The sequence below is a fragment of the Xenopus laevis genome, chromosome 5L, assembly GCF_017654675.1.
Source record: "Xenopus laevis strain J_2021 chromosome 5L, Xenopus_laevis_v10.1, whole genome shotgun sequence".
NCBI lineage: Eukaryota > Metazoa > Chordata > Amphibia > Anura > Pipidae > Xenopus > Xenopus laevis.
The window spans coordinates 122,640,214-122,915,951 of NC_054379.1; the positions used below are offsets into that span (position 1 = coordinate 122,640,214).

Genomic DNA, 275,738 nt, shown 5'->3' on the forward strand with positions numbered 1-275,738 from the left:
ATTTAGGAATCACTAGTGCAGCGTGTAAAATTATACAGTTACCTACAATATATTATTTTGCAAGAAATTATCATAGTTTTAGTTTTGTCCCCTGCAGAGTAGTCAGTACTGGAAATCAGCAGACCCCTACCTGCAAAAAAACCTAATTAGTGGGGAGTCTGTACTTGCACTATATTAAAGGTGCTGTTGTATTGAGCACAATACAATTAGAGGGTGAGATTTTAAGATGAATTTAAGATGGACAGGATGATAATATTTCATACAAGATGACATTTTTATGCATTCTCATTTTACTTGAATGCATTTTTTTCATTACTACTTGCTAACCTGGTTATGACCTATGGAACTTGCCTCAGCTGTGAACAGAAAGGCAAAACAACAGCAGCTATCTATGTGGAGCTACATATATGCAGAAAAACTTTCTTCTTATACAAAAGGTTAGTGCTTCTAGTTCCCTTTGAAAAAACAATAGGGACAAAGGAGAAATGTGCTATTTCCCTGCAGTTGCAAAGACACAGTAAAAGAGGCACATGCACTCCAGCCAAGACTATAAAAGTTCTGCACTGCTTGCAGAGATTTCCACCACTTTAAGGGGTGGTTCACCTTTAAAGGGCATGTAAAGGGAAAAAAATAAAATCCCATTATCACTTCAATGAAAAAGAAACCTATCTCCAATATACTTTACCGTAATTAAAAAATGTGTACTGTTTTTTTATAAGAAACCTGACTGTATGCAGTGAAATTCTCCCTTCATTTACTGCTGTGGATAGGAATTGTCAGACAGTCCCTAACTGCTCTGCAGGGAAACAATCATACTTATGAACAGCAGAGGGAGCCCCCGCCTTACTTCCCAGACATGCAGACAGTAGTGTCACTAGAGGGGGACGGGCCCTGGTGCATGACACGCAGCAGGACCCCATCCCCCTCCGTACGGCCAAATTTTCAGTGGCGCACGGGCTGCCGGAGGGGCCCTGAGGGGGTGCGGGCACTGGCCTGCTCGCACCCCCTGCTCCCCCGGTAGTTCCGCCACTGCATGCAGAACTCAAGCAACTTTGTTTGTTTCCCTGTAGAGCAGTCGGCAAATGTTTAGAGATTTGTATTGGATTTTATTTTTGCCTTTAAATCCCCTTTACTGCTTCCAACTCCAGCTGCAGGAACAAAGTTAATGGAGCCAGATTTGATAATTTTGATAATTTATGACGATCCCTAAGCAGCCCAGACCACACCAAGCATTTGCACAGTCTTAGTCTTGCAGAGATGTTTAACAAATTTACAAGATGGTGAACCCTGTGGCCAACTGAAAGCATAAATCAATGGTTTGATTAGGCTTCTGGTGCAGTAAGTTCATGTTTATGCTTAGTATACAAAATTTCTAGCCTTATTCTATTTTTGATTTTACTTCCCCTTTAAGTCAACTTTAAGTATGTTATAGAATGGCCAATTCAAATCAACTTTTCAACTTAATTTTTTATTTTTTTAAAAGTTTTTTAAATATTTGCCTCTTTCGGGCTTTCAAATGGGGGTCACTGACCCCATCTAAAAAACATATGCTCTGTAAGGCTACAAATCTATCTAATGCTGCTTTTAATTACCCATCTTTCTATTCAGGGCCTCTCCTATTTATATTGCAGTCTTCAAAGCAATGCATATGTTGGACCCTAGCAACCAGAATAGTGAAATTGCAAACTGGAGAATAAAAAAACAAAATAACTCAAAAACCACAGATAATAATACATGAAAACCAATTGTAAATTATCTCAGAATATCATTCTCTACATCATTGATCCCCAACCAGTAGCTCACAAGCAACATGTTGCTCCCCAACCCCTTGGATGATGCTCAGTGGCCTCAAAGTAGGTGCTTATTTTTGAATTCCTATTTTTTAGGAAAGTTTTGGTAGTATATCTACCAGGTGTGCTGCCAAACAGAGTCTCCTGTAGTCTGACAGTCCACATAGTGGATACCAAATAGCCAATCACAGCTCTTTTTGTCATCTACAGGAACTTTTTCATGCTTGTGTTGCTCCCCAACTCTTTTTGCATTTGAATGTGGCTCACAGGTAAAAAAGGTTGGGGACCTCTGCTCTACATCATACTAAAAGTTAACTCAAAAGTGAACCATATTGATTGAGGACCACCTTCATTCCCAGCATTGTGATCTGACCGTTGGGCCCTAGGGCCCATGATTGTATCAGCCTGATATTGGCCACTCAAGATGGACATATTGGGGCAAGTTCCACTTGTTTGGCTACTTCTCCAAATGAGCGGATCTGCCCATATATGACCACCTTTATTCACTTCACAGATTTGCAGCAAATAACAGGGTACTTTGTTCAAAATATGCCAATTGCCAAAGAAAGCCACTTAGCATGTCAGTAATGCAACCAGCATGCTTACAAGGAGGAGTGGTGCTCAGTGTATTGTACCTGTGTTACAGGGACTCAGGTTTGCATACATATGAGCCGATCCTTTGTATACCCATCCAAAGTGTTTTGACTGGAAAGGTGCATAGAAATGTAGTCTTGGTACTGTTGAATGATACTGGTGCTGCTACTGTTACACCACTCTTGTCAATCTTCATGGATAAAACATATTTGGCCGCAATGTCTGACTCACAAAGACTTCTTAATTATCAAGTGACAGTGACTTGATGACTGTTCCCCTGTGGTGCTGCAACAATGTTATCGGGTATTTTTCACTAAATACTCACACTAAACTCCACAGCCCTAATTTCAAACCAATTAAAAACCCACGGGGAAGTTCTTTGTTCTGTGTTTATATTAGGAAAGTTTTTTCAAATCATAAAATAGATATTCCATACTAATAAACTCAGACAGGGAATCATAAGGCGATTGTCTATCCTACACATTTCTCTATATCCAGCTCTAGGATTATAAAAGTATAAATTCCCCTTTTTTAGTAGAATGTGTAATAACTTTAACCTTTATAACCTGTTTCAATGGGGTTCCCCAGTCTCTCACTGACAACAGAAATCTCTGTGAAATATACATAGGAAATTGCCTGACAATGGATACTGAAAGCAAAACGAGCTAAGGTGGAATGGAAATCCAAGAACCATAATTGTGAGAGAAGGATAACTCCAGAGGAATGAACTGAAAAAAGCCAATCTTCTTCTTTTTAAGCCCAAGCCCCTTGATGCTTGCAGCCGTACAGTCATGTTAGCAAAAGGGAAGTGAACAGCCTCTGTAAAAACACTTTGTTTATCCTACTATGTCATACTTTCATGGTATTGCCTGAAAACCATGATTTCTCACACAAACCACCAGCAGGTGATCAAATGACACTACAGTTTCATTAGTTCATTGTCTTCTAAAATTTCTTGAAGTTTAAGCATCAGTGAATAATACATTCATATTTTCTTTGTGTTAAGAGGGAAGGGGATTTTTCATTTATCTAATGTTTATAGTTGCAACTGAAAGCATCAAATAAAGTAATATTTGCCTTGAATTATTCTTCAATATAACTGATATACAAGTGATCAGCTAACATAGTTCCAGCTAATATAAAAACTTTTTATGTGGCCTAAACTTCAGCCATAGGGGCATATTCATCAAAGAGGGAAATCAATATGGGAATAGTACAACTGAAGGGAATCAAGTTATCACAGGTCCCAGACAACACAAAATTCATAAGCACAACAAAGGATATATAAAGTGCACGTGCATTACCAAGTCTCTTTCTACGTCTTCCAAGTGGGTCAGATCAGTTCTTTAGACACCCAAAATGTCATTTTTAGAGCATACTTTCCATAGTTTTGTATGGGACAAAGGGGTTCTTTCTCTAATAACTCAGGAAGTCCTGGTACCTGTGACCTATGTGTTCATGGGGAAGTGTGAGTTGTGCCTGTTCTTCCGTTACATAATGGAACAGAGCACATGGTTCTTCCTCTTTGGACTCCACTTCAGGAAGGGGTAAGAAAGTGCTGGGAAGCCAGGCCCGTGGGGTCCCAGTAAGAAGTTTAGTGCCCTATGAGCAATTAATGAAGTAAAGGACAGGAACCCCATGAACAAGACAGTGGATGGCACATTCTGTAATAGTACATTGATAGAGCAGTGTGTTCCACCAGGGAGATCTAGTTTTAAAATATATCTGTGCTATAAGCCAGCTGTTCTGGATGCATAATTGGCCAAAGGGACATAAACGAGTGATTTGCATGTCTCCACCCATAATGCATTATGCAAGAGTTACATTCAAATTTTTAGTATTAAGGCAGTGCTATGTATGTATATGGCATGAAGAAACTAAATACCTTCTGATTTCAGAAGACCTTATGCTGCATGTCCTGCACGTGAAGGGCTTTTGGCTCCTTTTAGCCCATCTCACACTTACCAGACTAGGTTCTCTGCTTCGACACTCCAAATAAGGAGTACGTAAAATTTCTTTTTAATTATATTGCAGCTTGGAATATGGACTTCTTGTTGGCATGTGCTGAGGAGCCTGGAGCACAAGTCCCAAGTAAGCTAAACCCATTAGTGAAGCTGGAGAAATAGACCCCATGAATAAGGTGTAGACAGTGATACCAGATCCTATAATAACATGCTCTTAGGAGTAGGGTTGCCACCTGGCAGGTATTTTACCGGTCTGGCCAATAAAAATTATGGTTAATCCCAATGTTATTAATAGGAAAAAAAGATAAATATATAGGAAGGCCAGTATTTTTTTCCAGAAAAGTTGGCAACCCTGCTTAGGAGTGGTGAACTCTACAGGGTAGCTATGTGTAAGGGCAGTGGCACACGAGGCTACTGGGGGAGATTAATCGCCCAGTGACAAATTGCCTCTTCTTCGTGAGACTAATCTCCCTAAATGCCTTCCCACCAGGCTAGAATGTAAATCGCCGGCGGGATGGCACTCAGAGCACTTTGTTTTCCCGGAGTCGCCCGAAGTTGCCTCATGAGGAAACTTTGGGAGATTTCAAAAAGCTAAAGCGATCCGCGTGCCGTCCCGCCGGCATTTACATTCTAGCCGACGGGAAGGTATTTAGAGAGATTAGTAGCCTGGAGAAGAGACAATTTGTCGCTGGGCGACTAATCTCCCCCAGTAGCCTCGTGTGACACTGCCCTAATCCCTTGAGGCAGCCTGAGACACAGGGAGACAATACCTTCTTTGTGTTTAAACACCAACACAACTCAATGTGTTGTGCTACTGTAACTGAAATATTCTTTGTACTGAGAAGTGTTTGCTACTACTTGTAGGGACCAATGAGGTTAACAATCCCTATGGATGGAATTTCCCTACAAGTGTATATCCCCTGTTTGCTAGGCAGAAGCCTTTGTATCTCAGTTGCCTAAGTGGGATATATTTTTTTGTGGCCCATAAATTTAGTGAACACTTCCTGTCAGTGGCTTAACTACATATTACTGGGCCCCATAGCAAATTAATTTTAGGGCCCCCAACATACCCAGAGGCTGTCCTGTGTTACCAATATATGTTGGTATATATTGCTCATTAATTAGTTCCCCTTATAACTTCTGGGCCCCTCTGCAGCCGCAGGTTCTGCTTCCTATCACACTTTAATATAGTGTATGGAAAGAGGTGGTTCCTGCTCTTTGGCCTCTATCGTTTAACCCATGTGGATGTGTACTTGGGTCCAATAAAGAGTCCTGCACTACAGGGATTATCCTACTAAAAAAAGCCAGGGAACAGGGACACCGAGAACAAGTTTTAGTCAGATATAGGGAATTCCTGGGTTCTAGGAATAGACAGAGTAGCTATAAATATATAATATAAACAGCCCTGTGCTCCACCAAAGGATTGATAGCTGGAGGTAGCTTTCCGTTCAGCATAACTTGGCTAAAAGGATAAGCCCACAGTGCTGAAGGAATTGAGAGCAGCTAGATTTAGGCAATGCAGTAAAGAAAGGGTTACAGTTTAAAATGAAAATCTCTTTTAAAAAAACATCATCTCTATACAAGTAGTGGTGAGGGACTGTCCCTTTAAAATGACAATACTGATGCAGAAGACTGCACAAAATAAATCGAGGCTGTTTAAGAATTCCCATTGTTATTCCCTTCATTTCCACAATCCCCCAACTGTGCCCATTAAGTATCCTACCTAACAGTGCTGGCACTGGTTGACTGTAGTTTGTGGGTTAGCTGCTATATGTCTTTGTTGAATGTGTCTAAATTAAAATTCACAAATTAAAATGGCAAATATTTTTTTTTATATCTGCTCTTACTGGACCCTTTTAAACTATACTCAAACACATTTTATTATTGTTGTTGCTATTTTTCATCTTTTTAGGAGTCGAGTGGACATAAATAGTGATGAATGAATCGGTTCCGTTTTTGCCGAAAAATTTGTCTACAAATACAATGTTTTTTCATAGCACCTTGTTTATACTTTGGGGCTACCAATAAAAAAATGTTCCTTACTTTCAAGTCTTGTTTACTGTGTTAAGCAAATCTGCCATGTTTTACTTTGGGTCAAAATTCCTAAACTGGCGTTAAGATTTGCTGAATTGCATTGGACTCAACGGGAAGGCAAAATCCTATGCATTTTCACTCCGTTTACTGCTACACATGTAAGGGGTAGGTTGTGTTACTCATGCCAAACATAAAGCAAATAGTATGTATCTGTATGTAACCATTGTATATTTACCTTTTAAATCTGTTTGATAAAGCTACTGTACATAAGGAAAATGTCAGTATTGTAGTCAGAAATGGTGTATATTTTAACATGCAATGTTAAGCAGACATTATAAGTTATTTGTGACATATTTTCATTTTCTAATGCCTAGTAAAGAACAGCAGTGGGTAATGGCAGATATATTTCAGAGCCTTAATCCAGGAAATGTACTGAATAATGTACTGTATAACATGCCATCCTATAAAATGCAAACTGAACATTGGGAAGAGCAGTATTAGTGCTGTGGAGGCTGCATGTGATCAGCAGATGAGAGGCACATGGACAGACTGAGGACCAGCACATGCAAAGGAAGTGATACAGCAGTGACTGGAGACCTGAGAGGGTATAAAAGGAGTTACAGGTACCTGAGAGAGGGACTGTCTGGACCAGGTAGCAGGACTGCAGCAGTGCAAAGACAAGCAAACAAGTTTCTGTGCAGGGAAAGGAGCAGAGCCGGAATAGCTGAGCAGCAGAATTGAACTGCATTGGTAAAAGAGCTGAGAGGCCTCCAGCACCAGAAGCAGGCAATGGACAGAGGATTATTTCAGGCAGCTGTGGAATACTAATCCTGATGGGTCCAGATAATAGGTGAGCAACTGTACCAGCTTGTACCCCAAGTCTTCACATTATCAAGGAATCATTAACCCTTGTTGTCCAATGAGATAAAGGTTTCTTCTAATCTCTTTTGCATGCATGCATTTTAGTCAGTTCTGGCCAGAACTTTGAACTGTCCTCCCAGCAGCATCCTTTCCTTTTCTTCTCAGATGGCCCCATCTTGGAACCAGTTAATGTGCCAATTACCCAGAGACAAGTTTAGCAATTCTTTTGCCAAAGTCTTCAATGGACACTAAAGTTTGCTAGGCACTAGGTTTAAGAACTCATTGTGGACACCACACTTATTAAGTGCCTCCTTCTGTCACAAAGACTGCCACAAACCCCTGCTGTTCTCATCTCATAACCGGAACCTCTTACAACCATTCGATTCAGGTCCCGCAACCCAAGTGACTGTACTAAGTGGGCTCCTGGGTGATGATGCAAATATATAATCCAGTATTTAATGCAGTTTGTCCTCTTATATTAAAGTTGTAGGCACAGGTTCTGTTAAGATATTTTAGGATTACTTTGTATTATTAAAATGTTGAACATTGTTATATGTTAATGAAAGAAAAGGGGTTATCTATAATTCTTCCTAAGTGAAATAAGAAATAGAAGCTAACTGCTATTCCGTGAGTTATTAAGCATGTTATGTATTGTGTCTATATAGTATATGGCTATATCAAGTAATATTATATGCACACTGTTCAGACACTGCTGTGAATGTTAACAGTGGAGGTTATGTCTGTTGGCTACATAAGTAAAATGGTAATTATTTTTTTTGTAAAACCAGTAAACTGCAGTTAAGCTTCCAGTGTTGTTCTTTATTTTTGGTATCACCAATCATTTGGTAAATCAGCAACTGTGAACCTAACAGGGATTCTTCCAACTCCATATTTGCTATAAGGAGAAGCAACATATAAAAGACAATATAAGGCTAATACATTTGACAAAGAAGTAAAGCATATTTGGTGGTGACATAGTCCTTACACACATGCCCTACATTGTTAGAGAACCTCCTATCCACTAGGCTACAACTGCTTTTTCAATAGAAAAAAGTCTGCCATGTTGCCAATTTCTTAAAAACGTGCCTGTGAAATTACTTCTGGTCCACTGTAGTATCTACTACTACACTATGTTGTTATCTACTACCCTCTATAGTTTATATATTACTACTAGCTTACAAAACACAGGCACAACTAATAATAATGACCACCTACAGATAATATCTGGGTGCTTTGTATCCCACATTAAAATGAATAAATCATGTATTTATGTGTATGTCCTTGTTACATTATTGTACCCTTACAGATATTTGTATCAGGCTATTGCTGTTCATTATCGATAACAAAGGCCATTTGCAATGCTATAATACAGTGCTGTCCAAGTTCTGTGGTACCGAGGGCCAAAATTTTACTGGCCTATGTGGAGGAGGGCCGATAATGGAAGGCAGTCTTGGCCTCTCCCCCTTTTAAACCACACCCACTGTAAACCACACCCATATTACCAGGCCTGGACTGGGAGTCAAAATAGGCCCTGCCATTCCAAGTACGCAGAGGCCCAAACAGCCCCCTACCAGCCCAAACAGCCCTCAACCAGCCCACTCTATGGTAACTTTCTATGGAACCATATAGCAGCCCTTCTGGCATTTGCCAGAACCCACAGATTGCCAGTCCGGGCCTGCATATTACCACAAGAACTTTTAAGATCGTATCCACATTAACGGTGGTAGCACACCAAAAAACCAAATGGTTGGTGCTCACTGCAGGGAAATCCCTCATCACTCATATGTGAAAAATTGAAGTCATGTTAAAAACATACCCTTAAATCCATATGCCTCATCCTCCACTGTGGATAATACAACAACCCCCAACACATGATTAAACACCTTAGGGGCCCTTAACAACAATTTCCAAATGCTAACAAACCCCAAGAACAAACCCCTAACAGGCTTACATTCCACAGGTAGGGTAGGGCAAGCAGCACTGGGCAAGCAGAGAATGGCACACACAGGGAGGCAGGGCCGGGCCAAGGTATTTTTGCACCCTAGGCAAAGGCTTCAATCAGTGCCCCCCCACCCAGTCCTGAATTACCATTTCCCACCTTACCAGTCATATAGCCCCCTGTACCTGTGCCAGCACCTATCATATTGACTCCATTTGTACCTATACCAATGGCAGTCAATCCCTCAGATTGCCCCCAGGCCCCAATCTGTACCTGTGCCAGCATAAACCAAAACATCCATCATATTTTTACCCCCAATCTGTACCTATGCCAGCGGCAACCAAAAGAATCCATCATATTGCCCCGATTTGCATCTGTTCCAGCAGTAGCCAAAAATCCATCATATTGCCCTCAAACATCTGTGTACCTGTGCCAGTAGCCACCATATTGCCCCATGTACCTGAGTCTGCAGCAGCCAATCCCTTATATTGCCCCCAATCTGTACCTGTGCCAGCATCAGCCAAAAAATACACACTATTGCCTCCATATATGTACTTGTGCCAGCAGCAGCCAAATATCCATCATATCATCTGTTTACCTGTGCAAGTAGCAGCCAAGATATTGCCCACAAATATGTACCTGTGCCAGCAGCTGCCAAAACGGAGCTGGGGAGTGATTCTGTCTGGAACAGGGGGTTTATAAAGTTTAAAAACTATTAAAGGCCAAGCAAATCAAGGTTTAAAAAAGAAAGAAAGGAAATTCCCCTTAAAAGTGTGCCCCGCCCATGAGTGCGCCCTAGGTGGGCGCCTACTCTGCCTGCCCCTAGTTCCGGCCCTGCAGGGAGGGAAGGCAGAACAGAGCAGTAGACTAGTAATGCTATCAGTCTAATATGTACTACATACAGTGACACAGTGCTGGTGCCCCATTAGCATTTTGAATAAGGTGTGAACAGGTGAACAATGTGGGCAATTTCAGTCTGGGTCTCACGTGTGAACAGTACAGGCCTTTAGGATATAAAAAATAGAGGTGTCACAAGTGTGAACAATACAGGGGGATCACAGGTGTGATACAGGGGATTAGAGTCTGAATTTGAGGTTTAAACAATGCAGGGTGCAGTTTATCTCTACAGTGATACCTTTTAAAGTGTACATATGGTAAACAGACACAGCATCTGGGGGGCCAAAGAAGGGGGGTCGCGGGCCGCATGCCGCCAGTTGGACAGCCCTGCTATAATATATTGTTCCGGTACAATGTATAAAGCTGCTATTTACTATTTAGTTGCACTTGCCCATGCAGAGCTGCAGAGAAGGAATACAACCGGTTTCGCAACAAACTCTTCCTCTCTCTTACCAACATGGAAATAGTCCAGCAGCACACACAGGAAGCTCAGCTTATTCAGCAGAATTTAAATATAACATAAAGAGAAATGCTCAGAAAGTGCCAGTGAGAGCCATTTTTGCAGAAGGAGAATCTTATAGAAACCAGTCAGAAGGTAGCATTTACTGGTCACCAGCATAAAAGTATGTATCTGATTAGTTGCTAAGGATTAATAGATCTAGAGCAGACTGACATTTTTATGACATTATCCGCATAGAGTCTATTTTCCTTTTGAGATGTGTAAAACAGCATTTATGAGCATTCTGTATGAAGTCACAGGGGGTAGAGAATGTACATATATCAGGCATATTCAACTTGCAGGCAGCCCCACTTAGATGTTGTTGAACTTAAAACATCCTACATTGTTTTGATGCTGGGAGTTGCATTTCTGCTGGTGGAGAATCACAAGCTCTATAATAAATAATAAAATGGATATTGTGCTAGAAAAATAATAAAGTATTTATGGTCACAAGTGGTTCTGTTAGCTTTATAAAGGCACAAGGCTTTGTGTCTTGTGCTTTGACTTTAAATTTAATGCAGGAACAGCTGATAGATAGCGACATACCAGTATGGGGTTTAGAAGGCTTTATGGATTTCTAGAATTGGTTCCACTGGGGCAAATTGCCATCTGTTAATAAATAAGTCACATGCATGTGAAAAACAAAGAAGCATTTTAATTGTCAAATATTGCGAAAAACCCTCTTAATGCCGGATAATATCAATATACTCTGTATTATTAAAACTAAATAGTAGTGCTTTGTATTTTCCTTAACTTAAATGGAACATAGAATTCTAAATCCTGTACCAAGATATATAGCTCCAGTTTCACTGTGCACCGTTAAAATGCACCTGACTAATCTCAGCTCTAGGTGCAGAATTACCCTACAGGACAAACAGAAACAACAGACCTCAATCATTTCAGCTTCCATTACTAAATTTCAGGTGCAGAGAACAATGCGCCTTTATAAGTATTTGCATACCTTGCAGGGTAATTTTGTCACAAGGTGAGACCCACTCATTGACTGTTGATTCTAGGGTGATATCACCATAAACATGCACTGCAGACCTGACTACCAAACCAATCGCAGCTACGCAGGAAAGTAGTGACTGCAGAATACAATTAAAAACCTGAAGGGATGATCTTTTTATACATAACGAAAATTTAATATAAGTGATTTTGACTTTTAATGGAACAGACTATTTAAAGAATTGGAATGTATGGCTAACATGCTTGACAACCATCTTACATTAAAATAGGCACAATATGCTTACCACTCTACTTTCCTGGTGCTCTGCATTATCAATTAAATAAATGAAATATCTGTATAGCACATAATACACTGAGCTCTCATGAGATGCACATAAATTGCTTATATAAACTGAAACAAATGGGTATCTGTAACTTAGTGTATTAACATAATTCGAAATCCTTAACTTGTAATTGATACAGGTATTGGATGCCTTATCTGTAAACCCTTTATCCAGAAAGCTCTGGATAATTATAAGCAATAAAATTGAATTTTTAAAAATGATTTCTTTTTAGTAATAAAACAGTACCTTGTACTTGATCCAACTAAGATATAATTAATCCTTATTGGGTTTATTTAATATTTAAAAAAAAAAATTTTCTTTCAATAAGTTTTTATTGAATTTTTCATTTCTTTTTGCAAATCCTGTTACAAATATTATAACACAATGTAAACATAAATAAACATAAAAAATAACATCAACATATAGATTATAAACAAAAAGGTGGTCTCTCTCTCTCTCTCTCTAACGGACGTCCTGCAATTATAGCAGGATGGCAGGACATAAGTCAACCAAGGCTGGCAGGTTTTCGTGAACTTGGCGTGCTTATCTAGGGTAATGCTAATCGGTTTCTCAATTACAATTATACAGTCAACTTTAGCTTTAAAGTTTGAAAAGTTAATAGTCCTTTGCTTCGAGGATTTCACCAATGGCTGGTTAGCGACCAACAGTGTGAAATGGACTAGTTGTAATTGGGCGAGGGTTTGTGGTACAGATCCCAATAGAGCTTCGTATGGGTTCTTCCTCATGTTAACATGTAAAACCGAATAAATCAGGTTATATACCGTAGACCAAAAGTATGTGGCTTGGGGGCATGTCCACCAGATATGTCCCATGGTGAATAAAGTGTGGCATCCGTGAAACAGTTACCTTACCTGAATTGCAGAAATACCCCTTATTCAGAAAACCGCAGATCCTGAGCATTCTGCATAACAAGTCCCATACCTGTAATAGCACAATACCTTGTACTTTCAGGGTTACCAAGCTTGGAGAAATGCATATTGATTGTGAAACAATTCTATGTGTGTGCTTTATATTGAAATACCAGGCCACAAGCATTCTGGATAATAGACTACATACCTATATGTTTAGGGGTTGGAACCCGAGTATTAACTGAGAACCCAGTACAGGTATGGGAATAATAAAAAGTAAGCATCTAGTCTAATCATCAAAAGGGACCAATCAACAGGAAGTATTTGCTGTTCATCTGGGTATCCAACTGATTATCCTAAGGGATAATCATATTAGTGCAATAGGGTCACATACTGTATATAATTGGTCAAATTGCACTGAACTCGACCAATCAGAATTGGATGACTTTATGGACGTTTGGTGCAGGGCATTGAACAATGACCCAATACACACAGCAAATGCAGTCATACAGGTGTGTCAGTCCAATTTAACCTGGGGGAGACTGTACAAACGGGTCAAAATCAAACAATTTCAATCAAATGGGATGAAAAATAAGGTTTTTTTTAACAATATTCTGTAAAATATTATAAATATTTGCATTGAAGTGTTTACTGTCAGTGCCTTAAAGTCAGCCTTCTTTAGGAAGATTTTACCATCTTTTCTGGAAACAACTGGTGCTTCTATTTCTGCTATTTGTTTTGTTCCCCTTAAATAATGCTGAGAAATATTATTCTAGCAGTCCAGATGGCAACCCTGGTCCATTGAAACTTCAGCCACCGAGAAGTCACAAAGAATGTTACCAGATATTTTAGCTTTGCAAGGTGCTGCCACGTGACTCAAGTCTCAGTGATACTGAATGGCTTGGCAGAAAGAAATATCAATACCAAATGAAACTGCTGACAGACCAAAACACTGGTATAATATTCTTTAACTTGAGTAAAGCAAAGTGTACCTATCATAGCAAATTGTTTGGTTGAGGGAAACAATACCACCGCTTAGTACACACACGCACATAATAAATGAGCTGGGGGAGGAGGGGGACTTATACATACAGTATATGTGTAACCCAACACGTGTGCTCGCTGCAGGGGTGTGGAGGGTGCCCCCGCTCCTTCAGGGCCCTCTAGGCGTTTGTGCCGGTGCAAATCTGGCACAAAAATTTTGTCTGGAGGGGAGGGGGAGTGCCCAGGATATTGTAATTATAATATACGGTAAGAAGCAGGCAACGTTTTACTTCTTCTTCTTTTACTTCTTCTTGTAATTAAAATAACTTTGAATATGTTATAGAATGCCCTATTAGCAATTTTTCAGTTGGGCTCTATTTTTTACTTTTTATGTTTCTTTAATTATTTGTCTTCTTCTACCTCTTTCTAGCTGTCAGACGGGGTCACTGACCCCAGAAGCCAAAAAAACGATTGCACTTCAATTTTGTTGGTACAGGTATGGGATCCGTTATCTAGAAAACCCATTATCCAGAAAGCTCTGGATTACAGAAAGGCTGTCTCCCATAGACTCCATTTTATCCAAATAATCCAAATGTTTAAAAATGATTTCCTTTTTTCCATAATAATAAAACAGTACCTTGCATTGTTCAAAACTAAGGTATAATTAATCCTTATTAGAAGCAAAACCAGCCTATTGGGTTTATTTAAAGCAGTGCTGGGCCAGCCCGGGATGGTGCCCCAGGCAGCCTGGGCAGTCCGAGCGCCCAGCAATCGAGTGCGCATGCGCAGAAAAACGCGCACATGTGCGAGTGCACGAGAGGCTGCTCGCGCATGCGCAACAACCACCGTGCTTGGCGAAAAAAAGATTCAGCGCATAAAGGAGGACAGCGCACACCAGGCAGAGCAGCAATCGGGGACAGGACTAGGGGGGTAGGAGAGGCAGATAAAGTGCGTGCCTGGCGCCCCTCCAGCTTTGCACCCTAGGCACGTGCCTACTCTGCCTACCCCTAGTTTCGGCCCTGATTTAAAATTTACATTATTTTCTAGTAGACTTAAGGTATGAAGATCCAAATTACGGAAAGATCCAGTATCCGGGAAAACTCTGGATAACAAGTCCTTTTATTATTGTATTATTATAATAATAATAATGTATTTTTATATTATTATAATTATTTTTATAATATTATTATAATTATTATTATAATAGTAATCTATTATTACTTTTTATTACTTATGTTTCTATTCAGACCTTCTCCTATTCATATCCCAGTCTTTCCGTTAAATCACTGCCTGGTTACTAGGGTAAACTGTAACCTAGCAACCACCTAAATAATTCAACAACCACAAACAATAAAACCACTTGCAAATAGTCTTCCAACATTTATGTTTATACCATACTAAAAGTTAAGTGAAAGGTGAACCACCCCTTCAACACTACCTGTTCCTTACTATGATAATGACACACTTCCTAAAAAACAAGCTTTCTGAGCTGAGATGGTAATCTATTTTCAAACACTGGAACTACATGGGCTTCTCTCAGATTTTTTGGGAAATATATTATTTAGGATTTTTTCTTTTAATAACCCTTCCTATATTAACACATTTTTTTCACTGATTTATTTTCCTCCGAGCTTTTACATTCGTTGCAACCTTAATTGTCTGTCACATACCAATTTATTTGTGTTACACTGCAGTTTAGCCCCTTAGCTTGGGTTAATAATTTTACATTCGTCTATCAAGAAACAAGTGAGAAAAAGGTCTTCTTCCGCTAGTGATGAGCAAAACTGTTCTGTTTTTTTTGCTTTGCCAAAAAAAAAAAATGGTGAAATCATGGAAAGATTTCCTAAAAGGTGAAATGGTTGTGTTTTTTTGCCACAATTTTTTTCTTGCACCAAATGGTTTGAAGTCAATGGGTGTTTTTTTCTTGTGCTCAGTCTTTTCAGCACATTCCTGAGGGGGAGAATTCACAAGAGTGGAGGAAACTTTTTTTGGTGGAAAAGTGATGTTAAAACTGGTGTAAATACAATCTCCATATTCACAAACAGAAATTCGCCAAAATATAAACTCAACCACCACTTTTCAAATTCTGGTGAAAGAAAGAACAGTTTATAGACACTTTTGTGAATATGACGTTAAAACTACAAAAACGGATAAAAAAAAATGAAAACGACATTTTCTCCCGACATGGAGTAAAGCTCGCCGTAACCCTTCCACTCCTTTCCTACAATCTTAATTTACTGCACTTTTAGGTGCAGTATTGGGGACTTATTAGCATATTCATGAGGATTAACATCCTATTAACAGGGTACAAGCCCTGTTTCTGTATAATCAGAAATGAATAACAATAGGTTCATAAACAAAATATATATCATCTTTATATATAAAAGTCATTTATTTCTAACGTAAAATAAGTGACAAAAACATGTTTTTACCTCACATTTGCATTATTTTGCTATTTTTCTATTTCTTTGCTAAATGTTAGCATTTTAAGTAAATACACTGTATATCTTATAGATCTTTCTTTAAAGGTGAAGTAAAGCCACCCTGGCAAATGTTAGTTCTTGTATTAGTACACAGCCCACTCCCCATCATGCTCAGAACTACAAAGCTGCCTAGAGTGCTGGACCCACATTTAGCTGCGTCACTTCTATTTCCAGCCTCCGACATGCTGAAGTGATCAGGGAGCAGCACATACACACTGCAAGTTAAACTGGGATCTTGAGCTACTGCGCATGTTCCTGGGTAATATAAATAATGGGAATGGATATGTGATAAAGTGTGTGTTCTGCCGTATTGTTCAAAAAAGGAAAATAGGCAGCTCTAAACTCACCCCCTGTGTGTTCCAATTAGTGTAGCTCCATTGTTTAGTTGAGATAGTCCTGGTGCTCTGCCATCAGCGTCCCCACTGGAATCATAATAGCTCAAAAGATGAAAGGCGACACCCTGGTTGGATAAAAAGGTGGTTTATCCCAACAGGTCACTGACCCATAACACCTGACGCGTTTCGGGAGTGACTCCCTTAATCATAGGCACTTTTTTATCTAACCGGAGTGCCACCTTTCATCTTTTGAGCTATTCAGCCATATTGGCCTTTTAAAGTTGGAGGGAAGTCTGACAATTCTATCTCCACTTTTATTCTGTCTCAGTATCACCACTTTTGTGAATTGACCCTATGAATTGTTGGGCACAAAACAGAGGAAACGCTGGTAGCAGGCAATACAATGCAATATATGTTTCCCCACTGCATTCAGCATATTAATATAGCAGAGAAAATGGACCCAATACTGTGCAGATACACCACTAGGGTTGCCACCTGTCTGGTTTTGACCCGGACAGCCTGATAATTTGAAGGGCTGCCCGGGTCAAAAATGCCTGCCCGGTTTTCCAAATTAGGAAAAGGTGGCAGGATTCTTTATGATTGACACAGCGATTGCCCAATCGCCAATTGAGTGCATCATAGCCCCATCACCAACATCACGGTCCACCCCCTCCTTGTCTGGGCCCTGCCCCTATGCATCACAGCCCACCCCCTCCACTGCACAGCCCTGCCCCTGCCCAGTCTCCACCTGGCTAAAAGGTGGCAACCCTATACACCACCATGTATTCATCATCACTGGCAGTATCCCAGTTGTGCTCAGGTCAATTTGCATAGGGCGGGAGATTTAAAGTTGTATGGACGTATTTATGTTAAATGGTGCATATATTTACAAATTACACTTTTTAAAACGTATGTCCAGGGAAACTTAATAAAGACAATAGAGTTATTCTAATGCCCTACACATGTGCTCACTGTAAAATTAATGTTCCATATGTTTGTAAATGTATGGGGAAAGACGCCAGCGTTTTTTGGATTTTGATGCATTTTCGGCTCACAGAATATAATGTAAGTGACAGAAGATTGAGGAAGATCTAGCTACTTTAATGCACTTCACCTGGTCTGAGGTGGTGAAGGCAACTCTGGCGAAAGAGGTAACTTTCAGTAAAATCCGCACTTAAGTGAATTTGCGGAGTAACAACTATTCCCAGAGCGAAAAGTCGCCTGGTGATAGCGTGTGAATGACTGCTAGCATCTGTCTCTTTTGCTAGTGAATTGGTGCCTGCACCCGTTAGTAAATCTTCGAAGTCCCTGCGGGCGGTAACGCTAGCGAATTGTACTAGCATTAGCCACTTCACCCTTTAGTAAATCCGCCCCATGGAGTTTTCCAAAGCATGAAAATGATACAGTGGGAAAATAAAACCAAGATAGTACTTTTTGGACAGGGCAAAGCAATAGGTGTAGCATAAATATATCACTACCCGTACCTCTAAAACACCTTATCTGCAAGGAGGTATTGCAGCGGGGCTGTTTTTTCGTGAATATCTTCTGAAAATAGAAGAACAACCAGAGGATACAACAAACAGGGAAATACTGTTGGAGAAGCTTGGGTTATATTTTTATATTTTATTATATTTTATTTCCATGATGAAACACAGGAGTTGCTGCATTAGATATTAAACACCAATTTTTGGAGGAAATTTTTTAGAGTGTTGCAGATGTTCAGTGTTTGGTCATTAAAATTTCCAACAGTTCTCTTATGAGGAAGTGCTACCTTTGTCTGAGCAATAACAATCGCTTCTCTGTGAGATCCAAACCTTCATATCATAGGTCAGACTTAATATGGAAATTGGAAGTTTATAAGGATTGGTGCAGCTTCTTCTGGATTATAAAGAATACATATAAAATTAATTTTAGAAGAGAAATGACACTGCTGGAGATTTATCAAAATATCACGGGGGTAATCCAACATTTCAGACTAAATTGAATCATCAGACAAAACTGTGCAGTACAGGGGCAGGTCATGCTGTGAGACGAGCTGTAGTAGTTGTAGTAGAAGTAGTTACACCACTGACTGGGGTAAGCTCTTTTCTTTTTATAGTGATCTTCTTTATAAATTTAAAGTTCAGCAGCTGTAGTAATTTAAACTTGATGACTATATATGCTGGTATGCATATGCGGAATTCTGTAAGGAATGGTGGAGCACCAATGCACCCAATCCTGTCCCAATAAGATAGCCCAACCCCTTTCACAGGTTGGACTGCCCCTTTTGCATCAGACAGGACAGTGTTGCAACAGATTGGCAGGCGTGTCCATGATAAATGGGACTGCTGACTGTGAGTTGACTGCACAACATCAGTGGTCAAGGTCACTAATGCTCTTGTGGCTCTATGAAAGCAAACCTCAACAACAAGGTCCCAAAATCTTGTAGAGATCCTTTAAAGGAGCATAGAGGCCGTTATAGCAGCAAAAGCAGGACCAACTTCATATCAATACTCTTGGGTTTGTGAATGAGATGTTGGCTAGGCAGTTTACTAACCGGATACTTTAAGACATATAGTGAGTATGGTGATAGTATGTTTTTTTATATCAATATAATTATATTACTGGTTTGAAAATGAATAAATAAACTATATGGCTGCTTCTAAAATGGAAGATTATACATTTCAGTTTATTTCTGTAAATCATAATGTAAATGTATTGTATATGTACAGGTATGGAGCCTGGGGTTTTCCAGATAAGGGGTCTTTCTGTTATTTGTATCTTCATACTTTAAGAAAATCATTTAAACATTTAATAAACCCAAAAGGCTGGTTTTGCTTCCAATAAGGATTAATTATATCTGAGTTTGGATCAAGTACAAGGTACTGTTTTAATATTACAGAGAAAAGGGAAATCATTTTTTAAAATTTGAATTATTTGGGTAAAATAGAGTCTATAGGAGACAGCCATTCCATCATTTGGACCTTTCTGGATAATGAGTTTCTGGATAATTGATCCCATGCCTGTGTTAATTCTATACATGTCTCTTCCCCTAATTCTTTTCTCTGCCTAACTAAGCACCGATTTACTATTTGCCTTATCAACAAGCCAGGTCTCATCCAATTTACTAGGGAAACTGCAGAATGAGGTGTGGGTAACAAAGTCACTACTATAGCAATAGGGATACTGAGATACTGGGGCACCCATTTGGGGAAGGGAAGAGTCGCATTAACCAATGTCCAAGCTTGGTTTGAGAATGAGATGTTAGGCAGACAGGTATGTGCATAGCTATGAGTTGCCCTGGCCTTGAGCTTGTCAGGTAAAAAGGAAGGAGTGACTTATTTTTATTGTTTTATTGTTCCAAAATAACTGGCATCAATGGCCACAAAGGCAAACTCATAATAAATATAATCAAAGTGTTTATATAAGCTCAAAGAATATTCAAACAAAAATCCTTGCCTTATTTACAATACTATAAAATGCAACATTCACAAAATAGAAAAGCTTATATTGCTCTCTACAGGTCACTGGAAGGAACTACTGATTTTGCAGGGTCCTTCAAGGTATTCAAGGATAAAACAAATACAACTGGGTAGAACATTTTACTCTCATCAACAGGGCATGCAGTAAGTACAAGGAACCTTTGCATGCTGTGCTTGCTGGCACTTCTTACTGGTGTGTCTGCATAATGGGCAAGCAGAGTTAACTAGGCCACAGTGGGACACTGGAAAAATATCTGGTGGGCCCCCGCCAGCCTAGGCCCGCTCCCTTGGTCAGCCAACCTCTGAAGAAAAGGTTACTTTGGAGCACGGTGTGATGTGGCACAACAGCATGCATTCAGAGGGGGAGTGAGTTTGGAAGTCGGGAGGAACTCCTGGTGGCTGCCAGGAGGGCCCTTCGTGTTACAGCCATTGTGGGCCCCCACTACTCCAGTCCGATGCTGTGTGCAAGTTAGAAGAAAAGCAGGGTGTAAGAAAAGGTTCCACCACCTGCCAGTTAGTGAATGCAGGCAGTGCTATATAACTGGCAATGGAACAGCCAACAAAGAACTTGCCTTTATGTTGCAGCCCATGGAATGGCAAACAGTACCATCTACTGGTTTGAAATAGAAAGACAGCAAAGAAGCCAAAGGTTATGGATAGTAAAGCTGGCTATCTAAGGGCCACTCAGAATCCATTGCGGTCTTATTGCTTGCTAGTGCTTGGTACAAATTATGATTCATTATAGCGTTTTATCATACAATAAGTGTTTATCAATGAAATAGTTGCACTTGCAAAAATGTGAATATTCCCAGAGTGGCCTGTCCACCCAGTAAGACAGAATCACAATGTTTTGATTTGGCATTGAAGATGGTTCTATTTGTTCATTTACCCAAGAGCGAGGGGTTCTAAAGAAAACAAAGGACTCCTTTTGTCCACTATTTTGTCAGTGGGGTGAATGGTGTAAAGTGGGAATGTGTGCTTCTTTCTGGAATAAGGGTACAGCATATGCCTCAAATAGCCACAGTCATTATTTTTATTGACTTCTTCGTGCATGGTAAGTGGAAACCTGAAGTCCTCTCTTCTGTCCTAAACAAAGACAAACACATCCCAGCACCTAATTGTAACTGCCAAAGAATGATTCTTCCGTGAGCATCATAAACAGTTTGCTGGAGGCAGACATAGGGAGAAAAAAGTATAAACTTAAGTGTGCAAATAAAATTGTGCAAGTGTGAGAAATAGAATAACCATTTTTCTCAGTTTGGATCCAGTTGTTGGAAAAAAGAAAGAAAGACAACTGTTCTGATGTTTGGCTCACGGAAAACATGAGAAAAGTTATTGGAGGTCTTCCTTCCAGATCATAGTCGGAATAGAACTAGACATGTGCTCTTAGCAATTTTACATTCATTTATTTAGAGGGTTTCCATTTCCTTTAATCCATGAATACGAATTACTTTTTTCCTAAACAAAGGGGAAAGGGGTGTAATATGTAAACAAAGGGGTGGATGATGTTAAATCAGGAGCAAGAACAACACAGCTTTATAAATACCTATTTTACCATCGTTCTTTTGTCAATTGCGCATTCACATTGGAATGAATGAATCGGCCACACAACATGCATTTTGTAATGGCATAAAAATGACAAACAATGCAGGACAGTTTATTTTTTAATCAGACAGGTTAGAAAGTTTCTGTCTGATTATAAAATCTCTACATGTATTGCCTATCTGATGATATCAATGGGAGATCACTACTATTTGTCGGACATAACTTTCGTGTAATTGCTGTTTGACCAGAGAATTGTGTGGTTTCTTCTCTTTACTACTTGATATTATCTGAATGGTTAGTTGTAGGTCTGAAGATTGGTTCGTCCAACTTTAGGCTATGAACTGCACTTCTATGGGCAGCTGTATATGCAATTATACAAACGCAAAGTATCATTGTTACTGATAAAGGCAATAGAGTATGGGAAATCACTTGAATCTGCTTCTGCTTATGCATTGGTGTAATAAAGCAATAATCCCACATATGGCACAAGTGTAATGGTAAAAGAGGTCCCAAAATAAGACTCTGAAGCACCCCATCAGTGTAGAAGTGTAGATAAGAATGCAAACCAAGAGATAAGCTTTTTGCTTGATGAGGGACCCGGACGCCTGCAGGGATCACCTTGCATTTAACCTAGGTACAATTCTGTAACCAAGACTGGTTATAAATGCAGAATTTACTTACACATGGGAGCGGTATAGCTAGAAATCTCCTCACCACGAGTTACCAGGTAACACGCCACAGGTAACTGGTGTGAGGAGGCTGACTGCAGTATCACATACACACATAGTACTGTTGGTTATCCATACCAGTGTGTTTCCCATTCAGCTGAATGAGTGGCTCTGGCACAGATATGCAAGAAACAGAGAAATATAGTTTGCCCAGAAGCATCCCGACATAATACATGGTATTGATTTCAGCTGGGAAATCCCATTTACCTCTGCCCTAATAGCTTCCTACTATAAGGAGCAGATTTATCAAGGGTTGAAGAATAAATTAGAATTTTCGAGTGTCAAAATTCACACATTTGAATTTTAATCCCCCTATTCAAATGTAAATTTTAATGTGAGATTTATCACACCTTGTCCATGGAAACAGTCCTAATTCAAATATTCTCCACCTAAAACCTGTCCAGTTCATGTACACGTCAATGGCCGAGGTCCGTTGAGCCATTTGGAGATGTTAATAGCCTTCCTGACATTCGAGTCTTCCTAACAATCGAATACAAATCTAACACGATTCTAATTTTCAGGTCAGCACCATTCGGACGAATATTACACATTCAAATTTTTTCTAAAATAACCTCCCAGTTGAAATGTAAGTATATTCGAATTTAAAAAAATTCACACGAATTCAAAATTCGACCTTTGATAAATGGGCGTCTAAGAGACAGATTTATCAAGGGTCGAATTTCGAGTTCATGTGAGTTTTTAAAAACTCCCATGAACTCAAAATTCGACCAATCAAAACTCGGGAGAATAGGATCTTGATTTTTCTCCGACAAACAATTGAATGTCAGGAAGGCTGCAAACAACTCCAAATTGAGCCCAGGACATCTTCCATTGTTTAAAACAGCAATTCGGCAGGTTTTTGGTGGCGAATAGTCAAATTGAAGTTCTTAAAGGGCCAGCGTATGATAAATCTCAAAAATTTGAATTTTTAAAAAAACTCAAATCAAATTTTATCAATTCCCTAGTCGTATTTGACAGTTTTGGCCATACAAAAACTCGAAAATTCTAATCTGAAATTCAATTTTCACTTCGACCCTTGATAAATCTGCCACTAAATGCCAGTTACAAGTCTCCCTAAATGAATACTGATAAAACATTTGCAACATTGAGGTGCTACGCTAAACATCATAGCAAGGATGGGCACCCCGGGCAACATTTGTATTTCATGCCCGTAGCTAGTTGGTTTGTTAAAGAATGACAACAGAAAGACACTCCCATACGAAACAAATGTTTAAAGTTTATTTTACATATTTATACATAAAACTTTGAAAGTGACTTTTTTTTACCCTCAATCCAATTGTATAACATAATAGCACATTTAAAAATGGAGGTCAATTATCAACATTCACAAAATGTTGAGAACTGATTGACTTTTACAATATACCGAGCGCTACGACGTTACAATGAGGCAGGCATGTAGTTGTCGACTTCTTTAGCACCGTCAATGACGTTTGTGTTTTGGAAACTACAGTGGCAAAAGGAAAAGTAAAATACTGATCAACGTAAAATTTCCGAAAGCAAAAAAATAAAAATCTGTAACTATTCTCTCTCTCTTTCTCTTATTGTATAATCTGTGATGGCATAAGTACTGTACATATAGTCATAGTATCTTAATAAAATGCCTAATATTTAGTGTCACGAGTAAAAAGTTAAAATAAATTAGGAAGCACAAGCCGAGTCACTGGACGTAAAGCTTTAGACATTATCAAAGACTAACACTGATTTTCCTTGTGAATCATCTTTAGCATTGGCGTTTTGACAACCACAAAAGCAAAATAAAGTTTAGCTTATTTTTTTTTTCCGGCTAAGTTCAATGGCTTTGTGCTTTATTTTGTAGGCATCTTCTCTGCCATGTGCTTCTGCTGACTTTCAGCATGTCTGTAGGAGGGAAATGAAAAGGATGTTAGAGAGAAAGGCTTTCCTCAGGCTTATCACACAGCATTATCAGAGATCACGCATAATAAAATGCTGCCATTACTGCTGCACTGTGTATATATGTCTAATGTAAGTTGTGAAGGAAGCAGAGAGGTTCTCAAACACAATCCCACAGCCAATGACCTTAAATGTAGTGAGAACTATGGGGTTAATGTACAAGTACTTTGCTTGTAGTGAGCAAGGCAAGTAGCTTGGAAAGCAGTGGTGCTTGGTATATAGTAAACATACCAGAAAGAACCACAGGGCGAAGAAAGTGTTTCAAAGTGGTTGTTCATCTTCAGATTATTTTTTAGTATGATGTAGAGTGATATTCTGAGATAATTTGCAATTGGTTTTCATTTTGTATTATTTATGGTTTTGGAGTTATTTAAAATTTTATTCAGCAGCTTTCCAGTTTGAAATTTCACCAATCAGGTTGCTAGGGTCCAAATTACCCTAGCAACCATACATTGATTTTAACAAAAGACTGGAATATTAATAGGAATGGCCCTGAATAGGAAAATGAGTTATAAAAAAATTAACAATAACTATGAATCTGTAGCCGTAGAGAACATTTGTTTTTAGATGGGGCCATTGACACTCATTTGAGAGCTGTCAAAAGTCAGAAGAAGACGGCAATTCATTCAAAAACTACAAAAAAGAAAAAAAATAAGGTAAAGTGAAAAGTTGCTTAGAACTGGCCATGCTATTACATACTAAAAGTTAACTCAAAGGCGAACCAGGAAACAGTAAATTTTCCTATGTAGGGAAATTCATGGTACTCAAATGCATGGATATACAACTTACTAGGGATCCACCGAATCCACTATTTTGCATTTGGCTGAACCACGAATCCTTTGTGAAAGATTCAAATCCTAATTTGCATATGCGGATCAGTGAGGGGGGGGAGGGAAAAGAGAGCCGTACCCTGTGCGCTCAGCTAAAAAAAATATTTTACTTGTTTTGTGACAAAAAGTCACATGATTTTAAGGATTCAGATTCGGTTCCACCAGGCAAAAAACTTACAACTTACACCCCTCAAGGCAATGAGAGAGAACATTGCTCCAGGCAGCAGTATGCGGCACTTTACTATGATTAGCAAATTTCACCTTGAAGAGATACTGACATCAGAAAATAACCTTTTTTATTATCTATCATAAAATTGTCTTTGAATGCTATTTATAATTTTGCCATAAAAGTATTTGCCTGATTTTACATTACCTTTCTTACCCCCATGTTCCTCTATGAGGGGGCTGCCATATTTGTGCAGCAGTAGTCCATTAGCATTAGAAACTCAGGTTAAAGGGGTTGTTCACCTTCAAACAACTAGTTGTTTTCAGATAGATCACCAGAAATAACTTTTTCCAATTACTTTTTATTTTCCATGTGTCACTGTTTTTCTAATATTGAAGTGTAAAATGTCATTTTTCACCTTCTACAGCAGCTCTGGGAGGGGGGGTCGCCGACCCTGTAAACTTTTCTAAATTGATACATTTAGTTGATACATGTCTTATCTTTATCCCTGCTGAGCAGAATCCCTGGGTTTCATTACAGGCAGCTGTTAGAATTGATACAATAGTTGCTAATACTCCAGAGATGCTGCTGAGAAATGTATCAAATAAATGTTGCAAAATTGTAACCGTTTAGAGTCTGGGCCTAAATTACTGAGCTTCCAGACTCAAACACCAGAGACAGGGATATTCAACTTTAAACTTTGAGTTTGGAAAAATATATATTTACAAAATAAATAATGGAAAGTATTTGAAAAAAAAGTCTATTTCTGGGGAACAATCTGAATACAACTGATCTAAAAAAAAAAAAAGTGTTTGGAAGGTGAACAGTCAGGTTGGCAAAACAGTCAGGTTTAGGAACTTCAAGTGACAATAACTTATAAAAGCAGAACTATCAGTGAAAAACGATCAACATGACCTATAGGCAACTTTTAATGTAGATTAATATTTTGAAAAGAAAATTTCTAGTGTCAGTATCGCTTTAAGAGCTGAAATTCTATTTTCTTAAACTGGAAATTCAAAGCTTGCTAGTACAGAGAGCCATTGTAGTACTAACATTACCTAGTCAAGTCTTCAATGTCTACAAGCATTGCATCTTGTTCCATGTGCAATTCATCACGGATAAGGAGAAGCTGGACTAGTTCTTCATTCAAGCCTGAAATAAAAGTTCAGAATCAATGCCCCGTGCGTGTGCCTTATAACAAACATCCATTAGACCTGGACTGTGTTGATAAAATTACATATTGCAAAGCTGTCAAAATGTTTTAAGGCAGTAAGGCCAACTTCATATTGTGTGAACTGAAATCTATTTGCCAGGCCAAGTTTAGGAATTCTTTCAGGCAAGGACTGCATGGGATATTACTTTCATTATTCTTTTAGGATTAAGACCAATGATGTAGAAAGGCCTTTCAATAGAAATTTACTCATCAGTCTTCTGTATTTTCATTTACAAACAGATGGCTCAGTATACTGGTAAAAGGTAAAGTATGTATTATACCAATAAAATAATTTGCCCTTTGATTAACCAGTTTTTTTTTTTTTTTTTAAATAACTTTCTTGTACCTTTCCTATAAAGGTTTTAATTTCTACCTCGAAGAATAGCAATTTTCTCATTTAAAGGAATTGTTCAGTGTAAAAATAAAAACTGGGTAAATAGATAGGCTGTGCAAAATAAAAAATGTTTGTAATAAAGTTAGTTAGCCAAAAATGTAATGTATAAAGGCTGGAGTGATTTGAAGTATAACATGTCAGTCAGATAACTACTTCCTGCTTTTCAGCTCTCTTGGTTTACACTGACTGGTTACCCTGGTTACCAGGCAGTAACCAATCAGAGACTTGAGGGGGAGCCACATGGGTCATATCTGTTGTTTTTGAATCTGAGCTGAATGCTGAGGATCAATTGCAAACTCACTGAACAGAAATGTACCATGTGGCCCCCCTTCAAGTCGCTGACTAGCTCAGAGTTATAGAGCTGAAAAGCAGGAAGTTGGATTCTGGCTGTTTTATTAGACACCTGTTCACTCCAGCCTTTATGTATTACATTTTTGGCTAACTAACTATATTAGAAACATTTTTTATTTTGCACAGCCTATCTATTTACACAGTTTTTATTTTCACACTGAACTATTCCTTTAATGTCCTAAATGTGATTTTCCCTCTCCAGACTTTTTCATTTACTTTGGGAATGTCCTATAATTAAGATTCTGGAAGGATATTGAAAATCATTTAAATACAAACTTACATTTACATATGTCTTTGTCGTCACACAAAGAGACTATAATATAATTTTACTTTCAATGGTATGTAAAACGAAAGACTGGAGCTCTTCTCATATTTTAAAGTATCTAAAATTAATACTAGCATCGACTCGTAGAGTAATATTTAAAAATTGCATTCTTAGTTCTATTCTGACTCTGAATGATGCATTGCTAGACTTGAAAGCTCTTTACACCAATGGAGCTATGAATTACAGGTTTGACATACACTGATGCTTAAAGTTTGACTCAAAATGGAAAATATTCTCTCAAAAACTAGAAACAGAGGAAAGGAAAAAATTCAATTCTATATTATATTGTTCTATGGATGAGTAATTCCAATGTGGTCTAACCTTTTATTTGTCTTCAAATTTCATTTTTGCTTAATTTGGCTTTATTATTATTTATTATTGTTATTTTTTATTATTCACAGATATATTTTGCAACCCTTTTTAAAGTTATTATGTCTTTATTACTGTTTAATACTACGTCTTCAACTGTATGAAGAAAATCAAATAAAAAAGTTGAGAAAAAAAAAGATTCACAAAAAATGACTATGTTGAACTATACATCCCCAGTTATCCTTTGTTAACCCTCAACAATGTGACAACAACAGTGATGGCATTATTTGTGGCATTTCTCACCGTGTGGATTCTTTCTGGGCTTACTGTGGAATCTATTTAGAATAACCACTGATCAATGTGCAAGAATGGTTTACTTACTTTCTATTTGAGAGTGGAGGTCATTGACTATCACTTGTAGCTGCCCAAAAGTCATGTCTCTCATATCAGTAGGTTTCAAGCTTCTCTTCATCAGGCATTCACTAATGTGAGGCATATGTGGCAGCTGAAAAAAAACAAAACACTTGCCATTTAGTGATCCACAACCACTTCATAAAAAAACTCACAGTGTTTTCCCCTATTAGTATAATTTATTTTACATTGTACGGGCATTATTTTCTATGTGCTTCTTTTATTATAAAATAAAGAGCAAATATATTGACACTCAAATAACAAGAGGAAATCTAAGGGAGAACTTATAGTGACCACTAGGTGGTAGCATTGGATCAAAATTTACAGTGATTTCCACTGAACACTGAGAAATATAGAAAATACTTGAACAGTGACTATGATAATTACTAAATAACCACATAAAAAAGGCTAACATCAGATGTTGTCACAAAATACCTAATGATAAAGGAGAGAATTATGTACACTGTATAATTGTTCACGCTTTGTCCTGCTGTTATCATATGTTTGATAAACGCATGATAATAGAAAGAAAAAACAGAAGAGCAGAAATTATTGTGAACACCAGATGGCAGTACTCCCACAGATATTTAACCTAACAAAAAACTCTTTCCACAGGGCTGTCCAACAGGCAACAACATTCAGCTCTCGATCTTTATGGCTTATATATTGCTTATAATTTCCTTTTGATGTGATATGATTTTAATGTATTTTGGCCCCCTAATGCAGTTATAAGCCATGGACCTGCTGTTGGAGCACAGGTTCTATAGAAATAGCGACTTACAAGGTCTGCTACAGGAGACTTTTTCCTGTTCTGCTTCTCCACTTCCACCTGCATTTTGGCCATTGGTTTAACCATTGCCAGTGCCATCTTTGCTTCTGCTTGCAGTTTCTTTTGCCTGGAGATAAAATCCATATCTTCAAAGGACTCAGACTCTTCCTCAGTAGTATCTCTGTCTGAATAGGAGGAACTCTGTTTGCTCTATAGGGAAAAGGAAAAGCAATTATTAGGTGTGAGCTATAGCAGGATCACACAAAGGCAGTCTAGTGCCATAGATAAATGCACCAATCACTGCAGTCTGATTTCATCCTTAATCAGGATTATAATACAAGAGCGATGGAAGTAACTATTTATTTATACTAATTCCTTACATCAAAGCACTTTATAACTCTGCTCCACCCTACATCTCTGAACTCATCTCTATATACTCACCCAACCGCTTACTACGCTCCTCTACTGACCTGCTACTCAACACTTCTCTCATTACCTCCTCACATGCTCGCATTTAAGACTTTACAAGGGCTGCACCCCTCCTCTGGAATTCTCTCCCACGGTCTGTCTGACTTTCTCCCAACCTTTCTGTTTGAAAAGATCTCTTAAAACGCACTTCTTTAGAGAAGCCTACCCTCACTCTGCTTAACTACCAAATGCAATACCACATACAGTACTACATCTCTCACTCACTTAATTCTGATCTTGCCCACTCCCACACCTTGGGTCTTATTGCCTTCTCTTTAGATTATAAGATCTTTTGCACAGGGTCTCTCTCATCTTTTGTACCGGTATTGGTTGTGATTTATGTAACTCCATATGTTCTATGTATGTAATTAAAGGGATACTGTCATGGTGAAAAAAAATTTCAAAATGAATCAGTTAATAGTGCTGCTCCAGCAGAATTCTGCACTGAAATCCATTTCTCAAAAGAGCAAATAGATTTTTTTTATATTCAATTTTGAAATCTGACATGAGGCTAGACATATTGTCAATTTCCCAGCTGCCCCAAGTCATGTGACTTGTGCTCTGATAAACTTCAATCACTCTTTACTGCTGTACTGCAAGTTGGAGTGATATCACCCCCTCCCTTTCCCCCCCCCCCAGCAGCCAAACAAAAGAACAATGGGAAGGTAACCAGATAACAGCTCCCTAACACAAGATAACAGCTGCCTGGTAGATCTAAGAACAGCACTCAATAGTAAAAACCCATGTCCCACTGAGAAACATTCAGTTACATTGAAAGGGAAAAACAGCAGCCTGCCAGAAAGCATTTCTCTCCTAAAGTGCAGTCACAAGTCACATGACCAGGGGCAGCTGGGAAATTGACAAAATGTCTAGCCCCATGTCAGATTTCAAAATTGAATATAAAAAAATCTGTTTGCTCTTTTGAGAAATGGATTTCAGTGCAGAATTCTGCTGGATCAGCACTATTAACTGATTCATTTTGAAAAAAAAAATTTTTCCCATGACAGTATCCCTTTAATGTGATTTAGTTGTATAAACACATTTACTTTACAGCGCTGCAAAATATGCTGGCACTATATAAATAAATGTTAATAAATAATAATAATCCTGCATTTCATACAGCAGGCAGAAGGCAAAAGCTGCATCCTGGCATTGTAAGGCTGGGTATTGGCAAACAATAACATGCTAAGGGACAGATTTATCAAGGGTCAAATTGAAAATTAGAATTATTCAAATTTAATTCAAGTTTTTAAAAAAAAAAATATTTTATTTTCGAGATTTATCAAACTCTGGCCCTTTAAGAACTCAAATTCGACTATTCGCCACCTAAAACCTGCTGAATTGCTGTTTAAGTCAATGGAAGTGGTACAGGGATCAATTGAATTCGAGTTTTTAAAATTCAAATTGAATTCGAGCTTTTTAAATTTGAATTGAATTCGAGTTTTCGGGTCGATTTAAGTAATCAGAGTTTAGAAAATAAGATGTTATTAATAAATTTCGATTGGTTGAATTTCGAATTCGACCTTTGATAAATGTGCCTCGAAAAGTCAGTCTTTGTGTTTAGTTTATATTTGCACTTTAGCACTTCTTCAAATCAACATGCAGTGGCCACCAGGGCTGAAAGAATGGCAACTCTGCACTACAGATACTGGAGGTATTACATGTCTATTCATTGTTCTGTTAGAAAAGTGTGAACAGAGAGGAACACATTATTGCTGAACAATTTCCAGCAGTTCAATATTTACCCCATTAAAGGAACAGTTCAGTGTGAAAATAAAAACTGGGTAAATAGATAGGCTGTGCAAAATAAAAAATGTTTCTAATATAGTTAGTTAGCCAAAAGTGTAATATATAAAGGCTGGAGTGACTGGATGTGTAATAAAACAGCCAGAATCCAACTTCCTGCTTTTCAGCTCTATAACTCTGAGTTAGTCAGCGACTTGAAGGGGGGCCACATGGTACATTTCTGTTCAGTGAGTTTGTAATTGACCCTCAGCATTCAGCTCAGATTCAAAAGCAACAGAAATGACCCATGTGGCCCCCCCTCAAGTCTCTGATTGGTTACTACCTGGTAGCCGGGGCAACCAGTCAGTGTAAACCAAGAGAGTTGAAAAGCAGGAAGTAGTGATCTGACTGACTTGTTATACATGAAATCACTCCAGCCTTTATACATTACATTTTTGGCTAACTAACTATATTAGAAACATTTTTTATATTGCACAGCCTATCTATTTACCCAGTTTTTATTTTTACACTGAACAATTCCTTTAAACAGAAACTTCCTGATTCCTCCTTTTTAAATATATGACCTTGGGGCAAATACGTTGTATTGAATAATGCCCTTCAAGCCTTGTGCTATCAACAAGCAGTCAGGGGAACAAGCATGAATTTAGCACTGGGTGATACAAATGTCCACACGAGTATTAAAAAGAGATCAATTTAATAAACAACTTCTCTTATATTTAGGAAACTATAATTTTTTCCTTTCATCTCTTTATGGAGGCTCCTTTGGCAGCAGGACAGTCAGGGGCATTACAATAGGCACAACTGACTGACACACACTATCTTTCTGGCATATTATTGATAAATAACTCACAGGGTGCATAACTAATGCCTGTAATAGGGTGCAATAACGTTAAGCACCAGAGAATGGTCTAGAAGAGGGGCCAGTGGGGTAGTGAGATGCAGTCCTATCAGTGGACTTACCATTGGAGATAGAGGAGTGTCCAGACTTGTTTCAGTTTTGCTGTCGTCGGCATCACTGTCCTTGTCACTGCCACTGTCATTTACAAAACAGATCTGCAGGTTCATCCCACTTTGTAGTCTGCATAATGGAAAATGGCAAACATGGGTATGATAAATACTAGAGAAGATGAGGCCCGGGAAAAGGCCAAATATTAATGACAATTGATATCACCTGATCTTCCACTCGTCTAAACTTACGTTCTTTAGGATTTTTGGGCTCATCAACAGTTAATGGAGAAGCCACCTCCACTTTGTATCATAGATAGAAGAGACCTGAAGAGCCTTTCAATACCGTCAGTGGTAGTTTATTGAAGCACTACATGTTTTGGATTGGACCACACCCGAGGAAGGACCCCTATGGTCCGAAACATGTAGTAATCGAAGTAAAAGACATGTATTTAAGCATAGAAACGTCCACTTATAGAAAAAAAGTTTCCAAAAAAGAATAGTGGCCCTCAGCTCAGGGGAGCGGATAATCCATATGCAATGTAAGAAAGGTTTAGGGCACTCTAGGAGGCCATATATAGACCAGACCAAAAAAGGGTTTAAAAAGTAGAAAATCATTCAATAATCGTTTCCCTAAAACACTTAATCATAGGCTTCAATAAACTACCATTGACGGTATTGAAATGCTCTGCAGTTCTCTTCCAAATATTAATGAGTAGGCTGTGAGTTGCATAACATTTGCATTGGAACCTATACACAGAGCATTATAATAGTAATCAGACTCTCAACACTGTAATAAAAAAAAATAACCAAACCCCTTTATAGAAAGAGAAAGAGAGAGAGAGAGAGAGAGAGAGAGAGAGAGAGAGAGAGAGAGTTAAATCAATACCTGGATGACAGACTTGGTTTGCCGCTCTTGCTACAACTGGTATATAAGCCAGGGCCATCATCAAAGAAACTCCCAAGTGCAAGCTTCTGCCGGATCGATTCCCTTTCATTCTTCTGAGCCTAAAGGTAAAATAAAAACATTCAATAACATCGCAAAAGGCAGCACGGAATACACTGAGGCTACTTTGTCTCATAATGAACAAAAGGGGACCCAGAGATGTATTTCTGTTTCAGGCTCCGCACAGTTAGGACAAGAGAGAACATGTTGTTGCCAAGCTACACAACATCTAACAATTTAGGCCACAGAGAAATTAGCCCAGGAAGCCAGCTTTTCCTTATGTATGTAAATGATCCAATTTGACACGTTCCATAAGGATATATTGCTAACTCACAAGCAGCTTTGCTGGAGTAGCAACCAGTCAGACATTTGCTTTCATCATCCTAACTGAACTGGGTTGAACAAAGACAACTGTGCATCAGTTGCTATGGGTTACTGCACTGGTGCAAACTGCAACTGATGAATGTAAATGTGTGCCAATGGTTCATCGTTTCCGAAAGGGATTCAGGAAGAATTTACTTTTTTTTACATTTTTTATTATAGTTATACTTTGCCTTAGATAATGTCCTTATTACTCAGACTGAGTGACAATAGGCAATTCATTCAAATTATATTACTTGAAGTGACTTTAGTCACCTGCTACAGCCCTCTCCATGAAATGGAAAACTACACATGACCAGATTCACAGAGCTGTTCTGGAGATATGTATAACGCATTGACTATAGTAACCCATAATCCTGAACAGCTGATCGGAGTCAGATTAATGTTACACCCTTCTAAACTGGCAACACTCCATCTATCCATCAGATCAGATCTGACTGCCCGTATGCTCAACATTGTGATCCGATTGTTAGGCCCTAGGGCCCATGATCGGGTCTGCGCAATATCGCTGACCTCAAGGTGGGCATATTGGGGACAGATTTGCTTGTTTGCCAAACAAGTGGATCTCTACATGTATGGCCACCTATCTGTAGTTCCATTATTGGGGCAGTTGACACGAACGAACAGAGCAGAAAGGTAACCAACTATTTGTATATTATTGTAACTATTTGGCCACCTTAAATATCATTTCAGTACCTACACAGGTAGATCAACTGTCCTCAGTTCAGGTTAACTATCCCAGGTGTTGGCTTTTCAAACAAAAATTTACATTTCTGCTCACTTTGGCGGGGAAAAGGGTGCCAATTGATTAGACACCATATGCAGGAAGCTCCTGGTCAGTCGTAAAGCCCCCTACATAGGTAATGAACCCATAGACTACTGACCCTGCAGCAACCCTTGCATAACAGCAGAGGCTGGCCGAGGAAAAACGGTTCTAAAGAATATGTAACCCTTTCATTTTAAAACTTTTTAAATATTCTAGCTTTCTAACCTGGAAAACATGATGCATTTTCCATTTGCTCTTCACCCATCTGGCCTTGATACCTATGCTCATTTTCTTTTTCCTTCTATCATTTTGGATGGATGTATGGATGGATGTATGGATGGATGAGTGCATTAGCAGAGCACAATAGAAAGCTGCCACTGGCAAAAGATGCCTAAATGCAAGTCATCATAACAATTAGTTACGCTGGTATCTTCTATTATTGCACACAGCGGATCACTGGTTACACTGTAAACATGTCATTCCCCCTTTATGTAAGTGAAGTTGTCTACACTTATCATTCAGCGAGATCACGGCAGTAAATGAATTCAGGAATAAAAGATTGAGGGGGCAGTCACAGTCCAACTGGCCTTGGGCCCCAGTCTACAAAAATTCCCATCAGCCAATTCCTATTGCTTTGCAATCAACTATATAGAAATTGATATCATCTGGCAACATGCTGTGAGAGGGGCCTTCATGGATTCCTATCAAGCTTGAGCCCATTTGTAGTGGCATAATACTACAGATCCATGAACAGCTACTACTTAACCAAGGCCTATGACGAAAATACTAAAATTGCATGTGTTCCACTGCAGATTGTGAATAATGTTGATTTAGTAATCCCTAATATAACTATGCGATTGGGAGCATAACCTCAGTCTGCTAGAATCGAATGCTCGGCTCTATGTGAAATTACTCCTTTATCGCTCATGCTCTTAAAATATGAGTGAAAGCACTACAAACCAGCCGTGCGTAAAAAATAAATCAGCAATTGAATCCAGACCCGCACCACAATTTCATTCCGCACTACAGACTCTTTCATTGCAAAATAAAATGACATAGCAGACACAATGCAGCACAGCAGCTGAGTTAATGACAAAGCAAAATACATACAAGAGTCACTGACAACGTATCACACACATACACACATTTGGGTACAAGATAAAAACCACACTTGTCAGACCTCACTCTACTCGTATATAAATATATAGTGAAGGAATAGGTAGTATGTCACTGCACTCTGACACATGCAGTTACAAATACATACAGGTATGGGGACCTGTTAACCAAAATGCTTGGGACCTAAGGTCTTCCACATTCTGTTATTTGGATTGCCATACCTTATGTCTACAAAAAAAAACAAAAAAACATTTAAACATTAAATAAACCCAACAGGATTGTTTTGCCTTCAACAAGGATTATTTACATCTCAGTTAGGGATGCACCAAATCCAGGATTCGGTTCACAATTCGACAAGGATTCAGTCTTTTTAGCAGTATTTGGCCGAATCCTTGTGCCTGAACAGAACTCTAGTTTGCATATGTAAATAAGGGGTGGGAAAGGAAATAACGTGACTGTCACAAAACAAGGAAGTAAAAAAAATGTTTTCCCACTTCTTCCTTTCCTGTCCCTAATTTGATTAGGCCGAATGTTTCACAAAGGATTTCAGGATTTCCTGATCTCAGTTGGGATAAGTACAAGGTACAGCTTTATTATTTCAAAGAAAACAAAATCATTTTTAAAAATTTACTTGATTAAAATGGAGTCCTTGGAGAGACAGTCTTCCCGTAATTCAGATACGGGTTTTCGGATAACGGATCCCATAACTTTACAACTATATGTATATATCTTTGAAAAGTGTCCTAATGAGGACCGAAACGTTGGACTATGATATGGTAAAAATAAAGAGGTGAAAGAAAACACATCCATGCTATGATGGTCTCTAGAACACAATGTTCCACTTACTCCTATTTGTACTTCAACAAAGAGATATAATTTAGCCCTCTGTGCCAATACTAACTGCCAGTTTAGAACTCCTACTCTTCTCTATTAAGCAGCCTTCTAACACAGGACTGTCTGGAATGTTCCAGCCTCTAATAAAACATTTTTTTAATGAAATGGTTATAATTAGCTGTTGCGGGGCACCCAAGTACAACATTACAATAACACAACCATTTCCATCTGAGGACACCTTTTTTAGACTGCGGGAAATAAAGGAGCTGCTTTCCAGCCACTAATGGCATTTGCCCATTATTCTTGGTGGATTGGTTTAATGTAAATCTTAAGCACTCTAGTATAAAACAAAAAAAAAGTTTATTGTTATGTTTTTAAATCAGATTCTCTTTAATGAAAATTAGATTCTCTTTAATGAAAATAGGCACAACATGCAGGGGATAATTCTCTCTCCGAGCAATTAAAGGGATATAGAATCTAATCTGTTGTAAGAAGATTATCTAAAACCCATGTACCATAACCCGTGACACTTCTTACCTCATCTTTTATTAAATGAGTGATTCTTCTCCAGAATCAAATACGGTAGTGCAGTCAGCATTCTATTAAGTATCATTTCTGACAAATAAATCAGTTGATTCAATATAAAAGTAAATATTTGAAATCAAAGAATAATGGAATCCACCCAAGGAATTAAGAGCCTAACATATCACCAGACAGCTGCTTTCTGTTTTTGAGTAATTAAAATAATCCGCACAGAGAGAAAGCTCCAGTCTAAGCATTATCCCAGAGAAATCACTGTTAATATATTGCTTCCTTCCTTGTATTTGTGAATTGCACATCCATGCTCTTAAACTGGCCATAGACATGCAGATTATTAGCCTATTGTCAGATGAACGATTGTCCATGCCAATCTTCCGACCTGCAACTAACCATTCAGATTAATATAAAGTACTAAAGAGAACAAATCACGCGATACTGGAGCCATTGATTGACAGGCGGCAATCGTACGAAACTTAGGACAAATTGTAGTGACAGTTTCCCATTGATATTGTCAAATAGGCAATACATGCAGAGACCTTATCAGTAGCTGATATAAACCTTTCAACTTGTCCGATCAATCCATGACGAAAAAATCGGACAACCATTATTTCGTATGAAGGTATCTTTGCGTCTATGGCCAGCTTTAGTGACTGCGTCTAGGCAGGAGTTCTTGCAGGGCTTCCTAGCGTTTGCACACATTGTTCTTTGCACCTCAAAACTTTAACATATCAACATGCTTGGCAGAGCTTGAACATACCATATTTATGCATTTCATTCTGTGGAACAGCACATACTCATCTTACTAAAATGGAAAAATATATTATACATATAAGGTTGCATTTACTTATTATTTCTCTATCATAAATAATATTTTTCTGGCGTTTCAAAAACTGGTGGTCTGTAAAAATGCTTTTCTTCTCAAGAAGACCTGTCATATTCACACAAGCAACACAAACATCTATTTAACATGATTTAATGCTAATGTGGAAATTAACAGCTGGGGACAAAACCTTCTAAACTGTCCCATGTGCCGCTGCCCTAACTGCATATTACAACTATCAATAAAAAGATGCAAAAGCTATTACATTGGCAAAGGCTTCTTTGAGAAATGTCAGAGTTTGAGTAACTGGAGACCCCTTCATCCACTTATTCCCTTTTTGCTGTCCTTTGTCAGCCATTGAAATTAAAATGCAGCTTGGAGTTAGGTTACGGTATAATTCATATCCACAAATCTTTAAAGAAGCCATATGGGTAAAATACACATAGAAGGTTATTTATCAATGGTCGAGTTTGCAAGGCTTTTTCTTCCTGGAAATAAACTCACGACTCAAATGTTTGCATAGTCATAAGAAAAATCAGAACTATTGAAAGCAATTGGGGAAAAACCCATGAATACCTCAAATTTATCATGTTTTGTAGTGCAAACCAGTGTAAAAAACCCGAAAATCACGAAGGCAAAAAACATCTTCAACTGGTTAAATGGACCTCTTGCACTGACTGTGACAGGTTATTTTCAGATTTGGGCTTTTAGCAGCTTCGGGGCATAATAAATCTCGAAACATCTTAGTTTTCCCACCCCCCCCCCGAAAAATTAGCTTTTTTTTTTTTATTAGAAAAACTACCCTTGAAAAAGTCCAATTCTTTGAGAAAACAAAACTCGACCTTTGATAAATAAGCCCCATCTCTGCAAAGGAACATATTAGCTGCCTACTCAGGTACTCTTGAAAAGGTCAGCAGCCTACAGACCCCCTATATGGACCCAGTGCTATCACCATCTCAACTTATATCTAATCAAGGCTTATTTAGCTACTTAGATGTTCAGCTACTTTAATGTTCACTTTATTTTATACACGGACTAAAACTCCCATTAATCAATGCTTAAGCCCAACCCTTTTTATAACATGTACTGTGTATCCAGGCCCAGTACTCTGACGGGTCCTGCTGAACAAACTTTGGAAGCCTCCAATTGTAAGTCAGTATTTGAGTTTCTCACCACATTAGCCTATTGTCAAAGGTGTTCTTGTTGCGTATATGTGAAGGCATCTGTTCCTTGAGGCCACACAGAACTTTCTGCTGCTTTAGCCGTCAATCTTGAAACAGCACTCATCGCTTATCACACCGTTAAGGAAAAAACAAACTGTAGACTACTGATTAGAATTCACTTTGCCAAATAAAGTCAGAAACAGCTTCTGGAATGCCATGGCTATTATTTTTAGATGTTAGTGCTTCAAAGTGTAGCCTCACCCTATCTGAACAAAAGAAGTGTTGGTCTGTTTTAGAATCAGTGCAATCATAACGCCTTTGCAGTGCCATGATCTGCACATCTCAGAAACAATAACAACTACAAGTGTAGGGCCTCATACAGACAGGTGTCCTATGCATACAAATATACATACATTTTATTATGCATGTTCAGATTTGAATTTTAGCAGAGCTGAATTTCATTGCACACCATGCTGCATTGTTATTCAACACCCCATAACAAATCTTTTCTTTCTAGAAAAATATGTTGAACACACATACAAGAAAATGCAATATAAACAGTTTAGCATACTTTTGTACAGAAACACATTCAAACAATGGTTTCCCAAAGGAAATGATGACATATAAATTACTTGAGCAATTACTTGAGCCCCATTCAATCAGCGGCTTGTGCATAATAACTATAATGGCAGTAGTGATGTGCAGGTCAGTATTTCCCACACCCACACCTAACCGGCCCTCCCTTGGCCCGTCTGCATCTGACTTCCGCGTTGCTTTTATAGACCCGCCCCGCCAATGACGTCACAGAAGAGGCGGGGCAATCAGGTGCAGCGTCTATAAAGGACGAACCCGGAAGTAGGAAGCCGGCATTTGACGGTGGCGTGCGGGGAGAGCAGGAGACGAGCTCAACCCGCACAGCCAGGAAGAGTGCGAGGTAGGCCCAAACCCGCCTGACCCATGGGTATTGGGCCGGCCTGCACATCACTAAATGCCAGTATTGAAGGACTCTGATATTTCATAACAGTCATGCCTAATGATCATGAATATTAAAGCTGCACCAAACTAATTTAATTTAAATACATCATAAGGGAGTACAGACACTAAGGGAGTTATCAAAAGTCGAGTTGTGTTTTTCCCAAAGATTCAAGTTTCAGGTTTCAAGTTTACTATGCCTTGAAGCTGGAAATAGCTTGAATCAAAAACTAAATCTAAAAATCTAAAACCTGTTGAGGTCACGTAGAAGTCAATGGCAGAGGTCCCTTGAACCATTTGAAGATGCTAAAAGCCTTCATGATGTTCAGGGTTTTTTTGGTGGTTTTTGCTCTAAGGGCTCTTACAGACGAGCGTTTTTAGCTGCGATCCCCCGCGTTCCGGTTTAATGAGTTCAGCCGCAGGGGAGCGCACTGAATTCTTTTCAATGTGGCTGTACTCATACAGACGCATTGGGGAATGCAGGTAAAAACGCTCGTCTGTAAGAGCCCTAAAACTAGATACATGAGTGATTCGATTTTTTTTTCACAGACAACTCGATCAATTCGAGTATTACAGTTTTCCGCAATTGCACTGATTTCAGTTTTTTACATTGGAGTTTTTTTTATAAACAAGCAAACATTCGAGTTGTGAGTTTATTTTTGGTATAAAAAAAAACCTCACAAACGGACCTCTGATAAATAAACCCCTAAGAATTGCTTTCTGGACCATTACTCTTTTGAGAAAAAAAAACAGAGAAACTTCCAGGGACCGAGACACAAACAGAGGTACAGGCCATGGGAATAAGAGACAATATCTTGCAACTGCACTTGTGCAAACCATGTCTAAAAGCACACACAATTTGGGGTGTTTGTCCGCAACTGCACAAAGTTAGCCCTCAAACCAATCAATATGTGCAATGTACAAACCAAACGTTTTTCTGGACCAAGATGTGTTAAGCCACACCCAGTCAACCCCCCATCAAGACACATGTCTTTTGTTTCCATTATTACAGCACAATGTAGCACAATAATCTGAACAAAATCACGTTGACCTGGAAATTACCTTTACATCCTATCCAGATTCTGCCAGATACATTTGTTACAATTGTGCGGGACGCTGGAAAACAGCTTAGGCAATTATAAAATATAAAAACATATTTGAATATATGATTTAAATATACCAAGATAAATTGAAAAATAAACCAGAGGTGCAAAATGAAACAATTTTTTCTTCTCTATCCTTGGATCATTAGAGTTGCAGACAGATTTCATCATCCTAATCCTTAATTCTACAGCTGGTGTTTGCAGTCTCACCAGTATTGGACACACACGCAAGCACACACATATTTATATATATGTATTATTTGCATCATCACATTAGGCACCTGCCTGTAATAGCAACAACCTACATTACAATAAAACACCACAAGGGAACATGTGAAATGCCCGCGAGAACCAGTATATTTAGAAGAGATGATTTCTTATTATGATGTTGTAATTACTGAGCCAATGCCTCCCAGTAGCCTGGCTATGCAAGCTCTACATGTACAAGCCAAGATGTGTCAGGCAGGAGAATGTTTACAAATGGACACTCCAATGCATTCCCCTGAAAAGGCTGGGTACCAACCAGTACCATGGATATAAGAATGACCTATCATTTAATGGGCAATATTGCTGCTAAAAAAAACAGAGTCTTTTTTTTGTTATTACATGTAACTACCCTATACATTTATTCAGCACAATGAACAACACATACATTTCAGTATTTTAATATATCCGTGCATGAATATGTGCAAAATACAAAACCAAAGGGTTCTGTTTTTTTTCTTCTTAAAAAAAAAACGATCAAAATACATAAACAGTAAGAAAATTCCTTCTAAATGATAATGACGATGGTGATAATAATAAAATAGCTATTTTTGTTACACTGAACAGCAGTTCTGTGCTTTGCTGATTAATTGCCTTTAATTAGATTTTCAGCATGAGTACTGACGGGGGAAGTGCCTTACATACCAACAGAGTGTGAATGGTACAATGCAACCATCATCTGTTTATTCCTCAAATCCTAAATGAAAGAAGAAAGCAAGGTTTGAATGAACACTGTAGAGTGAAATATCAGAATGGTGTCCATAAATACAACATATGCAATTTATAATTAAGCAAGCAGTTGGCATCTCATTGTGCTTAGGATCACACAGGTGCCCAATACTTTAACTACCATGGCTAAAGAGGGGTGACTGAGAATGTTTGGCAATAAGGCCTGATGTTTGATGTTTTGTATCAGTAGATCAGAAACAAGAGCTTAGACAGGGCACAAACAGGCACTGGCAAGGACTTCAAGGAGTGGGATATTGCATGCATTATGTCCGCATTGCTTTATTAGGTACTTATACTAGCAGAAATACTTAAATCAACCAGACTGCTGTATAAAAGAATATTGAGTGGCAGATTTATAAAGGGTTTTCCAAGAAAACACAACTCAAAAAATAGATTTTTCAGGTTAAAAAAAACACAACACATTTTTCAAGATAAAGGGCAGTGAGTCTGAAACATGTTGTGATAAATACATGTTTTTCTGCAGCTAGTACTGCGTCAGAGACTCCTGATTAATTGCTTACTAATTTGCACCTGAGGTGGGGTGTAGACTGAGATGGAGAGGTTAGCAAATATCTCCAGAAGCACAGTCATTCACATTGAGCTGTACCAGCTAAAACCTGTTGAGGTCATGTAGAAGTCAATGGCAGAGGTCCCTTGAACCATTTGAAGATGTTAATAGCCTGCATAATATTCGACTTTTTTTCGGAGGGTTTTGCTCGAAAAATCTATTTTTTTCACAGAAAGCTCAATCAATTCGAGTTTTCAGGTTGTTAACCCTGAACTCGTTGATTTTGAGTTTATTTCATTCAAGTTTTCTTAAACTAGAAACCATGTTGTGAGTTAATTTGAGGTTTAAAAAAAGCTCACATAGCTCTAAAATTCAACCTTTGATATATAACCCATTAAAATACAGTGAGTAATACAACCATGTTCAAGCCAACAAATCAAACTTCTGCAATGTTTAGTCATTTTGCAGAAGGTAGTCCTTAGATCACTGCTATGGTGACATCAGTACTGATGGATGATCATATACAGTGACTCATGAGATCAGTGCCTCCAGACGTTCAATAAAGTCAGTTGTTGAGACCACGATTAATACCTCAGCAAAAGAAAAGGAGTGGATAAGTGTCTAAATTTGTAGGTACAGGTCAGGAATTCTAACCTGGTTTCCATCTTACCTCAGTCAGGCATTATATTTAAAGAGATGGTTCACCTTCAGGTTAACTTTTAATATGTTATAGAATGACCTATCCTTAGGAACATTTACTGTAATTTGGTCTACTTTTTTTTTTTTATAGTTTATGAATTATTTTCCTTCCTCTCCAGATTCTTTCCAACTTTCACTGACCCCAGCAGCCCAAAAAACTAGTGCTCCGAGAGGCTACAATTTTTTCATTAGATTTACTTTTGATTACTAATTTGTCTTTAGGCCCTCCTCTATTTATATCCCTGTCTCTCTTTCAAACCACTGCCTGGTTGCTAGGTTGACTTGGACCCTAGCATCCAGTTGGCAGCTGAAAAGCCAAATGGAAGAGCTGCTGAACAAAGAGCTAAATAATAAATAAAAAACACAAATAAAAAATTAAGACCAATTGCAAATTGTCTCAGAATAGCACTCTCTACATCATATATCATTATAACAGAGATGTGTGGGTATAGAAATGGCATGCATACCATAAATGGCCTACATTTGTTTAAGAAGATTCACCAATTAAGCTTAAAATATGGAGAATCTTCATATAGGTGTCACAAATATTAAACTATTAATCATTAGTATATGAAAGTCTATACAGCCACAACATGCTTTGTGGAACATACGTGGTTATTGATTACTATCATAGAGAAGGAATGCCAGCAAGTTTTTGTCAGTGTGTATCTTTCATCTCATATGTTCTTTATCTAGAAAATATTCCTACCTGAAAAAACAATATTTTTTGAACACTGCCTTTTTAATAAATAATGTTGTTGTTTGAGACGGGGTTGGCAGCCACAGATCCCATCACACCCCGCCCCAACACAGTGCTAAATATAACTGCGGGTAGTGTTTTTTAATCAGTGTGGTTTTTAATTGCCACAGATAGCAGTTTGCTCAGCTGTTCAGTGCATGTATGTTCTAAATTAATAAATTAACAGTTAATTAACAGATCATTTGAGCTTCCTCCTGGTCCCACAAAATTATATTCCACATCTCCCTGGTTATATTGCTAGAATATGGAAAATAGAAGAAAAATATGTTCCGCACTGATTAACAATAAATATTACAAAATAAAGATTAAAAATAAATAAATAAAATCAGGGATAATTCAGTGAGTGTAGTATACAGATTTGCTGAATTTCCTCATTCACTTGACAAAAGGTTCTCAATCTACAAGATTTTGTAGTTAAAAAATAACGGATTATTTTACACTAATAAAACATTTTCTCCTAAAGTACAGTAATTTTTTTTCAGCCTTGACAACAAAAAACTGAATATAAAAATAAAAGCCAAGCTGAAAGAAAAATCACCTGCCAATCAATCAGTCTGCCAAATGTCCCATAATATATTGAAATGGAATAAAGAAAAACCTGCGAACCACTGACATGGAGCAAACCTGCACACGTGTGAAATGCAGAAAAACAATGTAAAATATAGAATCAAGCATTCTGTATATCTCATTCAAAAGTAAAATAAATTTGAGGTAAAGTAAAAAAAAAAAAAAAAGAAAGTTGCAAATTTTGCACTAGTTTTAATAACCATTCAGGCAGATGACCAGTAAATGTTGCCTGCTGATTGGTTGCTATGGACTACTAGAATTGGTGCAAACTTTGCGATTATTATTTTATTAGCCTCATTAAATTCAGCGCCTTCAATACCTTTCGATGCTAGCCTTTAAAGTCAGAAACCAGTACATGACTTATGAGTGGTCTGAAGCTAAATGTTCTTTGACTATATTAAGTAGTTATTGAACTTTTATTAGATCACTATTAGGATTTCTTTTTATTCTTTAAATTACAGACACTGATGGGAAGAACCCAGCCATGCCTCACAGGTCTGACACTTCTATATGGCAGAAACATACACTGATCCCTTGTTTATTAGGTTCCAGGTCTCATGTTCTTTGCTCCTGTTGGCTAATTTAGTAGCATGACTTTATTTCTTTAAATATATTTCTATTTTTTACAACAGACATGTTAACACTGCATTTACAAAAAATATCTAGGCTACACAACACACAAGAATCATACAATACATAACAGAACAACAGGCAGCAAACACTATTGATTTTGGTCTGTGTGGAAAAAACCTTTTGCAGCCCATATAATGATTTCAGACAGACCTTGGGCTGTACACTCCTCTGGCAACTAGAGGCTGAACATTATATATACACCCAAACTATAATGGTCTGGAACCATAAGGGTAAATCCAAGCCTTTCACTTTTACAGTAGAAGTGTACTGTACATAAAGGGTGACAGCAAGCTACAGTGTGTGCGTGTGTTCCTATATTTATATTTATATAATTCTATACACACACAGCTGAAAGGTAATTATTTCTTGAATAATCGTGTCTTTAATTTTGGGAGGAAAATAATTACAACTTACGTATTTTGTTCATACATCTAACCCTATAGCCCCAAATGGCAAAAAGATATATTACTCTAAAATTTTACTTTCTAAAGTATAGACTGTTGATTACAATACTCATATAAACATTGCCAACCAAATGCAAATATGCAACAAGAACACAGGGTTTGTATCTCCGTTTCCACAATAATAAAAAAAAAAAACAACTAACAAAAAAATGCGAGTAACTTTGAAAGGAAATATTTAGTAGAGATTTTCTTTTTCTATTAAAAACAACAAATGGACCATGAGGCATTTAAACTGTAGAGAATAACAACATTAAATGAAATTCAGGTACCTCCATAGGGAGTGAATAGGCGAAGGTACAGAGCACGGACCATAACGCATTGCTTCACACACACAGGCATCTCGCTTCACAGCACAGCGGAGGCCTGGCATTTCCATGAGGAATATCACTAGATCCATGCTGCATTCTTACCTGGTACGCACAATTTTCCTGGTGTACCATCTCAGAGCATCATCCACCGAGGGAAGAGCAAAAAAGAAGGGCCGATTTAAGAGGATGCAGAAGCAAGAGAAAGTCACAGCATGTGAAGTGGAGGAGAGGAAAAAAACGCCCTGGCTTTGCAGATTAAAATGGATGCTGCCTCAGCCGTCTCAACCTGCGCAATAGCACTGCTCTCTCCACAGAAACCAGGCAGGGCTGCTCTCCTCAGGGAGCAGGCGATGAGGCTTCATAACAACAATCTAGTTGGGACGGAGGTGGGGGGAAGGGAGTTGCTCATCACTAACACAATTGGCCAATTATATGTTGGCTACAAAGAAAGGGATCATTCTGAGGCTGCTGTGTCCTTCTGAGGCTTGAGAAGACAGGCCACTGATGTGGAAAATGTTGGTTCATTAAGACAGAAAAAGCAAGACGAGAAGAAGAAAAACAAAAGTAGAACAACACCTGCTAAACACTTTGCCTGAGTAGGTGGCACAGTAAATGCAGTCATAAAAGACACTGCATTTAGATGCTAATTTTTGTTTTAGCTTGGTGCTTAATTCCATTAAACTGCCACTTTTTCTCTTCCATTATAGGTATTGTATTTGGAGACAGAGAAAAGAGAAACATTGTGTTTTGAAAAAGTTCTTTCTTAAGAACAAGGCATCTAATGATGAAAATGTGTAATATGTGGTTACCTTAAAAGGACCACCACCAAAATCTGTTTTTCTTTAGCGAACGATAATGTAATTACTGTATCTACATTTCATAATACAGTCATTAAACGTGCCAGGTATTTTTTAAAGTTATTTGTTGTACAGGTGTGGGACCGGTTATCCAGAATTCTCTGGACCTGGGGTTTTCCTGATAAGGGGTCTTTTCGTAATTTGGACCTCCATGTTTTAAGTCTACTAAAATATTTAAGCATTAATTAAACCCAAAAGGATTATTTTGTCTCCAATAAGGAAAAATTATATCTTAGTTGGGATCAATTCTAAAGTACTGCTTTATTATTACAGAGAAAAGGGAAATACATTTTTAAAAAAATTTAAAAATTTGAATTATTTGATTAAAATGGAGTCTGTGGGAAGTGGCTATCCCATAATTAGAGCTTTCTGGATAACGGATCCCATACCCGTAGTTCTACAGCAGTTGGGGTGTTGATGGCCGCTTCTCCCTGTATTAGATACATGCGTAGGCAAAAACATATTTGTATCAGCTTTCTGTTGAGAGACCAGTGCAATAAAGCCTTCTCATACATTTACTAGCATGGATGGTTGGAAATATACATCGAACAGTAACCCATTGAAACAAAGCTTTGATTTGACTATGGCAGGGAGAATTATGAAAACAAAGGTCTGTTTTGTTGCTATGGTTAACAGTATTAGTATAAATTGCCCCATATTTGACAATAATGGACAGAACCTCAGTCAGTAGGCCGAGTACTTAATAAAAAAACAGGGTCTAAAATGGAAATATAGCGGGTGCTCCCAAATAATTCATTGGGGGGGGGCAGATAACAGTAAAATATCTTTTTCATTTTGTATTAACTAGTTTGTTGAAGCGCAATCAACTCATTTTAAAATTAAATGCCAAATAAAATGATAATTAGGGCAATGAAATGAATCATTAAGAAATGCTAATGTTACCAAAGCAAATATGTGACAGGAAGGAAAAACGCATTAGGCACATGCAATCGAGGGGTTAAGTACAAGCACCCCGAGTTTATAAAAAATTCGCAAGCTATATTATGTAACCAAGTTGGCATCCACTGTCGACTCCATTCTCCCGTTTACAGTTCACAGCTATTTGCTCTAATCATATGTGAAAGTAGCTGGCAGCTTCAGTGCTAGGCAGAACCACACTTCTAAAAAGAACAGAAAAATTCTTAACAATTCACATTTAAGCAATGCAGGCATACTGTGCACTTCCAATGTAAGATCAGCTGGCACATCTCTTGGCATATACACTGAGATTTCATTAGAAATTCACATGAGCAGTCCACACACAGACACATTCCTAGCCCAGAGATCTGTACACATTCCTATCATGTATAATCTACCCTGACTAAACAATCCTTTCAATAGAAGGGCTTTGTTACTTAGGCTTTAGCAGTGCTGCCTTTCCATTGGCTCAAACAGGGCTATTGTCAGCATTCTGCAAACACACATGAAAGGACCCCAGCAAACCAGTGTGGGTGGGTGCAATCTGATAATAGTTAAATGGGACAATGTTTAAAATGCAAAGCAAAAACCTTTCAGGAACTATACAAGTAGTCTGTTTATACTGTAAGTATTAAGAGGAATTTATCATGGATTTGCTATGTGCAAGCAAAGACACGGTAAGATATTTATCTGACTGAAGAGCATCTCTGCCTGTAAAGCTGATGGCACAAGGGACATATTTTCCTCCGGAAAAGTGCCTAAACTGCCATTTTCAGCTTCCATTCTGCACCAGCAGGTATCACTTATTATTCTAATTTTCCCCATGAAAAAGCACTATTTTATTTGTCTTTCAGTATTGAGCACAAGGGACCCACTCAGTCTGAACAGACTGCTAACTAGTCAGGCTTAGAATATCTTTGAATCACATCACTTTAGCAAGGTAAGGTCTTTTAAGTTTTAATTACTGTATAATCAGTAACAAAAACAGATCAAGAAAGACAGAATCATAACACTATGCTCTAGAAAAAAAAAAAGCATGATGCATGAATAAGAAATCTAATTTATAGCTTATATGATGGCTGGAATATACGAGTGCACACCACCATCCCCCACCTTCCCCCTAACTAGCACATCATTCAGGTGAAAGTTCAGGAGGATCAGCCTGAATTGGGACCTGTCCTAACCAACTTCCCAAAGGTAAGGACAGGGTTAACTTTGCCTCCTGACACTATGTTTTGCTCCTCACACCGGACTGAGAAGTAAAGCACAACCCCAGAGTTCAAGGGGTGGTTCGCCTTTGAGTTACCTTTTAGTATGTTATATAATGGATAATTCTAAGCAACTTTTTAATTGGACTTCATTTTTTCTTTCTTATAGTTTTTGAATTATTTGCCTTTATCTTCTGACTCTTTCCAGCTTTCAAATTGACCCCATCTAAAAGAAAATGTTCTGTAAAGCTACAAATGTATTGTTATTGTTACTTTTTATTACTCCTCATTCTGTTCAGGTCCTCTCCTATTCATATCCCATTGTCTTATGCAAATCAATGCATGGTTGCTAGGGTAATTCAGACCCTAGCAACCACATTAGCCACATCACATTACTAAAAGTTACTTTAAAGGTTAAAGTGGACTGGTCTAGGAGACAGGAATGTTTATGCCTCGAATGTCAAGTAATGTGTCAAGATTGTCATTATTTAGAAATGTACTCAATGGAACATTTCTTTTACACGGACTTTATTGCTGTAACTCTTTAAAATTGCTGTGACATAACTGTATCAATAAAATCTTCTTTGAGCAAAAAAAAAAAAAGGTTAAAGTTGAACTATCACAAAAATTAAAATTTAATAAAAGCTTTCTCATACTGAAATAAGAAACTTTCGAAATATAATCAATTAAAAAATCTGCATTGTTTCTGAAATAATCAAGTTTATCTTCACTATTCTGCTCTCAGCATCTGTCTCCTCATTCTCTCTTCAGTCAGGAGTTGGGTGTCAGATGAATGATCCAATATATCTTATAGGGGGGCTTCCTTTCCTAGCAGGTGTATTAGAGCTAACTTAAATAACTGATTCCAGTACAAACAAAATCTAACAAAATAACTGTCTTTTGCATTTATTCTGCATGTAGAGACAGGATTTTCTAACAAAACAACTGTCTTTTGCATATATTCTGCATGTAGAGAGACAGTGATTTTAATAGAACAAGCTCTAATACATATTCTAGGCAAAAGGAGTCCCCCCCCCTATAATATATATTGGATCATTCATCTAACACCCAGCTCCTGAATGAAGAGAGAATGAGGAGAAACAGATGCTGAGAGAGGAATAATGAAGATAAACTTGATTATTTCAATGCTATAATAGTTTTTAACTGATTGTATTTAGAAAGTTTCTTATTTCAGTATGCTGAAACTAATATTACATTTTTATTTTTGCAACAGTTCCCCCTTTAACAATCCCTTTAAGTATATGACTCCTCTTGTGACCAACTCTCTCCTTCATTGCATGAAATCTGTATTCCCATGTATAGTCCTCACTACTTTTAATGGGAACTAAAGAAATAGGAAGAAAGTTTGCCCAGGAAGTCTGCCTGCATACAAAGAGTGGCTGTATCCTCATACATGCAGAGCAGCACTATGCAGCAAAATTTATCTTGTAGCCCAGTAAACTATATCCCAGAGGTACTCAGTGAATATCATAAATTAGAATTGCTGCTTAGTGGTATCACTTGTGCTTCCTGACTCACCGAAACTTGTGCTTAATAAGAATCTGCTGCCTAATGAGAAATATCATGTAACTCCTTGGTGACGTCTAATGTATATTTAAAAATAGAGATAAATGATTCCCAATATAATGGCCATCAGGCTTTGAGTGAAAGCATTAATTATATGAATCGCTTACCTTATACCAAGCTGCCATACAGTGGCATAACTATATAGGCAACAGACCCCCGTGGACACAGGGCCCAGGGGACAGAGGACGGGGGCTGGACCACTGGGACTGCCGCACATAAATCCCCTCTCCACAGCCACTTTTTAATCTTAAAATTTGTATGCTCGTCTGCCACAGCACACAAGAGTGGGGTTTTGGTGAAGGGTAACTAAGTAATGGACCCCCCCCCAGGGAGAGCATAGCATGGCTAATTTTTTCAACCACCCCCATTTCTGTTGCCACACCCCCTAATTACCATGTTCATTTTACAAAATTTGGCAGGTTTTGAAAGTTGATGTGTTATTCCAGTTTTGCTAATGAAGGTGAATTGCCCTTTAAGCTGCAAGTAACTTTTTCCCCAAGAGACCTGCTTATCTTTAATTGTTACAATTGCTTCTTTGCTTATCTTAAATTGTTACAAAAGTATCAAGTAAACAGGTGCACCTGCCACTTATTCTGTTCTCTCTGCCAAATGCCAATTAACTTAGAAAATTTGCATTTTTTTCTGGCTGTTCAGAGCAGGAGAGAAGTCGGACATTTTAGTAACAATCTGGGACTGCGGGTTGAGCTGTCAAAATCGGGACTGTGCCGCTCAATACAGGACAGTCGGGAGGTATGGTCCCCATATCAATTAGTCTCATGTGCATAAAATATTATTTAATTTGGTTTTAAAAGGGATCTAAACGTAAAAGAATTAACACAAGAGCTTAAGAAGCTAAATGCATGACTAGTCTTGGTGTAGGAAGGAAGGATTTGGGTCCCAAGAGCACTGGGCTTATTTTTACCCTACAATCTATATAAGCCGAGACAGATTTACCCTTAATGGAGGGGTCCACTGTACTAGGGGAAAGAATGACTAAGAAGCTGGAGCAGTGTTTAAACTAGGTGAGGTGGGGGTGAGTTGCAGTATTATGGAGAAGTTAGTGTAGACTGAACAGTAGGATTAGTAAATGGACATGTGGAAGGAGTGAGGGGCACATAATATAACAGTTTGGTTATTTGGTAGTCCCTTTGTGGACTGGTAGACTACAGGTGGATCTGTTTGGCAGGTCTTGTGATTTTATGTCTCCAAAATGTGCCTCCAAGTCAGAAATGCAAAATGAGAGATGGGAGCAACATGTTTGGATGGCTTGGTGAGCAACATATTGATCGCTAGCCACTGTTTGGGGATCACTGGTTTAGAAGATGCCACTGTTACAAAGAAAACTGTATGACAGTAACTATAGTTCTAACTCTCTATTGTGTAATGTAAATATTAGAAGGAAAAGTACTAACCTAAGTGGTAGTATTGAGGTGGGATGACTGGGTTGTGAATGTAAATGGTTACACTCTTAGAGAGAGAGAGAGAGAGAGAGAGAGAGAGAGAGATATTGTGATGTTTGGGGGATCACAGCGGGGTTTTTTTCACCAAACATGCAGGCCACTCCACGTTAAAGGAAACATTTAGTTTATTTTCTTCAGTTCACATAAATCTCTCACAGACAAGCAGTGGCATAAAAATCAAAACAGCTTCAGTTCAGCAACAAAAATAAGTCCCAACAAAAGAGCCGTGTACTTGCCAAGAAAACTTGCAGTGTCCAGTCTGCTGGGAGTGAACTCCCTAGTCTTTTAGAAAATAACTTTCTCCAACTCCACAGTGAGTAGCCTCACATGAAAGCCAAACTTTTCTGTTTTAGGGCTCTTACACACGGCCGTTCCGACCTGCGCTCCCCTGCGTTCCGTTTGTTGGCGTTCAGCCGCAGGGGAGCGCAGGAATAGACGCAAGTAATGATTTGAAATGGGGCTGTACTCACTCAGGCGCGTGTAGGCGCCGAACGCAGGAAAAATGCAGCATGTTGCGTCTGAACCTGCGTTCGGCGCCTACACGCGCCTGAGTGAGTACAGCCCCATTTCAAATCATTACTTGCGTCTATTCCTGCGCTCCCCTACGGCTGAACGCCAACAAACGGAACGCAGGGGAGCACAGGTCGGAACGGCCGTGTGTAAGAGCCCTTACACAGCAGTGAGTTTCCACACCTGAGAAAAAACTCCCCCCTCTTTCACCTGCTGCTCACCTCCATTAAACACCCCTTGGATGTCCAGCCCACCTCTGGCTGGTTAACCCCATGGTGTCTTTTAGAGGTAATTTTAAAACCTAAAGAATGGGGATATATATCGGTCATCTACAATATATCCCCCCCAGCTTCTACAATATATATATATATATATATTCCTGTAGAAAGCTGAAACACACTGGGATTTATCAAAATAAAACAGTCACAGTCCAGTGAGTATCCCGCACTCCAACGCAAACACTGTTGCGCCCTGTATAGCCTGGGTGCATGGTTAAAATATATATATTCTTGTATTCAAGAAAACTGGCACTCCCATGTAAAAATTCTCAATTGTTTATTTCTGTTGTACCAATGTCCAATTTATCGGTCCTTGTTAGGACCTTTCTCAAGGATGTGTATATATATATATATATATATATATATATATATATATATATATATATATATATATTTATATATTAGGGATGCACCGAATCCAGGATTCAGTTCGGGATTCGGCCTTTTTCAGCGGGATTCAGCCGGATCCTTCCGCCCAGCCGAAGCGTATCCTAATTTGCATATGCAAATTAGGGGCGGGGAGGGAAATCGTGTGACTTTTTGTCAGAAAACAAGGAAGTTTCCCCTTCCCACCCCTAATTTGCATATGCAAATTAGGGTTCGGATTCGGTTCGGTATTCGGCCGAATCTTTAGCAAAGGATTCGGGGGTTCGGCCGAATCCAAAATAGTGGATTCGGTGCATCCCTAATATATATAGGGGTATATATATATATATATATATATATATATATATATATATATATATATATATATATATATATATATATAGGTATATGCTACAAACTGCATAGTATATGTTAGGATAATGAGACCCAATTATTATTAGAAATGAAAGATGCTTCACGAATAGGTAAGTTTGTTATTATCGGATTCGGTTCGGTATTCGGCCGAATCTTTAGCAAAGCATTCGGGGGTTCGGCCGAATCCAAAATAGTGGATTCGGTGCATCCCTAATATATATAGGGGTATATATATATATATATATATATATATATATATATATATATATATATATATATATATATATATATATATATATGCTACAAACTGCATAGTATATGTTAGGATAATGAGACCCAATTATTATTAGAAATGAAAGATGCTTCACGAATAGGTAAGTTTGTTATTATGGGACTTCAATTATCCAGACTGCACTGGAGTAATGGGGTGTATGTGTATATATACACATACACACACACACACAAATACAAGTCCTTTGTACTAATATATATATGCTCACTGTGGTTTGTTTGGAGGGGTTGACCTTTTTTTTTCTTAACCGAAATCAACTATGTAACCCAGAAACGTATAATCTATACCGCTGACTCTCTTGACAGCTATGTGAAACCTACATTGTTGCCAGTTAATGGGTTAAACACCACTACAATTCTACAGCTAACAGGGATCTGAATACAATAGGGTGTTTAAGGTGTTGTATCTGCTATGTTGCTCTCCTACAGAGTAGCAAATGTGGAAGATAGGTTCATTTCATCCAAGATAATATGAACATATTAAAATGCAAATGCACATTTCACTTATTAATAAGTAAGCATGTGTGATGAGCAGAACAATGCCTGTATTCACAATAAATTATTCAGGGGAAAAAAATGTTCTTTCACAGGATGCTCAAACAGGAAACTCCAAGGATTGCAGCAAATTATAAACGTGAACAAAAATCTCACTTGTAAAACCTAAGCTTGGTATCTCCCTTAAAATGTAAGGCAGCATGACAGACATTTTCTTGTCTGATTCTACTATAATTTTTCTTGTCTAGAAAGCACTTTGGGAAAGCATTTTATCATCTCAACTTGCTGAAATGACCTGCTAATCTCAAAAACATGAAATGAGATAGAGGACTAGCAGTAAGTGTCGGATTTATTTCATGACAGTGAGCAAGCTTATCTTAGCAAAATGAGTGCATGGTTCGCTTCCCCAAATAGCCTGAACCAAGTCTGTTCTCTGTTACACATAATAGACTTCCTAACCACAGCAGCTTCAGGAGCAAAAAACTCCAGGTTTCACAAGGCCACTATACCATTTTTTTTTATATAAAAATGTAAAGCTTTAAAAAGATTTCTCATTGTATACACATTTTAAGCACTTTTGCAATTCACAATAATTATTTTTCTTGAAGATTCCAAGACAAAAATTTATTGTACATTACTGTAGTATATTGGTGCTTTAGATATATGTAAACAATTATAACTGCAAACATACTGAATTTTCAATGAACAACAGCACCACCTGCAGGTCAGTATCCAGCTGTGACCTGGCAGATAAGAGTGCCAGAAGAAAGAAGCCAGTTCTTATTTTGCTCTCTTTAGGAAAGACATCCGAAACCATTTTTCATGTTCTTTATGAGCAAATTTGACGATGCAAGTTTAAGAAACAGTAAGGGGCAGATTTACTAAGGGTCAAATATCGAGGGTTAATTAACCCTCGATATTCGACTAGGAACTAAAATCGTTCGACTTCGAATATCGAAGTCGAACGATTTAGCGCTAATCCTACGATCGAACGATCGAAGGATTATTTGTTCGATCGAACGATTAAATCCTTCGAATCGAACGATTCGAAGGATTTTAATACAACGATCGAAGGAATATCCTTCGATCAAAAAAATTCAGGCAAGCCTATGGGGACCTTCCCCATAGGCTAACATTGACTTCGGTAGCTTTTAGCTGCCGAAGTAGGGGGTCGAAGTTTTTCTTAAAGAGACAGTACTTCGATTATCCAATGGTCGAATAGTTGAACGATTTTTAGTTCGAATCGTTCGATTCGTAGTCGAAGGTCGAAGTAGCCCATTCGATGGTCGAAGTAGCCCAAAAAACACTTCGAAATTCGAAGTTTTTTTAATTCGAATCCTTCACTCGAGCTTTGTAAATGTGCCCCTAAGTGCAGCATCACAATTGGATATGATGTTAAAAGCAGGAGTTTATGAAACCTGTATCTCTAAACCACCAGATTAAATCATAATCCTACTCTCTTTTTGCTGGCATTTAATACCACACCCTAGCAGACATCCTAGCATTACATGGCACAGTGGTGCCTATGTATGCCAACCTTAAAGGGGTTGTTCATCTTTGAGTTTAACGTTAGTATGATATACAAAGTGATATTCTGAGACAATTTGCAATTGGTTTCCATTTTTTTCTGATTTGTGGTTTTTAAGTTATTTATCTTTTTATTCAGCTGCTCACCAATTGTAATTTCGGGCATCTGGTCTCCAGCAACCATGCATTGATTTGAATAAGAGCCTTTAATAGGAATAGAAGAGGGGCTAAATAGAGTAATAAAAAGTAGCAACATCCATACATATGTAGAAGGAAAAGGTTAAAACCAAGTAAGCCTTATCAGAGTCCTCTGTCAAAAGAAACACTGCATTTCTTTCCTTCTATTGTGTACACATGGACGTCTGTATCAGACTTCCTGCCCTCAGCTTAAACCTCATTGCCCTGGGCAAGAGCATGCTCAGTTTGCTCCTCCCCCCTCTTCTCTACTGTAATCTGAGCCCAGAGCAGGGAGAGACTCAGGCAGGAAGTGATGTCACACCACATTAATACTGCAGCTCCTATCCTAAACAAACAGAGTTTCTAGAGCTTTTTATTCAGGTATGGTAAAACATTCTACAGAATAAATATAGCATTCTAGCTTGCACTATTGCAGCTAATCTATTGGCAATAAAATGCCTCCGTAGCTTTCTCCTTTAAAGAGCATTTTAAGGCTGGAGCTGGAAAGAGTCAGAAGAAAAAGGGACATAATTAAGAAACTAAATAAATATAAAAAAATAAATAATGAAGACCAACTGAAATGTTGCTTAGAATTAGAAGTAAACATTAAGGGGAACCACCCCTTTAAAGGAACAGTAACGTCAAAAAATGAAAGTGTTATAAAGTAAAAATTTTAATGCAGTGTTGCCCTGTACTGGTAAACTGCCATGTTTGCTTCAGAAACACTACTATAGTTTATATGCATAAGCTGCTGTGTAGCAATGGAGGCAGCCATTCAAAGGAGTAAAGGCTCAGGTTACACAGCAGATATGCTCTGTAGAACATAATGGTTTTATCTGTTATCCACTATTTTAACCTGTGCCATATAGCCTTTTTTCAATTTCCAACATTGCTACACAAGCAGTTTGTTTCTATGAACAATAGCAGTGTTTCTGAAACAAACACACTGTTGTAGGGCAAATGTACATAGTACTTTCATTACTTTAAAACACTTTTGGTGTTACCGTTCCTTTAAGGGAGCTTACGCTGATTAATTATTAATGATTTTACTTGTGCAGAATAGTAAAGAAACAGGGTTTCGGTTGATATGGTACCATTTGGCCACATGCTGAGGAAGAGCAAGAAAAGGACTCAGCTGGCAATGTAGATGGGGATAGGGTGGAAAACGTCAACAAGAAATTCTCATGAACATCAATGTTAACATGTTGGCAAATGAACAGTTATCTGGCTCATTTTCAATGCTGGCCTATTGCTACTAATACAGATTTATAGCACAGCATTTCTCTAGCAAAAAATGAGTGCCCCTTAAGAAACATCCTCAAGCTTCTACGATCGTAATAACACATGCCAGTGATTTTTCCAGAGACAATGGATACATTATTTGTAGATTTTTTATACCAAATGCAGTAGGAAAATTGTTCTTGCCCTTAATTGATATGCTTCACGCATTTATTCCATTCTGTAATACACTTAGAACAAACCAGAAGAAATTAACCCATATAGAGTATGACTACTACAAAGACTATAAAGATTATTCTGTTTGCTTTTTCCATAAGACAGATACTGTACATAATAGGAACTCCAAGGCTCATTTATTTTCCCTCTTACTGGCACTGCAGTTGCTAATATCACCCTGTTGCTAGTATGTAAACTATACGGTCACTTCAGAAACAATGGTTAATATTAATAATGTGAATATAAATTCTGTACAGTAACAGGGGAGCACTAAAGAGCAGAGTTAGTTGTAACAACTCTGGAACTGCAGTACCACCTGCTGGCCATGCATCGTCACTCGCATTAAAGGTTTCATTCAATGACCCACTCCAAACTAATTACATATGCTTGATTTGAAGCAAACACAAAGAACTGTAATAAATCAATCCCAGGGGGTCAGTAGTATGGAATTGCTCTAACTGGTGATGGCTCACTGCACAAACTCTCTAATTTATGGGACAGGCAACAACTTAAATCATGCAGTGCAATACAGCAATATGCCAGAGATTCTGCCAAAGTGGTAGTGGGTAGCAACAGCAATAAAGCAGGGAATCCTGGGTATTCCATTAACAAGACTAAATGCAAAACTGGATTAAACCAATTTATTCATCTGTAGTGCCATTCTGCCTCAGCTATACCATGCTTTTTTTCTATTTGTGACCATTTTTCTAATACTGACGTTTGGGGGGGGGGTTACCTTGAATTTAATTTTTAGTATGTTATAAAAGTATGTTATATAATGGCTAATTCTAAGGAACTTTTCAATTGACCATCTTTTTTTTTTTTAATAGTTCTTGAATTATTTGCCTTTTGGGGGTCAATGGCCCCATCTAATACTTCTTTTAATCACTTTAATTTCACTGTAATTTGGACACTGGAAACCAGATTGCTAAAATTGCAAACTGGAGAGTTTATTTCTGGTGAACAATCTGAAAACACATGAACTGAAAAAAGTATTGGCCGGTGAACAACACATTTCAAGGAACAGTAACACCAAAAAAAGCTAAGTAATTAAAATATAATGTACTGCTGCCTTGCACTGATAAACGCTGCTGTGTAACCATAGGGCAGCCATTCAAAGCTGAAAAATGAGAAAATGCACAGGATAGACAGCAGATAACAGATACGCTCTGTAGTATACAAAGGAATTCTTCAGAACGTATCTGTTATCGACTGAGTGCCCTGTGTTTGAATGGCTGCCCCCATGGCGAAACAGCAGCTTGTTTATATAAACTATAGTTATGTTTCTAAAACAAACACACCAGGTTTACAAGTGCAGGGCAACAGTACATCATATTGTCATGTCTTTCAAACACTTTATTTGTTGTTAGTGTTCCTTTAATTTTACCCAGTTATACCTATATCAGGATATTCTGAAATCATTTCTATTCCTTCATGCCATTACATCAGAGCCAGGTGCATCCTGCATTCATAGCAGTTTCTGTGAACCAAAGTGCATTCCATCCATGATTAAAAGATTACACTGAAACCTTTCCATGCCACAGAGTTAGGTTTTAAATTCTTATTTTATCCTTTGTGCGTCCCCACTATTATTCCAGGCACTCCAACCCACTTTGTTCATTGTTTTTTTTAGCAAGCATAACATTTCCTGTACTGCTTTCTTCCTGTTATTAAGTGGCAGAGCACAATACCATAAAAGTGCACACGTTGCAACATGCCATAATGGGTATAAAAGCAGAGGTTTGTCTTTTTTAGGAATATCAACTCTTTGGAAATGAAAAAAAAAATGGACTTAATGTAAAGATCATGAGTTGCAACTGGTGGCCGAGGGCCAAAAGTGTAATTTTGTGTTTGTTTCATGCCTAAAGCTCCAAAGATTCATTAGTGTGATAGCACGAGTTTTATAAAATTCACCTACAAACGTGGCATTTGGGATAAGTGGACACTGATCATCACTGTTCTACACCCTCACTGAGATTCACTGCATTCTGCAGAATATAAATTCACCACAAATCTTATAGTAATTAGCAAGCAAGCTGTAAGATCCCATATGAAAGAAGAGTACAATTTTAAATACAGGTATGGGATCCATTGTCCGGAAAGCCGTTATCCAGAAAGCTCTGAATTACGGAAAGGCCAATCATAAAAATGATTTCCTTTTTCTCTGTAATAATAAACCAGTAGCTTGTACTTGATCCAAACTAGGATCTAATTAATCCTTATTGGAAGCAAAACCAGCCTATTGGGTTTATTTAATACTTACATGATTTTCTAGTAGAGTTAAGGTAAGGAGATATTACAGAAAGATCTGTTATCCAGAAAATCCCAGGTCCAGAGCATTCTGGATAACAGGTCTGTACCTGTAGATATCTGCAAAATAAGCAAAACATAAAGGGGAATGAACCAACACATCATACAGACTCCCAAAAGGTGCAACAAGGAGCGCTACACAGTGGAATTGGTGGATGGCATGTTTTGCTGCATCATATCCTGTCTGAGTCGTCACAACACTGATAGGCCAGCAGAATATGAGCACTGGAATCTGACCTGGCACTGAAATGGTTATGGTCTGTGATCACCTACCACTGCAGAGCCTTAAGCTGCCCATAAGCATGCAGATTATTAGCCTATGTCGGACCAACAATCGTCCGTGCCAATCTTCCGATCTGCAACTAAACATTCAGACTAATATAGAGTAGTAAAGTGAACAAATCACACAATGCTAGAGCCATTTAGTGACAGACAGCAATCGTACAAAAGTTTTGTCCGACAAATGTTAGTGACAGTCTCCCATTGATATCGTCAGGCAATACAATCAAAAATCTTATCAGTAGCCGACATAAATCTTTTAACCTGTCCGCACACTCCACACACGGTCCGAAAATCGTACAAACCTTTGCTTCGTACAATAGTATCTTTACGTCTATGACCAGCTTTAGACAGAATGTAATACAGTCCCCTGCATGTAAGCATCATATTATAGCAAAGGCACAAATGACCCCAAAAGCTTAAACAGTTCCCAGTAACTACAGATATTTGCCTAACTACAGTAGCATAATTAACACATGGCTAATATACACTTTAATTTACACCCCTTTTTTAAAGAGCGCTCAATGAACAGGGCTTTTTACTGAACACAAGCCACACGGACAATAACATACTTTCACACTATGGAATGCTAGCATCATCTTATATTTACTGGCTGACTCTTAGCCTCCATCATAAAATTAAACAACAAAAACAGCAAACCAAATTGATTGTATACAAAGGCACATTTCTTGTTCTGGAGAGATAATCAGCAGATTTTAAAAACTCACCGATCGTGAATTGGCGTTGGTCATTTCTACAGGTAATGTCTTTACTGCCATATACAAAATCCCATAAATCTGACTTCCACTTCAGGTGTAATCCTTGGACTCATTACTTTCAGTAAGCAAAGTCATTAAAATGTGCATTCATTATTGCTCTGAGACATGAGATTACTTTTCCCATTCCGTGTAAACTTTGGCCAATCTCCACCCTGGCCAAAGTACACAACAGATGGGATGACAGGTATAATAAATCCCATTAGAACAGCAAATAATATACATTTATTAATGTACCATGACAATTTACTTTTTTGATACTGACAATTGTGCTAGTTTATAAAGTAGATACAGTTATTTAAACTGCATGGAAAAGGACATTATAAAATGTTTCACATTTGCAATCTTCCTCTGGTATAGGACCTATACAGCATGCTACTATAGCAGTGAATAGCAGCAAACAGACAATAGGGCATGGATATGTACAGGTATGGGATCCGTTATCCGGAAACCCATTATCCAGAAAGCTCCAAATTAAGGAAAGGTCGTCTCCCATAGATTCCATTTTATACAAATAATTTTTAAAAATTATTTATCCTGGCCCCTCCGCCGCCTGAGGCAGCAGCAGTTGTTGCTGCCCCCCTCCCCCGGAAATTCACTCTTAAAGTACCAGGATCAGCATTTTTGCTGCCCCTGGTACCTAGTAGGGTGCTGCCGCCTGAGGCGACAGCCTCAACTCGCCTCATTGGTGAAGCACCCCTGCTTTTTCTCTGTAATAATCAAGCAGTATCTTGTACTTGGTCCAAACCACAATATAATTAATCCTTATTGGAGGCAAAATCAGCCTAATGGGTTTATTTAATGTTTAAATGATTTTCTAGTGGACTGAAGAACCAGATTAAAGAGCCATTATCCAGAAAACCTCAGGTCCCAAGCATTCTGGAGAACAGGTCCCATACATGTATCTATATAAAAACAGAACCATATGAAATCATGAAAATCACACATATTTATAAAACAGTGTAAAAAAGCAGTGCAAAATTATAGCTTCTATTGCAGTTTTTCTGTAACGTTGTCTGTCAAAGAGGGTGAAGGCCTGCTCATTTATTGACCTGGCCAAAAGAGAGACATCTATGTATAATCAGTATATACAAAATATCTACTAATTTTAGTACCAAACACTATAAATATTATCTTTGCAAATACCGCTTAAATTGGATTCAGTGTGCATAAAGACTATTGATACCAAGTGCCCATTAACACATATACTGGCGGCCAATAATTCTGTTTGCATGTGAACAGCTCACCCGTGAGTGATGGTGACCCGGGTGCATATACCCCGGGTCCTGCTCCTAAGTTCACAGTGCCTTAAAAAGTATTAAGGGTAAATCGTCCAAAGGAACTCACCAGATCCAACGGGTGGCTCGGGTGCATCACCCCAAACCCGTAGCTGTAGGTGAGTCAAGATCAATTTTCAAGAATAGACAAGCACTCCGTTTCCATCCATATAGGTTAAAAGGTAACTTTTATTACAACTTTGTTAAAAACATCAAATCCCTGATGCGTTTCGTATGAGCAGATACGTCTACATATCTGCTGATACGAAAGGGATTTGATGGAAACGGAGTGCTCGTCTATTCTTGAAAATCTATGTTTGTTTAGCTTTGGCTATGTAGAAGCAGCTTTCCCTTTTCTTTTTTTTAGCATGTCTTTCTCGGAATTCTTTCTAGATACGTATTATGAAAGCCTCAAAAAAAATCTTTTTTTACTAGCTTTTAACTAGCTTTTAAATCATATACACAGAATCCATAACTACAAGTTCTCTTCAACATGCTCTCATAATGACAAGCCAGACATTGTATTTACAGCGGTATCAAGGAAATTACAGTGTAGTTCCTTCCCTGAAGATCTAAAATTGTATCTTCCCTTTGCTAATCTTAAACAGAAGGATACAAATGAATGGGTAGCTTTCTACTTAGTTTTATGGGTTTAAAGCAGTGATCCCCAACCAGTAGCTCGTGAGCAACATGTTGCTCTCCAACCCCTTGGATGTTGCTCCCAGTGGCCTCAAAGCAGGAGCTTATTTTTGAATTCCAGGCTTGAAGGCAAGTTTTGGTTGTATAAAACCCAGGTGTACTGCCAAATAGAACCTCAATGTAGGTTGACAATCCACATAGGGCCTATCAAATGGCCAATCACAGCCCTTATTTGGCACCCCAAGAACATTTTTCATGCATGTGTTGCTCCCCAACTCCTTTTACTTCTGAATGTTGCTCACGGGTTAAAAAGGTTGGGGATCCCTGGTTTAAAGGAAAAGGAGCAGTAAATTTGCCGGCATATGTGAGGGTTTCCCAACAGAGGTACTCCATAAATAATAAAAGCAGTCTAGCTCACCTGCTAGACAAACAAGTAAGTGTGAGAAGAGGTATCCATCGGGATAACAGTGACAATGATTTAAAGTAGGGCTGTGCAACTGGAGGCGGCCCTATAGAGGATTTTTATTATTGTCTGCTGAGAAGCTCCACGGACTTCACTATATGAAGTCCGTGGAGATAACAGTGACAATGATTTAAAGTAGGGCTGTGCAACTGGAGGCGGCCCTATAGAGGATTTTTATTATTATCTGCTTAGAAGCTCCACGGACTTCACTATATGACATTGTCATTTTAATTTAATTTGGTCCTGTAACATGCTGTTTGACCTATTATTGGCCTACTAAATGTAATATGTTGGACAACATTGATTTACATGATGGTCAGGGTATACTGTCCACTGCATTAACAATTACATTGGAATAGCAAGCACTTTCAGCAATCCCATAGCAAACACAAATATGACCGGATTTCATCCTCAGCTGCAGAACACATGCAGGAAAAGAGGATGCCTTCATCAAAGGGACATCAGTAAGCTATCCAATGTTCACCAAAGGGATTCTAAAATTTTGAAAAAAGAGCTGGTCATACATGGGCCAACATTAACTGCTGACTTAGCCCTCAAGACTGAATTGGCAGCTTTAGTCACCTAGATGAGGGCTGCTCGACAGATATCTTGTCAAACATCATCTATATTTATAAGGCAGATTAGAAATTCCAATCCAATGAGAATTGCATCTGCCCATAGATGCGGTTCTCGTCGGAGGATGCCACATAAGAACCTGTTATGATTCAATCATTGGCCTGGGTGCTATAAAATTAAATCACCGCAATTTGGCCTAGCCTATGGGTGGTCAGATCAGGCAAAGATCTACTCATTTGGGAACTTCACTGATGTTTATGAAATTATAACAAAGGTTTTGTAATTTATCCCAGACCTGCTTTATGTAATGCACCTTTTTCACAAAACAACTGGTCAGAGACTTGGCCAGCACAAACTCAATCATGCAAAATGGTAGCTTCACTTGGACCCTGCCCACTGTAAAGTAGTCAACTGTGAGAGGTGGCTGCCAACACAATTAACTCCATTAGAAAAATAATTTATGTCAAGATCCTTTAGTTGACACATAATTTGCCCTAGCAACACAATGTCCTGCATGTTTACTAACATTGGAGATAAATATCTGGAGAGATTTCTGGAGATGTTGCCCATGGCAACCGATCATCAATTAGATTTACACAGCCACAGCCAAGTTAGAAAACAAAAGCAAAGATCTGATTGGTTGCTATGGGCAACATCTCCAGAAATCTCTCTAGATATTTATCTCCAATGTTAGTAAACATGCCCCTTAGCTGGCCATAGACGAGCAGATTGTAGCTTTATATGATATGAACAATCGCATGCATTTTTCTGACCTGCCTCTAAACATTCAGATTAAAAAATGTAGTAAAAGAACAAATCAGATGATGTTCTGGCCACGACGGTAATCATACAACATGTATGTCCGACAAATAATAGTTGACTGGATACAACAATGTAGGACTACGCACACCCTTCGATTCAAACAGAGATGCCTGGTGCACAAAGGTAGAGGCTCGGCAACCTCACAAACTTCTTAGTAGAAAAGGAACCAATAGCACACAGGACTGGTGAAATCTTCCAATTATTTTATTGTGCAAGCGGAGTGCAATGCATTGCACTCCGCTTGCACAATAAAATAATTGGAAGATTTCACCAGTCCTGTGTGCTATTGGTTCCTTTTCGACAAATAATAGTGACAGTCACCCATTGATATTGTCAGCTAGGCAATACATGCAGAGATATTATTGTTTGCCGTCAGAAATCTTCTAACCTGTCCGATCGACTAAACGACCAATCGACATGGCACGAAAAGTGTCAGAACAATTCCGATCTGAAATGGGTCCTCCTAAGTAATCCAATTCTTAGTCAGAAGAGCTGATTATTTATCAGTGATTTCACGGTATCAGGTAACTGTACACTATCCCCCCTCAGGAATGCAAGGGGTGTGGCCTAGCAGGACACAGAATTAATTTTTTATGACCTCTTGTTAGTAGGAACTGGGCCAAGAATATCATGACCATAGCTCCCTATAGAAACATAGATGATATTATTTTTATTGGTTATTAATTTTCCCATGGATTCCAAAAATACTAAACATCAATATTGTGTGACCTGCCCCTGCCCAGATATTCACATCTGATAAAAAAGAGTACCAAACATAGTCATGTTTGGACTCGTTTGAAAGCTATTACCTTGAACCCCTCACCAATTTTTTTTATACAGTTGTTACAACAGGTATGGGTTCTGTGAGGATAAATATGTTTGCGTGTATGTTTTGTGTGACCTCCACTTCACCTGTGAGGGGCCTTGCTGTAAAATCTATATTCTCCTTGGGCTTTCCCCCCTACTCATGGAATCAGCCAGGTGAAGAAATGTTTTTTCATGATACCGTGGCCTGTTTTGTTAATTCCTTATTACTCTTTTAGAGGCCTATAAGAAATACCACCTTATGACCATGGTTACAGTTGTCCAAGAGGACATTCAATGGTACAGCAAGAAGGGTCAGCAATCTACTTCCTATTCTGTCAAGGTTGATTTTAGCCTCAATGGGATTGGTCACATGCAAACTGCCTTGCAATATGCTTATAGCACTTCTGCCAATCTAGCTCATTCCCATGGCCAATAAATCATTAGCTACTCTATCAATCTAGTATTACTGGGAGTTGGTGGCTTCAAATAAATTTACATGAGTCTCAAATGACCCTGTCCTATAATACTGCTCTGCACATCCAATAACCTAGTGAAATGTAGGCAAATGATTGAGGAAGTAGCTGGCCATGTGCAGAAACACTGGTCAAAGAGGTGTCTACTATGCATGCTTTCTGCTCCTATGAAAATCAGCCATGCGCAGTACACACCTCTTTGACTGTCTTCACATTCAAAGAGAGAAGGAGAGCTCAGAAAAGAAAAGGCTTGATGCTAGACCAGAAAATAGCTGAAATATGCTGCATTTTCAGTTTGAGATTTACAAACAAAATGAGGCTGTAGGCTGGTGATTAGATTTACTAGCTTCTCCTTCCCAACAGTGACTTGACAAAATCATAATGTTGAAAAGTGAAAGAGGTTTCTGCTTTTGTCCTGCTTCGTGCAAAAATAACAAAAGAAAAAATTGATTTTTATTTTTAACAAGAAAAGTAATGTTCAGCCCTATTCAGTGAGTTCAGGTCAGGTCAGGTAACTCTTGCAGCCAAATGTAATTTTGCTTTTAAACATCAGTAAATGCGATATGTTGCTATGGCTTATTAGAACTGGAGCAAGCATTCACCTATTATTTTATACCCAGTTACCTACAACAACCAATCAGATATTTGCTTTCACTATTCTGACTGATTAGTCGAAAAAGTGTAATCACAAAAGAGTGTGTGTGTGTGTGTGTGTGTTTTAAAATTTTGAATAAAATGGAGTCTATCAGAGATTCTGTAATTCTGAGCTTTTTGGATAACAGGTTCCTGGATAATGGATCACACACAGGTTCCTGGATAATGGATCGCGCGCACGCACACACACGTACTGGGGTGTTTTCTGAACAAAGATTTTTAGTGAAGCAGTATTCAGTTGTATAGTATTAAATCAAATGTGAAAAACTGGTTGTGCAAAAATGTGGGTACCCTTGTAATTTTGTCAATTTGAATGCATGTAACTGCTCAATACTGATTACTGGCAAAACCAAATTGGTTGGATTAGCTTGTTAAAGGAATAGTTCAGCGTGAAACTAAAAACTGTGTAAATAGATAGGCTGTGCAAAATAAAAAATGATTCTAATATAGTTAGACATCCAGTCACTCCAGTCTTTATACATTACATATTTGGCTAACTAAGTACTGTATATTAGAAACATGTTTTATTTTGCACAGCCTATCTATTTACCCAGTTTTTATTCTTGCACTGAACAATTCCTTTAAGCCTTGAACTTTGGCAAGTGTGTCCAATCATGCGAAAAAGTTATTTAAGGTGGCCAATTGCAAGGTGTGCTTCTGTTTGACTCTCTTCTGAAGAGTAACAGCATGGGATCCTCAAAAGATCTGAAAACAAAGAGTGTTCAGTATCATGGTTTAGGTAGGGGAAGGCTACAAAAAGCTCAGAGGTTTAAACTGCCAGTTTCAACTGTAGGGAATGTAATCAGGAAATGGAAGGCCACAGGCACAGTTGCTGTAAAACACAGGTCTGGCAGGCCAAGAAAAATACAGGAGCAGCATATGCGGAAGATTATGAGAATGGCTACAAACAACCCAAAGATCACCTCCAAAGTCCTGCAAGAACATCTTGCTGCAGATAGTGTATCTGTACATCGTTCTACAATTCAGCGCGATTTGCACAAAGAACATCTGTATGGCAGGGTGATGAGAAAGAAGCCCTTTCTGCACTCACGCCACAAACAGAGTTGCTTGTTGTATGCAAAAGCTCATTTAGACAAGTCACAGTCATTTTGGAACAAGGTACCTTGGTCTGATGAGACAAAAATTTAGTTATTTGGTCATAACAAAAACCTCTTTGCATGGCGGAAGAAGAACACCGCATTCCAGGAAAAACACCTGCTACCTATTGTCAAATTTGGTGGAGGTTCCATCATGCTGTGGGGCTGTGTGACTAGTTCGGGGACTGAGGCCCTTGTTTAAGTCTAGGGTCAGATGAATTCAACCCAATATCAACAAATCCTTCAGGATAATGTTCAAGTATCGGTCACAAAGTTGAAGTTAAGCAGGGGTTGAATATTCCAAAAAGAAAATGACCCTAAACACACTTCGAAATCTACAGGGAGAAGTACAATGTTCTGGAATGGCCGTCACAGTCCCCCCACTTGAATATCATGGAAAATCTATGGGATGATTTGAAGCAGGCTGTCCATGCTCGGCAGCAATCAAATTGAACTGAACTGGAGAGATTTTGTATGGACAAATGGCCAAAAATACCTCCATCCAGTATCCAGACACTCATCAAAGGCTATAGGAGCCGTCTAGAGGCTGTTACGTTTGCAGAATGAGGGTCAACTAAGTATTGATGTAATATCTCTGTTGGGGTGCCCAAATTTATGCACCTGTCTTTGTTATGATGCATATTGCATATTTTCTGTTAATCAAATAAACTTTATATCACTGCTGTAATACTAATGTTTCCATAAGGCATGTTATAACTTTATAACTTAACTTTTTCATAAGATTGTATATAGTGAATAAAGTACCCCCTCTTGTAAAATATTAGGATATTATAAGTTACCGAGGAGTTCCATGACCACATAAAAACACAAGGCCAAAGGCCAAGTGTTTTTATACAGGTCATAGAACTCCAAGGTGACTTCTAATATCCTTATATTTTGAAATGGGGTACGTAATTTATTATAATATGCAAGTTTCAATGAATCATGTGACAGAAATGACATCACTAAGCTCCAATTATAACTGATGATATCACTAAGCACCATTTATAAGGATATAATTTAGCAGTTAGGCAATTTATACACAGACTTAAGGTTGAACTTGATGGATGTGTGTCTTTTTTTCAACTTAACTTACTACGTTACTATATTTACAGGACATAAATATAAAGAATACCTGGTACCTCTAAGTTGCATGTATCTTTTTTAACAATTTTGATATGAAAGATGATTGATCTTATCAGATACTATTTTTTTGCATTTTTATAAAGGTTAGAGTAGTACAGGTATGGTAACCAAATTACAGAAAAGCTGTCTCCCACAGACTCCATTTTATCCAAATAATGGAAACTTTTTAAAAATGATTTCCTTTTTCTCTGTAGTAATAAAACAGTACCTTGCATTTGACCAGACCAAGATATCATTAATCCTTATTGGAAGCAAAACCAGCCTACTGGTTTTATTTAATGTTTAAATGATTTTCTACTAGACTTTAGGTATGAAGATCCAAATTACGGAAAGATCCGTTATCTGGAAAACCTCAGGTCCTGAGCATTCTGGATAAGAGGTCACATAGCTGAACTCTCAGTTCTACTAGAAGTACTGAGATGGGTATTTTGTGCGTCTACGTTAATCTCAGTACTAAACTTTGCAAAATTGTTAATGAGCCAGAACCTTTCACAGTTTGCAATGATATGAAAATAAAAATCACATTACAGTACAAACCACACATTTATAAAAGCAATTGCTGAACAGTTTGCTTAATAATAAAACAATGCAGGACACTGAAAAAAACCTTCTCTACTGTTGAATGTGATGCCAGGGAGTGGGACTTCTGTCTATGGCAATCTTTAGGTTCAAGATATACAGTACCATGGCACAGTATATTAGTGTCCATGCCACTAACATCAAGCCAACATTTAAGTCCCACCTTCTTCAAAAAACTATTCTTCTTGAGCAGGAGCAGTTCATAATGGGTTCTAAGAGTCATGTCATCCCTGCAGACAAAAATGTACTGATCAATGAAGTACAATAACTGGACCTTTTTTTAATCAATGGCAAAACCCCTTTATTTTTAATCTTTATTCACAAGCCATTACGATGAGTCAGTTTCATCACTCTGTCCTATCCTTTTCCAGCTTAGTCCATGACTAAGCTCCATGTAAGGACAAGATGTAGGGTGGAGTCCAATGGATCTGATCTAATGGATTACTTTTTGTGAAAATTAACTCATCCTCATCACCATAACATTTCAACTGGGAAAAAAATAACTTCTGCAGTACAGAATATTGCCTGTAAAAGACTCTGTTCACTATGCTACAATGGACGTTTGTCGGTCCAGTTTAAAGTCGGAAACCTGTTCAACTTACAGAAATGAAAAGTTAATAAAATAATAACACATAAAAAGTATTTTATGTGTTAAATTATATTCATCCAAATATATTTTAATTGTATAATTAAAGAAAAGGAACTTACTGATGTGTAGTTCGACCTTGTTTGCCTCTGGTTCCTTGCTTCCTGCTCCTGGAACTGTAAGCCAGCCAGATGCTTTTCCAGTGCCTCCCAGTCCATTGTGGGGAGTTGTGGTTCCTCCCTCATGAGGGTGCCTGAACCCCCAAAAGAATTCACATAAATTCCTCTGCAGTTGTTATGTTGTGGTTTAGGGGGGCTGTGCTTTCCTTTACTTGGAGGTCTCCCAACAACTAAATTTCCATTTAGTTTGTGCCTAAGTGAAGGGTTCCCATTGGAAGCAGACACAGTCCCACCTTTAACATCATCAAACTCTTCTGCCAAACTCCTTCCAGTTCCTATCCTTGCAAAGCAGTTGTCCTTAGGAAACCCATCCACAGCACCAATCTCTTCTTCTTCATCTTCATCTTCCCACTCATCGCTGACTTTGTCCACAAGAAAGTCCTCCTCTTCATAATCCTCTAGAGCAGCCAGTTCCAAACTGGGTGAGGACTTACAGTCTGAGCAAGGGGTCACTTTGTTGGAGCTGGACTCAGAACTTGAGCGACTACAGGCATCACTTCCTAAATCCATGCCATCCTCTCTGTAATCCTGAGTCAGGGTGAAGCAGATAAGTATGCATGGAGAAACAGGGAAACAAAAAGAGGGGCGGGATTGAGAGAAAATTAAATTAATTAATTTCTGAAATAAATCCAAGCACCTCATTTATGCCTGCTCTGCAGGGAAGTTAAAAAAAGACATGAAGCAACTGGAAACTGCCAGCAAGACAAACCATTCCCTGAGGCTACAGAAGACAGACATTCCTGTCCTCCCACTCCCTAGGCTGCACATCAGCTGGAGCCAAAACATTATGGCACATTGCACATGAAGCACCTCTACGTACCTAGTACAGCCAATTATCAGAGCAGCACTTCTACATACCTAGTGCAGCCAATTATCAGAGCAGCACTTCTACATACCTAGTGCAGCCAATTATCAGAGCAGCACCTCTGCATACCTAGTGCAGTCAATTATCAGAGGCAAATTCATTTAAACAGACCTCGCATTTATCTTGTTAAGCTGAAATTCAATTAAGTGCCAAATAATTGTTTACAGTAGCATTCCAAGCCTTAGAAAACATTATCAATAATAATTACATGCTGGATCCTTTTTAGCTCCTTCCTCTCTTTGCAGATAAGCAGGTAGACTCAATGCAAGTGAGTGCTCTATGGTTATGGTGCAAGCTTATCTCACGGGAATGCATGGAATTTAGAGGAAACTGTTTGTTTTGCTCCCCCACCCACTGTTTATACTCTTTACCAAACAGGTTATGAATGGACATACTGTGTGGAAGGATTGAACTTTCCATACAATCTAGCATGAATTTAACTTTGTGGAAACACTGTTGGAGACATAAACACCTGGAGCCTGCACTTATTCTTATAGGATCTATAAGGATGTTGGTACCTGCAGCTCTGTAATATAGCTCAGGCAATATAAAAGCTTTCAGAATACTAAGAAGCTTCAAGATCAGGGTAGTCCAGCCAGGGCCCCTAACTACACAACTCCCAGCATCCAGGGAACACATCCGCCGGAATCTGAGAGTTGTAGTTCACCCACACCTACAGGCATGCACATGTAACCCAAAAATCAACTAAGCGCTGACTAAGAAGTGAAATTTTTTTTTACAAAGAAAAAAATCTGCTCAATACATACCTACAATATGTTTTCACTCCCAATATATATCTGTACAGGTGTTAATAAAGGGTCAAATTCACAGTATATATTATAGTAGAGATGTATATAATGGATCACACACTGTATAAGTTACAGGTATTTATAAAGCAACAGACACTATATACTACAGTAGAGGCATAGATAAACGGTCACACACAAAAGATTAGTGGAGAGTTGTATATTACAGTAGAGGTGCGTATATGACTGTGGAGGTGCGTGTATAGGACAATAGAGGTATGTGTATTACAATAGAGGGGTGTATATGGCAGTAGGTGTGTATATGACAGCGGAGGTGTGTGTATGACAGCGGAGGTGTGTGTATGACAGCGGAGGTGTGTGTATGACGACAGCGGAGGTGTGTGTATGACGACAGCGGAGGTGTGTGTATGACAGTGGAAGTGTGTGTATGACAGTGGAGGTGTGTGTATGACAGTGGAGGTGTGTGTATGACAGTGGAGGTGTGTGTATGACAGTGGAGGTGTGTGTATGACAGTGGAGGTGTGTGTATGACAGTAGAACTGTGTGTATTTGACAGTAGAGGTGTTTATATGACAGAAGAAGTGTGTATATGATAGTAGAGGTGTGTATTATATAGTGAATAAAGTACCCCCTCTTGTAAAATATAAGGATATTATAAGTTACCGAGGAGTTTCATGACCATATAAAAACACGAGGCCGAAGGCCGAGTGTTTTTATACAGGTCATGGAACTCTGAGGTAACTTATAATATCCTCATATTTTACAACTGGGGGTACTTTATTAATTATAATACACAAATTTTAGTGAGTCATGTGACAGAAATGACATCACTACTCACCATTTATAACTGATGACATCACTACTCACCGTTTATAAGGATATAATTTACAAGATATTCATGGCTTTTGTGTATTATATATATCTATATATCTATATATCTATATATCTATATCTATCTCTATCTCTATCTCTATATCTATATAGGTATGCCTATGAACTCCTGCATAGTGTAATACTGTGCCAGATACAAGGCGCTTCTCCTCATAAGCCAGACTAGTGCAGCAGGCAAAACTATTAATAGTGCAGACAGTAATCCTATGTAGGTTTATACACTGAGCTGCTCACTGTTGATTGCTGCAGAGCACACAGTGTATGTACCAAGATAGGGCACTGACCGGTTCAAAACCACCTGTTCTGGACTCTGACTTCTGCCCCGTTACCCTCCCTTACCCTGTAGCTTGTGCAACTAAAACTCTCCTCATTGTTGCGCGTGTTCCCAACCTGTCGTGTCAGTGCGGAAGGCACGCGGTGTGCTTTTATCCGACAGCTGCAAATCCCTTCTCCTGAACTGCTGGAACCCCCTCCTGTACTGACTGAGCACTGACTTCTCCTGCCTGTCCACGTTACGTAGCCCTCCCAAACCCCCGCCTCATATGTTACTGGATACGCTAGTTTCAACGCAAGCAGAGAGACAACGCAAGCAGAGAGAGAGATGCTCAGCTGAACAACTACCTCCCGAGTCCCTGGTTGAATCACATCCCATTCTTCCGTAATGCTCAGGGTCACAAGAGCCGGTGTGCAGTCATCAAGTAACATTCAGCGACCCCCTTACAGACAGGAGACTTTCTCACTAGATTGTATCCCCTCCTTCCATACATACCTGCTGCTATAGGGAACCTGCGCACTCACATCCCTCAGCCTCTGTGTGACGCAAACCAGCCGCCCCACCTCGCTATACAAGCAGCGGGAGATCCTCTATACCGGCGCCGCCCGGTACACACAGTTCAATCCTCCGGAAACTCCCTGCTCCTACCGCGTCACTGCGTAAATGGCTTGGAATAGGAATTCCGGAGGCTACGTAACTGGTGGGCTTGGATTCCACTGCTAGAGCTGGATAGCGCTCTTTGCTTAAGCTCAGCCGTAAGAGTCGCCACCTAGCGGGCGCGGGGAGTGCTGCAAGGCGCGTCTGCTGGTTCCATGTGAGGGGATGACATTGCTAAGAAAAGCTCATGATTCTGCTCTAACACGTTACTCCGGCCTGGCGGACCTGTCTTCAAAAGATGCACCAGCCCAGGGTACCATTTTATTCCAGGCATGGGACACATATACTGTCTGTACCAGGAGAAAAGGAATGAGTGGTGTGCATTGGGCTGCCACCTTTTCTGGAATAAAATAACATTCCTTTAGTTTTGCCTTTCTTTCCTATTAACATTGGCATTAAACATCATTTTTATCAGCCAGGCTGGGAAAACTACCAGGCAGGTGGCGACTCAGTTGTGACAAGTGTTTAAAGGGGTTGTTCACCTTTGAGATAACTTTTAGTATAATGTAGAGAGTGATATTCTGAGACAATTTGCAATTGGTTTTCCTTTTTTTATTGTGGTTTTTGAGTTATTTAGCTTTTTATTCAGCAGCTTTACAATTTGCATTTTAAGCAATCTGGTCCGAATTCCCCTAGCAACTATGCATTGATTTGAATAAGAGACTGGAAAATGAATAAGAGAGGCCTGAATAGAAAGATGAGTAATGAACATTAGCAATAACAATACATGTGTAGCCTTACAAAGCATTCGAAGGGAGTCAGCGGCGCCCATTTGAAAGATGCCAAGAGTCCAAAGAAATAATTATAAAACTAATAACAGCGGCGGAACTACTGGGGGAGCAGGGGGTGCAAGCGGGCCTGGGCCCGCACCCCCTCAGGGCAGCCCATGCACCACTGAAATGCAGGCATACGGAGGGGGCGGGGGCCTGGCTACGCGTCACGCACCAGGGCCCGCCCCCCTCTTGTTACGATACTGACTATTAAAAATAAGTAATGAAAAACAATTGAAAAGTTGCTTGGAATTGGCCATTCTATAGGTGAACCATCCCTTAAAGAATAATCACATCCTATTTTGCGGTTAAGCCATATGCACTTTTAACTAGTGAGAAACCATGCCCGATGTTAGTAAGTGAGCCCCTCAGTGTTTTGTATGGGAGGCAGAAGAATGATACATTTTGCTCAAATTAAGTCAAATTAGGTTGTGAGAGCAGCCAAACTATGAAAGGAATGCCAGACAAATGTGCACTTTGTTCATTCCTACAGCCCTGATTTATGTTTCTCGCTCAGCAGAAGAGAAAGCAAGGGGCAGGTAGAGATCTTAGTTTTGTAACTACTGTCTCTCACTCTCTTATAAGGGGCAAAGTACAATTTCATATTCCAAATGCCATAATATTTAAAGGGGTTGTTCACCTTTGAGTTAACTTTTAGTATGATGTAGAGAGTGATATTCTGAGACAATTTGCAACTGGTTTAAATTTTTGAGCAAAAGTTTGCGGGTCGCGACCTCTTAGTGCCCCTCTTCTGTCGGACGCTCTCTTTATTATATACTTACCTATATAAATAGGAGTGTGCCTCGAGTTAGTGTCGGGTTTGCAGGTTCTTGGGGGTTGGGTGCAGGGCTGTGTTTATATTAAGGCATCCGAGGGCCTCTACCTAGGGCGGCAGGTTTTGGGGACAACCCTATAAATTATTTATAAATAATGTTTTTTAAATTAAAACAAAAAAAGATTTGCCCAGCCTCTTCCATGGATTTCCATTGGAAATCAGGTGAAAGAGCTGGGGGGGGCCGGAAGTGATGTCACGCGGTGCATGATGTCACTTCCGCGACGTCCGTGCATGTGAAGTCACATGCACAACGCGCTGATGTCACGCGCACGACGTAGGGGGCGTATTTAGGTCCATTGCCTAGGGCAGCATCGGACCTACATACAGTTCTGGTTGGGTGCAGGTCGAATTTTTTTTAACCTGCAAATCACTAATACTGCAGTAACCCTGGAGACAGGGTCTGGCATTTTAGGTACACAGAGGCCCAAACAGCCCCCACCAGCCACTAAATAGTGACTTTCGATGGAACCTTGTAGCAGCCCCTCTGACATTGGCCAGAACCCACAATTGCCAGTCCGGGCCTACCTGGAGATACCATTGAGTTCAGGGTGGCGGTAGCTACAGATGGACGCATTAATAATCATGCAGAAGCGCAGGAGAGTCTTTGGAGCCAAGTACCTTAGTGGAGCTGTAAAAAAATTATAAGAGTATTCAGACAAGAGTTGTCACATATTCTATTTAATGTCCATATCAGTGATAGATTGTGAGTCCTTTACAGAACTAATTAAAGGAACAGAAAAAAGAAAGCTAAGTAAAGGAAACAACTCAACAGCACTTAAAATATGGTATTTTTTGAAAACTGTAGATCTGTAGTAACAAAAACCTTTCCAGCACTCATTAGAAATGAAATATAACAGTATTTTAGAAAAGGAGAATTTGGCATGATTATATTCCTTAAATTGATCTTTAATTACAGTACTGAAGCCTTAATAGCTTAATGAAATAAAAGAACTATGCTCAGTTCCCCCTCACCCCCATACAGACACAAAATACAATGTTTTGTTTCGGAGGCTGAAGCATTAAAATGTATTATTTCTAAAGCTTCAGAGATCCAAGCTGGTATCTTAACCTTGACACTGAAGCACAAGGTGAATGTAAAAGAGCTACTATAACTCTCTTATGATGTGTATGGCTTCAGACAGATGTCAAAATGAGCGAGGTATAGGTGCTGATTCTTTCTAATTATGCAGCACAAGGTATAACCTTTTATATATACATCATATTTTTAGGGATTTCAAAAAGCAATACACATACACGGCTAACAACATGATATGTTATTAACTTGCCATTTTTATTGCCTAGAAGGTCATGGTACTTCTGCAACCCCCGACTATGATTGTTTCCCATTTATCATGAAATATAAAATGACTTCATACTGTAGTCTCAGTGTATGCTCCCTCAGCAATTACATCAACCCTTGCAGAATTTTGTCAGTTTGATGCTGAATACATAGGAAGTCCAGATTGAAAAGGAAATATTTATTCTCTGAATACTGTTCATGTTTAAATGGACAATGACATTTGGGTCCTGTAATGTGATAAATGCACAAAGAGAGGGGGTTGATCAATGCACATTCCCTGGTCCCCTGTTTCACAAGTCATTTAGTATCTAATGTATTTACAAAAACATGGGTTTTTATTTATAAAGTTATGATCATAAGTAAACCCCATAAGGTGGTCCATAAATATTTACACCTTGAAATTAAATTAAATGGTTGTTGTTATTCTTTAAACTTAGACCATTAGCACACACGGTGCAATTCAAGCATTTTGCCAGCCTCAGTTCGTGCCAAATCTCACTTGCCACCACTTGGCAGCACAGAGTAGCCTGAAAACACTCTAGAGCATGTTTTTAATTAGCACTCATTCAATTTCATTAATACATTTCGATTGCTCAAATTTCGAGTTTATTGGAGTTTTAAAAAACTCACATGAATTTGAAATTCTACCCTTGATAAATGTGCCCCTAAGATTCATGTACTGTTTTCAGTAGAGCAATGACAGGTAGAGGTGAAGAAGAATGGCAATAGTTTGAGGTTGAGAGGCAGACGAGCAGTAAGGGGTGGCTAGCAAATGAGCAGGAGGCAGTTTATTTGGGTGGGCAATCACGCAGTAGTGCCTTGGGTGCCAATAACACTTGCTCTGGCTCTGTCAATGGGAGCTGGCAATTTGGGCATTTTGCCATGTGTGGAAAAAACCGAGTGGGTAAAAACAAAGAGCTCTGTGTGCCGTTCCTAATTCTTTTCTACTAATTATTGGGTAGTGCCATCTTCCTTAAGGTCTGTGCATCAGGCAGAATCTAATCCGAAGGGCCCGGGTGTGCACGTGATTACTTTCTACAGTGCCATTGTATTAAGACATCTGTATAAAGTTACATTGTAATTGGGAATGCAACTTCTGACCCACAGTTTTTATACATTATATACCGGTACATTATCCTCTCTCATCAGAGAAGTACCACACTCATATTTAAGTCACAATAATTTTTTGTGTACATTAAGGGGGTTATTTATCAAAGGTTGAATTTTAGAATGAACTCACAACTCAAATGGTTTCTACGGTAATTGAAAAATAACTGGAATGACAATATAATGTAGTGTTGGCCTCCACTGGTAAAATTGGTGTGTTTGTTTCAGAAACACAACTATAGTTTTTATATAGTTGTTCTGTAGCCATGGGGGCAGCCATTCAAACACAGGCTACACAGTAGATAACATATACATTCTGAAGAATCCCATTGTATACTGCACAGTTTTTGTGCTATCTTCTGTGTATCCTGTGCCTTTTCTCCTTTTTCAGCTTTAAATGGCTGAATTTTGAACAAAAAAATAAACTAGAAAACTCAAATTTTTGTGGAGAACAGAACTCGAATCTTAAATCTGTCCCTTAATATAGTAAAAGTTTTATCAAAACTCTGAAATAGACACGATGGTGCTGGCTTTGTTTTATATTTCAACCAATAAGAAATACTACCTCTGAACCTGAGAATATTTGCAGGGCTAAAATAGGAGACTAAAAGCCCAGCTCTTCCGTCAGTAGGCAGATATCTATGTATATTTTTATTTATATACTGCAGCGCTACGTGAGTACGCAGAACTGTACAGCAGAACAATAAATGAATAGAACAAACAGGTGGCCATTACAATTGTACAAATAAGTACAATAATAAATACAAATAAATACAAAGTACAGTTATAATGAAGAGCTTAGTGTCAAAGAGACAATGGGACGGAGGTCCCTGCCCCGTAGAGCAGTGATCCCCAACCAGTAGCTCGTGAGCAACGTGTTGCTCTCCAACCCCTTGGATGTTGCTCTCTGTTTCCTCAAAGCAGGTGCTTATTTTTGAATTCCAGGCTTGGAAGAAAGTTTTAATTGCATAAAAATTAAGTATAGTGTTAAGTAGAGCCTCTTGTAGGCTGCCAGTCCACATAGGGGTTACCGAACGGCCAATCACAGCCCTTATTTGGCACCCCAAGGGACTTTTTTATGCTTGTTTTGCTCTCTCTTCTTACATTTGAATGTGGCTCGCTGGTAAAAAAGGTTAGGGACCCCTGCCGTAGAGCTTACAATAGAGACAATCTGTATGTGTTGTACATATAACAGGCAGAATAATCAGTAAGAACTAAGTTTAAATATTATTTTTTTCTTTATATCAATGATAAGAAGCAAATTTTATGTATACTGTATGCTTTGTTTTGTTTGATTGCCCCATGTATGCCTGCCTTCAGTACTAGGGATGCACCGAATTCACTATTTTGGGATTCAGCTGAATCCCAAATCCTTTGTGAAAAATGTGGCTGAATACTGAACCAAATCCAAACCCTAATTTACTTATGCAAACTAGGGCAAGGAAGGGTAAAAGAGAAAAAAAATATTTACTTCCTTGTTTGTGTGATGAAAAGTCATGTGATTTTAAGGATTTGTATTTGGTTCCGTCATGCACATGGATTCAGCTGAATCCTGCTGAAAATACCTGAATCCTGAACTGAATCACTGATTTGATGCATCCCTATTTAGTAGCAGTCTCTGAAGACTTATGGCAATTTATGGCAGCAACCTATGGGAAGTATGATGGTTGATGCAGATCTTTATAGGTCATCTGGACTGATCAAATCACATGGGAATAATTTGGGGTGTAGGCCCACTGCCAGTTCCTCCGAAATGCACAAATGGAAGTTGTTAAAGGGATCCTGTCATCGGAAAATATGTTTTTTTCTAAACGCATCAGTTAATAGTGCTACTCCAGCAGAATTCTGCACTGACATTTTGTCAATTTCCCAGCTGCCCCTGGTCATGTGACTTTTGCCTGCACTTTAGGAGAGAAATGCTTTCTGGCAGGCTGCTGTTTTTCCTTCTCAATGTAACTGAATGTGTCTCATTGAGACATGGGTTTTTACCATTGAGTGCTGTTCTTAGATCTACCAGGCAGCTGTTATCTTGTGTCAGGGAGCTGCTATCTGGTTCTCATTGTTCTGTTGTTTGGCTGCTGGGGGGGAAAAGGGAGGCAGTGATATCACTCCAACTTGCAGTATAGCAGTAAAGAGTGATTGAAGTTTATCAGAGCACAAGTCATATGACTTGGGGCAGCTGGGAAATTGACAATGTCTAGCCCCATGTCAGATTTCAAAATTGAATATAAAATAAATCATTTCTTTTGAGAAATGGATTTCAGTGCCGAATTATGCTGGAGCAGCACTATTAACTGATTCATTTTGAATTTTTTTTTCCCCATGACAGTATCCCTTTAAGTTACAGTTTTCTTTATTCTGTATGACTAGCTTCAATGTGATATGATAAGAACTCAGAGTTAGGATAAGGGGAGAGCACAAATGGAGCAATAGGTGGACAAGTAATCAAACATGACCAAATTGGATACTGATATCACACCATGCATAGTCATATTAAGTGGAAGATTAAATTCAGTGTAGATGGATGTGTGGTTTTCAAATAAATGTGCACTGCAAATAAAATATATATTATTTAAAATTATTTAATTTAATTATTTTTTTAAAATGATTTATATTTATTTAAATTAAATAAATCTAGTGGGAGTAAATTTATAAACACACCTTGTTTAAATTGTCTAAATTGTTTATTAATAGTATAAAACTTAATTTCAATTTGTATTGTATTTGTATATAAAAATATAGCATGTTTACAATTACACAGTACATAAGCACAATTGTGCCATCTCTGCCTCCAATACAGGTGTGCAACTGATTTCAATATGTTTGTTTAGGAACGTCATGTGTATCACGTGTATTTAAGGCTCAGTCTCTATAAAATAATTGCACGTGCTCTCTAAATTTAAACACAATTGTGAAATATATTTATTATGTAAAAGTGGAAATAAATATAAGAGGCAAATGTAAGCTGCAAAGAAGAGCATAGGAACACATGCACATTTACGTTAAAATGTAATGAGTTGGTGGGCTCATCATTTATAAGCAATTAATTAACTTACTGCACATCTATACATCAACTGCAGTTAACACCGAGGCTCTCGCCTTCTGTGTATTTTTAGCAGTTTCTGGGGGCAGTCTGAAGCTGTAGCTACACAATCTGCTTCTCCTAAAATAACATGGACAGCTGGACTCTTAACACAGAAACCATAAATATCATTATGTGCTTCTGAACATGGAGTCAACACAAGCTTGAGAAAGATACCATGAAACCCATGTGAATAAATTAGCTAGTTGTTTTCCCATTTAAAAAAATTTATACATTTTAGATATCCTTAGAATTTGAAGAAACAACGGAAATTAGTGTTTTCCCTAGTATGGTGCTAATTTATTTTATATAATTTAACCATGTTGCACATCAAAATGTCTCTAAGGCCAGGTATAGACATAATACTGATTAACTAACCTATTCTGAGGAGGTTGGTGGGTGTGAACTGATTTTTTTTCACACATGCAGGAATTCAAAGCTTTAAAGGGGTTGTTCACTTAAAGGGGTTGTTTCTTAATTCTATTTAAAGCTTCTTAATTCTATTTAAAGCAGCTTTAAAAATTACTTTAAAAGTTTATCCATTATTTAAAAATTATAATATTTTGCTATCTGTCCTATTGCAAAACCTTGATAAGCTTGGCATATGGACCAGTAATTCTTACAGTCTGATTGATTTTCATCCAAACTGTATGATCTTCAGAGTGCTGTCAGCTGCATTATGATCGACTGGAACAATAAAGTTCAAGTGCAATTGCTAAATAATGGCCTGATCTAGTGAGTGTATTGGGTCATCCATCAGTTAACCTAGAGCTGCACAGGACTGCACTTCTGTCAAGTAAATCAGATTGATGAGTTAGTGACCAATCCATCCAGAGCCAGATTTGCATAGCAGGCATCCCTAGGCCCACTGACGTTTATCACCTCCATCCACTCCCTTTTATTTGTGCACATTTTCATCATCGGGACAGGAGCAATGGTGATTGGCGCACGGCAAATTTTAAAAACTGTTGTATCTCCTGCACATCTCCAGTCTGAACCAATGTGGGTGTAGTTGGGAACCACGCCGCCCCCTAAAATCCTGCCTCCCTAGGCCCACTCCTTGGTGGCCTTTCTACAAATCCGGGCCTGAATTCATCAGGTTGGTGTGAATAAATAATCCCCTTGGACAATGGCAATCAGTAAATTGCCCTACTGCTGTGTCATTTAGTGGCCAGCTTTACTAGTTTACTAGTAAGTAGCCCTGGCCTAAAAGTTTTGTCTCGAATGGGTTCAAATAAAATATTATTTTTAATCATTTATAAAGCACCAACATATTCCAAAGAATTGTACAATTTGAGAAGTAAAGAGGGCCCTGCACAAAAGAGTTTACAATCTAAATGGAGAAGGGTGTGCAAATGAAATCATTGTAGTGACAAAGTTGCACGTATGGCTGCAAATTTAGAACTACAAAGTTGCAACTATGCACAGTTACTGATGCAGAGCTTTTTATCCAAGCATCTATCATTGTAGTGTCTGCATGCACTTCAGTGCAATAATATGAAATATAGCACTACAGACATAAACCTTGCTCCAGAAATAGAAATCAAATGCAACCATTCAGATCCTGGCACTGAAACAGTCGATAAAGGCAGGTTTCCTGTGCTTCTTTCGCCAGCTACCACTTCGCCACACTCCGCGCCACTTCGCCAGGTGCAAATTCGTTACCACTACGTTAATTCACTAAAATGCAAAGTTGCGTCTCAGCAGCAGAATGCTGTCAAATTTTCACTAGCGTTACTTCAGCAGTGCAAGCATTTCATAGTGAATTCTTCCTCGCATTCATTTCTGCCTAGCAAAACTTCGCTAGCACTCTTGCGCTTTGGTTAATTTATAGGGGAGGTACCTAAAAATCGTATGGATGTCTTTAATAGTAATGTTGGTGCAAATGTTTGAAGTGGCCACTTTTTAAAACAAATGTCCAATGAGCCATAATAAAGACAGAAAAGAACATCGAATGCCCTAGACATGAGCCCTCCCTTATATAAAGGTGGGATGCCCCTTAAATTATAAGTCATAAGTCTTTAATAGATTGGACTTTTGAAGGCAATCCCATTTGTCAGTGTTTTTTACAGCGTTAATTTTTCAGCATACATGATATGATGTCACTGACATAAGATTGAGGAAGATGTAGCTTTGTCTTATCAGTTTGTCTGGTCTGAGGTGGCGAAGTAAACTCTGACGAAAGAGGTAACATTTAGTAAAATACAAACTTTACTGAATTTGCGGAGTAACGACCATTCATCAGAGTGAAAAGTCGCTGGGAATAGAGTGCGAACTAATGCTAATGTTGGTCTAATGCTGGCGAACTGTCCTCTACGCATGTTAGTGAATTGGCGATGTCCCTGCATATGGGATTTTTGGCAATTGACGCTAGGGACCACTTCGCCCTTAAGTGAATCTGCCCCACAGTGTTTTGGGACATAGACCTTTGTCAAATTTGCTCATTTTCCAGCGTTACATTCCCAAGTTGTTTTTGATATTATACCATGGAGCAACATGGAAGGAAAGGCTCAAGTACAAGGTACTGTTTTATTATTATAGAGAAAAAATAATTTGGATTATTTAGATAAAATTGAGTCTATGGAAGGTGGTCTTTCTGTAATTCTGAAATTTCTGTATAATGGGTTTCCGGATAATGTATCCCCTACCTGTATTAATTGACTGTCCAGTGTCCAGTGACTGTCAAATATTTCTTTACTGAGACTTTCCAATACTTTAGTATTATCATAACAAGGTTTATTTTCCAGAATTTTTTAACTTACAGACCTAATTGTGAAAGAATCTAATAAAAAAGAATTAGAACTGTGCAAACCAGAAACATAGTGCTTTTGATAAATATTCTACAATCTTCACTTATTATTTATATACTAGTTCCTGTAGTTTAAGTCAGCACTAGGATGCACAAAATGTATTTTCTTTCTGTCTCCGTACAAGATGCTGCATGCGCAATTAATTTAGCTGCATGAATGAAGTGGTTGCTGCACATTTCTGTAGTTTAGTGCTTAGTAAGGAGTGCACTAATGCAGGGATAGCCAATATACCTGACATATTATGATTAAAACTCAATAATAGGTTCTAGTGAGAAATGGATTCCTAACTATATCAGTACCAATCTCAGTCTTATATGTTTATAAAAATGTTTTTATAATTTTAACCCACTAATAGGTTTGTTTTACGAATGCACACGTAATGCATACTCCAAGGCTCATTACCAACACCAGTGAAGTATGGAAAGTGCAAAATTTTAACAGTTTGTCATGTATTTTTACCAATAATGCAGTGTTTCCCCCAAACTTTCCAGCATGAGGGTGGGTACCCACAAAATAGTCTCTGTAGCAATTTAAGTACAAATTACCGAATGGAGGCATACTTTATCATCTACTTCAGTAAATAGCATGTATGTTGTTCCATCACATATTTTTCAGTAGACCTATGTTCATACCATCAATAACAGTATAAATGTGGGATTCACCTGCATGTGTAGGTGTGAATTATTATTATTAATACCAGGGCTCTATTGTATCCTTGTGCCTTCTGCTTCTCACTTGGGTGCAAAGAGGGTAAGGACATGGCAAACTAGGTACTGGCGTTTTTTGCAAGTTGTGAGGACCAGTATGATGCTCAGGGGCACATATAAACATGGGAAAGTATACAGTGTTTTACCTGCTTTAAATTTAACCCATGTGTTATTCTGTCACCATTTTCTCTGTGCTGCCCCAAAGAATATTATAGCCCTTTCATATTTTTCACAGCTACCAAGGCAGCTTTATGAAGCTCAAGATGTGATCTTCCCGCTCAATCTCTCCTTGAACCAATTCAAGATCTTAAAAACTACAATAAAGTTCCTCGAAGCACTCTGCATAGTCCCAGCTGAGTGATCTCTACTGCATTTGTGGTTTTTTAGGGACTAGAAGCCACTGCTTATGATTAGCCTGAGTGAGCTGAACAGATAACTATGACAGCTGGATAAAGCTGAACAAAATTACGCAAGTTGGGTTGTGTCAGGAGTTTGCCTGCCAACATACCACCTGTCAAACCTCAGTTGCCTAGATGCGGTGCTACTTTTGCTATGTATAGCATGTGTCTCATGAAAGCAGGCTACAGTACATTGTATAAGGCCACACCATGCAGCTTGATAGCTTGTGTACCCCAACCTCAAATAGCAGATTATATTGTAATGACAAGAGGAAGACCTTCCCTCAGCAACACCATACTCTAAATTTGGCAACTACTATGCATGTATTATTATACAACATATATTATATAGGTGTCAAAGGAATGAATAAAGATGTGACGTGCTCAAATACTGTGGGTCTAACTGGGTCTATTTGTACTTGGGTAGAGAAACATTAAGGGCTTTTTACTTCTGCTACCACAGTTATGTATACACAAATTTCCCCTCAGTCAGCTGCACGTAAGACCTCATTTAGGTACTTGCATCAAAATGTGTTCTTTTCACTTCCAGATATGCGCTTGACGCCACTCAGTCCTTCATCCCTCCCATTCTGAATGAAGCACTCTTGCACCAATTGCACCGTTTGGACCAGGAGGTAGTTCCTGGGTTCCCTCAGTGCCATGCATTAATGTGCCATGCAGCACACTTGCACATATATGGCGCATACGTCACTCTTATGCCAAACACCTGAAATTATGCCAACTGGACTGAATTGCATCCAGTTTACAAAGTTTGAGCGCAATTTCTTTAATTTTGACGCGTTGGGTGCAATCACATCTGGTGCAACATCCCCTTGCAATCACAACAAAGCTTGAAGTCTGGGAAAAACTAGGGCATTATGGCAAAAAAATATGTGATTGTGCTTGAAATAGCACTTTGCTCACTGCAAATGTTGCTGTAAATGATCCCTATATCTTATCTAAAAGTACTTTTACTCTGTTACATTTTTTAAAATCTTTTATGCATTATGTTTGTGAGTATATCAATATATTAGGAATATATAACAGATTTAATTAACCTATTCTATAATGTATGTGCACACAATAATGTTTCTATATTGTCCATCTAATATGCAGTATGATATATGTGATTAATTGCACTATATACAGTCTAATATGTGTATACTTGCACTAGAAGATATCTGGCTGTACATGGTGTCACAGTATACTGCATGACAGCTTTTTTATAATTACATACTTTGTGATATTGTTGTATGCTGACATTTTTTAAACCTATACCATGTAATACTGTTGTGCTGTTACACTGAAAATACCATTGAAATGTATTGCTTTGTATTTCCACTATATAGCTTCGCTTACACTATGTATATGTATTATATATTGGAGTTTATAAACTGCACATGCATATATAGTAGGAAAATACTGTATAATATATTTATGTATGCACACTGATATATTTCTGAACATATAATACATAATATCTGTGTTTGTTAAGTCCATGTGTGAATAAGATATGATATATATGTCTATATAAAATGAATGTATGTAAAAACTCATATCTTAATCATAAACTGACACTGCACAGACTGCATGATTAAAATAATATTCTTCTTCGTCCTAGTTGCTAATAATATAATTGAATGTGCTTCACAAATGAGTTCTGTGCTTCCTGCACACATGCATGCTTGTGTATATGATTAATGTAGTCAGGAGACATACTTGTGCTGCAAATGATAGATTGGAGTTCATGCTGACCTTTCCTGAGTTATGACTGATCTCCTTACTTACCAGGATGGTGGATGAATATTATATCTGTACGGCAGCATGCAGTTATATACTTGTCCAGCTCTTTCCCTCCCCGTATAGCAATGTTATATTAAAACACATTAATGAGAACCTAAGGTCACAAATGCTTTTTAAATATCTGGTGATCTGCTTAAAACCTTCAGCAGCAATAGCCTTTTTAATAGTTAGCCATCTGCAGATAAGCACTGTTCAAATTTAACCTGTGCATTTAATTTTAAGGAAGCCTTTAATCAAGCTACAGTTTTAAAGAACTGATAACCCGACAGCTACAGTTTGTGCTAAAACCTGATCACCATTACAGACATTAGAAACGAACTGCAGGATAACAGCATGCACAAAGTCACAGAGATCCATTCTTACTTACAATCATCTTCTGCGCTTTCCACATTCAAGTCATTTTACAGGAAAATTCCAATCATGGGCAGATAGCAGCATATGAAAATCTCAGTGTGCTGCAGCAACCAACAGTCTGTGGGATTGTTCATTGCTCTGCTCACCCTTCAGAGACTATTCCTCCTGGACTTCAATGCACACTTCAGAAATAGGCTTTCATTTACTTGGCATCAAACATTAAAGCTTAACTCTTTGTGGCATCAGCCATTAAAGCTTAACACATAGCAGCAACTGCCAGTGTCTACTGCAGCTCCAAGTGGCAGTGAGAGATTTTAAACCAAACATGCCTTTCCAAGGAAAATGTTGTCTATGCTCAGGATCCCCTGAACTTGTCTTACCCCTCCAGTTTTATGACTATTGCTAAACAAGGATGAGAGAACAAGTGCTGATCTTTTCTGAAAGGCTTCCCCATCTCATTCCTCAACCTTGCAGGAGAAAAATGTGCTTCTGGTTTGAATTATTCATGAGTTCAGTCCTGCCAGACCCAGGACATGTGTTAAATCATTAATAGATTGTGATTTCCTTTAAAAAAAAAACCCAAAAACACACATTAAAGAAAACAAGCCACAAAATCACTTTAAGGGGTTTTTTTTCTGTGCTTGTTAAAGACAAACTGTGGGAAATGTTTGCTTTTGTGTTATAATACATACAGTAACTAAATAATGAAATGTATTTTGCATCAAAATATTTTGTAGCATCCAACCTCTTGAAAAGCAAAAATATACATTGAAGGAAAACCTTTGTGCTCTGTGTATCTTGTTATGCAGCACTTATATGGGATTTCGATTTAGACATTGTGCCTGGGTAGTATTGTAATATTATGACAGACTGCATTAGGAATTCTTCATATTTTTACAGATATTTTATGCTATCTGGTTTAGGTATTATGCTCTGGTTTTGACAAAATGATAATTCCCTCTCTCAGTTCCGTGTTTATAAATTAAATGAATAATTTGACTGCTGTGCAATGAGCTGCAGCGCAATTGGTATTGTAAAATACTTTTCTATTGTAGAATGTGTCCTTTGATAGATTATACCATGGGCAGAGATTTTTGATGTCCAATGCATAATTGAATCAAAATCAAACCATTGCCATAGCAACACCATGAAATTCCAGTAACCCCCCCCCCCTTTTACTTAGTACTCAGGACTGAATCGGCAGTTATTTCATTGGTGAAGTGGTAAATAAAAGGCTGAATCCTGTGTCTCAATAACTAACTGTAAAACTGTTTCCAAGAAATTCCCAATCAAACAAAAAACAATGATAATTTATGATTATTAGGAAGGGTAAAACCTACACTGTGCTTAGAATTTCATGCATAGTTTGTCTATTTAATTTTTCAATTATTTCAATTTCAATTATTTCAATAGATTTTAAAATGCTTTCTTTAAACATTGTTCAAGTATCTTATGCTACTCAGCACTTCTTGGGGGCAATCTATGTAGCACAGGGGTCCCCAACCTTTTTTACCTGTGAGCCACATGCAAATGTAAAAATAGTTGGGGAGCAACACAAGCATGGAAAAGTCCCATGGGGTGCCAGATAAGGGCTATGATTGGCTTTTTGGTAGCCCCTATGTGGACTGGCAGCCTACAGGAGACTCTACTTGGCACTTTACTTAGTTTTTATGCAATTAAAACTTGCCTGCAAACCAGAAATTCTAAAATAAGCTCCTGCTTTGAGGCCACTGAGAGCAACATCCAAGGGGTTGGAGAGCAACATGTTGCTCACGAGCTACTGGTTGGGGATCACTGATGTAGCACAACTAAAGACTCGTTTGTGAAACATACCAATAGATGAGACATGGTGAGGGTGAGATGTGTCAGTTTAGACAAAAGCGCATTGGTATTTTACTTTTTTCCCCAAAGTGAAGTGGATTGTGAGACCTGTCAGCTATGAATACTGTTAACCATTTAAGAAACTTGCACACTGTAAAAAGAGATTGAGCACTGGCATGCTGTATGGGTTTTTTATATTGTTCAGCAGTGTGTGAGCATGTATACCAACAGCAATGTTTTCATATGTTAACTAAGCTTGCTTTTTTTTCTTGTGCCTGCCATGCTGTCAGGGAAAGCAATATACAGTTCTTTTTCTGCAGTTCTTGATAGGATGCCAAAACACAGCACTTTCTTTACCTTTTTAAAATAGGTAGGATTAAGAGTTAGCTTCCATCCTACTTTTTTACACATGATTGACTCTTCTGGTCTTTCAAGGGAAAAGCTGCTTTGTAAAGTACATTGTAATATCACCCATTCTCTACTTCTGTAGCTTTCTCAGATACGTGCTACAATATTTTAATGCTAAAAGCTCTTGATGGCATTTTGCTACCCTGGTTAAGCAGCGCTGAGCAGTGCCTACAGTTGAAAGCAAAAGTTTCAACATCTTTGCAAATTTTAATGCACAGTTACATGTTATTTCTCAAACATAGGAACAAATAAAATAGTAGTGGCATTTGCATAAATGTGTACGTCACCTACTTTGGCGCAGTAAGTCATCTCCTTTAGCACAGTTTACAGCTTGTAAACACCGACAGTGGCATCCCAGGGACCTTGCCACCCTGAGGCGGCCTTTGTGATGCCCCCTCATACCCGGTGCTTACAATTCCATGCACCAGAGCGGGTAAAGGAGGGGCTGCATCCCAAAATGACCCAAAATGCACTGCGCTTCCTTATTGAAATCACGTGTGCAGGGAATTGTGGGGTTTGGAGGAAGTACAGATGGCTGTTGATACAAAGTAACAGTAGTCAGCCAGCTCAGCAAAGTAGTCAGAGGGATCAGCAGGAGAGCAGGGGGCTAGGCTTAGGGAACTGTCAGAAACCATTAAAAATCATGAAAAGTCTTCATATTTTTTAAATGATGTATATTGCAAAGTTGCTTGAAATTATGTTTACTTTTCAAAAAGCTTAAGTTATGTTTTTGTGGAGTTCCCCTTTAAGCTTTCTTTTCTTCAAGTAGCTGAAGGTATGTTTAGAATCATGGTCTTGTTGAAAACAGATTCACCTTTTAGCTTCTTGACTGACTTTCAAATTGGAAACCAGAATTTGCTGATATTTTAGTGGAATCCATTCTTCACTCTACATGTACAATGTTTTTCTGTGCCTCTGGCTGCCACATACCCCCAAAGCATAATGAATTACACAACGTTTGTTTCCAAAAGGCCTCTGACTTGTATAGATGATTTTTAGCATCAGATGTTGATGTTTGTGCTGAGGTTGCAGGTAATGCTTCCTACTGATGACTCTTCCATGCAGATTATGTTTGTGCGAGCAACACTGCAGCATGGAAAGGTGAAACCCCATTCCTTTTTCAGCCAAACCTTCCTGCAGGTCCTTTGAATTCATATGAGGGTTGCCTTTCTGGTCAGCATATGAGCAGTTCTCGCTAAAAGTTTGCTCTTACAGATATTGCCTTGACTTCCACTGTTCCCTTTATTGATGGCATTAAGGATAGTGGAAATTGTAAGCTGGAAGTGTGTTGCAATCTTTTTTATAGCCTTCCCCTGCTCTGTAGGCATCAGTAAGCTTCATTTTCAGATCCCCAGTTGCTCAGAGGACCTGTGGTTGTTGAATGATTGCCCAAAATTCAGTATGTCAGAGATGTTATTGAGTTCTGCAGTTGTTATCCGATTAAAACTCCTAAGGGCATGGACACACATGAGTTTTTACGCCGCATTAACAGCGTGGTTTTTAAAACCACAGCGCAGACTGCGCCATAAAAACGCATGTGTGTCCATGCTGTAATGGCTATTAAGGCCTAATGAAGTAATTAGGGTCAGGGACCTTGTAAAAACAGTGTTTATCTCTGCACAAGTGGAAGGGTGTCCAAACCTTTGCACATGTCTCTATGACTATTTTATTTGTTCCAATATTTTACAGTTGTGAAATAAAATGTATCAGGGAATTATCATTTTCAAAACACTCTTGTCCTGATTCCTGCAATAGTTGTTTAGTACTTTTCACTTACAAAATATGTCATTTGTCCAGTAGTGCCAAAATATTTGCATTCAACTGTACAGTTATGGGGTCTATTACCCAGAATGCTTGGGACCTGCAGATTTCTGGATAAGGGTTTTTTTATTTTATAATTTGGATCACCTTACTGTATACATGTGAAAAGAAAATCATTTTTAAAAAGCTAAATTATCTGCTCAAAATAGACTCTGCTGTAACAGATTACAGGAACGAAACCTGTTACTTTCTGGATATTGGGTTTCCAGATAAGGAAACTGGGGCAACATCTATCCCTGCTAATTATGGAGAAAACACCCTATTGAAAAATGAGTATATCTCATTTTAGTTCTTCTTGAACTTGGTGTACTCTGTTATTTTTAGAAAAGGTATATTGATCAAATGGCAGCCAAAAAAATGTAAATAACATCCACTAAATCTGTGTTGACTTCATGACAAGGATATTAACACAATTTTATTTAAGGATCCTGCAAGATTTCTGAGCTTTTGATGTTGTACTATAAATTGATTGGCCACTTGTCAAATGAATCCAGCTGCTCAGCACAAATTAGTACTCACTGTGTTTTGTAATAGGTAGAATGTGCATAACAGTTTATGTTTGTATTTTATGATACGCATCGGGTACAGTTTATAGCAAACATTTAAGGGATCATTAAAGAATGTAAACGTGCAGTGTGCAAACTGGATGCAATATGTTTTTATGCCCAATGAACCATTCTCCCCTTCCACAATTCCAAAGTAATTGCTGTCACAATGTAGGGTTTGTGTGGCAAAATTTCCTTCTGATGATTTAAAATGCATTTAGGTGCACTTCTGTTTTGATGCAAATTAGACGCAATTCTGCTCTTGAGATGGCACCAGTGATGTAACTAGTGTGCACTGGGCCCTGCCCCAAAATAATCTTCAGAGGGGCCCAGCACACAGCAATCCTTACCCAGCCCCCTCCCGCCCATTCTCCACCTCCAACCTGCCCAATTCCCGCCTTCCTCCCCGCTCACAGGTAGAAGAACAGCTGGGAAGGGAGGAGTATTTCTACTTCTATAGAGGACGCATACCACGTAGTCTGGGCCTCCCAATTACCCGTCTTCTCCCGTAACCACGAGATTTGCTTCCTCTATAGCAGTGATCCCCAACCAGTTACTCACAAGCAATATGGTGCTCACAACCCCTTGGATGTTGCCCCCAGTTGCCTAGAAGCGTGTGCTTATTTTTAAATTCCTGGCTTGGATGCAAGTCTTGGTTGCATAACAACCAGGTGTACTACCATGCAGAGCATTTTGTAGGCTGCCAATTCAAAGAGAGGCTACCATATAGCCAATCACAGCCCTTATTTGGCAGCCCTAGGACTTTTTTTTCATGCTAATGTTGCTGCTCCCCAACTCTTTTTACATATGAATGTGGCTCACAGGGAAAAAAGATTGAGGACCCCTGCTCTATAGTTACACAACTGGATGGCATAATTTCTGGTGCTTGGTGCCAAAATAACATTATTTTTAAGTGCAACTGTTCTGCATGTATTGACACATACAAATATCATACAATATTTTACTTTTAGACTAGACCAACAGCCTGCTGCAGCTAGCTTGCAGTAACCTTGTATCCACCATAGATATGGACCCAGAGACATCAACCAGACCATGTCATGATGTCATAAGGGAGATAATGATGCAGTCCTGGCCTTTTTAAGACATTATGTAATGTTATCATTTAGTGTGAAGAGAGAATCAGGCCTGAAGAAAAAAAACAAAAAGAAAAACAAGACTGGATCATTATCTTCCTCATGGCAAGTGGTTGGCTGACGTCTCTGATGGACCATGTGGTATTCTGAAACACACTATTGTCAGGACACTTTTTCTTATTTTATTTTTTTCTTCAGTGAGTAAGTTAAAAAAACACACACCTGGCACATTAAAAAAACACTGGTTCAACAGAGTAACTTCTTTTGTGAATCTTGCCAGAGGGAGAAGTCAACATTTTTTTTAGAATGCTGTTTTGTTTTTAATGTTTAGGCCCAATTAGGAACACAATATTTAGGGAAATAAAACAAAAACATCTAGCATTGATGACACACTGAATAGAGTGAGTGATGGAAAATAAATGCAAAAGTTAGACGCACTGAGCTTAATCTTAATTATGAATTGTATAGACTCTGTTCCTAATCTGCAAATAGGGATTGTATTCTAAAATTCTGAAATCTAAATTCTGCATTAATGCATTTTGAAGGGGTTTCCTGACTTTTGTCTATATAGAATAAATATACAAGCAAAGACAATGGCAGTGTTAGAGAAACAATGAGAAACCTTTAGTCATGGGGAAAAGGAAATGATAGGGAAATGCTTGAATCAAAAGGAAACCTGATTGCTTTGAGGAGGTTGAGTTGCTGTCCATAGGAGGCGTTTCTTTGTGAGTCATGCTTGGATATCAGGCATAAAATGCCATTCCCAGGATATGAGGCAAAGACATAGCAGCATTTTTATAAATGCGTCAGTATCCCGTATATATTTAAAAACAGTTATGCCTGGTAGCATGGTGAAAAAAAATCACCAAGATGCTTTCCTGCACTGAACATCAATAATGCACAGGATTGTGTTGGTCTATCACCTCACTATCACCTGCCTGGCATCCTATGTTTATCAAGCAGCTGTGGCTGTTTTAATTACTGTCAAAATGTAAATTTCAGATATACTGTATATTCTCTTCCTGAACTAGTGGAGCTATAATTAAAGGTATACTGTACCATAATACTCATAATTATAGTTTTCAAAATTCTAATTCCATTTTTATTTTTTATAGTGTCAGCATTGGACTGGGGCCGCCAGGGGCTGCCAAACCAGGGAACCCCGACCCCCCACCCAAAGACCTACAGTCCAGCCGAAAATGCTGGGTTCTGGGCTGGGGCCCACTGAGTTTTTCCCAGTCCGACCCTGAATCGTGTTTTCTGTGAATCATGTTTATGTATTTTTGAACATACTATGAGGTAATTTTACTAAGTGGCGAAAATTCCAAATCTACGGCTTAGCAAAAATTAGCGGGGAAAATGCTCATTTACTAAAATGCGAAGTTACGTCATGGCCGATGGATGCTGCCAAATTTTTGCTAGCGTTATTTTGGCAATGCGAGCAAATCAAAGCGAAGAATCACCAATGTTCAATTCTGCCTAGTGCAACTTTGATAGAGGTCTTGAGCTCAGGCTAATTTGCATACAGCGGGAAAGTTAAAGTTGAATGGACCTCTTTATGTTACATGCTGCATCTAATACATTACATTTACACTGATAACTACACATGCCAAGGGAACCCTTATAAAGTCAATTGAGTTGTTATAATACCATACCCAAAAGCCGAGTGTAAAATAATGTTCCCATATGTTATAAAATGTATGGGGGAACCGGTTACACAAAAAAAAATTGTAAACACTTTTGCAGCCTATCACCCTGAAAAAGGAAAAGACGCCAGCATTTTTTGGACTTTTTGGCAGTTTTTCCACTCAAAATATATGATGTAAGTAACTGAAGATTGAGTAAGTTCTATGCACTCCATTGCACTTCGCATGGCAAGTCTGGCAAAAGAGGTAGCGTTCAGTAAAATCCACATTTTAGTGAATTTGCAGAGTAAGGTCGACAGTGCAAAAAGTCGCCTGGCGTTAAGAGTGCAAATCACCACTAGCATCTATAACCTTCGCTAGCGAAGTGACGACTGCGTCCTTTAGTAAATTGGCAAAGTCCCTGAAAGCGGTAACGCTGGTGAATCGTTGCCAGCGTTAGTCACTACGCCCTTTAGTAAATCTGCCCCTAAATGTTTATTATCACAGCACCAGCTAAACTCAAATTTCTTTACCATAGCTAAAATAAACAAAGATTTGTCCAGACAGCAGTGCAGTAAATGGACATGTGCATTTTAGAGAATTTGCAATTGACGCTGCTTTGTGTCTTTTGGGACACTTGCTTTACATCTTCAGGGTGTTATATATTGGCTAGTCAGGACTGCTTTTCTCCTGCCAAAAAAAGCATATGGCTACAATTATTTTCCCAGAAACTGTACCAGAATGTTTGGGACCTGAGGTTTTTCAAATAATGGATCTTTCCTTAATTTGTATCTTCATACCTTAAGTCTGCTAGAAAATCACGTATTTGGATTATTTGGATAAAATAGAGTCTATGGGAGACGCGATAACAGATCCAATTCCTGAAGTAACAATATGCTTTTTACTACACTGGTCCTATCAGCAATTTGAAAATGTATTTACATTGTATATTCAATATAAAAAAAAACACTTGGCGGTCATTAGATTTCAGATCTTCATGCTGTATTTGTCTTTCCTGGGGTATTTTTATTATTTTTCAGTTATCATCTAACTGTGGAATCAAAAGTTCACAGAACATGAAATAATTTATTTAATTTTTGAATATGGTGACACCTAATAAAGTAGTACAGTATTGATTAATTAAGAAGTGCCCGAGTGGCACCTTAAAGATATGGCTATAAAAAGTGGGTCACATACTCTCATCTACATGCAATGTTCTTCTTACTTTTATAGACATATTTGTACATCTCATTTTTGAGGAAAGGAACGTAAGGTTGTTGAGATAGTATAGCATATATATGGATTAGTGTACATCTGGATTTCAAGAATAACAAAAATGTAAACATACAAATATAATATAATCCTGGACCTCTGTTTTTAAATGAGGCCTGTCTGCATTCTTAGCATTAATAAGCAATCCTTCATATGAATTCATCCCTATTACACATGTGTAACAGGGATGCAGGATTAAAATATTCGGTGTAAACCTGTCCATCTTTTTTACATTATACCCACTGAAATATATACAGCTAATAATTTTTCATCTTCAGACATTAAATGGGTCAATCTACGTATACATTAATCCAGAGCTCATTTATATTTTGTACCGATCATCCCTCCTACATGTTTTACATTCTTTGTAAAATGAGTTGGCCTACAAGTATTGCATGCAAAGACAATATAGAGTATTTCATTTCCACATTGTCATGTATGTAACTACAAATGGATGGAACTGCCAAAACAAAGCCTGAATGCTTGGTTACTGAAGCATAATATTCCCAAATGGATTCTTGTACTACACATGAATGTAAATTGACACCTAATTATTCTGAATCAATTCAAATGATATATTTCACTCAAACAGGGGCCCAGAGTGATTAGGGGCCCATCTACCTAAGCTACTACCATTTCCAAAAGTTTAGAAATATACAACAATTAATCAGGGTCATGGGTGTACCTTGAGAAACAAGGGGCCCATGATCTAGCTTTTTTCAATTATTTTTTGTATTCATTTTTATCTGCGCTACTGGGCCTGGGTCTGGTTGGGACTACTCATTGCACTTATGTTGAACAATAATAATATGTGGAGTTGACATACTACTGAATGATGGGTATTATTTACCAATATCCCTTTAAAAAGAAAATTGCATGCAGAAGTCAATATGTAACCCACTTTTTATAGCCACATCTTTAAGGTGTCTGTCTAATGCCACCCTTCTAATAAATGCAAATTATTGGGCTGCAGGAATTGCACACTGCAGTTAAAGGAATTACTATTAGTGAGGCGCACTTTTTCAAATGTTCTAGAAGTGTCCCTGATTTTTTTTCACTAGATCTAGTAACCTTTCCTTGTGACCTTAAGAATAATGGCCTTATCTCCCCATTCCTGGAGTGCTGTATCGAGGACATGACACACTTAAAAATTCAGATTTTCATGATTATCTCAAAACACCTGGTGCTGCGGCAATTTTCAACAGTGCGTGCTTCATTTATGGCTCACAGGAGTGATTACCTCTAGAAAATAAGGACTTTAGCAATGAGAAATGAATGAGAAATCTGGGTACTTTCATTTCTGCAATTTTGCATAAGGATCTGCAGTTACCAGGGTGCCTGACATTCTCAGTAGGCTTCAGTGTGAAATTAACTGTGCTATTATGGGATCACATCTTTCACTGGTTTTAGATTTCAGTGTGAAGCAGGTGTAATATCTATTTTTAACACAGCTGTACTACACATATCAGCCTAAAATCCAAGTGTGTGAGCAATGCTCTTATTTATTTGTATTATTAGGAGTGCCAGTCCTATGTATGGTCTTATTTATGGCCCATCAATATCTGCATAAAGCAGCAATGCCACCAATTCCTCAACTATATTCATGCATGAACACAAAATGTATTACTAAATTAGCAACTCCTTTAGAGTGGTGGCACACGCTCAGATTCGGGGGGCTAATCTCCCCAAAATGCCTCCCCCCTGCTAGAATGTGAATTGCTGGCAGGATGGCATTCGGATCACTTTGTTTTCCGAAGTCGCCCGAAGTTGCCTCATGTGGAAATTTCAGGGGACTATAGAAAGCTAAAATGATCCAAGTGCGATCTGGCCGGCTTTTCACATTCTAGCTGGCGGGAAGGCATTTTGGGGGGAGATTAGTCGCCCGAAGAATAGGACATTTGTCGCTGGCCGACTAATCTCCCCAAATCGCTATGTGTGCCACCAGCCTTACAGAAGCTAGGAATGCCCTGATAAAGGAATATCAATTAACACATATCTCTCAATTTTTCAATTAGTTAAATACAAAGTTAAATTAAAAACGAAAAATGACGGGCCATAGTTTTAAAGCACCCTCACTTCACATTGAAGTCATTATTGATATGGTAATGGAAATGTGGGCAAAGTAGTAAAAGGTAACCGACAGCCCATTATTTCTATAGCATTATATCAGTTCAATGATCAGTTCATGTTTTTTTTATAAAATAATGGGATTTCAAAAGACATGAGTTGGTAAAGTACAGTAAATTTGAGCATTATTTTGGTCAAATAAGAGGTCAAAGTTCTTTATAAATAGGATACAGTGAGAAGAGTATGGTTAAAGTTGCAGTGGAATTAAATATTTGCTTTGAAGAAGCAAACAGAATGGTATCTTATTTCAGAAAAAAATCGAAAAACCTCTGCCATTGACTTTTACATGAACTCGGCAGGTTTTATATGGTGTATTTCCAAAAAAACCTCAAAAACTCGAATTTTCATGGAAAACACAACTCGAATCTTATTAAAACTTCCCCTTTGTGTCTTCCACCCCTAGATATACAGTTATAACAACATTATTGCAGCTACAGTACAACGTAAAAGTAAACGACTTTTCTTTGAACGGTCATACTGTGACATTTCTTGATACATATGTAAAGGGGTCCATAACTTGCATGAAGCAAAGGTAAATTAAACTGCCCATGTTGCTTTTTAATAGATTTAACAAAACATTTTTTGGCATCTAGGATGGTTTTATATTTTATAGGATGGTCAATATTTATGGGATGTTTTCTCTTATATACTGTATCTATATCTGTCACAAAGAAAATCTTCCATTTCAAGAAACTTGGGTTTATGATGTACTGCTGCTTTAAGGTAGAATATAAATAAATACATATTCTCAAGGTTATATCTGTGGCTGTTGAAAAATAAATAAAAAAAAGAAAAATCTAATTATTTAATCAGAGGAAGTATTGTCATATTTTCCCCAAGAGAAAAGGAAAGAAATATCTTCCATCTATGAGGCAGGACTTGTTTTCCCTCTGGATTTACCGTACTCTTTATTTAAGATATTTCTTAAATAACACTTGGTAAAATTCTGTATTTTTCTTGAAGGCATGTGTTGCATATTATGGCTTAAATCCAGTCTATTGTTATTTTTCCACTAGAAGACTTTTCTTTTTGCTATTGTTGGGCCTAATAATGTGCCCTCTAATAAAGTTGCTCAGAGAGTTCCTTTTATGTGATATGGAGTTTTTTGTTTAATATAATAGCTAGATATATCCATAGAGTAGGGGAAATGCAAATTGATACAGCTATACATTACAAATGGCAATGCAATTAGTTTGTAGGAATTTAGGGAATTGATATCAATAAAAAGAGACTTGTAGGTTAGTGACAGATTGCAATTACAGGTATGGGATCCATTATCCGGAAACCCGTTATCCAGAAAGCTCAGAATTATGGGAAGGCTATCTCCCATAGATTACATTTTATCCAAATAATTAATTTTTTTTTAAATGAATTCCTTTTTCTCTGTTATAATAAAACAGTACCTTTTACTTGATCCAAGCTAAAATATGATTTGTTTAGTAGAATTAAGGTATGAAGATCTAAATTACAGAAAGATCCATTATCTGGAAAACCACAGGTCCCGAGCATTCTGGATAACAGGTCTTTTACCTGTACTCATTCAAGAAAAAAAATTATCGGAAATCTAGCTGACAATACTGTCTTCTTATGTGCAAATTTTTTTTTTAACTCATTCACATTTATGGGGTTACTTACTAAACCTCAATTTTTTGGGCTAAAACATGAACTTTTAGAGTAAAAAAAGATTTCTTATACCCCAAAGCTTCTAAAAATCAGAATCCAAAATCCACCATCTCAAACCTGCAGAGGTCATGTAGAAGTCAATGGTAGATGTCTCTTTAACAATTTGAAAATATCGTGATCTGTGATGAGTTTCATCCGATAAGCCATAAAATGTAGGTTTTTGGGTGATAACCTGAAAAAATCTGCAATTTGGGCATCAAATCCGGAAAATTTGTACGATTCGCGCTTTCGCTACATTATATCGAGTTTTTGCCTTACTCGATTTTTTCGAGTTATTTTATTTATAAATAAGATAAAATTGTGGATGGGAGTTTGGTCGAGCTTTTAAATATAAGATAAATTCAAGTTTTTTTAATATACCGGTAGTCTCTGTAATTCTAACATCTTTATCTACTCTTGTGGCACTCAAACTGTTACATTTTGCAGGAGGTTTTTGAAAAGCTAGTCTAAGAGCTGTATGTCACTGTTACACCATGAATCCTGATATACTATACATTCTCTTGCTTTTACAAGATACTCCACAGCCGCGATACCAATGTTCCTGGTGCAATGTCAGCCAAGCTATGGAAGCTGTTCTGGATCATTTCTCATCACTCTTTCACTAGTAGAATGGTGTGGGAGTGCTATAATGCTATCATTACAAAACTATAATCCCATCTGTAATATATTATGGCAAAGTATTCAGAAGAACAGCCATCTATAAAAAGTCAGAATTGCCTCTATGCACCAGAAGCTTAATGATCCCATGAATCTATAAATGACAGCAGTGTTCAAACTCTGTCATCCAAACAGGCACTTTAGTAAGATGTCACCACCCAATCATTTTTCTTCCTATTGCACTGTCCAGGCATATGCTGTGGGATTTGTTAAACCATGTTTTGTTGAATTATTTGCCAGAATGAGGATTTTTTGTGTGCAAAGAGTTATTTTAGCATCCCATAAATGCTTCTTTCCAGTGCAACTAAAATTGTACGGTCTGCTTTCCAGGGTTCCAATATCAATAGTTTTTAACCTACTGAACATAAAATAATACTCCCCATTAAAATATGATATATATGGAATATAATTTAAAAGGCTCATCTAAGAGTCTGAAGGTAACAGCATGGGTACCAAAATGGTTTCGTTATTTATATCTATATTATTTCTATAGTACCCTTGAGAACTAGCTTTAGCAAAGCCAACTTTGACGCCAGAGAATTGTCGCTGGCGTCAACAACGCTGTTTCCACCAGTTTCGTGAATTTCGCAAAATTCTCAGGACTTAAAAATGGCCAAAAATGTATTCAGTAAAAAAGTAGCAGACTAAGAATATATATATAGTAAAATGCTGAAGCACACCAGGATCAAATCAAAAAACGTATTTATTTATATACACAGTATATGTACACACAGTATATATATATATATATATATATATATATATATACATACATATATATATATATATATATATATATATATATGTATGTATATATATATATATATATATATATATATATATATATATATATATATATATATATATATATATACACACACGCTGAAATGCAGCTCATCCCATTGGGTTCACATGGGTATGGCTTGATATACATACTGCACAACTTAACCCCAGCACTCCAGTATATAGCCCCCAGGGAAAACTTAATTTTAGTAAAAAGAGACACTTATAGTTAAAAGTTTGTGCAAAGTATGCATAAGCTGACGGGGAAGAAAGTACATACCTGCTTTTCTCTTTATTTAGCATGATCTCTTCCAAAGACACCATTAGACGGGGGTTGGGAGAGCAAGCATTGAGGATATGTATAGCTTAAACTCTTAAACCAAGGTTCAACAATTTACAGAGAACCAAAACCAAAAGAAACCACAAACAAATTTGAACAGATTTGAATAAAAGGTTATACCACTGGACCATTCATATAGATGACTTAAAAATTGATAATTTGCAAAATGTGCAACTGCATACATTTTCATGGCAGTGGCCCCAATGTAGCATTCTTAGTCCAGCATCTACTGGCTGCAAAGCAGACTTTAACTACCTAATGCTCTTCAGTTTACTAACCTGGAGGAGCAGAAAGTCAGGGAAAATATGCCACAACAGGATACTGGGACTGGCTAGTACTGGTGGTTGAACTGGCTAGTTCAACAATAGTTGTTATATTGTACTTTAAACATCCTTTTACATGCCACAGGTTTTTCTCTTTGGGGCTTTTCTGCATCACTGAGGGTCCCCAAATATCTAGCACAAACTCTGATTATGGCCAATTTTAGAACACTACTGCTTGCACATGCAGTTTCTCATAATATAAAATTGTCCTTATCTGATGCAGATTCCAGATTCCATGCAGCGTGTTGAGATATTTAAAGCAAAGCACAATTTTGCAGTGATAGAACACCAGAGGAGGTTCAATGTAAAACACAGATGCAAGGCTCATCATTCGTCCTGTACTTACTGCCTGCTCGAGGCAAGAATGATGTTTTAAGCTGCTAATTAAATTTTATGATTAAATGTTACAGGAACAAAGTGTGATTATCTTTATGATCCTGGTAGTTGTAATTGAGTTAGATATGAATAATGAGCTGGTTATAAATCTGTGGATTTTCTCAGTGCAAGTTGATGAAGCATTCATTTAAGCACATACCATATACTTTGTAGGCCCCAGTACTCATTTTTGCTTTTTTGCTTACTATAGCGACAAATAATGGAAAAAAAATAACGACAAAATATTTTAACGCTAATTAAACAATGTTAGGTCTGATACAGGGGTAGGGTTTGGAGCTCCAGCAGTTTCTGAGATGAGTAATCCAGGGTGTGTTGGGATCAGATGTTAATTCTACTGATGAGGGTTGCCTATCATTTCTCTGAAGTCTAAAGAAATCGGTGTTAACCAAAAGAAAAATCAATTGGCTTATACTAAAAATGTGTTTAGCCTTTTCTCTTGTTTTCTAGAATTTTACACCCCCTCCCTCCTCCTGGAATCAGCAGAGGTGATGTAACATGGAAGTAAATTTGAACTAAGCTTCTATAAGTGCTTCCTGAGTACTTTTGCAATTTACTTTGACCATTTTTAAAAGTTATTAGCACTTTGCTGAAGCTAAACAAGGACTTTTGGCCCAGCAGGGTTGCCGAGTTAATGGTCCCATTGTTATATGAATATGTAGGAAAGACCTTCAATAAGACACTGCCCTCCATTCAGCTCACAGATCCTTCCCTCAAATCCAGAACAGTTTTAGATGTACCCTAACATTAAATATAAGGTTCTGTCAAGTTAGTGCTTTGGATCCAAGTCCAAGTAAAAAAAAAAAATCAAGTTTGTGTACTGTTTTATTATTACAGAGAAAAGATAATATGTTTTAAAATGCTTAATTGTTTGCTTAAAATAGAGGCTATGGGAGATGACATTCTTGTAATTCAGAGCTTTGAATAACTTTGAGAACAGGATTCTGGACAATGAATCCTATACCTGTACAGTTTCTAGTACTGCAAGCTGTAGACCTGTCACATCTCTCTTTTTCCTTTGACTCTCTTCACTCTAATATCTCATGTCCTAATGTGGCTACCTCTGTCTACTATAGTACTCTCACCACTGCCCTAAACGAGCTTGCTCCTATAAAAACTAAACGTTCTAGACCCAAACCACTTAAACCTTGGCAGACTGCTCATACAAAAGTGCTCCAAAGACATTCACGTGCACTTGAGCGTCGCTGGCGCAAATCCCGTTCAGAATCAGACTTTTGGAGCTACAAATCTGCCCTGCGCTCCTTTAACACCAGCCTCTTCCAAGCCAAACAAACATACTTTACTTCACTCATTAACTCCCTTTCTAAAAAACCAGCACAACTTTTCTCCACCTTTAACACTCTCCTTTCTCCTTCTCCACCCCCTCCATGCACATCTGTCTCTGCTCAAGATATTGCTGAGCACTTCAAAAACAAAATTGACACTATTAGAAGGGACATTACACTACTCAACCCCCCAAGACCTCCACCACCCTCCCTCCACACTCCCCAGTCTCTCCTGTGCTCCTTCACCCCTGTCACTGATGAGGAAGTCTCAAAGCTTCTGGCCTCTTCTCACCTTACCACCTGCCCGCTTGATCCAATTCCCTCAAAACTTCTCCGCAATACCAATCCTTGTCTAATCAAAGCCTTAACTCACCTATTTAATCTTTCGCTCTCAACTGGACTGTTTCCCTCTCAACTAAAACATGCTCTTGTCACCCCCATTCTGAAAAAACCCTCTCTTGATCCCTCCAATCTTGACAACCTCCGACCTATCTCTCTGCTACCTTTCATCTCTAAACTACTTGAGCGCCTAGTCTACAACCGACTAACCTCATTCCTCACTGACAATAACCTGCTGGACCCCCAACAATCTGGTTTTAAGCCACAACACTCCACCGAAACTGCCCTGACTCGACTAACTAATGACCTTTTAACCGCTAAAGCCAACAATCATTTCTCACTACTAATACTGCTTGATCTCTCAGCTGCATTTGACACTGTAGATCACCCTCTCCTCCTCCAGTCCCTCCAGTCGCTTGGCCTTCGTGACACAGCCCTGTCCTGGTTCTCTTCTTACATCACCAATTGTTCCTTCAGTGTCTCCTACAATGGAGTATCATCCTCTCCCCTACCTCTTTCTGTTGGAGTTCCTCAAGGCTCTGTCCTGGGACCATTACTATTCTCCCTCTATACTTCCTCCCTCGGCAAATTAATAAATTCATATGGTTTCCACTACCACCTCTATGCTGACGATACTCAGATCTATCTCTCATCTCCTGATCTCAACCCAGAACTCCTAACTCGCGTCTCCTCCTGCCTGTCCGCTATCTCTACCTGGATGTCGCAACGCTACCTTAAATTAAACCTCTCTAAAACTGAAATGGTTCTCTTTCCTCCAACTAACACCAGTAACATCCCGGAAGTATCCATCATAGTTAACAATTCCACTATCACCCCCTCTCCCCAGGCCCGGTGTCTTGGGGTTATCCTAGATTCTGCCCTGTCATTCACTCCTCATATCCAGTCACTTATTAAATCATGTCACTTCCACCTAAGGAACATATCCAAAATACGATCATTTATCACCCAAGACGCTGCCAAAATTCTTATTCACTCTCTCATCATATCGCGTCTAGACTTCTGTAACTCTCTTTTAATTGGCCTCCCCCTCCAGAGACTGTCACCTCTCCAGTCCATAATGAACACTGCTGCGAGGCTCATACACCTCAGCAACCGCTCCTCCTCTGCCTCGCCATTCTGTCAATCCCTGCATTGGCTTCCGTTACCTTTCAGAATCAAATTCAAATTAATGACACTCACTTTCAAAGCACTTCATAACTCTGCCCCACCCTACATTTCTGAACTCATCTCTATATACTCACCCAATCGCTTACTACGCTCCTCTACTGACCTGCTACTCAACTCTTCTCTCATTACCTCCTCACATGCTCGCATTCAAGACTTTGCAAGGGCTGCACCCCTCCTCTGGAATTCTCTCCCACGGTCTGTCCGACTTTCTCCCAACCTTTCTGCTTTCAAGAAATCTCTGAAAACGCACTTCTTTCGAGAAGCCTACCCTCACTCTACTTAATTACCAAACGCAACACCACATACAGTACCACATTTCTCACCCACTTAATTCGATCTTGCCCACTCCCACACCTTGTGTATTATTCCCTTCCCTTTAGACTGTATGCCTATGCATAGGGCCTTCCTCACCTTTTTGTACCTGTATTGATTGTGATGTTTGTTACTCCATATGTTCTATGTATGTAATTCATGTGATTTAGTTGTATAATCACATTTACAGTGCTACGCAATATGTTGGCGCTATATAAATATAATACTGTATTACTCTGGTGCCCCTTGTAGAGATGAGTTACAATTCAAGGAAGAGAAAGGAAAAGATGCACAAATACATGGATGGTAGAGGAGACAAGCCAAGGGACACATCTATTATTAATCTGCCATTAGGTTCTGGATATAAAATATATGAACCTGATGACAAATTAATAATACATCTTCCCCCAATACTCCATTTCTTTTAACAGCCTCACAAATATTTCATGTTTTTACTTGATGTTTATGTGATGACTATATTTGCAGGATAGTTAAAATGATTATGCTTTTTTAAAAATGGAAAAGGGTGTCAGTACCCCCATGGCCAGAAATGTTCACCATAAATCTGCCTGATCTTGTCTTTGGACTATACTACATTTGTCTATGCAGTGGAGAGCTGGACCATTCATGCAATTATATGATATACATTTTACTGGACCACCATTTGTACAAAGAACCAGACGTGTGTATGCGTAAAACGAAATAACTGTATAGATATTTCAGAGCACACATCAAATCATCCTTGAAATGTTTCAGGCATGCACATTTACATTTTAATTTTGCTTTAATTTCTTTAGGCCTATTTTAGGTTTATCACTGAATACAGGCAATGCATATTAACAGTACATCCAACTATGCATAATTAAAATCCCTCCATCTGTTGCTGTAGCCTCCACATGGAATATATAATTTTCTTTAATAACTGAAATTAAGGTGTTGGCCTGAAGAAACTCAGCAGCACATCAACCAAACCATTGTAAGCTGGGTACAATTCTTAGAGATGTTCTCCTTACCCATAGGCTGCATTTCTTTGTATCACTGCATCATAACTCATACATTATACAAAAGACATTAGTTGAACTTGGAAAAATGATTTAGAAAATAACAGAAAATGGATGTGGTTTATAAAGATCAGATGGAAACACTGGCATCTGACTGCTGGCCTAATGTGGAAAAGTCAGCTTGAAGAGCTAATACAACTCAAAAAAACCCAATAAATTACAAGAAGGGTAAATGGATTCCATTCCATGAAGTAACTTTGCTCCACTGAAATTTCAGTCAGTATGTGGTCAGTGCTAGGGCCACAATTTGCAGTCAGCTATGACACTTACTATTCAACCTCACCAAGCGCCTCTACACAGAAAGGTTCGGGTGAACTTGACGTGTGGTGGTATTTGCAGACAAGTCAGTTTGGAGAACACCAAATTAAGATGAAAAAGAAAGTCACAATGATGGATTGGCAGCATTATACTGGAGGGTCCAAGGCCAACCAGGGCTTCCACCACAGGGCCCCCCACCTCCCTTTGGACCCCCCACCCCAGCTGCAGCCCCCCCCCAGACCCCCAGCCGCAACCCAACCCTTCCATGTGTTCCTGTTCTCTAGTTGCAGCTGCAATTGAGGCCGAGGGAAGATCAAGGGCAGTCCTGGGTCTCAGAAGGGTCTGGGTCAGGAGAGCCAGGACCCACTGGGTTTTTAACCAGTGTCCCACCAGCCAGTGATGGATTAGTGAGATGTGAGGCCCCTAGGCTACACTTTCCGTCTTTTAGGCTACTCCCAAATATTTAGAAAAATACAACAATTAATTAGGGTCACAGGTGCACCTGGAGATTCAAGGGTGCACAATCTAGGATTTTCAATTATTAGTTGTAATTTCTTCTCTTTGAAAAATGTATTTTTATCTGCAGACAATGCAAAGTGCTTGGGTGCATGCGTCTGAGCTGCTCGGGTTTGGTGTGCCAGTGATGACACTGATGCATTCCGAACTTGACACATCTCAGAGAACTCAGACACACGCCACACGTTCACTTTGCCTTGTCCGGCTGCCTAATCTGCTCCCAGCAGGTACCGACCGTTCTCCAGCCCTGACTGGACCCAGTCCCTGCAGCGTAGATAAAAATAAATATAATAGAAAATAACATTCAAATAGTAATTGAAAAAAGCTAGAAGGGACCCTATTCAATAACCCACCCCTACTGCTGTCCCAGTCTGACCCTGTGGATTGGGGAGGCTGAGCAGAAGAGAACCTTGGAAGTATTAGAAAGGCTTAGTCTAATAGGCTGCATGAGCACTGATTTTCTGGCAGTTTAGCATCCTTCTAAAGAGTCTTCATCACTGTGCAATAAATGGCAATACCTTCTGGTGATACTTGCCAATATTCAAAGTATAGTAAAATAAACCCCCTTTTAATTACTTACTTAAATAGGCTTGTTCTGATATTCAATCTACTTATAGAACCCCAGAATTACTGTAAAGAGTATTCTTCTTTACCCTGAAATGAATAAAGGTTATTCCTCTTTACCCTGAAATTAATAAATTGAGGTTGTTAAGGTGCCAACTGTCTTCTATATAATTAATAATTAAATTAAAATTGAGCCCAACTGAATACTGATTCTCACAATGTGGGTAACAACAACCTCTACTAACGTGACTTAATGCATTAAATTAACGTTTATAAAAATCACAACATTGCACGTTACTGATATTTTCCCCTCAAGAATATTCAACACTTCAATTACAACTAAATCATTATATACAATATAATACAATATACTTAATACTTCAATTAAAATTGAGACCAATTAAAAAAAGGCGATTTCGCAATAGTCTCACAAGAGTGATACTAATAATTCTATCCCCCCTATTTAGTTTGGTTAGAGCAAACTTGCCCACTAGTAATCCTGTAACTGTTTTTTGATTAAAGGGGTGGTTCACCTTTAAGTTAACTTTTAGTATGTTATAGCATGGTCAATTCTAACCAACTTTTCAATTGGTCTTCATTATTTAATTTTTATAGTTTTTGAATTATTTGCTTTTTATTACTCATCTTTCTATTCAGGTCCTCTTCTATTCATATTCTAGTCTCTTATTCAAGTCAGTGCATGGTTGCTAGGGTAATCTGCACCCTAGGAACCAGGCAAGCTGCTGAAGAAAAAGCTAAATAACACAAAAACCACAAATATAAGATTAAAACCAATTGCAAATTGTCTCAGAATATCACTCTCTACATTAAAGGGGTGAACACCCCCGTTAATTTGGGAATATCAACATCACAATGGGATTTGTTTCACAGACCATGTTTTAGCTAACAGCGTCAGGCAAGGTTTTTAATACAATAGTGCTGAAATGCATAAAATCTGACATTCCCACTCGACTTCTACTGACAAAAGATTAGAGCTTTTAAATAAAGATCATAATAAAATCTGCAGTTAAAGTTCAATGATCTATGTTATCAAATGTCAAGAACACAAAATAATTTTTATGCCTCACTCTATTCTCTAAATAAAGCAACAAAAGGCCTCATTCACACAATTCAACAAAAGAGCTTTGTATATTAAAGTAAAGTATGCTAAAAATCTGTCGTACCACACATTTTATTTGGGTTAAAAACCTGCCCCCCTCCCAATTCCCATTATGCTTGCTTAATCAATATGCAATGCTAGCTAACCATTAAACAACCCTGCAGAAAGTGAATTAAAAGCGTGCAGTGTAGAACTCATAAGGGTCACAAACAAATCCAAGTTATTAACCCTCATTGCTCTTCTGGGATTATGCAGAAGCCACTTTCAGCTTGTGAGAGTGGAATTTAATTTCTCTTTATCCGTATGAATAAATCTTTTTTAATATGTCTATACATTGTCGTCTGGCGATTCTTCAGTAAGTAGCTATTCAGAATTAATATTAGCTTTCATGGAGATAAGTGGATTCCATGAATTTATATTATTATAACATGTAGGAATTAGTTGGCGTGCAACTGTTTAACATTAGTATTTTCAAAAAAAGAATGAAAAGTCACAAAAAATGTATATGTTTCCGTATGTGTTTATACTACCTTCACAGCAGCAAGTTTTTCAGCATGTGAAGTATGAGTACAGAATACTTGGATGGAGGCATGACTTCTTGGTATGAGAAATGGAGGAGAATGTAAGGCACTGAACATATCCATAATGTTTTTAAGAGGAACAGCTGCATCAGAACCTTTAAACACTTACAGGTAATGTATAGGCAATAATTAAATGAAGGTACACTGCACTATAGAGGTTGAAAGAATGGAGGGCTTGGTTACACAGCAATACCGGCTTTATAATCAGAGTACTCAGGCTACCTCTAAATTGCACAAGTTTTGTGAAATCTAGTAAATGGTTAGGGCTTAGTGATTTGCCTTGACATGGTTAAATACATTGTGGCCATATTACAAGACTAAAAATTTATTTTATTCATATATTAACAAGAGCAGTCCCCCAAGAAGAGTGCAATGGAACATGGGAGCTCAATTGGATACTAGGGGGACACAATTACTTAGCTGGAGTGAAGGAATAGAAGAAAAAATACTTTGAATTTCGAATGTTTTTTTTTGGCTACTTCGACCATCGAATTGGCTACTTCGATCATCGACTACGACTTTGACTTCGAATCGAACGATTTGAACTAATAATTGTTCGACTATTCGACCATTCGATAGTCGAAGTACTGTCTCTTTAAAAAAAACTTCGACCCCCTACTTCGCCACCTTAAATCTACCGAACATCAATGTTAGCCTATGGAGAAGGTCCCCATAGGCTTCCTAACAATTTTCTGATTGAAGGAAAATTGTTTGATCGACGGATTTTTCCTTCGATCGTAGGAAATGCAGTAAATCCTTCGACTTCGATATTCGAAATCGAAGGATTTTACTTTGAAGTAAATGTGCCCCTAGGAATATACCACAGCAGCCAAAGAACAATGTTCTTTTTGGAGAATGGTCCCAAAAAAGGCTCAGTTGGATTCATTTGGTGGTTCATGTTGGTAAATGCCCTATGAAAGCGAAGTCCAAAAGAAAGTTTTGGAGCATACATGTCATAGAGAGCATACAATATCAGTGTTGGTTTGGTCTACTGGAGAATTTAATTTAATTTAAGTGGAAGAATGAAGTCCTATACTGAGGTCTGCCTTGCCCATCTAGACCAATAAAAGTAAATGAGGTCTTGGATTTTATCACCACAGTGAGCAAAGAGGAAAATAAGTCAATAAAAACAATAAAAAAGTCCAAGGTTGTTAAATAATTTATCTTTATCCTGAATTTACACAATTAGGTTCAAGCTGTTATATGCATACTTACTGGGCATTTTCAGGCAGTAACAATGCCAGGGCTTGGGTGCTAGTGCCTACCTGCAACATATATTCCTAGCTAGTATTGTACAGGTATGGGACCTGTTAACGAGAAGAATGCTCAGAACCTGGGGGTTTTCCAGATAAGGGATCTTTCCATTATTTTGATCTCCATACCTTAAGTGTACCTGAAAATAATTTAAACATTAAAAAACCCCAATATGACTGGTTTGCCTCCATCAATGATTGATTAATTAATCAAGGATTAATAATATCTTAGTTTGGATCAAGTACAAGGTACTGTTTTATTATTGCAAAGAAAAGGGTAATCATTTTTAAAACATTAGACTCTATGGGCGATGGCCTCCCGGTAATTCGGAACTTTCTGGATAACGTGTTTCCGAATAACGGATCGTATATCTGTATAATCTTACACTGCCTGCATCTTTGCTCTTCATTAATGAACTGAATATTCTCTGAGATACAGTCATTTATGAACATTTATTGTCCTTTGCAGCTGCTTCTAAATTGAAATCCGTTCTACAATGACAGCAGATGTCTGTATTAGTTTAGACAGTACTTTACCAAATTTGATTTGTTGCTCTTGTCATAGCAATAATTATCTTATCCCGGTATTAATTAAGTAGGAGGACCAATGACCAAAGTTGTCTGGAGTTCTGGGAAGAGCTGAAGGCAGATGAAATCAAAGGGGCAATTGCATGCCTGCAGTAATGTTAAATATTCCCAGTGGCTAAGCAGTTTAGAGTTTAATGTGTTCCTTAGTTGGGATTTAAATGGAGTGCGACATTCAAAGGAAATTTAGTCTGTGGAACAATGTTATTGTGGTTTACTGCTGTAGTAGCTGAAGGACAGCACTCAGCATAATTGCTATGCCTTACTTACTGTCTCAAGTCTTATGTTCTTCTTGATGCCTCTTATTAGAAAGGGATTTGGATATTACAGATGGCCATCAAAGCTACTTTTATTACAGACATGAGTCATGAGTCTGCCCACAGTGCTGGGTTCTTATATAGTTTTAAGTCACATAATGAACAATTCATTGTTATTTGCCAGTAGAACGTTGATATTACTTTAGTCTGACATATTTCCAATTTATGTCATTCCTTTTCATCTGAGCCTCTGGATGTATCATGACTCCCAGAACACCACTCTTTAAAGGCTTTGTCAGAACAGTTTTTCTGTATGGCTCGATAACGGTGATGCGTGTACAGGATGGCTAATGTATTCTCTTTGAAACAGCCTGGGTTTTCTCTCTAAATGGCAACTTTAGCAGTAAGAAGAGAAAATCTATGTGCATGTCGTCTATGGAGGGAACATGGGCACAGTTTTACTGTTTGTTTTCCTACCAGCAGTTCATTTCGGATGCTAAAGGCTTTCAATTTATAATGTTTATTTTAAAATCCTTCTAGTTACATTGTTTTACCTTTTCATTTAAATAGGACACAAATATAATTTTGTTTCCTTGTATATTACTTTTTATTGTTAGTAATTGATAGTATTGATAGTAATCATTACAGTTTAATGCCATATCGCTTAAAATATATCTCTTATCTGACCATTAGTGGTATCTATGTACAATGCATCCCAAGACAAAGCAGGGTGGTAGCTACTAACATGAATAAATACATACATTTATTCAGTATATTCTGTACATACTACAGTTATGTCTTTTACTATATTTTATATTTGCAAACCAGTGAGAAGACCCCTGGGAATGCTCTGGGGAGAAAACTTCCACTGAGTAGGCACTTGGAGAAGGATAGGCTCATCCCCCCCCACCCTGTGATGACTTCTAAAGGGGACAGGTCTGGTTTAGTTTAGTGCCTGCTACGAAGAAAACAACTGCCCATTTTTTTAAGTTAATATCACTTTTGGGAATAAATAGCCAAGGCACTCTTGTGACGTGACTTGGGGGATGTCTAATATTTATATAAACTTATTGGAACTGCATTCCATATACTGACTTGCATTGGACACAGATGGTGTCATAGTTATTGACACTCATTCTGGTCGGAGCAAACTGGGTTAACATAAATATATAATGTAAACAGAAAGACAGACCCAGTTCAAAACACTGCACTCAGGTGTAGTCAATGAAAAAATAGCGCCCATATCCTATATGTTTAAGGAAATGTTTAAATATTTAAAGGGATACTGTCGCAGGAAAACACAGGGCTAGACATATTGTCAATTTCCCAGGAGCCTTCAGTCACTCCTTACTTCTACACTGCAAACTGGAGTGATATCACCCCTCTCCCTTCCCTCCCCAGCATTGCATTAGCAGCCTATCAACAGAACAATGAGCAACTAACCAGATAGCAGCTATCTGATACCTCTGCTAAAGGATTTGTTTGCATTGCTAAAATTGCTCAGGATCAGGCACAATGCACCGAGATGGCTGCCTCCACACCAATATTACACCAAAAAATTATTAGTTGGTTCAAGAATAATATTTTAAATAGCAGAGTGCATTATTTGCAATGTAAACAGTGTCATATAGAAATAAAACAGTAAACCATAAAAATCATGACAGAATCCCTTTAAATAACTTTTATCAGAGAGATAATCATTTCATGCTACAGGACAGTCAGGTATTTATGCAGACCCCAAGTGTCTCAATTATAGGAATGCATTCATTTATTAAATGGGTGGTTCACCTTTCAAGTTAACTTAATTTTTAATTATTTGACTTTTTTCTTCTGACCCTTTCCAAATTTCAAATGGGGGTCACTGACCCCATCTAAAAACAAATGCTCTTTAAGGCTACACATTTATTGTTATTGATAATTTTTATTACTCCTATTTCTATTCAGGCCTCTCCTATTCATAGTCCAGTCTCTTATTCAAGTTAATACATAGTTGCTAAGATAATTTAGACCCTATTGCTAAAATTGCAAATTAGGAGGGTGGTGTCAGTTTGTTAAGTATCACATTTTATTGGCTAACACAAGAGTACAAAATGCAAACTTTAATAGACAGCTGTCTCTTTTCTAGTCTCTTCTTCTGCCACCATTGATATTCATGATGAATCAATTCATTATACTATTTATTTTACCCTTGTGCCCCTTGGTGTCAAGATGGCTGGCTAAGAACAAGTATAAGCTTGTATTCAAACCCAGTATATAAAACAATACACACCTTATATAAAATAAATAAATTATATATATATATATATATATATATATATATATATATATATATATATATATATATATATAAATCATATTGCATTAACCAATTCTTGCTAAATTAAGTCTAAGGTTAGTCAAGCTGTTTTACCCTGTTTGGTTGGGTTTGAACTTCTCTTAGCTGTTACCAGGTAATCAGTCATTAATATCCAGCTGATCAAAATGAATTGGCGTAAACTAAGTCTAGTCGAGGTGGGGGTTCCTCTATGCATATATTGTCCAAGACATCCGATCAGAAATTATCTTTCCAGTATTCTGCATCCATGTTTACATTTATTCATGCAATCCTGGATAAAACTGTTTGCAAAATTGGTGCCAAAAAATGACACATTTAGAAATGGCATTCCCAAACCGAATCTGAACCCTAATTAGCATATATAAATTAGGGGAAAGAGAACCCACAAGCGCAGCGTTTTCTTAAAAAGTTTTTGACGTATGTGATGAAAAGTCATGTGATTTTTTTGGATTCAGACTCAGTTCGGCCAGGTACTTTAATACGGCCGAATCCTGCTGAAATAGGCCTAATCTTGGCAGAATCCCAAACCCAATCCTGGATTCCGTGCATCCCTAAATAATACATATATAATATATGAACAGGTGGATTATTTTTCTTTATGGATTTCCAAATTAAACAAAGCTAGACATAGAAAGCTAGCAGATAGTACAAAGCTATTCATTAATTTAATATAAATATCAGATATTTGTTCACCTAAAGAAACCACAGTCTGGCTTAGCTTGCAGAACCGACACTGCATTTACAATGAACTATTTGGGCTCATTCTTAATGTGGTTTGTATCTGTGTTTGTATATGAATTTAATGAGTTTTTGTTCAGAGCAGGATGACACTGTATAACTCTTATCAGCACAGTACAGAACTATTTGCTAAAACTGGCCAAAATGCTTTCCCCAATAATCACAACAGCTTAAAGCCTAAACAGTTGCTCTTTAGCCCACACCTATAAAATGAAGAACAGTAACTGATTATTAACATTCATGATATTTAACCAATTCACAAGATATACTCTTCAATATAATATGCATTTTATGGCGAAATAATTTATCTGTATCATAAATGAATAAACATATGCTAGTTAATTACATTTTAATTGGGAAAGATACCATAATATTCTTTATTAACTTGCCTTGTACATGATTTTGCTGCGTTAATTTCACGTTTTAATAAAGTGTATACCTGTACCTGCCAAATATTAGAATGTCATTTTCACTGCTCTGTTTTGGTCCATCAGATACACAAATGCTGCTTTCTCCATGCAGGGTCTTACAATTATTGCCAGAGAAACAAGAATGAGGTACCCAGTCCTCTTTCTTCCTTATCACCTTTTAGCCATGACTCTTAGGAACTTTCATGCCTTTGCAGAACACTTGTCCATATGTGAATTTTTAAGACAACATGGATTCTGCCTAGGTTGTGAGGCTAAATATTTGGTGCCTGAACTGCAGGAGCAAGAACATAATTGAATGTGTCCAATGGAAAATATGTGAAAGCCATGAAAACCTATTGATGACTTATACCATACTACGTCAATAACCTGCATGTTGATAAAGTGCTCAGAATGTGACTCAATGCTAGGGACTGGGGTACACTTTGTAGGATAGTTGTTAAAACCAGAAAGGTTTCAGTCCTATATCTCCATTACCCAATACCAACAAAACAACCGGGATGATGGTAGAAGTGCCATTTGAAAACAATAATAAATAAATTAAACTCCTACGAACTCAATCGAGAGTTTGCCTCAAGAGGAAATTTCAAGCAGGGAGACTGAAGCAACACATGGGTTTTACCACCAGAGATTCACATTATTGCCTATGGGAAAGTTTTAAAGGAGATCATTTTCCCTTAAAAGCAGAGATTTATCACTGGCAATTAATCTCCTAGTGTGCCATTGTCCTTAGGGTGTAATTCAGCAAACTTTCTCAAAGGTGTTGGAGTCAAAAACATTACTGGTACCATTGCTTTCCACTGGATTGACATTCATATATTCAGCTGTCTCTTTAATGCAAATACTTAGTGACTTTGTGGAAGTGCATTTTTATTATCTAACAAGCATTAGAACGTTAGTCATGCATGGAACACTGTTATTTAAATTTTAAACTAATTCTAGAGAGGATATTGTATCATTCTTCAAGAAAGCAGGGCTTCTTTTACTTACTGCTGAATTGAGTTAACAGTGTGCATGTAAAGCTCTTTTCTTGTGTGTTGGACATACTGAAGAAACATTGTTTGCACCACAGACAGCCCCTTGTTACTTAAAATTGCTTCTCCTTAGTCCTTGGTCATGTTGATACCAACAAGATACCCAATATGACTATGGCATATCACTACAGTTTAATTTATTTATTTTTGTTTTCAAAATGGCCGTTCTACCATCATCCCCATTGTTTTGTGGGTATTGGGTAATGAAGTTATTGGACTGAGGCCTTTCTGGTTTTAACAACTATCCTGTAATGTGTACCTCAATCCCTAGCAGTCAGTTTCACGTTCTGAGCATTTTTTTTAGTAATGCAGATTATTGGCATAGGCCATCAATAGGCTTTCATGGCTGTCACATAATTTCCATTGGAAACATTGGCGTCTCATCTCACTGTGTATTCGTATAATGCTGAGATGACAAAAAAGTTTACTTTGACTTTTTGACTTTGACTTAAATATCGTTGTTTTCATGGCTCCTGCAGTTCAGGTATCAATTATTTAACATCACAACCTAGGCAGAATCCATGTTGTCTTAAAAATTAATATATGGACAAGTGTTCTGCAAAGGCATGAAAGTTCCTTTATTTTAACATTTTCTATGTATCTTCCCTTTATATGCATTATATTAATTATACTATTTGAGACACTTTGGGGCAGATTTATCAAAGGTCGAAGTGAATTTTCGAATTAAAAAACGTCAAATTTCGAAGTAATTTTTGGGTGCTTCGACCATCGAATAGACCAAATTCGACTTCGATTCGAATTGAAAATACTTTGAATATTCGACCATTCGAAAATCGAAGTACTGTTTATTTAAATAACTTAGACTTTGTCACTTTAAACCTGCTGAATTGCTATGTTAGCCTATGGGGACCTCCTAGAACCTAGAGCCAAAATTTGGCTAAGTTTTAAAACGGCAACATTTTTTTTTGAAAATCGTTAGATCGATCGATTAAATCGTTCGATTCGAACGATTGCTACGATTGATCGGACGATTTTACTTCAACCGAAAACTGCCAAAAAATTCAAAAAGAAAAGTTCGACTATCGAATTTGGCCAATTCGATGGTCGAATTTCGACGTTTTTTAACTTTGAAATTCGACCCTTGATAAATCTGCCCCTTAATATTTATTGGCTCATCGTATTATTTGTTCTGGTCAAAGCGGTGGCTTATTTCATATTCAGCTGTTTATTGTAAAACTAGAAGACATTTTTGTTTTCAGTGCACAGACACTTTGTTTAGGTGTGACATGGATTTTGAAAAGCCTTATGGTAATAGCACAACAAGCATCAAGGGCAACAATCAATTCTAAGTTCTGCTTCATATCTATAGAGTGCTTTAGATGCTGAAAGTACATACAGTGTTCTTTTTTGGATTTGATCAAAGATGCAGACTTAAATAGGAAACGGACACTTTCATGGATAAAAAAACAGTCTTTGAAGCATCCTTCAGTCTGGCAGCCTTAGCCGAAGAATGAACTTATGTAAATCTAAAGTTTTCTTGCTGCAGAACCATCATTAAACCACAATTTCCTCTCTCGTAAGCTGAAAAGCTTTTTACACTATTTAAGTTTCTGCACTAACAATCTTTAAGGAAACACAACAAGAGTTTCCTAATTCATGCTGGGTTTCATGCTGAAAAAGCTTGGCAATCTTTGTAATGTTATCCATAATATTTTGTAATAATACCTGTTTGGGTAAAATAATGAAGACTGCCAAGCTTTTTGGCACAAACCCAGTGTGGGCTAGACTCACATTGGGTTTCCTTAAAGATGAATTAGCGGTGAATTTTCGCTTTCCGCCGCCCGCGAATAAATTTGCAAATTTGCAGCGAAATGGTAAACATATTCCGACACAGAAGGATTGACGCCGGCGTCAAAATTCCCGTTTGCAAATTTTTCATTGTTTCCCGAATTTTGCGTGGAATTTGCTAATTTTTCGGTGAAACAGGACAAATTCTCCCATACTAATCATTAGCAGAAGTGAACTCAAATGGGAAGAGCATTAAATGGTGCATGCCATCAAAGTGTCTATGTTAGTACAAATATAAATCACAAAGTAATCAAGTAATAATAATCATGGCTTGGTCTCTGCAAAATATTGTATGATGCAGGATATCCATGCTAAGGTTCTCTTCAGAACATGTGGGGAAGTCTGGATATGTTGGTAGCTGTAGCTGAACTGTATATCCTTCCAATACTAATGGTGATTATTTAATACACTCAGTTTTAGAGCTGTAAAGGGCTTTTTCTGCCAGGTCAAAAACTCATAATTTAATGATATACTCCCTTTGTTGCACAGTTAAGAGATAAACACCAGATAACTATAACTTTTGGCATAGAACTGGTCCCATAAATGATGATAGGATTTTATACCTGCCATCTATTTTAAAACAAAGCCTTTAAAAGCAACGTCTGAGAATATCTTCTAATCAAGCAAAGCACCAATATACTACGTGAGCAAGAAAATAGATGTAATAAAACTTAAAAAAAACTCAGCCACTTTTAACACTACATTTTTATCATTGCTTAAATAATTACAGAATATTATGTAGGTCAGAGCAGCTAGGAGCTCATTCCCAGCCCTGATTTAAATGCCTTTTAGTAAGTTACACACCACTTTATAAAAAATGGATGTCCCAAAAGTCAGCTTGATAGATGTTAAGACATGTTGGGAATAGCTTAAAGAGTTTATGCTTTAACAGTTATGCATTTAAATTGTTCTATTACAAGGCTTATGTCCACATCTTTTCCTAAAATTATTCACCAATGTATAAAAAATGCCTGGCTTTTCTAAAGGCTGTTAATGCTCTATAGATCTATAAAGAAACAATCCATATACTATTATCATAATGTCATAAAATACAAAAGAGTATCTGTTAAGCTTGTGTTTCGCTATAGTTTCCCAGTGAAAAGGCAATCTACCCCAGTTAATGCAGAGAAGTGCTTATGCTTTTTAAGTGTTTTATCTGCACATGCAGGGATGTAACTACAGAGGAATTAGACCTTGCGGTCACAGGGGGACCCAGGATTGTAGTGGGCCCAGTGAGCCCTAATAAGCCGGCATTTTTAATACATCTTGATGGAATAGGTCAACTAACCAAAGTTTTGGGGCCCTAAATTGAATTTGCTGTTGTGCTCAGTAACATTAGTTACATCACTGTGACAGGTTATGAGAAAACAAAAGAGGGTTCATTTCTGAAGTCAAGTACTAGGGTGCAAAAGTCATTGAAAAAGCCAACATCTTGTATTTTAAGGGTAACTGCACAAAGGGTGATTTCTACTGTTTGTGTCAGTTCTTGGCACATATTGGTCATAAATGTGTTACCTTACATTTTTGAGATGTGATATTATGTTATATTATTCTAGTAGTGAATAATAGCCCACATTTTTCCATTAAAAATTGGGAAAATTTCCATTAAAAACATTTGTTGATGTTCTGGTATCACACTCCTGCTCAACAAACTCTTCCCCAAGCAACTCCACACCTGCTGGAGACTCTGTGGACATTGAGGAATCCTAGACCATATATATTTTGGACCTGACCCTGTCTTTTTGGGACAATATTTTAATTACATTGAACTTGCTTGTCCCTTTCCCACAAGATATAACAACTTTTCTGCCAGGACAGCCATTCTCGAAATTGTCCAAACTATCCCAAATCCTAGCTAATCCTGTACTTACTGCTGCAAAAATTGTCAATTGCTAAAGGGTGGAAGTCCTCTGCTCCCCCAACCATCACATGGGTATTATGACAAGTTAATAGCAACAGGGAATTGGAATATGGAATTGCAAGGATACGCAACCAGATCCAGCAACATCTCGACAACTGGGCCATTTGGGAATTCAAACAACCAAACTTAATTTTGTACTTCACTTTCCCCAAAATGCTAAACCTCCTTGTCTCACAGGCTATATTTGTTGCATTCCAACCTGCAGAACTTTAATGACTTATGGCTCCCTGACTCCTTTTCTTTTTTATTGAACAGCAAATGGGACACCTTCTTCTTGTCTACTCTTCTCTACCTTCTTCACTCCCTCTTTACTGTTTCCCGGTAGTTCTTTCATCCCCAATTTTGACACCTGTTTTCTCTTCCCCCTACTTTTCTTGAAGGGTTTGTTCACCTTTGAATTAACTTTTAGTATGATGTAGAGAGTGATATTATGAGAGTATTTGCAATTATTTTTTATTTTTTTATTATTTGTGAGTAACAGTATTTCGCTTTTTATTCAGCAGCTCTCCAGTTTGCAATTTAAATTTCTGGTTGCTAGGGTCCAAATTACCCTAGAAACCATGCATTGATATGAATAAGAGACTGGAATATGAATAGGAGAGGCCTGAATTGTTTTTAGATGGGGCCAGTGACCCCCATTTGAAAGCTGGAAAGAGTCAGAAGAAAATTGAAAAGTTAGTTATAATTGACAATTCTATAACATACTAAAAGTTAACTTAAAGGTGAACCACCCCTTTAAAAATGCTTTCTTAAAATGCTTTACTTTAAGTATTTGTTATAGTTAATCTATGTAAACATTAATATCGCTTTCACTTTCCTGACCGCTGTAAATACTGAATATGCTGTTTTGTCATCAATAAAAATATGTTACAAAAAAAGTGTGTAAAATGTGCTACTTGTGGCCTGGGCAGAGGGCTAGGCAATGAATCCTTGCACATTTTAGCAAGTATTGTTTTAGCAGGATCAGGAATAGGACTGCACAGAAATAACTGATATCTCAAGTTTAGTTAATGATTTTTATGTTTTTGGTACTGTATTACTTTTATTTTAATTGTATTGAAATGTAATCTGTTGCAATCTGTGTAGCACAGCAACATGAATTAATTCAAAGTCTAACCTTATAGTTACATAGTTACATAGTTAAATTCGGTTGAAAAAAGACAAAGTCCATCAAGTTCAACTCCTCCAAATGAAAACCCAGCATCCATACACACCCCTCCCTACTTTTAATTAAATTCTATATACCCATACCTATACTAACTATAGAGCTTGGTATCACAATAGCCTTTGATATTATGTTCGTCCAAAAAATCATCCAAGCCATTCTTAAAGGCATTAACTGAATCAGCCATCACAACATCACCCGGCAGTGCATTCCACAACCTCACTGTCCTGACTGTGAAGAACCCCCTACGTTGCTTCAAATGAAAGTTCTTTTCTTCTAGTCTAAAGGGATGGCCTCTGGTACGGTGATCTCTTTATGGGTAAAATGGTCCCCTGATATTTGTCTATAATGTCCTCTAATTTACTTGTAAAGTGTAATCATGTCCCCTCGCAAGCACCTTTTTTCCAGAGAAAACAACCCCAACCTTGACAGTCTAACCTCATAATTTAAGTCTTCCATCCCTCTAACCAATTTAGTTGCACTTAGTCTCTGCACTCTCTCCAGCTCATTTATATCCCTCTTAAGGACTGGAGTTCAAAACTGAACTGCATACTCCAGATGAGGCCTTACCAGGGACCTATAAAGAGGCATAATTATGTTTTCATCCCTTGCGTTAATGCTCTTTTTTATACAAGACAGAACTTTATTTTCCCAACACACTGCCATTTAGTGTATAAACTATAGATCATAATAATGTGTTATTAAATGTATAAGAAAGCCTCCTTAAAAATTTGAAAGACTTTACTGTCTTAAAAAGGCAATTAATATCAATGTTGAGGAATTTATATGTGCAAACTGCAATGGGTTGCATAATGCCTGCAATTTAAGGTGCCCGTGAGTGGTTACTGCCAGAAACTATCCACTTTTTTTTTCACTCCACATCCACATCCATTTTCTTGTAATAATCACTCCTGTCTACTATAATTTGTGTGTAAGGTTGACGTAATTCAAAATCAATTCTTAGTAAACTGAGCCCCGTATTTACCCAATACTTTGTTACTTTATCTAATAGCTGAGGTATATTAATACCTAATGGTTATAATAGCATTGAATGTGCTGCTGGTCATGAAGGGTTTCACTCTTTTATTTTCTCTGTTGTCCTTCAAGCAATTCCTAAAGCCATTCATGCAATTTGGTATGTAACTCTAATTGGGTGGAAAGGAAATGGCCAGTGCTCTAGAGGGACCTTCCACCTCCACTGTCTAATAATAAACAAGAGTAACGAGCACTATAATAGATAATTACTAGGCAAGTATTAGTAAAGGGCCTTGGTATAACACTTGTCAATGAATTGGTTAAACAGTGGGGCCATTTAAAAGGTCACTGAACTGTAGCAGATTTACTGTGTGTTCAGCAGCTGTAAGTGGTTTCTTTGTTAAATATTTAATTGGTAAACAGTGTTAAGCTGAACTCGCAGCCACGGAAATGAAAAATAGTATTATCTCAAGGGAGCATACGCCGTTATAAAGAATGCAAGGAATGATATTTCAAACTGAAAATAATGGCGACTGAGTTAAACCTCATCAGATTTAAAAACAGAGCCAGTATCTGCAGACTGGAATGGTAATTCAGGATGTGTTTGTCCATTGCAGATAATTATATACAGACGGCAGAATCATGCTTGGTCTCTTGATACAGTACAATGGCTCTCCTTGAATAGATTTCTAAAACAGAGCATTTGCATCTGCCATTGATGACATCAAAGGAAAGTATGTCAGTAAACTATATTTATGCCTGGCTGTATGACAGCTCTGTTAAGGGACACATGGAAAGCAGTAATGTATTTTCCACTTTCAGTTTTAAGTGATGCTGCCAAGTTTTACAGATCAGCCATTTGTTTCCTTCCTCTGGTTGTTAAAAGCAAAGTAACCCCTACAGTCTAGTGATAGATAATCTGGCCGCAATAAAAATATGGGTAACCAATATTGGATATATTTGGATCAGCAGTACAATTTCTGTCTTACTGAGCCACATATAAACTGCTGGAAGTAAAAGGAACATTGGGGGAGCTTGGCTCGGGTAAAGCAGAAAAAACTGGGGTGGGGTGGGCAGAATGAACATAAATAAGGGAAAAGGTTAGTATTTGGGGAGTAGGGAAGAAGGGGTTCAAAGAACATGGGGGGGGAAAGAGAGTAAAGGATGTCAGAGAGAAGAATAGGAAAGAGACATGGGGCATATGGGGAAATAAAAGCATGCTATGTGGGAACCTGGGGAAATAAACAACATTACATGAAAAATTTAAAATAGCCCAGATGAGAGAAAGGGAAGGCAGACCAGGAAATAGGAAAATGCATAATAAGAATAGAATTAAAAAAAAATATCAGCAAGTAAGGACAGAAAGGAGGCAAGGAAAACAATGAGAAGTTCAAAAGGAGGAAAACTGAGAAGAAGAAAAAAGCATCAAGAGAAAAAAGAAAAATAAAATGTGGAAGGATCAAAGACATAAGAAGTGGAAAGGTAGGTCAGAATTTTAAAAATTCTTTGGCAAGTTGGGAGAGAGTACCTAGGCAGGGGTGGGTTTGGTGAGATATACATTTGGTGGGCCCTTGAGCTGAGGTTCTCTGGTGGGCCCCAGGTACCCCAGTCCAACACGAGTATCATCATCAATAAACCATGTCCCTCACCCAACTTGCTTGTTCATGAAGGCATACGGCATTTAGGAGCGCAAGTGCAGTAAGAAAAGTGAGAGTACAATTTGCAATAATTTGCGCCCGCTTCCCTGACAGAATTCCAGTGTTGTTGCGGTTGCAAGGGGCTATGCACCTAACACAACTTCACTGTGCCTGGCACCACTGAGTGAGATTCATGAAAATGAATTGAACTGTGCGCCCACTTTTTACAAAGATGCAATTGCGCTGAAGTCTGCATTACTGAGTGCAATTATAAGGAAGTGCAAATAGCATATTTTGATGCAAGTACCTTTAAAGAATGGGTTTTAACATGCAACTCCCTGCGGGGGAAATGGTGGAAGGGCAATTGCTCTTGAAGTTGTAAATGGTGTCAATATTTAAAGCTGTTCTTATGCAATAAATTGGTACAGCCAAACATATTGAAACTTACCAGAACATACACCATAGTATCTAAGGGGCTCTCCTACTTGCCTGCTCCCGCCATCCTGCCACAAACTTCAAAACAATCTTGATGGCTTTCTCAGAAAAATGTTTTTCTTGCAAACTACATTGTTCTAAACAAGGACCCTGTTAGGTGTGTCCATTCTCCATACAAAACCTTTAATATGCTCCTCAATTTATGTACGTTGGTTTCTTGTGTGACCACACATGCGCACACAGCTCACAGACAACACTCTTAGTTGCCACTCAACTTAGATTCTTGTGTGTATAAATATAAGGCTAAATGAAATGTTTATGGGGAGTCACAATGTACTTAATAGCCTCTTATGGGACAAAACCTGCAAGCCTCAATTGAAACACTGAAAAACCTACTTGAATATAATATCTAAAAGTTGCTTGCCAGTCAGTGCCTTGCAATAGTCACATGTTATAAGCTGATTTTTGAGCTGATTTAGCAATCAAGTGCTGTTGTATTTTGCACCTTTTCTTTCTTATCTCAAACCTCTATATACACACTGTCGTGTACTGGACCAAGACTTAAAATTAACAGAAACATTAGCCATTATTTCCAACAGTAAGTTATTTTTTGTACTAAAAGATTCAAACCACTACATTTTCTTTTAGACTCATGTATAGACATAGTTAATTCAAAGTAGAGTTCTTTTCTTCTTAGCATTTTTTCTTATTTCTACGTTGTGTATTCCGTCCATTAACATATCTAATTGCACTCCGTAACAGTTTTTTGAAAATCCATTAAGAACAAAATTCAGAAATGATGGAGCAGCCCAATCCATAGAAGACCTGCTACCTCATTTTTATATTGCTCTCTTGCATAATTCAGAAGAAAGGCATTAGCTAAATAGGCTGACATAGCTTTCTATTTCAGTGCACTAAAGAATGTTCTTTTCATGAATATTCCTATATTGATACCTTGTTTGTGACATAGATCAGTTGATATTGAACCTAGTAATTGTAGCATATCAAAACACATAAACAGGTAATAGATCTACTAGCACATAAGCAGGAATTAGTATCTTAGATTTCTCCAGCGTCTGTGCTGATGCAAGCTGATCTTCCTGACCTGCAGATGTCAATTTATTCCAAGTACACTACCTACTTAGACTGCTGCTTCTTCCATTTGTGTAACGTCTTGAAAAACAACTGGGATCCAATCCTAATACACTACATATTCACCGCCATATACATGCTGCAAATTAAACTCCCACTCTTTGTAGAATGGATATGCCTCTAATTAGCTGTGCATTGCCTCAAAATCTCCTTATTGTTTTTACATATTTCGTTTCCATAAATGACTGCATGTGTTAAATAACTTATCATTGTCTATCACCTGACTCAATTTTCATCTAAATCAAGTTTATTCAATCATTCTGGTCTGGTAGGTTGGGAGCCACATAAAAGCTGGAAGAGGCACCGATTATTCCTATTTGCATGATAAGAGCTTTATAAGTGTGTGTCTTCCCTGATGTGATCTGACGGCCCAAGCCGAGAGCTACTGTGGAAGGATAATATTAATCTACAGCATAGACAGATGTTATAATATATATGCATTTCATGAAAATAATGCGATTCTGTATGGGATTCATATTCAAAGCAAAATATATGCCTCTATCCAGACAAAAATATATTTGTTTTCAAATTAAATTATAGTCAAAGAATGAGAAGATGGAGGGGTTTAGTTAAGAGTTCTTGTATTCCTGCAGAATGGAAGTGGCAATTAAAGGGTTTATTCTGGCAACAGAAGAAAATATTATTAACAAGATGAAATCATTAGGACTTGGCAAGGATAAATCTAGAACAAAAGACTTAAATTAGTAAGATGAAAAAATATAAAAATGACTCATGTCCAGGTCCAAGTTCTCATTGTACAAGGGAAGGTTTAAAGGAAGTATGAAGCCTCCCTCCACAGCCCATTTAAAAAAAATCCGCCCCTCACCTAATGCTCCCACATTGTTTGCTGCATCTGGTACATCTGTGTGCAGGCTCCCCAGTGTCGATCACCAAAGAGGAGCTGATATCCAATAGACAACTCTATTAGTTACATTCCCTTTTCCCCTAGTATACTTTATAAGCTTCAACAGCTCCATTAAAACTGAATCTCACTTCCAACCAACCCATTTGCCATAATCACACCTCCAACATGACATTATTTGTGATACTGAGGAAGCTGCAAGTCAGTTTTCTGCTTCTTTAACTCTCACCCGATTTGTGTGCTAGTAAATTGAAGTGTTCAGGGACAAGTATAGAAGTGTATAAATGCAAGGTCTGTGTTTTGCTCACAAGTTACAGCCAAGAATATTCTAAAAAGTAAATATTAAAACAATTCATATTCCACTTACTGAAATCACATTATATAAATAGAGATAGAGCAAACTTAAGTTAAAATAACTTTGGTTGATGTAGTGTACATTAAATCCAAAAATACGAATCCCAAATCCACCACTCAGTGCCATTACTTTAGTATATAATCCTGCATATGTGTGAGGGCAGGAGTCCTGATAGAGCAGAAAAAACATCCATTATATTATCAACTGATTTTTATACACAGAATGTGACGTTACATGGATACATCTTTCAAATAAATGGGACTGAATAAAGTGGGTAAATGAGTGAAAGTTGCAATGTTTGTGGGTCTAGGAACCCCTGGCAATCAGCAGGCAGTGGTTACTGTCACCTGTTCAAACACAAACACCTGATTGGTCACATGTTTATTTACATTGGAGACAAATATCAATATTTTCTAACTTCACCTACAAGTAAGAAACAAAAGCAAAGATCTCATTGGTTGCTATAGGTTGCTGTTTGTCTCCAATGTTAATAAATAAGCCTAGGGCCACACGGGAAGATTCAGGGAGATTGGTCGCCTGGCGACTAATCGCCGCATTTTTGAGGCGACTAATCTCCCTGAATGGCTTGCTGGTATCTCGCACCCGCTAAAGTCGCCTGTGCCTATTCACAAGCGACGATACGTTTTTCAAAGTCGCTCGAAATTGCCTGACGACTTTAGCGCTAGTGGGTGCTAGATACCAGCAAGCCATTCAGGGAGATTAGACGCCAGGCGACTAATCTCCCTGAAATCTTACCATATTCTCTCCAATAACTTTGAATAGAAATATCACCAGACCCCTCATTTTGATATTCATTTTGATACTGATATTCTACACAATCAACTTTTTAATTTCAGTTCTTTATTTTTTTACTATTAATTTCTATTGGGATATATGTTCCGAAAGGACATTAAATTAAAAAAAAAACTTGTATAGTTTGTCTGGTGCTGCATCCCTGGACCCATGTCTGCTTCAGTAAGCTCATAACATTTCTTACACTATGTATTATATTCTATTACAATTTTGTGGGGTTGTGGGAGCCCACCTATGAGATATTTGGCCTGAGCCCAAGATAATTCAGACCTAAATCCAACACCTGTACAAATTAGTGAGATGTGTTGAAAGTACCTCCTGCTCATATGACACCACTTCCCAAAACACCAAAGCCTGAAAGACTCAAATGTGTTTTATTGACTGGAGCTCTGATCTTAGGATATAGTTTGCAGATTTCACATATCCATTCCTGAAACTACATCGGTAAAAAATAGGGGCATTACTAAGGGCAAACCTGCTGAACTGCTGGATTTGTTTGCAGCCTTCCTGACATTTACGTTTTTATTGGAGAAAAAAAATAGAATCGAGTTTTTCTAAATTTGAGTCAAAGTTGAATCGAGTTTTCAGGGTGATATCATTCATCCCAGTTTTAAAAATTCATTATTTTTAATAAATATTGATCGGTCGAATTTATGGTTTTTAAAAACTCACATGAATTAAAAATTCGACCTTTAATACATGTGCCTCTTGCAGTACAGTATAAGTAATACAACACTTAAGCATTGGTCACCCTGACAAATAACTACAAGTTCAAAAAATGTATTAGAATACTTGAAATTGAAACTGTCCAAAAAGTGCATTTTTTTAAATAATTCAAAACTAGAAGAGTTCATTCACACCAGTATATTTGTAAATCTGTTCTGACTGTACTTTTGGAAGAATGAAAAGGAAAGCAATAGTAACCAGGCAATTGCACGTAATTTTTGTATTCCAATTTCAAAGAGGCTTGAGTGCCAAGAAATGGATTGAATGTGAATGTGCATTATCCTGTAGGTCACTGAATGGGACTGTTTCACACTGTATTGCTCAGACTCAATTTCCCTTCATTTCCATCCTTTAGGAGAAAAAGTATTTTGTCAAATGCCATATTTTTTCCAGCAGACTTTGGTGTTAATAAATATTGTGATAGAGAACCTTTTCATGACCAAGCCTAGCTGTATTTCATAAATGAGGGAAGGAGGGAAGGGGAATAGGGCCCTTGTATTCCTGCTTTTGTGCTCTTATTTTTGAGCCCTGTTTTTCCACACTGGCGCCCAAGTCCCACCCCAGATTCCGCCCAGTCCACATCACAGTTAAAAGACCACACAGACATCAGCGCTAAAAACGTAACCCCCACACACACAAGTTATAAAAAGCTATTGATGGTCAGGGCCCCTTTATAAGTTAAAAAAAAAACATTGGCACCAGGGCCCCCCATAAAAGTTTTTTTAAAAAAGCATTGGTGCCAGGGCCCCCCTTACAAATTAAAAGAAATTGGGGCCAGTACCCCCCTTACAAGTTAAAAAAAATTGGGGCCCCAAAAAATATTTTTTAAAAAAACATTGGTGGCCAGGGGATTAAAAAAAAACACACAAATTGGTGTTCAGTAGAATTGAACTCATGGCTTCAGGACTTCAGCTTCTCCTCCTTTCATGACTTTGGGTCTTTTCGCAGCTTCAGGACTTCAATTTTGGCTGTTTTCGTGACTTCGGGTCTTTTCGCCACTTCGGGACTTCGGCTTCGGCTATTTTCGTAGCTTCGGGTCTTTTCACCGCTTCGGGAGTTCGGCTGTTTTCATGGGTTTGGGTCTTTCGGCTGTTCGGCTATTCGGCACTTCCGCATTTTGGCTGTTTGGGACTTCAAAAATGGCCGCACGGCTTCAGCGCTCTCAAGGGGGCCCGGCTCTTTCAAAAGTGTAGCACTGCCGGGCCTCCTTCATGCCCAGTCCCGGGACACTTGTCCATCCTGTCCCCCCCCTGATGGCGTCCCCTGCCTATAGTATACCAGTAAGTCATACATAATGGATTTATAGTCACAAAGTTTCAATCAAATAAACTACCATACCAACCCGACGGTCATCCTAACTATATGCTCCCGGTTATTTTTAATCACTGCCTTCTGCCTTTATAGGGTTATAGAATTCAATTTGGGTTATGTAATACAATGCACTAAGTTTGCCCAGGGACAGTTAACCATAGCAACCAATCATCATGCAGCATTTACTGGTCATCTGTTTAAAAGCAAACATATATACTTACATAAATAACTTATCATACTGATTGCTTGCTATGTGTTACTGCTCCTGGGCAAACTTAGTGCCTTTTATTACATGTAGGGGCTTGTGACTTATAATATCCTAATATTTTACAGTATGAGGTAAATTCACCAATTCTTACACAGGAGATTTAATTGAGTCATAAATATAGTTATCTATCCCCTTGCTTCTTTGATATAAGTGGCTTATCTGTCTGTTATGCTTGGGACCTAAATTACAATTCTGGTGTTTCTCTTTTCATAAAGAAATGTCAACAGAATATGCTGATGTTCCTAAGACCCCTTAACATTATTACCCACAGCTGAGCCTGCACTAATAGATGTTTGCCCAGTTTGCTTCTCTACATGCTGTGCAATATCAGGCTGATCCAGGCCTATGCAGACTTATTGAGAAAGGACACAAGGTCCTTGCCTAACATAGAGGCAGGCTGTGAATCATCTGAACCAGTGGCCTCTGCTTGAGTATGGATTTGCGTGCAGAACTCTGCTCCGTGTTGATACACAGGCAGGGAGTCAGCCCCGTGTGGCAGTAGCCTTACACTAGAACCAATGACAAACAACCTCTGCCATTTCAACTAATGGACAACTACAATTCACCAAAATCACCAGCACACTCAAAAATCTTCCAAGCTATTATCTTGAGTACTGCTATATTAGATATACAGAAATAAGCAGACTGCGGGACTAAAGTGACCCATCCATGGGCTGACATTGCCCTTACATCCACCCACTCCAGACCACCAAACAAATGGATCTTTCTGTTCATGGGCAGGTATCTCTCAGCTCCAGACATGCTTTCAGTAGTTAGGTAATGTTGATACCTCTCCAGACAGACTCATCTGATGAAACATGATGATTGATGCCAATATTATTAATAGTATAGATTACAGGTATAGGAAAGATGGTAAGTTTATTTAAAAGAAGGTGCCATGCCTACCTCCTGGTCAGTATGTTTAATATATTGTTGCATGTCGTATGACTTTAGCTACATGACTTTAAAATTAAAACACTTATAGAAAGTTCATCTTTTGGTAATTGTACTTTCAAATATTCATACAGGTTGGCCGCCTAACCAAATCTAATATACAATACCAGCTGCATTATCTTCTCCAGTCAGGTGGAATGCAGCTGATCAATTACTCACTTGTATCAAATCCACGTGCATCAGGGCTGATTCGTTTAACTGCATGTCCGCATCTGCAGTGCATGGCTGCTTAAAAATCACTGAAGTCAGCAATATGTCTCAGAGCTGATTTACGATTACAGTCATGGATAACAACATTTTCTTCTGGATTGTATTTGGCTCTGCAATGGCAGCTGGTTTTAATCTCAAATCAGAAAATTTCTAGACAGACTGAAAATCGGTCCCCTGTTAAGTGTTTTTGCAAGGCATTTGATTTCAATCCACCTTACTTTGAAGGCAGTAGATGTAAATGTCATGTATGAAAACGAAGTGCTTCCTGCAGATACGCAACACTGCCCCACAACCTGCTGCTTTATTACATGTTCCCCAGTGAGGCCTGTCAGACATGAAACAAATGTATGGGCTGAAGGTTTTCTCTGCCTCTTCTCCCCATCCCTCCATTTTCTTCCTTTTATGTGTATGATTTCTGAAGCTGTCAGGTTTCCCCTATGATAGACACATTCATTATCTGGCTAGTATGACTTCCAGCCTGAACGCATTAGATCCAGGTCTTCTACATATCAATAGGCAGACTCATCAGGGCCATTACTATAACTTAGTGCAACCGGCAAAGTGGGATACATTTAATGAAGATATCATTTCTTCTACAATGGGCAGCTGTTACTTTCATTTGAGTAAATATTAGGCACAACAGACTTTACTAGATCAGCACACATACCAATTAACACCCGGATGAATTTTTATGTTTGCATACCACACTTTAGTGTCCAAAGAAAAAAGGTAATTTAGTGCGGATGAGAAAACTGTAAATACTGCTTATAAGGGAAGTATTAACAAACGAATCCTATGCAGTATTTTAGAAAAATTCACAGGGAAGATCATATAATATGTATATGGTTTTGAATTAATACAGAACTGCTTAATATATATATATATATATATATATATATATATATATATATATATATATATATATATATATACATATATATATATATTTATTGGGTCCCTGCCCCAAAAATATGTATATAAAGTAAGTAGGAAGCATAACACAATCATACAATTAGCCTCTGTAAAGAACCTCCCAAGTCTCTTTTCATCAGCGAATTGCTAACATCTGAACTGTATAATTTAAGTATGATAACATATTGCAGCTTAATAAGATAACATAATGTGCCAATCATATAGTAGTAATGTGCATATATATATATATATATATATATATATATATATATATATATATATATATATATATATATATATATATGTATAATACAGATATGGGATTTGTTATCTGGAATCTCCCATAGACTCAATTTTAATGAAAAAAAAATTAATTTTTTTAAAAATGATTTCCTTTTTCTCTGTAATAATAAAACAGTACCTTGTACTTGGCCCCATCTTAGCTATAATTAATCCTTATTGGTAGCAAAACAATCCTATTGGGTTGATATAAAGTAATCTGACTAACGTTAGAATGCTGACACAAAAATTGTCCTTATTCCAAGCTGCTGAACTGAAACAATTCACCTTTCACCATTTACTTAAACATAGTATTATGAATTCACTTTTAGTAACTCAGTAGGTAGCATGGCACTAACATCATACAAATAGCCTCTATAAAGAGCCTCCAATGCCTCATTTCATCAGTGAATTGCTGACATCTCAATTGTAGAACTTAAGAGTGATAACATATAACGGCGAAATAAGATAATATTATGTGCCAATCAAAGAGCCGTAATGCATGCGCCTCTCAGGAATTGCATTATTATTCATACGATGGTACAGGAAAAATGAGGCCTTCAATCATGTTTACTGTGGCATGACATTCCTTACATTATAGTCACGAATTCTAGCTGTCAACAGAGCATGAGCGGTGGCTACTTAATCCCCTCTGTGCTCCAGTGGCTTTGTAATGTCACTATCAAGCATCACTGATTTTAACTACTGTATTTCAGTTGGCGAGTAAATATTTATTGGACTTACACAGGGGCGATCCTGGCCTTTCCGCCGCCTGAGGCAGCAGCAGTTGCTGCTGCCCCCCCTCCCCCGGAAATTTGCTCTTAAAGTACCAGGAGCAGCATTTTTGCTGCCCCTGGTACCTAGTGGAGCGCTGCCGCCTGAGGCGACAGCCTCAACTCGCCTCATTGGCGAAGCACCCCTGGACTTACATGACAAAAGGACTCTCAAATGATTTGCCATTTAGTTTGAGCTGATTTTACTTTATTAATATCTTTGTTTTTATGTATGGGATCCATTATTAGGAAACCCGTTATCCAAAAAGCTTTGAATTACGGGAAGGCTCATTTTAAAAAATATATTTATTTTTTCTCTGTAATAATAAAACAGTACCTTGTACTTGATCCCAACTAAGATCTTAATTCTTATTGAAATCTTTCTTACATTTCAGCATTCTAGTAATAAGCTCATTCACATTGCTGTACTTCCACTCTTTGGGGTAAATTTTCTAACCTCCAAAAATTCGCCAGCAATGGCTTCGTTCACAGCGCAACACCTCGCCATGCGTAGATTCGCCAGGACACCACTAATTCACTAAAATCCAAAGTTGCGTCCAGGGCGCCTCATGCTGGCGAAGTTGCGCTAGCATTAACCAGTATCAAGCACATCACCACCTTGTGAGCATAATTACTCTTAAATTGTGGAGAGAAATGCTGCATTGTGGGTAAAAAACATGGTGACCTTCACCCTAAATCGTACTTTGCTTTGCAAGCTGCACTTGCGCTTGTAAATGAGACCTTTTATGTGTGTGTATGTGTATATATATATATATATATATATATATATATATATATATATATATATAGATATATAGATAAATATATATATATATACATATATATATATACTGTGAGTATGTACACATATATCTACAATTAAAACAAAGGTTCATCAGTATTGCTGCTGTAATACACAAATAAATTTGGAATGAGCAAGCCCTATACATAATGGGGTAATTTTGTGAAACAGAGTTACGGATAGTTAATGTCCCATCATTGCATGGTTTCATTATAAAGCAGTTTAGCTGTAACATTATCCCAACAATTATTTCTTTAATAATGATGAAAGAATCCTTTCTGTTCAAAGAACTAATTACCGTTCCACAATGAGCAGCAGGAATAGAGCAGATCTCATAACACATAAAAAACAATTAAACTGTGATTACAAATGCTGTTGTTAAAAGTAGCTAAACAGTCATTTCTAGCTGGCTAAGCTGAAACAGTAATAGGGCTGGCGAATTTAGTCTCCCCCTTCCCATACCCTAGCAGCAGGTCGGCAAATGTATACAGATAAGCAAAACATTAGGGGTTGAAGAGGGTCATGAGCAATCCAAAATGTCCAGAATATGGGTTATTACACTTTCCTCTGCACCCAAGTACTGTCTATGTGTACACGTATAGTAAAGTATGTGTCCATATAAGTCTTACAGTATGCACTAGTTATGTTCCAGGGGAATAAAATATTTTCATGGGTGATCCTTTTTCTAACTCTGGAATGACTCATCATCACCTTCCTTACACATAATCTTCAGTCTCTGCAGTCTGCTTAGGCAGAGAAGGAACAAAGCCGACAGCTCCCTTAGGGGCACCTGCCTTTGTGTCTGTTAGGTAGGGTAATACATTGAAAACTTGTTATAATCACATTTGTGTTTGCGAAGGGAGTGTATCCATGTGTCTGTATTAAATTCCTTTTTCTCAATGCCTTGCTTTACAGCTGAAATTTGTCTTTATAACAAGGCATTCTGTTACAGTGGTCACAGATCTGAAAGACACTGTTTCCATTCCTGCAGGATTCAGAGCCCCCATTAGGATTCATTAGCAAAAATATTAAGAATAGGAAAGCATAGCAAGATAAAGTAAACATCTTCACAGTCAGGACAGTAAGGTTGTGGGATGCACTGCCGGGTGATGTTGTGATGACTGATTCAGTTAATGCCTTTAAGAATGGCTTGGATGATTTTTTGGACAGACATAATATCAAAGGCTATTGTGATACTAAACTCTATAGTTAGTATAGGTATGGGTATATAGAATTTAATTAAAAGTAGGGAGGGGTGTGTGTATGGATGCTGGGTTTTCATTTGGAGGGGTTGAACTTGATGGACTTTGTCTTTTTTCAACCCAATTTAAGTATGTAACTATGTAACTTTGCCAGTTTTATCATATGTATAATATACAGTAGTCAATATATTTTGTAACAAACTGCCCATCAGCCAGGCACAAAAAATAGGGATGCACTGAATCCACTACTTGGAATTAGGCTGAATCCTCAAATCCATTCGGTCAAATAAAGCACTGCGTATCTTGACAGCGATATATAAATAAATGATGATGATGATGATTTACAAATGCAAATTAGGGACAGGAAAGGAAAAAGCCCTATTTATTAGCCCCTTGATCTCAGAGGGTCTTAACCCATCAAATTTAATGATCATTTTTTATAGCTTCCACACATGTATGACAAGTAACATTGGTTATTACTTGGTGCATGTTGGGAAGGCCCTCTTTGCTTTGGTAGATGAATGGGGACATCTTTATTGCTAAGTGTCTTTATTAAGAATTGTAAAATTGGCATTGACAACCAAGCAAAATTCTGCTTTGCTCAGAGCCGACTCTCTTGCTGCTCTCCTACTTGATTACCCAATTACACTGCTTGGCACTTGCCCTTGCCTGGACCTTTAACTGCATTCATTTGCCACCTGTCCTGACTTCTGCTGTTGATCGATTTATGCCGATGACTGACCATCATCCCAGACTTGGGTAACCCTATAGACTTCTTGTTTGCCGCATCTGCTGTTACACATATCTGGTATTCCGAGTGAGGCTGGAGCAATGGGTGGTGCTGCGAAAAGACCAAAAGGGTATTGGAACACCAGTTTCTGCAGAGCGGCCATATTGACAGATTGTACGCTTATCACTGGATCCAAACTTTGTTAGAAAATTACACAAGCTATTATGCTATTTCAACCAATATTTCCCTAGAGCCTTCAATCCTATATATACAGTTGCCAAATATACATTGCCTCCGGTATTTCTCCAGAACTTAAGAAACCTGAAATTGTATTTGCTGCTTTCAAAGACAAAGCAATTTTCTAAACTTGACAGGAATTCAGCAAAGCATTGGAATTGACAGAGCCATCAAACATTATTGAATTTTTATATTTATGATACGAAGAGCAATGTGCATACCAGATGGGTCAGCATGTTTCAAACTGCTTTAGTGACCTTTGTTTCATCAAATTCTGTGTTTCTGTTTTGAAGGGACTGTAGACCGCAAAAAGGATATGAAAACTGATTAGGTGGAAATGTTTTAAAATTGTTTTCAAAATGATCTGTTCTCTTCTTAAAGCCCTAAAGTTTTCTCTATTTTAGTTATTTTAACTAGGGAACAAATTAAAAGGTTACTAATTCTGCCCCTGGTTCAATGAGAGCAATGAATAGGGCTTGTAAAGAAAATATTTTTGGCCTATTGTTATTATCACAAATCAATTGTTTTGTAAAATCTTAAACAAAACAGGGCAATCATGGAAATTGAAGTTCCTTTAAAGGACAAGAAAACTGTTATTCAGTGCGGAGTGCCAATCTGTAAATACACATGCTAGTCTTGGACCCCAAGACTCCTCTTATGCTGAAAAACACACCAGCCTGGGGAATTTGCTGGTGCTATTCTATGTCTTTCTATAGTTCCCTTTGGGAGTCCTGGACTGTGAACATGCACAGTTGAGTAAAATTTTACAATTTACTGTACTGCATATGCAATTAGCAGCAAGGAGTGGCTGAAAAGAGATTGGAGGTGGTGGCATGGTGCTCTTAGACATAGGGGTTCAATGTTAGCAACTGCATTCACTGGAGGATTGACACCCCCTGTGAATTACTGTTTTAATGTACTCTTAGAATTCCTGTCTCCCCGTACTTGGCTTTCTTGAGACAAGTGGTTGGCAGTAACTATAGAAAGTGTTTAAGCTCTATTTTGATAAGAGCTATAAGGGATATGGGAAAAAATGCTTCTAACCATAAGGCTATAGCAAAGGTGGCACCTGATCTGTGCATATTACTTTTGTAATAGAAAGCCAGACAGAACATATTTTCAGAATATGCCCTTTTCTTTTTCCTTCAGTTGAGCATAATCTGTGTTCTTACTTATAGAACTGGTAATATACAGGGCTTCAGTTGTGGTGCCTGTTATTTGAAAAGGAAAGAAATGTGAAGGCTAGAATAAAAAATGGTTACATTCACTTTGGGGGGCACATGGATGAATATAAGAGGGCAATGATCAATGGACAGTATAATTATTTTAGCAGCATGGCTTTAAGTTGAATGACATGTAAAAAATATGATGCAGGGAGCTTGGTTGGCCCATGAATTACAATTGTCAAAAGAAAGAACATCCAATGACATTTCAGCTCTAGACAGAAAAAGAAATGAGAAAAATATTGCGGGTGCCAGTCAGGCGAAACACAGTAGAGATGCAGCAGTGTTAAGGATGAACTGAGAGAATTCTATGAGAATGTCAGATAAGACATCTAAACAACAGACTTCAAGAGTTGTAGAATTATTGGCCATGATGAAAGTTTTCCCAAACCTAGGAGGAAGACTTTTTGTCCTCCTTATTTGTTTTAGGTGACATTCTGGCTATAAGAATGAAGTGGAAGATGTGTTCTAGAGAGACTGTCAGTTGCATACAGATGGCAGCCGAAGGCTATACAACTGAAAACATCACCCAGCATTTGTAAATACCGGAGAATACAGATACATAAACAGGGGCTGAAAGGAGGAGGTCGGCTGGCAGAATCAATAAATGACCAGTAAGCAGTGCGGATTGGCCCACTGGGACCCTGGGAAAAAACCCAGTGGGCCCTTAATAGGTTGACGCTTTGTTATGGTAAATGTGATTCTTTGTATGCCGTAGACATTAGTAGCCCAAAGGCAGAGCCTGACATCACACAACAGTTTATTTTGCCACTGGGATTGCCTCTCTGGTTTGGATTCTCTTTGGCACTGACCCAAGTTTTGAACTTGATTAATTTGCAATGATTTTTACAGTAATGGCACAGGGGTGAGTTTGGGCATTATACCAGCTACATTTTTTAGCAGCCTAAAGACACAGGAACCCAATCCCTGAAATTACATAAAGTTTAAAAAACTTGTTTTCTTGCATGACAAAGCTGAGAGTATTATTAAAAGTAATTTAGTGAAGATCTTTTTAGATGAGTCTCATAGATGCAAGAGTGATTTCACACACATGTAGGTGGTATGAAAATGCAAACTGTCCAATTTAGTGCTATTAAGTACACTAAATATATATACGTATATATATATATATATATATATATATATATATATATATATATATATATATATTGTATAGCAATTAACACCCCATGCATTTTAATTTATTGAATTTAGTTGCTCCTCCCATTCTTGAATAATGCTGCGGTTGATCTGTCTAAGCTGAAAACCTTATGATGTTGAATGGAACATCAGACGATGAGGAAGAGAAAGGAACCATTGCCCTTATATAGCCCGTGACACATCCGAACATTAGCTTCTCTGTTTATGTCCAATTAGACTGTATATCTCCAAGCGATATGAGGCCAAGGCCAGACATTCACAGCTTTGGAGAAGTCATGATGATTATCTTCGTTTTCTTCTTTGTCTATATACTGTAATAAGGAAATGCTTCCTGACACTAATTTACATGAAATAACAATCTGAGTCTAAAAGATAAATTGTAGAGCTTTATTCTGTACTGTGTACAAAGTACTCTATACTTTGTTCTATTGTGTGATTCCGTACACAAGTTAAGTTGTAACTATAATTTATTTTTAAATTTTATTAATTGCATTTTCCTCTTTTTTTAAAATGTTTATTGCCAGTAAAGGACAATATACTTGTTTTTTAAAGGACCAGTGTCTCCTAAGGGCCCTTTATTGTCGCAGAAAATCTTCCCTCATGCAAAAAGGGCCCAAATGCCGTCATATCCACTGGAATTTCTGCATGTAAAACAATCCACATTCACTTATCCCAGGTAATCGTATGAAAATGTTAGGGGGTGATTTACACACAGTAATTCTAAGGAGAGCGGGCACTTTGTGGCCTGCCGGAGAGGAGAATTCCTGTGGGCAAAAATTATAATGTCTGCCATGGAACTGAAGCTTAAGGTGGCCTAGATACTTTTAGAGCAACAAAATACTTTCTCATGTCTTGTATTTTGCATTATTTCTGCCCAGGGGCAGAAACTAATAGCAACCAATAATCAATATCCCTCTTAAAGACTTAACCTAAACATTAGATAATTAAATAAATGTTTATGGATTAAGCTAATAACTTGTGCTATTCGCTGTATCAGATTTTGAGATCTGATACAGCGTTTGTTTGTTTGTTATTTACCATTTATTCTCTGTTTGTTATAACTAAGGTAAAGCACTGCGTATATTGTCGGCGCTATATAAATAAATGATGATGCCCAAAATCATCTTTTATATTTTGTGCTATTGTAATAAAAGGTACCTAAGTGTGCTTCCAGGCCAATAGAAGAACTTCCAGTTCTACTAAAATTCAAACTGTGTAAACTAAGCTTCCATACCTCATTTATTTCTGCTTCATGTCATTATGCCCAACCAGCTGTGCCAGCAGCATGTATTACACACTGAACAGTCTTCCTACATTCTCATAGAGCTGCCTGTGTGAGAACATGTTTGTACAGGATGTTGTACAACTCTATTTCTATGCTAAATGCTCATGTACAATTTGTTATCTTTGAAATAAAATAATCCTGTAATCAAATAAATGATTTCATAAAACACTACTCTATGATATGTGGCCTTTTCACTGCTTTATCATCCCCCCTCCCTAGATATACACATGGAACACTGTGGTGTGATTTGTGTGCAACAAAAGACTCTTTCTTGGAACACTTTTATATTTATTCAAGTTTTACTGAGCCAACCTGCTGGTCTGCTGCCCCTTATGTTACTTTCCTGCCATTGGGAGTTGCCAAACCTCTAAAGTTTCTTCTTAGCTTATTGGTAATCCATAATTGTTCAGGTTATTTTTTTTACCATTCACCTAACATTTAAGTTGAAAGTTTCATTCTCAAGTTTCCCAGGAGCAGCAAAGTAAGGGACTGCCTACTCTCTAAACTGTTAAATTTTTTCACATTTGTTGATACACTTCTGGTTTCCTCACTTAAAATTCCTTTCTTGTGGATCCACTTCCTATGTGCCACATATAAATAAAACCTTATACTGATGATCCTGAATACAATTAAAACCAGCCTGTAGTTGGGAGTGACATAGAATTGCTTGAAAGGTGAGCTGTCTCTTTAACCTGGACTGTGTAATACCAATCAATGCCAGCTAGGCATTAGAATCTCACAGTGTATATCACAGTAATGGGTGTTCTTCCCAACAGGTCCAGGCACAATAATAGAGACCCCCACCCCTCATTGATACACTTCTTCTGAATGGAGGCAATGCTGTATTAATGGGGGGAAGAGCAAGTTTTTGCATTCACCATTGATCCTCTAGCAGGGTGGGAAAGGGAGATACTCATGTTGATTTACACCTATTTTTTGCACTTACCACCCTGCCCTACATTTGACAAATGAACACCAATATTCTTCAGAGACTGGTCTTCATTACAAAAGAAAAGTATTTGTATGTGAGAAGAACTGTTTTCATTTTCTGTCCGACTTGTGTGTGGACTCATTTAGTAGAAGTAGAACACTGTTGTTAAAACAATAATGTCTGTAATCAATTTTTTAATAGTATTTGCCATTTTATGTTATTTAATAATTATATACTACACCTATTCTATTTAATTTCAGTGTGCACTTTGTTGTGAATATGCTTTTTTTCCCTAATAGGCTTGTGTTAATAAATGGGGGGGCCTTGAGCTCAGGTTCTCTGGTGGGCCCTTGGTACCCCAGTCCGACACTACCAGTGAGGCGTGTGCAAAGATAGCGAAGATCTTTGTTCCAAATGTCAGGTTTGAGCAACGTCTACAAAACAACCTTCCATAAGCATGTTACAATAAAGACATGGCCCTTAACAACAAGAATGGCACTATTTGGTTATTTAGTTTGGTGAAATCAGTTTGAAATGATTTATATGGAGGGCCAGGAACAGTAATGAAACCTAAATAAAAATTTTCATTTCAAAAGAGAAAGGGAAAATCTGCTCATTGAGCATTATTTATAATTTGCTTTTATACATGAAGTATAGCCAGAAGCCTCATCCACAGACTCTAATCAAATTGCACCCTCTGGTGGACATGTTTTCATGGACTGTCACCATAAGAGATGAAAGAAATGAGAGCATATGTTTTGGAGAACAGTAAACAGATATGGAAGGAAAGTGTTAAAAATCAAGGGGCAGTGCTGGAAGCAAAAGAGGAGACTCAACCAATTTGACTGCTCATTATGAATGGAGGAAAAAGTAGTTAAGGGGCAGAAGAATGTGTGACATATGCAGAATATAGATTTATTACAGGTTACAACAGAGTAGATGGAATACTTTCGAGCGATGTACTAGAGAATTGACTGTAGAAATGACCAATAAAGCATATAGTACTAGAACAGAGCAGAGGTTTTAAGGCATGCTGGCTTTATTTTGTCTCTGATAACTTGAAATGCATAAATTCATTCTAGTCTCATGTGTGTCCGTGAGAGAAACCACCAGCATTTTACAAGTGCAGCAAAACATTTGTTAGGAACAAAGGAATATGTTGGTAGCTGAAGAACACTTCACCAGGCGTAGATTCGCCAGGGCAACATTAATTCACTTAAATCCGAAGTTGCGTCCAGGGCGCCGAACGCTGGCAAAGTTGCGATAGCATTACTGCGGCAAGCGAAGCGAAGTTGCACTAGTGATACCTAATTTGCATACGGTGGAAAGTTAAAGTTGAATGGACGTATATGTTGCAGCAAATACATTACACTACACAAGCCCGGGAAACCTTAATAAAATAAAATAAAGTTGTTATATTGCCCTACACATGAGCCCAGTGTATAGTTTATGTGCCATATGTTAGGAAATGTAGGGGGGAAGCCGGGCACCCCAGAAACATTTTATGATCTTTTGCAGCCTATCACCCTGAAAAATGAAAAGATGTCAGTGTTTTTGGGACTTAGAAAAATGTTCAACTATTTTTTGAGGAAGTCCTATCTACTCTATTGCACTTCACCTGGTTTGAGGTGGCTAAGGCAAGTCTGGCGCATAAGGTAATGTTTAGTAAAATCAGCATCTTAGTTACGTGCCTTTGCCAGAGCGCAACTTCGCCAGGCTTAAGGGAGCGAATTACCACTAGAGTCTATCTCCTTCGCTAGCGAAGTTACACCTGTGCCCCTTATTAAATTGGCGAAGTAACGAACTGACGTCAGGCTGGCGAATCTACGCTACCGTTAGTCACTTCGCCCTTTAGTAAATCTGCCCCAATGTTATTGCTAAATGGATCACTGGACAGACAAAAACCCTTTCTCCAATTTCCTGTCCTCCAAACAGAGGTTTGCCTAATTGTCACACCACTGGTTTATACAGAGCTGCATACACAACCATTTCAATTATACCGTATAACATTAAGTGCTCCCCAGGTAAGGAAAGTACCATAGCACAGAATAAGAAGATAATTGTAGATTCTGTTATGAATCCCAAAGGTACTTTTGGGGGAGTAAATTGATAATTATCTGCGGTAGATAATATGTTTGAAATGACAGCTGTGCAAAACAGGATTTTTCAACTGTAAATGAAACCAGTCAGTCCTTTAATCATACTTGAGGATAAAAAGTGTTCTTTTGTGGGGTTTTAGTACAACACAGTTATATCGCTATTAGGGATGAGAAAAAGAAAAAAAGGCTAGTGCTTTTAAAATGTTATCACTGTTCCAAAGTAATATACATACAAAAATATTTTATCTTACTAACATTGTTCTCACGTACAGATGTGATGCCATCTCAGGAAGCAAAATGGGGGAACTTGCATCTCTTCCTGAAGGAAGCGATTTAGTGAATGGTCCCTGATTATATAGGAGCACAGTGTAACATTCTTAGGCTGGTGCAATCTCAGGGCTCATTTTCAGAGAGGCAGTAAAAGGCAACTGCAATAATATAGCTAGGAGGAAATTGTTATATCTACCATTATAGTCCCATTTGCCATGAACAGTATCAGCCTAGCCTAGTGAGTAATGTGGAAAAGGCTGCGCACGCTAATAAAAGTCTCCTTTAGATTCCCTTTTAGAAAGATGTCTCCCTGGTTACACATCACTTGCACCTATTAAGGCTCAGATCCAGCCAGTGACCATCTCCCTGAACAAGCTCACCGGCACATCCCAGAGAAATTCTCCAGCAGTAATGCTCACTATACAAGGACTCATTTCTTCCCATAAACCATTTCTCTACAAAATGAGATTTGCTTTCTTCATAAGACAAGGATTAAACACATAAAGAAAGCTGTTTAAGCTGCACATTAATCAAGGCGAACAACCTAAAATAATGAAAGCCCCCCCCACCTCTCTCCTCCCCCTGTAGAATCTGAGCAATCTATATGTACTGTAGCAAGTACGGGCAGCCGTTCTCCCCGTGCACCCTCCTATTCCCCTTGCCTATTAGGCTTTGAAAGACTTATCAATTTGGGAAATATTCTAAAGGGTTTATGCTTCATAATTTTACTTTACTGCTGAAACATTTATGCAAATACTGAAAACAGAAAAGGCCGCCAGATGGAAAAGCAACAGTTTTGGATTCCTTCCTGGCATTTTCGACAGAACATATAATGCTGAATGAGCTTATGCTAATCCCTTTCAATAAGATACATATTTTAACATTACTATGAAATGCAAATGTTCAAGATTGAATTTGTCAAAAGCCATAAAGAAAGAAGACCAATAATAAAAAAAAATTTAGTTATAGGAAGAAAAAAATTGGAGTTGACGGCAATGCTATCTATCTTAACTACATGGGATTAATATTTAGCTTCCAAGGCACCAAAATTTCATATGAAGTCCCAGAATTACATCTGGTAAGCTGCTGACGCTCTATTCTTTGCATAAGAGAACCTTTATTGATGATAAGCTCTCTCTTGCCTTTTATTCCTCAACATTCTTTGTTTTCCATTTGCTCTTCTCTGCTAATAAGACTTTATTAGACCTAATACAGGAGAACTTGACTCATGTCCTGCTCCTATTTATCTAATGAATGTTGCTGGACAGTTTTCAGATATTTGTAAATCAGAATTGGTCATTAGAACTTAAACAGTCAGTTTCTAGGATGCTTATCTTGTCGTCTTCCATGTGATGTCAATGAGTGATCTTGGGAGATGTATTTCAAGGACAAAGATCACACAGATTCCTCACAATAATATGTAATCTATGACCTGCTTGTAGATATAGTTGTAGATATACTTGTTCCAAGATGGTAGAAGGCCAAGGAAAAGCTTATATAAAATTTTTTTGTTTACACTGTGCATTGATGTCAAAATCTCCCAGATATATAAGGGAAACTAAGCTGCTGATACCCTTAGGGGCAGATTTATGAAGGGTCGAATTTCGAGGGTTAAAAAACCCTCGAGGTAAAATCCTTCGAATTCGTATATAGGATTCAAAGGATTTTAGCGGTTCGATCGAACGATAAAATCCTTCGAACCGAACAATTCGAACAATTTTAAGCGATCGATCGAATGATTTTTATTCAATCAAAACAAACTTAGAAAAGTGCTCTGGAAGGTCCCCATAGGCTAACATTGCACTTCGGTAGCTTTAATGTGGCGAAGTATGAAGTCGAAGTTTTTTTTAAAGAGACAGTACTTCGATTATCGAATGGTCAAATAGTCAAACGATTTTTACTTTGAATCGTTCGAATCATTCGATTTGATTGAATTTGACCAATTCGATGGTCGAAGTACCCAAAAATATACTTCGAAATTCGAATATTTTTGCATTCGAACTATTCACTCAAGCTTAGTAAATCTGCCCCCATCTCATATCCAACAATCCCTATGTTAAGTCAGGCCTCATATAATTCCAATGCTTTGTCTACTCAACTACTCAGGGCTTGTATACGTAGTTAGAACAAGGGCACATGGAAGTAGTGCAAAAGTGATCAAAGTTCACACAAACTTCCAGCCATGTACAATGTTATGAAATGGACTCCTCTGTGACACCAGGGGGATGTTTACTAAAGCGCGAAAGCAAAAATTTTGAGTAATTTCACCAAAAATTCCCTACAATGTTGCAAGTTTACTTAAAGGAAGAAATCCTTATTGAAGGAATAACATAGCTTTGGTGTAGATTCTCATTGCACTGGTGTAAATTTGCTTCTCTTCTGGCAGGTGAAATTTCTCCCGAGAATATTCTCCTATTTACTATGAGCACAAGAATGGATTTTCACAAAATTTCTCCAGGTTCAGGCTGGCAAACTATCATTATAAAGATAGAGCAGCTACTTTTGCATCTCATTATGTAAATCACCACCTCCATGCTAATATCTCACATACGTCATTTCTTTTGAGGACAGAAAACACTGCACTTCTGTGTTATGGGTACATCAGATATAAAGATATAAAGTATGAATTTAGGATAATCCATGGTTTTGTATTGTTGTGGCATATGTGGCAGGTATTTTAAGGGTGGGTTCCATAGCCTGGGGTCTGACATACTGGTTGCAACTTCTATATAACTTCTATATAACTTCTGCTTCAATGTGCTTCAACTGTGTATATACATAATTGTTATAAAGATATCTTTATAATGTATTTTTTAATGTAATATGGTGTGCTTTTGAAAACTAAAAGTACAACTTTGTTTTACATAAAAAACATATTTTGATATTATTATGTGTGCTTGTAAAGATTTCCAAAGACTGAGAAAGTTTGAGACTGATGCAGATAGGCAAAGTAATATTGCTTGGCACTGATTACATCCTTGCCCAGAGGCTGTAATATAATATGGCTTGACACAGTATGAAATCATATGGCCCTGATAAATTGCTCTCCCGCTAGCCTGCTGAAAAGCAAAATACTCTCTATCAAGAACGGAAACATACCCCTATACAGCCTTTCAACTATAGCAGCATCTGGTAATAGTTGAAAGGCAGGTGAAATACCTCCTGAGAATATTACCCTTTAATATTTGAATCTGTGCCATTATATATTAAGGACAGCAGTATGTCTCGATAAACATGTTGCCATGGACACTGTATATATATCAAATAACAGTTTTGAAGGAAAAAAATAAACCTCCAATTATGAACATCATTTTTGTGATTTAGCTTTTTCCTTTTTTAGCACAAAGGCAGGGGTCCCCAACCTTTTTCACCCGTGAGCAACATTCAGATGTAAAAAAGCAGCAACACAAGCATGAAAAATTTTCCTGGGTGGTGCCAAATAAGGGTTGTGATTGGCTATTGGTAGCCCCTATGTGGAAATGCAGTCCACAGGAGGTTCTATTTGGCAGTACACTTTGTTTTTATGCAACCAAAACTTGCTTCAAAGCCTGGAATTGAAAAATAAGCTCTGCTTTGAGGCCACTGAGAGCTACATCCAAGAGGTTGGTTGGTAACATGTTGCTCACGAGCTACTGGTTGGGGATCACTGCACTAAGGTATAGCCCATTGTGTTTATAGAATCTTCTTACTATGGAACTCTGCATTTATGCATGAGCGAGGGCCTTATTGTTTGCCCCATTTGATGCATTTTTCTATAAATTTCAATACATGGACATACTTTAAGGGCATTAGTAGTATTTCAGTTCTTTGTGTGTCTATGGATAGGGCTGCAGCACATATGTGCATTAAGCAATATAGCAGAGAATGAAGAAAGTGCAAATCTAGCATCAGAATCATTGGTGCAACTAGAAGTCGTTTGGCCCCCTACCCCCAAACTTAGAATCCCCACCAGGACTGCTATACTATTGGGCCTCACTGCATCCCTAACACCAGCAGATGCCTGATCTTCTACCTCCATTATTATGACTATGCAGAATGATTTTCCTTTCTTGCAGCTGGGTGTTGACCATGTCAACCAGATGACTTGTCAAAATGCATGCTAACGATAGAAAAGTTAATAAATAAAAAAAGCACAGACAAATATAAAACATCCCCTTCAGTGTTCAGACCCATAAACCCATCGGTGGACATTTAGGGTGCACAGACCTATTTTGGGCCTATCTAGTAGTTTTCTGTTTTTTGGAAGATGCATCTGGTCAGAAATGGGCATGATGAAACAGGGTATGGCTTAAAGTATGCAATTTCAATAACCAGCAATGTTGGAAAGGGTGCAATGTACAGCCCTTCTACTCAGACCCAGATTTCGGGCTCGGGCACATCTAGGCCGCTCTGTCCTAGCACCGGTCTTAGTGCCGAATGTACACAGAAGTACGTGTCCCCCGTGATCTTTTTTGCCGCCCCTACTGTATATACATCATTTTCCCATTTGGAATGAAAGCAGCAGAATCCCTAGTGCAGCATTTCTGTTATTGCTGATCATCCCATTCTGTTCTCCATTTGAGTGCTAATTATACCATCATTTTCCCCTTGTACAACAAAGAGCTTGATAAGCAGCTAGAGGTGCCAATAAATAAAGAAGCCCAGAAAGATAAAAGGGGTTTTATGAATTTATCTTAGAGATATCTTCAAAATCCTTGCACTTTACTACTCCAGATCGAGAAGAGACTTTATTGAGCTCCTGTCTAAAAAGGCTGATGCAGGATTGAAAGCATCAAGATTATTGTAATATAATGTTATGCAGTCTGTCCATTCAATTCCCATGGGAAAGATGCCGTATCTCAGAAAAATAATCCACTCTCTGGGGCTTGCTCAAATAACAGCTGAATGCAAATGCTACAAAAACAAAAGCAAGAAGCGATGTGGAATTTATCTGAACCTCATTAATACAAATAAGAGTTTCAGTACAGGATCATGCCTGAGCATAGAGCACAGATAAAGGGGCAGAAATGATAAATTAGCTGGATTCTGTTTATGAAAGTTTCTTTACTAATATGAAGTGAAAACCGTATAACCCTTTGTGGGTGCTGTGAATGAACACAGTACTAAAATCTGCAGATCCATTTTTATGTGTTTAAAAAGCCCCTTGCACACAGGTGTGTACTACAGGGCAGCAGAGGGTGCAAGTTATTTGGAGGAGCCCCAGTATCAGCTTTATTGGGACATGATAACTAAAGTTTAAAGGGGTTGTTCACCTTCAACCAAGCTTTTAGTATGATGTAGAGAATTATTTATGGTTTTTCAGCTGTTTAGCTTTTTATTCAGCAGTTCTTCAATTCAATTTCAGCAATCTGGTTGCTAGCGTACAAACTACCCTAGCCACCATGCATTGATTTGAATAAGAGACTGGAATATGAATAGGAGAGGTCCTAATTAGAAGCACGAGTAATCAAAAGTAGCAATAACAATAAATTTGTATCTTTACAGAACATTTGTCTTTTAGATGGGGTCAGTGACCCCCATTTGAAAGCTGGAAAGCATCAGAAGAAGAAGGCAAATATTTCAGAAAGTATTAAAAAGAAAAAATGAAGGCCAATTGAAAAGTTGCTAAGAATTAGCCATTTTATAACATACTAAAGTTAACTTAAAGGTGAACCACCCTTTAACAAGAAGTGGGATTGAAATTTGAGTTTATTAACAATGACCCCCGACTGAAGTTCAAGAGCTTTTAGCGGCTCAAGGTAAGACCAGTCTGGTCCTTAATGCCTGCCATAGGGCGGACGGTAAGTACAGGGTCCTTTTGTGGCCTGGGTATTTAAGGCGTAAAGTAGGAGGTGATATAGCTGGTCCATACGTGACTCCAATTGGCCCTCATGAATCAAGGCCACTGAATGCAGTCATTGATGTATTCATGGGGTGGCAGCAGGTCTCTGTGCTTTGAAACAGTCTCCTACATTCAAAAACATATAGGCAGGTACTAAACAACTGAATGTGTGACCACAGGGGCATTGCTACATTGATTAGGGCACATTAAACCTTTAAGCCAGAGTATGCCTATGCAACCAAAATTGCAAGTGTGAGGTCAGTGGCATAACTATAGAGGAAGCAGACCCCACAGTCGCAGGGGGGCCCGGACTGTGGGGTCTGCTTCCTCTACAGCTATTAAAAAAGCCTCCTGCGGAGAGGAAGTTGGGCGGGAGAGGGAAGAGTCAGGGCTGAGAGTGGTCAGGGCAGAGGCTTGACGGGGAGTTGTTGGGAGAATGGGGTTTGAAGTGCACCGGGCCCCTCTGAAGATTTTTTTTGCACTCTAGTTACGCCACTATGGGAGGTCATATAAAACATGCAGGGCACGGTGTAAGATGCAAAGAACAGAATTCGCAATGTTTTCTGCACTTTGCACTCTGTGTTTTATAAAATTACATGTTCCCCAGATGAATTCAATGCTGCCTGCATTTGGCAGTGCTGTATTCATGAGAGACAGGAGAGGGCGGCGGGTAGTGTCCCCACCTGCCCCCAAGTCTGTGAGACCCAAACTGGCGGCAATAAGGACTGGGCTGCCTTGTACCCCCTAATGCCTCACTCTGCACTAGATTTTTGTTGGGGCAGGGTGGTCAGTACAGCATTGCCACAAGTCCAAAGAGGAGTGCTTTTTCACTTTTCCACATTGTGGTGTCAGCTCAATACATTGCACATTCTCTAATAAGGCCATTCTCTCTAGTAAGTATTTAATTTTCTATAAAACAAATGAATTGTCAGATTATAATAATGTTTTTGCAGTACTCTAACATTTACATTGCATATTGCTGCTATTTTTTGCCCTGATTGTTTTACAGCCTCGGATTTAGTGAAGCTTGACATAATAATAGCCAGAGTGGCAGATTGATTTGTTCATGTTGCGTGTTTGAGCCCATGAAGTGCACTGAGTGGAATCCTATGGGACAGATTGGATACGAGAGGCAAGATATGTATCTGAGCATTCATACAGCCAATATATCATTATGGCAGCACTGCAGCAATAACCGAGCTACTGCTAGTTGTTGTCGTTTCTGTCTTTGAAATAGGCCTAAATTCATCATTTTTATGCTCTGGGCTAAAAATGTGCTAATTTTTCAAAATATAAAAGGAAAGAAACAGTATAAATATTCAGGTCATATTTTCTTTTCTTTAAATAAGCATTGACTTAACTGCCTGGTATTAGGGATCCTCAGGACAAGTTTTTAGCTTATCCCAGTCCCTCAGGCAGAGGTTTGTAGTACAGAGAGGAAGAACTGATATTTAAAAAAAAATGTAAAGAGTGAAAGTGGCATTGCAAAAAATGCTGTGGATCAGGCAGAAAACAAACATTTTAATGTGATTAAAGGAGAAATAACGTTTAGCAAGGAAGCAGGCTAGAAATGCTACACAATAATGACAGTAATTTTTTTGTACTTTGCATCTGGTGTTGCCAAAAGTTTGCAGGTCTCTGGGCTCCATTTTGGAGTGCCTACTTCTATGAATACATACCTCCCGACTGTCCCTTTTTCAGAGGGACAGTCCCTCTTTTGACAGCTCAACCTGCAGTCCCTCATTTGTACTGGAAAGTCCCATTTTCTCTGAACTGAACAGCCGGAAAAAGAAACAATGTTCCTCACTTAATTGGCTTTTAGCAGAAAGCACAGAACAGGTAACAGGTGCAAATAAGATACTTTGTAACACATTTTGAGACACAAAAAAACTGTTTAGATAAGGAAAAATATTCATAACCTGCCAAATTTTGTAAAATGAACATGGTAATAAGGGGATGTGGCCACAGAAAGGGGCATGGTCAAACAATTTGCTGTTCTACGTGCGGAAAAAAATTTTGTCCCTCTTTTTCCTTCCAAAATGTTGGGACGTATGCAAATACAATATTGCCTGCATTTGGCAGTGCTGTATTAGAGTGGAGCATAGGCGTCGTACCCTACCCTGTGGTCTGCACCTTGCACCAGATTTTTTTATCCAGCACCTGGTGCAGACTGCAGTCGTACAGGGTAAGAAGTGCTTGCTGAATGTGCACTGAAGGGGATGCACTTACTCCCCTTAGTATTCAGCTATGGTTGCAACTGTCTGGTTTCTACCTGGACAGCTGTAGTTTCAGAAGGGCTCTCAGGGTGAAAACCACCTGCCTGGATTTCCAAATTAGTAAATCAGGACAGGACTGAAATAAGTGTTACCACCTCACCATCCCTTACATCGCCCATCCCGCTCCCTGCCCGGACTTCAAAACAACAAAAGATGTCAAAGCTTAGCAAAAGCACAATAAATGACTGTGTTTTGGGATTGTTTACTAGCCAGGGGTGACCACTAGTCCTTTAGTAGTGAAGATCTGTCACTCTACAGGTGCCTTCAGTAGATTCCCATCTTCTTCTCTGCTGATTTACATCACATGTTCTGGGATGGTATAATTTGCTTAAGTTTAGGACATTTTGTAATCAGCCCTGTAACATTCATTAAGTTCTATGACAAATGTACCTCATTTCCTTCTTGATGATGATTTCTGACAACCCCTAAGCTTAATTAAACAGCTCGACAGCAGCCTAGAGTGTGTGCAGTACCAGCGATGCTTAAAAGATGGCCTGATAGGATCCAAGATGTCTATTTCCTATGGACAACTTTGAAGGCCTAACTTGTTATTGTTGTAGAGCTGCTGAACCTCTGGGCTGGTACACTGAGTTCAGCATATAAAATATGTTAATTTTTATGCTTTAGTTCTCTATAAGATTTATCCCAATAGCTAAGAACCAAGACAATTTTTAAAAGTGTTAGGCTTTTTTGAATGGGCTATGATGACAAATTTTTAGAATTTACAGTCAGTGAGTTACATTATTCCTCCTTCACAATTTAGAAGAAATCAACAGCCAAAGTGTTCTTCGTTGTCTGTATGACTAAAGCATATTGGTTTCAGTGGAACCACACGACACAATAAAGGTCATACATGGGGGAAAAGTTATCCTTTCCCTAAAATATATATATATATATATATATATATATATATATATATATATATATATATATATATATATATATATATATATATATATATATATATTTAAATTGTTACAGAGGATTACGTTGTTGCTGTTTACTTTAGACCATCATATGGCTTTTAGTTCTAGGTGCAAGGTCTTAAAGGAGAAGGAAAAGGTTAAAACTAAGTAAGCCTTATCTGAAAGGTCCACCTAAATATACCAGTAAAACCTCAAAGTAATGCTGCTCTGAGTCCTCTTTCAAAAGAAACACAGCATTTCTTTCCTTCTATTGTGTACACATGGGCTTCTGTATCAGCCTTCCTGCCTTCAGCTTAAACCTCTTTGCCCCCGGCGTGAGCATGCTCAGTTTGATCCTCTCCTCCCCTTCTCTGCTGTAATCTGAGCCCAGAGCTATAAGTGAGCAGGGAGAGACTCAGGCAGGAAGTGATGTCACATCAAGTTAATACTGCAGCTCCTATCCTAAACAAACAGAGAGCTTCTAGAGCTTTTTACTCAGGTATGGTAAAGCTTTTTACAAAATAAATATAGCATTCTAGCTTGCACTATTGCAGCTAATCTATTGGCAATAAAATGCCTCTGTAGCTTTCCTTCTACTTTAATGCTATGAAACCATCACGGCACCTTGTTTTACAGCCTACAGAGTTACAGCTTATGAGAGATGTCACCATAATTTTAGCAAGGTGATATATTTATTTAAAGAACCAAAGGTGTTCTCTCTTTCTCTGCACTATATACTACACATAGCTATAAGACGGGGTATTATACAGTATGTGTATTACAGTATAAGCAAATGAATCTGTTATGACAAGAGAGCGGACAGGAATGGGGTCATTCTTTTGTTGTTAATGAGCAATTGAATGTATGATTTTGAGATTTCACTTGATTTAACTTCCCTTTAATGGATAATATTCACCGCCATCTGCCGTATGCCTGATGATGCTGTCATGCCACTATATTAGCTTAGTCACTGAGGCATCATTGTTTTTGTGCAGACCTGATCAAAGGTATAACAGTTGCAACAATGATGCTAAATGAAAGCTGCCGGTAGCTGAGAGCAGGGGCTCTGCTATATTGAAGAGGTGCTCTGTTTGGTTTATTTGTCTATTAATGGCACCTTTTGAATAGAGACTAATGATCATGTTTCAGTTCCCAACCACAGAGAAACTGGTATGGCAGTCGCTGAAGATTTATAAAATTCTATTTTCAGTTGTTATTATCCATTTAAATACAGGCGGTGCAGGAGCATAGTCCACAAATATTGATTGAACCAGAGGGATTTTGCCAGAAGATACAGACCAATGTGCACAGATGTTTGTCAGTGCCCATGCTGCTTGCCACCGACTTTGATTGGCAACCGCCTGCCGCCACACGTACGGGCAGAGTTTGCATATGTGAACATACATAATTATAATAAAAGCAGTGACAGTTGGTGCCAATGAAGTCAATGGTGGGGAAACAGCCCGGTGTGCCATTATTATTCTTTATTTATACAGTGCCAAATTATTCTGCAGGGCTTTACAGCAATTATACATCATTCACATCAGTACCTGTCCCAATGGAGCCAGTACCCTAGCACCAGGACTCAGCAGTGGGCCACCGTGCTGCCCCTTAAAGCAATACACTTGAGTGCACAGAGAAGAATTAATTACCCTTTATTTGAAAGGTTAATTTGCATACAGTATTACAGACATAAGAGAACTAGTTAAATATAAGAGGTAAAGCTTAGCCTTGGCAAGACTACTAAACCAAGAAACATAATACAATATATATATATATATATATATATATATATATATATATATATATATATATATATATATAATATAAATCTGAATTGATAACGTGACTCATAATAACACTGCTCTATTTAGGCTTGTGGAAATAATTACACAAAAAAATGACAGGCTTTTTAAAAGGGTAATTATATCATAACAGAATCTACTTAAGCCGGCGTAAAAGTGAAAACTAAATGGGGTTATAAAGAAATGTACATTTTGTGATGATGGTATCCCATTAAGTGCATGGACATATTGGCTTTTGATTAACGAGCTGGGGAGTATCTCTATAAAAATCAGTCCATCCTGCCTAGAATTATTGTGAGTCTCAAAATAGAAAAATAAACAGGAGCTTTTCTTGCTTTTTATATCTTGGCTCTGAGAGAAGCCAGGTTGCCAAATGTGTTCCCTTACAGACCATATATCCTAATTAATTTCCTTGTTAGGCTGTCAGCATTTATCACATTAAAATGGCATTTAATTAACTACACATGAAAATCCATGTATAATACCAGGTATACACGGGACTGTGTACAAATGACACTTGGTACTTACACTAGGTTTGAAGTTAAATACCTACTCACAATCGTGCTCACGTAATACTGTATGTCAGAGAGGTGCTTGTTTCACGAGGAAAAGTCATTATTACTGCAGAGATATGTAATGGACTAGACTCCAGCTCACACAAGAGATATGGCATCTGGATATGGAGCTGTTAATTAAGGGCACTGTACTCTTCCAGCCACATCCATATGGCTAAGGCTGATAATTAGCATATAATGTCAGAAACATAATGTAGAATAACTAAAAAGGTAAAGGATAAAAGTAAAACCAATTTTTATAACTGTATGCACTAAAGATAAAAAAAAACAAAACATTATTTAAAAAAAGAAAAAAAAACAGTATTTATTGGCTATTGCTTCTCTTTTAGAGAGGTTCCTGTATGTATAAAGTACTTTTCCTTATGAGTTACAATATCCTACCATGAAGACCATTTGAAGACAGGAAAATAGAAATGTGGCTTTCCATAGGCAGCTTAGGGCAATATTCCTTGTGCCCCCTTGTGGCACATGTGTGTTTTGGTCATTGCTATAATGGGGAGTAAAACCCAGCACATCATCATATTTACAGACCCGCAACCAACCGGCTATGAGATCACAGAAGGGGCGGGGCCACACAGGCATGAGTCTATAAAAAACAGCACAGTAAGGTTGCAGCAGGGATAGTGGAAGGAAGAGCTCAACCTGGCAATCATGTGCAGAAGTGGGCGCAAACCCACGCGACCTGCCAGTAAACAAGTGGACCCCACACGTTTCAGGGCCCAACGATCGGATAATAATGAAAGGAATACGGGCAGCCGGATCGCGGGACCGCATCAACGAACAGATGTAGTCCGCAATAGCCCTGTCCGATCGACATCTGGCCATATATCGGTCCCATCCATGGTCCAATAAGCTTCTGACTCTGTCACCAGCTTTTACTTCAAATTCTCTGCTCTTCTTTTTAAATTGGCAAATATGGTCTCAGTAGGTAGGAAGCCACCAAAGGTATTTCAGTGATTTTACATTGCAGAAGTTTTTGTGTTTTCAGTTACATGCTTGGCTTTGCCTGTATGATACAACAGAACATGTGAAATTGTGAGCATGAAAACTGTATCTTTTGATAGACTTTTTTGTTTTATGTTTTAAAATAATTTTAACTGCCTATGAATGTACAAATATGTTTTGTTTTCATTCAGGTGGTATTTGTTCAATAAATATTATTTAGAACAATATGTGATCATCCAGACTCCAAGGTCTTTCTACTCCCTAATCTGATCAATGGCCATGTATCTGAACCATCACAATACAGAAGCAAATCTCCACAGACACAGTTTGTGTTACTATTACAGAAACTGACTGCCTCTGAAATTAATATTACTGTAATGATCACAGACCATCCGCTGCTATAGTAAGAGAAGCTTGGCCTCCAGTGAATTTCTTCTGCATCCAAGATCTGTTCAGCAATTGCTGTGTTGCTCTTTGTTCCTCAGTAACTACATAACTTATTTAGGACTAGCAAGTGCAGTTTCAGTCGTTCAAAAATGGTGGCATTCCAGTGTTGGACTGGCCCACCGGGACACCAGGAAAACTCCCGGTGGGCCCAGGTGTCAGTGGGCCCTCATGCTGCTAAACTTTTGGCCTATTCCATGGCCATTCCCTATTTCTATGAAAACAAAGTGGCTAAATAGGTGGAATAATTGATTATAGTATGTAAAGAAAAGAGACTTGGAGAATAGAGGTTGAGTGAGGAGAGGAAGAAAATAGTACTGAGGGTGGGCCCCTGGTCTAAAAACTTTTGGTGGGCCCCTGGTCTAAGGTTTTTTGGTAGGCCCCTGGTGTCCCAGTCCGACACTGTGCCATTCTTTAATGCTTACGCTTGGTTTTGGTGTTACCCTTGGTGGAGTGTTTGTGCCAACTTCCATTCTACACAAAGGCTCTTACTAATAGAGGGGAATCCTGGAGCTATCACCACCGTCTGATGCAAGTATTTTGAAGCATCAGATGCAATCGCACCAATTGCATCTGATCTGGGAAAACACTGCATTGTGGATATAAAGTGAAGTCCAGTGTCCAAAAATGCACACTGCACACAGGTAAATACTGCAAGCTATCTAACAAACACAGCCTATGGATAATATTGGGAGGGAGGCTAAATCAGTAAAATGGGGGAATCTAAACTGTTAAACTTAGTTATAGCTTATTCACTTTGTTGGTGGCTGAAGTGGGATAAGGGGTTATCAGATTTGATATGATCTTGATTTGACCAAAGGTCCAAATAAACTGACAACAGAATTTGTCCATTCCAAAATATTACATTCCAAAATATGGCCACGTCACACAACATCCATCCATTCAGCCTGTCAATCTAGCGGTCTGCCATTGCATGGTAGCCTTAAGGCAGCAGAAGGCCTGCTTTTTGGCATTTTGCCCCACCATGGTGTCAGCACTAATGGGCCACTTATACATACCACTGTCGCATTGGAATGGGCAGATTTCAAGTGCCTGGAGAACAATTGCACAATGTACAAATAACATGAATCAGTGCCACCTTACCACATGGCATAAATCTACTAGGGAACAGGGTGAATCAGGGAGTTCTGAATATAACATTAACTAAAAAACTATTTTGTACAAGAATCATTTTTGGTAATATATCAATATAATAAGCCTATTTATCATACCGTGCAAAACAATTAATGCCAAAAATTATGTAAAAAGCTGTTTAAAAAAAAAAAGACGAGTTTATCAAGGTATGTGTTTTATTTCATTTATTTCACACCACCTGAGCGCCGCATATACCACCTCAGACCTAATCTGTTAATGTCAATGGGAAAAATTCAAGCATCAAATAAGTTCTGGTGGAAGTCGCTCTGTAAAAAAAAGTGTTAAAGACGCAATGGATGAATGCCATGTTTTCCTATAACATTTTCATTATGTTTACATTGGATTTTTATACAGAGGTACATGGTCTCTGAAAATCAATGCACAACTTTATAAACTGTTTTTTTATGTGATGATGCCTGGTTAGGTGTGGTGCATTTGGTCACCGTTTTATTGTACACAGTATGACAAATAGGCCACTAAGAATAAAAAAATAATGCCTTTCAGTATATTTCCTTCTCAACATTCACACGTTATCAAGGGAAATGTGGCATTGGACAAATATGTGCTGACTCCATGCTTCTTTGCCTAAAACTATGCAAAGGTTATCTGTTGTCCTAGCTAAAACACTAGTATTTACAAGTGAAATGTGTCTGCACAAGTTAAATAGGGTTAAACCATTGTTTTGCTCAGATTAACATTGAAAAGGGTATTTTTCTGAACTGTTTCTCATATAAATAATACATTTCATTCAAGTGAGGGGCAGAGAGAAAATTAAAGGAAACATAAACCTTTAAACATAAACCTTTAAAATAAATGAATGTATAATAATGAATGATATAAATCAGAATTTAATGAATTTTGCAGCACCAGCAGCGCCACCTGATGGTCAGTTTTCTGACTACAATCCAGGGGGAGAAAAGAAAGGAGGCTGTTGTTACGTTTCCAAAAACCTCAGATAACTTCGGAACAGGCCTCTTTCTTCCTTTGGGTACGTTCTGTTACTTCCGGATCTCAATCGGTAAAACTCATTATATTAGCAGTATACATTTTTCTTCATTTCTTGGACTCTTGCAAAAATGAATGCAAATTGCAAAAGTGCTTAGAAAAGCAGTATATTTTTAAATTAAAATTTTACAAATTTTATGGCAAAACTGCAGAAAAAGGCTGCATCAAAAAACATACAGTACAAGAGTAAAAGAAAAAAACGCATATTTTTAAGTAAAGAAAAAAACGCATATTAAGTTTAATTCATTTTGCATGAAAAAAAGCAGCGGTAAAAACACCCATTAGAGTCAATGTATTTTTTCCAGAAAATATTTTTGCACAAACAGAAACCACAGGGGAAAAACACTTATTGACTTCAATGCGGTCACAATTTTTTTTTGCCATTTTGCTAATTTCTCAGCTAAGTGAAACTGTACAGATTTGCTCATCATTAAATATAACTAAACAGCAATATAGCCAACTTTTAAATCAATAGTAATATAAAGGCTAAATCTTGCAAGAAACATTCTAATAGAAATCACTTGTTTGATGCACAGGAGCCCCCTGGTGGTTCCCTAACAATATTCTAAGAACGCTATCAGTACAGCACTTTCAGGAGGGATGCACCAAATCCAGGATTCGGTTTGAAACTCAGCCAGGATTTGGCTTTTTTCAGCAGGATTCAGATTCAGCCGATTCCTTGTCCCCGTCCCAATTGAATCAGCAACCTAATTTGCATATATAAATTAGGGGCAGGAAGGGAAATCACGTGACCTTTTGTCACAAAACAAGGAAGTAAACATTTTTTCCCACTTTTTCCTTTTCCGCCCATATTTGCATATGCAACTTCAGATTCTGTTCGGTATTCAGCCGAATCTTTGATGAAGAATTCAGGGATTTGGCCGAATCCCAAATAGTTGATTTGGTGCATCCCTAACTTACAATTATTCATCATTGCCAATATGCAGATCCCATTCATATAGTGTCCACATTTATATTTATATAACAAACACGTCTGATTTTTTTCTGAGAAAAATAAGAACAAATCTGACAACAAAAGCTGTTCCTATTACGTTGAAATAAATAAACACAGAAGCAAAACCCCACATTTTCAATGATGGGCAAAAAGTAAACTCCAAATGTTTTTCATCTACAGTCCCAGAACCCCCTCTTGTTCATCAGGGAATCTCATAGCTGTAGTTCGACAACATCTCTTGCACTGACTGTTGTTCTCAGGCAAAAGCTGAGAATCAGTCTGGAAGCTCACACAATCAATGTACAAGTGAGAGTAAGGTACTCACCGGAGTAAATCCTTCTGAAAATGTGTTCATACTGATGGAGCTGCTCATCTTGTCGGAGGACTGTGATGATGGTGATGGACTGCGTTTCTCCATGCAGTTTGAATGCAGAGAATCTTGTCTCTGGAGATAATCCCGCCATGCTCTCTGAATGCTAGAAAGAACACATGTTGGTTACTTTATATAAATTAGCCACCAGCAGTATACTGTATGTATTGGCTACTATTTCGTAGTAGTTTATTTATATGCATTTTTGGGTCAGAGACAGAGTAAGAGAAAAGGATGTGGATGTCTCAGCCATTTTCCTTGGCAAATATGTTGATAAAGGGTGATTTTATTTGCATTTAGTATGTCGGTACTATGCACCGATACAAAGTATTTGTTAGGCTCTTTTATCGACACTGGGCAAATTTGCACCTTGGTTGTAAGCCATATTAACCACCTAGTGATTAGCTGTTTTCAAACAGCTGCAGGTAGAAATTTGAAAGAAAATATTTGATTGGTTGCCATGGGTATTTGCCGGTCACAAATACACCCAGTGTTTGTAAATAAACCCCTAACTCTGCAGGAAGCTTTAATTTTTAGCTTGCTGACCACTATAGCCCCTATGGTTGAATTCAGTGGTCTAAGTCATTAAATCATTTCATATGGTGCACAGATGGTTGGGAAATCCCTCCAAATACACATAGAATGGGCTCTGTTTAGTAACACTACTTCATTCACACATATTACAACTACCGAAAAACATCTAGTGGGGAGATTGGCGGCGGCAGCCAGGAAAACGATATTGCAACAATGGTTGCACACTACGCCCCCACCATTGCTATTGGTGAAACAAAAATTACATTACATTTTCCATATGGACTGGTTGGAAACCTTAACTAAAAAAGAACACAATACGTCCAAGTTCTTTCATATGTGGTCTACCTACATAATACATCTCCCACAAAGAATTAGATGCCTCACAGTCTACACCTTTAGACACACGTCATGGTACGATATGGAATCTTTGAAGGATCACCCTTTGATCATGGAATCATCCCAATATCTAGCCACGTCACAACAGGAACAACTACAACCTGATAATGCGCCTCCCAGAAGTCATCAGATTAACAGATTGCTAACCTCTTATCTGAATTAATCCTCATAAGACCCGCCCCCTCATGCTACTTGCCATAACTGAGCTGGCTGTTTAAAAAGTTTGTTGAAAAGTTTTGATTTGAATGTCATAATCACTATATTCTTTGCTTTATGGAACTATGTACAAATGCTCTATGTGATTATAATCTATTATCCTTTAATAAAAACAAGTTAAAAAAAAAAAAAATGTTTGTAACAATCACTGCCCATTTTGGTATCAAGTATGTGTATTATTATCTTTCATATAGTAACAATTCATGCCGCCCAGCCACATTAAAGGAACAGTAACGTCAAAAAATAAAAGTGTTTTAAAGTAATGAATATATAATGTAGTGTTGCCCTGCACTGGTAAAACTGCTGTGTTTGCTTAAGAAACACTACTATTGTTTATATAAATAAGCTGCTGTGTAGCAATGGGGGCAGCCATTCAAAGGAGAAAAGGCTCAGGTTACACAGATAAGCTCTGTCTGTCTAATGGTGTTATCTGTTATCCTTTAGTTAACCTGTGCCATATAGCCGTTTTTCAATTTCCGCCATTGCTCCACAGCAGCTTGTTTATATGAACCATAGTAGTGTTTCTGAAGCAAACAGATTAGTTTTACCCGTGCAGGGCAACAGTACATGATATTTTCATTACTTTAAAACACTTACATTTTTTGGTGTTACTGTTCCTTTAAAGTCAGTTGTGCATGCGCATTTACGCATTTTCAAGACATGCGCATGTACGCACACGCACAAGGTGACGGGGAGGGAGACGCAGACTGGAAGGGACAGCATCACGGAGGGGGAAGCAGAAGGGTAGGGGGATGTGGAGGGGGCTCTATATTAAGATATTTATTACCGTTACATGGAAACCCATTATCCAGAAAACTCCGTATTACAGTAAGGCCGTTTCCCATAGATTTAATTTTATCAAAATAATCCAAATTTTAAAAAATGATTTCCTTTTTCTCTTCAATAATAATACAGAACCTTATAATTAATCCAAACTAAGATATAATTAATCTCTATTGGAAGCAAAACCAGCCTATTGGGTTTCTTCAATGTTTAAATGATTTTCTGAAGGTATGAAGATCTAATTTTCAGAAAGATCTCTTATCTGGAAAGCCCCAGGTGCCGAGCATTCTGGATAACAGGTCCCATACCTGTGTCAGTGGTTATAATGTGCATTATTAGAACTGGATGTAACAAAAACAAATCTGGTTTATATTATCAGTAGATCATTCCTAATTTTTAAAGAAGAATAAAAATTACAGTGAGGCCATTTTGACCTTTATTGAATGTTTGTCTCCTAAGACAAAATCCTATCCTATGCAGTAAAGCCCTTTATTGTTCACCAGGGGGCAGTCTTTACCTCAAAAAGAGGTCTCAGCACACAGCTAATTAAAAGCATAAAAATCCTATTAGTATTTGGCACTTATTTGTGGCTTTTTCATATCTAACCATTGATGAGTAATTGTACCCCTGAAGCCACAACCAGCCACTCAAGTGTCAGCTCTCACATGGCAGTGGGGAAACACTTGTGTACGTTGTAGGACAGTAGAGTACCACATGGATAATGAGCTGTACCCTTTGTGTAGCCTGAGAGCCTTTGTGACACACTGAGATATTGGCCTGCTGGGTGTATATTGTGCTTTGTCCCTTATGTGTGGTCCTGGCCTTAGAGCTATTTTTCTCAGTAACATATTATGTCATTCTTTCTACTTGTGTTTAGGACAACTAATGTGTGATCCATCCTTAACTTAGAACAGGACTGTTGTACTTATTCTAGCAGACGGCAACCCCTAAGTTACTGTGTCACTTCCCCCCCCCCCATTAGTATTATATTTTATATATTATTATTCTCTAGGTTGAAGCCAACGCTGTCCTTCTTTGTGGCATGGCATAAAGCAAATCACATGCCATTATGTATTGCAGCCAGACCTGGACTGGCAATCTGTGGGTTCTGGCAAATGCCAGAGGGGCTGCTATAAGGTGCCATAGAAAGTCAGTATTTAGTGGGCTGGTTGGGCCTCTGTGTACCTGAAATGCCAGGACCTATTTTAATTCTCAGTCCGGACCTTATTGCAGCCTTCTGGTGTTGTTCAACTACAGACTTGTTAGTGAATTATGGGAATTGTAGTCAACAACCACCTGAGGTTGCAAGATGGATAGACCTGGCATAAATTGATAAGGCATAACAGAGATTCTTCGCAGCAATACAGTAACTACTACCTTTACCCACAAAGAAGGTGCCTACGGAGAATGAAAGATTTCCTCTTATGTGCAGCCTCCTTAAAACAACTTTGGCTCAAGTTCACTTACTCCCATTTGAATAAAATTTGCCAATGGGCAATAACCTATAGCAACCAATCAAAGGTTGACTTTTTTCAGCCTGGCTGCAGGTAGAAAGATAAATGCAACAATTTGATTGGTTGCCATGGTTTACTGGCCATGGGCAAATTTACACAGGTTTGCACCCCATGTCACCCCATGGCGCAGGGTTCTAGTGCACCCCTGTGAGTGCAGAACTGAACATATACATGACATCAGCTCTGGGAATGCTTTTTTTTTCTATACTCAGTTTCACACTTCCAAAATATATTACAGAGCTTTATAATTACAGGTGATTTTACTTGGCACAGCTTAACGTCAAAGTGGTGGGCGTGCGGTGTATTCTAACAGTACTGTCTTATATAGATTTATAAAAATACTAAGGGAGAAAGCAGGCTGTAAATTATGCTATGTAGGGTTTTTTTGTGTGTGATAAATTGTACAGCAGTCCTATTCCTTAATACAAGGAAATTAAAGATATACAGGTTGAGGTTTATAGTTGCCCTTTTATGTGGGCACCCTGATTAGACATAAAGCTTTTACTGGCACCTTTCAACCTCATATAAATAGAAAAGATATTTTTTTTCCTTTCTGGCAAGTTAACTTCATTGTTTTACTGCTTGAGTGAAGAAGATACTGCCTATAGCTACAAATAAAAATATAACTGTCAGCTCTTGATTTATAGTAGAGTTTCTCCCAAAGACACTGAAAGATTACCGGTAGGTGTATGATAAAATGGCCTTGATTTATCAACATATTTGCATACTATATTTATAACTAGCATACTATATTTCTTAATAGCTTATTTAAGAATAAAAGAAATAATAATAAAGGCGGTAACCATTAAAAATATACTGCAAAAATATAAACCTACATTACAAAATGTTTAAATGAAAGGCAATTGATTGTAAAAAATGGTGGTGACTAACCTTTAAATTCTAATTTGTAGAACTGAAAATTTAATGATGACAATAATAATTAACCCCCTATTGCTCTTTTGCATCTGTGTGTTGCTAAGAAGGTAACATTCAGCAGGTTGAGAAAGTACAAGGGTCCTTCTCAACATGTAGCAAAACCATGGAAAAATGTTACTGCTGGTTTGTGAAATATTCCACAAAATGCTTGCAAAAGTGCCAGAATGTGCTGTCAGATTACATTGTGTTTGCACCATTCGCTGTTATTGTTGTTATTGTGCAGTGCTTCCTGAACTGTAGGGCTGGTTGTTGGTGGCAGGAGGTTCCACCTGAAGGCCAGGAGATACCCCAAGAAGCCCAGCTAGAAAACCAATTAGGGTGAAATTTGTTTCGGGTAGAGACAGAGACAAATTTTTTCTAATTTTGGTTCTGTACATTACCACAATCCATTTTAAATAAAACAACTCAGATACAGTTGAACTGCAGCCTTTCAGCTTTTATTCAGTGGGTTATGTGTTTTAAAATTAACTTATTGTTTTTTGTATGGGATTTTTTGTTGTTGTTGTTACTGTTTAACTTTTAAGACTCACCTATTCACAGTTTTATACAGTTTAGCTGTTCATTGTAAAATCGACAGCACCTGCTGTGAAGTACCTGGCTGGCATTGTTTATGCTTCCAGGTACTTCTTTGATCTGTGCCGTGCAACTTTTTGTATGGAAACTCACAGCATAGCAAGATAAAAGGCACCCAGCTGGGAACAAGTTCAGCAGCTCTCAGGTTGCTAACTCCTACGTTCCCCTAGCAACCAAGCAGCTGTTCTGAATTTAGAATAGACGATAAATGGAAACTAGCTTCATTTAGAAGCCCAGGCTAAAATAACATAGCCGTAGCATCACAGAAAATATGTAGGAAAGAATTAAAAAAAACTGCAAAGAAAGATGACCATTTGATTAAAGGCAGAAGAGGTAGGCAAAATATTAAGAAAAACAATTAAGTTGCTAAGAAAAGGCCATTCTCTTATACTCTGTACTAAATATAATATATATTATTATATTCTTGTAAAGGATGTCAGGCATTATAGATATCATGCATTTTTTCCTAGAATATTCTAAAATGGAACAATGCATATTTAATTTACATGGAGCATTCTGTTGGGTCACTATTCAGCTACTGGTGCAATGACCTTTGATCTGGCACAAAGAATGGAAATACCACTGCAGGGCACCTGAAAATATTGTTCTATACACAGGTATGGAATTGGTTATCCAGAAACCTGTTATCCAGAAAGCTCCGAATTACAGAAAGGCCATTTCCGATAGACTCCATTATAATCAAATAATCCAAATTTTTTAAAAATTATTTCCTTTTTCTCTGTAATAAAGCAGTGCCTTCTACTTGATCCAAACTAAGATCTAAATAATCCTTATTGGAAGGAGAAACAGCCTATTGGGTTTATTTCATGTTTACATGATTTTGTTTTTAGTATAATTGGAATGAAGATCCAAACTACAGAAAGATCCATCCGGGAAATCACTGGTCCAACGCATTCTGCATAATAGGTTCCAAACCTGTACTGAAATATTTGTAATTATATCATTTTAAATAGGGATCAAATGTGTTTTTGTGAGGGTGAAGCAGCAGGTTCTGAAAACATAGTGTGATTACAGAGAAATCAAATGATCCCTGAAATGGTGCCGTTAATCTCTAGAATCCTTGGAATGATTGCCAGTAATAGTTTAAGGGTGGTGGTGCCTTTTTTACCTGGGTATTTTCACAGAAACCCCACAAATACAAAGGAGAAGCTGTTTTAGGAATCATATTGTTAATTGTGCAATGAAGCATCACTTGTGATCTTGCATTAGAACATTAAAAAGCCTGTAATACAGAAGCCGATATTGATACCTGACAAGAAGGGTGCTGCCCACTTCCATATCATTCTGCTTGATTTAAAACCCGAGATTTTCTTTAATTGTTGGTTTTCTATTACCTGAAAAGCCTCAAGCATGTTTGAATTAATAAGCAATCTTAGCTGCCTAATGTCTTATTGTGAATTGGCTCTTATAATATGTTTGGCCTGAAGCTTCTGCCTTCTGGTTCAGCTCATGAGATACTGACCCTATTATAAAGGGTAATGGGAATTGGGAAATAATGGTAGGCTTAGCAGCCAGTAAGAGCCATACATTATTCCATAATCAAATGATTTTACAAATAACATGCATTCTAATTTTTCAGCTCAGCTGGCACAGAAAGCACATCATGGGCTGAGATTAATGTTATACTGATAGTTTCCCGTGACTTACAGTCTATTCCAAGATCTTTAAGCCCGTGTATAGGAGATTAAAGAGGTTATCGGATGCTGCTACACTGCCCTGTTTCTAGCTGCTATGCTGAGAGCTCAGTCAGTTTAGTGAATGATGACCAACTTCACTCCATATAGGACAGAGTTGTTCTCAGAGATTCATATACTATACAAAAAACATATCCTTTTCATAGGTTATGCTTGGAATATACAGTAATTCTCTGTATACTTATGGTCTAGACATACATACATAGACATTTTCCATATACTGCCATTATGCCTTGTCAGTATTCTCCCAGTTTTGTGATTTCCGCAGAAAATAAATTCTGCATAATGCTCCTTAATATTTCTTGTCAAGTCCTGAGTGTTACGCATGTTATCACATTTTATATTTTGAGAGACAATGCAGACATAAGCCGATTAAAGCTAATTCCAGCATATGAAACACAAATGTATGCAATGCAAATAACCCGTAATCTGGGTTCAATCACTGATTACACTTTAGAATTATATTGTTCCCTTAGTTGTCTCAGAAGCGGTGTATTCTAACAATATCATATGATGATTGTGGTATTCTATCACTACCGAACTGTAACTCTCAGAATCCTCCAACATCCAAACCATGTATGTGTGCTCAAACCCAGCTGATGCCTCTCAAACCCTTAAAGGAGAACTAAACCCTAAAAATGAATATGGTTAGAAATGGCATATTTTATATACTGTAGTTTTTGCACCAGCCTAAAGTTTTAGCTTCTCAATAGCAGCAATGATCCAGGACTTCAAACTTGTCACAGGGGGTCACCATCTTGGAAAGTGTCTGCAACACTCACATGCTCAGTGGGTTCTGAGCAGCTGTTGAGAAGCTAAGCTTAGGGATCGTCACAAATTATCAAGCAGAAAATGAGGTTGGCCTGTAATATAAGCTGATGCTACATGGATGATTATTAAATTCTGATGCCAGTTGCACTGGTTTATGAACTGTCATATAGTAATTATCTGTATTAATTATTAATTTAGCCTTATATTGTGACATTTCTTTGTGTACTGTATATTTTGAGTCGGTCCCTAAGCTCAGTAAGTGACAGCAGCACAGAGCATGTGCAGTAAATCAGCAGAAAAGAAGATGGGGAGCTACTGGGGCATCTTTGGAGATACAGATCTTTACTGCTAAAGGGCTGTGGTTGCCTTGGGCTGGTACAGAAGCCCAAAACATAATGTCCAACATTTCTATCTACTTCTTTAGTTTAGCTTTAATTCTTCTTTAAGAGCTCATTTACAGCTATTGAATTTTCCTATAACATCTAAATGATGGCATCATCACTCAATCTACTTGTTCTTCATGGACATCTATTATGATCTGAATAAGGAGGACCAGCGGGGGTTTAACTACAGAGGAAGCAGACTCTGCAGTGTAGGGGGACTAGTAAGGCCCAAAATAATGAGCTATTTCATTATATCTTAATTTATGAATTTTCTTATGGGGCCCTGTTACATCTAGTTATGCCACTGAGTACCAGGCAGATTTTTGGCATTCTGCTGGAGTGTGCTACCAAACTGTGTGCAATATATCAAATTTCTAAACAATTTCAGCTATTTACTAAAACTTGTCTTCCTACAGGCAATCAAGGTACATTCATTCCCACCAAACACAGGTTCAAGGCTTTCTTACATTTTTACTTTGGACTCCAAAGGCTTTAAACCAGATTGGCATTTTCCTGTACCAGATACATCCATGTTATGTTGATGGCTGTAAGATATAATCAAAACATGCAAATATTAATTTGTCACATTTCTCATACTTTTGTAGACGCATAAAAATGAAGCAGAAGGAAATGGCCATCTTTCTTATAATGTGGTTTAGGAAGAAGGTTTTGCTGTGTATGGAGAATTTATTTTATTTTGAAAATGTTTTATTTGATTTTCATATTAAACAAGTAATAACATTATGACAGATGAAGAAAGACATGTATTCAATATGATGGCATAGTGTGATTAAAAACGAAATACAATTTTAAGAGACTGACAACAATAAACTGAAAATAACTAAACATAACTAAGCCAGTGGAAGTAAACATATTGAAAGAAAGAAAAATGTCCATTCGTTGACATGTATGGAGAATTAGGCTGACTTGATGGTTATAATCTCTGCCACAATGATAAGGAAGCAGCTAAGGCAGGTCGATGAGGTTGGGTGAGATGAGGTGTTATATATTAGACATGGGCAAAATGGTTCAGGGGGTGCTCCTGTCCCTCCTGTCCCCTAATGCTCTAGAGTGAAGGACCCACTCAGCCCATTCCCCTGTGCAAAACTCACAGTCCAGGTTATCAGATCTGTGGAATAACCACACAACATTCCAAACATTAAATGACATTGTTGCATTCTGGAGTTTTTATGAAATGAGTCCCCAGAGTGCAGGGAGAGGAACAAGAGGAAGGAGAGTCTACATCACTCGCCCTTTGTTCTGTCACAAAAAAAAAAGATGTACAGAACCTTTTGCTTCTTTGTAGTGAGAGATATTATTGTTTACCTGTCCAGAAAGAAAGCACCATCATTGATGTGCTCTATCACATGCTGCAGATTCCCCACTTCTTCCTGTAAATGGAACAAAATCGGGTTACTAATGCCTGCTTCATGGGCATTTTAAACTGAAGAACATAAAAGAACTAAATGATTAGTGGGGCAGAGTGCAAACAACAGGCACAAATCACCATTTTTAACTTTGTACTCTGTCCCCACAATGAACATTCATAGGCACACCTTGCACTCCGGAATAGAGGCTTTTGGCTTCATTTTAAGTCAGTAACTCTAGGGTTAATATATTAAAGAAGGACAAAGTCACTGGCACCTCTGGGCCTTATACAAGAAGTGTTGAGCTAAAGCCTGCCTAGCAGCAAAAAAACTGTCTAAAACTGTAAATACATCTCTGAAATCACTTAAAACATACAATACACAGAGCATTTTAGCCAATGCCTGTTTAAGCTGTTATGTGCAATACATTTTGATTGCAGTAAGCCCCAGTAATGGCAATTGATAAGAGGCAATACATTGAAAGCACTTAAAGGAGTTGTTCACCTTTGAGATAACTTTTTAGCATTTTTTATTATTTAAGGTTTTTGAGTGATTTAGCTTTTTATTCAGCAGTTCTTCAATTTGCATTTTAAGCAATTTGGGAGCTAGGATCCAAATTCCCCTAGCAACCATGCATTGATTTGAATAAGAGACTGGAATATAAATAGGAGAGGCCTCAATAGAAAGATGAGTAATAAATATTGGCAATAACAATACATTTGTAGCCTTACAGAGCATTTGTTTTTTAGATGGGGGTCAGCGATGCCCATTTGAAAGCTGCAAAGAGAAGAAAATTGCAAATAACTATAAAACTATAACAAATAAATAATGAAAACCAATTGAAAAGTTGCTTAGAAATTGCCATTCTACAACATACTAAAAGTTACCTTAAAGGTGATTATTTCTGGCTTCCTAGATTTTATTCATGGCAACTAAGGAAAGCTCACCCATAGGTAGTGAGAGAATTCCTCCTGTTTTAATCTGACGTGAATCCTTTTTCTTGAAATATGATGGCAGGAATGTCTGGTCTACTACATGCTCCATACCCCAATAACCCAATGCAGATGTTATAGATGACTGTTCTGGATAATAAACTCCACAGTACTGTATGCGAGGTCTGCTTTGTACTACAATAAGTGACAATTTAAATTATGGATTTATTATGTCATTGTTAATAACCAACACAGGATTACCAGCAGTTTATCCCTTATTAAAGGCCAAGCACAGCTGTAACCTCAGATCTCATCTCCTCAATCGTCACACAGGGATCAGTTAATACTCAGAACAAGCACGATCAACGGCTCCTCTGCTATTAACTCTGTGTGCATGGAGTCACACATGGGGAGGGAAAAGAAATGTATTTCTTATATATTCCACGGAGGTATCACATTCCAATCACAATTACCATTTCGATATTTCAGATAAAAGCAATCTAGTCAAAGTTGTGCCCACTGTTCATAGTATTTCCCATGTAGCAGAGAGTAATGTGCATACAGATTGCTCATGATTTTTTGGTATGATTACCCCATAAATCACTGGAAAGTACAGCACTGTCTGTTCCAGCTTCTGCATTGTCTGCTTAGATGAAACACTCATAGGGTTGCCACATACTGACAAATGCATTATATTATCCAAATGCCTAATGTAACCAAAACAGGAAAAGTGTTTTAATGTGTTATAGATTGACCAGTTCTTCATTTTTTTACTCATCTTTTGTACAAGCCCTGTCCTATTCATTTTCCACTCTGAATTCCCTACCACTCCCTGGTTGCTACGGTACATGGAACTCTAGCAACCACAGAGCCAGTGAAATTTCAAACCAGAGAGATGCAGAACATATGAATATTGCAAAACAATATAAATCAAGACCAATGGCACATTGTCTATCTTATTAAAAGTAAGTAAGCTTAGCAAGGCCTTAAAGCTGTATCTCAGCAGAACAAAAGCAGTAAAGTCGACTATATATAGAAAATAAATCAAATCTTTAAAGGTGTATCCTTCTACCACAGCTGTGTCAGAACAGAGCATTACAAATCTAGCACTGGATTCAACAATATAAATTGTATAAATGCTTTCACCCAACTTTGGTAGTACTTTTGAACTTCATGAGACATGGCAGCTTCCAGGGCCCAATTGCAGTATCATACTCTCGTCATGCATAAAATATAAAATTCCACTTTATCTGGCAAATTACAGTTATTGATCATGTCTGCAAAATAATAATAAATATGGATGACTGTAATTTGGATGCAGGTGAACAGTCTTACCTTAAAAAGGTCAGCAATAGTGTATATTCGTGAAATAATAATCCACTACTGTTTTACCTCTCAGTACAGTTATTCTTCATGTTCTCCATAGGTGCCCAGCACCTCCGTACCTGTACTTTTTATCTCTCTGGATTCTGTATTGCTTGTTTATTGTTTAGTGCAGTTATATTTTGTAGATTATCCATTGCTCTGTAGATCTCGCAAGCAATCATTTTTCTTTTATTAGCCACTGCTCCTTAGTTTCTCTGTAAATTATTTTCTGCAAAATAACATTTGGTCCCTAGTTTCTCTGTTTCATCTATTTGTTCATCCACTACTTCTTAATGTTTCCCTTCAGTTATGCTTTTTTAGATAATTTATTGCTGCTTATGTATTCTGTACATCTCTTCCCTGTGGATTATCAATTGCTTTGTTGTTTTACCATATAGTTATTCGCCTGATACTCATTTCTCCTCTCCATTTATTTTCATTTCTTCTTAGTTTCTCTCCCTAGTTACTTTCTGTGTTTTATCAGTTCCTTGTTAGTTTCTTCTTACTATCTACCATTGCAGATATACAGGAAGACCATGTCCTATAGACTTCATTATAAGAAATGAATTTCCTTTTATTCTGTAAAAATAAACCAGTACCTATTACTTGATCTAAACTTTGCTGCATAAATCCATATTGGTAAAGAAACAAACCTACTGGGTTTATTTAATGTGTAGCACTATTTTATTAGATACCACGGGGTTAATGCCCAGCTATGTTGATAGAGCATGGGTTACATTTGACTCTAACAAATGTCTAACACTTAAGGCACGGCCTTCGCTAAGTAGAAGAGATGAAGGTATGGTGTAGTTCAACTACAACTCCCATAGGCTACTGTGAAAATAAAACTGAGAAATAAAGGACGCCAGAAGATTCTTGCAGTAAAATAGAAAAGGGAAAAGTTTATTTGTCAGATACAAATATTCTGTCCTCGTCCACGCGGTCCCTGCTCCCTGACTTATCTCTAAAGGTACTGGTCCCACCAGGGGCGATCCTGGCCGCTCCACCGCCTGCTGCCCCCCCTCCCCCGGAAATTCGCTCTTAAAGTACCAGGAGCAGCATTTTTGCTGCCCCTGGTACCTAGTGGGGTGCTGCCGCCTGAGGCGATAGCCTCAACTCGCCTCATTGGCGAAGCACCCCAGGGTCCCACTAGGGCAGAATTAGCTTTACTGGGCCTAAGTGTACCCAGGCTCAGTGGGAACATCCAGATGGGTCAGCAACCAGAATCCAAAGAGGAAGATCCACCACTAACCAGGCACTATTTAAAGTGTGGCAGAAAGTTGTCATAAAGCCTCTTATGCCAATAACTGGGATATGTAAATTAGATATGTAAACTAGATAACCAGCAAGGGTATGGATTTAAAGCTATAGGGACATGGCCCATAACCTATGGGTCCCTACAAACTTAATATATGTAGATACAAATTACATAAGTATCCCTTAAAACCCTACACGTAAGCATGTAGGCACTCACGTATACCAGAATCAGTGTCGGACTGGGATGCCAGGGGCCCAACAGAAAACTTTAGACTGTGGGCCCACTTTCCAAACTATTATTCCTTCTCTCTTCACTCAACATCTTTATTCTCCTAGTCTTTTATCTCTACATACTATACTCTATTCTTCCATTATTAAGTTCCTTAAAGAAATAGGGAATGACCATGAAATAGGCAAAATGGTTAGAAGCAAGAGGCCCAGTGACTACTGGGCCCACCGGGAGTTTTCCTGGTATCCTGATGGGCCAGTCCGACACTGACCAGAATGAATTGGCTTGGGTAGAACTTTCTTTTTGTGTGCTGTTTATTTATATATTCAGAAGAGTATGATGGAAACTTCTGCATTTTCAGAGTAAGGTCTGAAAAGTTAAATGGATTCCAGTGCAACTAAGATGCAACCCCATGTGTACAGTGTGTTTGTAAGGTATTTGGTTTAATTTCTTTCCATTTAGTTTACAAATAGAATGGGAAAGGCTAAACAGTTTCTTTGTGAAAGCATTAACGGTAATTTATGTAATGTAACAATATAATGCTTGGTATAAAATGTTTATTTTCTACCTACTGTTCAGGTTCCACAGAAATATTTATTTTGAGCATTTAAATAACAAAAGCACACAAGAACAAGATTTATATGGACACTAAAGACATACAGTACGTTTTCTTTTATGAAATCCTTGCAATGCTAATTTTTATTTGACTATGTAGTTTTACATTGCAGAACAGTCAACTCTGTATGGTCCTGCATGTGTCCCATTACTAGACCTGTTATGATGGGCTGTCTCACATGATAATACTACAGGTACGGGACCTGTTATGCAGAATTCTAGAGACCTGGGGTCTTCCGGATAACAGATCTTTCCGTAATTTGTATCTTTATGCCTTAAGTCTACTAGAAAATCATGTAAATATTACATAAACCCAATAGGCTGGTTTTGCTTCGAATAAGTATTAATTTTATCTAAGCTTGGATCAAGTACAAGCTACTATTATTACAGAGAAAAAGGAAATATTTTATAAAAATGTGGATTATTTGGATACATGTAGTCTATGGGAGATGGCCTTCCCGTAATTCGAAAATAACGGATCCCGTACCTGTACGATAATGGAAGAATTGAGCATTCCAGTGATGTGCACCTTGATAAATTATGAGGTGTATTTCAACAATACAGTCTATGGAGTAGCATTTTAGCTTTAGCTATCATATTCTCCCTTTCTATGCCTCTATAAGTTAAGCTGGCCATACACGTGCCGATAAAAGCTGCCGACAGACCGTGTTGGCAGCCTATCGACCCATGCGTGGGGCCCTCTGATGGGGTTCCCTGATCGATATCTAGCCAAAAGTCGGCAGATGTCGATTGGGCAGGGTTAAAAATCCTGTCGGTCACAGCCGCATCTGTTCATTGATGCTGTCCTGTGATCCAACCGGCCCGTATTGCCTACATTATGATCCAATTGTTGGACCCTAGGGCCTACGATTGGATGAGCCCGATATCACCCACCTCAATGTGGGCATATCAGGGAGTGATCCACTCATTTGGCAAAAACCCTCTACTTGTATGGCCAGCTTTACAGTCTTTTCAGCCAACTACACTGCTGTTAACAAAATTGTTGGTTTATTACAAGAACCAGGCTTCTTCTTCTTAAAAACGGTTTCTCATTTTGCATTAAGCCATTGTCAACCCCAAATGCTGCCGAGGTGGAGCCTGTAATGCTGGAAACACATAAACACAACTTTGCTAATAAACAAGTTAAGCATGTCAGGTAGTGGTGGCAAATGTAAGATTTCTGCTGCAGTGAAAAGGTGATAAATGAGCTGCCTGTACTGTGTGACCAGTGTGTTTCTTCTCTGCATCGGCAAACAAAGCAATCGTTCACAGAAAAATATCATAACATCATAGATAGTGGTAAATATATATATATATATATATATATATATATATATATATATTATATATATATATAATTTATACATATAATATTATACATTCAAACAAATTGCAAAATTACACACACACACTTACTCACTATGTGATGCCTAAATGATTCTGGCCATCTAAATATAATACTATTGTTAAGGGTTCCCAAAATCCCCAAGGCGGCTCAGGGTAAAGCATGGGTTATATTCAGACTCCTTACACCCAGCAGAAACCCTTGCAGATATAAATGGGGGAGAATACATTTGATTGCATGGTGCACATTTAGCACATAAAACCGAGATTTATGTTCATAAGCAGATAACTTTTTATAATTTAGAGACTGTAACTATTATCAATATAATAACAAATCAACAATATAATTCATTCAAAACAATTCATTATAACAGAACTCATAATTGAGACCATGCCATGCACACTTGGGAAAGTCCTAGAAATGCTTCAGGGGGAACAGCTCTCATTTTAATCATATACATTATACAGAGTTCTGTATGGTGATTGTGCTACTGGGTAATATCCTCACTAGCTAATCCTAGGTGGAGTTTAGAGCTGCTTGGCCTTTATTCTCCTAGAGCAACTAAACAACAGGTTCCAGAGATGGTCATTCTTCTACTCTTGCTCCAAACCAAGTTAAAAATACACATCCACACTAAGGGGCATGCTAGACTGTTTTAGATCATTCCCCTTCCTTATAAACACTCCTGGCAATGTCATATGGTCCTGTTTGTAAAGCAGGACTTCTGCACGACAAGCTGTCCTAAGCTCTTACCAGCATCAAGGGGCTTTATTCTGTTGAGGGAACCTAGCTCACAAACCCCAAACACAGTCATGTGATAGGTTTCTAAGCGCTGCATTGTGTCATGCCAAGTTTTTTTTTTATGGTGCAGGGTCAATATACAGATGAAGTCTTACTCATTAATGACATTTTCTTACCCTCCCGACAGTATGCTGGGGTGCCTTGTGTTGCAGATTTATTAGCCCATATGGAAGGCCATTAAATACCGTATGTCAAAAATATATAACACTGAAAATACAGTATATTTATTATTATTCTTCTCTTGTAAATATATGATACCAGATCATGTAGCAATTAAAAAAAGTGAATTAATAGCCCAGCAACTTGCACTAAGTATAAGTAGCGCTTTGCAAACAGTTCTACAAAACCTGCTCTGCACCAGTTTATACAGTACATTACACTGGGCCTGCATTTTCAAAGAATCAGATATAAGCAGAATTAATACAGTGGGATAACATGATGCAAAACTTATGTGACAATTGTATCAGCCTGGTGTCTTACAAAAAGAACTGTTGTATGAAGCTCAAAATGGCCCAGTGTAAGGGTCATGAACTGTATAAACTGGTGCAGAGCAGGTTTTGCCTGTAGTGTTTTTTTGCCCATTTCTGCAAAGTGCAACTACAGAGTGTAGAACTCTTTGCAAAGCACTGCAGGGGAAAAGAGCTTTCTACACGACCCCTATGTGCCCAGTGGAGGGAGCAAGTATGGTTCATGCTCCATTTACTGAAAGATCATTTTGACTGACTTGGAATACTGCATGTCAGCAAGTCAACACTTACGTGCATGCACTGTTGAAACCCTCCAGGGAATGTTTTATTGACGAATTTTCATTTTACAGATCACATTAAGCTTTTTACATAGTGTTGGACCCCTTTGTCCAGTGTGTTGCCAATAAACATGGAGCAAAAGAGAACTTGGAACAATAGAATTTACGGCATAGGCAGAGTGAATGCTCTCCAGCACTGAAAGGGTAAAAAACAGGGTAGTTTACTCCAATAAACAATTTACAGGTACAGATATGGGATCCTTTATCAAGAAACCACTTATCCGGAAAGCTTTGATTATAAGAAGTCCATCTCCCATAAAGTCTATGTTAAGCAAATAATTCAAATTTGAAGGGGTTGTTCGCCTTCACTTTTTTTCAGTTGAGTTGTTTTCAGATTGTTCACCAGAAACGAAACTTTACACTTCGATATTATAAAAACGGTCACACATAGAAAATAGAAAGTAATTAGAAAAAGTCTGGTGAATCTGAAACCTACTGAACTGAAAACCGTGTAGGAAAGCGAACAACCCCTTTAATTGGCTTTATTTTTTTTCTCTATAATAAAAAAAACAGTACTTTGTACTTGTAACTAAAGTAAATATCAAAGACATGCACAGTTTCTCGCTTAAAAACATTTATTGGTGCATATAAACCACAAAAAATAACATGTCAATATTCAATTCACACACACCACAAAGCAGTGTCTCCCCCCCAGTCTGCCTACCTGTTGTTAGCCACCACCGGTGGCTAACAACAGGTAGGCAGACTGGGGGGGAGACACTGCTTTGTGGTGTGTGTGAATTGAATATTGACATGTTATTTTTTGTGGTTTATATGCACCAATAAATGTTTTTAAGCGAGAAACTGTGCATGTCTTTGATATTTACTTTGGTTTAATTGGGCCTGTGCACAGGACTCGCTGTATAGACAGCAGCTACCCCATAATTGATTTTGTTGTACTTGTAACTAAGCTGCATAAATCTGTATCAGTGGCAAAACAAACCTATTGGGTTTATTTAATGTGTAAATTATGCCGATTTAAGGTATGCTGATCCAAATTACGTAAAGATCTCTTATGCAGAAAACCCTAATAATAGACCTATGCCTGTATTTTGTTCTATAAAATGTGTTTAATTTCTTACTGGACAGAAGAAGGATGCCATTTAGCACCTCTGTGATAGAACAAATATAGTAAAATAAAAATATATTATCATTTTTAATGGGGGTTCTATAATTAATCATTAAAGCTCACACTTTAGACTAGATAAGCAATAAATACATGTTTGCTTCTATTCCTCATTTATCCTGTAGCTTTTTATGCTGCAGTGTTGTATAAACAGTGCCTACAGTCTAAGCCTGGGATATTTCCCTCGGTGACATCATTCCGTCAGACATCACCGCATGATATAAGGAGACTGCAATAAGAAAGCTACAATAACATCTAGTAAATGTTTGAATAATTTAAATGCGCAGAAGTCAGAAAATCTATACTAATTTCAGTTTTGTGGAATTGAACATGAAATATTGATTATTGCTCAATTGCGGGGAGATTTATGGAGCTAGCTATGTTGGTGCATGCACATAAACGGATTCGGATATGCTCTTGTGCCCCTCGCTGCTCCGAAGGATGCTTTTCCCTGGCAGCTGGGATGCAGCGGTTCCAATTGAAAGCCTTAGGAGACACATCTCACAGATTACACCAAAAGTGACCCAGCTGGAACACCATTTTGAGAAGATTAAATTGGAAGGGAGCCAAACGTCTGTCGGTACAGACCCAGAATAGTATTGCATCCCTATTTCTTGCCGTGACTGTAAAATAATCCCTTCTTTTAAAAAACAATTTGCAATATAAGGCCGTTCCATGCTTTTAGCAGGCTCTTGGGAGGAGCAATACAAATGAATATTTAGTTTGTGCTGGAGTTTTGATGCAGTGTCAGTGTCCACCACCAGGACCCAGCAGCAGGTAACAGCAGTGCATAACAGAGACAGGCCCAGTGATTTCTGGGGGTCCCCAAGAACACTATGGCTATGGCTCTGTGCAACAAAGATATACTGTTTATATTTATAAGGCTTTGTTTGATTATAGTTATAGAAAATGTTATATTATAGAGTTGTTCCTGCAGATTTCTGTAAAGGGGCTTTCTTTTTGTTGTTGCATAAAACAGACCTTGGTTGTTGTACTTGGGGGCTCAGCGCAGAATGATTCTCACAGTGAACATATTTTAACTGTGCATGTTCATATTTATAAACTAGATAAGATTAATGTTTGTAATGCAAACAGAATTGTGAAATGTTCTTTGCACTGAAACTGTCCATAAGAGCTTTTTAAATATGGCATAATAGCAAACTGCTAATTTTTATGCGCACTCTGCATTCAAGTTACACCATGGATTTGGTGGCTGAAAAAATATTTGAAAAACTGCAAATTTAAATGACAGCCAATGTTATATTTGTGCACAACAACCTTGCACAGTGGCCACACTCATACAAATACCCATCTCATTTGTGTGCCACACAAACAATATTGCACATTAGAAAAAACATGGGCAATACAACCATCTGCAAATAAATATGCACTGTGCAAACTTTATAAATGACCTGCAGGGTGTGTACCTTTTGGTTTTGATAAGTCCTTGCAGGGAGAGGAGCTGACTGACTGTTGCAACATTCAAGGATAGAACTGTCCAGATTTCCTAATTTGGAAAACCAAGCAGGCAGTTATCACCCAGACAGCCCATACAAAACAGGACAGATGGGAACCCTAGTATTACTGATAGCAATGTGAGAATATTCCCTGCTAACATTCTATAAACCTGCATTACAGTGCTGCATTGGAAGTCCCTCATTTTCATCAGCAGACTTAAGCTGGCCATAGACGCACAGATCCTATCGTACGAATCGAGGATTCGTGCGATTTTGGGTTCGTGTGTGGAGAGTACCGACATCTACCGATTGCGCATCGTAATCGGATCGTTCAGATTACCCCCGATATAGCCATGCTCGTTAATGGCATATCGGGGAAAGATTCTCTCGTTTGGCGATGTCGCCAAATGAGCGGATCTTTGCGTCTTATAGTGACCTTAAGCTCAGAATCATCCTATTGTTTTAAATAGGAGATAGAGGTAATGCTACCCCTTTAAAAGGAGCCACAGGAGAATAAAATGGAGTGACTTAATTACCTTTAATCTTATAAATTGTGTTTATAAAGGATGTTTCAGGCACTGTAAATCCCTTCTAGTTGGTTTTGTTCAGATTATAGAAAGTGCATCAGTAGCTATACAATACATTTTGTTGCCTATGCTTTCTTTGGGGCAGAATAATGCATTTTCACATGACATTTTTTTTAAATCATGACAAAAATAGTAATTAATTACAACTAAACCTGATCTCAAATGGCTTAATCTGAGTTGCAGCCAACCTTATATTGACTTCTATGTCAGCTTTTACATGGAAGTGTTTTTAAAATCCTTGTACAAAATTGATTTGTTAAAATATTAGAAAAAAAGTTTGAAAAAGTTGCAATCATGGAAATTATCATATGAAAACCAGTGCTTTAAATCGTTCACCTTCTGGCAACCAACCTACCAAGCCTACCAACATAAAAACTGAGTATAATGATCTTCACACGGGTAAGAAGATTAAGCATCAAAATAAACACCATACACATGAGTATAGTTATTAGAAACAAGGCTGCAATAACTTTAGGGCACGTGGACAACCACAAGGGTGTCAATATTATTTATAGGGAAGGAAGATAACAATATAGGGAGTTTTTTCCAGAAATTGTGACAACCCTATCAACCACAGTCTCAGGTAGTATGTTGGAATTCTATGCAACTTTCTAATACATACAGTGCCAGTTTATTCATTTACTTGCTATTCTGTGCACTGCAGGCTGCACTGATTATTGAAACAAGAAAGCGGAAGCCAGCTGATTGAAAGACCTGTGAAAAAGCATTTTAAGGCATTGTGTGAAATGGAGCCTACTGATTTCAATAGAAATGGCATTCAGAAATAGCTATAAAAATCATGAAAATTCTATCATTAATGTACAGTATATTGGACAGATGCTTAGAATTATATTCTCTTTGATTAGGCAACATTTTATTTTTTGGGCTTGCAGCCCTTTCAAATCTGTCTACAATCAGTCAACTGAGAATCCTTAGTGACAACAGGACGCACAATTATCAAGGGTCAAATTTCGAATTCATGCACGTTTTTTAAAACTCCCATGAACTCAAAATTCAACCAATCGAAATTCATTATAAAAATCAAAAATTTTTAAACTAGGGTGAATAAGATCAAATTAGATTAGAATTTTTTTGAAAAACTCGAATTGAATTTGAAGAACTCTCTAGTCGATTTGACAATTTTGACCATAAAAAAACTTGAAAATTCGAATTTCACATTTTCAATTCGACCCTTGATAAATCTGTCCCCTAAATTTCTGGTATATCCAAATGGAATTTTTATAGTCGGAAATGTTATACTAACTTGAGTCCTGGGGTATTCCAGATACGTAATCTTTCTGTAATTTGGATCTCCATATCTTAAGGCTTTGAAATAGAATTGTTTTGCCTCCAATAAGGATTAATTATATCTTACTTTGAATCAAGCACAACATACTGTTTTATTATTAGGAAAAAGAAAAGGAAATCATCACTTGAACTATTTTATTAAAATGGAGTCTATGGGAGATGCCCTTAATTTGGAGCTTCATGGATAACCGGTTTTCAGATAATGGATCCCATACCTATATCTATAACCTTGTTATAAACTGAGTGGGGACCTGACAAATGATGAACCTTAAAGGGGAATTTCAACAACAACGCTGCACAATATGTTGGCTCTATAATTATATATTAATAAAATAAAAAAGTCAAAAATCTCAGGCCATTTTCATCAAACTCCTTTAAGTCTACCATATGTGTTTATTAAGGTGATTGTACACGCACATATATTAGACTTGGATATTGGTCAGCTCATCAGTCGGCCAGGTAGGAAAATTTTGATGGGTGCCTAAACATCGCTCCAGTGTTTACTCCTGAATCGTCAGATACAGATAAAATTCTATTGTTTCTATCTGTATATCTGATGATTCAGCTCGAAATGTCTGTATTGAAAACAAATTTTTTTTTCAAAGATCCTTTGGAAAGATCGCTATTGTAACATGTATGTCTTGCAGACATGTTATCTGAGAGACTTAAGATGAAGAGATATAAACCCTGTTAATGGGAAAGCAACATTAAATGGCAAATGGCATTGCCAGATCGACATCTTCAATTTATATTCAGCTTATTGAAACACAGGTCTGCCCAACTTAGCATAAAAGCACAAATCCTAAAAAACCTCCTACACAGGGGTGCTCCGCCAATGAGGCGAGTTGAGCAGTGCCTCCTGGTTTTTTCAACCTGGAAATTCGGCTCTTTGCTAGCAAGGTGGACGCCCGACCCTCTCCGGCGCTGAAAGTGTGAGTGCCATGGGGGGGTGGGGGTGGTGGTAGAATGAAGGCCACCTCAGTTGGCAAAATGGCCAGGATAGCCCTGTACATATAGGACATTACCAACACCATTGGGGAAATTCCTCACAACTATGAGCCCTTATGGACTACCAACCCACCCCAATATAAATGTTTGGTGTAGTCCATGTACTCACATCTTGATTTTTTCTTCTGGGAATTAGTTTATACTCCTGTGTTTACTCCAAACATGCCACCCCAGCCCTGCTAGGAGTTCCTTCCACAAGAAGCTGGTCTCCCTGGTCAAAATTGTGTACTTAGCTTCTGACCTGTATTAAATAGGTTCCAAAGAGCAACTCCAGTGGATAATCCACTATGTGAACTGATAGCTCGCTCATTCCTTCCAAAACACTTCATTTTTTAAACAGAATTATCTGTTCCCTGTTTTGTGACATCTCTTTGCCTTACATCTCTTACACGTATTCATTTGGTCACACAATAACACAAGTTATTAATGTTAAAATGGTAATTTTGTGCGTACAACCATCCACTTATCTTGTACATGTTGTTCCATAATTGTTATAAAAGTTCCAGTTATAGTGTGGGTGTGCTCTAAGAAGAGCTGCTGACATGCTGAAAGAGTAGTGCTTTTCTACGTGGCCTATACGGCTTATTTCATCAGTTAATTGCTAGTGTTTTATTACCATACAACAAAAATAACAAGCCATGCATAGAACAAATTACTGCATCAAATGGAGCATACATCTGGCATTTGATGAGCCATGGTATCATTGCAATTTTGTTATTAAACAAGTGGTAATCTTTAATAGAATGTAGAAAATCATCCAAACCGACAAGGCAAGAACTGTTCTGTTCTATTTATCTAAAAATAAACCAACAGCACTCCTTAGTATAATGCGAATAGAGATTATTATATATCCCTTTTCCCCAAATATCTCTCTTGTTCCAGCCTCGGTCCTGTTCCTCAATAGCAGAATCTAAAAAGAAAGCACACAAGGGTCCCATTGTGCAGATATATTTCTAGGGCAAAGTGAGCCTTTATCAACCAACACTCTTGTAACTTAAAAAATAATTACATTATAAAACCTAACCATAAAATGGACTACTGACTTGACTCAAGGCCTTTGGAGGCATGCAAATCCAGAATATTAAGTAATTTACTTTAAACAGGTAATGCAACAACATATTGTGCTTTCCAATTTTAAATAAAATCACAATTTTGATCTGATTTTATACTATTTCTTAACCCAGTAAGATACACAGAAATATACAAAAGCAGAGTATAGGCACATCATTTTTACTGAAGGTACTAATAGAAAATGACCACATGGCTGGCTTTGCGAGTAAGAATTACTAAGAGAAACTACGGCGTTGGGATATATGAATAAGAATGGTCAAAGTAGAGTTTACATAGCTCTCTATTCATTTGTATAGCATTTTTACAAAACATATTATTAAATGGTGAAATTAGGGTTCACTATTGATAGTTATGCCTCTTTTCCTGATACAAGAGGCCATTTGTGTATTCAAGTATTGCCCAACAGTTGAGGCTTAATGACAGGGAAGCAATAATGGCTACCGAGGTGCCCTGGAGCGGAGAGAGACCAATAAAGTCTAGAGTTATTTATTCAACATACTGAATAATACTGTAATACGTTAAGGGGTCCTTAAAAAAGATATTATTGAGGGGCTATTAATACACTGCAGACTAAACTAGTTATAGAAACTGTTTATATACATATTTTTGTTAATATTTAATGGCAACATAATTATAAAGTCGAGAAAACCCCTCTTTATGCAACAACTTTAGTGATACTCTATGAATTGATAGAAGCACGCAGCTGGAAAACATCCTACATTAAAATGTGCATCACATACCACTGATTACATTAAAGATTCTTAAGCTCATAAGTATTCATGAGCATTAAATATGAGGCACTGTTGTGAAGCCCGATACCGGGCAAATTAAAACCGGTTGAAAATACTGCCCTCCCGAAGGCACTCGGATCTTAAAATTACAATATATGGCTACAAGCTGCAGTAAAGCATGGGAAGGCATAAAATTATGCAGGGACATACAATTATTAGATAATATCATTAGTAGAACAACAATGATTTTCTCATTTGGGTCTCTTAAGGTCTGTTATGTCACTGTGTAATGAGAGCAACTGCTAAATATTTAATAACCATGGTAGGAACCCTGATCATTAAGACTTGATATTGCTCTACAAAGTACTTAGCAGTGATGTTCATGCAATTTAATGAATATAATTCTTCTAACCTTTTAGGTGTGGGTGTCGGATTTAAACAAGCTGCTGTATGGTTTGTAATATATTCACTTTATCTGCTTTCATAATGCAGTGTTGGATACGGAATGTGACAATGAAAAGCTAACAGTAATTATTTTTTTTTAAATTTTTCTACATAGTAAGGCTATCTGTGTTAACTTAATGAAGGCTTAAAGGCATTTAGCAAAAAGTTTTAAAGCACGGCGTAGACAAGGTTTATTTTATTGTTTTAGATTCATGCCTTGTTTAAATGGAGTAACTAGACATTAGGAGGCCCTACAGCATCTTCCTTGGGGACCACTTCTATGGCAAGTAAACTTTAGTCTGTTTTTTAAATTGTAAGCTCTTTTGAGCAAGGCCATCCTGTACCCATTGTCGATTGTATTTCTGTATGAAATTTATATGTTCAGTGTACACACCTATTTATTTTACAGCGCTGTGGAATAAGTTTGGCACCTTATAAATAGGGGTTCATCAGAAAAATATTTATTTTAAAAGTATCCTTTTTGATAAAACTGTTAGCTCTATATGCATTCCCATCAGAAAAAGTATACTTTCATATTTAAAAATGATTATTAAAAGCTTTTTTTCTTATTTATAAGCCTCCCATACCTTGTCAGTGCATGGTGTGTATTATCATTCATTAACAGGCAAATCTCACTTAGCTGTAATGTGTTAGCCAAAATGGGACATAGATGACTCCTCAGCAGGAGCAATCTCCTACGCTGGTTACATGGGGGCAGATTCACTAAAGGGCAAATTTTCCCCAGCGTCAGCTTCGCACCCTTCGCACCAATTCGTCAGGTGCAGATTCGCTATGAATACGCTTATTCACTAACATGGGAAGTTTCGTCCTGGGCGTGGAACACTAGCGACTTTTTGCTAGCATTACTTTAGCTGTGCAAGCATTTCATATCAAAGATGCATTAGTGTTCATTTGTGCCTAGCGAAAATTTGCACTGTTGTATGGACATGGAACCTTAATAAAGACAAGAGAGTTAATATAATGCCCTACACATGAGCCCACTTTAAATTAATGTTCCATATGTTATGAAATTTCTGGAGAAAACTTGTTACCCCAAAAAAAGTTAGGACTTTTGCAGGCAATCCTGCTTCAAAAAAAAAGTCACCAGCGTTTTTGGAACTTTAATGAATTTTCGGCACACAGGATATGATGTAAGTGACAGAAGATTGAGGAAGATCTGGCTTCTTTTTAGCACTTCGCCTGGTCTCAGGTGGCGAAGTCAACTCTGGTGAAAGAGGTAACGTTCAGTGAAATCCGCACTTTACTGAATTTGCGGAGTAATGACTTTTCACCAGATCGAAAAGTCGCCTGGCGATAGAGTGCGAAAGTATGCTAGCAACAGTCTCTTTCTCTAGTGATTTGGCGCCTGCTCCTGTTGCAGTGAATTGGAGATGTCCCTGTGGGTGGCAACGCTGTTGAATTGACGCCAGAATTAGCCACTTCGTCCTTTAGTAAATCTACCCCATAGTCTTTACAGATATATACCATAAAACTATATAAACACAGAGATTCCCCTAACCAAAACACCAACACAATGCTGCAGAGAAATTTAAGGAGGGAAATATATCCCCCCATTTCAAATAAGCTCCATAAAGAGCTAGTGCTGAAAACAGTTTACTTTCTGTTCTTATGAGCACAATCAAAACAAAACAGCAGTCCACTGAGAAGCCTGTGTATAATGAGCTGCATTTTATCTAAGGTAGCATCTGGTGAATGGAAGGAGTTTGTTTATACAGAGGCTTCTCACTGGACTGATGGTTTGTTTTTACTGTGTCAAACAGGAATAAGAATGTGACTTTAATTTGAATATCAGATTTGCTTTGTTTATTCCAAGACTTATTATAAAAACGTGCATTTTTAATAGAATACTGATCTTTTGGTTCTTTGCTGCAGTCTCCATTAGTAAAGACTAATGGTAAAGAGGTGCCCTTTATTACATTTAATGCTATATATAAGGTCATCTTGGTTCTGCAGGGAACCGATTCACAAGTGCTGACACTGTGTGACCGAATCAAATTATTTTATCAACATGTGCCAATATTAATCAAATCAACCAGTCTTGCCGCAGCAGAAAATCATTAAGCCTGTGTGAAACTTTGTGCGCAAGCTTAAATATGTATCAAAAAGGGAATATCATTGCAAATGTACAACTCAACAATTGTGCTTAGCACTAGAACTTAAATTCCTCAATCTGTTTTTCTCACCCAGCTATATGTCTGGAGTCCAGTGATTTATATCCAAGAAACTATGGCTTTCCCATGAATTTGGGCTGGGCAATATGAATTCTGGATCCATTTTATAAATGAATCCTTGAAAATAAATGTCCTCAACTCTAGTTACTGTGCTGGTGTTGAACAAAGGTGTATATAGGTTAGTAAAATTAATTTCATGAAAAAGGAGAGACACCTGTTTTTTTATTGCAGCACTAAAAGCTTGAGTTATTCTCTCACAGGGGCACTCCATTGCCAGAGGTTGACATCTTGGCCAAGGTAGTAGAGAGGGTGTTTTCTTTCTTGCACAACACTGAGGACAAGTCATCTAATCCCTTTGTGCTGTACCTATGAACAATACTTCTCTCTTGTTACTATATTTATATACTTCATTGTTGTCCACCATTTATATTTTTAATACATTCTTTCACCTGTTTTAAATTTCTCCAACCTTCTACTTCACTTCTGTTTCATGACCCATCTGCATTTTTTCCATACTTACAAAACACCCTAGTGTCTATGCAGCATAGACACTATGGCTTTTAAGCAACGTAAGATTTTCTCAAAATAATTATTACTCACAGTTCTTGATTGTTAATAAAGACCATAAATATTATATCCCTAAAATCCTGTCTTTCTCACTCATTGTGGCATCAACAGCTTCTTCTGTATCCTTCCCTCGTCACTGCAACTAATTGGTTGCCATGCAGACAATAACACTTGGGTGTCTCATGGAAACTTTAGCAGCAGTACCTGCCAGAAGACTGTTTGAATAATATGCGTCCTCTACTTTTCTGATACCACCAGATGTGTGAATTCATTATGGAGCATGGCACTGACAGTGCTGATGAAGGTCATCCAATCGTGTTTTGAAGATGTTTCATAATGTCATTGAGTGACCTTCATCCACATGGTCTACGCTAACCACCACAATAATATTCATTATAATAGGATATTTCTTAAAAATACATAATGGTAATGGATAGACTGCAAAACAAACTAACCAGTTTATAAGAAAAATAGTTTTTTTGTCTGGATAATATTTTTTACTATGTATGTTCCAGTTTAAAATTATATATATATATATATATATATATATATATATATATATATATATATATATATATATATATATATATATATATATATATATATATAGATAGATATATATAGATATATATATATATACAGATACAGTTTCTTTGAGGTAAATTGTTCAGCCTCCGGGTTTAACTTAGACACTCAAATGTGATCCTAGCGACATAATGCAACCCACCATTATTATATATATAATTATATTAATAGTCCATGATAAGTTCTGTGAACTCATTAAAGTATAAGGTTGCAGGCTGAGTGCTTAAACTCTAAAGTGATAGTTGTTTAAAAGCCACAAGTAGCAGCAATAAAAAAAACTCATGCACATGACCTAGCAGGCATGGGTGTCTGCAAAAGGGGGCAATTGTCCCACCCTGGCTTCTTCAGCTAGTTCCAAGAAATTGTTTTCAAATTTAATTCCCAACAACATAAAACGTTTTTTTAAACTTCCGACCCCCAAGGCAAGCCTTAATTAAGATATTTTCTGCATTGTCACAAATAGGTTGATCTTGAGTGGGATATAAGCTTACTTGCCCCCCCCCTGGAAAATTTTCTGCGGACACCCATGCTAGATTAAGTAAAATGAGAATGCTAAGCAAGACATATTCTGTAGAATTAAATTATGTAAACTTGGGAAAATGATACAGTATATATATATATATCTCTGAGACAGAACAAAAAACTTCTCAGCACTAATTAGAAGTACACGAAAGCCAAAAATATTTTAAAAAGGAAGTGTTAAGTGCAATAGTGTTTCTTTAAGATCTTTAAGATCTCGCTGTCTCCTGTCTCATCAGTCCAATTATGGATGCCAGCATTGATTACAAAATGGCAATTTTGAGTTACGTTTTAAGCAAACCTGATGAAATGTACAAAGAAAATACACCACATGATCTTCACACACAGCGCCAGTAATAAATTATTTGCAGCATGTGGTCTCTGCAAGCAGGTGCAATAAAAAACAAACAGAAGCTGCACTGCAGGTCTTCCAAATGAATAATTTATTAGCCACAACATTGTAACAGCCTGATAATTAATAGCCAGCAGACCCATGGTCGAAAGTGCTGTAACTCTTCTTTAATCAAGTATAATTTAGTGCGCCATAAAAATGAGCCTGGTTTATTTCTGAAGATAACATTTTAGAGTCATTTGCCTATTTCCTTCCACTTGTTTGGCTGCAACTCAACCATTTCTTCCTTCCCATATTAGATCTAATTTATCTGGTGATTGGACACAATAAACATTTAAAAGAGATTCAGACATTATGAATGATTGTTTGTGTTCAAAACATGTCCTATAAAATGATAAAGGTTTTAATGACACATGAAATAATGTTAAATAAACACAAACTCTTTGCCCCTAATGTATCATAACTATATGAAACCAAGCTGCTTTGTATAAAGAGAAAGTGAGTCCCCGAGAAAATAAAAGGAAGGTAGCTGTTCGTACACCAGTTAGATCCATAAAAGAAGCTGAAGAATGCCATGGAAGTTTTTAAGGCAATGTTAATATATTTAAAAAAAAAATGTGAGAACTCATCCTAAAAACACTAGGGCTTATATATTCCCCCAAGTAACCACAACTTTCCTGCAGTCATTTGTGCGTAAAACAAACAAGCTCATCTAATGTTCCAAGTAATCATGTGCTTATTGACACAAGGGAACCATGAGGCTACCACCACCTTTTGACCAAACAGTAGCTCCAGGGTTTACTTTACACCCATTGTCAATATGTGCAGGACACCGGTGCCAAACACCGGAAATGATGCCAGCCAGAATTCTGCACCATTGCAGTTGTGGGCGCAATGATACTAGATTTCTGGACTGCATTGTTCCGGAAAAAACACTCAAAATTGCATTTGCAGATGTACATCTGACCTTGGGCATCTGAAAATACATTCTATCTAGAATAAATAGCAATCTTACAGTGTTTATTTTGCATCTCTACAGTATGGCTTTCCATGAATTTTCTCCAATGCCTTAATCTAGGGCTCCGAGTGAGGACTGTCCAGGGCTTTTTTCATGGAAGAAGCGTACCTTCTAAGTGCAAAGCAGCACATTGTAAGGGAAAGCATTCTGCGCATTTCTTTTTGAGAACAAATCTATAGTCTATACAATAGTTATCTTTTCAGAGCACACCAGTAGTGATCTCTATACTGATCCACTCCCCTTAATACTTCAGAGCAACTGTGGAAGGAGGACATAGTTTGTAGTTGGATTCCCCCTCCCAATCAACTCCCTCAGCCGAATGTAGCAATTATAACTTAAAAGCAACCACCCAAAGTGGTTAATAATAGGCAATTATATAATTATATATACAATTATATAATTTAGTTACTGCTTATCCATACAGCAGATTCTTCACAGATATTACCACCACTGTTGCAATGTCCATGCTTGCTAACTTGCTTTCTAATACCTGTATGATTTCCAAATAGATTTTTTTATATTATTTTCTACATAATCTGACTTCATTAGTTCATTTTATTTCCTTGATTATTGGAGTTTTGGTGATAATTAAAGCTATATGCACTGAACATTTGGCCTCCTTGCACGTCACTGATTACCAAAAGTATCTGCAGAATGAGATTGGACAGTGTCCTTGAGTAACATTATGGAACATTCGCAGTAAGGAAGCCTTTTATCTACGTATCATTCTAAACCATTGAGAATGGAGTCTATGGGAGACGGCCTTTCTGTAATTTGGAGCTTTCTGGATAATGGGTATATATATATATATATATATATATATATATATGTGTGTGTGTGTGTATATATATATATATATATATATATATATATATATATATATATATATCTTTAACAGTGGTGAATTGCTTCCTCTTAAAGGAACAGTTCAGTGTGAAAATAAAAACTGGGTAAATAGATAGGCTGTGCAAAACAAAAAAAAATTTCTGATATAGTTAGTTAGCCAAAAATGTAATCTATAAAGGCTGGAGTGACTGGATGTGTAACTTAAAGCCAGAACACTACTTCCTGCTTTTCAGCAACTCTGAGCTAGTCAGCGACTTGAAGGGGGACCACATGGGACATAACTGTTCAGTGAGTTTACAATTGATCCTCAGCATTCAGCTCAGATTCAAAAGCAACAGATATGTCCCATGTGCCCCCCCCTCAAGTTACTGATTGGTTACTGCCTGGTAACCAGGAAGTTGAAAATCAGTAAGTAGTGTTCTGGCCATTATTTTAGACATCCAGTCACAACAGCCTTTATACATTATATTTTTGGCTAACAAACTACATTAGAAACATTTTTTTAGTTTGCACAGCCTATCTATTTACCCAGTTTTTATTTTTATGCTGAACAATTCCTTTAAACAATAAGCTCAATTTAATTACAGCAGCATTATTTTTCTGTTTTAGGCCTACATTTCAACATGTACAGATGGGCATCAGCAGATCATCCAGACACCACTAGAAAGAAAAAGAAATTCATCTTTCTGGGAATATGGATAATGAACTTCCCTTTATATCGTGCCCCCTATGGGGCCTTTCTATTGAAAAATTACTACAGCAATTGCAATTAGGCTATTTTACATGGTCTACACAGAAAATGGTTTCACAGAACAATTTGAATACAATGTTTTCCAAGAACCAAAATTATTTTGTGCACACTAATGTAACATTTTAAGAAAAATATTTGTGGATCAAAGGGTTCATGTGGTCCTCATCAAAAAAACGCATCAACTTCTTAGAATTCAATCTAATGTATTGACCAGTGATTAAAGTAAGAAAGCAGTGGTTCTCAATCCTCAGGGCCTCAGGGGCCATGTCTCAACCACTAGAAGCATCACTACCAAAAGTAAGGGTTGCAGGTCTCTGCAAACATTAATGTTATATACATTTTACATTGCCTCTATAGAGATAGCAACTAGTAGATTGCCAATGTCTGGTAATTCAAGGTATACTGAGGGTAAGAAGTCCAGCCTTACCTGATTGGCCAACAAGCCTCAACATTGAGGTAGACCTTATAGACTGAGAAGCACTGGGAAAGAGGGAGAGTGTGAATGGTCATGTGAAGGGACAAACAGGTTAAAAAAAGCTGAAGGAGAGACAGTGACACTGACATAGACCCTGCAAGAGAGTTCTTGATAATTCCACCCTCAATTGTTCACTCCAGTGATAAAGATGCCAATCTCCACAATGCTCACTATCAATCCTATCAGAGATCAGCCATTAAAGTCGTGTAATTCCTTTTTTAATCAATAACACTTTCAAGGACATTTACTTTATTGCTAAAATGAGATGGGGAACATCCTAAGACATAATTAAATTTCCCAACTCATTATCATTTTGTAGATTTTTTAATCACCAGCAAAACAATTAATTTGCAAGAAGACATATTAAATATAATTGCCTTTCTAGATTTTAGACAGAGTGAACAGGTTTATTTTTATAGCAATCCCATTAAGGCTGGACCCCTTAATGTTGTTCCAACTCCGCCACAGCTTTCATATGCCATTAAGTTCTGTACACTGTGCTTGCTATGTTCCTAACAACAATGCGGGAGTGCAATAATGAGATTGTAATGAGAATAATGTTATTAAGCTGACAAAATGCTGGTTATTAAAGTTAAGGTGACCCTGACATAGTCTTGCCAAGAACACAGTCTGCCAGAAGTGACTCCTTAACCTGAACATAAAGCATTATATCACAATAATGGTGTATTTAGTTGAATCTATGTTAGGGAAGTCATCATTAGGATTTATTGAGTTTGTGTATTCTTGCTTTTATAACCAGACTTTTCTTAGGCACACTACATGGTTAGCAATTACAAACACACTATGGGCTGGCACTAGAAACAAATCCAACATGCAGGCTATTAATATAAAAACAAACTATTTTACTCAATGTCCCCTAATGTTCCAGAAGCAAAACACCCAGTACTGCCTCCAGACTAATTATAAAGAATATGAAAACCCCTTGTAGTTTGTTTCCCCCAAGATCTTGATAGGCTTCAGTGCTTCAGTAAATCAATATGTTGGGTTAGGAATATTCTTAAATGTAATTAAGATTTGATACCAGTGGACAAAAAGAGACAAAAGAGAGAGACTAGTGGATAGGTCCTAAGCATTCATAGCTGGATGGTTTATTAAAGATGGTAGGTACACCCAAGAACCTTTCCCTGAAAATCCAAATGTGTCTTTGGCCACACTGTTGTGTTCTATTTGGTTGGAGCATTTACTCATAAAAATATGACATGGCCCAGGTCTCCCCTTGCCCCAAAGCTACAACAATGCACTTGTCAGGATCAGTGATCATGGTAGTGATGATCATTGTAGAATCCGCTCCCAACCTGTACCTACATCCAGGGGTGTTCTGGCAGTCCTTGCCACCTCAAGGTGGCCTTTCTGATCCCCCCCGTTCATGGCACTTACCTTTCAAATCGACAGAATGGGGGGGCTGCATCACTAGTATTGAAAGCACAATTGCAATCTCCAACATTCTGATTTAAAAATTGGAATTTCAGCTGTTAAAGTTATCAGGAGCAGCTTTTTACTGCCCCCGCCTCATGGCAGCAGCACCCCCGCCTGTATCTTGTCACTCTTTATGCGACCTCCGTGCGTGCCTCTGGTTCAAGACAGGGAATCTTTGGGAGCAGTAGAGGAGTGTACTTCCCCAGTCTGGCCCACATGCAACCCTAACCAGCCCAACCAGTGGTCAACTTTTGGGTTACCTCAGCAGGTCAACCTGAAATTTACTAGATCATGGCTTTCCCAAGCTCTTAGTAATGGCAGAGAGACATTCCAGAGCTGTATCTAGTCTGTATTTTATTCATATCACATTATTGTGAGTACAGTGATTACACCTCCATCAATTTTATGTGGTTTGCTAAGGAAGAAATACAGAGTTTCTATCAGAGACTCCTAACTTTAAATACAAGCACTGAAAATAATCAAATCTGTTTTATGATCTTCTATAAAGAAAGATATGGCAGAAGGACAATACTAGTTAGTTAATTTTGAATAGTATTTAATAGCTATTCTACAGCTTTGTGCCAGGTTCAGTTAATATAGAAGTTGTTTTCGGTTTTCCAATTGTGTATGGTTTATGTAGTTTGACTTTGATTTTGGTTTCGAATTACCGAAGGATGTGGTTTATATTTTTGAGCTTTGGCAGTGATAAAATGCCTTGTATTTTGTGTACTTCTTTCAATCAACATGGAAAATATATTAAGTAAAATAAATAGAGGAGTTGGAGTCGGAGGTACAATAAATTGAGGAGTTGGAGTCAGAGTCAAAGGATGTATGTACTAACTCCACAGCCCTGTGTCTACATTTACTTATATGAGATCTCGTTGTGATTCCACTGAATGAACCAGTCGCTGTCCTCTCTTGTCACTGCCCAAACTATACCAAATTATTTTGGTCAAGTTCTTCTATCTGCTATTTTTGAGATTATGAGGTAAAACTATAAAGCACACATTTTATAAATATAATTCCTTGTTATTGTAAATTGATATTCAGTATCTCTAAACTTATATAGAGAGCACGTTACACAAAAAAGTGCAGTGCTAATTAGCTTTGGCATTAATTGCACAAGGGAAAAAAAAACTGATACAATTTTGAATTAAAGATGTGAATTGTTTTATGTGTTGAATTTATTTCATTTCTTTTCTCATTTACAGTACTGAGAGGGACTGTCACATTGTGGAATAGTGAAAGTGTGATTTATAAAGTTAGAGTTTTATTGATGTTAATCTCCTGCAGTTATATGTACCAAGGTACCGCAGAGCTGGAAGTTGCTAGGCAACAGTTTTATTACATCATTACAGTACAATGGCCCTTGCTATATTCATATACCAGAAGTTAAATGCTCGCCTGTAAATGAAACTGTTTGATGGAGGTGACAGTGTAGTCACATCAAACATAAAATATGAAGATGAAGAAAGACATCAAGAAAGAAATCATAAATGTCATGAGATGTTTATATAAAAGAGCATTTAAACATTTGCTCAGTACATAAGATATAGATACACTCAAGTGCAAAGAACAATAAGCAATTTTCCTAAAAGCTATAGCCTAGCAATGTTAAGCACAATTATTGTTATGCAGAGCCCATCGCTGTATAAAAGTTGTCACACTGAAGTGGTTGTGTTAAAAGCTTGTAAACAATGGAAACCAGTGTAGTTGGTAAAATTGTATATTATAGCCAAGTTCTTGCACAACTGAACTATCTATACACTTCAACTGAATTTGTCAATTTTTAGCATAATTCTGACTTAAACACTAAAAAAAGTGCACCCAGAGCATTTACATATAGAATTATATAATAGTTATAGCTTGACATTAGTTTTATAACTTACTATCATGATATCCATTTCCTATGAATAAGAACTATTCTAAAATGGCATTATGTTAGATCCTCAGAAAAACAATATTATTATTATTATTATTACAGAGATTATACTTCACATTCATACACCTCAGGGCCAATTTTATCAGAAGTCAATTAACCTGTTTGTTTTTGGAGTGTGGGTCTGAGGAAATCAGTGTACCTAGAGGAAACCCATGCAAGCACAAAGGGGACACAAAAAACACCCTGCATATAGTGCCCTGGCTGGAATTGATCCTAGGGCCCCAGAACTCTGTATGAGCAAGTATAAACACCCAAAATGCCTGATCTGACTTGCTAAAGAGCACTCTGGGCCAAAATTTGATTTGAATTGAAAAAACTTCGAATATTCGACCAATCGAAAATTGAAGTACTATCTATTTAAAAAACTTTGACACTTCGCCACCTTAAACCTGTCTAATTGCTTTGTTAGCCTATGGGGACCTCCTACAACCTATAGCCAGTATTTGGCTAAGTTTTTAGAAGTCAAAGTTTTATTTTTTTGCAGATCGTTCGTTTGATCGATTAAATCATTCGATTTGTTCGATCCAAACGATTTCTACGTTCGATCGAATAATATGAATTCAAAAAAAAAGCTTTGACTATCGAATTTCTACAATTTGATGGACGAATTTCGAAGTTTTACCTCTTCGAAATTCGACCCTTAATAAATGTGCCCCCAAGTATTTTTCACATTTTTTTCTCCATCACTAGCATTGTTTTAAAAAACTCAGTGTTTAAAAAAACTTGGAACACAGCTTGAATTAGTAAAATTTGGGTTTAAATTTACTGTAGTTATTTGAATTTTTCAATTCAATTGACAAATCTTGAATTTGGACATTTTATGATCTTGAATTAAATTAATGCTACAGCTGAATGTTTCTTTGCATTTCATGTTCCTTTATGCTACTAAATATGCTAGAGTGGGATAGAGTTGAATTTTGTGTCTCTTTATTGTCCATTAGGCAGTAGGGATGTAGCGAACGTCGGAAAAAAAGTTCGCGAACATATTCGCGAACTTGCGCAAAAACGCGAGCGGTTCGCGAACGGTTCGCGAACCCCATAGACTTCAATGGGAAGGCGAACTTTAACATCTAGAAAAGACATTTCTGGCCAGAAAAATGATTTTAAAGTTGTTTAAAGGGTGCAACGACCTGGACAGTGGCATGCCAGAGGGGGATCAAGGGCAAAAATGTATCTGAAAAATCTGCCTGTGTGTGCTTGGAAGAGATAGTGTAGGGGGAGAGCTGTTAGTGATTTCAGGGACAGATGATAGTAAGTTTGCTGGCTAGTAATCTGCTTGATACTGCTCTGTATTGGAGGGACAGAAGTCTGCAGGGATTTGAGGGACATTTTAGCTTAGGTAGCTTTGCTGGCTAGTAATCTACTGTTCTCTTTAAACAACTGCCATACGTTGACCTTGTAGGCATTGTTTGCCCAGTTTTTTTGGACGCAGCCACTGAAGCACAGTTGCCAGAAAAAATATGCCATATAAATGCTGAAAATAGTCATTTTTCGCCATTACGTAAAATATATTATGGCTGCTTGAAAAAAGTGACTCCGGTGTTTTTTCTGGAGACGGTAATATTATGGATATTTAGACAGAATGGGAACAAGGTCACACAGCTCGATGGCGGGTTGAAGAAAACAGTGTGCAAATAATGCCTACAAGGCCAACGTATACACTACTACAGCGGTGGATACGGATTACGTAAAATATATTATGGCTGCTTGAAAAAAGTGACTCCGGTGTTTTTTCTGGAGACGGTAATATTATGGATATTTAGACAGAATGGGAACAAGGTCACACAGCTCGATGGCGGGTTGAAGAAAACAGTGTGCAAATAATGCCTACAGGGCAAATAATGCCTAAAAGGTCAACTTATACACTACTACAGCGGTAGTAAAATAAAAAAAAGTAAAATAAAAAAAAAATGAATATTAAAAAAAAAAATTAAAGTTGGTGCTGCTGAACTACTAGGAGCAGCAGATTAGCACACCAGTCCCACTCCCCAACACTGCTAGACTAATAGCACTGGGCTCTTATAGTAGTAGTAGTAGTAGTAGTAGTAGTAGTAGTAGTAAAACAACAAAAAAATAAATAAAAGCAGTCCTTACAAGGACTACTGTTATTGCAGCAGTCAGCAGATGAGATCAGAAGCAGGACAGCTGCCCACTGCAGCTACATACAGAGCACTGCAGTAGAAGGTAGATTACTAGCCAGCAAAGCTACCTAAGCTTAAATGTCCCTCAAACCCCTGCAGACTTCTGTCCCTCCAATAACAGAGCAGTATCAAAACGATTACTAGCCAGCAAACTTTCAACTGTCCCTGAAATCACTAACAGGCAGCAGCTCTCTCCCTACACTATCTCTTCAGCACACACAGGCAGAGTGAAAAAACGCTGCAGGGCTTCGGTTTTTATAGGGAAGGGGAGTGGTCCAGGGGAGAGCTTCCTGATTGGCTGCCATGTACCTGCTGGTCTGGGGTGAGAGGGCAAAAAAAAGCGCCAACAATGGCGAACCCAAAATGGCGAACGTCGCGCGACGTTCGCGAACTTCCGGCGAGCGCGAACACCCGATGTTCGCGCGAACAAGTTCGCCGGCGAACAGTTCGCGACATCTCTATTAGGCAGCTTTCTAGCACTGTACAAATGGTCGGGAAATATTTAATCTGAACTATCCATATGTATCCCTTGAAAGTAAAGAGATGCTTTTATAAATTATTCACAAACAGCCAAAGATAAATGCTAAGACTAATACATGCAAATGAAGAACATGGACCCTGGAGTCTTCAGTCCTTTTTTTGTTTTTTAATAGTCAGTTTCACATTGAAGTGTTTTCTCTCGGGTTATTTCTTTTATAAATGAGCGTTCGGGAATGAAAGCAGTTTCATGAAAACTAAATGAAATATAATGCAAGCGTGTATTCATTTAAACGATTACATTATTTATTTACATGGCTCAAATCAAAGAGGTGTAATTAAAAGCCAATAATTAAGCATTTATTTACATTTGCACAACCAATCACTGCCCAAGGAGAAGCATTTTTATGGAGACTACATTGCAATATGCAGTTGGTTTAACAATCCTTAAAATACATCTGTTTGCATTAAAGGAAATTCCATGATTAATATTTTGCCTGTACTGGGATCCAGTCCAATTTTGTGCCATTTCAAATGTTATTTACACTGTACATTATTTATTTTTCATTTGTATTATAATGAGTTAGTGGTTTAAAATCAGATTTAGCACAATAGCTATACTCCTGCTTCCTTATTACTAAGGGGCACATTTACTAAGGGTCGAATTTCGAAGTGGTAAAACTTCGAAATTCGACCATTGAATTGTAAAAATTCGATAGTCAAAGGTTTTTTTTTTTAAGTAAATTTAGCCATTTTCCATCTAATTCAAATCGTTCCATCGAATATAGAAATCATTAGAATCGAACAATTTAATCGATCCATCGAACGAACGATTTGAACGATTTAATCGATCGATCGAACAATTTTCAAAAAAAAAACTTAGACTTTAGGTTCTAGGAGGTCCCCATAGGCTAACATAGCAATTCGGCAGGTTTAAGGTGGCGAAGTGTCGAAGTCGAAGTTTTTTTTTAAAGAGACAGTACTTTGATTTTCAAATGGAAAATTGGGAGTTTGACTGTATGTCACTAAAACCCCCATTCAAGAGGTGCTTCTTTTAAAAAGTTTTCGCTTGAAACACAAGCATTGTGCTATTTTCAGAATGAACAATGCAGAGTTGCAGCTCCCACATACAATACTGTATATGATTAAATACAATTAAAGAGATTTAAGTCTCATTAAGGAGTGCAAGTGCCAGAGACAAGTCATCATGTTCGTTACTTACCTTGAACCTTTCCCCCATAATTCCAGTGTAATTGTTTCCATGATGGGGAGAAGTACCTGACGCAGTTGTGTTAAAATGCCCACAATTGTGGTTGTGCTTTGATGTGAATCAGGTACAATTTGTGAGTTGAGATTTCTTCATTTTCGTCTCTCACTGTTAAAATGATGTCTGCATGTGATTCTTAAGGAATGATTTTGGCTTTTATGGGAACCTTGGAGCCGACTTCAAGATTCCCCAAATCAAGAGGTGCACTTAGACACAATTCCCAACAGAAAGCAGGACAGACACGGTGTTGCCATGTGCAACTAGGGCAAAGTGCAGAAGTGCAAGCTTTGGAGGCAAGTACCCTTAATGCCTTTTTGCACATCTACAACTGTGGCAGTGGACATAAATGGATTAAACTGTATTAAAATGCAATTCACTAAAGGTTTTATCTTAAATTAAAATCCATCTTGTAAAAAGGGCATATTATAAGGTATATGCAGCATGAGAGATTATTTGCTGGGCTAACAAGCAGTGGTGGCAGCTCCTTACAGATGTAGGCTGGAATGCTGATGACGTGAGGGATTGCATCAGTGGAATACTAGCTTCATGTACTTTATTTTGGCCAGATGTTTGCATTTTTATAGGACTTGAGGAGCATTCGGGAAGAGCAGCCCAGATGGAATAAGAATAAACAGTACTTTTACAGAAGAGATGATTTATTTGTTTTATTTGCCGTTAAATAGTTTTCTTTTTTTTTTTAAATCTTTGTTGAATTGCTATAAACATTGCTGTATAAAGCTGTGATGTTCTCATTTACCTTTACTTGAAGTGGAAAAAATGTCAACATGTGTCCTGTGGAGCCTTCTCCAGCAAAAAGAGTGAAGAATAAGCGTTAATCAATGAGCATGCAGGTTGTTGCATTATCAATTCTTTTACTAAGTAACATATGAGTATGTAAGCTTTCCTAGCTTTCTATATGGTGTTCTTTAATGTACTTCTCACCACTGACTGCATGTTGAATGAGATCATGCTCAACTGCCCATAAAGTTGTGTTTTCTTTTATCTCTAGCACTATTTCTAGACATACAACAATGCAACTAGTGAAATTGTACACGAAACACAGAAAAAAATCACCAGCGCACACTGTGGCGTTGACCACTTGCTCTAAACACCTTTGTGCCAGTGCTCGGTATAACCCACAATATTTGTAACATAGTAACAAATTGAGTTAGGTTGAAAAAAGACACAATCCATCAAGTTCAACCTTTTAACTTATTTTAACCTGCGTAACTGCCAGCTGATCCAGAGGAAGCCAAAAAAAACACATCTGAAGCCTCTCCAATTTACCTCAGAGGGGGTGACTACAAAATGGCAATTGGACTAGTCCCTGGATCTGCTTGTACTATGAGCTATCTTCCATAACCCTGTATTCCTGCTAAAAAGCCATCCAACTCCTTCTTAAAGCTATCTAATGTATCAGCCTGTACAACTGATTTAGGGAGAGAATTCCACATCTTCACAGCTCTCACTGTAAAAAATCCCGTCCAAATATTTAGGTGGAACCTCTTTTCTTCTAATTGGAATGGGTGACCTTGTGTCAGTTGGAAAGACCTACTGGTAAATAAAGTTTTAAAAAAAATTTTAAGACTTTAAATTGACCTTAAATTACTAAAATAATTTCACAAAGACGTAGTTTCCAAGGAACTTTCCAAGCCACTTTACCCCTGGTCCACCCCAATTGACTATGTGCATGGTCCAATGGATCAGAGAGGACTGCATACCCTACTCTTTGTACATCGGGCATGGGAAACTGGCTCTGTTTCAGCTTTTGTTGACCTATAACTTTCACCATTTCTCCAAGAGCTAAAAAAAGAGCAGCTACAAACACAGGCCAAGGAGACAGCACCCAGACCAGCATAGACCAAGGGACACAGTGTGCATCTTTTTGCTTTGTTATTAATTGTGTTGTTATTAGCATAGCTCGAAATAATTGCCCTCAATTAAATTACTCAAGTTGGCAGTTATTCATGGCATGGATACATTTTCATTACAGATGTATCAGATTTAATGGACTTGCTGTGTTGTTATTTAGTTCCATTTAGTAGAGAAACTTTGGTAAAGAAATGCTCCTGTCTCTGGCAACAGCTAGAATTGTCATGCACACTTTTTTTGTTTTCTTTAAATGACACATTAAAATGTCATTAAATATAGATATAACATCATCCTGTAATTTGTAGCCAGTTGTGATTACACTAAACAGAGCCAGGCCAAGGAGTGTGGCGCCCTAGGCAAGGGTAGCAAAATTTGTACCCCCCCCCAGTGGGTTCCATGGCATCATAACTGACACAAGTCAGGGTACCATCCCCCCCCCTCCTTTCCAACCACCCTCAAACAGGCAGCCCTAAAGTATAATGGGAGATTGCAAAGAAGGGCTGATTTACTAACATGGATCCAAAATTGCACCAATGGTATCAGTCGTAGCAATTAGATATTTACTTTAATTTCCAGTAGTCTGATCAAGGGCAATTGACCAGTTGCAAGTGACAACTACACTTGTACAATTTATGTTAACAAGCCTCGTAAAGTATAAGTTATTCTGAAAACGTGATATATACCAGAATTCTGATACTATCACTTTGTACAGTCCTTTGCAAAACACTTACTATACTACTATATGTTTTATGGACATATATATGTTTTTTAAGAAATCTTTAATCTTTGAGTCTCCAGCACTGAATGGACCTCTGCACCCACTATACGCCTACAGCTCTTGTGTAAGGATGTACCAGGGTATTTAAAATACATTACTAGGTTTACTCAGAAGCAGCTTAAATTGTAGGTTCTAGAGGGAGAATTTAACTACTCAAAAAGGAGGAAAAAGTTTTGAAAATAAGTTTGTATTTTGCAATGCAACACTAATTCCAGGTTTTGATGTGGGCACAAAATTAGCTATATGTCTTATGAAGTCTACTTTTTCATCTGGTAGAGAGGATTGTATATTAAGATATACGTGATATATGATGTGTTTCAGCTAAGTAGTGGAAAAGTATCAGGCAATGTTTTCGGGGGGAGTGCAAACAATTTCCATGGAGATAGGTGGTCTCTTTACCTCTCCCACCATCCATCTTATCTATTGACCTGCTTCCCACTCACAGTGCCAGGAATTAGCTCACAGATGTGAAGAAATTAAATCTCTCTATAATAAGGAAAGGTAAGAAAATCAGTAGCTCCTCACCTTGCAATCAGCATGATTTTGAAGTCACTACCTTCTCTAATGGCCCTATCAATAACTCCCTAACAATATCCAAACAACTACTTATCCCATGTTATTTAGCAGAGGCCTTAAACCAATCAGATCTATTTTACAGAATAACCGGTATTTCCCTGACATTTCTCTGATTTAGGCATAGGATCATGAATAGAAGGTGTCTGGATGCTGAAATGGAACAATAATTTTTCATTTGAAAAACACATTGGGGGTCATTTATAAACAGTGGACATGTGTTCCTGGGCTGTAACCCATGGCAACCAATCAGGTGATTGCTTTCAGTGCTCAACCTACAGCTGGCTCAAAAAAAAAAACAATCATTGATTGGGTGCTGTGAGTAACATGCCAGGTGCAAATTTGCTCAAGGTTGATAAATGAGCCCCAATGTGGTTTTGTATTAAAGCAACAAGAAACTTTAGGCCAATATTACAGTAACATGACACAGAATAGATGAGGCTGTAAGTCAATACTATTAATTGTCCCATAGGAAAACAAACTGGTATTGTACAATTTGTCTACATGTGGATGGTAAAATGCACTGACCCAACTGACTTGCCCATAGGCTGATGAATCAGATCTCTGTATGTAGATGTCCATGTAGTTCTGAATCAGTCACTGATATCATAAGTATACCTATGGGGGTCAATGCAAACATTGTGAACCTGTCTGTTACACAACGGCCTAACAGTGGCCTGATGATCAAACAGTTCAGTTGGAAGCAGCAAATTGTATGAAACAGCAAGATTACTAACATGTCTAACTTTAAATCAACACCACACTTACTTTCTGATGGTCAGTTTGAGACTTTTAAACATCACAAGAAAGTCTCTCAACTGACTTTATAACAAGACCCGAATGAGGGCAAAGATAACATTACAACAAGTGCAAAATTCCTATTACACATTCTAGTATTGGCTATAATGCTACGAGATCTCTAGGGCAGAATGCTTCCATGAAGAAGAATGAAAGATTTATGTTCTTTTAATAATATTTGCTGCTCATGCATATCCTAATGCAAATCCATTTGTGCGACAGTGATGAAATATTGAATGATAATATAAGGTTCAGCTGTCAGCGGATTGGAAAGACCAGAGAGGCAGCTGGACGTATTAATTCACCATCTGGAAAGTAATGACATGTGATAAAAGAATCTTATTGAATCAATTATATTTATATCAAGTAAATAGGCACTAACATAACTTAGAAATACTGAGATATATGCCACGAATACTCACACAATGAACAGCAAAGCTATTTGGACAGCTTGATGACACTATACCTATAATTAGATATCGGTGAGTGAAAACTGAAGAGAAGCAGAAAATGTAAGTCATGGATGGATCTGGAAATCGAAATATTGTATAAGAGGACAAATCTAACTGTGAAATATGAAGCACGGCCATAGTCATTTCTATGCTTTGCTGCAGAAAACGAATTATCTGGCCATTATTTGAGCTGATGAGCAAAGAAAATGTGTGGAAAACTTTTAGGGGGCAAATGAGAGACAAACCTACTGTGCATGCTGTGATATGTAGCTCATGGGCTTAGTGTGAAACAAGCTGACATACTGTTCTTGGTGAAGTTAAATGGACAACACAAATCATTTTAAAGTTGCTTTTTTTTGTCAAAATGATATGTTGCTTTCAGTAAGGAAATCGTATGCGCATTAGATATAGAGTTTTGTTTTCTTTGCATTAACATTTTTGTAAGAGGCACCGGGAGACACTCTCCTACCTTTAGATGCACCCCGGATTCATCTGCTCGCTAGAGGGGAAAAAACGTGATTGCACAATGACGTAATTGGCGTGCAAGCAGTAGCGTTAGCAGTGCGCCCAATTCATTTGTTTTCATTGCCCAAGCTGGTTCCCTGCCTGGTCCGCAGCAGAATGTTCCAGGCCCCAAAAGGGCGTCGGTGAAAACCGGAGTAAAGTAGGGCTCTCCTACTACACCTAAAGGGTAATTCTGACAGTCCTTGGGCTCCTATACCTACACAGTGTTACAGTTAGCTTGGGCCAACATGGAGCCCTTGCAAACTGCAGCACCTACCGCTTCCCTTGAAATGGTGCTAGAGGCACTCCTTAAACGACTGGAAATTAAGGAGCAACAACAGCTCCATATATCCCAGACTCTCCAGCATTTTTCGTCTTATCTGGCTGCCTTTCAGGGAGGGCCTGCTCCTTCTTCACTAATATCAGTTCTGGTTCCTCCTCATTTCATGCCATCTCCTTCGAAATCCAGGATTTCTGCACCAGTCCGCTTTTCTGAAGACCCTGAGGGTTGCTGGGAATTCCTCCATCAATGCCTCATCCAGTTTGAGCTCTGTCCTCAGCGGTTCCTCTTGGAGAAGTCTAAGATGGCCCATTTCATCCCTTTAATGGGTGCCTCTCTTGCAAAAGTCTTCATCAAAGAAATTTTCGGACTCCATGGTTTCCCATCCTTTATTGTGTGTGATCGGGGGGTTCAATTTGTTTCTGGCTTTGGCGTGCTTTTTGCAGGTTTTTGGGAATTAGTCTGAACTTTTCGTCTACTTACCACCCACAAAGCAATATTTAGACTGAAAGAACCAATCAGGTCCTGGAACAGTTTCTTCATTTCTCTAAATCAAGGCAATTGGTCCGAACTCCTTCCCTGGGCCGAGTACGCCCATAATAAATTCAGACATGAAGCTTTGGGCTGCTCTCCATTTTTTTTGCATGTTTGGTAGAAATCCTCTTGCTCTTCCCCCTTCAGTACTGCGGCTTAAAGGAATTGTTCAGTGTAAAAATAAAAACTGGGTAAATAGACAGGCTGTGCAAAATAAAAAATGTTTCTAATATAGTTAGTTAGCCAGAAATGTAATGTATAAAGGCTGGAGTGATTTGATATAGAACATGTCAGTCAGAACACTACTTCTTACAACTTTCTTACAACTTTCCATAAAAAAGTTGTAAATTTGAAATACTTACTGAGTAAACTGTACACATTGCCCATTATTTATTGCACAATGAATCATTTTCACAGCTTTTCTATTGTTTATGGGTAAGTTTTAATTTAATTATTGAACTATCAAATTTTTAAATTGTGGCATTTACTCTTTGTGAGCCTCCATCCAAAGACAGACAAATCCATATTTTAGACAGGTGAAATAGATTAATAGATGTACAAAGCCAGATACATTTTCTAAATACAATGGAGTTCAGCAGAGAAATCCCTTTTGGAGAATCAGAACAACGTGCTAATGAGCGTGTCATCACAGATAGCTCTTGTTCTGTGCTGAAAATTAATAGAAACCACAAATTCTTTGGGAAAACCAATATTTGTAATTAAAAATCAAACAAATATCCATAAGGTTTCATGTGACAGAAGTTGCCACAACGGTCTCTGGCGTAATTGCTTTTTTTTTCTTGAATATGTTCTGCGACGTGATGATAAATCTGTAGTCTATCCAATGCGCAAGAAAAATTACAGTGACTTTTCATTATGCTGAAGGAACGGGGCACATCTATCATCTGCTTGTCTGTGCTTTGGTTTTAATTACAAGGTTTCACTCAAGAATGCGAATTCAAGCCATAAACCTCAGGAGAAAGTGGGTTTTAATTTGCAGAACAGCAGTTAAACGCTTGGCTTCAATCCAACAGATTTGCAATAAAATAATGTTTTATCACCATAAACAACACAAACACAATGTATTCAAAAATTGTCTTGGCTAAGAATACCGCTACATGTCCAGTGTCCAGGTTGTGATAACATGGTAATTTATTGCTCAGATCGGCACAACAAATGTTCTTAAAGTGCAGCTATCATGAAATAACATTTGTCCCTGTAAATCATTTTTTCAACTATGCTTTTTAATTAAAATGTCTGACAACATTTACTAAAGACTTGAAAGGAAATACAAGCAGAACGTGGATCATTATAATACAATAACAATTCTAATATTCATGAATGTCATGACAGTTTTGTACTTCAGAACATTACCAGCACCTTCCCAGTTTTACCACTGTCATTTATAATGATGTTCAGGTATAGGATCCATTACCTGGAAACCCGTTATCTAGAAAGTTCTGAATTATGGGAAGGACGTCTCTCATACACTCCATTTTAATTAAATAATTCAACATTTTAAAAAAAATATTTCCTTTTTCTCTGTATTAATAAAAGAGTGCTTGTACTTGATTCTAATTGATGTATAATTAATCCTTATTGGAGGCAAATCAATACAGTTTGGTTTAATTATTGTTTAATTATTGTTTAAATGTATGTATGGTGTATCGAGATCCAAATTATGGAAAGACAGGTCCCATACCTGTACTTGCCATTCACCAAATCTGGCCAAACTTTAACGAATTCTTTAACACCAACTTCCTTTTAATCTTTGGAATGTGCTTTCAAATGTGACAAATTCACACAAATAAAGTATGTGTTTATTTTGGAACCCATCGCACCTAACGGTATCCAACTGTATCATGTCTCATGCCAGATGACTTTGCTGTTCCACACACTCAATACAAGGTGGAGATCATTCATGACTCAAGAGTCATAATAATGTTCTGCAACAATTGTCTAGCTCAGTCTATGGATGGTTCCCACCAGAAAGAGAAGTATTAAAAATACAAAACATTTGCCATTTGAAGTTCTTTATGACTTTGATATTTTGTTGTTTGGTGAATAAAAGGCAAACATGCCTAGATAGTTTTGCATTATTGGCATTAGTCAGCTTGAAAGCAAAGTTTGCTTAATACTTTCATTAACAAACTCTCCAAAGAACTAAATGTCTCTTCTATTAGTCCCTTGCAAATACCTGTAATTTCTTCTTCATCTACTATCAGCCTTTTCCAAGGCAATATTGGTCAAGCTTTCCCTCCACACTAGCTGTAACAATCAATGCCCACAAAACCCCACAGACTGGTCTTGCACAGGTCACTTCCAAAGACAATTATATCTTTGTTTGGATCAAGTACAAGGCACTGTTTTATTATTACAGAGAAAAGGGAAATCGTTGTTAAAAATGTGAATTATTTGGATAAAATAGAGCCTATGGCCTCATGTAATTCAGAGCTCTCTGGATAATTGGTTTCTGGATAACTGATCGCATACCTGTACTAAGTTGCCTGTTTTCCCAGCTACTTATCAGTTGTGTACTTAGATCTCATGCAGTTTGTTCCACATATGACCAAGAGCATCTAAAGTTCCTGACATTTTCTGTTCATCAATATGACAGTGATGGTCATCTAATGACATAACTTTCTATTCAAAATAACAGATGAGAGGTTCATTGCTCAAAATGGAAAAATCAAGGGCCCAACACATTCAATAATGTTTGTATGATTCCAATGAATAGGATGTAATTATCTGTGTTGCCTGCTTAACATTATTAGCTCCAAGAGAAAAATAGACACACAATAAGTGTGGGGAAGGTGTGGAAAAAGGGACAGCAAAAGAGTGAGAGAAAGATAAGATGAGAGAAAGACTGCAACGCAGAGGGAAGAAGGTGAGACCAAATGGCAAAATGGACAGAGAAGGGAGATATGGGTGAAAGAAAAATACAGAAAGAGGAGAAGGAATAATTGAGAAGAAATGACAGGCATAAAAAAAGGGTAAAGAAAGAAAGAGAGACGGATGGGTAGAAAGTAGAATAGACATATGGGAAAGGTACAAGCAAATAGCTAAATGGAAGATGCAGATGGGAAGAAAAAACAGAAGAAAAGTGAGGGGTGCAGAAAACTAAATGAAAATGGATAAAATGGGTGCCATATATAAACATACAGGACCTGTATACTTTCCTAGTCTTTGCCTTGGGTCCCTATGAATTTTCCTGTGCGCAATGCTTTTTTTTATATACACCACCTCTGACATAGCAGTGCAGTGATTTTATAAAAAGCCCTGAGCACTGATGTGCTGAAACCTACGCAAGAAAGAGCATTGCCAACTCCTCTCTTTCATTTGCAACACTTTGCAATCTGAAATTACCTCTGCAGTTTTAGGCATATTCCATAAGCATCCATAATTAAGGGGAAGAGCTGGCAGCAGTCTGTATTATACACATAAAGTATTCCTATTTAGTCTTGGAGTTTGCATATTTTACATAAATTTGTTTATAAAGAGACAATCTGGCAATCCAATTCCATGCATGGTACATTCTCCTATATTACTAATGCAAGGTACGGGGTTATGCTGAAATATATATGCACGTCTGTTAGGCATATTTCTGAACTCTCTCATCAAAAATATTTGTTTTTATGATCACGTAATATGCTACAAGAATTTTCACTGAACTCGCACAAACTTGATGTAAACATTAAACTTTAGGAAGTAAATGCTTACTCTAGCTATACACTGCAACGATTAGAGCAATTACACACAGGGGCCTATTTATGAAGCTTCCCTTTTTTTTCCTTTTAAAGGAAAAAAACCCTTATTTTTTAGAGATTTATTATACCCCAAAGCTGCTAAAAATCTGAAACCAAAAATGCTCCATCTAAAACCTGCCAAGGTCATGTAGAAGTCAACGGCAGATGGTCCCTTTAAAAATGTAAACATGTTTTTTACCTTTGGGATTCTCGATAGCTTTGGACTGTTTGCTCTTGTTTTCATTCAATAATCCGATAAATTCAAACTGACGTGGCGTCAATTTAAAAAGTTGAACGATCAACATTTTTTGCACCTTTTTTTCTAGAATTATTGGTAAATTAAGAGGATTCGTGTTTGGGAGTTGGTCACATTTTTTTTTTTTATTAGAGCGAGAAAAAGTCACGTTTTAGTATGTACCCCCCTTAATGTGCAATATAATCCTCAATCAGCAGGAAGTAATTACTGGTCACCTGTTGGAAAGCAAAAGCTCTGATAGTTTGCTGTGCTTTGCTAGATCTGCTGCAAACTTTTGTGACTTTTATTACATAACCTCATTAAAGTCTTGGCCCAGTGTCATCCAAGCTATTATTTTTCCCTGTATCGGTCCATTCTGTTTTATTCAATGAGGGCTTGTCTGATTTTCCAAGATTACCCATAGACAAACATGTTTCACTCCATCTACACTATTAACTAACTACTATTTTTCTGCTTGCCATTTTATTTTCTATCCCACCATTCTAAAATCAATATGGCTCAATATACTTTCACTCATATCTTCATAGTGATTTCTGAAGCAAAGACTGATCTTTCCCTTCGCTCAGTTCAAAAATCGATGAAACTAGCAGGAAAATCAATAGTACCATCCACACTTTCCTTTCAGTATTCTAAACAAACAACAGATTTAGGAGCAATACGAAAATTTTCTGTATGCCAATAATAGATAACATAATATGAAAAAAATTCCTTGCGGTTGTACTGAACATCCAGCCAAATACAGCACAGAAATTATCATATAAAATGGTCCTTTTTAGAGTAATTTTTCTGCCCCAAATCCTTTTGCCCTTCCCCCAGTCACTGCATCACCTTTCATCTCAATAGACTTTTGCCAGATTAAATCTGTGTTGTGAAGCCTTTGAAAATACTATAAGCTCAGCTCTCCGTAATCATTTTAGCCAGTTTCCCTATAAAGCTTACATTTTTCCAGCACATTCACTATGCCAACTGTACTTTTGCTCTCTGTATATAGCTATTCTGCTGCCAAATCGGATTGATGCAGCTTATTTTGTTCTGGTCGTCTCAACAAATCGTTCCTAAGGGCAAAGTTTTGCTAGGCAGACACCAGCTATCACGTATAACACCTAGAGTTTCTCTATGGGAAAAAAATGTATGGGAATTTCCTGGTGTAGTGCACTGGTGATACTGTACTGGATCTGTGATATATAGATGGAAAACAATAAAGGATTAGGTGTTCTTGGCTTCCATAAATAGATGAAACTGCTATATATTAGGGATGCACCGAATCCACTGTTCGGGAATTAGCTGAAACCCCAAATCCTTTGTGAGATTTAGCAAAATACTGAACCGTATCTGAATCCTAATTTGCATATATTCGAATTAGGGGCGGGAAAGGAAAAAGTGGGGACATTTTTTATTAATTCCTTGTTTTGTGACGAAAAGTAACGTGATTTCCTTCCCTACTTTACATACAAGAATTTGGCTGAATCGAATCCTGCTGAAAAAGGCTGAATCCTGGCTGAATCCCGAACCGAATCCTGGATGCGGTGCCTCCCTACTATATATCAGAATCAGGAATACAAACCAGAAAACAGGACGTGAAACTTCAAGGCCACCCTCTGTTATCCTTATATAATACATAAGAGCCATGAATATTCTGTTAATTATATCCTTATAAATGGTGCTTAGTGATGTCATTTGTTATAATCGGAGCATAGGGATGTCATTTTCAACAACTGACTCACTGAAAGTGCTGTATTATAATAAATAAAGAACCCCCTTCGGCCTCATGTTTTTATATGTATTGGAACTCCTCGGTTACTTATAATATCTTATAATATTTTACAAGAGGGGGTACGTTATTTACTATATTTTCATCACAAAGTACTATATATATATATTGGGAATAATGAAACCCAGTTGTAAACTATAAGGATATTAGAAATCACAAAGAGTTCCACGACCATATAAAGGCACAAGACTACATGTCAAATGCTTTATATGGGTCATGGAACTCCAAGGTGATGCCTAATATCCTCATTTTTTCTTATGATAGACACAGTTTAGAGTCATGTGAAACACATTGCATCACTAAGCATCGATTATAACAGACGGCATCACTAAGCACCATTTATAATGATATCATTTACAGTTTATTCATGCCTCGTGTGTTTTATATTTTTCTTAAAGATGGTTAGTGATGTCATGTGTGCCACTTGATTAATTGAAACTTGTGTGTTGTAAAACCAGTGAATCCCCTGCTTTAAAATTGGAGGATATTAGACTTCACCTTGAAGATCAATGACCTGTATAAAATCACACAGCCTACAGTCATTCCCTGACCATGGAACTCCTAGGGGATTTATGATATGTTTATATTTTATAATTAGGATATAGTTTTTTTTTTTTTGTAATGTAAACCCTTGAAAGATTGAGCATAAACTGTCCCCCAGTATAAAGTGTAAATGGAAAAGCAATATGACGTCCATCTCAATTATTAAACTTACTATTCCCCAATGGTATGAATATTAGTCCAACGGGACTTTCAGTGGAACTCAATGACAGAAGCCTGCCAGCAATGTGGGTGACTCAACTTCAACTATTTCTTTGCAATGACAAACTACAGTATTTGGCATAGTGCAAAAGCATTATAAAAATTTGATGCATCTCCTATTGTGAGCAAGAGCAAATGCTGGTGCTGAGGCCTGAAGCACATTACTTTTTAGAACAGCATGACCGCTTTGAGGTCCAGCCACATCAAAGTTTAATTACCATTTTCTTCTACAGTCAGCAGTTGATATTCATCGCCGTCTCACACTACTGCTGTGCAAAATATATTGATGTCTTATGAATAAATAGTAATGATAAAAGTGAAAAGAACATAAAGTATTCAGATATATACAATATTCTGTGAATATCATGTTGGATCAGTAGTTTTAAACATGTTTTATCAGGGATCTCTGGTCTAGTGAGATATAACATAGTAAGTTAGGTTGAAAAAAGACACACGTCCATCAAGTTCATGCTTTTTGCTTTTTTTAACCTGCCTATTTGTCAGTTGATCCAGAGGAAGGCAAAAAACCCCATCTGAATCCTCTCCAATTTGGGGGAAAAATTCCTTCCTGACTCCAAAATGGCAATCGGACTAGTCCCTGTGCAAACTGCCTTATTAAAAGGGATCCTGCAGCTTGTTAAGTGCTAAGAAGCCTTATTAGTAGTCATTTATAAGGAAACAACGGGTGTTTTGTTGGGGATATTATATGGTTAAGTGTGGTTACATTCAACGAATTCTTATACTTTAACTTCCCCAAGATCAAAAGCCCAAAACACGGAACTAATGAATTTTAATTGCCATAGGAATATTATTCCAAAGTTGACTATACATAGCCATGTCATTCTGTTTTTAAGGATGGATAAACCATAACATACTAAAAGTTTACTTAAAAGTACTAGCCACTGACTAGAACTAATGCAATGGGGTTATTAGTCATGAAAATTTCTATTCTCAACCTACTATCTGTTACTGAATTACACATTGATCCCTATGAGTTGTCAGTTCAAGGACCGAACAGGTGGATAAATGATCAGGGAATTCACTTGCAAATCACTGTAATTATAATTTATCTTGCTCATTGTGCAGTCCGGTTAAAGTGATATTGACCCTATCTAACTTCACATATAGTTACAGTTTGGATGTGAACAGTGTTGGACTGGCCCACCGGGATACCAGGAAACTCTCGGTGGGCCCAGGTGTCAGTGTCCAACATTGGCTGTAAATGGTTTAAATTGTTGCATTGCTGACAATCTGCCTGCAGAGCTCTCTGTGTCACAATCATGTTACATGACTTTCTCTCGTGCTTTGCCTTTGGGTGTTCATCCCAACTGTCAGAGCCATGCAGGCCCGGACTGGCAATCTGTGGGTTCTGGCAAATGCCAGAGGGGCTGCTATAAGGTCCCATAGAAAGTCAGTATTTAGTGAGCTGGTGGGGGCTGTCTGGGTCTCTATGTGTGCTGGTTGGGCCTCTGTGTACCTGAAATGCCAGGGCTTATTTTAATTCTCAGTCCAGACCTGGAGCCATGTACCACCCATACACAGTTCCAAAGGAAAAAACTCCACCCAGCACCATGGGCAGAGCCTAGACGAGTGCTGTGCAAGCAAAGGGTCATTTTTATTTATTTAGATGCCCCACTGCACAAATTTACAGTCTTACCAGGCACATACTTCTGCCTTTAGGCTCTAGGTCTCAGCACCTATTTAAGGCCCTGTGGCCACATAATACAAAGATTCCCTAGAAACCACATTAGAACTATTGAAGACCACCGTTTTATTCCTTGTCAAAAACCAAAAGTGTGGGTTTTTTAAGGTATCCTTAGGTTAGCACAATTAATGCTGTCTCTTCTGTTCATTCCATAATTTCCTGAGACATGGAGATGAAAGATTATGTTCAGTGGTATCAACAGATGTTACTGGGCCCCAAAGCAAATTCAATTTAGAGCTCCCAAAACATTGGTAAGTTGACCCATTCTACTAAGATATATTAAAATTGCTTATTATTTAGGGCCTTACTGTGGCCTCTATATTTATAGGCCCCTTCCAATTGCAGGGGTTGATTCCGTTTTCATTATTGGCCAGTCTATGTTTAAGCAGTACAGCAAGTGTGTGTTTTCTCATAAGGTTAATCAGTGCTAACAAGGTTACTTTTTAGGGTTTTGCATATAAAGGTTTTGGGCACAGGTGGTGCCTCATGTATTTTCCTAGAAGCGTGCTGTGCAAGCAAAGGGATATTTTTATGTGAATTTTTTTTTAGATGCCTCGCTAAATACATTTTTAGTCGTACCAGGTGCAAACTTCTGCTATTAGTTTGCAGGCCTCAGCATCCAATTACGACTAGAATAGGAATTTCAAGGAATTTCATAGAATCCACATTATGACTATTGTAGACCAACATGTCCTTAGCTGAGATAACGAGTTACATTTTTTTACGATTCTGAATAGAAAGGTTTTGGGCACAGTTTGTGCCACATGCATTTTCCTTTTGGTTGTATTTACTCTACAGACTTTAGTCCTACATCAGTCAACCAAAGCTGCTTTAGGGTATCGATAAATGTATACCCATTTACTATGCATTCCCCAAGGATTGTGCCCAAAGAGGACCCTTAGTCTGAGAAGACGTAATGGTCCATTTCCTGGGTTACAGTATGACCCCTAGCTATCCCCAGCTGTGCTACAATATAAATGCCTGAGCCATGTGGGCTCAGGAGGAAGTATTCTGCCAGAGGCTGTTACCTGACCCTCTCCTAAGTGGATTTGAGACTCCTGTGGAGACAGGACTAGTAAGCAATAGCTAGATCCTGTAACAGTCTCTCGAGAAGAGCCAGACAAATTAGGGCTACCCATATTGAGCAGCTTTGGCTCCACCAAGAAACAATAGAAGTGATTAGATACCAAAGGCATTGTTGACTTGTCAGGGAAACAGAGACAAGGCAATGGGGATTTAGACAAATACCCCTCAAGTCTCCTATAAGAAGTGTCCCCAGAGGAAACAGGAGAAACTTTGGGTAGAGACTGATTGGTCATCATTGTGAGTATGTATTGACTATTACATCTTGGTTGCCTTCTGTATTGTATGCTATTCTCCCATGTGGATATGTTCTAATCAATCACTACAGTTCAAGAACTACTGGTGCCAAATTATTATTAACACCCTTGCTCCACACTGCTACAAGGGCTCATCCCCGGGAAAGTAAGGCTTCATCTGGAGCACATTTATTGGGGTAAGGCAGAGCAACCATTCCACCCATTTTACTATAAGTTTAAACAACCATCTTGTTTCACTGCATGTATTTATGTATTTGTTTCAAGAAAAACACCTTTGAAAAATATCCTCCCAATGCATGCTGGAGTATTTCCCATACTAAAACAAAAACTACTATTGTCAGCATAACCGTCTAATAGTTTGTCTACAGACTATCCAATAAGCCAAATAAAAGGTGCGACTAGGTGTCCACTTAAAGAGCAATGCTTGACACAGCTTTCCAAAATGGATGAAACAAGGGTAGTCTCAAAATATAGCACAATCAAAGGAAAACTATAGTTGAATTATTTTGTTGCAACGTTGGTTCCAGTTCTTTTATGCACTAAGAAATCTTATGATATCTGAAGGACATGTTCTATTTAAACTAAATATTAACAGCATTCTGCTACAAAAAGAGTTATTTATATGAAGTCCGACTCTGGTGGGACCAGCAAATTCAGCTTACATGTGCAAACCTTCACTCAGCGAAGACCTTTTCATCCACAATACCAGCTGTCTTTTACAATAGCTTTACAACAGCATTCTACCTGTTCTCAACATAAAAAGATGATATTTCTCCTTCATATATTTTCTTTTTCTATGTGCACCCCTTACAACAGCTCATGCCCTGTCGCTATTAAACAAATTTGATATATTGATTGGGTCTTAATGAAAAAGAAGAGAGTTAGTTTGTTAGGTAGACATTTAGGTCCTCCCTGAGGGTTTTAGGAAGACCAACAAAAAAACCCTTTTTTACCTGGTCTTGAATAAACATCCCAGGGAAGACCAAAACACCAACCTTATAAATTTGCACCTCTTTTCATTAAGAACCATGAATACTTCTGTATCCTAATATATATATCGAAGCAAATTGACAGCACTTTGAGGGAGTATATAAATATTTATTTATATACACAGACTAAAGAAGAACTGCTTGAATGTCTCTCATCGTTGCAAATTGTTAACCCCAAAAAAGTATAATAAGTGTCTTCCATACTGGAAGGACGTGCTTCAAATATTTTTCCGACAATACTTTAAATGCAAATCATGGGATATCTTTTTGCTTCAGTCCCTGTGGATTCCCAAAAGTCAAAGTTAAAAAGGAGGGGTCCACTAGCAGCACCTCACGACGCCCCTGAATCCCTCAGCTGAAGTCACACTTTTTGCTGCTTTCCGTTTAAAATAAGTGGCCAAATTTGTGTTATATCTGTGCAATCACGAGCTGTGCATGCCTCTCTATTCATGTCTCCATGCTTATCACTGAGGATGGCATCCAATGAGGGGGGGAAGGTAATGCATAGCTCTAAATTTATGTCACTGCCATGGATTCACCACTTATGTCATAAATGATTTCTTGCCAGTTGCCACCCCACCCTGCAACTCTCAGCAGGTATTTTACATACAGTATATATGTTCATATTTGGTATATAACCATTCATTGCATTCGTTTGTATGATTTTCAAGTATACTATCTAGGCATTTTTTAGCCAAGCTTGAACAGGTCCCAAAAAAGTCACATTCAATAACACAATATGCCTTTCAAACCTTACATTTTACCAGTTCTCTAAATGTGACCCCACCGCTCACAATATTCTGTGAATTTTAGGTATATGCACCCTTTATGGCTTTCTCCTAAGCACAACGCAACCTTCGTTACTTAATGCAGAAATCACTTCACCTGAGATGCACTGGATTAAATGGCTCAAAGTAGCAAATAAGGCAGCAGGATACCTGTAAGTCAAACACGCTCAGCAAGGTAGATCTGCACTATGAGCTTCTGCAGAGTCCGTGTCAGCTGTGAAATAACATTACGATCTGCAGTTTCACTCTTTCCTCCACTGAGAAATAGGAACAAATGAAAGCCAAGCATTGTAATTCAGTCTCCTCCAAGGCTTTTTGCCTCAGAGAAAAGTGATAGCTCATTTTTCAAGAAGCAGCTCTATTAAATCTACCTATGGATCTTCCTCTGACAGCTAAAGCAAACAGCAGCCAGGTCCCACTGGGCACCCTGACATTCTTCATTCAATTAGTAGGAAAGACAAGGCAAAAAAATAAGAGCACCAAGCATCACTGGAAAATCCCCAAAGTGTCTTTCTTAAGAAAAGAAAATACATTACCAGTCGCATATTGAAATTCCTGGGCAACCTAGAGGGATGCGGAAGCCGAGAGCTGGATTGCTTTCTATTCCTTGGGACCACTGGGCTGGATGCCGGGCTGCTTTGTACCAGGTGATTCAGAAATAACAGCACTAGAACTGGAGCACATTCAAGGCATCAGAGAGCGCAGGGGGGAAAGAAGAGCCCATGTAGAGCTATAAAAGGCACTCCTTGGCACTTCTACAGCTCCGCACTAAGCACTGTGATAGCAGGAGAGTAACGAGTGAGCTGCTGCTGCTGCTGGTGCTGAGGAGGAAACAGCTGGGTAATATATATTCACACTGATGCTGAGCCTACCACTTGCTTTGCAAAACTAAGCAGCTCTGTGCTCGTCTTAACCTCTTCATTACCTGAGTCACTTGCCAGTCTGGAAATCACAACAAGCACAGATCATTAAACAAATGACACCAACAGTGATCAGTCTTTCTTATGCCTTTCTGTGTGCACGATTTAACAATATACTACACCATACGTTAAACCTCTCTACGCCACAGATATTCCAGCCAAACTCTAGCTCTTCAGCTGTGCCTAAACTACAGTTCACAGTCCTCTCTCAAGGCAGCCATTTCCAAAATATAGGAGGAGCTAACAATATAGCATTTTAAGGATAATCTAGCATCACTGTAGCATTGCTAGTGCTCCCAATTAGTTATTACAGACACATTTATTTTAGCATCCCATCTATATTCTTCCAAAATACATGCTGAATGGAGGAGCCTTGTACAATTAAGCTTGCCACCTCTCCCTTTTGTAAGCCGACACATACAATTTATATGCAGAGCAACTAAATTAATATATGTTCAGCTTTAAAGAGTCGGGGTAGTACCTATACCTGCAATAGGCAAGATGAATACATATCTAGTTCAAAATAAAGCAGGACAAACCTACACTCATCCTCCTTTTCAGCATCAGTGCAATGAAAAGAGCTTGTAATGAAGAAAACCTGAGATTGAAAATAAAGTCACATTCAACTTCCTGTTTATACAAGCACAGTCAGAAAAAATCAGCAGTCCATTGAGAAACCACTGTATAATGCTCCTTACCTCAGAGACTCTGCAGCTGCAGCTGGGGGAAGGGAGGGGTTTGTTGCTATGTGTTGTTGCTTTTTCACTTATTGATAACCAATACCAATAAATTTATATTTTGGACTTTTTCTGGTAATGCACTGTACTGTATTTTGTTTTGATTTTCATTGATTAATATTTAGTACTACTAGATTGGCTTTTCTTGAGATCACCGTTTAGGGGAAATAGCAAAATATTCAGTGAAGATGCAGAGAGCAATTATATTGAGAAGTAGGCAATGTGTGGAAATTTATCATTTGATAGAATATGTTTTTCATGTAAAACTTTATACTGTAGGTGATTGCTAAGATATATCCAAGTCTAGCCACACGGATTGGCAGCACAGAAAATAGTCCAAATGTCCAATTTTTTTCTGCCTACATGGTATTTTTTTATTAGGGAGTAAGGATTTGAATTAGTGCTCACCTAAAAGAAATGTAAAACCTAGAAACTAATTCATGTAAATTTCCTGAACACATTTACAACTTCGGAATTTTTGGAAATAGGCATTTTTATGTTGCTAATGTAATGAATATGAAATAAAAGTGCCACCTGCTGTTAATTTCAGCTGATTGGCCATAGCAGGCAAAAAAATGTGTTAGTGAGAAAAGCAAAGATGACTCTTCTATGTTCACTAAGTTAATTTTCTGAGCAAAGCAAGACTGCAAGACTTTCCTCTTCTCACTAGCTTAATTTTCTGCTGACTATGACAGTTTCAATTCATTACATAAGCAGTGTTAAACTGCTAATACCTTGAAAATTATACAAAAATATTTTATAACCTATAATATCATAACTCTGCCCCTACATTTGCCTAAGAGACAGAGATATAAGCAGCAGTTGTATAGAAGTATCCATGTCACACTGCAGTTGAGTTCTGGAACAAATCCAAGTGTAGGCACATGGAATGCAGGTTATTCCTGCTAATGTTATATGGGCAGATTCTATTCAGACATGTTAGTCATTCAGTTTTATTGAAGAATAGACCAGGAAAAATGATCATCATCCATATTAACTTAATCAGGCCAGGTCTCGTTTACCTGATCCAGTCCTATGTGTGATCTGCATATTTGCTCCCAACTTTAAAGAAAGGTTTCCCTGTCATCTTAAAGATGAATGTAAGGACATTGCCAAGGATTTTAGCAACAGGTAGATAGAGATTTCAATACAGCGGAGTCACAACAGTTTCCAAGCCACCTTACAGCTTTGACATTGGAGAGATATAAGCAGGTGTTATACAATAAGTCACCCTAATAAAACATCTGAATTACTAGAGATACACCAGAGTTGATGGCACAGCTGCTTTTCAGAGATGGTGGTTCAGAGAAGAATTTAGATGCATATGGCTAAAAATGTCATATTTTATAAGCAGAACTAATTGAACTAGCCTTAAAATTCAACATCTCTATAGTAGTAATGACCCACGCCTTCAAAGTTGTCACAGGAGTTTCCCATCTTGGATTTTGTTAGGGGTGTCAGCGGCATGCTCATGCTTGGTGTGCTTTGAGCAACTATGTTATTGCAAATTATCAAGCAGAAAATTAGATTTATAAGATGATGCTACAAGACTGACAATTAAATAACATGATGCTAATTGTGCTGGTTTCTGAGCTGCCATGTACCAATATTTTGAAATATTTACTAAGCAGCCTTATATAGTGACAATAATGTATTCAGTATATTGTGCATTATTCCCTAAGCTCAGTAAGTGACAGCAGTAGGGATGTAGCGAACTGTTCGCCGGCGAACTTGTTCGCACGAACTTCGACCGTTCGCGTCCGCCGATTGTTCGCGAACGTTTGGGAACGTTCGCAGTTTGAGTTCGCGTTCGATTCGAATACAAATCGTTCGACCATTCGACCGCTAAAATCGAACGATTTCCATTCGTTCGAACGATTTCCATTCGTTCGAACGATTTCCATTCGTTCGAATGATTAAAATCCTTCGAACGTTCGATTCGAATGAAAATCCTTCGATCGAACGATTAAAATCCTTCGAACGTTCGATTCGAATGAAAAATCCTTCGAAAGTTCGAATCGAACGATTTTAGCGGGTGTTCGAAGTTCGCGAACTGTTCGCGAACGTTCGCATTTTTTGCCGGTGTTCGCGAACGGCGTTCGCGAACACCAAATCGGCAGTTCGCTACATCCCTAGACAGCAGCACAGAGCATGTGCGGTGAATCAGCAAAAAAGAAGATGGGGAGCTACTGGGACATATTTGGAGACACAGATCTTTTCTGCTAAAAGACTGTGGTTGCCTTGGGCTGGTATAAAAGCCCAAAATGTACAACATTTCTGCCCTAATACTTTCCAATTTTGTTGGAAAGTATTGGAAAGTTTGAAGTTTAGTTCATAATGTTTCAGTAAGTCCTATTCACATAATACCATTCTATGTCATGGGAAAAATAGCCCAGGAATCCTATCAGGTTGGACAGTAACGGATTTTTCCAATGAAATCATGGTATGTGGGATTTTCATTTCTTCCCATACAATTCCCCACCCCTTCCCTACAGTAGTTAGCAGAGGTGGGATATCACATTAGGCTTAACAGAGGGCCAAGGAAGCACAAAAATATTAATGCTCTTCTGTTTTTGATTTTGAACCAATAAATCATGTCTCCTCCGCTATACCACAGTGCTCTGTAACATTATTTTTCTAAATGTGATAATTGCCTTCCGCCAGGTTGGGGCCCAGCATTTCATACGCCTGTTGGTTAAGCATTCCATGATCATCTGACGTCTACTGACGTCTACTGACCTCACGGCAGAACTGGTATGGGCAAGTGTAGAAAAACTGAAAGTTCCCCTGACAGACTTGAGCATACTAAGCACGAGATAAGGCCTGTAAGAAAAACACATGCACACTCTTAAATTAGATAACAAGATGGGTCAATTGGCTGTTATCTGCCATCAAATCCTATGTTTCTGTGTGAGTGCATAGAATGTTTAATTGCCTTGTAGGTGCAGTAAAACACAAATGGAATTCTAATTCAATATACGTGTGGAGCAAGTCAGCCCTGTGCTCTAAAATGTGTTTAGGTTTCTGCAATGCTCAATAGCCTAATGAAGCAGCATACACAGTTATACATGTGTGTGTATATATATAGTTGCCTTTTTCCTATATTTGCAATTCTGCACAGAAGCAGTTTTTCATATCAAACTCGTTTAAAATTGTGTTCTGCCCTTTACATCTGGGTTCATTGTTTCTTATATCACACTTTGCCTTTAGGTTATTCAGCCACACATAAACGCAGTGAATTTAAAATAATGTATAGGATAAACAACTCCCTGGTGTAATTTATAATTTAGAAGAAGTTTCCAAGACCCAGTGTAGAGTGACTTAAATGAGTCAACCCAAAACAGACAGGCCAGTAAATGTCACCTGTTGACTGACTGTTGATAGGAGTTCATTTGCCGATTATCTCATTATACCCTTTACCTAGGGTTGCCACCTGGCTGATATTTTACTGGCCTGGCCGGTAAAAATGATGGCTGATCCCAATGTTATTAATAGGGAAAAAAGATAAATATATAGGAAGGCCGGTATTTTCTTCCAGAAAAGGTGGCAACCCTACGTTTACCCGATGTGTAATGAAAGGGACCAAGGCTGTCCAGGTGGAATAACCTATAGCAACCAATAAGATGATTATTGGTATATGCTATCTGCTGATTGGCTGCTATGGGTGATTAGACCAGTAGCAAACTTTGTTCATTTTATTATAGTTCCTTATAGGAGAATTCAAAAACCATACCCCCCTACTCTACGAAGACCCCCTCCCTTCTCCCTGAAGGGACTGATGGAGCAGTGCATGCGCAGTTGGAGCAATTTCCCGGTTCGCGACAACTGCGCATGCGCCAAAATAGCTGGATATTGCCGAAGCCCAGAAGAAGACACGAAGACCCGGAAGATGGCTGCCATGAACTGCGATCCCTGAATCTGCACAGAAGGGTAAGTAAAATATTAGGGGCATTTCCCCGCGGTAGCAGCAAGACTGGAGTGGAGGACGGAGGGTGGTCTACGTAGGGTAGGGTTTTTTTTTTAGTTAAGGGTTGAATTCTCCATCATTTTCTGAGGTATCCTTTACAGTAGAATGCCTGGCAGTTGTTTAGACATGTGGAAATGAGAACACTGGTTCACACTGTTGGATTTCCTCTGTGTGGAAACAAATACCATGTAAAACATGAAACGTGTCTGAGGAAATGAATTATATATACAATATTTCACACAGAATTGTTAACATACTATCTGTATAACACACATGGCAAATGGCAGAGATCTTACATGATAGATATTTTCACTGAACACCCTAGAAAAATGCCTTAGGCAAACATCTGGCTCCGGTGATAGAAAGACGTGGGAAATGATGTCTCATATCTGCTCAGCAGGATGAATTCTAATGGGATGGAATGCCGGTATGCTCCCACACTTCTGTCTCTGTTGGGGTTCTCTATCATGCTACACATAGTTGTTCGAAATATTTAAATATTATATTTGGATTGGCCATTGTTTCCTTTTGATAAATATTTTCAAGGAAAATGCAAAATCAATTCTTTCCTTTTAGATATGTGCCACATTTCTCAGCAGGGCTAGTTTTCCTTTGTTTTAATATGTGCATTACATGACAAAAAGGCTGCTATAATTAGCCGTGCAGCCAGAACAGGGGACAAAGAACACTTTCTAATTATAGAAGTCCTGCTTTTACAACTGCTTAATCTAGATTAAAAAAAATAGTGGACAAGAAGAGCTTTGGATACACACGCAGAGGAGGTTGGACTGGCAATGGAAAATGACAGCAGACTGGCAGTTAATATTGATATGAAAGAGAATGGTTGATTAAGAGCTGACAGAGAAGTGGATAATTTGAACTAGATATAGAATTAGAGTAATTATTATTTCTATCATCAAATGTAGAGCCACACATTGCCTACTGCGGGTGCTTGAGATTATGAAATGGAACGGACTTAAAAATGAGTGACGAGAGGAAATGGAGAAAGATGGAAGATATAGGAGATAACTGATGAATGTAGAGTTAATTAGACCTATCTGACCAAAACATGTCGTGGGCCAGAAACGCTTTTGGTCCTTGGCTGATACATGCCACACATCCAATAGTCTCCTATAAGATCCGATTTTCTAGGACAGTTAGAATTAATGACCATATAAGCAAAAACTGCATTAGTCAATTATGTGTCTAGCAATTTTCAATTTGGTCTTCAATAAGTCCTGGAATATCTTAAATCCCATTTTATAAGCGACCAAATGAAGATTTGCATTTATAGAAGAATTAATTTCATGCAAGTTGAGCAGCGCTATGAAAGGTTGTTCAAGTCTCATTAATGTCTGGATTCTATTAGTTCTAGAAAAACCAGCAAAAGCAATTGTTATATTGAAGACCACATATTGCAGAGGTTGCTTTTGGTACAATAGGTAGAAATATATATATATATATATATATATATATATATATATATATATATATATATATATATATATATATATATATATATATATATAGATAGATATATCTACAGTATATATATATATATATATATATATATATGTGTGTGTGTGTGTGTGTGTGTGTGTATATCTTCCTGCCATTTGCTGTGTTTCTATGCAATTATTCCACTCAAATATTTGAGTGTGAAGAATACAGAGATACAAACAATAGAGTTTAGTTATTTGTGTAAGTAAGATTGGTTATGCTCCTTATGTATAATGTTTACAAAGCAACCACAAGGGCAAAGCACAAAATTGTTGCCTCTTTTGGCCATCACAGGAACTTGCTTTAATACTCTCTCTATAGATAGATAGATAGATAGATAGATAGATAGATAGATAGATAGATAGATAGATAGATAGATAGATAGATAGATGATAGATAGATAGATAGATAGATAGATAGATAGATAGATAGATAGATAGATAGATAGATAGATGATAGATGATAGATAGATAGAAGACAGATAGATGATAGATAGATAGATAGATAGACAGACAGACAGACAGACAGACAATAGATAGATAGATAGATAGATAGATAGATAGATAGATAGATAGATGATAGATAGATAGATAGATAGATAGAAGACAGATAAATAGATAGATAGATAGATAGATAGATAGATAGATAGATAGATAGATAGATAGATAGATGATAGATAGATAGAAGACAGATAGATGATAGATAGATAGATAGATAGATAGACAGACAGACAGACAGACAGACAATAGATAGATAGATAGATAGATAGATAGATAGATAGATGATAGATAGATAGAAGACAGATAGATAGATAGATAGATAGATAGATAGATAGATAGATAGATGATAGATAGATAGATAGATAGATAGATAGATAGATAGATAGATAGATAGATAGTGAAAGATTCACCAACACACAATTTTTAAAAATATGTTCAACTTTCAAAAGCCGAATATATTTATTGTACAGGACACAGAATGCATAAATTGACAAAACAGTGTGTAGGTCAGGGGTGTCCAAACTTTTTGCAACAAGGGCCAAATTTGGTGAGGTGAAAATGTGTGGGGGCCGACCAGCCTGACATTCTGTGAACCATTAACATCATTTAACTCATTTAAGCAAGGAGTCGTGTAGCCATAGCAGTAATATTTGATCTGCCCCTTGGTCTATACTGCTGCCTGTGTGCTGAAGGTGTTAGCAATAGACACGTACTGGCACGTAGTGACGCACCGCTCTCTTGAGTTTATTGTACTGGCACGTCAGAATGTCTATTGACACCTTCAGCCATAAAGAAGTATGCAACAGCGGCGTGTCTCTACGTGACAGTAAGTGTCTATTGCTAACACCTTCAGCACACAGGCAGCATATAGACCAAGTGGCAGATCATTTCACTAATGTGCCCAAAAATTACAGCTACGGCTACTCGATTCCTGATTGCACTATGCTGGCGGACCACATTATTATTAATTTCAAGATGGAGGCTGAGGGCCGGTGTAAATTTGAAAATGGGCTGCAATTGGCCCCTGGGCCTGACTTCGGACATGCCTGGTGTAAGTCATTCTTTGATTAATTATTATATTTACACATACATTTACACCAAAAAGTATTTGAAATAGAGCATACAGTCTAAAATAATAGTATTTTGTACTCTTTGTTTTGTAAATTTGTACATATCATTACATGGAAGGCTATCTCCCATAGACTGCATTTTAAGCAAATAATTCACATTTTTGAAAATGATTTTCTTTTCCGCTGTAATAATAAAACAGTACCTTGTACTTGATCCCAACTAAGATATAAATAGTCCCTATTGGAGACAAAACAATCCCATTGGGATTATTTAATATTTAATTGTTTTTTTAATAGGTTATGTACTAAAACTCAAATTAATTTCATTTTTTATTAAAATAAAGTCAGCCAAACTCCTTTCCATTAATCTAAAGCTGGCCATAGCTGCAAAGATCTGATCGTACGAATCATCGTACGATCGGACTTTCCCATCTCCCGACCTTCCACTAACCATTCAGATCAAATAAAGTAGTAAAAGAACAGATCAGGCGATGTTCTGCCCCTGACAGCAATCGTACGAAAGTTATGTCCGACCAAAGCTAGTGACAGTCTCCCTCTGAAAATTATACGATCGGCAATACACGCAGAGATATTATCGGCAACCAACAGAAATCTTTTAACCTGTCCGATCAACCAAATGACTGATCTCCGCCGGGCGAAAAATGTCAGAACTCTCCACAAACGGTCCGAAAATCGTACGAATCCTCGATTCATACGATCGGATCTTTGCGTCTATGGCCAGCTTAACTCATTTCTCAATAATCCCTCCAGAAAAAGTCAGAGCAAAAAACAGCATGACAAAATTGAGCATCAAATCGAATTGTACGATTAAGGAGCTGAAAACTCAACTGTATTGAATTGTCGCTGCGAAAACTCTACTTTATCGGATGAAAACCCAGACTTAATCGGATTATCCATCGTAGATCATGATTGCAAGAAACAACTTCAGGGACAAATGCCATTGACTTCTACATGACTACGACAGATTTGAGATGGAGTATTTTCAGATTTAGATTTTTAGCAGCTTTGGGGTAAATCGCTAACAATTTAAGGTTGTTTTTTCCTTGCAAAATTCAAATTTTCCCCTTTAAAATCTCAACCAGATAAATTGAGGCTTAATAAATGGGCCCCTTAATGTATGGAGATCCAGTTTACTGAAAGTCCCCTTATCCAGAAAACATCAGGTCCCAAGCATTCTGGATAACAGGTCCCATTGAAAGCTCCAGTAAGGAACTGAAACATTGGATTACATATTTGGCTGTTGGAATCTCCTTTGAGTGCTGTCATTCTGGCTGACTTTTATGTAGTTTTTCGGACTGGCACCCAGGTCGTCTGTAAAGGTGGCCATACATGGGCCGATAAAAGCTGCCGACAGACCGAGTCGGCAGCTTATTGGCCCATGTATGGGGGCCCCCGACAGGCTTCCCCGATCGAGATCTGGCCGAAAGTCGGCCAGATCTCGATCGGATGGGATTAAAAATCCTGTTGGATCGCTGCCACATCTGTTCGTTGATGCGGTCCCGCGATCCAACCGCCCGTTTGCATTTGCTAGGGCCCAACGATCGGATCAGCCCGATATTGCCCACCTCAAGGTGGGCATATCGGAGGGAGATCCGCTCGTTTGGCGACATCGCCAAACGAGCGGATCTCTCCATGTATGGGGACCTTTACACTTATGGAAGTGCACTCCACTTTGTGTTTGTTAAGAGATACAGGAGGACAGAGGTCCCTCTGTGTATATATTGAATACATACAGTATATATACACTATGTGGCCCATTTATTCGAAGTGAATTTTCAAATTCAAAAAACTTCGAATTTTGAAGTAATTTTTGGGTACTTCAACCATCGAATAGGCCATAATTCGATTTGAATTAAAAATACTTCACAAATTCGACCATTCGAAAATCAAAGTACTGTCTCTTTAAAAAACTTCGAATTCGACACTTCGCCACCTTAAACCTGCCGAATTGCTGTTGGGGGGAACCTCCTATAAACTTTCTGAGTAGTTGGCTAAGTTTTGAGAAGTCAAAGTATTTTTTTGTAAAATCATTCGAATCGTTAGATTAGAACGATTTAATCGATCAAACGATTTAATCAATCTATCAAACTATTTAATCAATCGATCGAACGATTTTTACGGCTGTTAAATGGCTGTTTTTAATCGAAAAAATACTTAGACTATGGAATTGGTCAAATTTCGAAGTTTTTTAACTTCGACATTCGATCATTAGTAAATGTGCCCCTATGTTTAGCATTGATAGATTGATTGCTAGCACACTGATGAACAATATAATTAAACATACTATGTATATTAAGGTGGCCATAGACGAAAAGATTCGCTCGTTTGGCAACATCGCCAAACGAACCGGTCTTTCACCCGATATGCCACTAACGGGCATGGCTATATCGGGGGTAATCTGAACGTTCGGCACTATGGCCGAATGATCAGATTACGATGAGAGCGCAATGGGCGGGGTACGGTCTGGACAAAATCAAACCTGTCCGATCGACCAAACGACTGATCTCCGCCAGACGAAAAATGACAGGACTCTCCACACACGGTGCGATAGGATCTTTGCGTCTATGGCCAGCTTTACTTAGTTAAAATGCTCTACTTCAGATGCTTTTTTCTGAACTCCTTTGAGTTCAGACAGCAGTGCCTGAAAGCTATTGTCAAAATGAATGTCAGCCATGATGTTTTTAAACAGGCAAATTATATTCTCATTTCTCTTATTTAATCCTTTTTATGAGAATTTTGCACTGACCCTTATAGCTCAGTCTTTTTTCTAATATCATTACTATGTCCATTCCAAGGTATTTATGTACCATTTAATGAGTACAGGAAATTGCATTTCTACTGCCATTTTTCTTCAGTGAATCTAAATCTATGTGCTCCTCGTTTATTACTCACCTACACTATCATCTGCCATCCATGTGCAGACTTGCTCATCTGTAAGGAGACTGCATCTATTATGTTTGCACTGGTCCTATTTTCTATATGCATCCTCCCAGTTTATTTCACATGGCAAATGTTTTATAAAACAATGCAGACAGTTTAAAGCTATTATTCTTGACTTTGAATTTGCCTGTTTTGATAATGGTACAAACTGAACTATTTTAGCCGGACACTAGCCATAAAAATAGCTGTACGTGTATGGGAATCTGTTAAGCAGAAACCCATTATCCAGAAAGTTCTGAATTACAGAAAAGCCATCTCCCATATACTCCATCATAAGCAAATAATTCAAATTTTTCAAAATGATTTCCCTTTTCTCTGTAATAATAAAACAGTACCTTTTACTTGATCCCAACTAAGATTTAATTAATATTTATTGGGGGACAAAACAATCCTATTGGGTTTATTTAAATTTTAAATCATATATTAGTAGACTTAAAGTATGGAGATCCAAATTACAGAAAGATCCCTTATCTGGAAAACCCCAGGTCCCAAGCATTCTAGATAACAGGTCCCATACCTTTCCATAAAGGCTGCTAGGAAGTAATTGATTTAAAAAAACAATTCTTTAAAAGTGACTTTAGTTTTTAACTGGATCCAGAGGATTATACAGGACACCTGTACTTTTATTTGCTTCTAGTGTCAGTGCTGGGGAACTAAAAGATTTGTAGCAGAAGTTAACCAGAAACATTTAACAGAAATTTAGTTGGGGGTGAGTGTGCTGTTAGCGGGTACATGGCTGAAATTTTGGGGGAAATTAATGATATAGAAGGGAAGGCATGAGGCTGGGGGAGGGGGGTGGGTTGAAATAGAAGTGATCAACACATAATATATTGTTCAAAAATATGTTTGTAATCTAATGTAAGAGGTACGAAACTAAAGAGATGTCATACTGTAACTAGATGAGATCTCCTATTTTGCACTGACAAAATATTTTTAAATTGCCTGGCTTGTTCATTATAAATAAGTCAGTCCAATTATAAGACGGGATGCCATTTTAATTAGCCTAATAAAACAGATCCAGCAGGGATCACAGTAATAGCTGTCATGAGAAAGAAACAAATACTATACACTGATGTGTAGTAAGCCAGAAAGATTGGGTAAGCAGAATTGTCTCTCAGTAACATATAAAAGCATGCAAACACACAAGGGCACCTTGTCCCCTATAATATATTTATTTTCAGAATTTAATTATCTATACACTTTATATGCCCCAAGATCTATATAAAAATGCTATTAATATTCTGTTTTGGTGGGTGGGGGTTAACGGTTAAAGAATAAGACACAGGAAATCATTTTTATAGGTGATGAGAAATAACTTTATATTGGAAACAGAACCAGTTTCTTCTTGATTTATGCGATATGATGGAGATCTGATATGATCACACATGCTGACATTGTATAAAGCAGAGGGTTTTTTTTACCTCCCACTTCTTAAGTCAGTTCCCCCCTTATCTCATAACAAGGTTACAGATAGGGAAATACAGCATGAGCAGATGGTTGTTGCAACATCTCTCTTATAGCTCCACATACAAAGTAGTAAATAAACAGACCCAGCTTTAACTCTTTAACTTTAAATGGCTCCTCTTTCCACTGATTTGAGACCGATAGAGGAGCAGCCTTACAGTTTCACTGGTGAAGAGATAGGGGGGTAAATTTACTAAATGGCAAAAATTCGACAGTGATGGCTTCACAGCCATCGCAACACTTTGCCAGGTGTAAATTCGCTAGGACAACGCTAATTTACTAAAATGCGAAGTTGCATCCAGGACGCTGAACGCTGGTGATTTTTCACTAGCGTTACTTCGGCAATCAAAGCGAAGAGGTGCTAGCGTTCAATTCTGCCTAGCTCTCTCGGGCTAATTTGCATACGGCGGGAAATTTAAAGTTGAATGGACGGATATGTTGCAGCAAATACATTACATTCCACAAGTCCAGGGAACCTTAATAAAGACAATAGAGTTGTTATAATGCCCTACACATGAGGCCACTGTATAGTTAATGTTACGTTATAAAATGTATGGGGTAACCTGGTTACCCAAAAAAAATTAAGGACTTTTGCAGCCTATCACAAAAAAGTAAAAGACGCCAGTGTTTTTTGGGACTTTTTCCACTAAAAATATCATGTAAGTAATAGAAGATTGAGGAAGATCTATGCACTCCAATGCGCTTTGCCTGGTCTGAGCGAAAGCAAGTTTGGCGAAAGAGGTAACGTTCAGTAAAATCCACATCTTAGTGAATTTGCAGAGTAACGTCCATCGCCAGAGCGAAAATTTGCCTGCCAATAAAGTGCAAATGACCGATAGTGTCTCTTTCGAAAGCAAGTTACGCCTACGCCCGAGAGTAAATCGGCGAAGTGCCTGAAAGCGGTAACGCTGGCAAATTGTCGCCATCGTTTGTCACTTCGCCCTTTAGAAAATCTAAACGTTAACTATATAGTGGGCTCATGTTTGGGGCATTATAACAACTCTATTTTCATTATTAAGGTTCCCTGGACTTGTGTATTGTGATGTATTTGCTGCAACATATACGTCCATTCAACTTTAAATTTCCCGCTGTATGCAAATTAACCTGAGCGAAGACCTCTAACAAAGTTGCTTTAGGCAGAATTGAACACTAGCACATCCTTGCTTTGATTGCCGAAGTAATGCTAACGAAAATTCGCCATAGTTTGGCTCCCTGTTGCGCTGGCCGCAAAGCCGTCACTGGCAAATTTTCGTTGTTTAGTAAATTTACCCCTGTGCCTTTTCTGGTGAAGTCAAAGCATTCTGGTTACATTTTTAGTTTTTTCCTTATATATATCATCATGATATAACATCAGTAGGAGCCTCCAAAATAACAGGGAATGTGGAGGAAGCAGAGAAGTGCACTATTTACATTATATTCATAATAAAACTGGAACTTTCTGACCAAGAATAAAAACTCTCCTTTAACTAAAACCAAGGATCAATATTTCAAAGCTATTTAGTTTTTACTTTAAACAATACTTTAAACAATACTGCTTTTGAATGCCAAGTTGAAGAACAAGTCTGTCTCTGCTCAAAGCTAAAGCCAGCACAAAATCTCTAATCTCTTGGGAGCTAATTAGTATTGTTATGCTTCCAAGGATATTAGTAATCTCCAGGTACATTGTAATTTTTTAGCAAAATAAAAGCTACATTCTACGTAATACTCAGAACTACATGATTTGGAAAATAATTCCTGCTGGTCTTAAAATCTAAAGAACAAAATATACACTCAAATAGATTTATAGCAGTGGGTTTGCATTATGACTGAGCATCTGCCTAGAGCTGGATCCCAAACATACTTGCGTGTATATTTGTTTATAAGATTCCATAGACCTGTATAGCAGGTATAGCAAAGTTATACTCTGCGGATGTGTACACAGCAAATGTGTGAGGAGTAAGTTATAGAATGACTGGCTGTTTTTGGAGGCTTTTTAAAGTCTAACTGTGGGAAAAGTAATACAGGTATGGGATCCGTTATCCAGAAACCCATTATCCAGAAAGCTCCAAAAATATAGGAAGGCCATCTCCCATAGACTCCATTTTATCCAAATAATCCAAATTTTTTAAAAATTATTTACTTTTTCTCTGTTATAATAAAACAGTGCCTTGTACTTGATCCAAACTAAGGTATAATTAATCCTTATTGGAAGCAAACCCAGCCTATTGGGTTTATTTAATGTTTACACGATTTTCTAGAAGACTAAAGGTATGAAGATCAAAATTACGGAAAGACCCCTTATCTGGAAAATCCCATGTCCCGAGCATTCGGGATAACAGGTTCCATACCTGTAATAGGTTATTCTCCATTATTATTTTAAATATATTTGCACTGTGACCTATAGCACAACTGCATGTCCAAAACAAAAGAAAACATTAGGGGGCATATTTACATATGGTCGAATATCGAGGGTTAATTAACCCTCGATATTCGACTGCCGAATGTAAATCCTTCGACTTCGAATATTCGAAGGATTTACCGCATTTCCTGCGATCGAACGATCGAAGGAAAAATCGAACGTTTCGAAGGATTTTAATCCATCGATCAAATGATTTTCCTTGGATCCCAAATTGCATAGAAAGCCTATGGGGACCTTTCCCATAGGCTAACATTGATGCTCGGTAGGTTTTAGGTGGCGATGTAGGTGGTCGAAGTTTTTTTTAAAGAGACAGTAATTCGACTATAGAATGGTCGAATTGTCTAATGATTTTTAGTTCATATCGTTCGTTTCGAAGTTGAAGTCGTAGTCGAAGTAGCCAATTCGATGGTCGAAGTAGCCAAAAAACACATTCGAAATTCAAAGTTTTTTTTATTCTATTCCTTCACTTGAGTAAAGTAAATGTGCCCCTTGAAGTTATAAGAAGTTAGTGGAGTCCTTACAATACATAAAGGCCAGATGTGAAAAAGTTCTGAGTCAGAAAAAGGTCTAGTAATAAAATGAGCGACACGCAGAAAAGTGCAAAAGTAAGAAAAAGATGGAAAAAAGACATGAAGCCCTCAAGCTTGAGGCAATAAAATTAAACCAGCTCATTGTTTTAATCTAAGATTCCAAAGAGAAGACACCTCCTGTGTAATATGAAAAGAAAAGGTACATTTTTAATACTTGCTAATAAAAGTTATGTTCTGAAGAAAATAATGGAAATATAAAAGTACTGTACCTACCTCATTTATCCCTAATCAAATAAAATACGTCAAGGAGCATTTCCCCAGCTACAAGCCAGTTTCTGTGCACCACTCATAAACACAAGACCAGGGAGAATGACCACAAATGCCAGAATTTTGTGCATTAAAATCAGCACACTTTATTGTCCTGTTTAAACCCATGTCTCTTGCCACAAACATGAGAGGTGCTGGATGTGTTTTGTGGATCCCCAGAAGCACTCGTCTCTCTAGAAAGACCTCTAGAAATACCAAACTTATACTTAACAATAAATTAAATGACACTTCTATATATATGTGAAACCGATATAATATCCTCTAATAGACCCAAGGCCCTTAAATTAGATTTAGTTAAATGAATTCCAACTAAAACAAATCTAAATAATATCTAAATATCTATCTAAATTATAATAGAAATGAAGTAAAACAAGAATAAATTTATCACCAGAATCAATAATACCATGTTACATGGGGGCAGATTTACTAAACTGTCGGCAGTGACCGATTCGCACCCATCGCTACACTTCGCCAGGCGCAAATGCGCTTAGACTTCGCTAATTCACTAGAATGCAGAGTTTCGACATGTGCACCGAACGCTGGCCGCTTTTCGCTAGCGACTTTTTACTATCATTACTTCGGCAATGCGAGCATTTGATAGTGAAGATGCGTTAGCGTTCATTTCTGCCTAGCGAAACTTCACTAGGGATCTTGCACTCAGGTATGGACGTCTTTATGTTAAATGCTGGTGCATATTCTTACAAGTTACACTTTTTAAAACACATGTCCATGGAACCTTAGTAAAGACAATAGAGTTATTCTTATGCCCTACATGTGCCCACTGTAAAATTAATGTTCCATTTGTTTGCAAATGTATGGGGAAAACACAGGTTAGGTCTTTTGCAGGCAATCAGGATGAAAAAAGGAAAAGCATTTTTTGGACTTTGATGCATTTTTGGCTCACAGAATATAACGTAAGTGACAGAAGATTGAGGAAGATCTATCTACTTTATTGTATTTCTCCCGGTCTGAGGTGGCAAAGGTAAAGCTGGCCATAGACGCACAGATTTTCGGATTGTGTGTGGAGAGTGCCGACATCTTTCCCGCCGGAGCCCATTGCGCATCGTAATCTGATCGTTCAGCCATATGGCCGAATGTTCAGATTACCCCCGATATAGCCATGCTTGTTAATGGCATATCGGGGAAAGATCCGCTCGTTTGGTGATGTCGCCAAACGAGTGGATCTTTGCGTCTATGCCACCTTAACTCTGACAAAAGAGGTAACGTTCAGTAAAATTCACAATTTAGTGAATTTGCTTAACGACCGTTCAACAGAGCGAAAAGTCGCCTGGCAATAGAGTGCAAATGACCACTAGCGCCAGTCTCTTTTGCTAGCAAATTGGCACCTGTTAGCAAATCGGCGATGTCCCTGTGGGCGATAACGATAGCGAATTGTCGCTAGCGTTAGCCACTTCGCCCTTTAGTAAATCTGCCCCATAATATTATAATCAATGAAGCGATTAAGTTACAAATCTTGGTTCAGATCATAAGGCCCAATAGTTGTCAACTGAAGAGACACAGCTTCACATTTTATTTAGGGGGTTATTTATCAAAGGTTGAGTTTTAGAGCATTGCAAGCTTTTTTAAAACTCGAATGAACTCACAACTCGAATGGTTTCTAATTTAAGAAAAAACTCAAATATAAAAAACTTGAATTCGTGAATTTAATTGATCCACTTTTTGCCTGAAACATTCGAATTCGCTCGAGTTTTCGAGCGAAACCCACTAAAAAAAACTTGAACTTCATGAAGGCAGTTAACATATTCAAATGGTTCAAGGGACCTGTGACACTGACTTCTACGTGACCTTGATAGGTTTTAGATGGTGTATATTTGGATTCAAGGTTTGGGGTATAATAAATCTCGAAAAATTTTAATTTTTTTTTTAACTGAAAAACTGATTTTTGTCTAAAAAATACCCTTGAAAACTCGTATTTTTCATAGAAAATCAACTCAACCGTTGATAAATAACCCCCTTAGTGTTGATTCATGTCCCCTTTCTGTACAAACTGCTGAATTCTTCCCATAACTTGAAAAGTAACACACATTCACCATCGTGATTTGAAATTTAAAAAGAGTACATTTTGTTGTACCCAACTAAAATGGTCTAATATTCATTGTATGATGGTTTTACCTATAATGTATTCCACAAATGCATGTGGCCAGATAAACCACTCAATCAGTTCTGAAAGCTGACCTTTAATTTTATATTCCCCAGTGTAAAGAACAGTGAGGAATTAATAATTCTGCCTGCCTTGCCATGAATATATCCACAGCTATAGGAGCAATTAAGACACAGGCAATGTCGGGAAAACTTGCCCAATACACATGCAAAACTACAGAACATACTGTATAATCCTTTTTTCTAGGGGTGCACCGAATCCACTATTTTGGATTCGGCCAAACCCCTGAATCCTTCGCGAAAGATTAGGCCGAATACCGAACTGAATCCTAATTTACATATGCAAATTAGGGGTGGGAAGGGGAAAACATTTTTTACTTCCTAGTTTTGTGACAAAAAGTCATGCAATTTCCCTCCCCGTCCCTAATTTGCATATGCAAATTAGGATTCTGATTCGGTTTGGCGGGGCAGAAGATTCAGCCGTATCCGAATCCTGCTGAAAAAGGCTGAATCCTGGCAGAATCCCAAACCAAATCCTGGATTCGGTGCATCCCTACTTTTTTTAAAGATTTCAGAAATGGATACCTCGTCAGAACACCCCAATACTTTCTAACTTCAAATTGTAAGCTTTTACTTTGTTTGGAATGATTTGTAACCACGGTGATCCAGTTTTGCTTGCTCTGATGAATATACATTCTGGAGATATTTTCACTTCCATACACCAATTTATACTTTCCAACATTCCGTAGATGCTCAATCACAGGCTTTTTTGTCTAAAATATTATAACTCCATGCTGCATGAAATATCTTGACTTTGGAAAGTAAAAGAGCTTTCACGCATTCAAAGAATCAAACTAATTAGGACCCATCCAAAATTATACATACACAACTGGATTCAGAAGTAAATGTGATGTCCCTGTCAATGGTAATAAAATAATACACAATTAGGGTAATAGAATACTATAATTAAAAAATGTATAACATGTTATTATGTGTGCTCGGGACAAGTTTATATCCCCAAAGATGAGAACAAAGTGCCTCTTAACAGCTGGTACAGTATATAAATTGCCTTCATACATGTTTCATGCCTCTAACGGCAGAACACTTGATCAAATATAAAATAGAAGATTCCACCAAAATATCAAAGCAGCTGCTTCACCTCTGCTCTCCTGCTAGTAGGTCCTGCAGGAAATTGATCACCAATGTCTTAACATTTTCATTGCACAATAAGCGCAATAATGCATGGTTTATATAAAAATCATGGGGGATAGAGACAATGTGAGATACTGATGTGGCTTTGTCATACTCTACCTAGTGAAATGTCTCCTTTTGTCCCAGAATTCCCACATTCTACTTTCTAATTATCAACACATTTCATTCACATGTCTAAGTACCGGCACACTCAGTACACTTTTTGTCTTCTGCATATCAGAAGGTCATTGGCAGTCAAACTAAAATCATAATTAATGACCACAAGGGTTTGCCACCTACTTGCAATGAAGGAGGTTTCTCCTATGCCCCCTAGCCATATTTCCTTGCAACAATCCACCCAAAGAAAAGTGCAATGCAAGTTTTATTCCAGCAACCAAAGTATTTATTAAATACCTTCAAGCTAATCCAGCATATAGCAATGTTTAAATCTGAATAAATGGTATGGTTGCCTGCTGTCTCCAGGGCTCCTTTTCCACTGTGAAAACAATTCCCTAGTATTTAGCATTTGCAATTTGGAGAGTAGTACTGTTACTGTTTCTTGTTTGTCTTTGAGTTCCCATTCCTCTATTATTCCAGCACTGAGATGTAGTTTGCAGCTAGTCTTAGACATCTATTTGTCTTTCTGTCTACCTGCCTGCCTGTCTGTCTGTCTATATGTTTATCTATCTATCTATGGTTATTGTGCCAGTGTACAACAATTGTGTACATGCAATTGAGATCTCTAAGCTATGTACTCTCATGTATAGCCTTAACAATCTTTTCTTTTTCTCCTGCTGTTACTTGCAATGGAACTCAGAGTGTTATTCTCTATATTGATTAACTGTCCAAAGTCTGTAATTTGGAACCTATGGGGTATAATCTTTGTTTCACTGAAATCCCTTGTAAAATTTGGGATTCTATGTTACACACTGCACAATACTAAATATTCGTTGCCAGGGGTACAGGCCTTCTACAGCTATACCACCTATACCATCTGCACTGCGGTCGTGACTACACACACCACACACACAAATATCTAAAATGTGTGTGTATATAGTATATAGTTTTTTATTATTATTATTATTATTATTATTATTAATAATAATAATAATAATAATAATAATAAAAGGTATTGCATTTATGCTGCCATTGTTTGATGTGTATCCATCCATAAACATCATGGCAGCTTTACCCTTCCATGGCACAACCACTTACTGTAATCCTTTCACATCTGCACTTAATCTAAAGATTTTTATTGGCAAATATTAAATAAAATACAATTGCATACAATGTTGATAGGCAAATTCAATAATGTATCGTATTCTCCTATCATTTTAAATATTAAGGATACAGAGCTTGAAGAACAAAAGGAACATTAGCATATGTATTACTGGGGCTGGCAAATATAATGTGAGCTGATATGCGTTGTGCTCCCTGAAGCAAAGAGATCTGTGTTTATATTTCTCCTCTGCATATAGATCAGAAACCATCACGTAGACAGGCCTTCTATCACTCTGGGAGCATTCATGACATGAGAAGAAGGACAGGTTGTCAGTATAGTATATCCACAAATACAGATTGATTTCATATTATCATAAGCACTGAAAACCATTTCAGCAGCATTGGTTCATGTAAATTTACTTTCAGCTTTTCCCTTCTTGGTCAGGATACTGTGTATAAAACAGCATAAAGTTATGTATGCAAAGAGAACTGCTTTCATTAGCACTCAATGAACCCTCCGCACAGTGTTATCTATGCACTGACAGTACAGACATACTGATACTGTATAAACTATTGCCCGGGAGACAGCTGTAATTCTCTACTATATTCCAACCCCAATATCAAATCTTTACACAAATGGCACGTATGAGCCTAGGCTACATTGTAATCCTTGAAGTGGCAGCCAATCGGAATAAGCCTTCATTCATACATCAAATCCCCCTCTCTAGTAGTCGCCAGAAGCCAATCACTTGTGCTTGCTTAGTTATAAAATGACTGTACCTAGCTCTCAACCACACAGGACCATGCTGGATGGCCTTTACATGTAATCTTGTTGCTAGGGTCAATGGCCTGGACAGTGAATTAAATAAATTAATACTCCAGAGCCTGAATAGATTGATAGTTAATAAAATAATTACTATAAAACCCAGCCCACAATCTATCTGCTTTCTGGTTGCAGGGGCAGGGACTGCAAATCAGGGTCGGCACTAGGGGTAGGCAGAGTAGGGCCCCCTATAGCACAGTCATAGGGGGCCACACTTTTTTGCAAAGAAAACATTTTTTTTTCTTTTTTATTTCTTTAAGTTTTAAGGTTCGCCCCAGGCTCCAGCATCGTTCCTCTCTACTCACCACCTCCCTCTTACTTGCCCTTTGCCAGGCATCTGACTATTGCCTGCCCCTCTCTCCAGTAGTACAGATTTGTTATAACATGCCGTGGAATTGGATGCGCATGCGCTGTAGTAAGCGGCACGTGGTGACGTCACTCCGCATAGTGAGGCAGAGAGCTGTGCTGGCCTGGCGCGTTGGTGTCCTGCACATTGAAGAGAGCCAGGTGGTGTGGGATTCTTCTGACTGGTCTGGCTGTTGTTGGAGAAGTTGAAGAACAGTGAGCAGAGCACTGAGCAGTGAGGTACAGATCTGGGGCAATATTTTTGCTGCTGCTGCAGACTGCAATGCTGGCACAGCAGGTACAGACTTGGGCAATATGGTGACACAACAGGTACAGATTTGGGGGGGCAATATGGTTGGGACAACAGGTACAGATTTGGGGGCAATATGGCTGGCACAACACAGATTTGGGGGCAATACAGCTGCACAAAGGGTACAGATTTGGGGGCAATATTGCTTGCACAACAGGTAATGATTTGGGGCAATATTGCTGGCACAACAGGTAAAGATTTGGGGGCAATATTGCTGGCACAACAGGTACAGATTTGGGGGCAATATGGCTGGCACAACAGGTACAGATTTGGGGGGGCAATACGGTTGGGACAACAGATACAGATTTGGGGGCAATATGGCTGGCACAACACAGATTTGGGGGCAATACAGCTGCACAAAGGGTACAGATTTGGGGGCAATATTGCTTGCACAACAGGTAATGATTTGGGGGCAATATTGCTGGCACAACAGGTAAAGATTTGGGGGCAATATTGCTGGCACAACAGATTTGGGGGCAATACGTACTGGCACAAAGGGTACAGATTTTGGGGGCTATATGGCTGGCACAGGTATAGATCTGGGGGCAATGTTTTAGGTGCTGCTGGCTGGCACAGGTACAGTTTGATTCATTTATGTTTTGTAAGGTTTCTTTATTAAAAAAACATGATTAGGTGGGAAATGGTCATACAGAACGGGGGTGGGGGGGGCACTGATTGCAGCCCTTGCCTAGGATGCTAAACTACCCTGCTGCAAATATAGCCAGTGTTGATAAATGGGCCTGGAGTCTTAATCCTTTCCTATAGAGTTAATCCCCAGGAATAGGAAAGAATGCAGATATGTCACACAGGAGGCATTCAACATTATCCTTTATTTAGCATAGGCTCAACTAAAGTATCCCAGATTGCATTTACAGCAACCAGTTAGTAACATAGTAGCTGAAGTTGAAAAAATACACATCTAATGAAAAATACATAACTGATTCCGAGGAAGGATCCTCTCTGCCTCCAGTCCTTGGATCCACATTCTACTAAGAGTTAATTTCAGTATCCTTGAAGCTGTCTATTGTATCAGCCAGTGCAACATCTTCAGGGAGAGAATTCCACAACTTCACAACTCTCACTATAACAAACAGTTTCACGATTTAAGATGAAACGTATATTTTTTTCATCTGAATGAATGCCCTTTTGTTCTCTGGAAGGACTTTTGTAGAATATAGCATCACCATAGTTATAATATCCCTTTAAGTGCCTCTTCTCCAGTAGAAACAATACCAACTTGCCCAGTCTTTCTTCCATTCCCTTTACCAGCTTATAAAATGTGTTATTGGAATTTGTGGGTTTTTATTTTGCATTTAAATTTTAAAAGAAAACAGAGCGGAGCAGCACCTTTATGTAGAAATAGGAAGAAAGAAATAAAGAAAGAAAGAAAGAGAAGAGGACATCACACATAAATTCTTACAGCATCAGCCATGTTTTCCTTACTAATTCCTGGGACTCTGGGGTGGCGCATTCCCCTCCAACCATGGTCCCCAAATGGCTTCAAATTTAGCAGGACATCCACAGACAATTTTCTTGGAATTTGTGTTTAAATGTTTATTGGGGTGTTGCATAAAATAAAGTTCTTTCATTATGGAACAACTATATTTAGATTTACTACCCCTTTAACAGCATTAGAGTACAATAGCCTATAATTTGTTGCTAATGGATACAGGAGCACGCCACATAAACCCATGTATGTCTTTGGATATCTAATATGTATACTGCATGGTTGTTATTGCAGAGTTCATATTCTTTTGTCAGAATTCAGAACTTTAATAATGCTTGAATAATCCTGAAGTCCCTGCGCCTCTGAGTATATGACCCCCAGCCTGGCATTTCTGCCCTAGTGCCTTTTGATATTGTCATCACAAATGAGGAGCACAAAAAAGCAATTTCAGCAGGAAAATAACTAGACCCACCTCAAAATATAACCGCATATGCACAGTTGGACAACTGAAGGATGTGAATATATAGCTGACTTGCAGCCCATGGCCTGCCTCGTAGTTAAACAAGTGCAAGGAAGGCCGCACTAGAACATTAACCCATTCTCCCTGCTTTTTTCCCCCCTAAGCCAATACCAGCCTTTGGTCTCCTGAAGGGACACTGGTTGATGGTATAACCTGAAGTTAAATGATAACTGAAGACAAATGAAAATCTATAATAAAATTAAAACAAAGCAACAGAAATTGGAAAAAATGCCTGATAAAAGAGTAATGGTGGAGAGTGAGAACACAAACATATTACGATAAGATTGCTTGACATCTTTTACAACTGGGATTACAAACAATGTTCAGAACCTTTTCTATAGTCATGCAAAGAAAGAATGGGGATGGTCATGCCATTGGGAGTTCCAATGTGGTAGAAAAGTTATGCCAGAAGGTGTAAACTGTCCTGAGCTAGAGAAATGGTAGCATGGGATGGAGAAATGGTCACAGTAGTTACTATTTTGGCTCTACCATTCTCTACCATTACCTCTTCCAGTAGACAGTTACCCTCTTCCCCATTCATTATGTAAAATTACCATCTTTTTCGACCAAGCCATGGTCTTCTGAAGATGAAGACAAAGATACATGGTACTCCATTCCATTTACAAGAATTATAATATGAAGACATGGAAAGAGACAGGAGACTACGGGAGAGTGAGATTAAATGGCAGTACGATGACTAAAGGCAATGCAGTATCTGTAGAAACAAGTGAAAGTTATGGGGCCGAAATGTAATTACATTTTCATATTTTTAAAGTTTCATTACAGAAAGGCAAAAATATATATATGTTTTAAAAAGGCGGCATGCTCTCCAGACTATTATTTAGGTCACAATCATGTGTATTGGAAGGCACTCTGCAAAAAACTTTCTGCAGTAAGTCCTAAATAGGAGCACACATGATTTTTCTCTCTCCTCTGAAACAGTAAGCACTTACCTGATATTATTTTATTCAATATCTTTAGAAAGCACATGTTATAGCTGAGAGTCACAGCAGGTGCCGGAAAGCTTTATGCTTGGAAACCTGAGATTCCTTTGTATCTTCATGCATTACAAATCAGAATAAAAACTTTAGGAGTCTGATGCTCAAGATAATACCGTGAACAGTAGTATATTTCATATCTCCTTTTCATCCCAAGCATAATATCATATCCTCAGGAGTAACATCAGAATATATCTACAAGCAAAGGAGTTTTTAAGACAAACATGGGAAACATGAGGCATAGAAATCGTTTCTATGACTCCTTTTTTTCTGCCTGCATCTGTTTTTATTCTGTAAACTGGTAGCATTAGAGGCAGGATGTTAGAAGTTAGACTAAAAAGATAAAAGGCAAGAATGAAGATATGCACTGGGTTCATCCATAGACTGAGGACTTGCAGATAACCTTGGCCGAGGAGAACTTTTGGGTGTTCCACCAGTGCAGTCACACAGCATACCATATAAACAGTCGTTATTCTTCTGTACAAACAAAATCTAACAAAATAACTGCCTTTTGCAGAAATCCTGCATGTAGAGAGACATGAAGTCTAGTGATTTTCATAGAATGAGCTCTAATATATCTTTTAGGCAAAAGGAGCCCCCTTACAAAATATATTGGATCATTCATCTGACACCCAACTCCTGCATGAAGACAGAATAAGGAGAAACAGATGCTGAGAGAGGAATAGTGAAGATAAACTTGATTATTTCAGAAATGGTAAAGAATTTTTAATTGTTTGGATCTAGAAAGTTTCTTATTCCAGTATGATGAAGCTAATATTACATTTTCATTTTCGCGATAGTTCCCATTTAAATAATTTATGAAAATGTATATCCTTTTATAGCTGCCTTTAAGTCTGCCCTAAGAAGTAAGATATTATAATAAGATTTAGCTTGCTATTTTGCCCTAAGAATTTACAGGAACTTTACTTGTTACTTTATTAATTTAGCATTTTGTCACATACCAATGCACAATATAAAAGCTGTTGGCACTTAAAATATTAAAATATTAGTTATGTATAAATGTCATGTAAAGTGTGAAAAATGTTTAAGGCACATTTGCTCAAAGCCTGATAACTTGGACCCAGGATACTAGTTAAAGGAGGACTTGAAAGCAGTAGCCATCCATTTAGAAAATAACGTTGCTCAATAGCCTTTGGATATTTAGAGAAGCAGAATGATTAGCATTTGTAAATTTAAAAATACAGATACATCAGGTTAGGGAGACTGATGAGCTCAACATGTTTCACACCCGTTCCGAGGCTAGTCGCGTGGTTAGCGCTAACTGCAGCCTGGCAATGGAAGACGGTGACATCATAAGCGACGAGTGCGTCATCAGCATCGCACACCATGCCATGCGGGCAGCACTAAAACAGGTAAACATCAGGAAAGTCCAGATGGCATCTCCAGATGATTTTTGCGCTGTTGTGCTGATCAACTGTCTGGAGTTTTCACTGTTATCTTTAACGAGTCTCTGGCGCAGTCTGTGGTCCCCACATGGTTCAAAAAATCCACAATTTTTCCCATTCCAAAAAGCAATAAAGCCTCATGCCTGAATGACTACCGACCTGTCGCACTGACATCATTAGCCATGAAAGTGTTTGAGAGGTTTCTTAAAGGAGAAATCAACCTGTGGGGAAAAAAAACCCTACCCCCCACCCCAGGTAGACCTCCCTCCCTCCTCCCCCTAGGCTAATTACCCCCCTCCGGGGAAATGCCCCATACTCCATACTTACCCCTCGGCGCAGATTCTTCCAGCGAAGTTCCATGTGTCCATCTTCCGGCTCCTCTGTAAGCTCCTCTGTATTTATGCTCATGCGCAGTGGGAGCAGTTTGGCAGTTTGCACATGTGCTAAATTACACGGAAATTGGCGATCTCCCAGTCAGCTTACCGAGGACGCGGAAGATGGACGCGTGGAACGTTGCTGGAAGAATCTGCACCGAGGGGTAAGTATGGAGTATGGGGCATTTCCCCGGGGGTAGCTAGCCTGGGGGGGGGAGGGAGGGAGGTCTACCTGGGGTGGGGGGTAGGGTTTTTTTTCCCCACAGGTTGATTGCTCCTTTACGCACATCATCTGCTCCTTCATCCCCAGTTTCATGGACCCACTTCAGTTTGCCTACTATCCCAACAGAGCATCAGAGGATGCCATTTCCCACATGCTGCATACAATCCTCAGCCACGTGGATCAGAAACAGGGGAACTATGTGCGAATGTTGTTTAACTTGATTACAGTTTAGCATTCAATACAATACTACCCTGCAGACTGTTCACTAAATTGAAGGATTTAGGACTTAACAGCCGTTTGTGTGCGTGTTGGACTTTCTCACAGGCAGAACACAGGTAGTGAGAGTTGGTAACTGTGTCTCTAACAGCATCACTATTAATACCTGAGCTCCACAAGGGTGTGTTCTTAGCCCCTGCTGTACTCTCTGTCTACACATATCATGAGATGGCCTACATGGAAGAAGTGGATAACCTGACACTGTGGTGTCAGGAAAACTGCCTCCAGCTGAATGTCAGCAAGACCAAGGAGCTGGTGGTGGACTTTAGTAGGAGACCGCAGTGGGCCTACAAACCACTTAACATCGGTGGGACCCTAGTGGAGAGGGTGAGCAGTTTTAAATACCTCGGAGTCCACATCTCTGAGGACCTGACATGGTCTAAACACATCCAAGTTCAAACCAAAAGGACAAAGCAGCGCCAGTACCACCTCCGACAGCTGAGGAAGTTTGGGGTCTTCTCGGAGATCTTTCTACTTTGGTGCTCTGGAAAGTGTCCTAACACAGAACATTACATCCTGGTTTGGAAACAGCTATGTCCAGGACCACGAAGCCCTTCAGAGAGTCATACGTGCAGCAGAACGCTGCTGCAGTCAGCTTTTCCATCTTTGCTGAACATTTACACCAAAAGATGCAAAGCCCTCAGGATTCTTAAGGACTCATCACATCCCAGTAATGGACTGTTTCAACTACTTAAATCAGGGGAAAGGTTTTGCTGTATCCTGGCCAGAACTGAGAGACATAAAAGGAGTTTCTATCCTTAGGCTATTAGACTGCTTAACCAGGACATGCTACCTTACCCATAATCTCCCATACCCCCCCCCCCTTCTTTTTCTAACTTGCATTTGATCTACGTGACACACTAAGGGGTACATTTATCAAAGCGTGAAGTTCCGCCACTAGAGTGAAATTCCGCAGCTCTCCATTCATTTCTATGGGATTTTGAAAGGCGTATTTATCAATGGGTGAAAGTGAAATTTCACCCTTTGATAAATATGCCTTTAAAAACCCCATAGAAATGAATGGGAAGTGGCTGAATTTCACTCTAGTGGCGGAACTTCACTATTAACTTCACTCTTTGATAAATATACCCTGTACGTCACAACAAAACAGTATTGCACTGCTGTTTTTTTTTTTGTTATACTGTAATATATTGCACTGTTGTTTTTTATATTTCTATATTTCTTATACAATCTTCACTCACTGTCACTTATGTAAATGACATGTTTCATCTTGCACTACATCTGCTCTGCTGCTATACTTAATTTAAAATTTCTTTTTTTAGAATTCTTATTTTATGGTGATCCTTTTGTACTTAGTTGTAGTATTTAACTAGTATGTTTGAGCAAATAAAGAATCATATCATCTTATCATTATATTATTGTGATAGTTACCCCAGGACTGAGCTACAGAAAGGAAAAATAAGAGAGTTCCGGAACTCAGAAATTGTAGAAAAATGTGGTATGCTCTCACCCATAGGCAGGGCAGCCATCAGGGGGGAGAGTTGTAGGGGGCCCCGAAGGTAAGGGGGGCCCAGCCACGCCGCACTTTATTGATTAGCCGGGCCCCCCTGCTTTCTGAGAGCTGCTGATTTAGGGAAGGCAGGGCGGGAGCACAAGGGGAGGTATCTTCTGTCCATTCCTTTCCCTTATTGGTCACTGAGTTTGAGCTGCTCAGGGATTGGATAGCTGAGGTTTAAACTTCTCCTCCAGCTCATCCAATCACCATGCAGCTTTACCAGGCCTTGAAATTCTGTGACCAATACGGGAAGAAAATTCTGTCACTGGAAGAAGATGCAGCTACCTGTGCTCCCCTCCTCCCTTCTGTAGTTGGCAACTCACCTTTAGGGGGGCCCAGCCATGTAACATGGCAGGGCCCCCCTAAAGGTAACCCTTTGTGGTCCCTGTTGTGTGGTGGGGCCCCGGGCACTTCTGGGGGGGGCACGTTTTTTTACACGGATGTTTAAGGGGGGCCCTGACGACCAATTTTCTTACAAGTGGGGGGGGCCCTAGCCACCAATTGTTTTTCCCATGTGGGGTCCTAGCCACCAATATTTTTTAATGGGGGGCCCTGACCACAAATGGGTTTTTTTTAATGGAGGAGCCCTGACCACCAATATTTTTTTATTAACATGTGGGAACCATAGCCACCAATGTTTTTTTTTTTTTTAGTGTGTGGTGGGGGGTGGACCTGTGGGTGGGGCTTGTGGTGGGTGCAGCCCAGGGGGCCCAGGACATTTTTTCGTATGGGGCCCTGCGATTTCTGATGACGGCCCTGCCCATAGGTAGTACAAATTTTCAAAGGCAAATATATATAACCACAGGTTTATTAATAGCGCTAGTAGTTGTTAGAAAGGACACAGTGATGTGCTTTCAGATAGGGTAGCAGGCTGCTAAGTACTATGGTAAGGAAGTAGATCTCATCTAAAAAGGCCTGTTCTGTGGCGTTTTGGTCCATGTTACCAGCAGTATAAGATGAGGAGAATGTGCAGTCTTGCAGTAAGACAGCTGAAGCAATCCTGCCATTGACCATCATCACAGTTGCTTTAGGTGGAGACATGGCACTAATCATATTAAATAAACTGTAGGCACACAATTTCAGGAAACCTTTCCTTTGCTCAGGTGCCAGCAGGGTTGCACCATATAGAAATATTTAATTGACCCAGGATATAATAGGTCTACACTTATTCTTACATTTTCTCTAGATCTCTGCCTCAAATCTGTGTGACACTGGCAATGTGCATTTTCTTTCATTTTGTACTTTTAGCCATCAACACCCCATTCCTATTAATAACCCACCACTTATCCCTGAATTCATTATTGGAGAAAGCCCTAACCTATCCACAAGACAGTCATGACAACTAAACACTGAACTAAACCTGGTCTGGAGACCAAGTGGACTGCCCTGAACTGAAAAATAATTTTTGTCGCTATACTTTCCTAAGTCATATCCAAAATCTCATGAACTTTGCACAAAGCTGCAAAATGAGTCTGCCAGTAGCTTTAGCCAAAACAAAATACAATTAGCCCTATGAATTTGCTGTACACAAAAACTAGTAAACTGTTATTTTTATTTCCACCGCTTGGGGAAAAAAACTATATATATATATTTTTTTTTAGTTTGCGAACATTTACTTGCAACAGCTTCAAGGAATTTAGAAATATAAATGACCTAATTCAAAACTCTTGTTTTCTTTTTCCACCAGAGAAAATGTTGCAGCCATAACTACAGTAAATTCCCAGGGGTGAGCCTGATATATATTATACATATAAAAAGCTGTCTCACATGGGAAGAGTAAAGAGACATTTATGGAATTTGTTGCAGGGAACAAGACTAACATGTCTATTTAAAAAAAAATGTGTGACGACCGGAACCCTCATCAGGGACTCATTAAAATTCCATTTATTCGAAGAAGAAAAAACCCTGCTTCGGAAATGTGCTATAGTAAGAATATGCAGCGTGAAGTCTGATGAAATAACACAACTTGGTAGCGAGACAGAGAGAGAGATTCACGGCCATATTTAAATGAATACCAACTCAGCAAAAGGCCTGAGCAGCCTGCAGTAAGTAAAATTAATTCCTCTCTCTCATTAGACATGTTTAGTAGTGCAAAGTCAACATTCTGTCACATAAGGAAATAAGGATGTGTTCATATCACAGCAGCAAAGCACCTAGGAGGGCACGGAAAGTGTTCATTTTTTCTGCACAGTGCTATGTCACACTATTTGTAACCTGAGCAATGAAATTACCAGGACTAGCACAACGCAGTGATGCAGGAAAGAATGGGAAAGATTAATTAAATCTACTTTATTAGCTTCTAAGCAATACATCTCCTCGGTGCATGAGTCAAATAAGGAACACAACTGTCGTCAAGCAACAGAGAGGAGGGGGACTGACTTATTTACAGTAGGAACTGCTGCACTGTGAGCATCATTTATCTTGGTATCAACAGAACTGAATGAATGGCAGCAATGGAAATGCCATCAGATTATCATAAATGAATAGCATTTCCCCTAAATCAGTTTGCTCTTATATGCCAAAGGCATGTTTTCACTTCTGCACATATGTAGGTAAATATCCAGCATCTTGATAGACTTGTCTGTGCCGTTCTTTAATACCATTGATAAAACAGTTCTTGCTGATTTCTGCCTGTGGAGTCACAGTGATTCACTGCTGTACTAAGAATATTTTCCAGGATAATCACCAAGAATAATAAGCTCACCCCGCTGCCACAAACACACACCTGCATATACACAGCGGCCTATGGTAACTAGCAGTGATGGGGGAGTCTGACCCGTTTTGCTTCAACGAAGATTTTTGATGGGCAACAAATTTTTCCACCCATTAGAATCTATGGGTGTCATTTTCATGGCTGTTACACCCAAACATTGTAGCAAATTATACATTTAGTACAAATAAATATATATTGAAATGCTTGAATATTCAAGTCAGGAAATCCTGAAAAAAATACTCTAAGGTTGGTAGAAAAAAACATAACATTTGTGCCAATATTTTGCACATTGCACTGAAATGAGGCCATATGTCTTGTGTCCATTGATTTGTGTCACATTTTACAGGTACTCAGCAGGTTGCAGACCCTACAGGAGTATTGACATGCAGGTATAGACACCTGTCCAGCACATGATATCACATGGAATTGCCAGTACTGGTTTTCTCGAGTTTTCAATTATATTATACTGGCCAATTTCTTCATACTAACTTCACTTGAGGTGACAGGGAGCCATGAAGTCTGTAGCACGGGTGGTGCCAGGGTTATGGATTATAGTGAAAAGGAGGGTTGGGCTGCTGTTTGTAGTATTACTTTAAGTAGGGGAATGGCATAGAGTTGCTGTCCATGGTACTGACTGGATCCAAACTCAAGCACATTTTTAGACTTTCCCACATATAACTACTGTACAGCGATTTACACACTTTAGTGCTTGATAAATTAACAACGCCGAGCAAAATATTTTGGGACACCTTAGAAACTGTAAAAAAAAGTTTGCATTCCACACAGCTCATTTACTAAAATGGTGCTAACTTGTGCAAGAGGAAAATCAAAATTTAAAGTGGGGGCAGATGCATTTTATATTCAGGATTGCTATACTACATATTCATTTGACCTGGACATGAATTAGATGGTTGTATGGACACTTCAGTTTCCTGCCTTTCAGCACGAGATGTTTTTAGCTTTTATCAAACAAATATATCTTCCATGAACAAAGATAAGGAATATGTGGGCTAGAAAGACCCTGAGCTCTATCACCCTGCCGGGCAGCAAATGCAGTTTATCCAGCACAGAGCCTATTTGCTGCCTATGGCAGGTGGAAAATACCCAGCTATCTTGCAGCCGCCATCAATGCAATCTGCAGTTGCACAGCAGGATGTAGGTGCTTACTGAACGAGCAATAAGGGGATGCTATTTTGCAGTAATATAAATAAGGTCCATTGTATCTGATAAACACGGGCAGTCATTTGACCACAGTTTTGATGTACTAAATGTATCTACATATGCAAGCCAAGGATTGTCTCATCATCTCATCATCCACTTAAAAAAACATTGTAACTGTCAGGGTAATAGTAAGCCATGAACTAATCAAATACAGAATGCGCTGTATTCCTTTGCAGATAAAGAAGAGATAGATGTCAGAAAAATCTTAATCAACTGAAAATGTGCCATGAATTGGCAGACGGCTTTGGCAGTGACCAGCTGAGATTTGCAGGGGGGAACATATTTCATTAAAGCAGTGGCCGTTTATCTCAGCATAAACATTCAGTCATGTCAGGCACAGGCCCATTTCCTTGCGCTGTGGGAGGACATCACTTTCTCAGACGATAGAGTAAAACCTTGAAAGCCTTGTAGCTCTTGTATTGAATATATTGAGTGTAACAGATGTATCTCCCCTTCTACTTTCACCCAAAATTCAAGTTTTTCAGACAATTACTAGCGAAAAACAAATCAAAAGCCTCTAAAAGGTTGAATTGATTTAGAATTGATTTAGAGTGGTCCAAAAAGATCACAGCAGCTCCCACTGATTTCTATAAAACCTCAACAACTTTTACCTGGCGAAGTTTTGTCTTAGTGCTTAGAACGTTTTAGAATAAAGAGAAAACCATGAATTTTTAAGCATTTGTGGAAAAAAATCTAAATCCGATTGTTAGTTAACGGCCCCCTTAATGATGTCACACAGGCATCACAGGCATAGCAAACACCCAGAGGCAGTACTCACTTTCAGATGAACTAGTCCCCAGAGCTTACAGATGCTCACAGTTGTGCCTAACTTTAGTGACCTACTATGCCTGAGCCTAACCCTAACTGCTTGAGTCTTTATATTGGTGGGTGACACCACAGGGTACTAACCCTTCAGCTCAGCTAACAACCCTGTTCCTAATTCTCACTCAAGCTTACAAATTTTTTCCTGTCTTGTCCTAGTGAGACCCTCCACCTCAGGTTCTTCCGGCACCAACCACCAAAGAGGCTGAGAACATTGTGACTTCCCCTTTTTATAGACTAGGAAAACCTGATACCTCTGGCCAACTACCAAACTGCAAGAGAAACACTTGAGAATCAGGTTTTTAACCAGACTTTTTCAATGAATTACAGTTATTGATAGAGAAACAGCTCCCCCTCCCAACAGGACCAGCCCATAGCTGATGCATAAGCTCCTGGATCTCCATGAGTCAATAAATGACTTTAACCCCAATGTCTGGCTTTCCTTTCTGATTAAAGGGCAAGTCGCCCCAAAATAAAATTTGCCAATTAAAGAATACATAATTCTAAACAAATTTCCAATATACATTCATTACTAATTTTCAGTGCTTTTAAAGTTATTTTTAAAACCAAATGCTATTGAAAGCAGCATTTTCTTAAAGGAGAATTCAACTGTAAAGTAAAAAAACCCTACCCCCCACCATACATAGACCCCCCTCCCTCCTCCCCTCCCCCAGCCTAGCTGTTACACCGGGTAAATGCCCCACAGTCCAGATTCTGTCCAGCGGAGTTCACAGCAGCCATCTTTCGGGCTCTTTGGTAATCTTCGGAATGAGATTCTGCAATTTCCGTGACTTTCGGGACATGTGCAGTTGTCGTAAAGCAGAAAGTTGCTCCATCTGCGCATACACCAATACGGCACTTACTTCCCGAAGATTACCGAAGAGAAGAAGATGGCTGCTGTGAACTCCGCTGGACAGAATCTGCACCGAGGGGTGAGTAAAGAGTTAGGGGCATTTGCCTGGGGTAGCAGCTAGGCTGGGGGGGAGGGGATCTATGTAGGGTAGGGGATACTTTACGATTGAATTCTCCTTTAACTTCTGGGTGTTACTTTTTAAACAATGTTGCAAAAGTCTTAGTTCCCCAGCAAAGACACGTCTGTTAAGCAGCTGCCTTGTCTTACATTGTATCAACAGTCTGAGCCATCAGGACAGAGAATAGAAAGGGACAAATACTGCTTTCAATAGCAATACATATACACATAACTTTAAAACTATAGAAAATGTGTAATGAATGTATATTGCAAAGTTGCTCAGAACTGTGTTTTCTGTTATTAGGCAAATTTTTATTTGGGGGTTGACTTGCCCTAAGGTGATAGCGGAAATAAACTCTGTTATATGTACACCATCCTAACCATAAATAATAAATATAGTATTACTATTCTACATTGTAGAAGGTAATATGCCATTGCAGGGAAGTTAACAGGCAGTATGACCCTGATGAAGACACCATTTACTGAGCATTAAACAAAGTAAACTTTTAGTCTGTACTGTGAGTATTTTTACATCTTAAATCAGGCAAATAGTCTCTCTCAGGTGACCTTTTATAGTGAATATATAATTCAGAAAGCACAGCTTGTCATGTACAGACATACAAAACTGTGAAATAATATTAATCCTTAGAGAGCAGTGTCACATCAACATAACATATTGCAGAACCACCAAATTAAACCTACAGGTTCCCATTACAGTCTTCCAAGAACCAGTGTAATGGCATAATTAACAAATATTTCCATTGGAACACTGGGGACCTTCAATCAGCTGCTGTTCTGCATTCCCAGTAGTAATTAGAATCATATGAGAAGAAGTGCTTTCGCAACTGTAACTCATTGAAAAAGCCTGGTTAAAAACCTGACTCTCGGGTAAAACCTATTAAGGGTCAGAGATCTATCAAGAGGTGATGGCCTACAAGGTGAATTTTAAGGATTATGATGATGATGGCTGGAAAAATAAATGGTAGAGCAACGGCTGGGGGGAAAAGTCAATGTGTAATAAAGAACTAAAGGTAAAAATAGAACACATTATAAAGGATAAAGACATATAAAAAGCACAGATGTTCTAATTTAGAGATAATTCCCTAGCAAATGATGCCTTGAGGCCATCTTTATTTATTTTAAGTGTTAGGGTAAAACTGCTCATTTTTATTACTGAGTTTATTGCAGTTTCCTTTGCAAATGGCCAATAAAAAGTATATGCCTGTTTAAAGCAGAATTATGAACAGGAATGTTTAGGCAATTGTAAGGTATAAAGGTGGTCAGTACATAGTAGAATGGATAAGCCCTGTAATTATCTGGGAATAATGACTTTGTGCCTTCTGGTAGAAACAGTCTGCTTTCAGTTTCTATATAATTAAACTACCTGGTAATGTGAAAAATAATACAACACTATAAAACTGCAACACACACTTTCATATTACTGATTGTGCCATTCCAGGCATGTCAGATGTATTCCTATGTTATGGCCTTAAAGGGGTAGTTCACCTTTAAGTTAACTTAGTATATTATAGAATGGCCATTTTTAAGTAACTTTTCAATTGGTCATCATTGTTTATTTTCAATAGTTCTTTAATTATTTGCGCTTTTCTGACTCTTTCCAGCTTTCAAATGGGGGTCACCGACCCCATGTGAAAACAAATGCTCTGTAAGGCTACACATTTATTGTTATAGCTACTTTTTATTACTCCCCGCTCTATTCAGACCCTCTCGTATTAGTTTTCCAGTCTCTTATTCAAATCAATGCATGGTTGCTAGGGTAATTTAGACCCTAGCAACCAGATGTCTGGCCTTGAGAGCTGCTCAAACATGAGAGCTGCTGAATAACGTAAAAACCACAAATAATAAAGAAAATGAAAACCAATGGCAAATTGTCTCTGAATATCACACTCTACATAATACTAAAGGTTTGTTGAAAGATGAACAACCCTGTTAACCTGACCTCTACAAAATATCACTAGAACTTTATGTTACAGTTTATAGAAAGTAAAAATGGGATTTTATTTTTTGCCTTTACATGCCCTTTAACTTATGGCTGCCTTGGCAAACATGACTTTTCCATTAATAATCATATCTTATTAACCTTGGAGACATGGACTTGATATATAAAATTCAGGCTAAAATCTCACAAGTGAAGTTACTGTGCAAAAATGCTTTTTCCCAGATCCCCATTCTAATCATGCAGAAAATACTGGGGACACATGTAGAAAATCTAGTTTGCTGTAGGTGCTTGGATAGAGGGTCTGTTTCTCCCTTTTCTTGTTCTTAGTGGATATTGCAGTTCAGCAGGAATATAAGCGTGTTGGCTGTGTGAGGTGAATTTTTCACACCAATGTTGAGAGTTGATGAATCAATAATGCAATAAATCAACAGATTACTGCAGGCAGGGGTCAGGCATCAATGTTCCATAAGGGCTGCAGGGGTATAATTGAGGGGTTTTGGGAAGTGAAATATACAGCAGAATAACAACAGAGAAAATAATTAAACTGGCAGGAATCCTGTTTTTATATTGTCATTTCTGATAGCAGTTCCTACTGGAAACAAGTAAACAGCATTCTGACTTATTTACACAGCTCAGAAGCCTCACTGCCATAACGTTTTGCTATTTGTTGTGCAGCGGCCAGCTGTGTCTGTCACTGTGCACACACACAAACCAATACTCATTCATGACTGCAGCCAAGGCCATCTTTACTGCAAACATTGAATTCAATGAAAACCCCATGAGAGATACAATAAAAAGTGTTTGTTCTTGAACTATCTCATTATCCAGTGAGAATTGCCTGGCAGGGCATTGGCAACAAGTACCTTTAGGTGAGGGCCACAGACTCTTTCAGATTTTTTGCCTGCTGAGTCACCAAGCAACACAGCATGAAAACACCCCAAATTATTCACAATATAGCACAAAACACAAAAAAGTGCTGCAACAAAAAGTCTAGGATTATAATAGCACCATGTTTTTATCAGCATTGTTAAGTTATTTTTTTTTGGTTGCAGGGCTGATTTATTGCAATTGTAAATATAATACAAATCATACTCACAGTAGTCTGAACAAAACTAATTTTTGTATCCTCTACCTGCTGTCTGCCATCAGTGAAAGGTTGGGCTTGGCTAATTATGGCTGGCAGGGTCTTAGACAAGCTATTAGACAACAGATACTATGGATTATACCACAATTAGCCAATGCCAGCAAATTTATATAGAATCATAATTTCCTGTAACAAATAAGTCAACCATAAATAGTGCAGTGTCGGAAATCATTATTACTCAATGACTAGTTGGCTCAATTCTAATTACCTGTAAAACAGAAACAAAGGTCAAACCAACAATGTAAATTGTATTGATCATACATGCCTTTTGGAAAAATATAATCAAGGCGCCTGATCCACCTGGGTTCCCTTTGTTATAATAAGTTGTTCCAGTCAACTCTTAAAGGAGAACTAAACCATAGAAAATTAATGTGGCTAGAAATGCTATATTTTATATACTGAACTTATTGCACCAGCCTAAAATTTGAGAGGCTCAATATCAGCAATGATCCAAGACTTCAAACTTGTCACAGGGGGTCACCATCTTGGAAAGAGTCTGCCACACGCACATGCTTTAAAGATTTGTATATTGTTCTTATGTTCTTTAATGCGCACATTAACTGGATATATACTTTTTCCCTCATGCAGCATTCCACATGGGCACTTAGGCGTGTATACCACATACAGTATTTACTTTTAAAAGTAGCATATGCTTTTGATGGGATTTCTATTCTACTTGATGGATAATGTATAGTAAGCCATTTAATTATGGAATTAGAGCCATTACATTCCATACATAGAAATGTTCTATCCTTGGGCTAACCTTTAAACAGTTTTCTTTGTACCAGGTGGTTATTGCTACAGATCTTCAAACGTCATTCTATCAGCCTTGCTGGCATCCTTGTTGCTCTCTGGTCTTTATAAGGGGTAGTAACCCAAAACATGTCTTGTAACCACTGCCCAGATTAAATACGTTTTGCCGTAACCTGCTGGAGCTCTCCTTTCTATTTTTCCTTAAGGGTTAGAATTTTTTTTTGCCCATGCTCATACAACATTTTTAAATGTTACTAAATATGTGTGACATGGTGTCACAAAACTTGTGTGCATTCAGATTGTTTAATGTAGAATTTACCGCTCTTCCTCAGGAACAGCATCAAGATGAGAAAGCATGCTAAACACCAAGTGAAATGTGTTGAACTTTAAGAGAATTTGCATTACGCTCATCCATGACTGTGACTCTGTACGTAGCATACAGAGCAGAGGAGATCATCCATTAATACAATATTTAATGTGTTCATGTCTTTTCCACATACAATGCATTTATAATGGAGATTATGTCTAATGAAGATCACTGAGAGTAAATTACATATATCCATTTGTTCAGATTGTGCTCTGTTCAGTGGTTTGGCTTAACGGTGTCTAAAGGAAAGCTTTACCCACAAAACTTAAGCAACAGATACTTTATATCAAATTAAGGGCATATCAAAAAATTTTACCAAGCTGGAATATATATTTAAGTAAATATTACCCTTTTACATAATTTCCCTTGAGCCACCATTTTGTGATGGTCTGTGTGCTGCCTCAGAGATCACCTGACCAGAAATACTATAACTCTAACTGTAACAGGAAGAAGTATAGAAGCAAAAGACACAACTCTGTCTGTTAATTGGCTCATGTGACCTAATATGTATGGTTTGTTTGGTTTGTTTGTGTGCACCATGAATCCTAGGATTCCAGGCCCTTATTTTTTAAATGGCAATTTTCTATTTTGGAATACCCAATGGCACATACTACTGAAAAGCATATTATGAAAGTAGTTTATTTACATGAAGCAGGGTTTTATATATGAGCTGTTTTATGCAATGTATGCTTATAGAGACCTACATTGTTAGGGGGGTATAGTTTTCTTTTAAATATTGCATTTTTATCTCTCAGCACATGCCACACTCAAATATCATTAAAGTGTGGGTTTCAGCAAAAGCATTGCTTTTGGCACCGCACAATTATTTTTGACCTGGGAAAACACAAGTTCAAGTCCTGTCTTTTAATACGGATCTACTGCGCATGCGCGAAAAGTCACAAAGTACTTTTGCCGCATGCGCAGTAGATCGTACCGGCAAAATGCTCCTACTGCGCATGCGCCGGTCAAAGCAGGAAGAAGATCGCGTGGAAGAAGATGTCGTCTGTGAACTCCCTGGACTGGACCTGCGCAGAAGGGTAAGTAACAAGTTAGGGGCATTTGCCCAGCGGGACGGGTAGGCCAGGGGGGAGGAGGGAGGGTGGGCAACACACGGGAGGGGGGGAGGGTTTTTGAGCAAACTAGGTTTCCTTCCCCTTTAAATGATCTGTTATCCAGAATGCTTTGGATCACTCTGCTGAAAATTATTTAAACAGTAAATAGGACTGTTTTGCCACCAATATGGATTCATGCAGCTTAGTTACCATCAGGTACAAGTTCCTGTTTTATTAATACAGAGAAAAAGGAAATCCTTTTTAAAAAATATGAATAATTGGCTTAAAATGTACTCTATGGGAGATGTCCTTCCTGTAATTCAGATGATTTTCTGGATAAGGGATCCCATAAATGTACTATACTATATCCCATGTTGTTCTTATACTTGCCTGTAGTGTTTATATTGTTCTATTCTATTGTATGCACATGTCACAGGGGAGAGTAAAAAGCAAATGCAAGAAACTTCCACATAAATATTACTTTGTTTTGAGTGGGTTGAACTTAATGGACTTTGTCTTTTTTCAACCCGATTTAACTATGTAACTATGTAACTTTAAATGTGAAACATGAAAAGCGCTGATTGCTGCGTTTCAGCTGGTTGCTATAGATGACTAGAAATGTGGCACACTTTGCACCTTTTATTACATAATCCACCACTTACAAGATTTAAAATAGGCAACATAGGTTGTTTGTTATTAGAATAAAGACTTGTATGAAGTGTACAAGCATTTGCTTGGGTGTCTCTACAGCTGCGGTACACAAATAAGAATAACATGACATCATCACTTTTTACACATTCAGCAGCGGTTTAAGAGGAAAGAAGTGCAGGCAGAAATCAATCACTGTCACTATCACATAATGAAGTCCCAGCGACCACGTTTTATAAGACCCTTATGCTCCGGCTCTTGGATTTTCTTGCAGGCTTGGCTGATTAGAAGCCGCACCACTTCAGCAATATCCAGCTCACAATGTACAAGGTACATGGCTCACTGTCCATACAGTTATTCCATTATATTAAATAAATCTGCTTTAACAGCACAAAAAAAGTGGTGTATTTCAACAGAAAACCATTGCCTATAAATGATTTAGCAGTGTGATATTGTCTCAAAAGGAACCGTTTTAAGAACATGTCCGCCCAAGACATCTCTATATAATGTTGGATTTACACTAAGGGGCAGATTTATCAAAGGTTGAAGGTGAAGGTTCAAAGTTAAAAACTTGGACCATCGAATAGTCCAACTTCGATTCGAAGTTGAAAAAAACTTGGAAATTCGAATATCGAAATTTATCATGTACTGTCTCTTTAAAACTTCGACTTCAACCATTCACCACCTAAAAGCTGCCGAAGTGCTGTTTTAGCCTATGGCGGACCTCCTAGAATCTGTATGGAGGCAATTGTGGGAGTTTGGGAGATTGAAGGTCGGAGTTTAAAAAACTTTGATTCAAAGTAGATTGAAGTAGCGCTACTTCGAATCATACGATTCAAAGTAGGCCCACTTCGACCCCAAAAAACCTAGACCACCATTCGGTTGGTCTTTTTGAATTCGAAGTTCAACGTTTTTTTTTAACTTTGACCTTTGATAAATCTGCCCCTAAGAGTTTAGTTACAAGGGCCTGCAAAAGTCTGATGCACCTTATTCTAGTTAAAGGGTTTCTGGCATGATTTTTATGATGTCGTTTTTATTTCTAAATTACACTGTTTACACTGCAAATAATTCATTCTACAATATAAAATTTCATTCCTGAACCAGCAAGTGTAGGTGTGTAGGCAGCCATCTCAGGTCATTTTGCCTGGTCATGTGCTTTCAGAAAGAGCCAGCACTTTAGGATGGAACTCCTTTCTGACAGGCTGTTGTTTCTCTTACTCAATGTAACTGAATGTGTCGCAGTGGGACCTGGATTTTACTATTGAGTGCTGTTCTTAGATCTACCAGGCAGCTGTTATCTTGTGTTAGGGAGCTGTTATCTGGTTACCTTCCCATTGTTCTGTTGTTAGGCTGCTGGGGGGGAGAGGGGTGATATCACTCCAACTTGCAGTACAGCAGTAAAGAGTGACTGAAGTTTATCAGAGCACAAGTTACATGAATGGGGCAGCTCAGATTTCAAAATTAAATATAAAAAAAAATTCCGTTTGAGAAATGGATTTCATTGCAGAAGTCTGCTGGAGCAGCACTATTGACTGATGCCTTTTGAAAAAAACATTTTTCCCATGACAGCATCCCTTTAAGCTCCTTAGAAGGATCTTACACAGCATGGGGTAGTGGCATAAAAGGTATAAAGGAAAGCAATGAACTAAAAGACATGGTACTGGGCCAGCAGTTTATTGGTGAGGTGTTATTTAGAGACACATACAACATATGGGAAGCATTTAGTGATGTTGTGGTGACTGATTCAGTTAATGCCTTTAAGAATGGCTTGGATGATTTCTTGGACAGACATAATATCAAAGGCTATTGTGATACTAAACTCTATAGTTAGTATAGATATGGGTATATAGAATTTATGTGGAAGTAGCGAGAGGTGTGTGTATGGATGCAGGGTTTTTATTTGGAGGGGTTGAACTTGATGGACTTTGTCTTTTTTCAACCCGATTTAACGATGTAACTATATTCAAGTATTTAATTGCATAGAGATGGACGGAGAAATGAGAAGCACATTAGGACACCAGTCATAGTTATTTAGCAAAAATTATAATTCTAAATATTCCAGAAATGTATTTTATACTTGGAATATCACACCTATTGCTTTGGGCTTTATCTATGATTAATTGGTTAAGCACTACTTGGCACAAGCAGGTCTCTTAGGTCTACAGTTCCAGACTATAAGGTTTTCTACCCTGTCTAGACCAAATCGAGATTCTTTGGTACCATCACCATAACAGAGATTTGATTTGACCATTATAGGGCATTAGCAAGTAAGCATCTCAATTCATATGTACAGAGTACACACATACAGATCATTGATCATTTTTACTAGAACATATTTTAGCTTTCCTGCTATATTATGACCACAAAAGCTCTAAATGTGTGTGTGTGTGTGGCTCATGTGCACCTTTACGGTTATGGTTTCAGTTCTGTCCATATTCCCCTTCCTTTATATACCTCAATAAGCAAACCTAGGCAGACAGTCAATCCTGATCACATTATTTCTGCCCAGTTAATTATTGAAAAAAGATAAATAAATATAAGAAAATACAAAAAGGACCATTATCAACAGTTCCCTGAATACTTTCTTTATGAAATAAAGAGTTCCCCTCACCTCTGTCAGCTTCTGGTGACCTTGAACAAATGACTATTTAACTCTTACTCAGACATCAAACATTATTCTATAAACCTTGTAAGACAGAAATTCAATATGCTTGAACCTTTCTGTACAAATCCAGTACTTTAAATATTATTTACAACATTCTTCATTGAGCCTTATCGGTCAGTGGGGCCAAGGAGATTATTAGCAACTAAGACAACAGAAATAAGGAAAATCTTTTGCATGGTTAATTATCTGCAGAGGGAAATCTAAGACACATACAGTAAATCTGAAAGAAGCAAAGGCAATAAAAAGAGGCCTCTGTATAGATATAAATAATCAGTAGTAGGGAAAGGAGAGAAAGGCAGCCTTGAAGACACAACCTTGAATCCATAGCTTACTTAAGTAATTATTACTATTTGGACATGGTGAGGCAAAAGAGTAAGTGGGGTAATTCACACCCTTCTATACACAGCACATGGCAAATGAATAGATGAGAATTTGTTTTTCTTCTAGCATGAATATAGACACAAAATGTATATTTGTTATATAGTTATATTTTCTTTGTTTTAGAATAATTTATTGGAATGTTTGAAGAATTACCATTCAGTCTGTATTTTGGTTCAGTGAACACAGTTTCACATGAAAACAGGTCAAATCAATCTAATTTAGGGCAGAAACTCCCAGACTTTTGGACTTATGTCCCTATAGTTAGACAATAGGCAGTGATATTTGGGAGTTTAAGTCAGACAATGTTATTCAGGATACAGTTTGAGGTGGAGGACAATTGGCTGTTCCAATAGTAGCAGGAGTAGGTCAAACTAACTTCCTGTATGTGAAGGAGGAAACCAGATTACCCATGCAGATAGTGCTTGGGCTGGAATTGACCCTAGGATCCCTGTGTTGCAAGGCAGCAATACAACTAGAGCTTTAAATTGTCAGAAACCCTCTCCCATTGAGTTATGGACAACGTAATAACATGCTCAAACATAACATTTTGAGGGGCCAATAACTATGAATGGGGACAGTAAAATTATATTATAGTAACCAAATCAGTGCAATGATTAAGATGATTTTTTTGCTTCCTTATACTTAGTATAATACTGAGTATTACTCAGTGTTTACAGAAATAATGTATATAATTTCCTGACACAGCGGAGCTTATAATCCATGGCCCCTATCACATTATATACTCTCACTCAACTTCTTCCAGAGCCAGTTAATCTTTATGGCTTTTAAGACAGTGACTCCCAACCAGTGGCTCATGGATGTTGGTCTCAGTGGTCTCAAAGCAGGTGCTTCTTATTGAATTCTTGCAAGCTTTGGTTGCATAAAAAAAAGGTGTACTGCCAAACAAAACTTCATGCAGGCTGCCATTCCACATAGGTGCTACCAAATAGCCAATCATAACCCTTATTTGGCATTCCTGGGGACTTTTTTCATGCTTGCTCCCCAACTCTTTTTACATTTGAATGTGGCTCACAGGTAAAAAAAAAGTTGGGGACCTCTGCTTTAAGATGTATACTAGGTAATTCTGAAAAAAACATTTAACATGCAAATATAAACTCAGCACATTCAAACAGAGTTAGTAACTTAAGGTGGCCATACACGGGCTGATAAAAGCTGCCGACCGAGTCGGCAGCTTATTGGCCCGTGTGTGGGGCCCCCCGACATGCTTCCCCGATTGAGATTTGGCCAAAAGTCGGGCAGATCTCGATCGGATGGGACAAAAAATCCCCTTGATTTGTGGCTGCATCTGTTCGTTGATGCGGTCCCACGATCCGACCACCCATTCCCATTCATTAGGATCCGATCCTTGGGCCCTAGGGCCCACGATCGGATCAGCCCAATATTGCCCACAAACACTGTATCCAAAAGGATGTGAGGATCCCCAAAAATAAAGAGGCAAATATAAAAAGTAGAAAAATGTATTAGGACATGAAGACCTAACGCGTTTCGTGCCTATTGGGGCACGAAACGCGTTAGGTCTTCATGTCCTAATAAATTTTTCTACTTTTTATATTTGCCTCTTTATTTTTGGAGATCCTGACATCCTTTTGGATACAGTGTTTTTGGTCTTTGCACCTTGGGACTGAGGTGAACTGTGAGTGTTTTCTCCTTTATTATTTTTTCTACTATATTTTTGTATCTTTATTTAACACTTATTTGTTGAGTGGTACCATAGACACTTTTTGTTATGTGGCAGTAGCACAAACCTAAGTATTTTCAATATTGCCCACCTCAAGGTGGGCATATCGGTGAGAGATCCGCTCGTTTGGCGACACATCCGTGTATGGCCACCTTTACTGGACTGTGTATGGGGCCTGTTTTAGAATCCTCCAACCAATATCAGCTCAAAATCATTGTGATATGTATTTGTCAGTTCTGAAAACTCCATAGATGAAAACGGAACAGAGTGTTGATGTGGTTCTTTCCCAAATGGACCCCATAAACCTGCAGTATGATCCATTCATTGACCTGGAAGCAAAATAACCAGATTAGCATGATTTAGCCTACCACATATGATGCTAAATAAAGCAAAGATCCACACCAAATAAACAGATCTTCCCACATATGTAAGGTATATTATTTCTGTTTAGATATGTTTAAAACATCTTGCTGTGCCCTTGAATTAGAATAAAAGTTGGCAATTGTGACTTTGTATGTTTCTGAACTCTGCAGCAACAAACAGTTTGAAAAAAATATAAACATTTCCATTGTGTTTTCTAGGTGTTAGCTGCTACCAATACATTATATTCTGGTAAACATCTTACCGGGTAAATTAAATCTTTCCTTGATCTTCTTTTCCCCTTCAGCATCAAAAGAGAGCAACTTATCTTCCTTTGTCAATCGTGCAATTTGCGTTGTTTGCTTCTGTTCAGGGAACTTACGCCACAAAAAACAAATTAAGTCCATGACTTCTCTGCCAAAATCGGTGATACATAATTGAAAACTAATCTCCTTAAGCGTCCTTTTCCTTTAATGCTTATCAGTACAACTGGGTTATCTGATAAGGTTTAATAGTTGTTCTGCAGTTTGATCTATAATCCTTTTCACCTCTATTGCCTTACTGACAACATGTCAAACATCTGGTTCATTCTTTACAGACGATAATAATTAGATTAGCAGCAGTAAAACAGACAAAATACATTTTCAGGGAATTTGATAAGTCAATTTTCTTCCATATATTTTCCATGGTATTTCAAAAAGGAATCAATTTTTGTGGGGACCTAAGATGTTTTTTTTCTGCTCCAGTGCTTTTTAGCCATTACATTCACACCCCATGCACGCAGTATCTTTTCTCCAGTACTACTTAAATATATGGTTTGCTGGACTTACTAAATGGAGTAAAGCTTATAAAACAGTAAAAGGACTTCTAGACAAATGCCGATATCAGTGATTTAGGGGTTTGATTTGGACCAACTAGTATGAATGTTTTATTAAAATTTTTGGTGTTTATTAACTACCTCTAGCTATTGCATATGGCAGTGATCCCCAACCAGTAGCTCGCGAGCAACATGTTGCTCTCCAACCCCTTGGATGTTGCTCCCAGTGGCCTCAAAGCAAGAGCTTTTTTTTGAATTCCAGGCTTAGAGGCAAGTTTTGGTTGTATAAAAACCAGTTGTATTGCCAAACAAAGCCTCATTGTAGGTTGACAATCCACATAAGGGCTACAAAATGGCCAATCACAGCACTTATTTGGCACCCCAAGAACATTTTTCATGCTAGCGTTGCTCCCCAACTCCTTGTACTTCTGAATGTTGCTCACGGGTTCAAAAGGTTGGGGATCCCTGGCATATGGGGTGTATAATAAGGGCAAAGGAAGTTTGTCATTATGGGGAGTCATTACCTTGAGATGGTTAATTAAATGCTGGATCAGCTGGTCATGTGATTCTCAGGTAGTAGATGGCACCTTAATGAAGACTCTTGGGGCATTTTGGCATATCATTTTTATACTGGCTCTCTTGCTTTGCTTGCTACCTTGAGACAGAGGCATCAACCTCCCAGAAATGGTTTCCTTGCCTTGTCTCACCCAACCACATTCCCAGTACTTTGGAAGTAAATTTGGAAGGGTTGTTAGCATTGTCAGTGTAATGTTTTTGTTTTCTTTTGGGGCAAAGTTAGAAAAGCCAGAGACTTGGCTGTTGCTACTGCTATGGCCCGCTTTAAATTCCAGGAGGGTTGACATGTCTATTGAGATGGTATGCAAGGACAAGCTGTCATACTCTGGATCTGCTTTAATGGGCTTTGTCATGGCCCCCAGATCTTGTGAACGGTTGCTTCCTGAACAATCTCTCACTCTTTATCTATTTATTTTTCTATCCATCCCTCCCTTTAAAGAATCATGCCTATAGAAGTTACTCTGTGACCCCAAATGGAGATAACTTGGGGTACAGAGGGGCTAAACTGTAAAACTGATGTTATATACAAGTGAATTTTAATGCCTACACGTCACTTTTTATAGGATATTGATATAGATATTGCTGCAGTAGGGAAACCATTCATATACATTGTAATATGGCAGTCACTTAGGATTGGTCATTGGAATATGATGTTATATGTATTAGCCCCCCCCAAACACAAAAAAACATTCTCCAAATAGTGTCATAATTGACCATCCCCATTGGATTCTTATTATATTAAAAAAGTGAAAAAATGTTTTCTGTTATTCTCTGCTTTCAATCGCACACCTCCTCTTCTGCACTTTCCTCTTCTTTCCATATTACTGTTTAAGTACAGTTCGTTACAGTTAAACTGTGTAGATAAAGAATTCCTCTTTCTGTTCACTTACGTTGTAGAAACTGAACCAAGACTTTAAAATATCTTGCTATGACAACAATATAAATGCTTTTTCCAATTACAGCAGGATAGAATGGTCTCACTTAAGCAATGCACAAGGACATAACGTATATTGCGTTTAGTATTTTAAGTATATTTGCATTAAACATATGTGGAGATTGCATCATTGTATTAGAAATATGAACCTGTAATACTTTAAATCTAAATACCAATCCTGAACCAACACAGTTAGATGTTATTGTGCATTCTATTATGGGTAACACTAAGCTGCTATACTTGATACACGGTTTATCAATGTTGAATACGTGCCCATTCCATTGCCCTCAGGCTTTTTCTCACATTTTTTTAAATGAATTTCACCTGCCATAAAATAGGGTAAAAAAAACTGTTTGAGTTTGAAGATGGTCATTTTGAGAATGCACTGCCTTAAGACAATACAGACCCCGGAGATTTATAACCTTTTGGAGATAACATGCATCCTGGGGCAATTTAGAAATTGAAATCATTACCTTCACTTGATCACATAACCCAATAAAAGAGTGAATCTGGTTTTAATGCTGAAGAAAAGGGAGCCCTTCTGAAAGGAATAGGCCATCATTCAAGTTAATAAAACCTGCCCTATTATTTAGCACTTTTTACTTAACATTGCTGCCAGCTTATTCAACAATTTTAACTCTTTAAACTGCATTCATCCCAAGAGTTTCTTTTTAAGAGGAACAATCGCTATTATAAAAATCCACTAAACTGTAGTGCATGTTTACTAAATATATATTCTTGTTACAGGTGTTTATATATTTTACAATTGACTGTTGTACTGGGGCACCTTGGACCCACTAGTGATTCTAACCTCAAGGGTCCCCATATACTGACATAAACGCACTTGCCTGAAACTGCCCCACTTCTATGGGAATCACCTGCAAGCATTGTGCAAAGTGCTAGTCAGCTGATTGCTACATGTTTGCATGGACTATTGCCTGACAAAGATGAATTCCAGTTGGAGTCTATAAATAATTCAGCAAGCATGCTATATAGAGCTAAGTACAGCTACTGTATATCATGTATATTCCCTTGGTACTCCATAGGTTTGTGAGCAGACAATGATTTTGATTTGATATCATATATTTGTTATCAGTTTTCTTACACTTAAGGGCAGTGGGGATTTATCCCCACAATTATTTATGCACAACTGTGAGCGACAAATGTCCCGAAAATGTGTCTCCATTGGAAGGATAATAAATCCACTCAATCCCCTGTGTTTTTCACCAACAATAAAATTCCTTTCCAGATTCCCAATGCAATTATGCCCATCTTTATCAGGCACAATCATTAGTACAAGTTAAAAACTGGGAGAAAGTGGTGAGGGAAGTGGTATACAACTGACAAACTGACTTAAACAGCTATGAAAGCATTGTTTCTATAGAGTATTTGGATATGATTCTATACAGGTGGGAGTAATAACCATGATAGTTGCACCCTCTTATATGAAAAGCACAAACAGGGATCCGGTGCAGAATATATATTCTGAATATTTGTAGAAAACCAAAGTGCATGTAAACCCTGCTTATTAACAAGGCTCAATGTCAGTATAAGTGCTATTTAACAACCTTAAAGACAAGGAAAGGGTGTATGATTATTTACTTTTCATGGCAGTTTGGTCAGTTTGCCATAAGGCTCAGCTTGAAACACAACTTGTTTATGTAAATATCCCTCCCCAGATGTATGTTGTGTGTCATGCTGTCCTTTTGCTGGAAAATAAATTAACCATTGGCAGAAGGCAGTGCTGAAATGCCTCACAGCAAACTGAAAAAAAGCAGAAAAGTGATGGAGTACGGTGTGTATGAATACTGTAGGATACTGAATATAGGATCCCAAACACAACATGACAGGCTCCAGGTCATTTCTTGCATATACAAAGTGACTGGAGTGTCGCACACTGATTAAGTACACTCAATCACAACCTACCAGAATATGTTATGTGCCAGTAGGAATTTCAACCGGCAAAGAGTAAAAGGAACGTGTTCTTGGCTACAGCTATTTCAGCTCAATGCTAACAAACTGACATACATAAGCACTAGACAAGAAAAGCATCTCAAGGCAGGAATCTCATTTTAGATACATTTCATTTGCTGAATGCTTTGATTCCTGATATATTTCCTCATTGTGTCTCTTTATTCTGCCTGCTTGGGAATGGTTAGGATTTTTTTAAGGCTATCCACATCCGAGAGACTAAATGGAAATTTGTTGTCACCTGTCCTTTCAGTGGTACTTGTTACCTCTCCTCCGGGAAAGTCATTTTGGCCCCATAATAATCTCTTAAACACCCTGGTTAGTGCCACAACCATAAGCCTTTCCAATGCTTTTACATTACCTATCTGATGCCCTATGTTCCTCTATGAGAGGGCTGCCATATTTGTGCAGCAGTAGTCCATAAACATTAGAAACTAACACATAGGTTGAGAAGGGACATTCAAGTTGGCAAAACAGTCAGGTTTAGGAATTTCAAGAAACAATTACTTACAAAACCAGACCTATCTGCGAAAAAAAATGGTCAACATGACCTATAGGTAACTTTGAATGTACATTAAAAGTTGCTTTTTAGTCTCAGTATCACTTTACATACTGTGATATATATATATATATATATATATATATATATATATATATATATATATATATACAGGGCCGCCATCAGGGGGGGACAGGGGGGACAAGCGTACCGGGCCCGGGCATGAAGGGGGGCCCGGCAGCGCTGCATTTTTTTGAAGATCCGGGCCCCCCTTACGAGTGCCCGAGCCGTACGTCTTGCCTCTTCAGTGCCGAATGCGGAAGTGCCGAAAAGCCGAAGCGACGAAAAGACCCGAAGTCACGGAAAAAGCCGAAGTCACGAAGCGCCGAAAAGACCCGAAGTCACGAAAACAGCCGAAGCCGAAGTCCTGAAGCAGCGCAAAGACCCGAAGTCACGAAAACAGCCGAAGCCGAAGTCCTGAAGCGGTGAAAAGACCCGAAGTCACGAAAGGAGGCGAAGTTGAAGTACTGAAGCCATGAGTTCAATTCTACTGAACACCAGTTTGTGGTTTTTTTTTTTTTTTTAATCCCCTGGCCACCAATGTATTATTTTAATATTCTATAGGCCCCTGCCACCAATCTTTTTTTTAAAACTTTTGTTTTTGGGGCCCCAATTTTTTTTTTAACTCGTAAGGGGCCCCTTGCCACCATTGTTTTTTTTGGGTTTTTTTTTTAAAAAAAAATTAATTTTCTTTTTGGTGGCCCCAAATTTTTTTAACTTGTAAGGGGGCCCCTGCCACCAGTTTTTTTTTTTTTTCAAAAAAAAATTATTTTTTTAAAAAAATTTTTTTGGGGCCCCAATTTGTTTTTAACTTGTAAGGGGGCCCCTGCCACCATTTTTTTTTTTTCAAAAAAATTTTTTTTCTCAATATTTTTTTTGGGGCCCCAATTTGTTTTTAACTTATAAGGGGGCCCCTGCCGCCAATGTTTTTTTTTTTTTTCAAAAAAAAATTAATTTTTTTTCAAATTTTTTTTTGGGGCCCCAATTTGTTTTTAACTTATAAGGGGGCCCCTGCCGCCAATGTTTTTTTTTTTTTCAAAAAAAAATTTTTTTTCAAATTTTTTTTTGGGGCCCCAATTTGTTTTTAACTTAGAAGGGGGCCCCTGCCACCAATGTTTGTTTATTTTTTAGTTTTTTTTACATTTTTTTTGTTGGGGCCCCAAGTTTTTTTTAACAGGGGGCCCCTGCCACCAATGTTTTTAAAAAAAAAAATTTAAATTTTTTTTTTTTGGGGCCCCAATTTTTTTTATAAGGGGGCCCTGACCATCAATAGCTTTTTACAACTTGTGTGGGGGGGGGTTACTTTTTTAGCGCTGATGTCTGTGTGGTCTTTTAACTGCGATGTGGGCGGGATATGGGGCGGAGCTTGGTCGTCAGTGTGGGCGGGGCCCAGGGGGCCCCAAAAATTTTGTTGTACGGGGCCCCGTGATTTCTAATGGCGGCCCTGTATATATATATATAAAAATTAAAAAAAATGTCCAGATCTGCCCTGGCCATGCTCCAAAATGTCAAAGCTTATCCATGATCCACCAAAGCCCCACCATTTTCACAACCCATGAATAACTATAATTGTGTCTCTTGGGAGCCCCACTGGTATTGCCCTGATGGTGAACATGCTAATAGCCAACATAAAAGGGCTTTAGATTCCTCCCAGCAGGCTGGAAATATAACTTGCAATATTGTATGTATATCTTGATTAATGTGCATTCATAATTGTACCCAAGGGGCAATAGACTTGCTGCTTGGTGCTATAGAGCATTGAACACAAGGAGGAATGTCCTGCTTTATCAGGGTTCCAGTTTTATTTATTATTCATTATACCATGGGGGTCAATCTTAAGCCAAAGCCTGACCCCATTGAATAAACTGAATCTACAGAAACAGACTCTTCTGCCTGGTTATCTTAAGGCCCCAATTATATATTTTTATATTTCAATGAAAACCATTGCAAAGTAAAAAAAAAAAAAAAAAAAGTCTGCTTCCTTCCAACTACAAAAGGATGCTCATTATTAACATACAGTACATACTTTTACAGGGCAGTCTCATTTGCTGGACTCTTTGGTCATCTTGCCTCAGCAATTTTCTATACCAGTAAACATATATCTTGGGTTTTTTATGGCAGGCTTTTGCTGGGTATGCAGAAATTCATTTGAGGAAGATAGGTAGCTGTGACTGTCAGGGCTTAGGTTAATGGTCCTCCCACAAATCAGTCTCATTAACCCAATATTTATTTTACATCATATTGAACTGGGCAGTAAATAAACAAGCAGAGAGAGCAGAAAATATGTTCACGGAGAAGGAAGCCTTAAGTGCTGCGTTCGATCAGAGTTTCGAGATTCCAATTTCTGTTCCATTTTGGCAAACAGCAAGTTCCTAAAATGAATTGTTCTGCCCTAGTTACCAGATATGTCTCCATGCAAACTTATAGGGGCCATAAAGCATCCGGAATTTGGAGGTCATCTTACAGAGAAGGATTGAGATAAATGAGATGGAAGTGAGAACATAGCACAGAGGAAAGTGGAATGCCCAGCTGTGACCAATGGAAATGAAATCTGCAGTCACAGTGTTTACCAGCTGAGGTTGCCCAAATTAAGGGTAGTAGTAGGGACTTGAAATACAATGAATTTAGTCACTGTATGCCAAGCTGATCAACAGGGCCAGATTTACATGTTGGACGCCCCTAGGCCTGCGGCTATTCATGGCATCCGCCCCCACTCCTAGACGCATGTGCAAGATTCCTATGTCAGGTTCAGAGCTAAAAACAAATAAATCTCTTGTGGTTTCCCTAGTGCATCAGAACTAATGTGGATGTGGCTGGGTGGCATGCTAATCTAGAACCAGGCCTTTGTGGCATTCCCACTAATCTGTGTCTGCCTGAAATGATGTACCATGTTTTTGAAGCCATATCAAAGTATTGGTGAATAACATGCTTCCCCCTCTTTTGGTTGAACTAAGCAGCAGCTTGTAGTGATGTAGTGTGTGCGCCATCACAAGCACAATGTATGACATCACTTCTGTCGACAAACGCAGAAAAACCACGCTCCTACCCTTTCACCTCCCCAGTTTAGTCGCCAAATTTGCCTACAAGTCTCCAGCAGCAGCTGGGGGATTTGTTATTTAGAAAAAAAATTTGTCATATAGGCACCGAGGGTTTTCCCTTTAATACTGCCCTTAAGACACAGGCCCTCGGGTGCCTATATGTAAATACTGCCCTTTGTGTATTGGAGCTGCAGCAACTTGTAGTCACAAAAATGCCCAGTGTTCTGTGCTGTGGTTCCGGGGTCACTTGTGCTCTCTGGGGGCATCAGCTAGGAATACCAACATATCCCTTTAAAACACACCTAGAGCTGGTCACACACGGGCTGAAGTGAGGAATACCCAACCCATCATCCGGTGAGATTAGTGCATCATGACCATACAGGTGGGTGCACTGACATTGCCCTGATCTAATACACCTACTTGGGACCCAGTTGTTTGAATCAAGGGTTTCCAGACTTAGAACAAAGTATATCATATTTGGTATAACAGTCTTTGAAATTTTGCGTGTGAACAGCAAAATGTAGGGCTGTATAGATTTCAGCACTTGCATACTTCCCATTTATAAATCCAGTATATTTTCCCAGGAGACTTTAGCTGCATACTGTAAATAAAGTAAGGGATGTGAAATAATCTGTCATGTATGACTGAAGTGGAACATTCCTGAAGGTGGTATCTTAATACACAAAAGCAGAAGAGCAGAGAGGTATTTAAAGTAGTATTTTTATTAGTATAACCTCCCCTTCAAAGGCCCAGAGCTACACCACCTGAATGCCAGAGAGCCAAGGAATCATTACATTCATAGCACTTTATTACTATATATTCGGCAGGCAACAGCAAAATAATAGAGATGCAGAATGCGCTTGTCTGGTAATTAATATCTGTCCACCTTATAATGTAATGTATTGAGATGAGCAAAAGATTTAGTATCATTCTCAGGCTGTCATTAGGGCACACATAATGCTCTGATTGATTCCCTCTTAAACTCACCTAGCACATTGTTTACATGACTAAATTATTAAATGCCCGATCAGCTAATAATATATTGAGCTTTCTGCTCAATGTGTAATAGACTTTATAAGATGAATGGTGGTGCTGGATTGACAAGTGTACTTATTTAGAGCCACAACCACAAAAACGATCAATAATAAATGGTAATGAATTGTTAGCCATGTGTATTGGCTGTCCTTAAAGGGCCGAGATATCTAAAAAAGGACTTGTGTAAACATTTAACCAAAGCATATTAACAGACTGTGCGCTTTAATTATTTGCACTTTTCATTTTTTGATCCCTGTACTGCAAGCAAAATAAGAAAAAGACATCAAAGGGCATCAGTGTTATGCTATTGAGGCTCCCAAATGTCTTTATTGCATCTTCAGAAGGAACTTTTGGCTACATTGCAGAATTATAACACACAACAACAACACTTCTTCTATGTGTATGCTGAAATCTGTAGGTAAATTTTCGCAGGGTAGGATCAAGCCCTAGCACTGACTATACCTGGTACACTTTCCAAGGCCATATGCCTGTGACTCTAGACATAGATATTTCCTTCTTCTTTGAGATAGCATATTTAACCTTAAGGGGGTTATTTACTAAACCTCAATTTTTTTTTTTAGAGGAAAAAAAACCATCAATATTTCGAGATTTATTATACCCCTAAGCTGCAAAAAGTCAGAATCCTCAAATCTGGCATCTCAAACCTGTCGAGGTCATGTAGAAGTCAATGACAGATTTTACAACTGTAAGATATTGTGATCTGTGCTGGCTTTTGTCCGATAATCCGAAAAATTCTTGGCAACTAGCAATTTGGGTATCAAATCTGAAATGTTTGTATAATTCAAATTTTAGTTATTTTATTAATAAATAAGATACAATTGTGAATGGGAGTTTGCTCCAGCTTGGTTTGAGAAGATGAGATAAATTCGAGTTTCGGTAAATAACCCCCTAAGTCTACTAGAAAATCTTGTAACTACTAAATAAACCCAGTAGGCTGATTTTGCCTCCAATGAGGATTAATAATATCTTAGTTTGGATCAAGTGCAAGGTACTATTTCATTATTACACAGTAAAGGAATACGTTTTTTAAAAATTTGGATTATTTGAATAAAAATGGAATCTATGGGAGACGGCCTTCTTGTAATTCGAGTTTTCTGAATAACAAGTTTCTCGATAACTGTACTAAATGCACCTCAAAAAAAGTCAAGTAACAGCTGCCAGAGGTTGTATCTAACTGTGAAAACAGTTTGCAGTGGCCCTTCTAGGACTGTCTTTATGCGTCATCTCCATCCCCTGGGAGACATTATGGATGTTACACCCTGCACCAATGCTGCAAAGAAAGAAAATATCATGAAAATATTCCATGATTTGGACAGCACTCTCTTTGAAGGCCCAACAAGTATACGAACAGAATACATTGTATAATATGTAGGTAGGAAGTATACCATACCTCCCAACTGTCCCTTTTTCGGAGTGACAGCCCCTCTTTGACTTTGATGCTGTAGTTTTCTCCCTCACAATCTATTTCACTTTGAAGAACAACAATATTTTCTTCAATCGACCTTATAGTGTCCCTTTAATTTTGAGTTACTATGGTTTTTACTATGGTTGAATGATTTAAACCCGAAAGCCTGTTTATTTTTTCATTAGTCTGGATTTTTGTAGAGTAAAAAAAACTTGGATTTGAGAGATATAAAATAGGACATCAAAAGCCCTGCTTTGTATTTGTGCATACTGTCCAATGGGATTTTGATCACAGATACAGCACCAACAGGCATTATGGAATAAATACATTTGTGACATTTTTCCAGAGAGAATGACATTTGTGCAAACAGTGGCACCTATTATAGTAGTAATTACTGTAATTCATTTTTTCATCAGGGGAAATTTTCGCTGATGAAAGAAAAAGCATTTGAAAGGAAGTAAAGTCTAAAATAGAATAAGGCTAGAAATGCTGTATTTTGTATACTGAGCATAAACATAAACTTATTGCACAACAAGCCACAGAGGGTCATCATCTTGTAACTTTGTTAAACATCTTTGCAAGACCAAGACTGTGTACATGCTCAGTGTGGTCTACAGCACAAGTCAAATAATATCTGCCAGAAGCCGATACAGCAAGACTGATTAATAATCGGAATATGCAGACTGCACTGGGTCTGTGTTGTCATGTAATCTCATGTGGATTTTATAGATTTTGTATTGTTTAATGCAAACTTTCTCAACTCTGCAGAACCAGTGGTTGCAGCCAGGCCTGGACTGGGAGTCAAAATAGGCCCTGCCATTCCAAGTACACAGAGGCCCAAACAGCCCCCTACCAGCCCACACAGCCTCCTACCAGCCCACTATATGGTAACTTTCTATGGAACCATACAGCAGCCCCTCTGGCATTTGCCAGAACCCACAGATTGCCAGTCCGGGCCTGGTTGCAGCAAAATAATCCTCCAAATAGAATCCCAGTTTATATGTTTAAATCTGGCTCCAAGATCTTTGTCCCTGCAGCGGGAATTGGAAACAGTAAAGGGGATGTAAAAGCACAAAATAAAATCCAATACAAATCTCTACACAGTCGCCTACTGCTCTATAGGGAAACAAACAAAGCTTTAGAAGAAAAAGAAAAAGGGGAACTCACATGCCCCTGCTGCAGCCACTCTTTCAATGTGTCCAGTCCAAGTAGTATGTTGGTCCCCTCGTACTGGTTTCCATCCAGTGGACATCATATGTAGGGGGGATTTAGGTAGGTGAGAGAACCAATCCATACACATAGGATAAAATCACTATCCAGCTTTATTTGAGTAATTAAAACAACAAACAGGCATCTGATGAAGTGCCAGAAAGAGGCATGAAACTCGTCAGGTGATTCAACATGTCATAGAGTAGGAGTACATCTGTAATAGATGCCTGTTTGTTGTTTTAATTACTCAAATAAAGCTGGATAGTGATTTTATCCTATGTGTATGGATTGGTTCTCTCACCTACCTAAATCCCCCCTACAAACAAACAAAGCTGCTTGAGTTCTGCATGGCTGGGAAGGCGGGAGCTCCCTCAATTCCTATCCACAGCAGTAAATGAAGGGAGAATTTCACTGCATACAGTCACGTTTATTATAAAATGTTTTAATTAAAGTATATTGGAGATAGGTTTCATTTTCATTTAAGAAAGTACAAATGGGATTTTATTTTTTTGCCTTTACATGCCCTTTAAATGGGCGGTTCACCTTGGAGTTAACTTTTAGTATCTTAAAGAATGGATAATTCTAAGCAAAGTTTCAATTGCCCTTTATTTTTTAATAATAATTCAATTATTTGCATTTTTTCTTCTGACTCTTTCCAGGTTTCCAATGGGGGTCATTGACCCCTTCAAAAAAAAAAAAAAAAAAAGCTTACAAATTGATTGTTATTGCTTTTTTTTTTATTACTCCTCTATTCAGGCCCTCTCCTATTCATATTCCAGTCTCATATTCAAATGAATGTAAGGTTGCTAGGGTAATTTGGACCCTAGCAACCAGATTGCTATAAATGCAAACTTGAGAGCAACTGAATAAAAAGCTAAATAACTCAAAAACAGAAATAATAAAAAATAAAAAACAATTGCAAATTGTCTCAGAATATCCCTTTCTATATCATACTAAAAAATCATTTAAAGAACCTAAGGGTGTAAAATCAGACACATAGCACCAATTGTTTCCCCATAAGTAATTTTGGCCCGTACTGTTCAAACTGGGGGGGGGGGGGTGTTGCAGTTCAACAAGAAGGCAGGGTAGTGAGTTGGATTTCTGAGCTTTAAATACACAGCACTGATAAAAGTTAATTTTATATCTCAGTAAGCCATTCTATTGCTATAGACACACAACACTGATAAAGTTCATTTTAAATTGCAGTAAGTGGTGCCATTTTTTCAGCATGGCTCTTAGACAACGGAGCCTATGACATTACAATTGGTCTTGTTAAATGGTTCAGTGTATTTCAATAACATGGAAAAGAATAGATTTGCTCCGCTCCATTGATCAATATGATTTAAAAGTAGAAATAAAATAGAATAAACCAAAGCCTGTGTAGTTTAGTAATGTGACTGCCACTGACTATGCATATTAGCCGTAATGACCTGATCGTACAGTAGATTTATGGAATGATTTATATCATAACAATATACATTTCTATGCAAATTAACCCATATTGCTTTATTATACAGTACATTCAGGCAGCCATAACTGTTCTAAGGCTGCTAGAGGGAGAAAAGGCAATTTCACCTCTTTATTAAAAACTAAAGTACATTTTAATTTATTGTATAAATACATGCAAAGTGGCAATCAGCATTAAGCATCTCTAATAAACAAGCTGCCCATTTCATCACTTTCTTTTTCATAAAAAAAATGTCTTTTTCCTAAAGCACAAATTTCTCTTTTCTTCAAACTAATTGATCCTGGTCACAGAATGAAAGTCTTAGAACTACTACAAATCTAAATGTATTGGAATATAAATTGGCTTTATTAGTCCACAGATATTTTTGATACTTGATACTGCCATATTTATAGATACTTCTTTTTTTATAATTCTGTAAATCCACTGAGTGAAGTTTGGTTTATTTTTGTTTCTTTGCTTCATTATTTTACTCACTACAGTATGTTACCTATTTTTCTTTGGAATGGATATTTGTTTGGCATTGTATATTCTTGTCTTTTGTTTCTATGAATGCACTCAATCTGCGTAACAAATTTTACTATGTTTATGGAAAAACAATCTTCTATAGATTCTCTGCAGACCTATGGCAGAAAATGGAAATTATTTGATTGGATATGAGACAGCATCCTACAAAAACAGACTGATTGGTTAGTGCACATACACACTAAGATGATATTGAGGATTTGGAATCACACTAACAGATACATAATGCTTATGTAAATGAGTCCTTCTCTCATTACCTGACCTGAGTGGGCCTGCAGGCTATCAATGCTCCTAGGAAGTAGCCTGGAAGCTTGCCGCTGTTTTATTAAATGACCAAATGATTGCATTTCATTCAGACAATATAAATAGCGGATACAGCAAAACTGATTAGCACCATTATAGCTGAAATGCCTTTGGGTTGTTTTCTGCCTGTTGAAGAGGTAAGCATTATAAAGTATAAATGATTCTTCGAGTCTTTCTTTCAGAGAAATCCAATTATGAGACTGGACAGTAGTGCCATCCAGTGGGCACTTTTGGCATTGTTCTCAAATCTTTTTGTTATTTTTATTTTGCACTGCATTTTTATACCATGGAGTCTCCATGACGGTATTTTTACAGAAAATGTGGTAACCGTAGCATCTCTCTGCATTAGAAAATGTATGTGGACTGGCAGCCTACAGGAGGCTTTGTTTTGGGAGATCAAAGTATGCACGACTCCTGGTGTGTCAAATTGATGCTATGCTCTGTCCCTATTCTAAGCCAGTACATGGATGGCAGGGCCCACCACCAAGACTGACTTTATGTCAATACAAGGCAGCATGATGACTAACAGATCCCCCCTCCACCCGAAAGTGGCTTTGGGAAGAAAAGAAAAACACAAGACAACAAGTCATATGAAAGCCCAACATTTAATTGAAAAAATGTAAAAAAAAAAAATTATCAAACAATTAGGAATACATTTATACATAACCTAGAAAAATAAATGCTAGAGTACTAGTTATCAGGTGTGTCCAACCTGCTGATATCCAGCTCTGGAGCAAGGTAACAGATAAACCTTTTGCAAAACTCACCCTGTATGGCCGACCATTTGCAGGTACCTGAGAGAACCCACTCAGATCACAGAGCAGGAATTGTTACAGAGTATATTAAATCAGACAAAAAAAAAAAAAAGCAAAGTCTTTAGAAACTGCATTCTTGATACCCTCTATAGCGAATTATTTTTCTTTTTAATTGGTCTTTTTTAGGGTAAGGCCAGACGAGGAGATTTGGGGAGATTTTTTCGCCTGGCGACTTATCTCCACGTCTTTTGCACGACTATCTCCCCGAACTGCCTCAGCGCTGTAGCCTATGGGGAAAAAACGCTGAGGCAGTTCGGGGAGAGTCGAGAGACGTGGCGATAAGTCCCCAGGCGACAAAATCTCCCCAAATCTCCTCGTCTGGCATTACCTTTAAAGGTGAAGGGTGTCCCAGCGAGCTGTAGTTCAAAGTCAACAGGAGGATGAGAGGTTGATAATCTCTAGTTAAAAAGAGATAATTTGTGATGCTTCTTTCTGCTTGAAAGCATTAGGTAAAGGCAACACACAATGAAAGTATTGGAATGGAAAGAATTTCTTGGCTCAATACAATCTATTGAGAGTGCAGCAGTTAGGTGTTAAACATACATTTATCTATCATACAAACATCTTACTTCTTATTGATGGCATGATTTAGGCAAAAACGTTGCACTCTGCATTAAACACAAGGCAATCTTCCTTGCATCAATCCTGTGTGCCTTTGGATTACTTTCTATGCAGCATTGTACATGAGGTGGACGAGCCTCTACCTTGGTGCACAGGTATTGTTAAGTTATTGGACGTCATGGTGTGCGTGAGTTCTTTCTAATCATTTAGGCAATCACATAATTGTATAACCAGCCAAAATGCATGTTGCTCAGTTCCAAGAGATAAAAGAAATGCCTATATGAGAACCCAAAGTATGCAGTAAACTATAGTAGGAACCTGTTTCATGTCAGTAGTTGCACCCTCCCAGATGTATGCCTTTAAACTATCTTTACCTGTATGATATAAACAATGTGGTATTTAAGGGCAATGCTATGCCTCATTAAGAGTAAGTATGGCACACATATACAGCGGCCTCCCAACATCTATAGTAGTAGTTGTCATCAATTGACCTTTGTCCAAGGCCATTACCAGTGAATTTGACTCTGGTATCAACAAGTGCAAATGATTGGCATCAGATGACAATTATTGTCCGTCAAATATAAATGGACCCCCCGGAGTGAATAGAGAAGCTCACACATTCTC

The 275,738-nt window shown here is 38.1% G+C and overlaps 1 protein-coding gene and 1 long non-coding RNA gene across 5 annotated transcripts; one reads left to right on the forward strand and one right to left on the reverse strand.

Annotated features, from left to right (window-relative positions):
* The first annotated feature begins 6,544 nt into the window (after positions 1–6,544).
* Positions 6,545–8,050, forward strand: LOC108713694. The gene is made up of 2 exons (XR_001935210.2): positions 6,545–7,232; positions 7,349–8,050. It is a non-coding gene; the product is annotated as an uncharacterized LOC108713694 (long non-coding RNA).
* Positions 8,051–24,076: 16,026 nt separating this feature from the next.
* schip1.L (schwannomin interacting protein 1 L homeolog) lies at positions 24,077–214,760 on the reverse strand. 4 transcript variants are annotated; one of them, XM_041563354.1, is made up of 11 exons: positions 214,517–214,760; positions 167,142–167,206; positions 166,283–166,360; positions 157,950–158,100; positions 69,818–70,402; positions 33,024–33,142; positions 32,150–32,267; positions 28,988–29,185; positions 28,177–28,300; positions 26,262–26,355; positions 24,077–24,153 (listed from the first exon to the last, which is right to left on the reverse strand). In XM_041563354.1, the coding sequence occupies exons 1-11, from the start codon at positions 214,523–214,525 to the stop codon at positions 24,102–24,104; spliced, it is 1,593 nt and encodes a 530-aa protein (XP_041419288.1). In that variant the 5' UTR covers positions 214,526–214,760; the 3' UTR covers positions 24,077–24,101. The 4 variants fall into 4 exon arrangements, with proteins under 4 accessions (XP_041419288.1, XP_018119240.1, XP_018119241.1 ...); XM_018263751.2 differs by lacking the exons at positions 157,950–158,100; positions 166,283–166,360; positions 167,142–167,206; positions 214,517–214,760 and adding an exon at positions 86,508–86,837; XM_018263752.2 differs by lacking the exons at positions 157,950–158,100; positions 166,283–166,360; positions 167,142–167,206; positions 214,517–214,760 and adding an exon at positions 73,167–73,321.
* Positions 214,761–275,738: the final 60,978 nt, after the last annotated feature.

Bases quoted from the DNA above. Each gene is read 5' to 3' on its own strand.
- schip1.L (XM_041563354.1), bottom strand. The intron at 32,268-33,023 runs GTATTGATTTAA...TCCATTATGCAG, and splicing joins AAACCAAGTCTGTCATCCAG to ACTACAAAGTGGGATGAACC. The intron at 29,186-32,149 runs GTAAGTCCACTG...TTTTCCCTATAG, and splicing joins ACACTCCTCTATCTCCAATG to AGCAAACAGAGTTCCTCCTA.